Raw genomic sequence first — 261,045 nt, 5'->3', positions numbered from 1 at the left:
CTCTAGAAACTGCACGTTGTACTTATCGATTTTGCAAGTTTTCGTTTTGTCATCGACCATTAGTAAATTAAGCACGCCACTTAATCGGCATTAAAAGTTCTCAAAGTACTGGCTTCAAGTTTTAATTTCGTTTTTTAAATACCCCCGTATCATAAATATTTCCTGTTTTACAAGCGTTTGAAGTTTGGTAAATTTTTCCTAAATTTTTAGTGTACCGCTTTTTTTGCTGGGGAGTGTATTTATCGTTTATTGTTTATTCGTTCCTTGTTCATACTGTTTATATTGTTCACTTGTTCTTGATTATTGTTCATTTGTTCCTTCTTGATTTATATTGTTTATAAAATAAAGACGTTAACAGTTTCCCGCGAGTAAATTCCTCACCCTGTAACTCGACGCCTCTGGCACCCACCATCCCGCCTATGGGCTTCCCCACCTAGTCTCACTCCCTCCTCGATGCACGCGAGCGTGGGGGGCCCTCGAGCCGTATAAAAGCCGGCCCGCGCAACAGATCGACACCTATTCCTCCCCAGTTTCCGACCTGATCCGAACTTCTGGGAATAACCGAGGTGTCTCGAATCCTGACCGTTCTCGCCGACGGAGACGGGAGTGACCTCTCCGCCGCCTGGGTTTGCCCGGCATTCGGCTTCCTGACCGTTCCCGCCGACGGAGACGGGTGTGACCTCTCCGCCGCCTGGGTTTGCCCGGCATTCGGCTTCCTGACCGTTCCCGCCGACGGAGACGGGTGTGACCTCTCCGCTGCCTGGGTTTGCCCGGCATTCGGCTTCCTGACCGTGCACGCCGACGGAGACGGGTGTGACCTCAACGCCGCCTGGGTTTGCCCGGCATTCGGCTTCCTGACCGTGCACGCCGACGGAGACGGGTGTGACCTCAACGCCGCCTGGATTTGCCCGGCATTCGGCTTCCTGACCGTGCACGCCGACGGAGACAGGTTTGACCTCTCCGCCACCTGGGTTTGCCCGGCACTCGGCTTCCTGACCGTGCACGTCGACGGAGACGGGTTTGACCTCTCCACCGCCTGGGTTTGCCCGGCACTCGGCCTCCGCGCACCGCCGTACGGTGAACTCCGCAATCGCGACGCGCTCGCCGATCGAACCGCGACCGACCGCCTAGATTAAGCGTACCGTAATCCTCCGTAGGCTAAGTTAGAAAAATAAGTACTTGCGCACTGTTATAGGCTAAGCTCGCGTAAAATAAGTTAGTTGTACTCTCTCGTAGGATAAGCTGTTTATAATCTTTCGTAGGCTAAGTTTGTTGCGCTCTCACATAGGATAAGATAAAACGATTTACAAATAAAAGCTTGTTTATACTAAAAGAGGACTCGTAAGCTTGACTCTCCTACCTACTCCCGAATCTTGGAACCGGCGAGCCAGTCCGTGGCGATCGGGATAGGCCGTACCGTTACAAAATATAAACAGTAGCTTTATACGTTACCGCTTTGTCATCATTCGCACGGTGACTCTCAAGTAATGAAATAGTGATAAGAAACGCTTCGTATACTGTATTTTTTTTACTAAACACGATTACGATTAGTATTGAAACATAATTTGCTGTAAATATTAACAAAAATTAATTAATTAAAGATTAATTAACGACATGAAATTGTATCGCAACGGTACTGGGAATAAAAATTGAAACACGGGATACGTAAAAAAGGATTAAAAAATTAATTATGTTATGATATCGATCAATGATGCTTATTGTAACATTTCTTTAACAATATTAGAATTAACTATATTTCGATCAATGCGTTAAATTTTCTCAATCCTTATTAATAAAACAATATATAATTTAATTGAAAATTGATTAAATTATATATTGTTTTATTAATAAGGATTGAGAAAATAGAGATCCAAAATATTAAATAATCACTTTGATGATTGCGATCTTCACGGACAATAATTATTATTTTAATACTTAGAGTCACAAATATATTTCATCCGTGTCACTTTATCTTGACAATCTAAATATAATTTGGATTGTGAGAGAAGTAAAACAATCGAATTATAGATGCAAATAATTAACATAACGAAAAGATTCGTGATAAATTGTTTAATAAATAATAAATGTTAATTAATAAATTAAATACTTCCATAATTTAATATTCCGCGTTAATGTATATTTTATAATATATAAAATATAAAAATATTTCAGCAACAAATTATCGATAACAGGGCGTTCGACTTTGGCAATATAAAATACTGGGTGTTTCAGACCACCCGTACACCCCATTTTAAAGCAAAGGAAGTGGTTATTTTGAAAAATGTTTCAGACAAAAGTTGTTGAAGATAAAGTAATGCATTACATGGGTAAATTTGATTGACCTTGGGTGGCGTCGTGAAGGTCATGTCAAGGTCGACTTGAATTTTTTAAATGGGAACCCCTATTTTTCATTGCATATTCTTGTAGCTTATCTCGAGAGCTTTCCAAAACACTATAATTAAGTACCTTTTTATTAAGTACTTTTTGAGTTATAAGGCTTGAAATAATTTCTTAATTTTACATAAACCATAAAATATCTAGTAAACCATTCATTTTTCGATTATCTTACCTTCATACTTTTATGTACAAAATAATGAGAGGAATCAATTGGTGTAAAGAAAACATACAGTTGTTTTTAAGAAAAAATATGGAATTGTTAATTGCAAATTACATATTTTTCCTTAGAAACAACTATGTGTTTTCTTTACACCAATTGATTCCTCTCATTATTTTGTACATAAAAGTATGAAGGTAAGATAATCGAAAAATGAATGGTTTACTAGATATTTTATGGTTTATGTAAAATTAAGAAATTATTTCAAGCCTTATAACTCAAAAAGTACTTAATAAAAAGGTACTTAATTATAGTGTTTTGGAAAGCTCTCGAGATAAGCTACAAGAATATGCAATGAAAAATAGGGGTTCCCATTTAAAAAATTCAAGTCGACCTTGACATGACCTTCACGACGCCACCCAAGGTCAATCAAATTTACCCATGTAATGCATTACTTTATCTTCAACAACTTTTGTCTGAAACATTTTTCAAAATAACCACTTCCTTTGCTTTAAAATGGGGTGTACGGGTGGTCTGAAACACCCGGTATAAACAGTAGCGCGCTATACGTTACCGCTTTGTCATCATTCGCACGGTGGCTCTTGAGTAATAAAGTAGTAGTAAGAAACGCTTCGTATACTATAATTTTTTTACTAAACACGATTACGATTAATATTAAAACATAATTGCTATAAATTTTAACAAAAATTAATTATTTAAAAATTAATTAACGACATGAAACTGTATCACAACGATAAATCTTTATCGAATCGCATCATTTATTACTGCAAATAAAAATTGAAACACGGGGTATGTAAAATAAGATAAAAGAATTAATTATGTTATGATATCCATCATTGATTCTTATAAAATTTCTTTAACAATACTAGAATTGACTATATTTCGACCAATGCTTTAAATTTTCTTAATCCTTATTATTATAATTAAACAACATACAATTTAATCGAGAATCGAATGAATAATGATGCAAAATATTAAATCATCACTTAGATTGTTGCGATCTTTCCGGACAATAATTATTATTTTAATACTTAGAATCACAGATATATTTTATCTGTGTTATTTTATCGTTTTACTTAACAATCTAAATATAATTTGGGGGGACTGTGAGAGAACACAAAGTAAAACAATTGAATTATAGATGCAAATAATTAACATAACAAAAGCTTTGTGAATTGTTTGATAAATAATCAATTTTAATCAATAAATAAAAATACTTTCCTAATTTAATATTCCACGCTAATGTATATTTTATAATATAAAAATATTTCGGCAATGAATTATCGATAACACGGCGTTCGACTTTGGCAATATAAAAAATAAACAGTAACGCTTTATACGTTACCGCTTTGTTATCATTTGCACGGTGACTCTAGAGTAATAAAGTAGTGGAGATAAACGCTTTGTATATTGTAATTTTTTTTTATTTAACACAATTATGATTAGTATCGAAACATAATTTACAAATATAAATAAAAACTAATTGATTAAAAATTAATTAATGATATGAAAATGATATATTGCAACCATAAATTTTTATCGAATCGCAATCATTCATTATTGCGAATAAAAATTAAAACAGGGCATACGTAGAAGGGTATAGATTTAATTATGTTATGATCTTTCGATTATTGATGTTTATAATATTTCTTTAACATATTAGAATTAAATATATTTCTACTAATGCTTAAATATTCTCCTTGTTAATTAAATCTTTATTAATTAAACAATAGCCATGTATCACGACGTGTAATTATTTTTATCTTTTAATTATAATTAATCAGTTCACTATAAAAGATAAAATAAAATTCCAGTAAAGGCATTGAGAGTTTAGTTAGAAAATTAAGCCATAAAAGCAAATTATATATTAATCATCGATAATTACATCAAATAATATAGAAATTAATAAAACCATAACGGTAAATACACGACAAGAATATATAAGAAATATAATAATATAAAAATATAAATATATATAACCAAGTGCGGACGTTTCGACTTGTTTTCAAGCCATCTTTAATCTTTTAATCTTACGATACGTTAGATATATGAGATACATTAAAATGTTAAAAATTTCAACAATGAATTAACGACAACATAATATCCGACATAAACAATACCGCGCTAATGATTTTGTTTTACGGTCTTGTTATGTAAATTTAAATTTATATATTATGTTGCAAAATAAATGCTGCAATATATTGTATATATTATATTATATACAGGATGACCCATTTTAACTTAGGCAGCCAAATAACTCGAAAAATAAGCACACTACGAAAAAATGGTTACAATCAAAATTTTGTCATTTCGAGGGGGACGTACAATGACGTTAAAATCAGCCCCCCCACCCCTCCCCCTGGGCGGTGAGGGGGAGCAAGTTTGAAATCTTAAATGGGAACCCCTATTTTTCATTGCATATTCTTGTAGCTTATCTCGAGAGCTTTCCAAAACACTATAATTAAGTACCTTTTTATTAAGTACTTTTTGAGTTATAAGGCTTGAAATAATTTCTTAATTTTACATAAACCATAAAATATCTAGTAAACCATTCATTTTTCGATTATCTTACCTTCATACTTTTATGTACAAAATAATGAGAGGAATCAATTGGTGTAAAGAAAACATACAGTTGTTTTTAAGAAAAAATATGGAATTGTTAATTGCAAATTACATATTTTTTCTTAGAAACAACTATGTGTTTTCTTTACACCAATTGATTCCTCTCATTATTTTGTACATAAAAGTATGAAGGTAAGATAATAGAAAAATGAATGGTTTACTAGATATTTTATGGTTTATGTAAAATTAAGAAATTATTTCAAGCCTTATAACTCAAAAAGTACTTAATAAAAAGGTACTTAATTATAGTGTTTTGGAAAGCTCTCGAGATAAGCTACAAGAATATGCAATGAAAAATAGGGGTTCCCATTTAAGATTTCAAACTTGCTCCCCCTCACCGCCCAGGGGGAGGGGTGGGGGGGCTGATTTTAACGTTATTGTACGTCCCCCTCGAAATGACAAAATTTTGATTCTAACCATTTTTTCGTAGTGTGCTTATTTTTCGAGTTATTTGGCTGCCTAAGTTAAAATGGGTCACCCTGTATAAAATTAATATAACCCTCCCATGGGATACACCTTGTCGTGGTGGGAGGGATTAGTACTTGGATGGTGTCTTGAGATTTATCTTAAATTTTTCTATTTATGATAAATCTTAAGGTGCCTGAAAGAGAAGCTAAGTACCCTTTCGCGTCGTCGGTGCCGTCAACGTGCCGCGGACGGCAAGCGTTTCGTTACCGCGTTTTCGCGTTGTAGAATTCTCGCGTTGTCGCGTTTTCGTGGAAATTTTGGACTTTTTCATATAAAATCCCAATTTCATTTATTGTCACGAGTCTCTACTTCCGATGCCAACTAACTGGGATATTTCGAGTTTGCACACGTTGTTATGCAACGTACACTCGCGCTTCGTGCTTCGTGCTTCGTCAAATGATTCGGCCCGAATTAGTTAGAACTCGATCGATTGCTCGGAATGGTCGTCAATGGGTCCCTTCTCTTTGCTCGTCTACTCTACAGCCACACGCACTGCGTGTGTTAACCCTGTCGAGTAGTCGAGTGGATTCCCCTAAGCATGATTTTCGCTCGATAAAAGGGGTTGCCTCCCCATTTTTTAAATTGCTGAATGTTAGCATTTAAAAAATGTGGGTATCCTCTTCTTTTGCCGTCTACCAGCCTGGTGTAGCCATATCCTGCATTGCGGGAAACTTCGTGTTCCGGGCGAAGCACTTGAAATCGTGCTTACCGGGTCCAGGTTCGATACGAGATAGGATAATTATGTGCGAAAAAGAGCTGGTGAACTTTATTTTCCTCTATTCCGTCAATCGTTTCGTCTTCTTTCCGGTTCGGGCCTAATCTTTGCTCGTTGTATCGTTGCATTCCCGACCTGTTGGCTCAAAGTTAAGTCTCGTAAATGAAATGAGATTTTCGCTCGTATCGAAACCGGGAGTGTCGTTGCAAGTATATATATATATATATATATATATATATATATATAGTATATATATATATATATATATATATATATATATTAAATATATACATCGCGCGATTAAATTTTTAATCGTACCGAAGTAGTGTCGTTTAGTTATTATCGCGCGTAAAATAACGAAAATAGCGATATAAAAATATCGCTTGTGAGCGGGAGTGCCGTTGAAAGTATCGCGCGTTAAACATGAGAAGAGGAGGAAGCCTGGGAGAGGCATCTTGCATCGGCGGAGCAATCTGATGGTGAATATTTATTATTTGTATATCAATTGTTATAAATCATACACATAATAATTCGATCTTATTATTTAAATGAATTAAAGAGAAAATTAGAGAGAAAGATTTTTATAAAAGTTATATAAAACTTTTTAAAAAACTTTCTTAAAAAACAATTTTAAAATTTTATAAAATTTTTCCACACGTGTTTATCTCTGCTTATTATTTTACACATCGGATATAAAATTCCACGCGATAAAAATTTTTTGAAATATTGATTGCATTTTGTGAGCATTAATAAATGAATTTTATATTTGTATGTTACAGACAACGTAGCTTCGATAATTATAACTCCGCTGTTGCGCATCAGTGCCGGTGAGTGAGAAAAACTTTTATTTAATTTTAAGATAACGGATTCGTAGAGATTGTAGATGTAGATTGTAGATTGTAGATTGTAGATTGTAAATTGTAGATTGTAGATTGTGGATTGTAGTAAGTCCGTTGCCTTAAAATGGATGAGCTAGGATAGATTAAATTAAATAAGTTTTAATAAATTCTTTCGAAATGCTTTGCATCTATTGCGAAAATATATTGAAGTTTTAATTTAAAAAAGAGAATCAAGAAAAGAAAATTTTTTTGTAACGACTTTGTCTAGTTTATTAAATCAAGAGCACGCATTAATAATTTTAACAATTTTATCAATTTTTGATACTACTTTATTCTTATAAAGCGCACTTATTTTATTCTAATTTCTTATAGCTCATCCATTGTAGAATTTGTTTGTAGATATTGTTTTTAAATTTTACTTTAACTTAAAATAAAGCCAAACGATTAATTAATTAAATAATTTGTAATATCATAAAAGTTATACACACACATGAATTTTATATTTTATTAGAAAATATAGTATATAGAAATTTGTAGTAATTTGGCTTTATTTGAGTTAAAATAAAGTTATATTCAAATATTTAACAAACGATCGTAAAATCGAGCGATCGTTACGATGAGCGTGAAATATTTACGTTCATTTGCCGGTAATTAATTGGCAAAAGAAGGAGTGTTTATTTCCTTTTTCGATCTCTGATTAGAGATCGAGCGAGAAAGTGGCCAGGATCAACGAAAAGTAAGTTCAACTGGCCTGAAGAAAAGCTTTACGTACAATAGTACGTAATGTCGGACATTTATTCACGCAGTTAGGGCATGCGGTTAGAGAATGTAATTAGGGCACGTAATTAAAATATACGTGATTAGAGAGAGGCTTTCCTCGAATAATTTCACTTAATCGAGAAATAAGATTGTTAGGGCTATTAGGTGATCATTAAGATTTTTTACTATTCCTTTCAAAAAGTAGAGGATTGTTAGGGCTATTATGTGATTAATTTAGCTGATTATATATTATGTATCTTTTAAAGAATCAGGAAATGTTGGTTTAAATAATATTAGAGAAAACAGATTAATAAATATTTCAATAATTATATTATTAATATTAAGAATTTTTAAGAGGTCAATATATTTTGAGTGTTTTTTTATAGGTATTTTATTTATATAAGGATGAAAATTAAATTGTTAACACTCAATAATATTTATAGTAATACGAATTTTTTTGCGAAATTTTATGTACTTATGTAATACGAAATTTATGTACTTTTATGTAATACGAAATTTTATGTATATAAAAAATTTAAAATACAAATTTATATATTAAGCTATTTTTTTAGTAATATGGATAATAAATTTAATATATTTATGAATTTATAAGTCATTTTTAAATAAAGGAATTGAAAGATTTAAAATAAATAAAGAATGAGTAGAATTTATAGAAAAAAATTTATTATTAAAATTTAAAAAAAATTTTAATTTAAATAATATTTTTAAATAATAACTTTTTAGAAAATTTATATATTCATTTATTTATGTATTTATGGTTTTAATTTAAATAATAATTTTTATAAAATTTATATATTTACATACTTATATATATATTGAAGGTTTTAGTTTAAATAATAATTTTTATATAAAATTTATATGTTTATTTACTTATACATATATGTTTGTGTATTTATGTATTTAAAGTTTTAATTTAATAATAATTTTTATAAAATTTATATATTTATATATATATTTTAAAAGTAATTTTATTAATTATATTTCATTAATTTTATTTATATAAATTTATCTAAACAGCTTATATTATTAAAGTTTAATATCGAAGATATTAAGAAAATTATTTTTTTTAGATATTTGTGAATATATATTGAATGTATATAATATTGAATATAGTGAATATTATGAATATATATTGTATATATATGAATAGAAATTTAATTATATGTATTATATATTATTTTCATAATAAAAATATAATGTTTTATTATTAAACTGTATAAATTAAAGAAGTAAAATGAAATAAATCATTAAAATTTTTTAAATATTCCTTTTAAGAAATAGGATAGGATAGTTTGTTAGGGCTATTCCATATAATGCTCCTTTTGCACATGGTTCCGGGAACTCGAGCGTTGGAAGACTAAGGAAAGGCGCGTGGGGTTTTTAGTTAATAGGCCCCGCCGTTAGAATGGCGGTGGGGAGAGCTCAACACTACCCCGACGGGACCGCTAAATAGATCCCGCCGGGGTGTGCATAAGGAGCATTTTCCCCACGTAAAAAAGAAAAGAAAAAGGATTGTTAAATTAGTTTGTATTACATTTCAAATTATATAATATTATATTTTACATTAACTTTTTGTATTAAATTCTGTATTGAAAGAAAATAAAAAATTTTGCCTTCTCGATGATATCTCCATCAACGAAGGCATTTGCCGGCTGAGGAGGTTTGAATGTTTAATGAGCCTGAGAGCTATGCCGGCGATAACATACACCGATATTCGTATAGACTTTTCTTATATTTAAGATAATTTTAAGTATGATCTTAAATATAAAAGTAAGTTATGAATACCGACCGTAGTTATTGATAGAGTCATCTATGCCGGACAAGTCGAAAGGGAAGTGTCAGACTAAGAGAAATACCAAAATTATATAAATATTTGTTATATTAATTATATTAATATTTTTAAATAAAATGAAAGAAAAAGGGACAATAATCGAGAAAAAAGGCAACTACAGTGATTTGAATATCTATACCTGAGAACAAATGTTCATAGAAAGTATTTCGATGGACTCCACAGGAAGGAATAAACATGACAAATGATGATAATTCTTATAATTTTAACACAAAGGAATACAATAAACCATAATAATCCAAGAACTCGAAGAAGAGAATACATATATTGGATAGAAATGCATAATGATTGGAAATAATTAGAAATTAAAAGACAGTGAGCAATCTATTTATTAATAATAATACTATTTTGTGTGTGTAATTATATTAAATTTTATAATTTAGTACATTATATTATATAAAACATTATATTATATAAAATATTAAGCATAAAAATATTATGCTGGTAAGAAAATTATAATAAAAGTATATAAATAATGTTGACTATATTAGAATAGAACATATGAATTCTTTATATTTTATATAAAGGAAGAGATATTTAAAATATTTTGCAACATCTATATTTTTCGAATCTTAATTATAAAAGCTTCAGAAGAATCAGTGATTACTTTAACAAATTCTATACATGTATTAATAATTAAATTTTTAAATAATTAAAAAAAAATGATTGATAAATATCGAAGATCATTTTACTGCTAATTAAAAAGATTTATAGAAATACCGTTAAAAAGGTTTTTATTCCACAGCAGACATTTTGTTTTTTTGTTAATAAAAATATATAAATATGACATTGAATGTATAGAAAAATATTTATTTTATCTTTGAACATTACATTGGAAGATCACAGTATTTTTCGGGATTGAAGTCAAATTTTAACTTCGTACTTTGTGACATAAATAGATATGAAATCGACATAAATAGATATGAATCAATTAATTAAATATATATTATATTTAAATTTTTCAATGTTAACATATTTCAATGTTAACATATCTTTCGAAAAGAGATAATATATCTGTATTTATGTACACATAGAATATATATATGTAATTCCAGCGCGTGTATTTCATGTAATGTTTTAAATTGAATATACAGGGTGTCAATTTTCGACCTTAATGAAATAAAGAAGTAGATTGGCTCGAATTAAGAAGGAATGACCTGTATTGTTTTGGGATTGTCGCAATAATTAACGAAATATTAAATAAAAAAGATCGGCCAATCTGCGTGAGTAAAAGCGCGCGGCGACGAGACGTCCCACCGTAATCCGATACTACGAGCGCGGCGAAGCGGTGGGCGAGTCGCTCTCCGAGACATGATGGTGGTTTGTGATATATCGCAATACCGCGCCGAAAAATGACCCGTCCCCCCTTTTCGTGGCGAGAAAATGATGCGCTATCATTTCCACACCACCTTGCGGTAGATAGCATGGTGCGCTTTTTTTATAGTGGTTTCCCCCATAGGCCTATTCCACTCTCAATTTAAAAATTATTCAAAATGCCATTTACTATACGCTGAATATATCGTAAATGTAAAAAATTAATGGACAGTACCTTTACAAAAATTGATTCGTGGTTGAAAATCCCTCGATAAAATGTATTGCACATGTTGATAATGTGATACGATGATAAAATTCTTCAAGAATCCTTTCTTCATCTCGTACACGAAGACGCACTGTTGGACCAGTTATCCCGATATTATGCACGACACTCAGTTTCACATAATTATTGCACAACACGTAAAATTGTACGGCCACTTGGTTTTCGTGCACGCCCGAGAAATGATTCCATGTAAATTGCCGCAGCACGCAACTACAGCTGACAGCTGAGCGGACATGTGAGTGTAAGCGTACGTGTGAATTCGACGCCTGCGCACTATGATTACACTCACATGTCCGCCCAGCTGTAGTTGCGTGCTGCTGCCGTACGCAGTCTGGCAACAACGTGCGAGAGCTAAGACGCTTAGTAAAAATCTTATGTTCGCACAGTTAATTTCCAGTGAAAATGAAGTATACTCCGCAGGAATATACGGACATGATTGTGGCATACGGGCTAGCGGGAGAAAATACTGATCGCGCGGTCGCAATTTACGAGGAACGATTTCCCGGGCGTGCACAAAAACCAAGTTGACGTACAATTTTACATGTTGTGCAGCAATTACGTGAAACTGGGTGTCTTGTGCATAATATCGGGATAACCGGTTCAGGAATGCGTCTTCATGTACGAGAAAGGATTCTCGACGCATTTTACGAAAATCCTGAAACTAGCGTGCGTCGTGTAACACATGAATTTGATTTTTCGCGATACGTGGTACATCAAGTTTTACGTGTGAACGAATTACACCCGTATTATTATCAACGTGTGCAACACATTTTACCGAGGGATTTTCAACCACAGATCAATTTTTGTGAAGGTACTGTCATCATAAATTTTTTACATTTTATGTAATTTTTTACATTACATTCAGTAAAACACTCTCGATAAATCATACACAGAATTTCTCGCGCAATGTCGACGGAATTTATTTTTCCCGGACATTATTCTATGGACCGATGAATCTACTTTCACTCCGAACGGTGTATTTAATTCACGTAATTATTTACATTGGGAAGAAGAAAATCCTCATCTCGTTCGTCAAGGCGCGTTCCAATTTCGCTGGTCCATAAATGTATGGGCTGGAATAATCGGGAACCAAATAGTAAGCGTAAACTATAAAATTAAAGCAATATTTTTCTTTTATTGCGGCTTCAATGCGGCTAAAAATTTTCGTTTAAAATTTTCAGATTGGTCCCTATTTTCTTCTGCCGCGTTTAAATGGCGAAATTTATGCGGATTTTTTGCAAAATGTATTAATAGAGCTTCTCGAAAATGTACCACTCTACGTACGAACGCGGATAATTTATCAGCACGATGGAGCTCCTGCGCATTTTAGTTGAGAAGTTCGCGAGATATTAAACGCGCGTTTTCCAGACAGATGGATGGGTCGTAATGGTCCAATCATCTGGCCAGCACGGTCGCCAGATCTCAATGTCTTAGACTATTTTGTATGGGGCCATATAAAAAGACTAGTCGAAGATCGGCGTCAAGCTACAGAAGACGAAGTACGCGAAGCCATTGTTGCGGCCTTCGGTCTCATTACGCCAGATATGGCGCACCGTGCAACTCGCGATATTGTTTGAAGGGCCGAACTTTGCATACGAGAAGGAGGGCGGCATTTTGAACAATTTTTGCATTAAATTGAGAGTGGAATAGGCCTATGGGGGAAACCACTATAAAAAAAGCGCACCATGCTATCTACCGCAAGGTGGTGTGGAAATGATAGCGCATCATTTTCTCGCCACAAAAAGGGGGGACGGGTCATTTTTCGGCGCGGTATTGCGATATATCGCAAACCACCATCATGTCTCGGAGAGCGACCCGCCCACCGCTTCGCCGAGCTCGTAGTATCGGATTACGGTGGGACGACTTTCGTCGCCGCGCGCTTTTACTCACGCAGATTGGCCGATCTTTTTTATTTAATATTTCGTTAATTATTGCGACAATCCCAAAATAATACAGGTCATTCCTCCTTAATTCGAGCCAATCTACTTCTTTATTTCATTAAGGTCGAAAATTGACGGACACCTTGTATATATATATATATATATATATATATATATATATTTCTAAACATAACGCAGATATTTCAGAATAAAATTGTAGCGTCATACTATATATATATATATATATATATATATATATATATATATATATATATATACATATATATATATATTATATGTGTGTGTGTTTATTTGTGTATGTGTAGAAAGAGAGAGAGAGAGAGAGAGAGGAAGAGAGAGAGGACCACAAAATTTATTTAAAAAATTAAAATTAAAAATTTATTTATATTTATACACATATGCGTTTTGCTATACAGCACTGATGGCATTTCGTGTACATAGGCATTTCGTATACTACAGGCATTTTTTACATAGCACGGAACAGAATCAGAAATTGTGCACACATTTGTTACCCTCTGAGAACTTTCGTGGACTTTGGCTTTGTAATTCATGTCCACGTTTTTTAGATTAACAGAGGGCATATCGCTTTCAGGGATCACCTAAAAGCGGGCCATGACACCTCTCAGTCTTCCCCGCCTTTCCCCTCCCACCCACAAGCCCCCTTGTCCCAACGTATCATTTCCTGCATTCCCCTCTACTTCCTCAGCTGTCCCTGTAAACCACTCTGATAATCCTCCTTTATCTAACTCTTCCCCTTTAAATCTCTCAATTACTCCTCAGAATGCTCTTAAACACATTGTATGGTTCATTATCGAATTGCTGCCTCTACTTACTTCCTCCAATTTTCCCGAATTCGTCCCCATTGTTCATTTTATTCGCAATCTTCCCGTTAACTCGGACAACTCCTCCCTCCCACCATCTATTTAGTATGGCCAACAAGACAACTTATAATAACCTTACGCTATTCCAATGGAATTGTCACGGCATATCCAACAAAAGGGATTCCCTCGTTCAAATCAGCGATCAATTTGACTTTCTCGCGTTATCTGAAACATGGCTCTCCCCAGATAAAGAATTCTTTCTAAATAATTTTCATATACTACGGAAGGATGGTCCTTCTAACAAATCTGGCGGTGTCCTGCTGGCAATCAATAAATCTATTCCTTTCACAAAACTCGATTCCATATTTTCCCCAGACGGGATCCTCGAGGCGGTCGCAGTTAAAATCTCTTCTCTTCATACTGACATCTTTATTATCTCCATTTATAGACATCCATCCAGTTCTCCTGCCTTTGCCTGGGAAGACCTTTTCAACTCAATTCCAACCTCTGGACAGATTATCATTACAGGAGACTTTAATGTACATCACACCTCTTGGGGCTGTCTAATCGCTCTGATTCCATAGGTGTTTCCTTATTTGACACTTCCTATGACTTTTTCCTTTCTTCTATCAATGATGGAACTCCTACATATATCTCTTATTCCACCCATTCATCTTCAGTTATTGATCTTACTTTCGTCTCTTCTGGCTTGACTCCCTATTGTACCTGGAGCTCCTTTGACGACTCACTAGGCAGCGATCACATCCCATCTCTAATTACTGTTAATCAACCTGTGCAATCTCGATCCTTCTTTTCTCACAAACTTCAAACCTCCAAGATCAATCGGAAACTCCTCTTCACTATTTTCTCGCTCACTTTCTCCTCTCTCTCCAACCGCGTTGACTCAGCTTCCTCCCCAACAGAAAAATGCGACATCTTCTGTAACTTTTTCAGAGACACAATTATCTCCTTACTCTCTGCACACAAACCTCCTACTAACGACTCTCCCTCTCAAAGCCATGGAAAAGCCAAATCAAACAACAGAGCTAAATCTTCTCTACTCACTCGCCCTCCTGCTCCCTGGTGGAACGAGCAATGCTCTGAAGCCGTCGAGCTTAGGAAACAAGCACTCACTGCGTTCCGTAGATATCCTTCCAGCCTCAATTACCTCAATCTGAAGAAGCAGGAAGCACTTACCAAAAACATCCTTCGGCACGCTAAACGCACGAGCTGGAAATCTTTTTGTGAGTCTATCACTTCCTGCACCAGTATCTCCGCCTTATGGCGTATTGTAAAAAGATTTAAAAATAGATTTCTCATTACAACTTTCTCTCTTCCTCTTCCTAACAGCGACATGCCGTCCGCAATTCTAGATTTAATCAATTCTATTTCCCCTCCCTCATGTCTTCACAAACTCCCCCCGACCTGTTTTCTTCTGACCCATCCCCACTCTTGCCACATTTTCGACAATCCCTTTCAACCTGAAGAGCTTCATCATGTAATTTTCTCTCTTAAGAACAAGAAGTCCTCTCCTGGCTTTGATCAAATAGACTATTTCACTCTCTTCAATCTTCCCACTGAATATTTATTCCCTCTTGCTCTCAATTCTCAATGACCTTTTCTTCTCCGGAGAGTTCCCTGAGTCGTGGAGTCACTCGCTGGTCTACCTCATTCCCAAAACAACCCCAGGTAAATACCGCCCCATTTCACTCACCTCTTGCTGCCTCAAAATCCTTGAAAAGCTCATTCTCCTTGGAATAGATTGGTGGATGGAAAGATACGAAAAACTCCCCTCCACACAATTTGGCTTTTGTAAGTTTCGTTCATGCCAAGATAATCTGTCTATCCTCACCACGGAAATTCACACTAGCTTCACTCGAGGTACCTCCACTGCATGCCTGTTTCTAGACCTTTCTAATGCGTTTGACGACGTCATTCCCTCCATCCTTATCTCAGACCTCGTCGATCTAGGCTTGCCCCCATTCTATGCCAATTCATCTACTCACTCTGTATGAATAACTGTAATAAAAGAGACGTGAGTTGAAGAAAAGAAAAAATCTTGATAAATAACTCAATAATAAAATCTTTGTTTACTAAATTAACAATAAAATTTAACAGAACATAAATCAAATCTTAATTTACTAAAGATAATTCATCTAATGACTAAGTTTTCAACGTATAATAGATTAAAAATAGAATATTAATGATAATAAATCAATAACTTAACGTTTATATATATTAAACTAATGAAATAAATCTGTTATTACAAAGGTTGAATGAAATAATGTGCTGGAATTATTTCCTGCAAAGTAACTCAAATTAAATATATGTAAGAATAGAATTATCACAGCAATGATTTTGTACTATCATAAGCAGAAATCACTCAAATCCAATAATAGGTGAGCCTTACAGTATTTCAAAGATTCGTACCGTCGGCTCGAGCACACAAAGAACATTGAGCGTAACTCAGATGTAGAGTGAGATAGAGAAACAATAAGAGTCAATCTTGCAATGAGATAGAGAGAGAAACAAAGAGAGAATCACGAGATATGCACTTTAAGATATCTCGATCGTTCACTTATCTGTAGTGTGAAATCCAAAGATTGTCCGTAGGGTCTGCCTAGATGCCGAAAGCTTTCTAGGAGAGAGAGAGAGAACAGACAATGACCCTCGGACGAACACGGCTTCGTAAAAGCCTCTCTTGCTTGAATCTTGGTTTCACGAACGACACAATTGAGAGTTAACATCCAGTATGGATGTCCTTGAGAGTTAACATCCAGTATGGATGTCCTTCGAATCTTCAGTAGATTCCTTCACTTTGAGCTAGCGAAAATATTCTCGTTTGCGCGATATTCTTTTCAAAGCACTGCTGCGTATAAAGAATGACTTGACTACACGAGAGAAAGACTCTTTGTGATTTTCCAGAGAAGAGAACAAAGAAGAAGGTGATAAGCGCCCTCTTCCGAGAAAAACCAAGATGGAGGCAGGGTGCGCGCGTGGCGGTGCAAGATACTACCGATTTTGAAACCGCGGAGGCGCGGAATTTCAATATTTTTCAAACATTTCCGCCCGCCTTCGTTAATACAAGTTAACGAATCAATGATCGTTAATGAGGGTTAGGAAGAGGGCAGAGCTTCACAATGGGTCGTTTGAAAGTAGACGTTTGTGTTCGAACAGTGACAACACGTACTTGTCCATCCTTCCCTGGATGGAGTTGGATAATACGACCGAGCGGCCATTTTGATGGCGGATATCTTTCGTCAACCACCAAACCAACCTGGTGCCTTTCTTTAGAGGAGGAGATGTACTTCTTCTTTGGATTTAAATGGCCACCTCCGATCTAGCAGTGATCAGCGTATTCGGGCCAACAACGGATTTGAAAGAGTGGGTAATTTAGTGGATTGCAAGATGATGTATTAAGAAATTGTTACGTTCAGAGTTGAAGATTGCATGATTTTAAGAAGGAGAGTAATACATGGATAACCCCGGAGAAGGGCTTAGCTAGAATTTCTTGAATCCAATAAGGTCGTGTTATCTCCTTGAATCTTGATAGGTGTTTTAAAAGCGTTGACCTCTGTGCGTCGAATAAGGAACAATTCCAGAAAATATGGTCTGCATCTTGAGTGTGGAAACCGCATTGGCAGGAGGAATCTGCAACCAGATTACAGCGTTTGAAACTGTAATTGAGGGCGTAGTGGCCACTTCTGATTCTGCAACAAGTAACAATGCTTTCTCTGCTTGACTTAAATTTGTGAAACCATGGTTTTGGTGTGATCTCGTTGAAAGAGGTAAAGTACCTTATCCCTTTGTGTCTACCTTGTGTTTTAAGCAGTCGAGAGGAACTTTCTATATATTTTCTGCGAGGAATCGAGAAGAAATCAGAGTGAGGGAGTTGTTTCTCAGTTAGTTTTCCTGCCGAGATGGCTGTTTTTGCTAAGTGATCTGCGGTTTCATTACCCAGAATGCCCGTGTGTGCCGGAATCCAGATGATGGTGTTTTCGAGGCCAGCCTGCTTGATGTCGTAGAGCTTTTGTTTGATGGCGAAGATGATGTAGTTGTACGGGCCAAGTTGACCGAGAGAAGTGCTTCAATGACGCTTTTAGAATCAGTAAAGATAACAGATTTGTTGACTGGTTTGGAGAGAATATAATCGAGGGTGTAAAGTATGGCAAGGGCTTCTGCGGAGAAGATGGATGAATAAGGCTGAGTTCTAAATAACAGCTGTAAGTGTGGGGAGGGGGAGTATATGGCAAATCCAACATAATCATCGGAACTATTTTTGGAAGCGTCTGTAGAAACATGTGCAGGAAGCAATCAGAGACTCATAAATTTCCATGAAAATGATTTGAGGAATAGGAGCGTTCTTAACTCTCTCTGCTTCGATTGAAGGCGTAATAACAATTCAAGGGATGAAGATGAGAGCTTTGTAATCTATGGAGTAAACAGCCGTGTAGTTGAATTTCGTGATGTAGTATTTTAGACGAAGGAGAGAGCTGAAGGTTTTGAACAGAAGAAATTTTTCGGAAGGATTAGTCTTTCGAGATCTGCGTGAATACTAGAGAAGTGCGAAAAGTTTGTCTATAAGTGGATGGGAGTCCAAAGCAAAAATTTTTAGAATATATTTAGAGGTAAGAAGTTCAAATCTAAATCTCAGGGCCCCTCCCCCGCTTTCGCGAGAACAACATTCGTAGGAGTAGTTTTGCGTAGACCTAAGCAGGTGCGGAGAGCTCGTAGTTGGATATTCTCAAGGTGGCACATGGAAGAGTGGTTATTAAAAGGAAAGGTGAGACAGCCATACTCCATAGAGCCTCTTATTAAGGCTCTGTAGATATTCAAGAGAGAAGAGGGCGCTCCTCCCCACCAAGTGCCCCTCAACATATTGAGAATGTTAAGAAGCTTTGAGCAGCGGGTGGACAGAGTGCGAATGTAGCTGTTACCAGCAAGACGATAATCAAGAGAGATTCCGAGGAATTTACAAGAGTCGGTTGAATGGACAGTGGAGTTTGCGAGGTTAATAGAAAAAGCAAAAGGGTTTATATGCTTTTTGGTGAAGATCATTAAAGAGGTTTTCGAAGGAGAAACAGGCAGGCCTTTGGATGCAAGATTTGGCGGCTTTGTTTGCCGAAAGTTCTAACTCCGCGAGCACTTTATCGATGTGACGAGAGCTGACAAAAATGGTGATGTCGTCCGCGAACTGGATTATTTCACAGTCCTTCCCTATGAATTTATTTAATTTCGATACGTATATTTGAAAAGGAGGGGGGTATGGAGTCTTGAGGGACTCCTTTGTAAGTATAACGACGTATCAGAGATGTCTCCGTTAATTACGAATTGAAGCTTACGTGCATGGGTGAGTAGATGAACTGACACAGGATGGGAGGCAAGCCTAAATCGACGAAGTCTGAGATAAGGATGGAGGGAATGACGTCGTCAAAAGCGTTAGAAAGATCTAGAAAAAGGCAAGCAGTGGAGGTACCTCGAGTGAAGCTTGTGTGAATTTCCGTGGTGAGGATAGACAGGTTGTCCTGGCATGACCGAAACTTGCGGAAGCCAAATTGTGTGGAGGGGAGTTTTTCGTATCTTTCCATCCACCAGTCTATTCTAAGGAGAATGAGCTTTTCGAGAATTTTGAGGCAGTAAGAGGTGAGTGAAATAGGACGGTATTTGCCTGGAGTTGTTTTGGAAATGAGGTAGACCAGCGAGTGGCTCCACGACTCAGGAAACTCTCTGGAAAAGAAAAGGTCATTAAGAATTGACAGCAAGAGAGAAAAATATACGGTGGGAAGGTTAGAGAGAGTGAAATAGTTTATTTGATCAAATCCAGGAGAGGACTTCTTGTTCTTAAGGGAGAAAATGTGTGTTGAAGCTCTTCAGGTTGAAAGGGATTGTCGAAAATGTGGCAAGAGTGGGGACGAGACAGTAGAAAGCAGGTCGAGGGGAGTTTGTGAAGACATGAGGGGGGGAAATAGAATTGATTAAGTCTAGAATCGCGGGCGGCATGTCGCTGCTGAGAGGAGGAAGAGATGAAGTTAAGCTGAGAAATCTATTTTTGAATCTTTTTACAATACGCCACAAGGCGGAAATACTGGTGGAGGAAGTGATAGACTCACAAAATGATTTCCAGCCCGTGCGTTTAGCGTGCCGAAGGATTTTTTTGGTAAGTGCTTCTTGCTTCTTCAGATTGAGGTAGTTGAGGCTGGAAGGATATCTGCGGAACGCCTTGAGTGCTTGTTTCCTAAGCCCGACGGCTTCAGAGCATTGCTCGTTCTACCAGGGAGCAGGAGGGCGAGTGAGTTGAGAAGGTTTAGCTCTGTTGTTTGATTTAGCTTTTCCACGACTTGGAGAGGGAAAGTCGTTAGTAGGAGGTTTGTGTGCAAAGAGTAAGGTGATAATAGTGTCTCTGAGAAAGTTACAGAAGATATCGTATTTTTCTGTTGGGAAGGAAGCTGAGTCAACGCGGTTGGAAAGAGAGGAGAAAGTGAGCGAGAAAGTAGTGAAGAGGAGTTTCCTATTGATCTTGGAGGTCTGAAGTTTGTGAGAGAAGAAGGATCGAGATTGCACAGGTTGGTTAACAGTGATTAGAGATGGGATGTGATCGCTGCCTAGTGAGTCGTCAAAGGAGCTCCAAGTACAATAGGGAGTCAAGCCAGAAGAGACGTAAGATCAATAACTGAAAATGAGTGGGTGGAATAAGAGATGTATGTGGGGGTTCCGTCATTGATAGAAGAGAGGAAAAAGTCATGGGAAGTATCAAATAAGCAGACACCTATGGAATCAGAGCGATTGCAGCCCCAAGAGGTGTGATGTGCATTAAAGTCTCCTGTAATGATAATCTGTCCAGAGGTTGGAGTTGAGTTGAAGAGGTCTTCCCAGGCAAAAGCAGAAGAACTGGATGGATGTCTATAAATGGAGACAATAAAGATGTCGATGTGAAGAGAAGAGATTTTGACTGCGACAGCCTCGAGGATCCTGTCCGGGGAAAAAATAGAATCAAGTTTTGTGAAAGGAATAGATTTATTGATTGCCAGTAGGACACCACCAGATTTGTTGGAAGGACCATCCTTCCGTAGTATATGGAAATTATTTAGAAAGAATTCCTTATCTAGGGAGAGCCATGTTTCAGATAACGCGAAAATGTCAAATTGATCGCTGATTTGAACGAGGGAATCCCTTTTGTTGGATATGCCGTGACAATTCTATTGGAAAAGCGTAAAGTTATTGTAAGTTATCTTGTTGGCCATACTAGATATGTGGGGGGGGGGAGTTGTCCGAGTTAACGAGAAGATTGCGAATAAAATGGAGAATAGTGGGGACAAATTCGGGAATATCGGAAGAAGTAAGTAGAGGTAACAGTTCAATAATGAGCCGTACAATGTGATTAAGATCATTCTGAGGAGTAATTGGGGGATTTGAAGGGGAAGAGTTAGATAAAGTAGGAGGGTTATCAGAGTGGTTTACAGGAACAGTTGAGGAAGTAGAGGGGAATGCAGGAAATGATACGTTGGGGTAAGGAGGCTTATGGTTGGGGGTGGGGGAAGGCGGGGATTTTTATTGAGGCGTGTAAAGGCAGGGAGAGAGGCAGAAGATTTACAAGAAGCTCTGTCAGAGACAGAAATGCTAGGAGAGGAGGAGAGAGTCTTAGCGGCTTGAGCGAAAGAGAGGTGCGGTGATGTGTAGTCATCAAACGAGGGGGATGGAGCGTGTAGATTTGGGTCCGGGTGACGAGGTGTGAAACGGGAAGAATTTAGTTTTGGAAACTCTTCAGAGGATGAAGAGAAGGAGGGAAGGGTTCTGTTACCTTTAAAGATCTCTCTTGCATCCAGTAAGGAGATATTCCTGTAAGCTGCGTATTTTCTTATTTCCTTCTGAGTAAGAAATTCTGGGCAGGTGAGTGAGTCTGCTCGATGCTCGTCTTTGCAGTTTGCGCACGTGGGTGGTCGGTGACTCTGATGGCAATGTTCCTCTGAGAAGGAGTGACCTTTCTCTCCGCAATGTGAGCAGCGAGGCTGGCTTTTACAGTTGATCTTGATGTGTCCAAATCTATAACATTTATTGCACCTTGAGACTCTTGCGACATAAGGCGAAACAGGGTAGCTGACGTGAAATAAATATATGTGTTTAGGAATTTTCTGCCCCTCAAAGGTAATCGAAACTGAGAGAGACGGAGAGTAAGAGACCACTGATGGAGAATCAGACTGAGAATCCAAGTAAGGAGGTGTCGTGACTCTACGATTAAGTCTGCTTACTGCGATGATCTTAAAAGGACTGACGATGCTCTCTAAAATTTGCTGTTCTGTGAATTCAGGAGGGACGTCTCTGATTATTCCCTTCCTAGAGGTGCGAAAGGGAGGGATGAAGGCCTCTAAATCGTTCTCTTAGATAATTTCCTATCGCTGACTAAAGCATTTGCTGCTTCTTTGGATTTGAAATAAATAGATGCCTTGGAGAAACCTGCTTTTTTGATTTCTAGAATGTCGTTTATGCCAAGTTCGCACACGGCTCTTCCTACGAAAATGGGATGCAGCTGAGCTTTCGAGTTGGAAATGCGTTGCACGTGTACGTCGAACGGTCCAGCATTGTTATCAGAGTATCTATTATTTCGAATAGTGTCTCTGAGCGATATCACTGATCCAGAGTTCGGTTCTTGGTGTGATGTTAGACTACTATCTGTGCTAGAGCGTGAGATTTTAGAAGAGGCTGGTAGAAATTCTTTTTCTATAGGCCGCTTGCCTAAAATCTTTGTGCGAGTCACAGGCGAAGAGCTTGACTCAGTAATTAATGACTCGAGTGCGGCAGACATGTCGGGATCTTCCAAATCCATATTTAAGGATATTCTCGACTATTGAAATAAGTGAGATTGTACTTACAGATAGTAAGACGATGCAAAATCCTGCGCTGATATGTGAATCCGATAGATTCCTTTCTCCGGGGAGGAAGGGGAGGAGGAATAGGAATGCGAGGGACAATGCGTCGTAATGGCCGAAGCCGAGAACAAAGGCGCGAGAACGCCCGTTGTTGAATGCGCTCTATTTTTAGTCTTCCACTTGTAGAGCCGCCGAAAATTTATATGTCCAGAGAAGGCACACAATAAATGAATCAAATACAATTGGTATTTGACGCTCGAAGTAGCCCAGAAATGGGCTGATTTGTGAAATCTTGAGGAGGCACTCGAAGATACGTAACACTGCTAAAACACCAAGATGGCGGGTGGGGGAGATGTACGATTCCACTTATAAATTGAGAGATATCGTTGTAAGTACTCCTTAGTCCAGTGAGTCCAAAAGCTTTCAACTATTTGTCTTGTGAGTTGCCATCGAGAGAGGCGCGATATTTTTTCCGTTTCAAGAGATGGCTCTGCAATTGTTGACAATGAGCTTCCTATTAGAAAATGTGCTGGAGTGAGTACATTTAAATCATCAGGATCATCAGTGAGTGAGCATAGAGGTCAAGAGTTCAGAATGGCTTCAATTTGTGTTAGAAGAGTAATCATCTCTTCATATGTTAATAATTGATTTCCAACAACTCGTTTAAGATGATATTTCACAGACTTTACGCCAGCCTCCCATTTTCCTTCGAAATGAGGTGTTGCAAGAGGGATAAATTTCCATTGAGTTCCATCCTTTGCTAGGAGCGCTGATAAATTTCCAAGTTCTTTAGCAGATGAGAGAAATAATTTTTGAAGTTCGGAATCCGCTCCCTTAAGATTCGTCCCGCAATCACTGGTTAAGGTTGCACATATTCCTCTTCTGGCAACAAACCGCTTGTACGCAGCAATGAAAGCGTCAGCAGAATAATCTGTGACGTTCATCTGTGAAGTTCAATATGAATTGTGGATGTTGAAAGGCATATAAATAAGGCAATATATCCTTTGTACGTTCTGGAGTTTCTCTCCTTCCAGTTTTTTAAAATAAAAGGTCCAGCATAGTCAACGCCGGAATGTAAAAAGGGGCGTGAAGGTGTCACTCGCTCGGGAGGCAATTGTCCCATTATCTGCTGAGCTCTTTTTTGCCTGTATCGAGCACATTTAACGCATTTCAGAATGAATGATCGCACTGGTGCTCGACCTCCAACAATCCAATAATCGTTTCGTATGAATGAGAGGGTGAGTTGTGTGCCTCCGTGGAAGGTTCGCGAATGAGTATCTGAAATAATAAGAGATGTTAGAGAAGAATTTCGGGGAATAATTAATGGATGTTTGACTGATGAGGATAACGGCGCCGCCTGAAGACGACCTCCGACTCTCAGTAGCCCTTGTGAATCTAAAAATGGTGTGAGGTGTAGAAGTGAGCTTGAGCGTGGGAGAGATTGATTATCGGAGAGAATTTTCAGTTCTTGACGGAAGGCCCAACGTTGAGTCATTCGAATCCAATAGAATTTAGCTGTTTCCAATTCTTGAGTAGAAATAGAATGAGTTAATGAAACTGTTGTAGATCCTTTAAAGCGAGCCGTAGCACGCATGCATAATACAGTTATACGTAATAATCGAGTGAGATTAGAGTATCGATTGATTAAATCCCAGAGATTGCTAGCTTCGTGGTTCGTGATGAGTATTTGAATTGGCCTTTCTTTCAGATTTTTTGAGTGTCACAGACACTGGATCCTTTGGCCATGTGGAAGAATCCTGTGAAAGTCAATGAGGTCCAGTCCACCAGGTGGTATGTTGAAGAAGTTGAGACGGTGTCATACCGCGAGTGCCATAATCCGCAGAGTTTTCTTTACCCGGGATAATTCTCCAGATTGCTTGAGGAAGACCTTCATGAATGTAGCAAACTCGATTGTGGACGAAATCTTTCCAACGAAAAGGGTGATTGTTGATCCACGTATGTACGATGGCGGAATCAGTCCACATAAACACAGGTACTTGATTTAATTCTAAAATTTGTAAAACACGAGAAACTAATTTAGTTAGTATAACCGCTCCAATTAATTCAAGGCGAGGAATGGTCATTTTCTTTAGAGGTGCGACCTTCGTCTTAGCACAAAGTAAGTGTGTTTTGAAATTTTCCTCTTGTGTTGATGTTCGAACGTAAATAGTAGCACAGATAGCGAGCTGTGAGGCATCACAAAATCTGTGAATTTCGATGTCTTGTCCAGATTTGAAATCGATCCATCGTGAAAAGGTTAACGTCGTTATATCCTTAAGATGTTCTGTGAAATAAGTCCATACTCTCGTTGATGATAATCGTAAAAGATCATCCCATCCAAGTTTTATAGACTAGAGCTGCTGAATGAATATTTTTGCTGTTATAATGACAGGAGCCAATAGGCCAAGCGGATCGAAGATTTTGGCTATGGTGGAAAGTATGCGGCGTTTCGTGATAATTGTTGGTGGAACGCATGTAGAAAGAAAATTGGAGAGAATCTGTGTGTGAGTTCCAGCAAAGTCCGAGTATATGAACTGTTACAGCTTCGTCGAAGTGAACTGGTGAGAGATTATTATGTCTTTCGAGAGAGATAAAGTCGAGCGTGTCTCGATGGTTGTTTGTCCATTTTTGAAGCGGGAAACCGCCCGCCTTGCACAAGGAAATTAGTTGAAGTATGATCTCTTGTGTTTCTGTGATAGAGTCCGCTCCTCCAAAAATGTCATCTACGTATTGCCCCTTGGTGAGCACAGGAATGGCTAAAGGGAATTTTGCGCCTTCGTCGTCGATTAGTTGTGCGAGTGTACGGAGTGCTAGAAAGGGAGCACAGGCTAGTCCATACGTGACGGTTGCGAGTTGATAGGTCGAAATTTCCTGATTTTGATCAATCCATAAAATGCGTTGGAAGTCCCGGTCTTCGAGATACACCTTGATCTGTCTATACATCTTTTTTGATGTCACAAGAAAAAACGTATCGGAATTGTCTGAACCAGACGAGTACGTCGAAGACATCAGTCTGCAATTTAGCGCCAGTGTGAAGAAGATCATTTAGAGAGGTTTCGGTAGTGGTTCGGCTTGATCCGTTAAAAACCACTCTGAGTTTCGTAATTGAGCTGTTCTCTCGAAATACTCCGTGATGAGGCAGGTAGTAAGCCTCTTCGGGCTCTGGTTGCGATTGTGGAACTCGTATCATATGACCGAGTCGTTCATACTCTCGTAAGAATTCGTGATAAGCTATCGAGTATTCTGGTTCATTCATGAGTTTCTTAGATAAACTGTTGATGATCCGCAGTGCTCTAGAGCGAGAGTCTCCTAGTTTTTTCCTTGATTGATTAAAAGGAAGTCGGACTATATATCTTCCTGATTGATCGCGTAAGTGAGATGTTTTAAAATGACGTTCACATTCTTGATCGTTGATGGATAAAGACAATGTTGAAGTTGAGATTTCTTCAAATTGCCAGAATCTCTGTAATAAATCATGAAGATCTCTATCAACGGCAATATGATATGCTTGCTTGGATGTAGAGGAAGACTGAATATCAACGGGTCCTGATATAATCCATCCAAATCTTGTGAGCTGCGCGATTGGTGATTTCGCATCTCCCTTTATTAATCCATCCTCGATTATCTGATTATAAACATCGGCGCCTAATATTATGTCAATCGGTCCCGGCATTTTATAATTGTTATCTGCCAGTTTAAGTCCGTCAAGATGCGGCCAGGAAGTCTGCTCGAAGTTTGTTGACGGAAGAGGTGCAGTAAGTTTTGGTAAAATATGAGCTGAAAGTGAGAGCTCAGACTGATCGTATTGACATCTCAAGGTGAGACGTATTGAGCCCTTAGTATTGTTATGCTGTTGGCAACCAACTCCGGATAAGCAGATGGAAGAATGAGTCCTTGGAATATGTAGCATCTGAGCTAGGCGTTCTGAAACGAGAGATATTTCAGAGCCTTGATCAATTAGAGCTCGGGCCTCTTTCTTTGAAAGTGTTTGGTGTTGACGATGTCCCAGATTTTCCAGTTCGTGATTTTTCAAAGGCTTGGAGAGATAGAAATCTGGTTATTAAGAAATCACTAAATTATTTCCATGTAGGGGGTTCTTTCGACGAGCCTAAATGATGTTCTCAGGCTTTGACAGATTCCGAATCCAGACGTTGCACTGTAATAAAAACAAAGAAATCATCCCAGTGGTGAATAGGTCGTTTCAATGTCTCCAGAGTACGATGAATCTGCATTATATTGGTATACAGCTGTTCCATCTCACTGGCGGATTCCTTCGTCATCCGCTTGAGAGTTAATAAAGAATGTAATGCAGAGTTAACGAGAAGTCGCTTATTCTCATAAAAAGAGATCAGAGCGTTCCACGCTTTTTGAAAGTTGTCCGCTGTGAGTTATGTTCTTCAGCAAATGTGAGGCAGATCCTACTAGACTCGTTTTCAAGTATTGAAGTTTTTCTACGGATGATAAGCTTGGATTGGCTAGAATCAGAGAACTGAATAAATCTTTGAAGGAAAGCCAGTCAGAAGGAGAACCGTTAAATTTCGGGATGTCAATGCGTGACAGCCGAGCATGATGAAAGAACACGGGTATATTTGAATTTTGAGATGAGGCAGAAGCCTCGGTTGTATATTCTGAGTCATAATCGAAAAATGAATTCATTTTTTCGACTGCCTCGAGATAGGATTCGTAAGTAGCTGAAAAGAGATTATCTGAGAAATAAGTATGAGATTGCATTTGCACTTTTTCATCGTTACTGAGCTGTGTCACTACCAAATTAATGGCATCATGAGTTAAAGAAAACTTCTCCCAGGTTTCCTTAAGAGCTGATACTCGAGCGTGTACTCGTTGAGGAGTTATGTTGGAGTATCCAACCTTAGTGAGATTATCAACTGAATTCAGAATGATAGTTCTGAGAGTGAGCTGGTGCTCTAACCGACTTTCAATGTGATTGACTCTCATTTCGAAAAATCGCTTGCTGTTATCTATATATCTCTATCTATATATATCTATCTATCTAGATCCGGCTCGAAGGACCCAGTTTTAATGTATGAATAACTGTAATAAAAGAGACGTGAGTTGAAGAAAAGAAAAAATCTTGATAAATAACTCAATAATAAAATCTTTGTTTACTAAATTAACAATAAAATCTAACAGAACATAAATCAAATCTTAATTTACTAAAGATAATTCATATAATGACTGAAGTTTTCAACGTATAATAGATTAAAAATAGAATATTAATGATAATAAATCAATAACGCTTGTATTAACTTAACGTTTATATATATATTAAACTAATGAAATAAATCTGTTATTACAAAGGTTGAATGAAATAATGTGCTGGAATTATTTTCTGCAAAGTAACTCAAATTAAATATATGTAAGAATAGAATTATCACAGCAATGATTTTGTACTATCATAAGCAGAAATCACTCAAATCCAATAATAGGTGAGCCTTACAGTATTTCAAAGATTCGTACCGTCGGCTCGAGCACACAAAGAACATTGAGCGTAACTCAGATGTAGAGTGAGATAGAGAAACAATGAGAGTCAATCTTGCAATGAGATAGAGAGAGAAACAAAGAGAGAATCACGAGATATGCACTTTAAGATATCTCGATCGTTCACTTATCTGTAGTGTGAAATCCAAAGATTGTCCGTAGGGTCTGCCTAGATGCCGAAAGCTTTCTAGGAGAGAGAGAGAGAACAGACAATGACCCTCGGACGAACACGGCTTCGTAAAAGCCTCTCTTGCTTGAATCTTGGTTTCACGAACCGCACAATTGAGAGTTAACATCCAGTATGGATGTCCTTGAGAGTTAACATCCAGTATGGATGTCCTTCGAATCTTCAGTAGATTCCTTCACTTTGAGCTAGCGAAAATATTCTCGTTTGCGCGATATTCTTTTCAAAGCACTGCTGCGTATAAAGAACGACTTGACTACACGAGAGAAAGACTCTTTGTGATTTTTCAGAGAAGAGAACAAAGAAGAAGGTGATAAGCGCCCTCTTCCGAGAAAAACCAAGATGGAGGCAGGGTGCGCGCGTGGCGGTGCAAGATACTACCGATTTTGAAACCGCGGAGGCGCGGAATTTCAATATTTTTCAAACACACTCATTCATGCTCGTAAGCTTCAGTTTGTAATTAACGGAGAAATCACTAACGTACGCTACTTACGAAGGAGTTCCTCAAGGCTCCATACTTAGTCCCCTCCTTTTCAACATATACGTATCGAAATTAAATAAATCCATAGGGGAAGACTATGAAATAATCCAGTTCGCGGACGACATTGCTATTTTTGTCAGCTCTCGTCACATTGATAAAGCGCTCGGGACTTCCGTCTAGACCACGAAGCGATACACACGTGTGAGAGGTGGTGCTCTGAGTTACTGGGAGCTAATAAAGGAAAAAATCGATTGGCGGGCAATTTTCTTGGCCGCGGCCTTCTCTGTGACGAGAGTCAGGTTCGCTTTTCTACCAACGCTGTTCCGTTTGGCACTTGAACCGCCTATATCGACAAATCTCAATAGCGCGAGGCACTGCGCCATGGCGCTCGGCCATTTTGGCCGTTTGGCCACGTGGTAGAAAATTCGCAGAGACACGGTCAGTACTCCTTAACCATGTCCATCCAAGATCCTACTAACAACCGTACTAATATAATTAATCGTTCTTTTAATGACGAAGACAATAATTTATTAATGTCGAATTCTAATGCTGTCGTTCTTTCAGACGAAGATAAACTCAATGCGATTGCTCTTTCTTTATCCCCCCTTTCCCCTCCCTCGGATCCCGTATCAAATCTTGCAAATAATCCTAATCCTAATTCTAATCCTAATTCTAATGTTAATCTAAGCTCTAATGCATTTGTAACTGCTTCGCAGCCACCTTCTGAAACCATGGACTGCTCTGTCTCGGTAGCTGAGCCCGCTGTATATATTGGAGACGGATTGCTCCCTAGTGCATTGGATAAGGAACCAATTGCGGTTAAATATAAAAATAAAAGGAAAAAGAACTGCAGCCTTGACTTATCCGTGAGTAAACGTCAAATATTGGGTGAGGGAGATAGTCGCTTGTGTCAGGGTAGGGCGGATTCTATCACCTCTTTTACCTCTGACAAAAACATAAACATAAATTTAGAGAATCTTCAGAATCCTTCCTATGCGAAAGCTAACCGCTACGATTCGAGATCTTTGGGCCCCTTTGACGTTATTATTCAGAAAAACGATTCTAATAGTTCAAACAGCGACAGTGGCAGTATTTCGAGGCCCTCTGCTATTGACCCTCTGGCGATCGGACGCCTCCTTTACTCCGACAATAAAAATGATATTATTGAATTAAAAAAGACTGGTTTTTCCAAAATTAATATCCGCTTTAAATCTCGCGAGGCGGCTAATGCTTTAATCTCAAACCGGATTTTGAAAGAAAAAGGATATTTAGTTTACATTCCAACATATCGAACTACTCGCAGGGGCATTATCCGAGGTATCTCATTGGACCTCTCTGAAAAAGAAATTTTGAATGGCCTCGAATCTGACATTGACGTTGTCTCTGTGCAAAGACTTAATAAACGAAAGGGAGCCGCCCTCTCTCGCTCCCCTTTGACTCAATCGCAGACAAGCAAAGAGAATAATAACTTGTTGACTCCTTCGCGCATTATCTTGATAAGGTCAAACCTATCTATCTTTCAAAGGTCAAACCTTGCCGAATCATGTTTGTTTGTATATGATCAGACATCTTGTCGCTCCTTTCATAGCGAAGACATCTTTATGTTTCAAGTGTTATCGTTTTGGGCATATAGGAGCTCAATGTAAGGGTCGAGCTAGGTGTATCGACTGCGGGGGGGGCGAGGCATAGAGGCGGGGAGACTTGTTCTAGGAGAGGGTACACCCCGATTTGTATTAACTGTGGGGGACCACACAGGACGACAGATTTTTCTTGCCCGGAGTATTCTTTGCAGAGAAGGATTAGGGAGCTTTCGGCGTACGAGAACATCCCCTTCGCGGAGGCGGCTTCCCGCGTCCGGGGTCGAGCGTCTTCTCTGGAGGGGGGTCGATTTCAACAGACTCGGAGGGGGGTTTCCTCAACTCCCGGGTTCTCTTCCCCGGGAGGGCTCGATTCCTTTGCCCCCTCGGCCTCCCCACTCGTATGCGGGAGTGTTGTCCTCCTCTTTATCGGTGAGATCGGGTGCCTCGTCGGGGGGTCTCACAGATCCTCCTTTGTCTTCCCCTTACCCCGTTCGCTCTGGGGGTATTCATGGTTCCTTCCCTGGACCCCCTGGATCCTTAGGATCCTTTGGGGGCCTCGGGGGGGGACCGGGGGCGCGGGGGTCGGGGCCCCCCGACGGGAATAATAATAATAACAATAACAATAATACTAACAGCAACAATAACAATCAGAATTCTATTTCTAACAATAAAGCATACAATTATTCGCCGTCACCTGCTCGCTCCCGTGCTGAGAGACTTCCTTTCTCGCAGACTGCTCCGACTTCTCGCCCCTCCCCTCCCACGTTCTTTCCCAACGGTAGGGTTCCCCCTGTCTCTGGGGACGGGGTGGCTCTGGGGGCGGCTTTCGATTTGTCGCCCTCTCTCCTGTTGCTAGGCAACTTTTTAGGATTAAACTCCGCCCAATTGGAGGTTATTGTACAGGTGATATATACGCTATTAGAAAGACTTGATCCAATTTTTAGGCTGTGTGGCGTTCAGTATGGTGAGCGATTTTGCTAGCAAATTTTTGCGTGTGCCGTTGGTGAGCTCGTCGGAGGGCGAACCTTTACGTAATGTCTAACCTGGCTCATTCTGATCGCTCGTCCTCGGAATCCCTTGCGGTTTTGCAGTGGAATTGTCGCTCCATTTCGAGTAAACTTGATGCCTCCTCATCGCTATTCAGGGAATACGATATTTTAGCACTCTCTGAGACTTGGCTGACTGTAGATTCAGATTTTAAATTATATTATTTTGACATCTTCCGTAAAGACTCGGATACTAGACAAGAGGGTGGGCTGGCTTTGGCGATTCGCTCCACTCTGTCTTATTCTTACAAAGATGACTCTATTATTTTTGAAGGCAGGCTCATATTTCAAACCATTTCTATACATTTCGCCAATTTTGACTTGACTATAATTTTAGTTTACAGATACCCTCTGGGCTCTCTTACGATGGAGGAATATGAGGCTTTCTTCTCTTATTGCCGATCCTTTTCGCACGTCATCCTGTTGGACGACTTCAACGCGCACCATAGCGAGTGGAATGCGGGACCCTCGGATGGTCAGGGCGAATTATTGTTCTCCTCGGCGGTGGAGGCTTCCTTCATCTGTCTGAATGATGGCTCGCCCACCTTTGTGACGCGACCGGGACAGAGGTCGTCGACTCTCGACTTAACTTTTATTTCATCCTCTATTATAGGTCTTTGCGAATGGGCTATCCTTGACGACACCCATCTTAGCGATCATTTCCCGACGTTCACTCTATTTAATCGCCCTCCGGTCAGGAGGCCTTTCTTTTCGCATAGAATTAGGCACTCTAAGCAGTTGAATGAGCGATTTGTCGAGGGTCTCTGTTCTTCTGTGGATGCGCTCGGTCGAGTTTTAGGCGATTCGTTCTTGGACCCGTCCCAAAGGTATACTATTTTTGTGGATCATCTTCTTTCCCAGTGGCCGTCCCCTCCTTTGGGATCGCGCTCGCCTGGGGGGCCTTCCGCTCGGAGGGGGGGAAAAAGACTGTCCCCCCCCGGCGCCCTGGTGGAACGAGACATGCCAGTCAGCCACTGACTCCAGACGTTGTCTTCTTTTGCTTTTTAAAAAACAGCCTTCATTTCAGAATTATCTCGCCTTTAAAAAACAGGAGGTCGCTACTAGGAGGGTGTTGAGGGCGGAGAAGAGGAAGGGCTTGAGGGAATTCTGTAGTAGGCTTAACCCCAGAACCCCTGTCTCTTATTTATGGAAATTTATTAAACGATTCAGATCTCGCCACATTGAATCCTGTACCTTGCCTTCCTCCAATTCTGCTCACTTGTCAGCTATCCAAAGCACTATAGACTCTCTCTGCCCTCCGTCCGTCCTTAACCGTGCCTATTCATCTCTCGATGACTTTTCGCTGAATTACTCTTGCAAAATGTTCGACAATCCCTTTACTATTCAAGAACTAACCTCATCCATACGTAATTTAAAAATCAACTCGTCACCTGGATACGACAAAATAGATAACAGAATGATCTCTCTCCTACCGATGGAATATCTCCAATATTTGCTTGACATCTTTAATTCGATATTCGAAACGGGCTCCTTTCCAGATGCCTGGCGACACTCACTTGTATTCTTAATACCTAAAGCATCGCCTGGTAAATTTCGACCTATTTCCTTGACCTCGTGTCTCCTCAAAGTATTTGAGAGGATTATCCTGTACAGGCTCGGTTGGTGGATAGAGTCGTCCTTTATTCTCCCTCCCTATCAATATGGATTTCGAAAAAGAGCCTCATGCTTCGATAACCTGGGTATACTATCCACGGAAATCCACCAGGGATTCATTCTGAAACAGGCGACGAGCGTATTGTTTCTTGATGTACAGGGCGCATTTGATAACGTTAATCCTTCCATCCTGGTTTCCCATCTTATTGACGTAGGCCTTCCGCCAATTTTGTTGGTTCATTTACCAATTGACTAGTCTCAGGGAGTTGCAATTCGTTGTTAACGGAAGTCTAATGGAGCGCCTTTTATCATGTAAAGGAGTTCCGCAGGGATCGATCTTGAGCCCAATTCTATTTAACCTCTATTTATCAAATTGTGGATCCGCTCTGACTCGGGGGTGCCAGATAGTTCAGTTTGCGGATGACATCGCTCTGTTCGTCCGCTCTGATGAGGTTGCGTCTTCCTTGTTAACTTTGGAGCGGTTGGCGACAATGCTATCGCTTTTTTTATTGGAGAGAGGCCTGGAGATTTCTCCCTCTAAGTCTTCCCTCGTGATCTTCACAAATAAGAGAAACATCCCGGCGAACAGTTCTGTCCGCCTGAGTGATGTCGATATCTACCCGGTACCGTCTGCCAGATTTTTGGGAGATCTCTTGGACGCGCGCCTCACTGGAGCCCTGAACGCCAAACAAGTTATTAATAAGTGTAATAAGCTCTCTAACATTATCAGATTCTTGAGGGGAGTTTGGTGGGGGTCTGATCCGAGGACTCTGTTGGGCATATACAAGGCCTTAATTAGAGGTTCTTCGGATTATGCATCCTTCCTCTTTCCATATCATAACAAGATCCTCGTAGAGGGCTTTGAAAGAGCGTCTCGCAAGGCCTTAAGACTTTGCATCGGCCTAAGAAACTCTACTCCTTGCAGCATAGTGTACGCCGAATCGGGGGTTGGACCAAGCCGATTTAGATCTGATTATTTGGCGCGGAAATTCTTGATCAAGTCCTTCGCCGTTAGGCCAAGTATTCTGGTCGATAAGCTTCAGGACCTGCATTTCCATCACTTTAGATCTGGCTTTCGTACCAATCTTCTCAAAAGATTCCCTCTGTACCGAGCTTTTCGGTCAGTGAAGGATCACAGATCTGGAATTGCGTCCTTTACAAGGATTCCGCTGTATCTGTTTTCCTATGATACTTCAACCTTTACCCCAGAAACTGACTATACTCCACCTTTTGTTGTGGAGAACATCGCTTCTGCTCCTATTCCTCAGCTTGTTTTTCAATCGCATTATTCGTGTATTATCGAGGACAGATGTACTTTTTTCACAGATGCATCCAAATCTAACGCGCTCCCGCACTTAGGCGCTGCTTTCTATTCTCCTGATATAAATATACAGCGAAAATATAAGCTGAATGGCTGCTTTTCAATTTTCTCAGCGGAATGTATAGCCATCATATATACATTGGATTGCATCTTGGAAAGAGGCATTAAAAGGTCTGTGATATTCACCGACGCCCGCAGTGTTGTGGAGACTCTGTCCAATAATTCGCTGGACAGAGATCTTTCATATCTTATACTCGCATTGAAAAACAAATTGAGATCGGCCTCCATACAGAACCTAAAAGTCATCATTATCTGGGTTCCATCTCATTCTGGTATCCTGGGAAACGAAACAGCGGACTTTCTGGCTGGCGAAGCCGCTCGAGAAGGTGAGGGAATAGACTATCTCCCTCCCCATACTGACTTTTACTCAATTTTTAAGGAAGAATGCTTTTCAGAAATCGAAAAGTATTTGCTTGCACAGTCAGAAAATAAAGGCACGCAGTATTTTACTATGTATCCAACGTTTTCGAGAAAACCCTGGTTTCAGAAGCTGGACCTTAGCAGAATGGAAATTACTACTATCACCAGAATTAGATCTAATCATTATAATTTAAATTACAGCCTTCATAGATGTGGCCTCTCCCAGCATCCTCAATGTTTATGTGGATCGTCTCGTCAAGATATTAACCACGTCTTATGGTTCTGTCCACTGTATGAGTGTCACCGTGTCCGTCTGCGACAGTCTCTTGGAAGGATCCTGGGTTCGCCTCCGCCTCTTGACGTGTTTACATTACTAAAGTATCCTACCCTGGAAATCATTAACCCTATCTTGTCCTTTATCCGCAAGACTGGCCTGTCTATATAGTGCCAATGATTAATTTCTGACCGACGGATTTCTGCATACTGCCAGTTCGAGTTTTGAAAACAACGCTGTCATCTGGCAGCATGGGCAAAGAGTAAAATGCCCAGTGCCACAAATTGAAGAAGAAGAAGATAAAGCGCTCGCGGAGTTGAAACTTTCGGCAAACAAAGCCGCCAAATATCTCGCTTCCAAAGGCCTTACTGTTTCTCCTTCGAAAACCTCTTTAATGATCTTCACCAAGAAACATATAAACCTTTTGCCTTTTCTATATCTCGCAAACTCCACTGTCCATTCAACCGACTTTTATAAATTCCTCGGAATCTCCCTTGATTACCGCCTTTCTGGCAATAACTACATCCGCACTCTGTCCACCCGCTGCTCAATGCTTCTTAATATTCTCAATATGTTGAGGGGCACCTGGTGGGGAGGAGCGCCTTCTTCTCTCCTGAATATCTATAGAGCTTTGATAAGATGGTTATTAAAAGGAAAAGTGAGACAACCATACTCTATGGAGTATGGCTGTCTCACTTTTCCTTTTAATAACCACTCTTCCATGTGGCACCTTGAAAACATCCAACTACGAGCTCTCCGCACCTGCTTAGGTCTACGCAAAACTACTCCTCCGAACGTCGTTCTCGCGGAAGCCGGGGAGGGCACCCTGAGATTTGAACTTCTCACCTCTAAATATATTCTAAAAATTTTTGCTTTGGACTCCCATTCGCTCATAGACAAACTTTTCTCACTTCTCTGGTATTCACGCAGATCTCGAAAGACTAACCCCTCCGAAAAATTCAAAGCTTTTAGCTCTCTCCTTCGCCTAAAATACTATATCTCGAAATTCGACTACCCGGCTGTTTACTTCATAGACTACAAAGCTCTTATTTTCCTCCCTTCAATTGTTATTACGCCTTCAATCGAAGCAGAAAGAATTAAGAACGCTCCTATTCCTCATATTACTTTCATGGAAATTTATGAGTCTCTGATTGCTTCCTGCACATGCTTCTACACCGACGCTTCCAAAAATAAATCCGATGATTATGTTGGATTTGCCATATACTCCCCCTCCCCTCACCTACAGTTATTATTTAAAACTCAGCCTTATTCATTTCTTTCGGTCAATCTGGCTCATTCGTACAACTACATCATCTTCGCCATCAAGCAAAAGCTCTACGACATCAAGCAGATTGGCCTCGAAAACATCATCGTTTGAATTCCGGCTTACACGGGCATTCTGGGGAATGAAACCGCTGATTATTTGGCAAAAACAGCCATCTCTGCAGGAAAACTAACCGAGAGACAACTCCCTCTGATTTCTTCTCGATTCCTCGAAGAAAATATATCGAAAGTTCCTCTCGACTATTTAAAATACAAGGTAGATACAAAGGGACAAGGTATTTTACCTCTTTCAACGAGATCATGCCAAAACCTTGGTTTCATAAGTTTAAGTCTAACAGAGAAAGCATTGTAACTTGTTGCAGAATCAGAAGTGGTCACTACGCCCTTAATTACAGTCTTAAACGCTGTAATTTGGTTGCAGATTCCTCTTGCCAATGCGGTTTCCTCACTCAAGATGCAGATCACATTTTCTGGAACTGCCCTTTATTGCACAGAGGACAACGCTCTTAAAACATCTATCAAGATTCAAGGAGATAACACGACCTTATCAGATTCAGGAAATTCTAGCTAAGCCCTTCTCCGGGGTTATCCACGTATTACTCTCCTTCTTAAAATCCTGCAACCTCCAACTCTGAACGTAACAATTTCTTAAAACATCACCTTTCAATCCACTAAATTATCCACTCGCTCAAACCCGTTGTTGGCCCGAATACACTGAGCACTTCTAGATCAGAGGTGGCCATTTAAATTCAAAGAAGAAGAAGACCTCTCAGTCTTCTCTCTGATATATTACTCTCTGAGAACATTTGTGGACATTGGCTTTGTAGTTCATATCCATGTTTCCAATGTCCATAGAGGAAGTATCGTTTTCAGGAATCACCTAAAAGCAGGCCATGACATCTCTCAGTCTTCTCTCTGTTACAGCTATACAAACGACATCTGCTATTTGCGATACGTAACTTAAAGGGAAAAAAAAGTTCCATTCAAGTTCTGTTATCACACGTCTACCAATTTTCATAGGTCTGTTTTTGTAAAAACGTAATTCTATAATCCATCGATCTTGTTATCATTTGAGGCTGAGATGGGCTGGAAAAATTTTAACGCGATTCATTATTATTTATTAGAACATAAACAAACGGGACACAACCGATTAAGCTCCATGATTCTTATGATCAGCTGATGCTTTCAGTTTTACGAGCGTCGCCAGCAGCTTGAATGTAAATTTCATACGTTTTATGTAATATGTTTATAAAAGAGATTTCGATGACTCATTTTAGTTTGCGAACGATCCCACAATTAAACAATCGTATTTTCGTCTACGCAAAGTATAGAGTGGAAGAGTCAACATTAGATGAACGGTATATTCGGCAATAATGTTGTTATGCGTTATACTATGAAGGCAACATTTGTTATTGCGACATTGGTACGAATACAAGGTTATAATTCTATTCTGTGCGGCTAAAGAGCCCAAGAAATCATTTCGAGAATAATAGTTTTGTCGAGTTTCGCGCACATACGTAGTGAGAATTCTGTTAAACTTTCAGATAACCTGCGTATTAGCATTAGAAGAGGAATTATTGCATTATGTTAGTGACGATGTACCTGGTGGCTCTTACAAATATTACAGCTTGACATACGACGGTTATATCAAAATACGATTAACATCGATGTATGTAAGAGCTTAATTATATCACAATTGTTGATGTTTTTTTGCATTCTTGTTCAACATTTTTAATCATTTTATATATTCATTAAATGGATATTTTTATCTCTCTTCCATTAACTTTGCATGTTTTATATATCGTGTGACTTTATACTCTTTAGAACAGGTGATGCAGATTTATATGCATCGCAAACTACAACTAAACCAACGTATGAACCGGATCATTATTGTTTGCAATCGACAACTTGTGGAGAAGATATTATTTTCATCCCTAAAAGGTATTATAATAATATTAGATACTATATACTTAGAAATTTGCTTAAATATTTCATAATATATTGCGTATCTTCAGTTTTAAACGACCTGTGAGTATCGGCGTTTATGGCCATCCGTCGCATGAAATTAGTAAATATACTCTATTGGTTTCTGAGTTACTGATTGAAGACGATAATATACTATACGATCAAACATCAAGAAATAATTATAAAGATCGAGATAATAAAGTAAACAACTGCATATTAATTATTACTTTTATTTTTTTATATCACATAGAATATGTATGTATTTTGGTTAGTTTATATAAATATCTTATTCTAGAGAGTCCACATCTCATTTTTTGCCAATCTGATATGGTATTTCATGGATTTCTTGTTTCAACTATTATTTTAAATATTAAAAAGATCAAGAAACTTACAAATTAAATTGAGAATATATCGATAAATATGTTGGAATATGAAAATCAAATCTTTCTTGAAATCATCCAAGAGGATGGATTAGTTATTACAGCTAAGTAAGTATCATCATTTTGCTTTTGCTGTCATATATCAAAGAACTTGTTTAATCATTTAATGGAAAATAAATATTTATAGGGGTCTTGGTATAGAAACTGTTTTTGTTAATGTAATAAAAGCTTATTTGGATCCAGGCAACTTAGTTATAATCTTAGGAACCACTGATCATGATGAGCATTACTTCATTGAATTGCTTAAAAGTTATGGAACTAACACATTGCCACGTGTTGTCAATGCTGAATGTCCTTCTAATGAAAGGTATATTAAGAAAATATTTTATTTTTCTTTTGCTTTATACATGCATTTAATAAAATTTATTATCAAACTTGATAGGGAAATAATGTATCTGGAAGGTGGAGTGTTGTTTATATCAGGCCGTATCTTGGTGGTAGATTTATTAAAGAACAGAGTTCCATTGCACTTAATCACTGGCATTCTTGTGTACAGAGCTCATAATATTCGGAATGCATATCAAGAAGCATTTGCATTACGTTTGTATAGGCAAAATAATAAGACTGGATTTATTAAGGCGTTTACAAATTCGGCACTGGCTTTCACAGTTGGATATTCACAAGTAGAGCGAGTTATGAAAACCCTATTTGTGAAAAATTTATATTTATGGCCACGCTTTCATACAGTTGTTAATAATTGTTTGTCTAAGCACGAGCCTGATGTTATAGAATTACATGTACAAATCACACCAAAGATGCAAAATATTCAAACAGCTTTGCTTGATGTTATGAATTATATTGTGAAAGAATTAAAAGCGCTCAATAAATATTTAGACTTAGAAGAATTAACTGTGGAAAATGCAATAGCAAAGAAGTTCCACAAGCAATTACATTTACAACTAGATCCTATCTGGCATCAACTTAGTACAACAACCAAACAATTGTTTTCTGATTTAAAAATATTGCGATCTCTTATTATATCTTTGACCTATGAAGATTCAGTTTCATTCTATGCTATGTTGAATCGTTTGCGGACTATGGAATATGCCGTGAAAGCCAGTGGCTGGATAATGTTGGATGAAGTTGACAATTTATTTAAATATGCTAGAAGTAGAGTTTATACAGATAAAAATGAACTAAAACCAGAACCAAATCCAAAATGGATAGCTTTGTCAGAAGTTTTATCCGAGATTCAAGAGCAGAAACATAAAAAGAAGGCCAATGAAAAGGTTGATAAAGTTCTTATCTTAGTACATGATAACAATATATGCAAACAGTTGAAGAATTATTTAACTATGGGTGCAAATAAGTACCTATTTTATGAAGCTCTAAAAAAATTGTCGCATAATAAAGAACAAAAGATAAGTGACAATAATGAAAAAAATATGGAAGAGGAACAATCTGAAAATAATACGGATGAAGATGTGCAAAATGATCCAGACACTTATGTACTTACTTTGACGCAAAAATGTGCAGAAGAAACTGAGCCAAGTACTTCTACAGAAGATATAAAGCATCAGACATTATTTGAAGAATGCTCGCAAGTAATTTAATTAAATGAAATATGTATAATTTAATAAAATAAAATACATATATTGTAATATATGTGTATATATACAGGTTGTCTGAAAAATCGCCCGCAGTACTTCAAGAAGTGATTCGGGATCCAAAAACAAGAAAAAAAGCTTATAAACATGGGGTTGGAAATAAATCGTTTCCAAGTTATAGCCACTTTTATGTTAAAAAATTGTAATTTATAATCCGTTTGGTATTCCTCTTTTAAATTTTTTTTTAATTAAAATTTTTTTTAAATTTAAAAATTTAAATTTTTAAGTTTAAAATTTAAAAATTTGAATTTAAATTTTAAATTTAAATTTTTAAATTCAAATTTTTAAATTTAAAATTAAAATTAAAATTTTTAAATTCAAATTTTTAAATTTAAAATTAAAATTTAAATATTTAAATTTAAAAATTTGAATTTAAAAATTTAAATTTAAATTTAAATTTTAAATTTAAAAACAATTTTAAAGAGGAATGCCAAACGGACTATAAATTACAATTTTTTAACATAAAAATGGTTATAACTCGGAAATGACTTATTTCCGGACCTATGTTTATAATTTTTTTTCCTTGTTTTTGGATCCTGAATCAAAGTACTTCGGGCAATTTTTCAAACACCCTGTATAAGCTTATATTTATAGAAAATGTTATTCTACATAAATTGTTCTATAATTTTAAAGCTGACAGATTTAAATGTAACCAATTGCGCGACATCTGCACCAATTGTTTTCATACAAGCTATAAAAAAGGGAGGAGATTCGATGACTTTACAACGAGCATTGGCTGAACATACGCCGAACAATATTATTTTATACGTAGCTGATATTGGTACTGTGAGACAATTAGAGGTGTATCAAAATAATAATCCATTATTAGATTTGAAAGTGTATTTTTTGATTTATGGCGGATCCGTCGAGGAACAAGAATATCTTACCTCCTTACGACGCGAAAAGGAAGCATTTCATTCTTTGATTAATACGAAAACTGTAAGTGTTAAATAGTTCAATAAATACAATATAATATTGAGCAATTACATTATAATTTTTATTTCTTTCATAGACCATGATTGTGCCAGAAGATCAAGATGGAAAATCAGAAGATTGTCTGACTTTTGCAGTTCAATCAGATAATCAAGAAAATACACGTAAAGGTGGAATGCAATCTGAAGCAAAAATAATTCAAAAAGTTATTGTTGATATGAGAGAATTTAGAAGTGAATTGCCTGCTATTTTGTATACACGCAGTATAAAAGTTGAACCAGTGACATTAGTGGTAAGTGAGATATAGTGAGAAGTTTATCAATACAAGTTGATTGTTATTTCTAATTATATGATTTATAATGTTACTATAGGTGGGTGACTATATTCTTACACCTGAAATTTGTGTTGAGAGGAAAAGCATATCTGATTTGATTGGTTCCTTGTTTTCCGGAAGATTGTACAATCAAGCAGTTGCTATGACAAGACATTATGCTAAACCTATGCTCCTCATAGAATTTGATCAAAATAAACCATTCTGTTTCCAAGTATATATAGGCAATTTTATAAAAATGATACAAAAGTACATTTTTTTTTTTTTTTAAACACAATAATTATAAATCTATTATTCCAGGGAAATTATTATGTTAGCAGAGATCTTAAAAATACTGAAATAACAGCAAAGCTGCAATTATTAACACTTCATTTTCCTAAATTAAAACTTATATGGTCTCCTAGTCCACATGCAACAGCACAATTATTTGAAGAATTAAAGGTAATGTGTAAATTTAAAATAAAATTACTAATTTTGATAATTAATGGTATTTAATTTGTATATATTGTAGCAAGGACGAGATCAACCTGATTCAAATGTAGCTGCTAAAATTGGAGCAGATGAAGATACAGAAAACAAACAACTAATGGTAGAAAGATATAATTCTAATATTCAAGATTTTATGGCTAAATTACCTGGTGTGCATTCGAAAAATTTACGTGTTCTATTAAATAAAGGACAATCATTAAGTCATCTCATCAAGTTCACACAAGTAAGTGAATAATAATTAGGGTTATCTTTTTTCAATTATTTTCTAGAATTTTTTTTTCTTTTTTTTTTAAATATGATTTTTATTATACTGTGGCAACTTGTGTGCAAATGTTTAAAAAATTATTATAAATTTTTTATGTATAATTAGGAAGAATTAAAAGAAATACTTGGGAATACAAATGATGCTGAATTGTTATATAAAGCTTTACATGAGAAATGTTTACCAACAGATGAAAAGTTATTGACTAGCAAAGGTACTTCTAAAGTACGTGGTAAAAAGCTTTTCTCCAAAATAAAAAAGTGATAATGAATAATGTGTAGCTATAAACATTTGTTAGAGAAAGATTTTCAAGTATTGAAAATGGATAAATATTACAGCATCAGTGACAACTGTGTATTTTGAATTCATAAATGTGTTTCTCATAAAATATAAAATATGCTAATATTGTGTTTTTAATATAATTAAAAAATAATACATTAAAAATGCAATATAAATAAATTTATTATATAATAACAGCAAGAGAGTATACAACAAAATTCTTTTAGTACATATATATAACATTTTTCACAAACTGATAGTGAACTGATTATTTATGAGTTAGTAGAACTTCAAATTATCTCAAGAGAGAAATTATTTTAAAAGAAAACATTATAAATTAGACCTGAAATTTTTTAAATATATATACTTTATTTGCCTAATTTCTTTTTAATATCAAGGATATTTTTTTAAATATTACTCACATTGCTTCAGTAAGACTCTCAGAATCATTTTCTTCATCGCTCTTACTAGTTGCATCGAGATTGTATAAAAATGAATCATTTTCTGACATAGGAAAATAATATCTGTGTAAAATAAAACATATTTAATATAATTTCTCTTTTCAATTTTATAGAGTAAACAAATTCTGTACGATCTTAATTATTCTTACTCTGGTTGATTCCAGACTTTCTCTGCAGGAATTTTACAATGTTGTTGAGTCTTCATGTGTTCTAAGACATTATCTGATTTTGCTTCACAGAAAATACATTGTTCTAATTGAATTTGTCTCTTTATATAATTAACTACTTTTACCTGTATAATAACAATTACGGATTAGAAGAACATATTGTTAAAAATATAAAATTAATTACACAGAATAGTAACCTTTTGATAAAAAGTCAAATCTTTGACTGTTTCTTCAAAATCGAAATTATGAACTTCTTTCATATGTCTTAAGGTATAGACAAATTCATTATTGCCATAATTACATAATAAACATATTATTTCAATAGATTCGCCACTCCAATCAGACCATGAAGTTTCCTCATCTTCATTTTCACTACTACTATCTCCTAGATCCAGATTCTTTCCTGAATTTGGCTATAAACATTAAAAAAATTATATTTTTAAAAACTTGGAACATTTTACTCTTTAAATTATAGACAATTTTCATTACCTGTCCTTGCTTCCAGATTATTCCTGACTCTAAATAATTGTTTATATAAAATTTATCATACATTTTATTATGAGGATTTATGCACTTGTGGAATTTTTTTCGCATATGCTCCTTTAATACCGTACGATCTTTAAATATTTTCTCACAATAAATACATATTAAACTAAAAAATAAATATAAATACTATAACATTGTATATTTTCATAAATACCATGTAAAAGTAAATCAAAATAGCATATAAATATCATTAAAATAATGCATAGATTGCAATTTTTGAATTGTATACTTTTCAATATTATTCTGAATTTTGTCCAAAAGCTCATCGACGAATACTAAATTTTCTGGTTTGCCAAGATAAAGATTGTGCTTTTGAAAAAGATGTTTTATATATGTAATACGTGATCCACAGAATTCTGTACGGCAAAACATGCAACCACGCTTAAAACTTTTATCCGCACGCTCATCTTCTTGTTGCGCTAATGCCAATTCCTTAAAATAACAATTATATATCGTCACTAAATTACATGTCAAATATACAACAAATATGTATATTATAATCTTTCTGATATGCATACTAATTTAGCCTGATGTATTTCATTTCTCAAAGTTTTGTCCTCTGACAAACAGTCAGAGAGCAAAAAATAATGTTCATTTTTACTTGGCTGACCATCTGGTGTACAATTCATTAACAATGTTGTACAATAAGCTGTCAATGGTGCCTCCTTAAACTTTACACTCCAGTAATGTATATAACTGAAATTTAATCAAAATTATATTTAACTGTTAAAATAATATAGACATAAGTAACACGATAAATAAAAATCATCATCGTACCTTTTCAAACTAGCTATTTTCGTAACATCCGCTATAACGAGACGATGCGACTTGAATAAATGTGTGAGAAAGTCAGTTTCATTTGTCGGAAGGACAAATATGCAATCGCATAACAGGCATTTTGTATCGCACGGTTTATCATCCAGACCAACAAATTGAGATTTATACATTGTGTATAAAGTATAATATATTAATATCAAAATTTAATAGAAGTTTCTGTATTACGATTTATATTCTGTCAAAATTTGCAAACACTATTTTGCCGCAAAAAATCTTGCTGACAATAAATTATTCTCAAATTATACTTTAACAATAAATTTCACTTTCTAATATCGAGAAATATATGCATTTTGCAGATTTGAGGTTGGACACGAAATCTTATTAAATTTATATATTCTGTGTCATTAATAGATCTCGTAAACATAATCAAACATTACATAGGCCGGTATTCATAGTCCGATCTTATATTTGAGATCGTCTTAAGTTCGAGCTTGAAATGCTACGCAGCTATTTGATTGGTTGAAGGAAGTCTTAAGTCAACCTCGGACCAGACTTAAGACGATCTTAAATATAAGATCGGACTATGAATACCGGCCATACAATCGCGATATACACAATAAAATACACCAATTTTTATACGTTTATTTTGCGAAGCAAAGTTATCTATGACCGTTCACAATTAGCTGTTCACGATGATGCGCGAACATTGGCGCACAAAATTTTTCTTACTTTATGTCCGTTTGATCGAAACGAAAAAATCGCATTTATAGCTTTTTCTTCATCTTGTATATTTTTTCATTTCAAACGCTATTAATATCTGTAATTTTTGAAATTTACCAAATATGACATTGTCATATGATAATGTAAATTACAAACTGTCTGCCGTCAAGGACAAGTGGAACAATCCTGCACTGTTCGTACAGTCCTGTAGTCGCAATTGTCGCAAGTGACGTGTAATCGTATCGTATCGTTACGTTCGTGTATCTTGTCCTTTCTTTTGTTCGCGTATAGAATGAATATCCTTTGCGTTATATGTCACGATGTTTTACTGCCATCCGAAGATATCGTTTTCTCTCGTTGCGGACATGTATTTCATTTTAGCTGTTTGTCACGATGGCTTGAAAGGTAAACATATTTGATGGTTATGTTTTCAGGCGAGATAAATTAGCTCTCAATTTTAATTGCACCTCCTACACTTTGTATCTTTTCTTTCCATCTCTTTCCGAAGCCTAAATATATTTTTTATCTCATTTTAAACGCAAAAAAATATATAAGTAAAATAAAGGCTTGTTAGTTTATGAGATTTTAATTTCTTTAGTTTCTTGTTTTTTTTTGGATTCCGTTTTTAAAAAGAGGTAGAAAACCAGTAGTTTAAAATATAAACTAATATTAACTAATTTTCTTTTTCATGCTCCAGATCCAAGACTTGTCCGCAATGTCGTGAGAAAGTGACGGAAAATAAAATCTATAGAGTTTATTTTACATTTCCGAATAGCGAAACCGCCTCGGATAATGCAGACAATTCGTTGTTACAAGGAAGGATTGACAGTTTGCAATTTCAAATTTTAGTGAAGGATAAGAATATCAAATATCATCTCTCAAAGATTGCCACTCTGGAAAAACAAAATGCTGGCCTTAGGCAGGAAGTACGCAAAGTAGAAAGTGAAATCAATCAGAAAAAATCTACTATTCATGCCTTAAATGAGCAAATAATATATTTTAAGGAAAAGTATGAGAAATATAAAGTTCTAGCACAGGAACTGTCTCAAAAAGAAAAAGAATTGGAACAAATCCATTAGTATGTCTGTTTATGTTAATTGTTTACACAATAGTTTTAACATGATGAAATATTTATAATTTACTGCTCAAACTAATTTTTATCATGCCTTTTTTCAGTATGCAAAATACATTTTCAAAGGGTTCGTTGGAAGATATTAGAAGAGTGATTGAGAAAACAAAAGATGCACATCAAGATGCTTTAGTTACTTGCATTTCTGCTATGAGAAAGTATGTCTTATGTTCATATTCTTGATTTTAATATCATAGTATTTATTTGTTTTTTATCTTAAATTATTGCCAAAGTCAGGTCAAACCAAAACTCTCCAAGATCAAGTTACAATGCAATGTAAGTTTTCTGTTGAACAATTATCTAAGAGAATATATGTATTTTTAATTATGACCTAAATTTTCATTCAACAAAAGAATTATGCTGCATTGTAAGCATTGCCTTTAGAAATTTATAATTTTATCTTATATATAATAATTATATAAACATCTATAACATAAGAATTTATAATGTTTATATCATATTATATTGTATATGTTCATATTTTTTATTTAGGGAGTTTGAAGAACGTTTAGAGCTTTGCAAAAGTGAAAATTTATCCTTACAACATCGAGTTAATAAACTAGAAACCATCCTTTCAAGACAAAACTACATTAAATCTGGCAATCAAAGAAACTTGGATAAAAATTCTCCCAATATTATACAAAAAGAAGACGTTTATAGCAAGGTAATTAGTTTAATTATAGAATCTATTACAATAGACATTAGTTCTATTTATGTTAATAAAATGTGTTAATTTACAAAATATTTTAGAAATAAGATACTCCTAAATAAGAAGAGAGAGAGAGAGAGAGAGAGAGAGAGAAAGTATTATAATTTTGACATAATAATAGATGTAATATAGTTTATAATTTAATTTTTATTTTATTAAAAGGTTATGAATATCTTGATGTCGCTAGTCAAATAAAGGGATCAAAGAAATATAATCGACCAAACTAGCCAGAAATTGATTTATTAGTACGACGTTTCGACCATATGGTTGTGGTCCTTATCAAGTATACACGATGTAATAAAAATCAGGAGACCGGCATGGATGATAATCTTGTAAATTGCACAAGTCACATTAAACAAAAACGTTATTTTAACTAAATTTGAATGCGAGAGAAATTAATGCGTCTGTGAGAGACTTCGTCAAGAGACTGTCTCTTGACAAAGTCTCTCACAGACGCATTAATTTCTCTCGCATTCAAATTTAGTTAAAATAACGTTTTTGTTTAATGTGACTTGTGCAATTTACAAGATTATCATCCATGCCGGTCTCCTGATTTTTATTACATCGTGTATACTTGATAAGGACCACAACCATATGGTCGAAACGTCGTACTAATAAATCAATTTCTGGCTAGTTTGGTCGATTATATTTCTTTGATCCTTTTATTTTATTAATTTTATAATTTTTTATTTATTATTAGACAAACACAAAACGGAAAACAGAAAATCAAAATATTTCATCATCTCCAACGATAAAAACTGATGCTAAGATGAACCAGGAAGGCTTAAGCACTACATCTAAATATTCAACTATTAAAAAACGAGCGAAACTACGTTCGCGACCAGCACAACTACTTTTGCAACCAGGTAACAATAACAATAAAACAAATTGTGCGATTATCGATACAATTAAGAAAAATATTAAAAATGTTACAGAAATAAGTATACCATCAAATGAAAAAAAATTGCCAAAACTGGAGAATCTTTAGTAATATTATTAAACTTAAACTTTTTTTTTAGCATTTTTTTTTGTAAAAATCAATTCATTGAAATTTATTTATAGTGTTCATTTACATAATATCTGTTACATTTGTACAAAATGATATAATTCTGCTTCCATATTGATTTTTATATTTTGTTGAAATCTATATATATATATAAATTTATGAGATAGACATTGTGGAGTTTGAATAAATAACTTTAAAATCTTGTATCTTTGATAAAATAATAAAGACATATAATCATGCAAGTGCTACTTTTTCAAAAATATGTAATATATTAAAATTTGTGTTAAAAAAAATAATATACAAAATACTTTTTGTTTCTATATCATTAGCTTTATATTGTAATATGCTGTATTAGGAGTAGGTTAAGTAATATATAACAAAGTATATATGATGTATGCAAGTTAATTGAAAAGCTATTTTTTTAATAGAGGATATATTTTACATTTGCACCTATAGATATCTACCTCAAGAAAAAGTAAGAGCTACACGCGGTTTCTTAACATAGCGTATAATTTAAAATCACTTGCAATTCTATCATCAGATTTCAATGTATCCATCTTTTCATTAATCTATTTAACTTACTGTGTGCCAAATATAGATATAATAATACGGTAAAAAAATAAATAATAAAAAACAATATAAAATAGAACAGAAACTTATTAAATTAACAGAGTAGCTTATTAATTAATTTTCCTATTGAGGAACTAAGCAACAATCATTTTATTGTGTATTTGTATAAATTTTATTCAGTAATCGTATCATGTAGGCGCTACATCGTTTTCGTATGAAGAGATAGACAAAGGAAGAATTCTGAAATTCATATATGTATATATACACAGGATATTTCACGGACATGTATGTGTGACTTGCTTATTTCAATGTTACAAAACGCATTGGTTCTTATTAAAAGCAGTCATCAGTTTTAACGATTGGATTGTTAATTGGAATACTCTTTTATTCCAGAAACTGAAAAATAAGTACTTTGTATATAAGACTAGTTTTGTAGACTTCGTTTCTCTACTCTTTCGTATTCTGCAAATGCGGTCAATTCGTCAAAATCGTTATTTAAAGCGTCATCTAATGCGTCGATACTTTTATACTCGTTTACATATATATTATTAGTTTTTTGTTTAGTAGCATATTGTATCTTAAGCGTTAATACGAATGTACAAAAACACACTTTGGCTCTTCAACTAAGCTAAACTTGTAATATATTAAAAAATTGATTTAATTGCAATCATCTTATACTATTACAATTAACTAGTTCAGGCTTGGTCAATGGTACGGTAACCTGCATTTTTTGCGTACGATCTATGATATAAACATCTGAGTGAATAATATTGTGAGATGATAAAATTGATTTTCGATATAATTACCAGATATAATTGTTTTAAATATGTACAGACGAGTATATGCTCTCTTAAAATTAAATTAAATTAAATTTTAAGCGTTAAAATTACAAGATAGAGATAAACTATTGCATATTTCATTTAATTCTCGTAATGATAATTATACAAATATAACGATAACAATAAATAAAAAGATGTAATAAAAAACGGGGATACTTATTTCTGAATAGTTATTTATATGGATGTATATTTAACAAATTATAAAAATCTGATTACACATTGCAAATTGCAGATTAATAAAATAACAAAATCATTGCATGTTTTCGCGATTACAAATATTATTCTAAGAATAATTATAAAACTTATATCGTGTGAGAAAATCTCTATGAGATTTATGTAATGATTCGTCGACTTCATCATGTTATTTTTTATGATTGCAAGTACATACCGTCTTATAAATGCATAGATTTTTGAAATCGCACGACATCCAATTCTTTATTAAGGATTACATTGTATACCAATATCAAAGTATACATCCATATCGCGCGCATATGTGATTGATTCAATCATTTTCGCGGTTTCCTCGTCAAGTTTTTCAAACTGCATCTTCAAACATCTAATGCCTAATATATTTCGTTCTAGATTAGTTTATCGATTGACCCATCTCTTCACCGCTTCCGCCCAATTGGACTCATTCTCATCTTCCTTCTCTCCGTCTGCCTCCTCTCGTTCACCTCTCTCCTGTTCCTGTTCGCTGGACAATGTGGCCGATGGTGTTTGCGGTATGTTTGCGTTGCGAGTTCGTAATTCCGTCAGAAAATCGTTTTCCTGTTGATAGCGCCGTTGCAATTCCTCGCGCCAAGAATTTCCACCGCCGCTACTATCGTCCCCGTCTTCGCCGGCTTCAAAGTCTATAAGTAGACAAGGATTATTTACAAATTTATTATTATACACAAACGCGCGAATCTTTTATTACAGTTGTGTCTCTCTTTCTTTCCGTATGTTTCAAATACTGCTTTATACGATACAGATAAAATAGCATATATATATATGTATATATATATATATATATATATATATATATGTGTGTGTGTGTGTGTGTGTGTGTGTGTGTGTGTGTGTGTGTGTGTGTGTGTGTGTGTGTGTGTGTGTACACATATATTTGCTGAATTTAATTTAATTTCCAACGAAAATAAGATTTGAATAAGGTTTAGTTATATGTAAAAAAAATCTGATATTTATGTACATTTAAACTTACAACTATAAATGAACAAGAGAGTAATCATTTATTAAAGTACATGTTTATATGGGAGGGATCTATATATTGTATAAGATGACTTATTTTAATTATTATCGTCAGAAATATACATCGCGCAAAGTGCCTGATGCTTATGACGATGAAAGAAATGTAAGATATGAATATGAATATATGTATAGTTTGATTTGCTAAATTAATAAGATAAAAGTATCAAGAAAAATTAAATAATATCAACGCATGAAAATCGTAGATAATCGACGCTTGAAGAGTTTCGGAATTATGTATTTCGATTAAAAAAGAGCGACATTGCTGAATATCTAAAATGCAAACAAAAAATTAAAATAATGAAAGAATCCAAGTCATGTAGAGATACTTACCTAATGGTTTTCTGATGTTCATTAGCCCGGAGTTGTGAGAAAGGTCCTCCTGATCTGAGTCTGCAAGGCACCAGGACACATTCACAGGGGGTGCATCACACACATTCCACAACACGTCTAAAGTGTCATTTGTCAATTGTCGCTATATTGTATAGTATAGGAATATCTATTTATGGATTCATTAACCAATTATAAAAAAAATATTATAATTATCATAAGAGTTCGTATATTTACTTTTAGTTTTTTATCTTCCTATTCGTTGTATACTCCGCTTTTTCACAAACTTCTGATAAATAGCAATTCTGATTTCCAAACTTTTTCTTTTAAAGACTTTGTCCCTTTGTAAAGATTATCAAGAATTTATTCGTCCAAAAACTGATAATTCTATCGAAATACCGTTGAAAAAGTAATAATTTCGGAATTGCAAATCAGATTATTATTTTACTTTGCTATTTGTAATCTGGCGTGTAGTGTAGTCCGTGTGCTATTCACTAGGCTAATATTGACTAACTCTATTCTAGAAAGAAAATAAATGAATACGAATAGAAATGGCAAACAGGCAAATATACAGACTATTTTTCAACTATTCGATCTAACTTTAGCACTTGACCTCATTGACAAAAATAATGAGAAAGGCTCGGATATATGATTTGCATCTAAAAAAAAACCACATTTATGGCATTTATTCATATAAATCTTTCTCATTATTTCCATTAGCAGAATCCAGCCAAGTTATATCGAATATTGTAGAAACAAGCTGTATAGAAGAGATGTACCCCAAAACTATCGTATTTTCTCTCTCTTTTTAAATTATTAAATATTAAATTTTGAATTAAGAAAAATTAAAAAAAGAAGCGTTAATTCTTGAAGACTGAGTCAACAATTTTAAGAAATATGTATGAATGAATTATATGTATAATTGATATATATAAATTTTAATGTAAATAGATAGTAAAATTTTGTAATGATTTTCACTCTTGCCAAAATAAAAAAAGAAGATAAAAATAGAAGAAAATATTTTATTAAAGATTTAGATACATTTTGTCAAATAACATTTATTTAAGTGAGAGAAAATTAAATAGTCTTGGGACTAGTAGATAATTTTTATATTTACATATTGAGAAATATAAAAAAAGAGATCTATGTTTATTATATATGTAATTTTTGTATATTTGATTTATATAATATATATAATATAACACATACAAAGTGTCTGAAAAATCGTCCGCAGTACTTTGGGAAGTGATTCGGAACCAAATTTTAAAATTTAAAAACTTAAATTTAAATTTTTAAATTTAAATTTTAAAAAAATTTAAAAAGGGATGCCAGTGGACTATAAATTACGATTTTTTTAATATAAAAATGGCTATAACTCGGAAATGACTTGTAATGTTTGTATAGTTTTGTTTTCTTTTTTTTGAGTCTCGAATTATTTGAGTTCCGTAAGTTGTGAGCGATTTTCCCCGGATACCCTATATATGTATGTATGATTTTATATATTTGAATTATTTTACGATTGAATAAAAGATGTATAAAAAAATCATTTTTTGTAATGCAAGAGGCACTGCGAAACTGAATTTAAAAGTCACTTATCTCGCCAAAAGTTTTATAATAAATAGAGCAATAGAGAGTAAATTCGCGTGTCGATCGCTGTTCATCTCTCTGTGACGATTGATTGTTATACTTACGCGACAATCTCCTCGAATACGAACATATGTATATACATAAATAAACAGGTGCATTCAAGTTTTCTTTAATTCAAAAAAATCTAACGAAATATCTTACGTGTAGATAGCATCTGTGCGGATGATTCAAAGATCATTTATGAATATCGAGACTAGAAATAGAGTAGCATTTTTCATGCTATATGATATGATTCCGAAATGAGAGAATATAAATGACATGGCATGCCTGTTTACATTTCAGCTCTGTGATGGTCAAAAATATTTTAACGATAGATATTAAGATGGAGAGAATAAATTCTGCATCGTATCATTTTTTGTAGTTTTAAATCGAGTCAAAGATATGTATAGTAAAAAATATATGTATTATACATACTGTGCAAGACGTTCCGATTTAAAAATTATACTTGCTTTTGGGCACGTTTATATTAATGACTATATAGAAAAAATTTCTTTTCAAACGATGTGTAAAATATGCAATAATTGATATGTACATTTATAATGTAGCAATAGTGAGAGTAATAAAAGAGTAGCAGGAATAAAAAATAGTAATAATAATAATAGATATATGGTTTTGTTATAAAATGCTACGCACGATAATACGGTGACTGCAAATCAGTTTATCTATTGCTCACCTCGCTTCCAATCGAACTATCGAAATCGATATAATTACGGCTCCGTTGACAAAATCACTCATTATCCGTATTACTAACATGCTATCAGCTAAACACGGCGATAGATGCTAACAGATACGTTGTAGCTAAGCTTGCAGTATCAAACTGATCTGTTTAATTCACGAGGCATCAACTATTATCTCTTAAATTACCTTCTGTCTGAGATAACGTAATACCTATATTTCTGCGATATTAATATGTCAACTAAGGATTTATTACACTGTGACGAAACAATAGATTCAGTAGTATTGTATATAATTATTTAAACTATAAGTACAATTGGACGTAGTTTTATCAATTAGACGGAATTCTTATCAGTGATACAAAATTAAATATATTTTTAGGTATTATTTAGATTATTACTATTTAGATACTATTTAAATTTGATAAAATTTTAGAAATAATTAAAAAAATTTCAATATACATTTTGTTTATTATTTAATTGTAATATATATTCTTTCTTATTATTTTCCTAATATAGCTAGATCGAGAAATATTTTTAAACCGAGTCTGCTTATCTACGTCCAATTCATTAATAGTTTCTGATACTAATTGATTTTATAGCGCATTATTATTTGACATACCTGAATTTAATTCCCTCACAAGCGTCGACATGGCATTAGTAACGCTGTCGGCAGCTACCAGTAAGTCATTTCTTAAGGATCGGCCCAAGCTATTATTGGCACTGCTGGAACCGCTTCCTGGTAAGCTGTTTGTCCTGAACGCAGACCTGACATCGAAAATCTCTATTTTCTTGGCGCGAAGCAATTTCCAAATGATAATTATTTTTTAAACAAATTGCAGCATGCAACTTTTATTGCGCAAGCGTTATCATTCCGTTTAATCATAATTCTTACACATTCAATTCACTACTCGCAATATCAAGACATACAAGCGGCATCTACAAAGTTTTAAATTAAAATTAGCAAATTATCGAGATTAATATATGATAATAATATATGATAATAATATACATGCACGATATCTCTCGGGAAGCTATATTTATTAGATTTTCTAATGTAACGAGATGCTAATAAAATATATCAATATGGCGAAATTGTACAGATATCGCAAATATGCTTTGTCTTTAAGTATTTGCCGCGCGTTTGATTGTTATACATTACTTGCAGGACAGTATATTTACATATCGCAACGCATGAGAAATACAAAATAACAATGTTTAAAGGGTGGATGATGTTTTACACAAGCTTAGCAGAAAAGAAGGATTGGATAGATAATTCATACGCGTCAAACTTATATCCAACGCATCAATAATTGTTCTTACAGGATAGCTGCTTTTGTACTGTACATAAATGATACATTTAAGATGACTAACAATGACAGCAGAAGAACTAAAAGATATATCTAGATATATAATAACAAACTTACATCAAACTTAATATATAACTTAAAAAAAAAATATTAAAACAGGATATTAAAAGCAATATGATATGATGTACAAATATCTCTACTATATATACTTAGGTCGATATATATATATATATATATATATATATATATATATATATATATAGATCTGACGATTTAAGTAACGTTTCACGAGATACTCATTTCCTCATACTTATTTCGCGCTAGTACCATATTGTTCTTAATACTAGCTTAATCAGAGAAATATCTCATCGCTTATAATTGCATGCAGGAGAGAATTTAGGACTTTTTTAACTAATTGTGAAAAAATTAGTATATAGTGTGCAATAATGTCTCTATATCGGTCGCTACAATAATATTGAGGAGAAATTAATCTTTTAAACATAATCGGAAAGGGAGGGAGGGGTAGATATATATTTCACATACAAGTGATGAATCTGATTTTCGAGCGTTTGACATTGGTAAATTGACTTTATCTTATAGTACGTACAATTACTCGTTTAGTTAGTCGATATAATAATTTAAAGAGATTAAATTCAACGAGACGCGTATAACGTACTATTTTCAATATGTGTGGAAGTGATATTTTATATTATATATTATTGGTGAATATCAATAATTAATATTGATTTAGTTCTATTATTTAATTATATGCTCGTATAATTAGAATATATTCTTAACGCACGTGGAATGTATAGATTTCTAAAGTCCGTTTAGAAATCTATTTAAATGGATTTTGACAAATTTTGACTATGTATAGTATAATCGTTCAATGTATGGATCGCGTGTATAATTATGTATCACGCGTAAATTGCAATATTTTCTATTTAATATGTTCTTTGCTGCTTTTGCATTAGAAGATTCCCTTTTTATAATGTATTCTCTCTTTGTACATGCTTGCCTACCTTACATCGCCGCCAACGCACGACAGACTATCTGGAATAGGATTCTGTATCGTGCCAAGGATAGCATTGCCTTGTACATTAGCCACAGTCGTTGTCGGAACGGGACTTTGATAGCTCTGGGACATTTGTTGCGACGCTTGCTGCTGTTGTTGCTGCTGCTGCTGCTGTTGCTGTTGTTGTTGAGGCGTTGTAGACAACGGGCCACCAGGAGTCGGTGGTGCCGATCTGCTGCTCGGAATAACACCAGGTGGCAAAGGCGGCGACTTCGTACTTCGTGGTGAACTGTTTGGCGTTGATCGTGGAGATGCTTGGTGATTCTGTTGAGATTGTGTTACATTATTGATCGAGTTCCACATTATCATGAAAATGATGTAAAAATAATGGCTTTGTCTTTTTATAAATCTTATAATTCTTATAAATCTCTTAAATTTTTATAATATACATTTAATTGATTTTTTTTTCAATTTCTTTAGAGATGATGAAGCGAATTGAATTAGAGGAGAGTTAATTTTTTAATTGGCATTTAAAGAAACTGTGCAAGAGAATAATTGTATTCATAAAGATACCTTCAACATTTTCATTAATCCCTCCAGCTGTACCATCAATTGTCTTCTGGAATCTTGCAATGTTGCTAGATGCGTCTCCAATTCGTCCTTCCTCTGTCTCAAAGCTCGCAATTCAGACATTAACGCCGGATTTTCTAGACCCGCGGCTTCTATTTCTTGTTGCCTTCTATAGCGAAAATAGAGTTTTTTGAGAAATTTTACGATACGATATAACATCAAGAAGTGAAATATATCATGATCTCATATTAGCACATAATAATATTTCACTCCACTTCCACTCCACTTGTCTTATTATTAGCGATGTAATGTGTGATTTATGTAGTATGTTAGTATATGAATCTAATGAATATATTAATCCGCGCGAGAAAAATGAATTATAAGTATATAATCGATATTAATGAATTTGTTTTTTTTGTTTTATGAATAATTTTTTTATCGATGTCAATCAGTAATATGTGTTGTTTCTCTTTGTTTTAGCACAAGCTATTGCAACCAAAGTGACACAAAGCGAAACAGAACGTTCTGAACATGCGTGATCCTAGGATGGGTCAACAGGATGAAATCGAGGTTTAGGCTTGATATAAAGGAATATAAACGACACAGGTATACCTTAACCTTGCTATCTCGCGCATTATCTCCTTGTTCTTCGCCTCTAATTGCGATATAAGTTCACGTTGCGCTCGTGACGCATCTAACGACGCCAGATTCGCATCTGACGGTGCTCTCCCCTGTAATCAGAAATTATCACACGTGAAACGATTTGCAGCGCGACATTGTCAGTGATATTTTGAATAACATCATACTTACTGCTTGATCTGCCTGGGACATTCTGGACGTAGTACGAGGCTGTTAACGAGGCAGTTATGATAAAATTAATTAGAGCTGGCCATGAGTCGCGAAATGGCATAACGCACACTTTAATTGGCTTTCGCAAATTTAACGGATTAAAATAGTAATAGCAATTTACTCGCATTTTAACGTTTAAATAAAATTACACCGCGTTGCTGTGTAAGACAGTAAGCACAAAATGAATATAAAATGTATATAAATGTTAAAAAGTTAAAGGACTTACCATAGTCCTAGCTTCTTGTGCCAACCTTTGTGCATATCGTGCTATTAATTTATGTTCATCGTCCAGTCTTGAACTGTCCATACTGGACGATACACAAAAGAATAAGTAAAGCATGGCGTCTGGCACGCAAATGGCAAAGGCAAATAAATTGTGCATAAATAAAAATCTCGGTCAAGCTTACCTCCTCAAGGTCGAACGACTGTCCACTGAGCCTGAATCAAACGGAGCCATAAATCCTGGATCTGGAAAACCGTTGTGAGATGGTAAAGGTGATGGTGGACTGAAATGTAATGAAATATAGTTTATTTAAATTGTAAAATCACACTGAGAGACAATGATTAAAAAATTATAAATAGAATGATAAAAATGCTAACACTATATGCGATAAATCCAATGTCTTCTCGGGCTGTTCTGGGAACCGCGGTAAACTGTTCTTCCCCTTTTCGGGAACGCATCTGAAGCTCTTTCGCAAAGAATGGCCAATCTGTTTGCTCGGTGATTTCTATGAATGAGAATTAAAAATCGTCAAAGATTAAAAATAATGCAAAATTAAAAAATTTAAAAAAAAAAATTGAAATAGTAAATAATACATACAAAGCTACTATATTCTCTCGTTTCGTGATCATTGTTATGTGTTCCCGAAACTTTACCACGCCAGAAACAATCTTGACATAGCTGATATGAATGGCACTTTTGACATCTATACCGGAACCCGGTGAAATTCTCTTTGTGACACGCGTCGCACATGATAGGATGGGCCACTAAAAATACGGAGAATTAAAATCTGTTTTATTTTATTTAACTTTAACCAGCTTATTATGATCTCGAGCAGTTACCTGTTTCCACGGCTGCCATTCTGTGATACAACGGTAACCAAATTAAGCAATGCGGTCCAGGATCCGACATGAGCGTATCCAGAAAGTCGTTTACAGTAACTTTAGAATTCTGCCACATACAACACATTATCCATTTCATTACTTTATCGATATATTAAAGTGATTTGCATACAATATTGCGTACATACCGCAGGAAAAATAGAGTTAGCGAGACCATCCGAATATCCGAACGAAGGAGACTCATAGACCGCTGCGGTTAAAGCTAAAACTTCTTTCAGATAATCGGCGAACCTCCAGTGTATCATGTGTCCATTACTGTCAGATATTTGCGAATATATATCTAAAAAAAAAATTCGTTAATAAATTTGTTCAGTGATCGATTAAGAAATTAAAGAAATTATTTGCGACTTACATCGAAATTTATCCATGAGTTTTCCCGCGCATAATGTGGCGAGGGCTACTTTCACGGAGAATACAGATATTTTATTATTTTCTCTGAAAAAAAAAATAAAATAAATATGATTTAATCAGATATCAAACAATAACGCCAGAAGCGAGAAAATAATGTATTTTTTTTAAATATAATGAAATATATTGATTTATCTAACATATGCCATTTTACATAAAAAATTCACATAATTTTTCATTTTATTCAATATGACTGCAAAAGACCAAGAACCTTCATAAAAATTAATAAGAAAATCATTAAGTATCATTAAGTATCATTAAGTATTTTCATAAGTATACCCGCTAGTATAAGCAGCCAATAGCCAGTTCATTAGCAACGCTGTAGTTGCGTCGACTTTGGATTGTTGTGACACCGGGACCCTCTTGTTCAACGCATGAAACAAGGAAGACAGTAGTGTTTCGAGTCTGGATACTCCTAGTGTGCTCGACGGCTCTAACGTATTCAGACCATTCTCTCGAAATGCTTCAATCACGTTCCATATGTCGACGTTGTGCACTGTATACAATTATGCATCGATCATTACAAAGGTATTTAACATTTATTAGGTATTTAACATTTTATCTTTTAATATTTTTGATAAGATTAATTAATATGAGTATGAATATTTCATTTTTTTAAATTCTGATGACGTTAAAAGACTTCTAATTAGATGTATTAGTATAGTTGGACATTAGTATAGAGAAGCTATGAGAAAATTAACATTTCATAGTTAATAATTCTAAAGTGTACGCGCGCGCGCGCGCGCGTGTGTGTGAGACTGATAAACAGACTAATTCTCACTACTTACGTCTATTGTGTATACTTACGATGCACTTTTTTCTGTATAAATCTTAGCTTGCAGGCAGTACGATATGATGCAAATCGAATGGTATCAAAGTTTTGTTGTCGCATCTCCTGTAGAAGCTGCAAACGACTCGTCTCGCCACTACTCCCATTTCCTGATCCACCCGCGCCTTCTTCTGCCATTTTCACTGCGAAAAATGAACGAATGATGTATTTATATTTTAATTAATTATTATATTGTAATTATATTTTAATTAATGTATTTCTATGTTAAATCTTTTTTTCTTTCATTCATACCGAATATTGTTTCATAACGAACAATATAATCTTATACTTGAGATTGATTTGAGATCATTTCTTTTTAAAGAAGTGGTAAATTTACGCATTGTATAAAGATAAGCGAAAATCGAATAATAAATAGTAGATGACAGCCAATTATATCATGCATTTTTCAACAAATGTTCTGTGAAACGAACAATTTTGCGCCAACATTTTAAGGGAGATAAACAAAACGAGATGTTATTATGTGCCTCCTGCTAGAATAATAATAGCTTTTACTTGTTGAAATTAATCGCATTTTTTAGCAGCATCATGCAGATATAAACACAACACAGCCCTAATATCACTTAAATTTTCTTCTTTTAATTTCAATCATTTCAAACGACAATTTTATCTTAATTGGAGTACTCCATATAATATGTATAGCAACTAACGAAGCTGCGTTCTTAATTCATCTGGTAAAGAACGTCATGCATCATGGTGAACACGAGAATGAAACTCTTGTCATCAGTTGAAGGATGGAGAGAAAACTAATTAGTAATGATTAGAGTATATATGCAATGTATTCATCTTATGAAAACAACCACGATTTGGTGTGATATATTAACGAATGGAAATTTTCCGGACTTTGTTCGGAGGTGTATATGTGCAGAATTGAAAACTAAAATATTTTTCATAAAAATATTTTTAAAATACAAAAGATATATGTACATACAGAGTGCTTTTTATATCTCTCAAATATTTATATTAACTGTTTATATGTACTCGCTAATTATGACTATCTTTATCTATGATCCAATTAAATTGATAATAAGCAATTTTAATTCTTCAATAATAAAATGATCCAACATATTAATAAAGTGGTGAAATTTTTTATACATCATTTTCATTAGAATGTTTAAAAAGTAGGCAATTGATATTTTTTCTTTTTAAAATATTTGAAAATTATATTGTAATATTAAAAACAAAATTAGAGATCATTAGATATGTCATTATTTATTTTGCTTGTGATTTTGATGTTTACAGTATTTTTTGGCACGTGAGTTCTTTAATATATTCTCTTCTATTGCAATTTTTTTATAGAATTGGATTTTTGTGAAAATTATACTTTCGGAAAAAGGTTAATTCAAGATCGTTCAACTGTGACAGCGTAATCCGCTTTATACGATTGACCTAGTTAGTAAACGTCGATATCCGAAGATGTAATTGATTTAAACCCGACTGTTCATCACTCAAGGGGGTTTATTTTTTTTCGGTCACTAATTTCTTACTCTTTCTTATATCGCTTGCAATTGACACTTTAAATTAACCAATATACGAATCTCAAAAACTTATTCAAGATAGTTCAATCTTTACAATATTATTAATTGAAATTAATTTTCAGGCAAAATAATAACTTCTTACTCATGAAATAATTTTAATAATAAAAAAAATAATTTTTTTTTCAATTTTCAATAACCAAAATATCTAAACGTTTGAAATCCTTTTTTAGAGAAATAATTGTTTATTTAATTAAAATTGTTTATTATATTAATGTAATATATCATTGTTTACATTTAACATTTTCATGTATACTCTTTAACAGATTACAGGAAAATAAACTGGAGTACTAATAATACACTCCATTTTCTCGAAATATAACATCGAGTGTCGTATTGTTTAATCGTTCTTAATAATTGATCGAGATTGCAACGGAATAGACTGATCAGGAAGCAATGAGGTAATATCGGCTGATAGGTTCAACGGAATGAGGGGACTAAACGCGGATGCCTAAGTTTGAATCAATACGATAAGTGAGCCAGGTGGGGGAACGTAAGATCGGTCAAAGAAACAGTAGGAACGGTCGGGAAAGGAACGCCAGGTGTATTTGAAGGAACGCAGGAAATGGGGCGACTAAAAGGCGCGGCCAATTTCATTTCTCGTTAGAAGAAATTTTGATCGTGGCTGATTTGGAATAAATCGAAACGCTCTCGACAACGCTCGTGGCAAACGAAACCAATGCAATTTCATTCGACATCGATATATGTAATGTATATTGAAGTACTTTTATGTAAACTTTGTTTATATATATATCCGTTAACCATATGTTTAATTGGTGACATAAAACTTTTAACGAGCTTTGGAATTGTATCACAGCATTCTCTCGTCTGTTCTTTCATTATCTTTTTGTACTTTGTTCTTACTCTTCAAATCTCTATCGAATATGTATTTATTTTATTTTCAGACAGAAAGTACGTATAACATGTGATGCAACTCAAAAAGAATAGACCAGAAATTTCCATATGCGATTTACGCGGGATAATTTTATAAGTACGCGCATGCGCAGTTTAAAAAAGTATTTGAAGATTTCTTCTAGCATAGCATCTTCTCGACAATTAATTTTGTCATCTAATTACGGTATATATAATCAGCTTATAAAGATGCACAGTTTGCATATCGAGATTTAGTATCAAATAGATATCAATCAACGTCAATAAATATCAATATTTTCGTTTCTTATATCAGTGCAGCATTTGGTATAAAGAATCTATCTTTTGATTTAATTCGTTTAATTTGACTTTCTTTTCGTATTAGTCACAAATGCGCTTAATTTTTCCAATCGATTTTAAAATTAAATAGCATCGATAAACAATTTTTTTGCCATTTGGTTAATCATTAATAATTCAATATTTATGAAATCGTCAATTAACATAATTTCTAAATCTGGCGTAAATTAAAGCGTATGCATCTACATGAATTTGGAATAGGTAGAAACGAAAATATTTTACTCAAATTATAATTATTAAAATTATATTTATTCAAATTATAATTATACATTATTTTATAAAATATTTTATTCAAATTTTCAGAATCAATTCATTTTCAATATTTTCTTAATATTTTGGATCGATATTGCAGGACAAATATTTGAAATGCAGTTTTAAGTAGCTCAAAATAGTGAACAAAAAAATCCTGCCAAATTTTAATTAATTTTATTATCGCACTTTTTTTTTCACTTATCATAAACCCATTACATCGATGATATTTGTTACAATCAGATTCGCTTAAAATTCTCTTTAGTCGCATTAATTTTCTTTATACAAAGAAAAAATTTTGACGAATATACACTCCAATGCTTAGGAAAAAAAATGGCAAATATCTACGGGAAAAAACTAAAGGCAAAAATGCAGACTTGCAATCATACAGAATAGCTTTATGAAAGTATACAGGCACCTAACCTGTTCTACCAGTCGACTCTCACTCGTCCGTCTACCTCCACCTACCTGAGGCGCTCGCTGCGCGCGTGTCTCGAGCGAGAAAAAAAGGGTACGGACGGGGGCGTGGAGTCGTCGTTCCGTCTTCGTCGAAGGTCTCCCTCGTACCCTCTTATCGCTCCCACCTCGCCATTGAATCGCCAGACGAAACGAGTCGGGATAGTAATCGTTCGAGCGATTAATCTCGCGGCACGCGATTAGCCCGGACGGGGACTCGCGCGAGAGAACTGTTGTCGGTCACGGGAACAGTTTTCGTCGTGCGTGACACGTACGTCTCGCTTCCCGGGCAGGTCGATGTACGCTCGGGACACGCGCGCGAACGGGGTCTTGTACGAGCAACGCTCGTCGAGTTCTCGGAACGTACGTGGCCGAGATGACGTTCGCCGAGACAACGTCGCGATAAACAAGCCCGTCCGTTCACGTCCGTCGATCCCCGAGCTGACACACGTCGCGAATTCCGCGGCCATCACTGGCCACCGCCACCGCTGATTCTCGGCGACCCGTTGGGGGCGCCGACGACGCCGCCGCCACCGTGAATGCGAGAACGGTGAATCGGACCGCAGCGATGCGCGGGACAACTTCGAAATTTCCCTCGGGAATTCGCAATCGAGGTAAATCGTGCGTATCAAAAATAAGTTTTTTATTAAATGGTACATACGTATATATACATACATCGTAGTCGATGTTGCGATCATCACTTAATCGTAATTAAAAGAAAAATGATCGTTATATCGTGGCAGTGATTTATAAAGGGATCTATGCGCAGATTGGACAACAATTTAGGTTAACTATAATTTAAATACTTGTATTAAAAATATCGAATTATCTTACTTATATTACTTTTTTCCGCTTTCTGCGTTAAAATTTTCTTTCCTCACGATATTCGTTATTGATCAAGGACCTTTCTCGTTGCCGCGAGTGTAGTGTAGATAATTGCTGCTAGGATAATTACAGAATTCGCAAAATCCGGGTGGTCCTTGTGCTCCTGGCGCTCCTCCGACACCGGGAATACCTGTAAATCGCATAGAATATATTATACGTAAAGTGATTACATACATTATTATGAAAATATCATTAATAAGAGTTTTAAAATATATTATTTAAAATATATTATAAAATATATATTATAATTATTTAAAATATAATTATTATAATTATTTAAAATATATTATAAAATATATATTATAGAATATATATTATAGAATATATATTATAGAATCTATTATATGTAAAGTGATTACATACATTATTATGAAAATATCATTAATGAAAGTTTTAATTATTTTGTAAACTAATTAAAAAAATTTTATTTTAAGCTTATTAAATTCTTCTACCTGGTCTGCCTCGCTCGCCTTTGTCACCTTGTCTTCCAGGTAAACCAATGCCGTCGATACCAGGTGGCCCTGTTATAAAAAAAATGTTATAACAGTAAGAAGAAAGCAATAGAAATATTATTTTGCAGCCATTAAACAAAAAAGTTGTAATCTTTTATTGCTAATGATAATGCTGTTTTACCAGGAGGACCTATCGGACCAGGTGGACCTTCTGAACCGACTCCCTCGAGACCTTTATCCCCTTTTTCTCCACGTTCTCCAGATGGCCCCTGTGGTCCAATGGGACCCTGTGGACCCGGTAAACCGACGAATCCACGTTCTCCCGGCAAACCAGGTGAGCCCGGATCACCTAAATACGATTGAAAATGGAATTAATTAAAATCAAGAAATTTTGGGAAGTGATAAACATATACACTTGAAAAAAATGTGTCGTGCATTAATTTTTACTTGTAGGATATATCCACATCTTTCTATCTTTTTTTATAAGACGGTTTAATATAATTGTGTATTATGATAAAAAAACCGAAAATAAAAATCAAAGATGAAAGAACAATAAAATGTAAAATAAAAAAAAAGAATTTATATATAAATATATATATATAAATGATGCATAAAGTATACATTGCTTTAAAAATGCATAAAGTATACATTGCATAAAGTATACATTGCTTTAAAAAATAAACTTGTTTTAAAATACGTTAAAGCATTATAACTGTTATGAAATTATTAGTTAAATTACTCAAATTTTTCGCATGCGTACAGTGAAAGTTTTTTCAAATGGACTACTTTCCAGACATTCCAGGATGCGTTATTTCGAGCGGTAGATACCTGGAATGCCATGTTTTCCGACTCGACCGGGACGGCCGTGTCGAGCCGGCCCCGGCAGCCCGGGTAGTCCTCGTAGACCTTCTGTTAATTCTTTGAGCCTCTCTATGACACATGCCAGGATATAATTATTTTTATAGGTGTAAGGACGACATTAATCCGTCGATATCGAATCATCGATATTGTTAAGTGCATCGTATAATGAATCACATCATTCACATGTGCTATAGTTCTATATGAAGACAATAATGCGACAATTATGATATACTTCAAGCTTTTAAATGAATGTTACAGCTATGACAGCGATATTCGTTGTTGCTTGCCAAATGTTCCTTCTCGAGTTAGGATCCTAGCGTTCCACTTATTATGTCCAAGTTTTATCTATAAACTAACAAGAAAATCTACGTAGCTGATTTTTAATGCGATTAATATTGTGTCATAGGTAAGTGATAAGCGTAAAGGATTGGTAACCCTGACTGGATCATATACCTGGACGACCTTGAGGACCAGGTAATCCAGGACGGCCCGGACGATTTCGACCGGGCGGACCAGGTGGGCCCTGCATGAGTGCTGCTATTTCGGTCATCTGTTCTGTATGTACGTAGGTAATAATAAGAAAAACTATTACAACATAATTCGTGGAGTACATATTACTGAGTATGTGATGTCATCGCAAATTTTTGACTTACGCGTGAAGGATATAGATACCTGAGATAGTTGAGATAAAATTATTTCAATTAAAGTTAACCAAAGTTTAAATGATTCTACTTTTAAAACAAGAACGAAAGGAATTGATAATCGAAGGATCATTTAAACTTCAGTAAATTTTAATTAATATTTACAACAACTGCAATAAACAATAATTTTTAACGACAAATAAAAATCACCTCTTAGTACGCTGGCGCAAATATCACGAATTTCCGCTTCGCTAATACTGTGGCCCGGCAGACCTTGAAGTCCTGGTGATCCCATTTGACCTCTATTTCCAGGTAATCCTTGCAATCCAGGTGCTCCGTCTTTGCCGGGTATTCCAGGCGGACCTACTTGACCCTCTGGTCCTCGTTCCCCAGGGGCTCCCCTTTCACCTGGCTAATTTATTCTGATTTAAGTTCTTTTATCTTTAATTAATCGAATCTGGGAGGTTAGGCTTGATTCTAGACAAAATACTTACTACTCCTGGAGAGCCCGATGGACCTCTAGGTCCCTGGACACCGGGATTACCAATGCTATCAAAGTTATTGTTTGGAATTGAAGGACCAGGAGATCCTGGAGGTCCTGGCGGACCTGGTGGCCCGGATAAACCAGGTTTTCCTTCCAATCCTGGTATGCCTGGTATACCCGGCGGGCCCATTAAACCCTAAAAATATATAAATTAATTTTTATGTTTCGCAAAATTCCGCAATTACCTAAGCCACTACTCAATAAGTACAGCAAAAATTAGTGAAAAGCTAATATTATTAATCTCCACTATTGTGTTATTGTGTTTATTGTTATGTTATATCGACGATCTAAAATACTATGCATAATGACATGATAATGACGAAAAATCATACTTTTTAAATAATCAGATAAAGAAGATTGCAATAAAATTTTACGAAAAGCTAAAGAAAATAGCAAATATTTCTTTTAATTTTATGAACAGAAGATTGAATAGCTGTTATAAATGTTAGAAGTAAAGGTGGAAATATCTCAATAAATGATTGAGAAATGAATTGTATTTTTGATTACTGTTGTACAAGATTCGTTTTGATCATTTTTACCAAACTTCCTGGTAGGCCACGAGATCCGATAGGACCTTGTTCACCTTGTTGTCCCTTGCTGCCTTTTGGACCTGATTTTCCATCGAATCCTGGCGGTCCCGGTTTTCCTGCGACTCCTTCTAAACCTCGCAATCCTGGGGAACCTGGTTCTCCACGTGAGCCTGGAGATCCCTTATCGCAGTGATGTTCATGAGAGTGAATATTCATGAAAGACTGCATTATTTTACGTAACAAAAAATTAATAATATATATAAACAAAATAATAAAATACCTGCAGTCCTGGTAATCCTGGAAGTCCATCTTTTCCTATTTCTCCGGGTGGTCCTGGAAAACCTATTGATCCGACTTCTCCTTTCTCACCGGGAAGACCATCTTCGCCAGGAGGACCAACAGGTCCTTCAGGACCAGGTGGTCCCGGTATTATATTATTATCCGTCAATCCGAGTATGCCTTGAAAAATAAAAATAAATATTTTAAATTATTATAATATTTATAAATGAAATATAAAATGAAAGAAAGAATTTTATTATTCGTGTACAATTCTTTTATTCAATCTCCGATAAATTAATTGCAAACCATCTCGTCCACGTTCTCCGATATCACCCTTCGGACCTCTTTGGCCTGGTGAACCAGGAGGCCCTGATAATCCTGGTAATCCTGGAGGACCTGATGGTCCCGGCGGTCCTGTTGGACCAGGAGGGCCTGGTGGTCCTGGAATACTAGGAACATCTGTAAATACAACGTTTCCTGCGGGTCCAGGGAAACCAGGAATTCCCGGAGGGCCGGGAGGACCTGGTGCGCCGTCATGACCGCGAATTCCGTCTAATCCCTTGTCTCCAAGTTCACCTAAAATATTGTTCAATTTTTTACGTGACAATTAACGTCAAAAATATTTTTGTTAATATTTTCACACGAGTCAAGCATATATTTAGTACTAAATATATATTTCGCGTACTGTATAAATAAATATATCTTAAAAACTATTTTAGTAATAAAACTTTTTTTCTTATTGTGCTCAATTAATTTTGATTCTTGAGTTACGTATAATCGAATGTAATCACAATTTATACGAACATTGCTACGAATTGCGATAAATTGATTTACAATGATTGCGAATGAACGTATCTGGGTCAACGTCGATACATGGAATATGTCGCCTCATGTATCGTCTGAATCGTTTAATAGTCGCTATTAGAATCATGACATTTTACAATTTGCGCAATACAATCCACTCTTAAAAATATTAATGAAAAAATCATAAACATGAAACATAGACAATTCGAATTAATATCAACAAGAAAAGTTGCCATCTTATCATTTATTAATTTATCAGCTTTGAACAATTGATTGAATATATGTGCACTCCTTAAAAATAAATTAATATCATGAATAAATACATATACATGGAGCGTTACATTGTAAAGTTGTTACATTCATTTTGGTATTCAGATTAGATAACTAATTGATTTAGGTATTGTAATATAATGGTGATCACATATTTTAATCAAGCATTTGTTTTGTAATATTTTTATATTTCATCATTTTTTTCACAAAATTATATGATTAAATAAATCTTACTGTGATTTCTAAGATCGGATTATATCGTTCAATGTTGTACGAGTGCATTTAATCTATTTCAATTGAATGCTTAATATGATGTTCTCTTTTCAGTTTCTCTTACAATAACATGTCGTACCTTTCTCACCCGGTTGTCCTTGAGCACCGTCATTTCCTCGTTCACCTTTAACTCCTTTTTCTCCCGGAGGACCTATCAAGCGTGATAAATTGGTATTTCCTGGTGAACCCGGAAATCCTCGAGGACCTTGATCTCCTTTCAAACCCGGAAACCCCATATCACCCTATCAAAAATTTCACTTTCTTGTCGCTCTATTCTTATTATAAAAAATTTTTTCTAAGTCAGATCCTCCTTTTCTTTCCCTTTTTTTTCTCATTATAAAATTAAAAGTAAAAATACATACCCTTTCTCCACGATCACCTTTTCGTCCTGGTAATCCTGGTAAACCCGGTGGCCCCATAGATCCGATCGATCCTTTGGGGCCTTGCAATCCTGGAAAACCTCTGGCACCAGTATTACCAGGGGCTCCCTGACGACGTATATCTCTTATAAGCCTCATACATACATATGCTTGACTATATTTATGATAGAATATAGTCAAGCATATGTATGTAAATAATAATAATATACCGTTTTTCCTTGTTCTCCTGGCGGTCCAGGTAAGCCTGATACACCAATTCCTGGTACTCCGGGAAAGTTGTGTTGATGGCGGGATCCCTGAGAGATATAAAATTTCTTTTTCAACGATTTTAAACATGATTAGATAATCGCGAAAGTGAGATTTTAACTAATGTGATATTTAATTGAAAAAGTTATATTGTATATTAAACTCATATGAGTTTATTAATGATCTCATATAAATATTCTAATTTATATTTTATTTTCGATACTAAAAACAAACTTCTTTTCGTGGTTTGATAAATATTTAATAGATATAAATTTGGAGGAAACTTACATTTGTATTTGTATTATTGAATCCTTGTAGGCAGACTCTTTCGCAAGGAGGTTTCATTTGAAGTGAAGCGGCTAAGTTTTTCTACAAACAAGTTAATATTATATAATCAAATTTTGCGAAATTGTAAAATCTTGTTAAAATATATCTACCGGTAATTCCTCGCATGTTTCTCTCTCTAGTCTCGCAGGATCGCAGTTTAGGATCATCCATTGCATGTCGATCTAACGGTAGTGCGGATAGATATTCAATCTTGGAATGTTATATCTAATGTTTTATTAATTTTTTGATTATAACTTTAAATATATTGTATTAGTAAAGGAAATTATTATTTCATATATATATATTTCTTTTTTTCTTTTCGTTACGTACTTTTTATATATGATGATATCTTTATTTGTTAAGATGCTGACATTATTATATGTGCATCATTCTAAATGTGGGCCAGAGAGTCTAATATTAAATTCAGTTCTTGTCCTACTGACAATTTTAGCCTCGTTCTGCGTAAGCTGTTATTAATTAAGTAACAGGCTACTTAATTGTGACGTTAGCTCTGAAAGATGGGCATTCCTCGCAATGACATAATAGCGATGTAATTTGTAGATGTTAGATATGTATACATGCAAGCTCATCTTTAAATTATAGTTGTATCGAAATTTATTAAAATATCTTTATGGCAATAGAATCAAATTGCTATATTAAATAGTGCATCAAATTACTATATTAATCAAGCTTCACAAATGCATCTAGAGATGTTAACAAAACTTACCGGTACAGTGACTTTACTGTTATTCATTTTGGCTATCGATATGTCTCCATCCACATTAATTGATCTGCGTGGTTTTAGTTCTTCCGTACCAATGTATTCGCAATCAACTTTAAGTACTAATTTATCCTTGAATACTCCGAAATTTATTTTGTGCCAACTCTTGTCGAATATCTATTAAAAAAAAGTATATATATATATATATATATCTTTTTAACGTTACTATCAAATGACGCAAGTTGTAATTATGTTTCCACTTAAACTTATTTAATAAAAAATAATTATGATCTAGGAAGGAGCGGAATAAATAAGTTTTAATCTATTAAAAAAAAGTATATATATATCTTTTTAATGTTACTATCAAATGACGCAAGTTGTAATTATGTTTTCACTTAAACTTATTTAATAAAAAACAATTATGATCTAGGAAGGAGCGGAATAAATAAGTTTTAATTCTAAATCAGACCTCGAAATTTCATCGCATGAATGCACGCTATTCAACACATATTAAGTGCCTACAATAGCGATATTTTTATCGATCAAAGGACTCGGAGCGCATCGAGTTTTATTGATTCATCAATTGTATAACGCAATCTTTTTCTGCCATTTGCGTGATTTTTAACGATGAGAATTTCTCAAGTGATATTTTGCGCAAGATACGGCTCATCGCGAATTGTACATCTGCAGCATATAAGCACGACAATATAATTAACGCGTTCATTTTTATAAAGTTCGTCACGTATCTCATGCGCTAGCTTGATGACGTGATGATTCTGTGTTCACAACACGATAAAACTTGATTGATTAAATTGTTTTAGATTTCTATCCCCCTCTTCTCCCTCTCTTTCTTTCTCTCTGAACGATACTTTTAAGAGCGAGTCACTCAATGGGATTCGTGATGGTGTATATTTTCCAAATGCAATTACTTTCGGAAAAGTTTAATTTTAAAATCCTTGATTCAGGAATATAATTTTTAATTTAATACTTTACCAACACATTTTGTTTTCGTTGAAGAAAACATAATTTTAATAATTGTTATGTGTGTTTTGCATGTAACTAGAGTTATCGAAAATTTATAACTCAAACAATTCTCTATGATTTTTTTTTATTGCTCTATTTCTTTAGCAATATCAAGTGTTTCTTTAATTTTAAGAATATGGAATCGTTACATATACAACAATGCGTGATATGAATTATTTTAGAACAATGATAAACCTAACTCCCCAATACACTCACGCGATCATTCACGAAAGAGACTGTTTGTAATTTTCCTTCGTCATTAATCAGTGAAAAATCCAACGTCTGTTTCTTAGGATTCATTGTGATGAGAAATTGAGCTTCACCTCTTGCGTCTACGATCTTAATGATATGCCAAGCATATTTTGGTGATTTTCTAGCTCTCAATGTATATACCAAAGAAAATTCCTCTGGAAGTCCAGTAGGTGTAATATTCCTGAAAAAAAACTCAAATATAAAAAATATATATATTGCTTGGTATTTTGCTAATCAATATTTTGAAATAGTGTAGAAGATGATAATAGATCAAATAATCAATTGTCAATTGTGAGAGAGAGATTGACGGAAATTGCAGAAATGATACTTTACACAAACATACACACCCATACATATATAATACATACATAGTTGTATATAATTATACACACATATACATATATAATTCGTTAAGTTAGGATAGTTAGGATAAACGATTTATTTTGATTTAGTTCAAATACTCGAATCATCAGCCTTTAAAGATGCTGATTATGCTGCTATTTCTACGTGAGTTAATTTGAATACTTCGTCGGAAGGGTGACATCAGTATCTTTCTCCAACCGATATGCCGTTTGCATACGACTGCTGCCTCGGACTTTCGTCATGCCGCTATAACGAGCATTCAGCAGATCCAATTGCAACTTGCTGATGAAGTCAAAGGTTTGTAGATCGTCCTCGCCAGGCTTATAACCGTTGCATAATCCGTGTTTGATAGCACTTTCTCTCACAACGTGCTCTATCAGAAAAATTTGAGACTCATACAAACAATCCATATCGATTTAATTCTATATCGATCCAATGGAACTTACGAGCATAAGTTATATGTACTATCATAAACATCCATGTTTGCAAATTCATTTGTCGGAATTGAATAAATCTGAAACGTTAAAAATAATAATTGACAGGCTGAATAATTAAACAAAAGTATAGAAAATAATTATATTTATATTAATAAATATATATATATATATATATATAATATATATATATATATATATATATATATATATACATACATACATATACAATTTAAATATATTTTTACATATATAATTTAATATATTTTTACATATATATTTAAATATAATTTGATACTAAATGTTTATTATAAACGTTTATGATTTAATAAAATTACATTAAAATAGATACTCAAATATAATTCTACAATAGCTAATGTCTGATTATATATTTGGAAAATTTCAAGAATTTCTGAATTAAATTAATAATTTTAATTAAAAATTTAAATTTTTAAAAACAGAACAATATTAATAGGAATAGAGAAAGTTAGAAGTAGCTTTGACATTAAAAATTGTTAGGACAGTTGCATAACATATTTTAAAGATATTTTGATAAATGGCTTTTTCTTGTTACGGATTTTTTATCTATTTTTATTCAATGATAATAATTATTATATTTAAAAAAATTATGATTAGTTTAATCTCAAATTTATGTATTTCAGAAAAAATATATATAAGTAGTTATATGAATAATTATATAATTATATAATAAATATGTAAGGTAATATGTATATACATATATTTACAAATATAATGTATATACATATATTTTTCTCATTGATAAAATAAATTTATATAATTACTCATATTGTTATAATTTTATTGCATATTGCTGCTAAGTCTTTAAAATTTTATAGCAAAATAAAATCGATTGACATTATTGCTAGAGTAATAAATAAAATGAATATATATTTTCCCGTAATTTTCTGAAATTTAATTAATGTATATAAATAGAATTACAACTGATTGTTTTTAAAAATTTTAATTTTTTTATGATTTTCCAATCAAAGGTTATGTGAAGTTCGTAATGTTTATTCTAGAGCGATATTTTTAGCGGATGTGACGAAGCGATAACATGCGCGATAACGTGCGATAATGTGCGAATATGATGCCTGAGAGCAGCAAAACGAATAGTACGATGAGCATTTTGCGTATGTTTTTGCGATATTTATTTATAATTTGACAATTTAATGAAGATTATGACTTAAAATCATGTTTTTTTTTAACAATTTATAATAGATAATTAATTTCGTTTGAAATAATATAATATTTAGTTGTGTTTTAGTTAAGAATATGGTTTTAGGATGTAGTCAATCAATTTTTGTAAAGTCGGAAGCCGACAAAGGAAATGAGCTAACTTTAAGCAAGCGATATTGCCAGGATAAATTTCTATTCGCCGGCAGGGAAGGATTTACACAGAGCATATTTTATATATTTAATCGTTATATAAATCGAATATGATGTAAAGTAATAGATAATAAGAATATAAAGAAGATAACTGAAACAAATAATACGTAAAAAGTTCCTTCGAATATTGAAGCTTCGTTTGAAGATTTTCGCGTAATAAGTTTGAATATTTTATCGAATATTATTTCATATGTATCACATTGATATGCATCGGTATAAGTTTGAATATTTTATCAAATATTATTTCATATGTATCACATTGATATGCATCGGAAATTTTATAATTAATAATTATTTTATTATAATTATAAATAATATATTATTATTAACTATTAATTATAAATTATTAATATTAATATTAATTTTTTTTATTTATTATTAATTATAATTCTTTAATTAAGTAACTAAAATTACATTCTATTCTATACTTATATATGTTTATAATTAAGTTTGTAAACGTAAGTAACATATAACTTGTATCAACGTTACATGCTTTGAATTATCGAATTTTGCTTCATATCGAAGAAACTGTTTTCAAGTCCTGTATGTTTACACAGTTTTTATTACGTTTGATATAATTCTGTGAAATTATGTAAAAAAAAATTGTATTTCTTATTTTTTCTCTTTCAATGTATAAAATATGAAAAGAATGTTATTAAATATTGTTAGAAATATATTAAATAGAGATAAAGAGAGAGAAAAGAGGAAAAGATAAATAAAGAGTTAGTAATATAATCAGAGTTCTGATTTAATATGATTTCCCAATTATGAGTCTTATATGAGTTTGAAATATATTAAAATAATATTATTTTATCTCAAAGAAACATTTATAATATTATAATTGTTGTTGTTGTATAGAGGAATGATTGTCTAACAACATATACTATTTTAAAAAATATATTTAATATCATGTTTGTTTAATATTAACCTACTCGGGCACATATTCGACACACACACACAATTTTATTATTTTAATCTTACTACGTTGTGTGTGTATATATGTGCAATCTGTTTTGTTTAATGTCGTAATCACACATTCGCTGATACATTATTAATATATAATATCCATTTTATTTCTCATGTTATTGACTTAAACTCTCCTCCAATTAAGTAATTCAAATTCGTATGAATATTGTACCTTATGCATGAATCTTTAACATTATCCACGTACGCATTATTATAATTCAGAAACGAGTGTAAACTCTATAATTTAAATTAAATTAATTATAATTTCGGACGATCGGTTATATTAAAACATAAAGCAACTTCGTCGATTTACTCTTATACAAGAAAAGATTGAACGATTCATCGAACGTTGTGGATAAAACAAACAATTTAACGTTCGACGAATCACTCTCAATCTCTCAATATTATTCGTTATTTCCGAAATATATACCTACAACATGTTATGAAATACCTTTCAGGCAAAAAACAAATTCGACCGTTCGGAATAACATAGACAAAACACTATCAACATGACAATTGTCTTTTGTCGTCTCAGGTCGCGTTACAGTGACCATCCGCACACGAGGTGGCGCCACATCGGAGTCAACGCGAGACCCAATGAAGTCTTATCGCTGGCAGAAGTTTATCGGTGACGAGTTTGCACGATAGTGACTGCGCTGTGCGATCGCAACTTTTCAAGAGGACGTCGACGCACGACGAAGACTGGTGGAAGAACTGCCGAAGAATAAAGATCGTCTTAAGATTCGTCAAACTTGGATGAAATGCGAGTATTCAACGACATTCAGTTGAATAAAAAAAGCTTCAGTGTTCCTCCTGGTGTGACCCTACGAGAATGCAGTGTCGTCATTATCGGAAGTACGTGCAAAATATGCGGTAGAGACTTTAAGTGTGAGAGCGACGTTTCTGTACATTCACAATGGCGACACAACGGAACTATAGGATCGTTAATTGACGATCTACACCACGATATTTATCTCGAAAACATTGGTCAGAAATGCGATATATGCGACGTGCAATTTCAAACTATCCCGGACTTAAAGAGTCACAAGCGATTGATACATAAGCATGGTACAAGATCCAAATTCAAAAAGAAGGGACGAAGAAAAGAGACAGTACGCGTGAAATTCAAACTAAACGGAATGACGACAATGGATGTGAATCTGCATCGAAAGTATTTAAAAATAGAAAATAATCTCAAATACTTCGTCGATACTGGTACGCAAACTTTGGACTCGCTCGAAATTCAGAAACATCAAGATAACTGCGCAGCGCATATCGATTTGTTTCTCTCGGACCATGTTGTGGATAACAATCATGTACAACATATACCTCATAAAGCTGCAAATCGATATATTGTAGGTAAATTCACGTCTACTAAAGGCGATGCGATAGCACGTTCTACCACTGTAGTGGGGAGAAGTCTTTCAGAGATCTCAAATACATCGTATAGGGACGTAATTCCTGATAGCAACGGTTCGTGCGAAGAATATAAAAATCATAGCGATTTTATCTCTCAAGAAAATACAGCGGACACATGGAGAAGTTTTCTTAATAATTTAGACACTTATAATAAGGAAAACTCACAAAGAAACCTAAACGAATCAAAAAGAAAAAATGTATATTGCCAAGCCGAATTTTTATCGAATGATAACAATCCTCTTACCTATCAGCGAGAGAAGTTCGACAAAACATCACTAACATCTAAACAACTCTCGGCCAACGAGATTCGTTACAATCCTACAATCAAACAATCTAATATGGCTGCAAAGGATAAAAGAAGTGCTGAATTAACAAACTCTTTAGCAAATTCTGAGGAAATAGCTATCGAGAATGAAAAAAATAAAATCTATGAAACTGCGACGAAACATTCGCTTGCTTCCTTAACTCGAAGTTTCTTTAACAAAAAAAATGAATCAATAAAAGGTAATTCGAACGTTGATGATGACATACAAGAAGTGCTACGAATAACTAGAAGAAATGTACAAAGCGATATTAATCACGAATCGCCTAATCGTACTGAAAGAGAAATATTGGTACAAAATACTGGTAATAAACCGCTTATGTACAGCGTTCCCATACAGCGGGAATCGGCTATTTGCCCAGAAAAATGCAATGCTGGATTTACAACAAATTTTGAACCATCTGATTATCCAGCATTTACGACCGTAACCGAAAGTAGTTATCAGTTTTTGGTAAATGCGTTCAATAAAAAACTAGGTATTTATCTGGAAGATATGCATCATTTCGGAATTAGCTATTACGATGAACTAGCGGAAATTAATAACAACAACTTAGAAGATTACGCGATATATGCTCATCAAGGATTTTTCAAATCACGGATGCAAGCAGAAGAGCCGTAATACACCAATGGATTAAAAGCGAATGGCAATGAAGTAGCTGTGTTAAATTGAGAGTATGTGGCAAAAACTTATTGTTGTATGTTAAATGTGACACGATTATAAATCATAATCTTCTCAAGGCCAAAACAGCGAGTGGGCCAACATATTATTTTTTTCTTTATTGCTCCTTTTTCTAAATTAAAAAAAGCATTAGTTAAAATAATATTATATATTTTATATATACGTATATATAATTATTAATTTGTGCAATTAACAAAAGAAAGCAAACTTTTCGCTATCGTTTTTCTGTTACCATTGTCTTTCCTTATCTTATAAGTTACAAAATGATACTGTGTAAGGATATACATATAAATATAATGATATAGTAATTTTTTGAGTATAAATTTTAATCCAAATGTAATTATATACTAATTTTAATTCTGATAAAAAAACTCCTTCTCTCTTTCTCGGCCTCTTTCTTTCTCGTTAGAGAGAAAGAATCTACAATCTGAGATATATAAAAATATTTCACAATATTTTTGTTGATTGTAAAGATCTGTCAATTTAAGTAATTCACAAATATTAATTTCGATTACTTCTTAAAATTGCAAAAATTAGTAAAACTTAAAAAAATTTTACCAATTTTTCTAAATATTATTAATTAAAAACATTTAAAGATAAGGGAGAATAAAGGTAAAAATTACACTTTTACTAAAATAGAAAGTGTTCTACATATTACATGTATAATACTTGCATTTTGTTTTAACTTTTGAGTGTATTGTCAATTATTATTATCGTTATACATGTCGTTAAAACAAGCTGTTTTATAAATAATGCGTATAAATATTAATCGGTTAATTTGTTTGCGTTAGAAATTGACGATTATAGTCGTCTAATACCATCCCGTACATTGATACTCTTATTATATATATATATATATATGTACTATTAAATATATTTTTTTTATTTATTATATAAAATTTTGTATGTTACAAAATTTAAAAAAATGGATATATTAGAAAACGCTTCCGAAAATTAATCGTTTTCAGAACACTTCTCTTTTGTTTTAGTCTATCTTTATCATAATATTTCATGTAACACTATTTGTATTTGTATAGTTATACACTATTTGTATAGTTTTTTCTTTTTCCAAGGATAATGATTCTCTGCCAAAATGTCGTTTTCCTTAGTACTAAGGTATATTAATCGATACCTTTATTTTTTTTAAAGGAAGATATAAAAACATATAATGTTTAACAATTTTTTAAATATATCTTTTCTACATGTTTGTAATAAATATTTGTTGAAAATATCAAACTCTATGCTTTTTTCTCATTAGAAAGCTATTATAAACATGTTTGAGTTAATAATAAGCTATATGGCAAATTTTACAAATAAGAATTTAATTAAGATTAAATTTGCATTAAAAATTATGTATTATATAGCAATTTCGCATGTGAAAAACGTCTATTTATTATCGTGTTACCGCGTGATCTTGTTCCTCTCGTTATGGATATCACGTGTGCGAGTTCGACACACGAGTCACGATAAACGTGATGAGAAGGATGCTATTTGCTGCTATTTTAAGTATGCAACATACAGCACGTATGCAAGTTTTTGCTTTCTTTCGAAACCTGACACGCGTTACTTTTCGTCGTTCCGCCACGTGGTCTCGCAAAGCTGAATCGTACTCGCGGGACACAGAATACAACGCGATGCATGCAACAGTCGTATGCTAACTGATAAGCTCGCCGGATTGGACCCCTCCACCACGTTGAAAGACCCTCTCAAGTAGGAGACCGAGTCCTATGAGTTGCAAAAGGAGAGAAGAGACAGTCGCTGCAACCATTGAGACGCATAAAACATATGATGCGAGTCAGGAAACATTTATCAAACATAAAATATATTTTATTAAAAGGAAAAGGAGGAAAAATACCAATAATTTTTGGCGTTGTAATACGAAAACGATTTTCGAAGAAAATTTTGACATTAAAAACATTGAAAGAAAATCACTGCTATAAATTATTTGGAAATTGCTTTGAAAAATCAAATGAGATTACAAATAATATTTTAATTTTTGAATAAAGCCAATTTCAAATCATTTCTAAACTAAATAATCCTGCTCTTAATTTAATGCTCATAATTTAAATTTTAAAAATGGATATTTATTATTATGTATTTTATAATTATGTACTTAATATTTAGTTATAGATTTAGTCATAGATATTAGAGATGTTGGAATATTAAATATTAGAATATTTAGTTATAGATTTTTAGATTTTAAGAAATTAAATTATGATGCGCCAAAAATTATTCAAATCTTGATCAAAGATATACAATTCATGATAGCAAAAAAAAAGGAATATCTTGTAAAGTAAAAAATTCAGAATATTGTTTATTACACTGTAATATTATAATACATTCACAAATTTATTGCCGGCTATCGCGATGCATTTCGCATCATATTTAGACATCACAGCGACAATTGACAAGCGAAGAGACGTTTTTTTTACGAAATTAATTAAATTAATCTTCCTCCTGTTTCGCACGCATTTTAGCTCGTTTGAGTTCCTCGTAACGTACAACGTATTCGTTCACTATCGTACGCAAATCTCCATTATTCTCTATTGTGAGTTCAAGGGAAGAGAACAGACTCTCCAATAGATGACTCGGCCATTCGTCGGTTGATCGAACGATTGTTTCAATCAAGTCATCTATTTGCGAGTTGAAAAACTTTTCAGCGCTGGATCGAGACGAAGATGTACCGGATGTTAATTTCTGTCGTTTTGATGGCGGACCTTCACCTGATGCGTTGCATTCTCTCTTGATATTTGTCCCTAGCAAGCAAATTTGTAAAATTATAAATCGCGATTAAAATTTATAATTAATATATTCGCATTAATAAATTTCAAGAAATTGTGTATTGTAAATATAAATTAAATTTATAAAATTATCACTCGGTAATTACTCGATTTGGAAAACGTCGAATGTAAGGATCGTATAGTTCCGAGCTTATTTCGCGCTTTCGATTCCGTTTTAACCTTTCTGGTCGTGCGTGCCGCGCTTATTTCTTGAAATCATTGCATATGTATACATTTATTAACGATCTTGTGTGCAAAATTTGTACTTTTAAATACGTACCTAAAAATCCGTTTGAATCGCTAGAACATACGAAGCTTCGCAGCTTTCTGTTATTTTCACCCTTGAATTTCTTCGGGCTCAGGATTTGTACCAGATCCGCTACGTTTGTCAGAAACCGATTTATCGTTAATGTAATAATAATAATAAACCGTGTGATTATTTTAGATGGATAATCACCTTGCGAGGAGCAATTGGAAGGACTGTCGGATCCATGAAGAAATAATTGTTTGAAGAAGGAGCGTCGCTTTTGCGGTGAAGGCGATCTCACTTCGTACACCTCTCCGCGATTATCATCATACAATTCTGCAATCTATGATAAGATACCGATGATTATGCGTTTTACTCTGTACGAATAAAAATAATATTACGAATATATATTAATATGTTCGAGAAATTTCAATAATGATGTTTCTAAAAATTTCACAATTTTGCCAATCTTTCATTTTAATAGATTTTTTCAATGTAATATATTTGATTTAAAAAATATAAATACAGTTATTCGAACGTGAATGTATTTTAAAATACGAATAGAATAGCGAAATTATATATATACAGGGTGGGCCATTTTAAGTGATCCACTCAAATATTTCGGAAAATAATGAAAAATCAAAAAAATGTTTCAGATAAAAGTTGTATGGCTTGAAGGGGGCCATCAGATAGTGGCAATGATTTGACCTTGGAGAGTCATTTGAAGATGACGTAAATGAGGTAACCTTCAATTTCTTAAATGGAATTTCCTATTTTTTATTACATATTCGTGTAGCTTATCTCGAGAGCTTTCCAAAACACTATAATAAAGTATTTCTTCATTGAGTACTTTTCGAGTTATGAGGCTTGAAATCATTTCTTAATTTTGTATAAACCGTAAAATATCTAGTAAAATATTCATTTTTCGATTATCTTGCTTTAATACTTTTATGTACAAAATAATGAGAGGAATCAATTGGTGTAAAGAAAACACATAGTTATTTTTAAGAAAAAATATGTAATTTGCAATTAACAATTACATATTTTTTCTTTGAAACAACTATATGTTTTTTTTACACCAATTGATTTCTCTCATTATTTTGTACATAAAAGTATTAAAGCAAGATAATCGAAAAATGAATATTTTACTAGATATTTTACGGTTTATACAAAATTAAGAAATGATTTCAAGCCTCATAACTCGAAAAGTACTCAATGAAGAAATACTTTATTATAGTGTTTTGGAAAGCTCTCGAGATAAGCTACACGAATATGTAATAAAAAATAGGAAATTCCATTTAAGAAATTGAAGGTTACCTCATTTACGTCATCTTCAAATGACTCTCCAAGGTCAAATCATTGCCACTATCTGATGGCCCCCTTCAAGCCATACAACTTTTATCTGAAACATTTTTTTGATTTTTCATTATTTTCCGAAATATTTGAGTGGATCACTTAAAATGGCCCACCCTGTATATAATAAAACACATTGAGAAAAGAAAGTCAACCTCCGATGGCAGATCGACTCGTCGACAATGGACGGTCGTTAACACAAGCATGTGCACCGATCGGTCGAGACCGCGCATTAACGAAGTAAAAATCACCCTCGCTGTCTCATTCACCAAGTCCCACCAAGACAGAACACCAGGAATGTACAGCAGCGCTGGTAAAGTGCGACGTGTGGCTTTGATCTTCTGTTATCACGACAAAATGATTATTGTTTGACACTTATCTAGGAACGGGAAAGAGAAAAGAATAATCCTTTTCTACTTGTATTATAGCTTCTTCAACCGCTTTGCCTGTTTCCTCGAACAGTGTCGTGACATCCAGAATATGACAAGGTAAATGTTCCAGGGTATGCAGCAATGCCGGTCCCAGGTGTCGAGTGTGGGAATCATCGCCGCATAGCAAGATTCGCGGACAGCCATTCGATTTGGACATGGCTTTGCCTGTTCTATTTGGATTAATTTTGGTAGATTTAATTTTGATTCCGTTCCTAGATATTTATCTTGCGGTACTTACATGTTATCGGAAGTTAGCATGCCGGTTGGACAAAGTGTTTGTAATCGCGACAGGATTTCCGCTAGATCTTCCTGCAACAACGGTTGGATCTTGGAGGGTAAACTCTTGATGGGCGCAACGATAACGCGATGGGACGCAGCAACGATATTTTGACGCGCCTTCAGAAAATCTTCCTTTTCCACCTTGAGAAATTGAATTTAATTTGTTTAATTTCTCGCAAAAGTTTTTATAACATTTATTATAAAAGGATCATTGGAAATAATGTAATCGACCAAACCTAGCCAGAATTTTTGTTTATTAATTACGACGTTTCGACCATATGATTGTGATCCTTTTCAAGTATATACTGCAAAATGAAATTAACAATTAGATTTTTCAACGGTTTGAATAAACAGTACGCACACGAATTAAATGTGAACAATTTTCTCTCGATTTTAAATTTAGTAAGATGTAATGATCTTGCAAACGTGACTTGTGCAATTTACAATACTATGATTTATATCTATCTTTTGATCTGTATGTACAAATTGTTCACATTTAATTCGTGTGTGTACTGTTTATTCAAACCGTTGAAAAATCTAATTGTTAATTTCATTTTCCAGTATATACTTGAAAAGGACCATAACCATATGGTCGAAACATCGTAATTAATAAACAAAAATTCTGACTAGGTTTGGTCGATTATTTCCAATGATTCTTTAATTAATTGACTAGCGATATTAAGATAATTTATTAATTTGTTATAAAGTTTATAAAGTTTCTATGTATTTATATTTTTTATTTATTTATACATAACATCTTTATGTAATTATGTTATGTATTTTTCTTATAAAGTAACTTCTGCGTTATTTATTTAATTCGTTCAACAGATTCGATTGATATTTGTGTTACAAATGACAGATGTCTTACTTTGAGATGGCGTTCGTTGATGTGATACTTGGATTTCGAATTATAGATTTGCGGATAGTTTCTGCGAACCGAGCACATAACTGCTTCGGCACAAAGTGCCTGTAGATCACTGCCGCAGAATCCCAATGTATTCGACGCCAGATACGCTAAAAATTTCTGCGCCGGTTTCTGTTTCCAACTTTTAATGTGTACCTATCACCACGTTACAAATCATTAATATATTTTTCCATCAATTTTTTTTATATTTTATTTTGTCAAATTTTATCAGTTCCTTTTCCTTTATTATTCTTATATTTTTATTATGAAAATAATACCGAAAGTATCTCTTTTCGGGCGCTGTAACAAGGTAAAGGGAAATATAATTCTTTGTCGAATCTACCAGGTCTCCTCAGAGCGGGATCGATCGCGTCGATCCTGTTAGTCGCGCCTATCACTATGATCTCGGAATTATTGTCCAAACCATCCATCAAAGCCAAGAGAGTAGAGACTACGCTAGCATGAACGAAATCTTGCCGACTTGATCTTACAGGAGCGAGACCATCCACTTCGTCGAAAAAAATTATACACGGTTTCGTCTGTTGTGCCTGAAGAAAAAGAAACACATATTCTTTGACTCGAAGATGTTCTCTCGAATTTACATGCATAAAATCTCTTTTTGAAGATATCTTTTGCTTTGTAACACAATTTGCATAAAGCATTCGAGTTTGAAGAGAGGAAAAAAATTTATAGATTCAATCTTATATCTGAAACGCGTGTCGCATAAATCGGGTAATAATAAATATATAAAAAAGAAAAAATATAAGAATTATATAAAGATTGAATTTCATTGACCAACGAGAAAATCTTCTCAAGCTTCTTTTCGCTTTCTCCGACCCATTTGCTGAGACAATCGGAACCCTTGCGCGAAATGAAGGAAACCTTGCGTTCGGAATTGCTGCACTCGGTCGCTAGAGCGCTGGCTACGAGGGTTTTTCCCGTTCCTGACGAAGAATAAATATAAGAGGAGATTCAATAACGTTCATTTTATATACAAATATTACCTGGAGGGCCATAGAACAGTAAGCCACGAGGCGGTCTGAGATTAAACTTGGCATACACGTCTCCGTACATCAGCGGGAACAGAACCATCTCTTTTACGATTCTAATGTGCTTCTCCAATCCTCCGATGCACGAGAAATCTTTTGCGATGGACATTTTCTTCTCTTCTTCAAAAACTCTAAAAACGAACCGCCGATCTATTTTCACTTCCGTTTGCTTCTCTATTATGCATAGTCAATACGAGAATGACATTTTTACTATTGTCGACATCTCGATACAAATTTCTCGATTTATTCGCGCATTCTGGATGATCTTACGATCGAATTATCGTTACTAGAATTTTTATACAGATTTTATTTAAAAAGTTACGAGAGGTTACTGCTTAATTTCATTATTTTTGACGTATCGCCGGTTAACAAACGGAAGGTCATACAAATCGACTACCGCATTGATACAATAGCGTTCGTATGTTTTTGCAGAAATAAATATGCAAAATGATAATTTCACAATGAAACAAACAGAGAAATATTTTGGAAGGAACAAGAATAACCGCAAATAAATTAATTGCATTACGAAATTTTATTTCACTATATGTATGACTATAAAATGTGTTACTTATATATATATATGTATAATATATATATTTATGGTAAAATAAATAAGGCAGTGGATGCATCGTCGCTTTTCGTCCGTATCTTTTTCAACTTGTTGTGTATATGTATGTGTGGATTTTCTTAAGATTACTATCTACTATGTCAATAGAAACAAATTGCCAGATTTGATATGCTACAGCTCAAACGCGTTGACAAAGTGTCAACTTTATTCGTCGTAAAAAGTAGTCTTAAGAGATATTGAGAAACAAAAAAGAAAGATAAATATGATAACGCTCGTTCATAATCGGCAGTGTTACTAATAACGAGATAACTTCTTAATCTGATAGCGCATATTTATATATACATATTTATATATATGTATGTACATATATATATATATATACGGATTCACAATTCACGCGAGTGATAGTGAAATGACAGTGTGTCTGAAAATAGCACCAAGAATATAATCGCGAAAAGTTTTTTTGGATCGTTATTTCGAAGCGGAATGTAAATCGTAATCGCTAAAAGAAAAATCACACATCCGCTCGGCAGTTTTTCCTTGCAATTTATGCTTAATGCCTTACAATGATTATAATTATATGTGAGAAGAGAGTTTTGCTAGAGCATTATCTGTCGTTACTTCTTTGGCAAATACTTATACAATTCCCACTGATGGGAATCCATCATCGCGCGTCTCAGAGAATCGATGATAACATCGTATGACAACATTACAGTGATCTTTCTTTTCTCCTATTCTTCCTTTTCTAATTTCTTTTCGAATTTTTAAGATGCGTATTTCGTACAAACTTCGTAACGAACGTTAAAAAACATTTTTTTTTCTTCTAAATCTCAGTCTTTTCGACTCTCTAGCCACTAGAAAATTTCGCAAATAATACAATCGAATTTCGACGAATTATCCAATCGCCGAATAGAACGAATTTTTATGCTAACTACAAAATTTCATTGCTATGAAAAAAATTGCATCACTATCACCTAACGCGCAAAACGAATATCCTACTAACAAAGTTTAGATTACCTTTCAATCACGCGATTGCAAATTAAAAATTCGTCACATCTGGACAATAATGACGCATATCCCTAAGAAAGATATTACTTGTGGATCACATAACTTTTATTGATAAAGTTTATTCCTTATAGCTCTCTCCTATATTCGATTGTATGGTTTAAACGGTAGAAGATGGATAGCGCCCTGTATGTGTATACACGTACAATTCAACAAACGTACGTATTGTTTAAACGGTTATATTGAAGAAAATCGGCTTTTTAGACTGTTCGAAACAGCCAAGGTGAAAACGAGTTTTCGTCTCATCGCATACAATTTCACCTGATCTATCTGGTAACTAATCTTTCACAATTATAGCAAATCACAACCAATACACGAATCTGGAAGGCATTATATACTCTCTACAAATGTTTATTAATATATTCATATATATATATATATATATATATATATATATATATATATATAAAACAAAGTCTTTCAGAATCGTCACACAGTTTCTTCCTCTCAAGCGCGGGTATTCTCTGATTCATAAGAATGGCAGGTGTTTCAAATCGAGAAATGTTTCTCAATATAGCTCTGGAGTTATAAACAAAATCGAGATAATCTATTTACAGTCGGTTTTGATAAAATGTAACAAATAAGAGAATCAGAAAATAAAAAAAAGAATAAGAAAAAATAAAATCGAAGAAAGTGCGAGAGTCCCGAAATACTTTGTAAAACGACCGCCAAATACACAAAAGTACTTATTAGACCTAAAATAAATTTTTGTTATCGCTTCAAATGTTGATTCAGATTTTAACAATTAATTATTTATGTTTTTGTAATAATTCAGTACAGTTAAGTCATTCTTTTCTCGAACCGATTTAATTCTAATTCATATCAATATTTAATAATAATTACTATAGCCCATTCTTTGAGATCTCTCTAAACATGTATAAATTTCGCAATTTTAAAGTCATTCACTTTTTTGCGAAGCCTCAAAATTAATTTAAATGTGACTAACTAGCCACCATTGCATAATGTTTCTTTTTTATCGAGGTATTTCATATATTTAGATATTTCTCATAATTGTGTGTGTACGCTCATGCGTGCATGTGTGTTAAGTTTAATCAATCTTATACCTTTTTTTACAACTTTGGTCTATTTAAATTGCAGATTATTAATCCCATTTCGAACATGTCTTAAGTTATTTTGTATAAAGTGAACTGCACTAATGCAAGATGGATGGATCAAAAGCTGTTATCGCGACAAAAAAAATCACATTTAACCAGACAATATCGGTTGTTCTCGATTGCTTGCTTAAAAATCTTAACAGGATTCTGATAAAACAGTACTGTTACAATATTTACGTAAAGTACTTTACATAAAGATACATGCTCATATAACATTTTTGAATATGTTGATTTGATACTTTCTGTGATTCTTTTGTTAAGCTAGATCCAAATTTTTTCACATCGATTTTTCTCGTGATAATAATCTTTGACCTATCTTATTCTACACATATCAAGTAATATTATCTTATATTTTAATAATAATTTAAATTGATACATTTTGTTTCGCGAGGTATATTGATATACAAGGAAAACCACAATTTTAACAGATATAAAGAAATACGCTTCATACTTTAGCTCTCCTTACTTGTAAATTTTTATTTGGATCCAAGACAAATATTTGGAATAATCTCTGGTCAGTAATATAATAAAATGCCGAATTCTTGTGTCTCGTAAATATTTAAAATGATGTTCTAGAATTAGGGATGCATTGTACCATGTTAATGTGTTCATTTAATTATTCAAAGACTATTTGAATGGAAACAATTAAGTACGTAATGTACTAATTCCTGTGCTTTCGTTATTTCTCATTAATATGTACTTCCAAATTTCTCAATGTAAAAAAAAAATCATCATCGAACAGAAATCTATAATTATTCTTAAAAAATATTATAAAAGAAAATATTTAATAATTTATTACTTTTTTCTTCTGGTTTACTACAATGATGAGAATAATATAATCTCAATCATATTGAATAAAAGAAATAATAAAAAAAATAGTTATAAACGCGGTAAAGATAAAAATAATACTAATAATAATAATTATTTTTTTATACTGATGACAATATATGAAAAATTTATAAAACTTTTTTTCTGAGAAATATGAATCAAATTTATTTTCTAAAAAGTATATAAACGACTGCGAGTAATAAGATGGCGGCGTAATTCATTCTTATTACTTCAGTCATTAAGTATGATTAAGATGATCACGACGGGCCCTTATTATGTCAAATAATCGCTTGTTTGAACATTTACAGGACTTTTACAATATGTACAAAATTTAATAGGATTATGTGTATATACCTGGAATTTAATACTTAATTAAAACTAATTTCTTGCTTCTTGCTCTGCATCTTAAACAACAAATGCGATTGCTTTGCAGATGTGTGCTATTATTTATCTAAAAACTGGCAGTATAATAACTAAAAAATATATCATTCCCAAAGTTTTTTTTGATACAACAATAATATTCGGCTTTGTAATTTGTGTATAAATATATAAAAGAAACCATCTGATATTTTTTTAAAGATTAGTGTTGCTAAAAATATTATTATGATGTAACGTATGATACGCTTGTCTCGTTAGCAACATGCTGCATTTTCGTTCATACAATGCCATACCTACTTGTATTGTGTATATTCTAATGACACTGTCGCTTGTACTCCGTAAACTTTTCCACTTCCTTGAGCAAGTCCTACACAATGCAAGTGTAATAACATATATATTTATGATGTATATAAATTAAATAAATCGATATTGACGCTATATGCACATGTTCTATCTTTTACAGATTATATATACATATATTTACCTTTGGCAGTGATTTTCTTTCATATTTATGAGCATATTTCCCAACGCATCTGCTTAGTTGCACATAAATATCGCACAATACTTCAACAGGAAAGTCCTTCGTTATTTCGACAGTAAAATGCCACGCATTTTCGAGTTCGTTTCTATCAACTACAACTTTCTCACTTTCCTCAATTTTATCTCGACTAGAATCGCTTTCGATAGAAAACGCGAACGACATTTCATCCGTGCTTTCGCGTCGAGACGACGAACTCGAATCACCATTCCCAGTAGGTTTATCTTCTACCGAACATATCTCCATTTGGTCGAGATTATCGATTCGTTGATCTGCAACAGTACCGTTTTGGCTTTCCTTTGAATTTTCATTCTGCGAATCGTTCTCCGAATCAGTATTATCGAATAATCCCACATGGCCGTTTAAAACGTTATTCGCCTCGGTTTCGAATTCTTGGAATTTTTCTAGATCAATACTAGTAGTAGTTTCATTGTTTAGCGATTTACTTGCGATTACTTCAGTAACACTTTCGTCAAAAGCGATCTTTTTCTTTTTATGAACTTTCTTCACATAGCCTCTCGCCCATGCAGGTATTTTACGTTTTCTCGAACTACCGAATTTCTTTCCGTTCACGATAAGGGAATGACTAGAATTTACAGACTCCTTCTTTTCTATTCGTTCATTCATCGAGATGGATTCTGATTTTGTATTTTTGCTTTCCTCCTCATTATTACAATTGCTTTCCAAAATTCGACGATTCTTAGAAATTTCGCGACACTTATCCTCAAAATCGGAGTCCAGTTCGGCTTTTATTAAAGCGTAAGCATTATCCCTTAAAGAACACGCCCGATGTCTTATCAATTTATCAGCAGGATCCCTATTAAAAGAGTAGAAAACATATATTAGTCATATATATATATATATACATATATATATATATATATATACCAAATTTTAGCACAATCTTTCAGCATTCCATTAACAGAAAGCGTGATGTCTAATGGGAGTGGCCTTCAATAATGCATAGTGAATTAGTTATTATAACAGTGTATCTAAGTAAAACGAACAACAACTGATTATGGTGCGCTTTAAATTGAAAACCACTATTATCTATGGAGCGATAACAGCATTACGGATAAACAGCAAAAAGCTCAACTACCTCTTCAATATTCCGAGGGAAGGCCTATCACGTAAGCTGACATGAAAACACACAATATGAATGTCAGTATAGAAAAAGAGTATAGTATTGCTAAAGAATAACCTTAAGTTATAGTACAATATCAATAGTATAAGCGCTTCTGTAACGGAGATACTTTCGCACAACGCTCATATGATTGTTCTTTTCATGATTCAAACAATGAGGTTCAAAAAAATTGTCCCTCTCGAATTACTGACCTGTCTGGATTGTACTCTAGAGCATTTCTACATATGAGATCAATATCATCGAGGAATTCGCGGGCACATAGATAACAATTCATATCGATTTTAGTCATCATCGTTTCCAGATCCATAGGTTGTTTTATTATCAAATTATAATCTGGTACTTCCTCTGTGTCCACTGGTTTTGTAAACATAAAAAATCTGAAACATCATATCATTTATAAATATCTCTGTAAAAAAAAGAAAGAGAAAGAAAAACGCAAGAAAATAATTTATAAGATGTACTTACTGTCGATTTCTTGCTAATTTAGCACAGATTTCTCTCAGGAAAATCCGTAATTCTCTCAAAGATACTTCATCTTTTTCATAAATGATTCGTTTCTCCGCTTCAGTTAATTTCTTTGGTAACGGATCTGGCGCTAATGGCAGTGTCTCTAAAACTTCTACTTTGTTGCTTTTGATCTGTGGCGGTCTCAGACTTTGAACTATAAAAATGTGTCGGAAAAATTTCATTCTTTGCTCGGTGGTAGGGGTTTTCATGGAATACACTTCTCCACGTAATTCGCTAAACAAGTTTTTCAACTGATTAGGGAGATCTTGATATGTCGTATCGCTTGTCGCGAGAATTAAAATTGGCAATGAAGGATCCAATGCTGTGATACGACAAAGGAAAACTGCTTTTACTGTCTCTGGTACAAGAGGCCACCATTTGTCAATTGATCGAATGTAAATTATGGACGGTACATTCCTAGCAGCTTCGTTAATTACCTGTATTAAATAGACACGATTAAAATAAAACTTTTTTTTTACATGATATAAAATAAGAATAAAAGTATATTTATACTTTTTGTGTATATTATTGTTAATTATTATAAAACTAAAGAAGGTTTAGATAGAGGTTTCAGATAAATGTATGAGTTTTAATAATTATTGATATATGTAATGTTATATCACCTGCACACAAGTTTCTTCCGGAGATCGAGCGCTTTCTGCAAATAATGTGCTAACATCCAAAATTTGAACTGGTAAATGTTCCATACAATATAATAATGCTTGAGCTAGATGAGGTCCCTGACCTTCGGACAGACTGCCACCCGAGATTAATAATCTTGGGCGATAGACACCCTTGGCATTCTTTACTCTATAAAAATATATATAACTTGAAAGAATACAATCAATTTTATTGTTGCTGTAATATCATGCATATTAAGGATAATTACTTTGCCATGGCAGGATTTACACCATGAGGAAATATTCCTTTCACTAAATTAATTAATTCTTCTAATGGAGGACCTAACAATGGTACCATAAAAAGTTGTAATTTTCTTCCTGCACATGGAGCTACTCTATGCGACGATGGAACGAGCATAGAGCTTGCTTGCATGAAATCCCGTTTTTTTACCTATTATATAATTAATATGATTAATATATCTTATTAATAATTTTTAAAATAAAACTTGTTATATATGATTGATTGCATAATTTTTCTTATTATTATAAAACGTACTTCGACTCTTTCTGGATCTAGCAATAATCTGTCATTTGTCATATAAATTTGTGGATAAGTTCTCCTTAATCCTTGTAGCACTGCTTCAGTACACAGGGCTCTCAAATCTGAACCGCAATATCCAGTTGCTTTCTCCGCCAGTATTTCTAACAATTGTTCAGATGGTGCATTTTTCCATTTGCTGACATGAATCTTTAAAATTTCTAATCTCTCTTTCATAGCAGGTAGTGGAAAGAAAAGTTCGCGATCAAAACGACCGGGTCTTCGTAAAGCCGGATCGATCGCATCGATTCTATTTGTTGCACCAATGACTATAACCTTTAACAAGTAAAAAAGGAAAAAGTGTAAAGAAACAAATAACTAAAGATATTTTTTCTCTCTTTTTCTGCTTCACTTTTATTACCTCTCCCCTATCACTAAGACCATCCATGAGTGCTAAGAGAGTGGATACAATACTAGCATGAATCTGATCTTGCTTAGTACTTCTGACAGGTGCCAGACCATCTATCTCATCGAAAAATATTATGGACGGTTTCATTTGTTGAGCCTGTTCAAACAACAATCTCAACTGTCGTTCCGATTCCCCAACCCATTTCGACAAACAATCCGCTCCCTTTCTCATGAAGAATGCCATTTTCTTATTACCTTGACTACATTCATTGGCTAATGCTCTGGCTATCAATGTCTTACCAGTTCCTAGATAGATTTTTAATTTGTATAAGATTTCAAAATAAATTTTAATTTTATTATTCTTTTGTAAAACAACAGATTTAATACCTGGTGGACCATGAAATAGGACACCCTTTGGTGCAGTAGTGTTATATCTCTCAAAAACATCTGGATACAACATAGGAAATACGACCATTTCTTTAAGGCAGTGAATGTGAGATTCCAAACCACCGACGTCGCTAAATCTAATATTAGTGTCTAGAGTAATAGGATTTATGTCAGCTTTTCGATCTGGTGGACCGCCTTGTGGTATCGCCGATTGTCTGTGAAAGTATTATTCAATACTTGTAATATTTATTGACGAAACCATTACTCAATGAAAACTTTATCGTGACATGTATAAATACCTCGCTTTTTTGCCTTTCTTTTTGTCGTAACGTTGAGGTTCAGAATCACTGGTATCGCTTGAACTCGTGCTTTTACTTCTATGTTTTCTTCTTCTCATTGAATTGCTGAGAACACTTCTTAGAGCTCTAATAGATCGTCTAACTGGCTCTACATTAGCTTGAAACCTATCTACAGTAGGCTTTTTTTGACGTAAACTATACTTCCTAGGCCCAGGAGAATCCGAGGACTCGGACAGATCACTGTCTACCACTATATGTATAAACAAATAGACACATTGTTTTATTTTTAGAAGAGAAAATATGCTCTATAGCGCTCGTAAATATGAACTTTCTCGTTACCTCTTGGCAGCTGCCGTTGAGCTGTGCGTCTTGTTCTCTTAATTCGGGTATACATATCCTCATATCCCTAAAACATATATGAGAAAAAAAAACCAAATTTATAAATTGCTACTATATTTGATGTAATAAAAAAATTGTATGGTATAACAATTTGCTTACATCTTCATTTTCAGAATTATCATTATTATCCGGCTTTTCACTTTCTCGCAAACTATCATCATCTGCCTCATCTTGCTCTGTTTTAGACTTTTCATTTTTCTCAATTACACTTCCACATAATCTGGTTACAGGACCTTCTCTAAATCTGCTTGGACTATCAGACTTTCTCCTAAAGAACATTTTAATTTCAATTATATTAAATTCAATTAACCACAACATAAATGTCACAACAATAAATTTCATCAAACTACATGCCTAGTATCTTTTTCCTCATTTGCGGGTCTGGTTTGTTGGTCATTAATATCTTTTTCCGCGTCCGGCCTTTCTTTAAGATCACGATCAGGTCTACCTCTAAGTTCCCTATTATTTTGTCGATCATGTTCTGTTCTGTCTCTAAGATGTCTTGTTGGATTTTTATTAGGTGGATGATTCTCACGAGATCTCAAGGGCATACGATCTCGAAGATCACGCTTTCTACCAGGTACATCATCTACCATCTCTTTTTCCGAGGAAGAAGCATGTTGTTGAAACATGGGATACCCTTTTAAAGTTTGTGTTCCTGTTAATTTTTATGAATATTTAGAAACAATTGCAATTGACAATGAATAAATCAAAATAAATAATTACAGTTATGATATTTTGGACATTATTATTTCTGAAAAATTTCAATTTAATTATTTATTGTTAAATAAATAAATTAAATAAATTATTATTTAATAAATTATTTCTCAATCAATAATAACTAATATATTTTATTTTAAAAAAGTTAAAATAATAAATAATAATTTCAAGTAAAACAAAATAAAGTAGTAAAGTGTAGAGGACAAATAAAAAATCTTAAAAATATTAACAAGATATACAAAAAAATAGTTATAATATAATAATTTTTTAAAAAAACTTTCAAAATTTAAATCAAATAGACAAAAAAAATCTATTGAAATGAGAAAAAGTAATAAGTTTAAAAAAATAAGTTTAAAAAAATTTATATATCACTGCCAAGTAAAACATATGTGTATATATATATATGTATATGTATATATATGTATATATATGTATATATACATATTTTTTTTAAGTATTAAATTTTATTTAAAAAAAATGAAAGATTTTTTTTTATGACATTTACAAATAGAAGATTAGAAGTATTTTGTTGTTTCAAGTAGCAAGTAGTTCTTTAAATTTGTATATAAAAAAAATATATATATATAATTGATACCTAAAATCCAGCTAGTATTAAGATTATCATAAGTCTGCATTCTATTACGTGTACTACGTCGTACACTCAAATTATTATTAATTATATGTGAATTAGAGCCAGAATGCGACCTCAGCTTGCGCAGGCTCTTAGGTCGTCTAACGCTTGACTCCAAGCTACGGTTGCGAGGAGCAAATATCTCTTCCTCAGTATCCATTGAATCCAATGCAGCATCATCATCTGACATTATCTATAAAATATTAACTATAACTATATTAAATATAATAAATATTAATCATTTTATTATATCAATGCAGTAAAAAAAAAAAAAAAAAAAAATATATATATATATATATATATATACAGGGTGATTTATTTTAATCGCCCCAGGCGGATATTTCAAATGCTGTTGAGTTTAGAGAAAAATGTTTCAGACAAAAGTTGTATGGTTTCAAGGGGGACATAAGATGGTACCATTGGTTTGACCTTGAAGAGTTATTTGAAGGTCACATGAAGGTCACCTTTAATTTCTTAAATGGAACCTACATTTTCTCTTTACATATTCTTGTAGCTTATCTCGAGAGCTTTCCAAAACACTATAATTAAGTATAATTAAGTATAATTAAGTATAATTAAGTACCTTTTCGTTAAGTACTTTTTGAGTTATAAGGCTTGAAATCATTTCTTAATTTTACATAAATCATAAAATATCTAGTAAAATATTCATTTTTCGATTATCTTATATTACTACTTTTATGTACAAAATAATGAGAGGAATCAATTGGTGTAAAGAAAACACATAGTTGTTTCTAAGAAAAAATATGTAATTTGCAATTAACAATTACATATTTTTTCTTAAAAACAACTGTATGTTTTCTTTACACCAATTGATTCCTCTCATTATTTTGTACATAAAAGTATTAAGATAAGATAATCGAAAAATGAATATTTTACTAGATATTTTACTAGATTTATGTAAAATTAAGAAATGATTTCAAGCCTTATAACTCAAAAAGTACTTAACGAAAAGGTACTTAATTATAGTGTTTTGGAAAGCTCTCGAGATAAGCTACAAGAATATGTAAAGAGAAAATGTAGGTTCCATTTAAGAAATTAAAGGTGACCTTCATGTGACCTTCAAATAACTCTTCAAGGTCAAACCAATGGTACCATCTTATGTCCCCCTTGAAACCATACAACTTTTGTCTGAAACATTTTTCTCTAAACTCAACAGCATTTGAAATATCCGCCTGGGGCGATTAAAATAAATCACCCTGTATATATATATATATATATATATATATATATATATATATACATATTTTTAACAAATACATATTATAGGAAATATTTGTCAAGTAATAAACACATGACATAAAATTTGAAACAGCAAAAGATATAATTCTTTTCTTAATTATTTTGTAAATAAAAATAATTAAAAGAATGATTGTAAGATATTAAATCAAAAGTAAATTAAATAAGAAGGCTAATAATCATTGATGCAAGAATAATTTTTTCCAAAAATATAATTACAAATTTAAGAAAAGCATATTTAAAGAAATTGCATGTACCAATATAAAGAGGAATGACAAACGTTTCGATCCTATCTGGATCTTTATCAATGTCAATAATAATAATACAATTCAAAGATGATGGGAAACAAGAACAAATGATATAGAAGCAAAGTCATATAAAGAAAAAAAATGTAAATTTGAATATAACAGATACAATACATAAACGCCAAACATTATTGAAATAAATAGGTCCATAGAATCTTATGTCCATAGAAAAAAAATATAAATTTGAATATTACAGATGCAGTGCATAAACATAAATGCCAAACATTATTGAAATAGATCCATAGAATCTTATGAAACTTTTCAGAACAGCCTTGTGTAGTAAAATTGCAAATGCTCATAGATTCTTGCACCATTTGCGTTATAATAAAAAATTGAAAATATCACAATTTATAATGTAAAATATAATTTTTTCAATTATATTTTTGCAAAAAATATTCTTGCATCAGTGAATATAGCCTTTTTATTTAATTTACTTTTGAATTATTTCATGTTCAATTTTTGTTTTCATAAATGTATAATTATAAAATATAATATATATACAATTATAATCATCATGTTCTTAATACATTAAAATATTTTATAAGCATCTTCATACACGCTATATACCCAAAAATAAACATGATCGAAAAATTATACACGTACACTTGTGCACTTAAAATGTTGTAAAATTTTTCAGAAAAGCCTCGATATCGCGATAAAGATTTAAGTAATTAAAATTGCCCAAGAAAAAAAATAAGCTACAAATATCCCAAACAAATGGAGAACGACATGCACGTAATCTGAGTTTTTTCGAACTTTACATCTTTAACCTTTGCGTGAATTTCTTTGCCCGAATAGTATCGCTTTATGTTTAATCAGTCATTACCTTCATCTGGCCAGTTCTCGTTGCCGATGTACGATTAAAATGTTAAATCTGTTAACGTCCGTCATATGAGTGGGATATGCCAGAACTGCATTCACGATCGCCAAGAACCGTCCTTCCTTGCAACAGCGCGAGTGAATCCCTGAGCGAACCACTAGCAATCGAGGATCGTTCAATCGAATTTCCTTCCTGTTAGCATCAAACAAAGCCACATAATCGAAAGTTATCGCGCACCAAATGGCATTAAAAAACGAGACGATACGCTTCGGATTCACCGTGCAATTGCAAAATCCGTCCCGTCTGTATATTACACACGCACACAAACCATACACACAACATACCACTTCCTCTTGTGCGCGTAACTGATTTGTATATTATGCATTATGCCCATTACTCTCTAAAGTTGGTCACGTATTCAGCAGACTCAACCAATGAGAATTGGGGAATGCACTCTTCTCTGACATCATTCGTAGATTTGTTCATTTTTAATGCGTTCATAAACGCTCGCGAACGTCATCTGTTTTGATTAAAATTTCAATGAATAAGGACGACCTAAATATAATACGACCTTACGAGCGTCGCGAATAAATAGAACGTATGTTTTTATCCTTAAAAATATTTATACGTTGAAACGAGAAGAAAATATATTCATGCGTTGAAAAGATAAATAAACAGATGAGTCTAGTGACATTTTCGAACGGTCGAGTTCGATCGCTCCGGATAGTTACTAGACGCCATTGGCCAATCACAGCCATTCTTCTGAAGAATGTAACTATATGTTCTGCGAAATAATGGTGATTGGTCAGTAACGTCTAGTAAATTATCCTGAAGCGATATCAAACCCGACCATTTAAAAATGGGCTTCGGAAATTTACCTCCATTTTGACTTTTCGAATTCTTTTCTTTTTCAATCGTTTGTGATTCGTTTGTAAGGATTAATTAAAACGTTTGTAAGATCGTCGTTTCTTAAATCAAAGCTAAAAACCATTTTAGTAATTTATATCTCTACATGCTTATATAAAATATTAAATATATATAAAATCAAACACAAATAACGGATTAGTAGATGTATAGTATTAAATAATCGATGAAAAAAATATATAATTTATATATAGCTTTGGATTTTTTTTGACCAACATTTATGATGCGCGTGAATAGTAGAAAATTGTATTTTTTATTCTATAGACACGCTTTTATTTGTTAACGATTTTCCTTGCCGCATAATAAAAATACATCTAAAATAAAAAATATAAAAAGAACTTGAGAATTGACATTGCTAACTTCAGACCATTGCTTTTTTCAGATTGGAGACATCAGCAGATTACTCCTTTTTCTAATATATCATCTCGAATTAATCTGATATCGAATTAGTAATCATTGCATGTTATTAAATGTGAGAGAAATGATTTCTTTTTTTAGATTCTAGGAATGTTCGGAACATTTTAAACGTTTTCTTGATTCAGACAGTATCGCTATCACTACTGCTGGTATATTGTGACCGCATATTTCTATAGTCAAAGATACTCTATAGTTAAAGTAGTATATGCTTTAATTGTACTATTGTGCTATTTGATAATATTATATGTTGACAGACTACATATTATGGCAATGCAACCGACAGCTGTTATAGCGTTGTTCCGGTTTGTGAATTTCGCAATTGATTCGTCGATGTACCCGTAAAAAAATAATAAATAAAAAATAAATAATAATTTGAAACAATGACGCGACGTAAACACACGTATTATGAGAAAATTGATCACACACACACACACACACACTACTTTATTGAATGACTCGATAGAATATTAATTGATGATATTAATGCCGATGCAAATATACGATACAGAATGTACTTTAATCCGACCATAACGGGGCATTATAATTAATTTCGCAGAGAATGTTAATGATTTTAGAATATAAATGAATGTTAAATATGCTGAATGTATATAAACAAGGCTATAAAATCGTCAGTCTGTTAACGACAGTGATTATATGGATATTTCCTATAGAAATATTAGACTTTCGGTCGTTTTATTAGCTACATAATTATCTTTGTCTTATAATACATTTCTTCTTTTAAATGTAAATCCAAACATGTTTTCCATAGTATACAATGTGTGGCCAATAATAAAAGAGACTATAGGTAAAAACATGGTATTTATACAAGTATCTTTTTCGCTATTAAATGCAATGTCATTCTAATATTTTTGTTTTATACCTTATAACAATGTATTTGTTTGCAAGATTCGTTTCACGCTTATTTACATACAGTGTGATGTATTTGTAATTTTTATATTGAAAAAATATATATTGCTTAATAATCTTTCTTGTTTAAAGATATTTAATGCACATTTATAATCTCTCTCCAAGGTCTTTTAAGGAATTTATTTTTGGTATTATTTTTTCAGTTGAATATATCGATGTGGATTTTACTTTGTGGCTGACATGGCTCTTAATGCCACTTCTCATAACATTTTTGCTCCCGCTTGTGATTGCGCTGTTGTTGTATTCAACTTCCATAATATTATATATCTACAAATTACACAGGTTTAAAAATAAAATAACTTATTAATATGTATACACGTTACTTATATAATATAATTAGCATTCAGTATACAAATATATTAAATTTATCAGTCTATCAATTACATTAATATTAATATTGCGATTAGTATTTTTAAAAGCAAGAAAAAAAACAGTTTTGTACGTATATCAATTTGCAAAATGTTCCATATCTTTTAATAAATTCTTTGTGTTCGAAACATTTTCTTAATTTACATAGTACAAAATATTTCTTTCAGAGTAAGACTAAGAAATGCTTATGGCACTGCGTGGCAAAATGCAGCACGTTATATGGTCGCAGCTCTCTGGGACGCACATGGTTGGATTTGGCATGGTATATGTTTTGGTTTGACGAAGTATTTTATATAAGATTTTATACACACACACACACACACACTATAGTTTTATACATTTTGTAATAAATCAATTTATACAATTTCTTAGTTACAAAATTTGTTTATTAAAAAAATGTAATCTTTTAACAGGATATGAAATTGTGGGTTTAGAGAATATTCCACAGGATGAACCAGTATTGTTTATATATTACCATGGAGCTATTCCAATTGATTTGTATTATTTCACATCCAAAGTATTTTTATTTAATTCAAAACTAGTCCATACCGTAGCAGATCGATTTCTCTTTAAATTTCCTGGATGGTCCATCATTTCTGATGTTCTGAAAGTGATACCTGGCACAGTTCAAACATGTTCTGCTATTTTAAAGGAGGGCAATATGCTCTCTATCTCTCCAGGTGGAGTATATGAAGCTCAATTTGGAGATTCTTATTACGAACTTATGTGGAAAAAAAGAATGGGTTTTGCAAAAGTTGCATTAGATGCAAAAGTGGTATGTTTCTATAAGAATTTGTATTATTTTATACAGATTCTATTTCATAATACTTATTTTTTATTAGAGTATAGTTCCTTTCTTTACAAGAAATATCAGAGAAGCATTTAGAACAATAAGTTGGGGAAGAAGAATGTGGCTGAGGATATATACTTGGACAAAATTTCCTTTTGTACCAATTTATGGTGGCTTTCCAGTAAAATTGGTAACATATGTGGGTAAACCTATTCCATATGATGGAAATCTTACACCTGAAGAGTTGCAGCTAAAGGTAAATAATTATAAAATTGATGACATATATTATATATTTTCCTAATAATATTAAATATTTGAAAATATTTGAACACTTTCAGGTTGCTAATGCTCTTAGGAATTTAATAAAAGAACAACAATTAATACCTGGTAACATAACACGGGCTTTGATGGAAAGAATACGTACAATACATACTGTAGAAAGATAAGGTTAACAAGTCTTCTTTCATGTACTTAACAGTTAATAAGGTGCAAAATTTTCAGTATATCTTAGAAATTATTTTAATTTAATTGATTATAGATGTTGATATTAAACGTTAGATGTAGTAAACTTAAAATGATAAAAACAAGCTTTTTCTACATTTATATTTGGTTTATATTTGTACTTAAATACATAATTGGTTGTAAGTAATTTATAATATATTTATAATATTTTTATATATGTATGTGTGAACGCAGGAAAAATAGGAATACCTTACATACAAATTTATAGACATATTGGTACATTTCATGATATATACATCTATATGACATCTATATGACATATGACCAAATTTGTGTATGAAGATACTTTTGTTTCTATATAATTTCATATACAAATAGCACTTAATGTAAAATAATTTCCTGTACATTGTTTTAAGTATAAAAGCAAATGTGATTATTTAACATTTATGCACATAATATTATTCTTCTTTTATTACCTTTTACATACTAGATTGTATTATATTAAAGTGATTATTATTTTAATAATAGTTTCTATATCCCCGTAAGCAAAATATTAACAGTATGTTGACAGATGGACAGCAGATACTACGATCAAAAAATATTAGCCGACTGATATAAACAATAATATCAACTGCATCTGATTTCAGCTTATGTTCTGCCAAAATTCTGTTAATATAATTAGACAGCAAATTGACGGTAAAAATCGAGCAAAATCTGTCGACATAATCTACCGATAGATTGACAGTAGGAATTGAACAGGATCTGCAGCTGTTTATTGTTTAAATAGAATAGTAACGTCTAATAAATATATAATTAATGTATAATAAATAATTATCTATGAAAATTCTTAATAATTGATTCGATCCTTAAACGCACATATATTTATATACATACAAATGCAATAAAATTGAATATTGCAGCTATATAAATATTATCGGTTAATTTTCTTCAAATAAATATGACGTGTAATGTGTGTGTAACATGTTATATCGTAATTATATTTCATGTAACAAATATATAATTAAATTAATATTAAATTAAATGATGAAGGTAATTAAATTTAATTTATAAAATGAGATATGTAATTAATTTGAGAATTAAAATTTTATTTTTTATACTACTTTTTTATTACTTTTTAAACTGCCGAGTACTCCTGCTAGTGTACACCGGTGACACCACGATTGACCACGTCGCCAATTGGCCAATTCAAAATAGTACTCTCTGATTGGTCAATCGTTGCTGACTACCCTAGGCACAGTTCGATATAATTGGCTGTGCTCAAGAGGGACACTCCCAGAATACGCTAGCGCAGAAAGTTCAGCAATAAGGAACAAATCAAGAACTACGTTCTGACAACGGACGAAATCCGAAACTGACATCTTTGTTCCAGATTTTAGATCGTTTATTCGATTCGAGATTTATTTTAAACGATGTCAACAAATATTACTGAAACTACTATAGAAACGAAAAAAGACGCGGAGGGCAAGAATAAAACCAAAATCTACTGCACATTTTGCCCTTCAAAAATGCTTAATGCCGGGACCGCTAGTCTAATAAATATGGAGGTTAGTATTGTGTGTATGCAATGAGTATTGCAACACTTCAATTGCAAAACGTTGCAAAAATCACACACTGACTCTACTGGTCGGTTTTTCTTTATATAACATTAGTTTAATCATCGATGTATGTTTTGTTTCAATATTGTTAATTAAAAATCACTTGTATATTTTATATTTTGCAGATCATTTGTACCTAATAATTGCATTTTGATTATTGTACATGATACCATGTACAATTTTTTACCTTTACAAAACATTTATTTGTAAAAATTTACCATAAATAGATAAATATGTAATTAGATGAATAAATAATAATGTACAAATCTTTTGCAGTTTGCATTACCTTATATTCATAGCAAAGGAGAGGGTAAAGGAAATCAGTCGGAAGCTATTTTGAATTATTGGTTAGTAGAAGATATGTATACTTTTGAAAATATTGGTGTGTCACACACAGTAGGTAATATCAAGTACCTAGCTTGTGCTGATTGTGAGAGAGGTCCAGTAGGATGGCATGATTTGTCCAGCAAAAAATCATATATTGCATTGTGTAGAGTCAAACATGAATGAATAGGGATATGTATGTTTATTAATAAAATAATTTCATAATTTTATATATACAATATGTATAATTTTTTATATAAGTGTACAGAAATATTGTGTGAATATAAAAGAATACTTGTGTAATTATAAGTTTTTTATACAAAAGCTATTTTGGGCTTTTATATGGAAATGAATTAGCATGCATATTTTTTTAAATTAGTCAAGTACTATTAAAGTTACTTTAAAGGCAAAAAATTTCCTTCTTAATATAAAGATATAATAAGTGATATTAATTTACATTAAGGTTAAAATTATTTTTATTACATATGTAGTCTGAGGAACTATATCAATGCTAATATAAAAGTAATAATCTAATTGAGAATCTAACAGCTACAGATATATATATATATATATTTTTTAATTCAATTAAAATAATATACTGTTATTTTTATTCTTAACTAGATTATTACTTTTTTATTATCATACACACACACATTAATATATGTACGTATGTGTTGCGCGCGCGCGTGTGTATTACAATAAATAACTCAAGTAATATATAAATTATTGATATATTTTAACAATCAATACATTTGTTTTATATAATCAAAAGCCATCTGTATTTAATGTATGTATATAACATATGCATTGTGTGAATCAAGTATGTTATTATATATTGTGTGTTTCATATTTGTTTCAAGTATTATATATAAATTTATAGATATAGTCATATATTAATATAATTAATTGTAAATTGATGTTATATATTGATATTCATTTATGCAGACACCCATTTTTGTGTAATTTATCACACACATACACACACACACACACACGCGCGCGCGCGCGCGCGCGCGCGCGCGCACACACACACACACACACACACACACACATATATATATATATATATATGGATATGGATATGTATAATATACAGAGTTTCATAAATGGTGGGCAAAACTTGAAAATGGATTCCTAATGCTTAGAGAAGAAAAAAAAGTTATATCAACATGGCTTGGAAATAATATAATTTCTGAGTTATTAAGGCTTTTGTAACACAATTTTTGTTACATCATCTTAGAGACTTGTTTCCTGGATAGATGGTGAATAAATGGAAGTAGACCAATTGCTTGGCCTGTACACTCATCAGATTTAAACGTTGGACTTCTTCCTATAGAGTTATGCAAAGTCCTTAGTGTATTTGTTGCAGTGGATGATGTAGAAACTCTCCATGAGCAAATTGTGACAGCTTGTTAGACGATATGCACCACACCAGGAATTTTTTGGAAGCGTGTTCGGAACTCAACGAGACGAGAGATGAGGTTTGTATTGAAACAGGAGGTGGACATATTAAACATTTCCTCTAAGACGATGATTGTGTTACAAAAACTTTAATAACTCAGAAACTAATTATTCCCGTACTCGGATATATTGATATAATTTTTTTTTCTTCTTTAAACAAAAAGAATCCATTCCTGAAATTTTATTTACGAAACCCTATATATTATTCAATATATTGTTTATTATATATATTATTGTACAAAATTATTTTTATGATTTGAAGGAGTTAGTTAACTATTATTTGTTTACGTATGTCTGTTTCTTGTTTATTTTTTTTAAATCTTAAATATCGCAAAAATATTCATATATTTGTATAAATTATATCCTGTAGACATCTAATAACATCACAACTTTAGCATGTTTTATTCTAAAAGATGCATCAATGAAAAAAAATGTATTACTCTTATTTATCGATATCATTATAAATATATAATGTAGTACAAATCGCTAATTAATGATCGAATAATTTTAGTTATAATAGTCTCTGGTTTTATAAATCATCATGTTGCAATTATACTTATCTTTGTAAGATTAAACAAAATAAAATAGTTATCGTGAAAATTGTAATTTTAAATATGTCAAATGTTTAAAAAAATAGAAATAAAGAAATAAGTAAAGCCATCTTCAAACATTCTTATAAATAAATAAGTAAATTATATATTTATGTAATACACAATGATGATAACAGTTGTATGCTATGCAATTATACTAATTTTATACTGTAATTTTAAACAATTAAATTTTTTTACTTATATAAGATTCAAATCTTGAATGCAAGATGTAAGGACGTATTACAATGTCTAACTATAGTTTCCATGTTTCTATAGTTTCCTACGTTATTAAATTATCTCTTTATGTCATCATCATCGTTGTATATATTATTTTGCATTTAATATTAGTATCTTTATCTATATTCTTTTAAGTATATGTATATGCAGAATACTCTAAAAGTATATATTGAGATTGTAAAATTCTATTCTTGTGTAAAACTAATTAAAAAGTTATTGAAAAGATATGAAAAAAATTATTTTTTATACAGTAATGCAAAAAGATTCTAAAAATTAATAAATTTGAGATATTTAAATATATAAAATAATTATTTATCAATTTACAGCTATTCTCCATATTAAGATATACATATTGGAGCAAAAAAAAAAAAAATATATACAGTGACCGGCAAAAATAAAAAGCCACCTTAACTATAAAACTGATTTGATGCTAAAAGGTAAAAAAAATTCATTATAAAGTTTTTTATAACTAAAACTGAAAATTTATTAAGTAATTTAATGTTTTTAATTAAAAAGAAATCATTTTTTATTTAATACTGTATTTATTTCTATATAATCATTTATTTAAGAGTGACAAAATAAAAAAGCCAGTTAAGGTAACATAGTATTACGATTTAAAAAAACAACAATATTATTTTAATTAATAATTAATATGATTTCCTTTAGCCTCAATTACTTTTTGCAGTCTTTTTGGTATACTTTCAATTAAATTTTTTAAATGTTGTGGATCCAAATTCTCCCAGGCTAGTTGTAATGCTTCAAAATAAGAATTCTTGTTAGTTACTCCGCTTTTATTAATCCTATTATCCAAAATTGCCCAGAAATTTTCGATAGGGTTTAAATCTGGAGATTGCGGAGGCCATTCAAGTTGTTTAATTCGGCAGGAACGAAAAAAAGCTTGACTTTTCTTTGCTGTGTGTTTCGAGTCATTATCTTGTTGGAAAATGAAATTATCTTCTAGTCCGAGTTTCAACAAACACTCCTCCAAATTTTCATTTATTATATCAATGTAGACATCTGCTGTCATAATTCCGTTAATTTTGACAAGATTTCCCACTCCTGCCCATGAGAAACATCCCCAGACTAAAATATTTCCTCCGCCATACTTTACAGTTTTCTGAATATGACGATCTTGAAGCTCTTCGCCGTGTTTTCTCCAGACTCTAATCCGCTTCTTTTGTCCAAATAACTCGAATTTGCTTTCATCTGTCCATAAAATATTTTTCCAGAAGTCCAATGACATATTTGCATACTTCCGAGCAAATTGCAAACGTTTTTTCTTATTGGTGACGCTAAAGAAAGGTCGTTTACGTGCAAACCGGCTGTGTAAATTTGCTTCATTGAGTCTTCGACGTACAGTGCGGTCAGAAACAGTAAGATAAATGTTTTCCTGAATTTCTCTAACAGTAATCTTTGGATTTTTCTTAACTTCACGGATTATTTTCATATCCTCCCGCTTGGATGTTGCTCGTTTTCGACCTCTTCCGATTCTATCTGCCACCGATCCAGTTGATTGAAATTTTCTTCTGATCTGTTCTACTGCTCCTCTACTTACTTCATAATTTTTGGCTATATTCCGTTGGGAAAGACCTTTTTGAATATCTCGCACAATTAAGTTTCGAACTTGTGTGGAAATTGATCTTCCTCCCATTTTTGACCGCGAATTTTTTGTAATAATCGAGATAAGCCAATGTTGCAAAAATGATTAACAACAACGAGAAGTGAGCGCAATAACACGAACATGTTGACATGACAACCAAACAAAATATTGTATATATTAAATCGAACAAATCTGAATGGCTTTTTTATTTTGTCAATATAATAAACAGCAATATTTAAGAAATATAAATAAAACTGAAAAGTAAAAAATAATTTATGTGATTGTAACATAAAATTTTAAAATAAATAATAAATGCTTCTTCTTTCATCAATGAAAATCTCATTGTTTTAATATTTTTACTCTTTCATTAAGCAAAACAGTATAACTAGGAAAATGGCTTTTTATTTTTGCCGGTCACTGTATATATATACAGGGTCTACCAAAAGTGTGGAAACCCCTAAATATCTCGGAAAATATACGTTTTACAGAAAAGTGTTTTCAACAAAAGTTGTAAGGTTTAAGAAGATCTATATACTGATTCTATCAGTTTGACCTTGGATGGCGTCGTCAAGGTCAGGTCAAGGTCACATTGACTTTTTTAAATGACACCCCCTACATTTGATTGCATATTCTTATAGCTTAATTCAAGAGCTTTCCAAAACACTATAATAATGTTCATTTTTATTAAGTACTTTGCGAGTTATGAGGGTTGAAATAATTTCTTAATTTTACATAAACCATAAAATATCTAGTAAACCATTCATTTTTCGATTATCTTACCTTCATACTTTTATGTACAAAATAATGAAAGGAATCAATTGGTGTAAAGAAAACATACAGTTGTTTTTAAGAAAAAATATGGAATTGTTAATTGCAAATTACATATTTTTTCTTAGAAACAACTATGTGTTTTCTTTACACCAATTGATTCCTCTCATTAATTTGTACATAAAAGTATGAAGGTAAGATAATCGAAAAATGAATGGTTTACTAGATATTTTATGGTTTATGTAAAATTAAGAAATTATTTCAACCCTCATAACTCGCAAAGTACTTAATAAAAATGAACATTATTATAGTGTTTTGGAAAGCTCTTGAATTAAGCTATAAGAATATGCAATCAAATGTAGGGGGTGTCATTTAAAAAAGTCAATGTGACCTTGACCTGACCTTGACGACGCAGTCCAAGGTCAAACTGATAGAATCAGTATATAGATCTTCTTAAACCCTACAACTTTTGTTGGAAACACTTTTCTGTAAAACGTATATTTTCCGAGATATTTAGGGGTTTCCACACTTTTGGTAGACCCTGTATATATATATATATATATATATATATATATATATATATATAATGAATATCATTATTTCAAAAGATCAAAAATGATAGAGACAGGTTTAAATTTTATGATTCTAATAAATTTTTATAAATTATAATCATTTCAGATCCAGTTTTCAGATTCTTTATTGACATAGAAACATCATTCGTTTTTTAGATTTTACGTAGAGAGTCGTATCTTAAAACAAATATTTATCGAAATGTATTGCTTTTTTATATGATTTATCAGTTTATCTAATTCAATCAGAAAATTACAATTTGATATCCATTATGTATTTGAATTTAATATTATATTTTTGAATAATACAATATAATTTTTTTCTATAATTTATATAAATGTACGTGTAAGAATATTTTTGCATAGAACTGATAAGAAGAAGGAGGAAAAAGTGTTCATTTCTAATTTGAATGAATTTTGTACATCTGTTTAGTGTACGTCAAAATAAAAAATATATGTTTCTTTATTTATCTAAATGGTCGTTAAGAAGAAAAAAGAGATGATATTAAATTTATACATCCTGTTATAAAATGTACATTAATTTAAAAAACTATTACAAAATAGTGTTATTTTAATCTGTATAAAACAGTGTCATTTTAGTTTAAAACAAATTATATTAAAAATACTTATTATAATAATAGTTTTAATTTTCCATAAATGTAATGAGAGTAAAAAAATGTGTCAAATAAAAATTCATGCTAATGTATTTTTTTTAAGTAAAAACAGGAATACACTATCTATATACTATCTTTTAAAACTACTTTTATCTAGTCATTAAATTTTCTAATTCTACGCTTTTTAATAGCTCTTTTGCAGATTCCATTCTTTTTGAATTTTAATTAATAGTATATAATAATTAATATTATATATATATATATATATATATATATATATATACATATATATTAATAATATATATTTTTTAACTTATCGAAAATTCTCCTAATTTGATCGTTAGATCACTCGTCAAATTCTTCTTTATTTTTCAATAAGAAATAAATAAGTACTCACTTTTATCCACTATTTATTAAGCTTCATTGAACTTTTCACTTAACTTTCAATAAACTGTTCATTTTAGAAAACATCAAATCCAGTAATTTTGCTCGAATCTTGAATCTAATAAATTTTGAACCCGTCTGCCAACACTGTTATGAGGTTCTGATTTTACATACTCACATTTTTTATAATGTACATCTTATTTTCTATAAATTGCCTTGCTTTTTTACAATATGCAAACTTTGTATTCGCTTTATATCATAAGTAGTAAATTTTTTTCTTTATACTTTAAGTACAGTGTTTTGAATTATAAGATTTCAATGAGCGCAAACAAAATCAGCGTACATCTTCGTAATAGTGTATAATTTATAGCAAAGATATTCGAGAATAATACTTGATATTTTTCATAGATAAAAAATATTTTGAAATATTCTAACAAATGTGTAAATTTGTTAATTGTGGTTTTAAAAAAATAAGGTTTCTTTTTTAAATAGATCCAATAAATTTAAATAAAAAATGATACATTATCTATGTATACTCTATTTTTATTTTACATAAAATATAGACATTCTTTCTTTTATTTAAAGACATTCTTTCTTTTAATCACAGTCTTATCAAACTCTTCAAAAGTATAGCCAGAGCTATTTACACATTTGCAAGCGATTTTGCATTATTATATATACACAGGGTGTTAGGGCAATCTCTTCCCCAAAAAAGCTTTTTTAGTTTACTTGGAAAGCTTTTCAAAATACTATAATAAAGTATTTTTTCATCGACTACTTTTCGAATTATAAGGCTTGAAATAATTTTTTCATTTTTATATAAACCATAAAATATATATATCTAGTAAAATATTTATTTTCCGATTATTTTATTTTAATACTTTTATGTATAAATTAATGAAAGGATTCAATTGGTGTAAAGAAAACACATAATTGTTTCGAAAAAAATATGTAATTGTTAATTGGAAATTACATATTTTTTCTTTAGTTTATATACACATTTATATACATTTCATAATTAAATAATCTTATAAAAAATAAGTATCATTATCCGACAACTCAAAGATTAAACTTTAACTAATTTTTAAGGAGAATAGAAACACTGCAATATAGACTAATACAAAATTATAGTGACAATCAGAAAAACTATATTACTTCATTTTTTTATGTAATCAATTATTTGTAATCAATTATTTGTAATTTTCACTATCATGCAAAATTGAACAATTATTATAATTATTGACAACTAATTAGAATTTACAACTTAGAATATTCTATATAGAAATTTTCTTCTTTGCGATGTTTTTTGAAATTTTGTATTATTTATGTTTATTAGTAAATCCACAACTTATTATATATTTTAAAATTGAGATTCAACTGATTTAATGATTATTTATTAAATAAAATTGTTTATCATTTTCTTTATTTTTTTGCCTTTTGCAATCTCGCAACACTGGATTTTTTTCATATATTTCGGAAATTTCATATTGAAAATATTTATTTATCGTTTGCTTTTTTAGTGTTATGTGTAATTGAAGAATTTTATATATTGTGCGCACACACGCGCGATATACATTTTATTACATGTATTGCAGATACTTCATGAAAGAAGATGTGATATTTCATTGAAAGAAGATGTGATATTTGTATACAAATATTTTTATTTTTTGAGTACAAATATTTTTTAAATTATTTTATATTCCTCTTTCTCTTTCTTTCTCTCTTTCATAATTTTTTTTAATACTCTTGTATCATCATCTTCTTATTTTAAATGTATTTTACTCGTAATTGATAATACGATTTATCTAGGAAATCATTTTGTAAAATATTGTCAAATAATTTTTATTATCCTCAAAAAATTACATAGCAAAAATTTTCAAATTTTTATGTAAATTAATGAAGGTTTTATATGTAAATTAATCAAGAAGTGTTTTCTTTAATCATAAAATGCATCTTCTTTTTTATTTGTTATTGCATTTCTATTCTTCTAAATATTGATGCTAACATTAATATGATAATAGGAAAATACAGTAGAGTCTCGTTTATAGCCTTAGGTTCTTCCTTATATATTTTTCTTATATATTTCCTCATATATTTTCAAAAACATTAATAATGCGTTTCTACTATGTCATAATAGACACTAAGTCACACCAAGACATCACATGATGGCATGTGTAAACTTCAGTTAAGACTTCATATGCATAACTGTGACGACAGCTTACATTATTGCTTGGGAATCCATTAATTTTGAGTTTTCGCAAAAATTTTATGTTTCTAGAAATTAAAGTCAAAATTAACGAGATTCTATTGTATGAGGTTTAATTTAAGGTCGCCCAATAAAATTGCAAATAATTTCGGAAATACATAATAATTTTAATTATTCATTATAGAATTGCAACAATTAACTTCAATTCAATTTCTTTAATTTTGTAATAAATTATTGATAACGATGCGCATCAAAAAGAGTTATTCAAATTATATATTATAAAATTAAAATATACTGCGCATATGATATTATATGTTTATTACTTTATTTTTTACTTTTTTCTCATAAAAATCAATAAAGTAGTAAACATTATTAAATGGCAAGCGAAATGCTTTAGGTTTATAGGTTAAGCGACATTTTAAACTAAATTTCTAATTGGGCGTTTTACTGAAAATGACATTGATAGTCGATTAATTCAATCTTTTAGAAGACAATTCTATTTTGCTGTTTTACAATGTGCGGAAAAAGATTTCGAAGTTAGAGAAAAATACATACACTTATACGTCAGTGAGAATGAAAGTCCTTTGGCAGTTAGACAAGATCTATATTATTTATTGTTCAGGCTTGATTCCTTGGACGTCAGTTAGCAATATATATTGGATATTTAACATTTTTTCCTAATATTAAATAACAGTTACAACATAAATATAATATTAAAAAAGATTTAAAATAAAATTTCTTTTATTGTGTAAAACATATAAAATAAATAAGAGGAAAACAATTCGAGTTGTATAAACTTTATATAAATTAAATAATATATATTTTTTCACATTTTTTAAAATTATATTATATAACTATAAGATCAGTGCTAACCGCCATCAGAGATATCGATCCTTAAGTCCCTATTAGAGTATGCATTGAAAATTAAGATTAAATTAAGATTTAAAAATTAAATTAAAATTCTATCAAACAAAAAAATATTTTAATTCCTTTTATTTTGATTCATCAAATTCCAATCTTTGACCTTTAATCTTCAATGCATAGTTTGATATGGGCTTTATGCATGTCTTTTGAATTTAAATGCGCATTCGTTCGTATGTATGCGAGTGTGCGTGAGTGCGTGCGCTTGTATTATATTATATATGTCCATATGTCCCACTATGTTGAGAAATATTTTTACACGTATTCAATAGCAAATAGCGCAATAATAACAGCAAAACGATCGTACCTTCTTATAAGTATAAGTAATATCTATATATAACATATCTCAAGTAATCATATGGATTACTGAAACATATTCCCGGTATATACATTCGGTTCGCATTATCTTGGTCTGTTGATTTTTTATATTGCTGGGCACGCGATAAGTAAATAATTCAATCAGTACAAATGGAGGATGCGCACCTAAAAGCTCCTCCGATATTATGTCTCTTCTAAGAATATTACAACAATGATCTAGTAATAGTAGTAGCGATAATAGAGTAGCAATCGTAATAGTATAATAATATGTATATTACGATAATAAAAATAGTAATAGTAATAATAACAATGCAGGATAGTAATGTTGTACTTAAAATAGAATTCAAGCTACAAATAGAAATTTCGAATTAGAGCCGATAGCGTTCGTGTTGTAGAAATAGTTATTAATGTATTCCGAGAAGAAAACATGTGAGTATTGTGTGTTACTACTTTCAGTAATATCAAGATGGTAGCTCTTTTGCAGCGTACATAATACATAAATTGATCATGAATCTTTTTTTTTGTCCAGCGTTCACTATATTTTTCTTATAAAGTGAACAAGAGTTTACACTTTATACATATTCCATTTATACGTATATCATTTTTATCAAATTGAATGGCGATAATTTTCTTAGACTTTAACTGTAGACATGGTATATCTAAATCGAGTGTTTGTCTTTATTTAAGAAGTAGGGATAGAAGTGCACATAGAAGAGAACTCATTTTGTTTCTTGCGTTCTTTTTCGCTCGCGCAAAATAGAACGAGAGAGAACCTATACTACGCACAAGCGAAAGAGAACGTAGGGAACACAAAATAGAGTGTGTCCATTTCTATGTGTACCTTGATTTTTTCAACTTTCCATTTAGATATATTATGACTATGACTTTAACACACACAATGTCGTATAAATCATATATATATATATTTTCACAAAAGAAAATTTCGCTTCAAATATGACGTTTTGTTGTTTAGCATTTAATCGATTTGATAGAATATTTGATACGTAAAATGAGCCATTCACTTATCTGTAAAAATATAGATATTACAGTGAAAAACTGTATCTATAAATATCTACTTAAATAATTTTAAAATGCTTATTTATTTTATTAATATTGGTATTTGTTAAGAACATGAATGGGTCACGTTACGTGAAATACTCTCTCTCTCTCTCTCTCTCTCTCTCTCTCTCTCTCTCTCTCGTCGCTTTTTTCTATTTTTCTCTATCTTTCTACATTATATATAATGTTCAGTGCGGATATTTCGCTATCATATGCCTGATAGGATTAGGCGCAATGACAATATTTTATATATTAATATGTGTAATCACACATAATCGACTAAGCTAAGCGTCATTTTTTCTGTTTGAAGCATTCACCGGCATCTTACTTATTTCTTAAAGATTCTATAAGATAGGAAAAGAAACGGAGATAAATGTACATGATTGCTGTTTATAATTGTGGAGCGGACGTGGATCTACTTTCTTCATAAAGAAGTGCTTCCAAAATTTATCACACGTGAGAAAAATGACGAATAATTAAAGATGAATTTATAGTGGATACTCTTTTCTCTCTTACGTTATATTTTCGATTATTCCATCGGTTATCTTTCCTCTTCATTCGTCCGACATTGTTCATTAGAGTTAATCCGTTTGATTTTTTATTTTAAATTTAATTTTAAGTTTGTTTATTACAGGCGAATAATTTCATAATTTAATAATATCATGAATAAATTAATAACTTTTCATTAAAAATCCCGGTTTTGTGTGTTAAGTTGTGGTAAGTTACGCTATAGTTATTTGTGTGTTTGTAGTAAAGATCCGATTATTACAAATTGATACGGTTATGATATTTTTATTTACACATTTAGAGGTATTTTTGTTCTTGAGAGAAAACTTGAATTCACTGTAGATTCAATCCTCATGTCCTGAGCATTGTTGTTGCCTATTACGAGGCTTCGTTGTCGCTCATACCAACGATAAGAGATATTTCGAGGATCGTTGTGCGTCGCTTTACGCTCTACGAGGTGCCTTTATAGTGAATAAAGAAGAAAGTGAGGAACATGAAATAGGCGATTGGAAAAGTGATCCTGGCTATCACATCAATTGTTTTCGCCACCCTAATCGGATGCGGCGGATCTTTTTTCCTTAGCTGTAAGAAAAAAGTTTACGTTATCATAATTATGTTATCAGACTTGAGAATTTTTAAAATAATTTTAAATTAATTGTATCGATCACTTGATACTATAAATTTTAATAATAAAAAACATTGTAATAAATGGGAAAAAGATTTACGGAAATCAATGTGTAAATCGATTTTATGTATTTGATTTGTTATTGTAAGTGTAAAAAATTATTCTTTACTTTTATATATATATATATATATATATATATATATATATATATATATGCTACATTTGAAATACATATACATACATGCATTCCATTTTTTTAAAAATATCGTTTTGAGAATATATACATAATTTATTATGTCTACACTGAGAAAAATAATCGGTGAAAAGGTAACGAACGGATATTATCCGATTATTAACCGATCACTTTAATCGAAAAAAAAAGAAATCGATCAGATATCCAATCAGAAAATATCAATCGATCGGATATCTGATCAGAAAGTTCAAAATTCAGAACTTTCCGATCAGATATCCGATTAAATCCGGTGTATAGTTCAATATTTATACATATTCAATAAGCAAACTTTGCGCAATAGCTAGCAGATTGACAACAAATTTACTAGAAGTTGTTAACAAATTTACTAGAAGTTGTTAGCAAGTTGACATTCGTTCTGTTCGCATTAGACTTATGATCTACTGGTAGAACTTGCTCATAGAATCTGAGTTTGCTGGCAGAAACCGAGCAAAATCTACAGCTTTTAGCCATTTATATAAAATGATGCATTTAAATGAAGAGAGAGCATTGAATTAAAGAGTATCGATATTATTTTTATACTTTATAAGTTAAAGAAAAATGAAAAATTAAATGCAATATTTTTATCAATAATTTTTTACATATTATTGTGCGCTTTTAACTCAGAGAGAAATCATCATTTGAAAAGACATCGAATTGCTATATTTTCGAGCGTTGATCTAATGTATATCATTATGTTTATACAGGGTGGGCCATTTTAAGTGATCCACTCCAATAACTTTTTTATATTTGAATGTACAACAAAATGTTTCAAATAAAAGTTGTTTGACTTCGAGGGGGACAGAAGATGGGTGGCAAAAATTTGACCTTGGATAATCATTTGAGGGTCACATAAAGATTACTTTCAATTTCTTAAATAGAACCCCCTATTTTTCATTGCATATTATTGTAGCTTATCTCGAGAGCTTTCCAAAACACTATAATTAAGTACCTTTTCATTAAGTACTTTTTGAGTTATAAGGCTTGAAATAATTTCTTAATTTTACATAAACCATAAAATATCTAGTAAACCATTCATTTTTCGATTATCTTACCTTGATACTTTTATGTACAAAATAATGAGAGGAATCAATCGGTGTAAAGAAAACACATAGTTGTTTCTAAGAAAAAATATGTAATTGTTAATTGCAAATTACATATTTTTTCTTAGAAACAACTATGTGTTTTCTTTACACCAATTGATTCCTCTCATTATTTTGTACATAAAAGTATCAAGGTAAGATAATCGAAAAATGAATGGTTTACTAGATATTTTATGGTTTATGTAAAATTAAGAAATTATTTCAAGCCTTATAACTCAAAAAGTACTTAATGAAAAGATACTTAATTATACTTAATTATACTTAATTATACTTAATTATAGTGTTTTGGAAAGCTCTCGAGATAAGCTACAAGAATATGCAATGAAAAATGGGGGGTTCCATTTAAGAAATTGAAGATAACCTTTATGTGACCTTCAAATGACTATCCAAGGTCAAATTTTTGCCACCCATCTTCTGTCCCCCTTGAAGTCAAGCAACTTTTATTTGAAACATTTTGTTGTACATTCAAATATAAAAAAGTTATTGGAGTGGATCATTTAAAATGGCCCACCCTGTATACTGATTCAATTTTCTCTGTTTTCCGTTACAGTTATGTAGAAAGAAGTATCATTAGCTCTTGAAAGTTTATCACGGCTAGAAGAATGAATAATCTTCTTTTTTCATTTCCTCCATTTTAGTTTTTGCAAATAAATTATATTTATTTGATATTTCTTTCGCTAATTTAATATTTGAATTATTTTTTCTGGCTGTATTATTGTCGAGACATTTCAATAATTAGTTGCTAAATTATAATCTTAATTTTCTATAATAGTAAAGATTGATCCAATTTTTTAGGTAAAATTTATGATTTTATAACAATAGATTTATAGACACAAGTTTAAGTCAGATCTAAGTCTCAGTATTCTTACATAGGCTGTTTTTTTTAGAGTTGTTATTCAGACTCTGGTAGAGATTAATAGTATTGCTATAATATTAGAAGGCAGATGGGAAATTGAGAGAGAGAGACGTGAGAAGTTTTATTTTTGTAGGATCTATTATCACGTTGCACGATTATCATTCTTCTTTATGGCTGTGCTAATAATAAGTAAATTTTACAATCATTACATATCTATTAAATAGCTATTAAAATGTCTATTAAATAGCTACTAAAATTACCAATTATAACAAAATAATATATATTATTAATCATTTTCACAAAATATAATTAATATAAAAAAACATATAGAATATTCATTTGGAAAGAAAATTGTTTTATAACTAATTTTTACAAAAGATGTCAAAAGAGATTAATTTTATTTTCAAAAGGAACGAGTTATGAATAAGATAAATTCAACTGTACTGCTTTATTCACTTCTTCAAGATAGCTATCTCTTCAAATATTTTAAATAGCAATAGGAATCAAGTGGTCACATTAGTTTAAAAATTTTTTGATTTTTTTTACTTTAATTTGTTTAATTTGAGTAATATTTTATAAGTAGTGTAATTGTACTTAGAAGTTTTAGATACAAAGAAATTTGAAATATACAAAGACATTTTTAGAGTATAATTTATTTACTTTAAAGTTTCTTTTATTGTAGCAAATAAAGTCTAAAGTATTCTTCGTTATTTGTTAAATATTAATAAAGATTCTAAATTAATGATTCTCAAATGAACATTATGAAAGACCTCTCTATAACTTTACATCCCTTTACAATACTTTAACGTAAATTGTTCGTATTTTCCAGTAGAGCTTTAAATATTGTATTTTAAATATCTATATGTGGCAAATTTTTAAATAATTTCCATCTTTAACTATATAATATTTCTAGTTATTGAGATATTACTTCATTTTTGGTATATTGCTTTTATTTATATTATTCTATTTCCATCATTGTGTTAAATTAAGTTTTTTATATAATATATTAAGTGCCAGATAAATTTTAATTTTATTTAAATTAGATATTTGTATGTGTGTGTATTTATATGTGTAATAATTTGGATATTTAAATGTTAGACTGTGTATAAATTTCTATTTTTGGAAAATTCGCAGAAAATTATATTTTTGAAAATATTTAAATATTGCGTTTTTAAATATAAAATGAAATTTCATAGTTGCATTAATAAATTTAAGAAGTATAAGCATTGTTTATTTATAATGTCATTAATTAGCATATTTATAAAATCACTTGAAACCAGAGTGGATTTCACTACATACCTCTCATAAAAAGACCTAAAATTTCAGTCAATTGAATGATTAAAAATCATTAATTAAAAAAAACCTGATTAAAACTTGAAATTAGTACCTATTAGTACCTATTGCAAAATAAATGTTCTATAAAGTGTAACAAATACTACAATAAGCCTATTGTAAATGTTTTTTTATAGCGTTTGATGTTTTTTTATAGCGTTTGATTATAGCGATGATCAATGTTTGATGATTCATATTTGCTTTGTCATCATCATTTGAATTTATTCTGGGAAAAAAGCCAAAAATTATATATATCGTACAGTGGAATCCTATTATAGCCGACCCCGAAATAACGAAAATATCTCTTGCTAGGCCATTCCTGAATAGTATGAATGGAGATAACGATCTAAGTGCGGTAGATCTGTGGATTTAATGTTCTTAATTCTCTCTTTCCGTGTACTTGGAAAGTACATGGTTGTGCAAGTCTCGAGCACTCCTGAAGCTTGGAAGTCGGGAAATCCACTATAACTTTGTTAAATGAATCAAAACTCAGTACATTATTACAGGATTCCACCGTATTTTTTTAAATTCCGGTTTTATATATATTTTCCATATAGCATATTTTCCAAGAAAAAAAGAAAATATAATATTTGTATTTATGATATGTGTAATATGATAGTAGATTATTACTATATAAATTATTAATAGATTATTATGCGCGCGCGCGTAATAAGTTTACTTACTTCGGCAGTACAACCATTCGTTGCCGTATGCGTGCAAGGATTAGGTCCACAATTGGTGCAAGTGACAATCTCGTTCACTCCAGTAGTACCACCAGTAGTAGCTCCGCCCTCTCGCTTCTTTTTACCCTGCGACAGGGTCTTCGTAGAAGAAACTTATAATTTCAATGACAATATGTTTTAAACAACGATTCATCCTTTAGACTTTTCCCATTCTTTCTTCGTTAGAGTTTTCCTCAAAATATTCCATAGGTACATTACAGATGTACAGATGTTCATAATTTGTCATGTTCCTATCAAATATCTCTATTGATTTTTCGATTATTTTTGTTAAGTATTTTTGTACAAGTAGATATAGTTCAAGTAATTGATAAACATGGAAAAAAGGAAACATCTTCTATATCTCTTCCTTTTAATATGTTATTACAATAAAATAATTTATTTTTATTTTTCGGAGAGAGACATACATATAATAATATAAAAAAATAATCGGTAGTATAATATTTTTTATATAAATGTACTAAATAATAATATAAGCATATAATAAAGAAAGTCTTTGACAAGAATACAATTAAACTTGTACATTTACATAAATATGTGATTCTTTTAAAAATTATGTAAGACGGATATCACTTTCGTATTATAAATAAATGCAAAATATTTATTACTTTTTCATTGGTTTGGCAAAAGTTTTATTAAGAATTGTTATTTTAAAATAGCATCGAATATTCCCGCTCATTGAGAAAAGATGATAGAGAAATAGCGAATTGCCCTTTCTTATATAATACAAAAAGATACAAAATAAAAAAAACAAAGAAGTTTTTCCATTTAATACACCTGATCTGAATCCTTGATAAATTAGTAATTACTTATAATAAATTTTGACAAGATCACGAAGAGAAAACTATAAATTAAATTATCGATAATCGCGAAAATTCTTTGTCCATTGTGAAAGTCATCAAAAAAGAAGATGAATCGTTATTTTTTAATAATTTAATATTATTTATTAGTATATATGAATATTAATCAACACTTTTTTTCGTGCCTCTGTGTTATAACTTATAAATTACATGCCATGTAAATGACTTATGATATTTCACATCGGACCTAAATCAATTTCTTATTATAAAAAATAATTTAAACATATCCCCGTGAGTTTTTCATACGAAAATTATCGGTTTTATCATTAGGAATTTAATAAATTTGCGAAGCAATTCAAATTTGATACAATTCTTACTAAACATTACATTACTTAAAAGATTATAAAATTGGTTAGTTATAAAAGATCCGATGTGAACATTATTCTCGTAGAAACATTTGTATACGTCTCTAAACTATTCAATAAAATATTTTCTTAGACACAAAATAAATTTTCTTTACAAAATAAACCGCTGATATTATTGCTTAAGTAATTGCTCTGTAATTTTTTCAAAATTTTATAAGAAAGACGATAAGAGAAGAATAAAATATATTTTTTTATTATTTAATTATAATGTATGTGTATTGTATTATTTATATTATATTAAATTGTTTATTTAAATTTATATTATATTTTTATTATTATATTTTTAATAAATATATAATATAAATATTTTTAATAATATATAATATTATTATATTTTTTTATAGAATTAATTAAATTTAAAAATATTCCCGAATATTTTTAAATATGGTAATACAATTTTTTGGAAATAATATGATATATATGGTATATAATAAATAATATAATATGGTATATAATAAATAATATTATTTTAAAATATAATTTATAGTAAAAATATTTTATACTACACGTACACAAAATAGCTTACTTCTCAGCACGTTTTTCGGTATGATTTTATTTGAAAATATTTGTGATAAAACTGTACTGAATTTTTGAACGGATTTCCGCACCGCCTTATTGCATCTTCAGAGATATTTCGTCTCAAGCTTATGCTATGTGTTAAGCTTAAATAAGAATTAGTTCAATGGCAGAAGCAATTGATTGATCACAATTAAGGCATGATGTATATAATGAGATAATAACTTATAACTAATGATATTACTTTTTTATTACTTTTTGTGTATAATCGTCATTTTAATTTTTGACTCGAAATGATTTACTTATTATTAAATATTTATTATGATTTTTGTATTAATGAAAGGATCTGTTGTATAATTTGATGAGTTATGATATTATGAAAATCGCTTTTTTACTTTGTTTGTCTTAATTGGATTAATTAATAATCATTGATCATAAAATCCATGCTTAAAAAGTTTTAAATACTAAAAGCATTTAGAATAAAGATAATTTTCAGAAGATTATTTCTGTTTTCTTCCGATTGCATGCTCATCTTTCAAAGCTTTTCTGTCTTAAGAATGCTGTCTGCAAGTGATGATCTTTAATACGCCAGCTGCCATGATGTTTCTATTTAGAATATTTTTTCTTTTTTAAAGTTTTTTGGTTATTTATATTTTTATATTTGATATATTTTATAACAAAAAACTAACAAAAGAAACTTTTCCAAAAGTTTAAGTTTATAACATTAATTAGGAAAAAAAAAAAAAAAAATATATATATATATATATATATATATATATATAAAGAAATACCATCAAAAAATATTTAACAACCTTTTACTAAAAAGAGATCTATAATATCCAATAAAAATTTCTTGCGCGAAAAATCCTGGCCGCTGGTGATATAGCTGAAGTAATTAAAACAATCGTGAAAGGATACATCGATATTTTTTAGCGAACGTTTTCACGATAGAAGTAAACAAAAAAGTATCAGTTATTTAATTTAATCTTCTTTACTTGGTATTTAATTTAAGATTTTTTACAAATAAGGAAGGGCCAATTATTAAAACAATGTCAAATAGTTAAAAAAATTAGTGTTTGATAATCAAATGACAAACAACAAAATTAAAATTCTGAATTCATCAAAATACAAAATTTTAATATACACCTCTATGTAAATATATACTTTTTAAATTATATAAAAAGTGATTGGATTATGCAAAACGATTAAATAAACACATTTTTTTCTCTTCAATTATTGTGTAAATATTTTATATATAAGGCATTTTATTCCTTATTAAAGCATTGAAAATATCGAAATATCATATAAAGCAATGAATAAAATTATAGTATGCACTTATGCATGTGCACGCTCTTATATATTTCATGTGTAATATGTACATTTTAGTAATTTTTTATCATTAATATATGTAGTAAAATACAGGTCAAGCGGAAAAAAGAAATCTCTTCCTTTTTATATAATCACATTACCTATTTTATATAAATACAATGATTCGCTAAAATAATACAATTATGAAGTTATATCTTTAAAATTGATAAGATTGTGATATATTTTGCTTTTATTCAGTTTTAATAAATAAAATTTAGAAGATTAATAATAATAAAATTTAAAATACTTACTTTATAAAATTTAAGAGATTAATCAAATTATGCAACGTAAATTATTTGTCATTCTTTTACTAATAAATATAGATTTTCTAAAAAAAGATTTCTTTTCTTCTATATATTTATTTTCTTCTATGTATTTATTTTCTTCTATGTATATATATGTGTTTGCATCTAACTTACTAACATACTTGTTATGTATAAACAGAGATGTGTAATAAAAAAGCATGAAGAGCATAAAGAATGTTACTCAAGTATTATAAAAGAGTAAAAAAAAATTACATTGAAATATTGTATTTTTAATAACAATATACTGAGAAAAGATGTAAATTTTCAGATAAATTTTTATCATAAGATTTATTCTCATAAAATTATTTCTTGCTGTTATGTGTGCGATTGATAATATAAATATATAATATAAATATAAACATATACGTTTACGCATACGCTTACGTATGTGCTCATGCTTACTATACAAGCTCAAGCATACATTCATATCACGCTCATGCACTCACATATTTAATATATATATATATATATATATATATATATATATATATAATGTGTGTATATGTATGTATGCTCAGTTTCATGTATGTATACACAATTCGCGCACATATACATAAACTTGCGTCGTACACAAACGCACATATCTGTATCAACATACATATACACTCATACCCATTTACGAGATAGATTTAAAAGTTCTTGAAATTTAACACACTCTTTAAAAACAAAAAAACGATACGCGAAATAATTAAGTTCGAAGTATTGATAGTAGTCGCGTTATTTTTCTTCAAAGTGCGTTTTGTTGTATATTCCATTATTTTGGTTGAACATAAAAAGAATATGTAATAAAAAATAGAGTTCTATTAAAAAAAAAAAAAACAAAGTTGGCCTCCATATGATTTTGGCACGTTCAAACCAATGATATCTTATGTCCCCCTGGAAATAATAAAATTTTTGTAGGAAATACTTTCCGAGCTTTACATTTATAAGTCTTGGTTTTCGAGAAAAATCAGTGTGTCACTTAGAATAGAGCATCCTGTATATATCTTGAGTTACGATACAGAAATAATAATCTGTAATTAACACTCCGATTTGTATGTAATGAGAAATATACATATATTAAAATTTATTTGTTGGAGTAAAAAGTAGCATTTTTGAATAACTAATTAAGATAAAAGATTTATGACATGTTAATAGATAAATCTACTAAAGAATATATTATATTAAATGCATATGAAAATTATGAGAAATGTATGAAATATTTCGTTTATAACTTTTTATGAAACAAGGAGCAATGGCTAAAATTTTTCGAAGGTTATTAGAGTAGTGACAACATACATAAATAAAGATCAAGACGATTCGATCTGGTTGTCCTGTTCTAAATTTACCAGAAATTGTATGTTTATATGTTAAAATATAAAAATTTACCAGAAATTGTATGTTCAAATGTTAAAATATGCTCTCCATTTCATATAATTACTATAATGAGAAATATTCGAATTATGAAAATATCAGAAAAATTTTTCCATACATATAAAAAATAATAAAATGCCTAATTTTTTAAAATATAAATATCAAAATAAATATTTTTCATTTCCAAATATTAAAATAAATATTTCTAATTTCGTAAATTTATCCTTGTTGCGCGAAATTTTTGCTATCTTCCATTTCTATACTCATCAAAATAAAAGTAAAATATGGAAATACAATAGAATATATAGGATATATATTCAACATACAAACACACATATACACACAAACACACACACACACACATGCGCGCGTACGTGCGCGCGACAGATTTTAGATGATACTAGAACAAGCATTTGTATGTATTTGTACGACGTGTGTATACGTATATGTTTTTAGGACGCAGTCAAGATTTTGCACATGCATATATACATTGTGTTCTCTTTTTCTTTTTTAATTTTAATCTTCTTTTTGATTATTACTTACATACACTTATACTATACGAAGTTACATGCATCATAATACGTTTCTCTCTTTTTACTAGATTACAATATTATGTTTTTTTGTAAAATTTCAATAAATTATAGAATTATAAATATTTTGCAATCCCTATTTCGGAATGCAAACTAAAGATGCGAACTCATGACTGCGTCCTAATGCAATAGGAAATCTTACCAAAGGGCTGGCCAATATAATTCCTATCCTGCTCAGTACTGCTGGGAGCCGCTGCAACATCACAGACACCAAACAAAGAGACTTACCAACATTTCCACCAACCAAATTCTTACTAATCGTGTTTATAACAGAAACAGACAAACAGGAAGAGAAAGAGAGTGTGAGAAAGAGAAAAAAAACAGAGAAAAAAGAAAAAAAGAAAATAAAGAATATCCAATTTTTTTATATTTTTCATCATTATTTTTGAAAATGTCTTTGTTTTTATTAATTTTTTTAAACATTTTTTTAACAACAATGAAATGTTTCCTAATGTGATATTCAAGTTATTAATTAATAAATTAACTGAATGATGGAATTTTTTATTTCTTTTTTATTTGAAATTTTTATGATATCTCGGCTGTTATTTCGAAAAATATCATGTTCCAGTTTGGATTAAACTTTGTAAATAAGTTCCTTTTACATAAAAAAGAAGTATACGAAAAGGATTTTTGACAACTCAAAAATTAAGACATTTTTTAAATACTTTTAAGTTTATTTGAAATGCCTTTCAATTGATCTTGATGTTAAATTTAACTTCTAAGTAGATCGAGGTCATTGATTTTTTCCGTCGCTTGTCGTTTGTTAAAAAATTGTTAACGAAAAGAATTATTTTAAATAATTAAATAATTCTTAAATAAAAAAGAAAGAAATTATTTAAAAATTATTAATTTATTATTGTCTTTGCCTTTCAATTTATTAGAAAAATTTATTTTATTATAAAAAGTGCGCATAATTTAATTATGAGATAAAAACATTTTTAAAATATATAAAAAATAAAAATATATTATAAAAATATATTTTATTAAAATATATATAAATATAAAAATATATTTTATTAAAATATATATGAATATAAAAAATCTTAAAAACAAGGAAGAAAAGGGATAATGAAGAGAAGAAAAATTGAGAAAAAAAATATATCATAATAAAAAAATTGAAAGTAAAAATAAAAATAAGTGAAAATGAAAAATAAGAGAAGTCTGAAAAATTGTTAAAAGTAAAAGAGTGAGAATGCACTGTAGAGATGTACATATTGTATCTGTTTCAAAAATAATGAACGTTTTCTAAGAAATACTGTCATTTATGCTAATGATGCTCAAATTTACTGTATACTGAATTATGTCTCTTATACGGATGTCTTCATGTGCTGATTTTAAAATTTTGATATTTACACAATGAATGTTAAATATATATTGTCGTACATCAATCTTCGAATAGTCTTAAAATTGATCGATTATTGTCAATAAAAATGTGGCACAATCTGTGTGCAATTTTAATCCAAAAAAATTTACGAATAATTGGATGAAATTTGACAGAAAATAACACTCACACTCTCTAAAAAAAATTGAATTGAAAGATATAGAAAATCTCGAGAGATGCAGATAATAGAAAAGATCATACTGTGTTTGTGCAAAGTCACACCAACAAGTTCATATGTGCAGAATGTAAACGCGATAAAAAAATGGGATATGTTAACAAGTATCAAACATCTTATACAGAAAATTCATTCCTAAAAAAATTTGACAGCACTCAAAACACATTATAGCTTAAATAATTATTTTTATTTATGATTACCTTTTGCAAATTCTTACTGCGCTACTATAATGGCTTTCCTTTAAATGATTTTATGGAAAATACTATACTATAATAACTCTTTTTTATTTGATATTTGAGCCACTGGACTTCTTTGTGCAAGACAATAATATTATCATATGTTTTTATATATCTGCACACATTTTATAAAAAAAATTCTTTAAAAAAAAATACTTTATAAAAAATACTTTATAAAAAAAATACTTTGTACTACCAAAAATCTAATGAATTATGTAGTATGAAGCAATAAAATAACAATTATGCTAATAAAATGTGTTTCGTGGTAGAACTACAACGTGGTGTGCATACAACTCTGCAAAGTTTGGTCATAGCAAAAGGCACATTACATATATCATGATATATAGATTTTAGAAACAATATTTGGAAATCCACAGCTTTTCATCGCGTCCACATTACCAGAATTTTTGATCGCAAGTCAATATGAGACCAGTCATGATTTAAAATGAGATTTCCAATTTTTGATATATATGTATGTTTACCTGACGTTATGTCTGTTCCGTTTGACATATAAAACTTGTTTTCTTGTCACAATCTTCTTATGAAATGTTCTTATTCGATGAAATCAGAAAGATGATCGCGAAGCTGTTTTATAATTAAGTTAAATTCGATGTAAAACTTCACAGAATATAGGATGTTTCAATTTGTTTCTGTTAAAAAAAATTTATCATACAGATCCTGACAAATTTATATTATCAATATCGATAATCTTTATTTAATATCGATGTCAGCATTATATTATCGCAAAATCGTAACTCGGAGAGATATCACTTAGAATGTAGATATCGTTTTAAATTTACTCATTTGTGCACAAATACGGGAAATCTGTTTGTTTGTGGTCTCAACAATGACAATTGTTAATCTTACTGTCCATATATATATATATATATATATATACTAGCAGGATTATTAATAATTTCTCTGCAAAATTTTTCCGTATTACCTAATTACTTATCGTATATGAGGTTATCATTAGAACTGATTTAAAACATTTTGATACATTTTATGTTTTGTATTATAGTTATAAAATATATCCGCATTTACATACTAAAGAGTCGTATTTATATATTAAATAATTAATGGTGATTATGTGAAATTAAAAATATGAAAATTTTAATATAAATTACTTGATTTTATCGATGGTAACTGGTTTCTTTAAACCAACTCTGCAAATATTAAATTAACTGTTAAGAAATGATTTATATCATTGTACGTGTGTGTGTATAGGATGTGACAATATAAATTATTATTATAAGAATTTAGAATAATATTATTACTTATAGAGAAAAAAATGAGTAAACTAATGTTGCATGGTTTTAAAGAGTTTTAACATAAGATGAATCCAACGAAAGCTTATCTTGAAGAGATATTTCGATTTTTTTAAAAATGAGCTTTGATTTTTTTAAATAAAAATACTTATTTCTTTTTGTAACAGGATTGCAGTATATATATTTTTGAAATTTTTTATTATAGAGAGTTATGGCCAAATTCAAACGATTACAGAAAAAATGAGAAGAAAGAGAAATTTTTATCCTATTTTCTAAATCATTGGCTAGGCCGAAATGATTCTTTTACTTTCTCAATGATCACTTGATGCTTCTTGATTTTTTTACCATTTGAAGAATAAAAAGTACATAGAAACTCCGCCTTACAATAATTGATATGCAGAAACGTATTATCAAATGTGATGCAAAATAACACTAAACATATTATATATTATATGTAAGACAATCATTAATGCATTATAAACATATCGTAATTATAAACATATCGTATATTGCAAACAGTTGTCCTATTAAACGTTAAATAAAGTTATCTGTAAATAAAATTAAATAAATCTGTAAATAAAGTTAATACTAAACAATAATAATAATTAAATAATTTAAAATCGGTTATCAAAAAATTCATAAATCAAATTGCCGTTTAGAGTCATCATCTGTTTAATTAACACTCTACTTTCCCCCTTTGGCTGCATTTATACATAACATCATTTATGACGCTATCCCCAAGGCACATAGTTATATTATTATTAGCTTTGAATTAGTCAAAAACTGTCAGGTATAGTGTAGGATAGATGATCATTTTAAATTACTATCGTTGGATGTTGTTTCTCTCTTTACCAACATCCCATTAAATCTAGCGTTGGATAGCGTCTGAGAAAAATAATGTTTCGTAAAAGAAAAATGCAGCATTCCTCGCTACGAGTTCCAATTCGATTTATACTCAATTCCATTTTTGATAGAAAAATTTATCAACAAATATTCGGAGCTCCAATAGGCTCTCCTCTATCCTTCATCATTCTGCCGATATCATTCTGCAAGATTTAGAAAATAAAGCAATTAGACATCCCCTTCAATTTATCATTTTATTATAGATATATGTATGATATATATGTATAAAGCTTTGGCAGTTCTCTCTCTCTCTCTCTCTCTCTCTCTCTCTCTCTCTCTCTCTTTCTCTTTCATGTTCAATAAGGTCTTCAATTCTTTTCATCTGAGGTTTTAGTTCACAGTAGAGGAAGGAGTTAGTAATTTCCTTGATGTTACGATAATCGTAAACAATAATTTACTCGAATTCGATTGGTATCATAAATCTACTTTTTCCGGGAGATATTTAAATTATAAGTCGAATCATCATAACAGGAACAATCATAGGATCGGTGGATCGTGCTTTTTTATTGTCGCATCCGAGATTCCACTAAAAAAACTTTGAGCTGATAATCATTGTCCTCTTAAACAATAGCTACTTTTTATCTTGCATTTTCAATGTAATGCGAGAACGTCTGAGATTGCTGTTAGTCAAGAATCAAACAAATTTAGAACTTAGATGACTATTCCCTAAAAAACCCTCTTCAGATTTTACAATACCATACATTCCAACATACCTTTTCGAAATAATTTAAGCGAATTTTTCGTGATCATGGCACGGGACTATTTTATTTCGGCCTAAATAAACTTCGTAGTTTTATCAAAGTCCATTAAGTCCATAATGCCAAAAGATTCGTGGAACAATGTGGTATACATATAAAGTCTCGTGCAATGATTGCGATGCGTCATATGTCGATCAGATTAAAGACAATTAAAAAAACGAATTTCGGAACACCGAAACCACATCCGAAAAAATACGTCACAACTTTCGATCATAACCAATCATAAAGTTGAATATGGTCACGATTTTAATTGGGAAGAATCTGAGACTTTGGAGTCCTTATTGTGAGCAAAAGACTCGTCTTCAAGATGCTGTTTATCAAGCGACAACAAAATAGTTTATAGAGTGATATGGAGGGCTTGCATCATGCATTCACGATGATAATCTATAATTTATCGAGGATATGAAGCGTTTGTTCATATATTTATATATGTTCGTTATCATTGAGTCAACCGAGTTTATCCTTGGTTGAATCTATGTTTATGTCCTAACAATCGAGGACATATTTATATATTTCATCATTGACTCTCAAACCAACATGAGAGACACACAACAACATACATGCGTTATTAATTATAAAAAGCGCGGAATCTGATGAGTCATGTTTCCGACTATTAATTAAAACATGAAAAGCTAATTCACGTGTAATATCTTTTTGTATTCACATTTTTATTCGTTTTGTTAAATTTGTTATGATTGACATATTACACTGTACCATTACAAAAATTTGATGAATTACCGAAAACAATGTGCTTGTTGAATCCCCGCGACGTCATCTGCGCGCCAATAATAAATATTTTTGCGTAATTTAATACGTCGCATTTAACACTGTGTAATATATTTTGTTAACATTACACTAAAAAGGGATCAAATATGATTCTTCATTTTTTATTAATGTAACTTTTTATTTTTATTCTGAAATAAACGAGTAATCAGAAAGAAGGAAATGTTATCACAGCAAATAAGAGTCTACCACGCTGTGACTCTTATTTGCCAATTTCGATTTAATTTTTAATTTACAATGATAATAGTTAATTCTTATCATAATGTTCCTCTGTAAATAATCATTAGAAATTGATCATAATAATCCATGATAATTGCATTCAGAAAGATGTACTACAATCCTGTTATAAAAATCATATTTTAATTGGAAAAAAGAAAAAGTTTTTTGTTTTTAAATTTCCAAATACCTGTACCTAACAAGATTTCTTTTGATTTAGTATTAAGCCTTAAAACCATGCAACTTTATACGCACAACATACATACGCATAACATACACACGCACATGCATACACGAGCGCACGCATACACGAGCGCACGCATATACAGAATGGACGAAAAGTTTATATATATATATATATATATATATATATATATATAAACTTTTCGTCCATTCTGTATATATATATATTTTTTTTCCTTTTTTTAAAATATATATTGATATAAATCTTGTTTTCTATATTTATATGTCGATATAGCAAAATAAATTATTTTTTCGAAAGTAAATATAATATTTGGAATTAATTTAAAAAAGCGCGCGCAGTCACCATTGATTAAAATAAAATAATTTATATCACAATATTTTTATGCTTTTAGTTTAATTTATATAAATACGAATTTTTGTATGTAAGTATGTAAGTATGTACATTTATATATATATATATATATATATATATATATGTGTGTGTGTGTGTGTGTGTGTAGAATGTAAGTAAATTATAATATGTAAATAGTATATGTGTGTGTGTATGTGTATAGAGTATCTCTTGAAATTCGCGAATCAAAATATTACAATAGTAAAATTTTGAAAAATTAGTATCTTTTGTTCCAAGCAATAGTTTTTGACATATAAGAGCTTAAAACTCTGGCCAATCACACAGGTTATGTTTAAACAGTTGCTTGTTCGGCTATGAATTACATGCGCATTAATAGTAGTAATAATATATGTACGTTTAAAACAAGCGACTGTCGTACTTACCACTAGGTGAACTGTGTGATGTGATGACTTAACGTATCCTGTGATTAACTAGAACTATAAATTCTTATAGCTTAAAAATTACTGTTTGAAATAAAAAAATCGTAAATTTACTTTGACTATTTAATTTTTCGAAAAACTTTCTTCGCTATATTATTTTGTTTCTCGAACTTTAAGGCATTTGGTGTGTATGTATATATACATATATATGTATATACATAGACACACCACGCGCGCGCGTGCGTGCGTGCGTGTGTGTGTGTGTGTGTGTGTGTGTGTGTGTGTGTGTGTGTGTGTGTGTGTGTGTGCGTGTGTATTAATTAATATTAATAATATGGAAAAGGCAGTACGGCTCCATTCATACACTTTAATTGTTAACTATCCGAGAGTGTGATTTATGTATCACATCGGACAAAATATTAATTAGCAAAATACCTGGGTGACGGGGTTTTCGCCTGGACGATAGACAACGTTGTGCATCGGTCGCTTGCGACCGACATAGTTCACGCAAACAAATTCGAGAAGACTCGCGTAGATGAAGCACATGCACACGCCGTCCCATACATTCATGGCAGTCAGGTTTGAAACGACGGGCAACGTTCCCCGGAAGCCATTCGACGTAGTGAAAAAGTTGAGCATTGTTGTTACACCTAAAACATGATGGAGTTTTGTTTTCCAAGGTATTCGTATTAAAAGCTAAGTACTATTTAAAGCATTAAAAGCTAAGTATTATTTCTTAATTCCTCCCGCAAGGCAAGAGGAACGTAAAAATATAGCCGTAGCGTCATCAAAACCGGTAACCGGTTGATTTATCGACCTAATTATTGATTGCCGCAGAAAAGTATGCTGAGTTGATAATTATATTATTGCCTAATGCTCTTTAACGCACAATATTAATATTACGCTGAAGATGAATAAAAAAATGATTCGAAAAGTTGGTATTTAATAAATGTATTGTGACAAATATTTTAAAATATATTAATAATTAAAAGAAACAAAAAGGTGTTTCTTTTCGTTCTTCCTTATGTCCCAATTATCACATCTTGGCTCTTACAATTTTTCATTAATTTTACATATCTAAAACTCATTAAAATCGGAGGGGGACGCTTCCAACTCTTTTCTTGTAGCTTATCGTTCCTCTATATATGTATTACTACACTACTGTATTACTACTACATTACACTTTTTTTGCAAGCCGCGCATCTGCCGCGATACTCTTCCGGATGAGCATCGCATGCGTCGTCTTACTTCGCGCACACTTTGATTACACATATAAACTATTATAATATTTATCATTATAAAGTTGTAATTACATTTAAATAAAACTTTAAGTTTATAATTAACGCATCAATTCTATAATTTTTCCACATAATATACGGTTCTTCATTATCTAAAAGTTTGATTTTTTGCAAAATGTACATAACTATATTTTATTGCAAATATTACATTTTAAAGTGCGCGATTTTTTTTACTTGCTAGAACTAGAACTTTCTTTTTTAAAACAAAGATAAGATTATTTATTTAAAAGTTATTTTTTTCGTAGGTAGGACATTGTACAGGGTGCTTCCGCAACATACAGATCCGTAAGTCGGGTTGCCTATCTGACGATCGATCTTCTTTTATCGACCTCGCATAATTGAAAAATAATAAAATCAGAGGATCAATGTAATTTTTTTTGGAAATCACTTCTCCGATGATTCGGAGAGTAAGGAAAAATTTTATGCGGAGGATTGCTTTATGTTTAGAAGAGAATGGTGGTTATATTGAGCATATATTGTAACTATTAGAAAATAGTTTTTTGTTTAAATTTATTATATTTTATCTATGTTATTATATTTCAATTGTGTCATTTGTCATGTTATTAATGTTATTTAAGTTATTTATGTTATTAAATATAATGTTATTTATGTTATTAAATATTACAATTACACTATATCAATGTTAAAAGCTGATTTTACTTTCCTCATTCCCTACGAATTTGCATTCAAGGTATCAAGGAATTTTTTCACTTTTCACGAAAAAAAATTATATCGATTCTCTGATTTTATTATTTTTCAATTATGCGAGGTCGGTAAAAGAAGATCAATTGTCAGATAGGCAACCCGACTTACGGATCTGTATGTTGCGCCCTGTATATCCCGGAGGTACGAAAGAGTTAGATTCGGAACCCTCTGTATATATAAATAGTAAAATTTTAATTATGAAATTAAATTATGCAAAATGTACAAAATCTTTCATTTTTTGACATAAAATAATATTATTCATAAATTATCTTAATATCGCTAGTCAATTAATCAAAGGTGATTCTTTTCTTATGTACTTGAAAGAGACCACATCCATATGGTCGAAACGTCGTAATAAATAAACAAAATTTTGGCTAGTTTTGATCGATTATATTATTTCCAATGATCCTTTAAATAATATTATGCTATATAAACTTACCAATCATCACTCGCGCCGGCACGGCATTCCATTCAAGCCAGAATGTGATGAAAGAACTGGTTACCAAAATAATGCCCGGGATAAAAACCGTCGTGAAGTAGAAAGAACGGTCCCGCGTAAAAATCAGATCCACTTTTAAACAGCTGTAATTACCTAAATCACGTACACAGAATTTTATTTTTGTTGATGTAATAACAAAAATTGATGTAAGTTCATACTTTTGAAAAGTAGAAAGAAGATAATAATATAATATTGATATAAGTAGAAGCGCGAATCATTAACGGATAGTTACTCAAATAGATATTTAAATATTATTTTTTATTTGTTCATAATAACGAATTTATTCAAAATTAATATGTTTAATCTTAGAAAGTTGAAAATTCTCTTTTAAAATCATAAAGCTCCAAAAACAATAATGGAATGTTTAATATCTAAGGCAAAATATATGATGAATAATAGAAATGTTTTAACTTTTGTTAAATAATGCATAAGTAAATATATACAAATTTTTGGAACTACAAGTTTTACGATTATAGTGATTACAAATCTGAGATCAAAATTACAGATTTCAAAACTATAGATTTAACATGGCAAAAAGGAAATCTTTTGAAAAAGTTACATCTCATTGATTATTTTGACTTTTACATAGTGAATAAAATGAATTATAGATCTTTTAAATCACGTTGTAAACTGTTCTAATTTCTTTAATGTAATACTTTAAAATATTGCATTGTTACTTTTGATTACACAGGCCTGCGAAATATTAGGTTTGGTTAGTTGCAAAAAGCAGAGTAGGTAAATATGATAGATTTTTTAACGCTGAAAACGAATCTGGTCGCAGAATTTCTCCAACATGTTAGGTTTTTGAGTAATTTGTGGTTAAATAGCCCAAAATGGCTATTTCGGCAAATTTCATGAATTTATCGTGCAGCTGCAATCGAAAATGGATTTGAAAATGGATTTGAAAGGTGAAGACTAGTACTATACGATTTTGTCATTGATAAAAATATTTCAAAAAATTAGGTTCTTTCATAAATTCATGAAATTTGCCGAAATTGACATTTTGAACTATTTAACTATAAATTACTCGAAAATTCTGCGGCCAGATTCGTTATTAGCATAAAAAAATCTATCAAATTCACCAACTCTGCTTTTTATACTGACCCTCCCAGGCCTGTGTTATGTTTAATTTTCCATATTGTCTTATTCATATCTTTTTGCTAATATTTTTTGTTTATATATCATCTCTCTTGTCTTTGACTTACACTATTGTTAACAGATTTTATCTATTTTTGACAGTTTTTACAAATAGCTTTCAACATGTGACTACAAAAGTTTTTGAGCCCAAAGTATAACTTGTATTTTTGCTCTGCTTTATTGCGAATATGTACTGCAATTCCATCATAAAATAATTCTAAATTAACTTAACCTAATTTCTGCTTTTTAAATAAAAATTAGGTTTAGATTAAATTAAATTAAATTTTTTTTTGGGATACAAAGGAAAAGATAAAATTTTTTCATGCGCGTACTTTACAGTAAAGTAAAACAATAAAGTATATCGTTTTCAACGTAAGTAGAAGTTTACTTTCCTTTACCTATAATTCTCGTTTTGAATGAATTGTTGCAAATTCATGTAAAAAATTATATAATTATAACATCGAAAGTACTAACATTTTTTAACATGATATATCAAAATCAAAGTTATTAAAGCTGATAACTAAATATACTTAAGATACGACTTTTTCCTAAGTTTATGTAGAAAATTTTGAAATAATATATTTCTGAAATTAGAAGAGAACACAACGTGATTTAAATTGCAGATAATTCTGCAGTGGATTTTATTCAATATGTATTTTATTCAATATGTATAAAATTTAAAGTAATCAGTGAAATGTAACTATTAGACATCTATATAATATTAAATTGTTAACTTCTCAAATTTCGCTTATAAAATTACGAAAAGCATATAAAGTATCTTTCGTTGCACATGCGCAGAAGCCAATATAATAGATATAATGTAGTTTGCAGTTATTCTAATTTATGATATTAGTCCTATTTCTTAATTAACACGTGTCATCGTGAGAAGTTAAATAAAAAAAAAGAATTAGATTATTCCTTAGGATTATAGATTAGGGTATTCCTTCTACCGCTGGCAGGAGTTATACCCTCACCACTTTGTACTTTTTGATGAGAGAATAGTACCATTTCCATTTCTTAACATTGATCCTAACAGGCGTAAGAGGTAAAAAACTAAAAATCTCTAATAACTGTATTTTTAGATCGATCACAACGAATAGATTTTTTTCTCCACGCGAAACAAGGATTATTTCGTACTGCTTGATATCAGTATTATTAAATGAGAATTATTATCATACAATTATACATAGATTTCCCACACGAAGCGAAATCTCTGTCCTGTGTTAATAGTGAAAAACAAGGTTTATTATTGTGCAGTTTCATATAAATTTTTAACTAAAATTAAAATTGTCAGGAAAGGTCCCATAATCGAACCTAATTGAAAGTGAACTCTTAAAATAATCTATTCATAAAGATTTGTCCAAATATTCATTATTTGATTGTTTTTAGTATATGATCTTTTTAGAAAAGAGGAAAGGAGAGTGGAAAAAACATAATAAAATAAATAAATCATTTACTTGTCGAGGTTAATCAAACAACACTTTTTAGGGATTTTTAGTTTTCGACCCTCTGGAAGGGTAGAGGGATCATAAAATAAAAAAATTAATAAAATGACCTATCTGTCAGTTCAAAAATATACTTTTTAGAGATCTTTAGTTTTCAATTAACTAGGATTAAGAAGTAGAAATGGTATCATTGATTCTCTCATCAAGAGCTATTTTTGATATAAATATAAAAACATCGGTTGCAGGGAGAGCACCTTATCTCAACCCCGGATATTTCGATTATATCACTAGAGAGATAATATTTATAAACATTAAATAAGTATTTCGCGAGAATATTAACAATAAATAATCAAAATATACATACAAAGAATTAAAATATCTAAAAAGAAATATATTTGTTTTTCTTTAGAATAAAATATATTAGAATAAATAAAAATGTAAAGAAATGAGTTGTATTTTTGTCTCTTTATAAACTACAAATTTGTTAAAAAAGAAATATCATTTTACGTATAAAAAGAAAAAAAAAGATCAAAAACACACACACACACATATATATATATATATATATATATATATATATATATATATATATATATATATACATCTTATCAATTTGTGGTTTACAAACATCATATTCACAAAAGCATTTTAAGCGCTTGCGCAAAATTTTAACATATTAGCATAAAAAAATCTATTAAAAGATTGACAAGCATGAAAGAATATATGTATCATTAGGGAACATCAAACTATGATAAATCTATTTCTTCTACGAATAACGTCAATACAACTTTTTGCTTATTTTTCATATTTTTTGAATATCGAAAAAATATAGATATAAAGATTCAATAATGATGATGTGCAAACAATTCATACAAATGGTATTTAAAAACGATATTTAATCAATATTGTTAAATAATGTAAAGTTTAATCAATTTTATTAAATAATGTAAAGCTCCTATTTTATTTGAATTTTTCTTATGAATTAATTTCAAGCGTAATCATTATGTTATAGCATGATAATAGCATCTAATAGCAAAAATAAAAAATTAAATGCAAAAATATTGTGCACAAATAAAAATATAAACATAAAAAAAGCGAAGCTTAATTGAAAAATGTAAAATTTATTTATAAGACTATTTTCTAATTTTATTTTATATGTTTAGTTATTCAAAATTTTATCTTTCAATTAAAATTTATATATATCTATTATACGAATTTATATATATCTATTATACGAGTTGTGTATGTGTGACAAAAAGTTCGTAGAAAATATTCGTAAAAATTATTTATTTTAATTTTCGTTTTATCAATGTTATCATCCTTGAAATAGTCATCCATCGTATCAACACACTTACTCCAGCGTTTCCATTGAGTGAAGTAGTGATGCAGCTCTTCCTTTGAGAGGATTTTTAAAATCCTTATCATTTCCCGTCTTTATGTTTCTTAACTGTTCCCCCCGTATGATATTTTTCACTTTTAGAAATAGAAAAAAGTTACATAGAGCGAAATCAGAGAAATAGGCTACGAAGATAGCCGATAACAGTATCATTGAACCGTGCAAGAAACTCGCGAACAAGAATCGATGAATATGTCGGCATGTTATAGTAGAGAATTCATCAATTTTCTTTCCATAATTCTGACCTCGACATACACATACAATTACATAAACAATCAAGAACACCAATATAGAATGCACACTTTTAGTGTACAATGTGGAGAGTCGACTCTCTCGAACATCGTCTTCCAGGTCTATTTGTTTTTGGAATCTTTTTATATTTGTAAACAGTAATTTCCTTCATGATTCTTTCTTCATTTTTAACATATCATTATTTCTGACTCATTTTTCTTGAATTTTATGAGAAATTTCATGTTAATATGTTATTCTTTTAAAAGATTGCGAGACATTTTTTCAAACTTTCGACGACAGATAGTAACACGTGTTTACTAAAAACGTCATTACATACACTGAACTATATATAAACTGAAATGTGTAGCGCCATGTTACATAAGAATAACGAGCTTGAGATAAGTAGATTTTCAGGGCTCGCTGTCTCACACGCATCTGCGCATGCACATTACTGAAAATTTTGAACAGTACAAGCAGGTCTAAAAGTGAAGTAATTCTTTCTCTAATACTTGTATTTATTACTTTGCCAAACAACAGTAAGAAGTTTTGAATTTGACTATACGAAATAAGACAGCTAGTCCTGAGCAGTTATTCTCGATCGGCTTGCAACAGGCTAATCAATGCACATTTCAGTTTATATATAGTTCAGTGATTACATACGAATTCATGATAAGACCGTAAAACTTAAACGGAACATAGGTTAGATTATTAGCTGTAAAGCTCTCTCGTAGAAATGACCAAAGTGTTGTCAATATGGAAGAAAAAATAATTTATGAACTTTTTGTCCACATCTTATACATAAATATTTTCTCATCCTATAATCCATCATAGAATTTATATAATTTTGTACAATTTAAATAATTTTTTATATAGAAATGTACTCACTTTTTGACATTTATTTTAAAATAAAAAAATTTATTTTTAATATTAAAAATTTATTTTTATCCCATATTATGTCTTTAAAAAATATGAAATACTATGATAAAGTGCTGAATAGAGGACCCTGATTTTGACCGTATACATATGTTGTTAAAGTCATGACTTTGAGTGACCAGATCAAAAGATTTTAGCTGTCGCTTGTTGTTTATTAAAAAGTTATAAAAAGGTTTATTAAAACACACGCTCTAAAAAGTTAACAAAAAAGTTTCACGAATTATGCAATTTTTAGATACCATGTATGTTTTATAAATCTCTACCAAATTTATTCATTTATGTATATAAGTGAAATAATGCGTGAGGGATGGGGGAGAGACCCTTTTTGCTTGCATCTCTAAAAAAAGTTTCCGTGTACAATACGAAAACACGATGCAATTTGGGTTATATAACGTAATCCAAATCAAGTTTTAATTATAAATTAGAAATAATAGGTTTGAATTCCCATACAGCTCACAAACTTGCAGTAATATTGCTACAATGTTGCATCATTGTCCATTGCAGTGTAATGCAGCAAAGATATTACAAAGATATTATTTTATAATATTACTTTAAGCAATGTTGTAGCAACATTTTAAATAAGTAAAAATATATAATACCCATACAGCACCGAAAGATTACATAAATGTTGAATAGACCTAGCATTAAAACATTATAATATTGCATAGAAGTTGCGAAGTATTTTTGTCATTACTGCAAGCTTGTAACGTTGAAATGTCCGCCCTTAAAAATATTACAATGTAAGATTACAGTAATGTTACGGTGCAATGTACATATTAGTAATATTAAAATGCGTTCTACTACATGTAGAACGCTTTAAATTTAATAAGTAAATCTTAAGACTATAAAAAGATATTTAAGAAAGATAGAAAAATGCCCTTAAAAAAACGTCTATTAGTGTTTTTTATTAAATGTTTTTTATTAAATATTTATCGAGATAACTAGACGTATTTTTCGAGATAAAAAAAAAAAAAAAAAATTAGACGTTTATTTAAGAATCTTCTAATTTTTTTAACAAAGAGGTCGGTTGCTACATAACGTTTGATATAATGATTGACATAACATTTTACAAATGCTAGAAAGATTCTTAAATAAACATCCAATTTAAAGGATATAAAAACATCTAATCAATTACATGTTATATATCAACCGACCTCTTTGATTAAAAAGTGATTCGTCTTTTCAACTAATGATTTCTTCCTGGATTGCATTTTGTAATTTCGTTATTATTATAATACAGAAAATCTACATATTAAATCCTATCTTTGGTTTTTATAGATTTATTTTTCTATTATTTTTTTATATAAGTTAAGGATAAGTTAAGGATATTATGCTAATATAAATATACGCAAAGTATTGTTGCATATATTATATTGTTGCAATATAGTTGTTACATTGTAATATTTCTGCAGGCGGACATTTTATTGTTGCTGCAATATCACAATAATGTAGTAGCAACATTTCGTAATGTTTCTGTAATGTTACAATCTTGCGAGAAAGAGAAAAATATTGCTGCAATCTTACTGTGCTGTCCCATGTAGCACAGAATATTACAGCAATATTGCTGCTTGTTCTGTACTGTACGGAGTTATTCAATCATTTCAATTTATTTTGAAGCGTAGAATTCTTTCTTGATTGTACCACAAATTTTGACTCATCTTATAAACATACATACATGCGCGTGCACATATATAGTATATACATATATGATATATACTATATATATGCATATGTAGCATGTATGTATATATGTTGTATCTATCTATGCATGTATGTATGTATGGACGTATATATACATGCATGCATGTATATATGTATGTGTGTATATATATATGGAAAACACAAAAATCAAAGTAATCTCAATTGACATCATATTCGCCAAAATTTATACCATTTGGTTAAATTGATGTCCATATGACGTCAAATGACATTACTTTGACTGTTCTGCTTGGATATATACATACATACATACATATATACACACATACATACATACATCTATACATACATCTATATATGCATGCATGCATACATACATACATATACATATATATTAGTCTTTCTTTTATAACAGAAAAATATATCCTTGCAGGATTCTTTTTCAAAGATTTGTAATGCAATATGATAAATGATTAATTTAGTATTTGCAACAATTTAATTGTAAATTTGACAACGTTTGTACGATCTCCAATATCTAAGTTTTCCAACTAAATTATGTAGCATTAGCGCAAATCGATATACTATGTAGAAAGCAACATCAAATATCTACTTGGGATGTCTTAGCATCACGAATTTTGGAAAGCTTGGTCCTGTCTCTCGCTCTCTCTTTCTCTCTCTCTTTCTCTCTCTCTCTCTCTCTCTCTCTCTTTCTCTCTCTCTCTCTCTCTCTCTCTCTCTCTCACTATACTTCTTCGATTTGTTTTACAGATACGCATTACACTCGTGTCAAAGAGATAGATGTGATTTTTACCTTGCTCTTCAAATCTGCGCTGACATAGTGAGCACTTAAAGTTTCCAAAATCATCCAACTCGTCCTCATCGACCATAATTTGTCCGTCAGCTGCAACAAAATACCCCACGATCTTTCTTTCCTATCTTTTTTATTTTTTCTTCCGCATTTTTCTACGGATTTCTCTCAAAGAGAGACAAATTTTCGCAGAGCTAAGAGATAATATTTTATCCATTATATATAATATCTTTTATATTCGATTTAGTCAAGAGTCAAGAGTTTATGTTTTTCCCTCAAAGTATATTTTGCATATTTAAAAGCTAATTGTTTTATTTTAAATTATCATTTTGTACTTTAACAAATTCAATAATTTTTAACCATAACGAACAATAATGTATATATAAAAATAAATAATTGTAAAGTGAATTATGTTAGTTTGGAAGAAATGTGTGTGTATTTGAGCGTGTGTGTGTGTGTGTATTATTTTTTATGATATATTCATGTAGCTTACCTGAAGAGCTTTCTAAAATACTATAAGCATTAAGCATTTTTTTTATTATGTAACTTTCGAATGTTATAAGGCTTGAAAGTTACAGTACCATCGGCAATAGCATTGGCTGCATTCAGCAGAAAAAGCTGTTTTGTAACTGTTGTAAAATTCGTAAGCCTGATTGGTGTATGATCTTAATTTTGAGTTACTGAATTTAAGAGCAGACACCAATTAAATTCACGAATTTTACAACAGTTGCAAAGCAGCTTTTCCTGCTGAACGCAGCCATTATCTGCGTGAAGGCAAGATCCTGCTGGATCAATATGATTTTGCAACATGGACTGATCCAGTCAACTAAGGCAAGATCGGGCATAGTTCAGCCAACTAAGGCAAGACCAGACATGGTCCAGCTATCTAAGACGAGATTAGAAGTGATCCAGCTAACTGAGGCAAGACTTAAATTCCTATTGCTCGAAATAGGAAAAAGATTGTATCGTTGAAATTGTGATTAATCAGATTCGAGAATATATCTTTGAAAAGTAAAAGGGAGCAAAGTAAAAAACACTGTAGATTTGGAAGTTTGTATAAAAAATTTAATACGTAAAATATTCTCATTCTCTTATCTCTGTTGAAACACACATACACACACACGCGCGCGCGCACGCGCACACACAAATGCATGCACGCATGCACGCACGCATGTACTCACGTACATAACATAGGTACATACGTACACACATACAATAAAGATGTAAATCCAACCGGCGAACTTCACGTGGTACACCTTAGGCAATTCTAGCGCCAACAGTACTGTAATTTTTTTTATAACTTTAAAATTATGTAACAAAAAAATAATTATAAATACGTAATTGTTTTAAAAAACTAGTAAATAAAAAAAATATATGGTAATTATTTACATTAACGGTCACTGATGACCTTGACCTTTATGTTATAGAGATAAAGTTGTTAATTAATTTTTCTCTGTGTTTTATTTGGCGATCTCTTATAGTTTTTGAGATATTTAATGGAAAAGGTTTAGTATGTGTGTGTGTATGTGTGTGTGATTAAAATGTAAGTTTCACGATATACATTTATTACACAAACTACATATATCAGATATTTGTTTACAATATATTTCAAATGTTTCCCGCTACGGGAGGACTCCACTTCCAGAAGATATAACCTAACTCAAACCTATTTTTGATTTACAATTAAAATTTGGTTCGGATTATATTATATATCTCAAATTGTATTGTGATTTTATACAAAATGAAAATCTTTTTTGGGATAGGATGCAAGGGAAGGGATACTGATGACGCCTCTTTTAATATACAAACAGCTCATACAGTTTGTGTATCAAATGTATATAGTGTCAAAAAATTACGTTTTACACATTAAACTTTTTTTGTTAAATATCTCAAAAAGAGACTGCCAAATAAAACACAGAAGAAAATTAATTAGTAACCTCACCCCTACACATGTAAAGGTCAATGTCATCGGCGAGGTATCTGTTAATGTAATTATCGAATATATAATCTGTAATTAACATTTACATATTTTTTCTTGACAACTATGTTCTTTTTACACCAATTGAATCCTTTCATTATTTTATTTTATTTTTATAGAAGTAGAGATGTAAGATCATCAAAAAATTAATATTTTACGAGATATTTTATAATTCAATGTAAAATTAAGAAATTATTTCAAATCTTATAACTCGAAAAGTATTTAATAAAAAAATATCTTACAGTGTTTTAGAAAGCTCTCGAGGTAAGCTACAAGAGTATGTAATGGAAAAATAGGAGATTCTATTTAAACAAAATTAACCTTCATATAATTTTGATATATTCACTCAAAATTAAACCAATGGTAGCAAATTATGTCTCCCTCAAAATAATAAAATTTTTGTCTGAAATGTTTTTGCTTTAAAAGCTATGAGATATTCTAATGTATTACTTATAATGGCCCACCCTATATATATATATATATATACACCGTGGTCCATTTTAATCGACGCACCTGAATATCTCCGTTGGTAAGCCGAATACAAAAAAATTGTTCAGACAAAAGTTGTATGGTTTTAAGGGGGACATAAGATGGTGTCATTAGTTTGATCTTGAAGAGCCACCTGAAGATTACGTGAAGGTCAGCTCCAACTTTTTAAATGGGACATCCTATATGCTTTCGCATATTCTTGTAGCTCATCTGAAGAGCTTTTCAAAACACTATAATTAAGTTAGTTTTCATTAAATACTTTCCAAGTTATGAGGCTTGAAATCATTTTTTAATTTTACATAAACCGTAAAATATCTTGTAAAATATTCATTTTTCGATTATTTTACCTTAATACTTTTATGTACAAAATAATGAGAAGAATCAATTGGTGTAAAGAAAACACATAATTGTTTCAAACAAAAAAATGTAATTTGCAATTAACAATTACATTTTTTTGTTCGAAACAATTATGTGTTTTCTTTACATCAATTGATTCTTCTCATTATTTTGTACATAAAAGTATTAAGGTAAAATAATCGAAAAATGAATATTTTACAAGATATTTTACGGTTTATGTAAAATTAAAAAATGATTTCAAGCCTCATAACTTGGAAAGTATTTAATGAAAACTAACTTAATTATAGTGTTTTGAAAAGCTCTTCAGATGAGCTACAAGAATATGCGAAAGCATATAGGATGTCCCATTTAAAAAGTTGGAGCTGACCTTCACGTGACCTTCAGGTGGCTCTTCAAGATCAAACTAATGACACCATCTTATGTCCCCCTTGAAACCATACAACTTTTGTCTGAACAATTTTTTTGTATTCGACTTACCAACGGAGATATTCAGGTGCGTCGATTAAAATGGGCCACGGTGTATACATATATATACAGGCTGTCCCGAATTTAAATGTCATAACTTCGGGAGCGTGTAGGGGATCGATAAACTAAAAGAAAAAGTGGTATAGAGATATGCTCGTTTTGGAGAAAATCGCAAAAAACATAAAACGTAGTTTTTATTTCTGTACTTATTTATTACTTTTTAATTCATATTTATTTGTTCGCGTTGTCACTTGCCTAATGTAAATATTGTTCAAAATGTTGCCCTCCTGCAGCAATGCAAGCATTGCATCAGGATTAGATCGCATCTAGTACGGACAGCTCGTGTTGCAGCCAAACACTGATCTGGTATGTGGTGTACTGCAGCCACGATTCGGTCTTGTAATTGCCCTCTTGAGTTGATTGACAACGAATAAACTTCCTGCTTCAGGAGACCCCATGCAAAAAAGTCCAGTGGTATCAGATCAGGCGATCGGGGTGGCCAAGATACTACTCCTCTACGTCCAATCCATCTTCGTGGATAATGGTTGTCTAACCAAGCTCGAGTAGCTCTGCCATAATGAGCTGGACACCCATCGAGCTGGAACCACATTTCGATCCGTTGCTGCAGGTTGATATCTTCTAAATAATTAAGCAACTCGTTCTCCAAAAAGTCTGTATATCTGGCTGCATTTAATCTGTCGGGTAAAAAAAATGGTCCCACTACAGACTCGTTCAAAATTCCGAGCCAAACGTTAACAGCAAATTCATGCTGGAACCTATTCCCTAACAGCCCGTGGATTTTCATCAGCCCATATATGACAATTTCTTTGATTCATAATTCTTTTTAAAAAAAAGCTTTTACCAAAAAATGGAATATTATTGTTTCCGTGTACGATTTCAATGAATGCCAGAACGATGAGTCATTGCTGCAAGAGGGTAACATTTTGAACATATTTACATTAGGCAAGTGACAACGCGAACAAATAAATATGAATTAAAAAGTAATAAATAAGTACAGAAATAAAAACTACGTTTTATGTTTTTTGCGATTTTCTCCAAAACGAAGCAAAAACGAGCATATCTCTATACCACTTTTTCTTTTAGTTTATCGATCCCCTACACGCTCCCGAAGTTATGACATTTAAATTCGGGACACCCTGTATATATATATATATATATATATATATATATATATATATATATAGCTGTACAACATATCTTGTGTGTGTGTGTGTATGTATAAACAAGATATGTTTTACAACTCAAATTTGAAAGCTTTTCGCCGTATTAAAAAGACAACCAAGATCTAAAGTTATTAGCTTGTCAATAAATTTAATATACACATATAAGTCCTAATTGTCCTAATATACACATATAATTCCTATGTTAGCAAAAGCTATCGATAATAAGTAAAACTTTTTCATATTACAACTAAACGCAATTCTATTTTTATCGCACGGTAGCAAAATGACGTGCAATGAGCTTGGCATATTTTTCGAATTTTTTCGTACGCACGCGATATCATAATGATAAACAGATCGATTAGTGCGAAAGACAAAAAGAAAACATCCTTCAAGAATGCTTCGATAAATGATCATTATAAGAAGAAAAACCTCACCCTAAAAACAAATCATAGCGGGCTCAATTGAAAAGCGAGACAGGATCCAAGATTGCCAATATGCATTTCTAGGATAATCTAGGAAATCTATTTATATATATATACATATATATATATATATATACACTCGCCGAAATACAAATACTACGATATTAACTAACAAACGGGAAAAGAAACACAATATAGATTTGATCATTGCTATGTCACATGCACAAGTGATTTTCTTGAGCGCCTATATAGATACTATGTATGTATATGCAAATATATTATTTCATGCATAATGCATTTCCATATATACTTCTCATACAGCACAGAAGCTTGCAACAACATTGATGCAATGTTACAAAATTACTCATTGCATTATAAAGTTGCAGAAATATTGCAAAGACATTATTTTACAATATTATTTTACAATATTATTTTAGCAATGTGTAGAAACATTTTAAAATAGCGTATAATAGTGACAAATGTATAATATGACATGTGTTTCTTCTCTTGTCGCTACGCGGCGACACCAAACTTATTCGTATTTCAATTTTTATCATAAAATCTATAAAGTCAGCAAAAGAATGGTATTAACGTAAGATCTAAGATATATTTGGCGAAAGTTCTGAAAACGATCATGCTCCGATTTAAATCAAATTGTACAAATAGGTTCCTTTTAGGTAAAAAAGAAATATGCGAGGAGGATTTTGGACGACTCAAAAATTAAAGCACGTTTTAAAAAATTTTATGTTGAAGTGAATATATTAAGAACAACTACCACCAAATTATTTAAAACAAGTTTTCAAAACGTAATATATATATATATATATATATATATATATATATATACACACACACACATATATTACCTTTAGAAAACTTGTTTTAAATAATTTGATGACAGTTGATCTTAATGTTGACTTAACTTCTAAGAAAGTCAAAATTATTGTTTTTTTTACATTTTTTTACATTATTTGCAAGTTATGGATCATAATATTCTAAATTAGTTGGCTCTACCACTCCTACGGGCGGCTCCTTACTTTGTACACATTTTGATTATACATATAAACTATTATAATATTTATCATAATAAAGTTGTAATCACATTTAAATAAAATTGTAAATTTACTTAATACATCAATTCTATGATTTTTCGATATAATATACACTTATTCTTCATTAATTAAAAGATTAATTTTTTCAATGTTTATATAACTATATTTTATTGCGAATATTACATTTGTAAAGGGTGCGATATTTTATATATAGTTTGAACTTTTTTCTTTAAAACAAACCAAGGTAAAAGGCGATAGGATTATTTGTTTAAAAGTTATGAATTTTTTCGTAGATGGAACATTTATGTCCCCGGAAGTACGAAAGAGTTAATTTCTGGTGAACTGATTTAAAATAATTTGTTTAATAATTTGGATCCCTTATTGGAATTCAGAATATTAAATAGATTATTTGAAATTAGATGAATAAACGGCTAATAGTCCATTTATTGTATTAAAGTATTTCTATTGCCGAGTGCATATAAGATAGTCGTATATAGATTATCGAGATAAGCATTTAATAAAAAACAAATGTTTTTTAAATGTTTTATAAACGTTTTATAAACGGTTATAATAGATTTTAAAATAAATCTTTATCTCACTTAAAGGATATAAAAACCTCTAATCAAAATTTTGTGTTTATATTAACCGATCTTTCTGATTAAAAAGTCATTGATTCGTCTTTTCAACTGATGATTTTTTATTGGATTGCATTTTGCAATTTCGTTATTATTATAATAATACAGAAAATCTATATATTAAATCCTATCTTTGGCTTTTATAGACTTAATTTCTTATTATTTTTTCATATATTGAGGATATTATACTAATATATATAAATACAAAGTATTATTGCATACATATTATATCGCTGTAATGTTACATTGTAATATCTCCGTAAGCGGACTTTTTTCTGTTGCTGCAATATTACAGCAATTTTATAACAACATTTTGCAACGTTTCTGCAATGATGCAATCTTACAGAAAAATGTTGTTGCAATTTTATTGTGCTCTGTGTATAGGGTTTTAAAAAGAGAAACATTTTATCTTATAAAAAATATATACAGAAAGATATTTTTCCAAGAAAAGTTTTAAATGAGTATTTAAGAATTAATTTAGAACAAATATTTAAAAAAAGAATAGAATTATATTGTGACTCATTTTTTCATCACACATTTTATATACATATAGAAATTCTCTGTAGATATATACAACAGTTAATATATGTATATATCTGTTAATTTAATTTAAAAAATGTATGATTATTTATTAAAAATTAAGAAAGCAGATTTTGTGCAAAGAAATTGGATCTTCAAAAATGCCTTTTTATATAACAAAAAGACAAAAAAATATTGAAAACGCTATATTAAAAACCATCAATTGCGCATTTAAAACATTAATTAATTAAGCTTTTTAAAACAAGACAAAAAAGCAACATAGATTATGTTGCCAAATGTTAGCCATGCATGCACTTTTTATATTTCATTATCAAATGCTCTATAAACATCGTCAAAAACATTAATTATTTCTCGAAAGAACGCGGTTAAGTTAAATAAAAAAAACACAATAATGAAAAAAAAATTAAATTTTTCAGAATTCAGTTTGCTTTTAAAAGATTAAGATTATTGTATTTAAGTAATTAATAATTAAGAATTTAAAAGATTAAATTTTTTATATCACACTCAATGGTGGTCTTTATAAAATCTATATCTTGTAGTTTATAATATATATAAATTTAAAAATAAGATAAATAAATTTTTAAAGGTAATTATTTACATGATAATTGAATAATTGAATAATTGAATATTAACGGACTTCGCCGATGACGTTGACCTTTACATATGTTATAGAAGTGAGGATGCTGATTAATTTTTCTCTTTGTTCTATTTAACGGTCTCTTTTTGAGATATTTAACAAAAAAGGTTTAGTATGATCAAAACGTAATTTTTTAACACCATATACATTTGATACACAAACTACATGAGCTGTTAGTGTATTAAAAGAGGCCTTTCCCCTACATCCCCACTCCGAAAAAAAGTTTCCATTTTGTGTAATACAAAAAGACAATGCAATTTGGATTATAACTCAAATTTTAGTTGTAAATCAGAAATACTTCATATACTTTATACTTCATATATTTATTATACTTCATATATTTATTATACTTATTTGCAAGACAAAGCGAAGTTTTTTCTATACTTAACAGTGGCTTTCGCTTCATCTTGTAAAGTACACGCATTGACACTATGAGTCCCGCCCTCCCCTTCCTACGGAGGGGCTCCACTTCCGAAAATATAATCTATAACTCAAACCTATTTCTGATTTACAACTAAAATTTGATTTGAGTTACATTATATAATTCAAATTGTGCATTGTGCTTTTGTATTATATAAAATGGAAATTTCTTTTTGGGGTGGGATTGCAGGAAAAAAGGCGAACCTTCTTTTAATACACTAACAGCTCATGAAGTGGGTGTATATGGTGTCAAAAAATTACGTTTTAATCACTAAATCTTTTTTTTGTTAAATATCTCAAAAACTGTAAGAGACTACTAAATAAAACAAAGAGAAAAATTAATCAACAACTCGTACAACATATGTAAAGATCAAGGTCATCGATGAAGTGTCTGTTAATGTAAATAATTATCTTTTTAAGAATATTTTTCATGATAATTCTGGTCGGATTTATTGATCCAATGATAAAACATCGCCTATAAAAATGATAGGTATTCTTGGCTATACTTCCGTATATTACTCTGCTTTGATTTTAATAAAATTTGACACGTAGTACTCACTAAATGTAGTCAAATAAGTATGAATGTAACGTCTAGTTTTCGAGTTATTCATAATTTAGTTTATAGCTAAATAAGTAATTTTTCAGATTTCCATTTAAAAAACAAGATTAAAATTCAATAACATTTTGTTGAAATGTTTCATTTCATTAATATGTTACATAAGAATGTAAACATCAACATTATTATCAAAATGAAAAAATACAAATTTAAGATTATTTTCATTCAAAAATTTATCTATTTACATGCAGTAAATCAAGGCATAGAGGACAGACTCTGCCTCTCCTCTTGCATTTCGAGAAAAATTTTTGTTTTGTACAATACGAAAGTACGATGCAATTTAGGTTATATAATGTAATCTAAATCAAATTTTAATTGAAAATCAGGTTTAATTGTAAATTAGTTTGATTATATCTTACGGAAGTGAAGCTTCGCCGTAGGGAAAATAAAACCCACTATGTTTACGCATGTACTTTAAAAGATACAATAACAAGCAAATAGAAACATAAATGTTATTGAATTTTAATCTTTTTTCGAGTGGAAATTTTAAATATTGTTTATTTAGCTATTTAATTAAAAGAACTGTCTCGAATTGAGCCATGTAGTGATCACTGATGATTTATGTATCAGTGTTTAGGGCGAAAATATTAATCAGATTCAATCAAGGTGTTCGGCCTATTGAAGGTGTTAAACATAATAAATATATGTTTATTCGGATGGTTTCGTGCCTTATCGGCTCGTTTAGATGCCGAGCGTATCTCAAATACCATATTATCGTTACAACATTCTACGCCATTTTTTGCAGTAATGAGTTTGAATTGAATCCTTTGCTTCGCTATTTTTCTCTGCTACTATATAGACATAATACATTGCTCTATTAGTATGTCTAGATTGTATTCTATCTTTTTCTAGAGTGTATTTTATCTTTTCTTCATGTTTTGCAAAATAGAGCTTAGATTAGTATGTATATTTTGATCCCTCTTATAATCCCGCACATACAATGTAGGTACTCAGAACCTCAATGTTATTATTGTTCAGACTATTTTTACACCTATATTCATAGGTATATAAGTCATATCTGTATTCGCTCATGGCAAGATTCCACAAACATTAGGACACGGTCCTTTGTATATCTCGGAAACTAGACATTTTCGTATATTTACTTGTAGCGTTCGATTATATTTAGTGAGTATTATATACATACTTGTAAAATTTTATCAAAATCGGAGCAGAGTAGTATATGAAAATTTTACCTTCTTTTCTCATAAATGTCGAGTAAAAAAAATTAAAAAAAAAAAACCACAATAATTCAGATCAGCTAATCATGATCTGACCATTAAATGCAATACTGTATTTATTATATGCAATATATAAGATTTTATTTTTAAAATAAAATTGTCGAAAGAGCAAAATTTATAAAAATGCGATTATTTATATTTTTTTTGATTGTTTCAATAAAATTATAATATTTTTATATAAGAATTTCTATATTAACATTATAGGAAGATGAAAGAATAGCATACAAAGAAATGAAATTTTAATAATCTATAATAAATATATAAAAATAAAAAAAATACATTAGATTAATTTCGAAAAGTAAATTTTAGAACCATTCTTAAAAAATATACGCGCATTATTTTAAATTATATTTTTTTTCTAAATGAATTTTTAAAATAAGCAATTGATTTTTTTACTCACCTCTCCAGCTCACTTTGATCGGACATGTGATTGTCTGATTCTTAATGAGATATGCGTTCAGTGACGTTAGACTTGGACTTTTTCGTAATGTACCCTCGTCATTTTTCCATACGTACGTAATCGCTGTCTGTTCGTAAGATACTAGAGAAAATGAAAATAAAAATTTTATTAATTTTCTCACACTTCAAAGATATTTTAATTGTTTTCTTTGTCTTTCTTGGTACTACTAGTATCCAAAAGTTCTATTCTAAATGTGATACTTACTGCTCTCAATCGCGAATGAACACAATGGGTCATCAAAGGGGAAGATATTAAGGCTACCTTGGCAGGATATAATAAGATGACGCCTGTGAAACGATATAATAATTTATTTACGATAATAACCTATATACATGAGTACAAAAGAAGTAAAAAATGTCGAATGTGCTATATTGATTCCAAGTTATTCATAAAATTCTGTAAAAGATTTTTTTAAATATTTGCAATAATGCTAAATATCTATAAAAAAGATAATACATTAGAGCATTTTCATTTTGAGATATATTTTTTGTAAATCAACGTTTTGAATGATTTACTTTTAAATTTGAATTTATACTTTAAATTGAATGGATTCAAGTTTTTAATTATTGTAAGATGTTTTTAGTTTTTTCTTGTTGATATATTTTTTAATAAACTCAACACCAATGATTTTTATGATATTTATATTTATTGTCAATGCATAACTTTTAATTTTTTATAGAATTTTTAATTATCATTGACTTTTTATTCCAAAGTTAAGTAAAATCTGAAAAAAGTATATATATATATATATATATATATATATATATACTTTTTTTTCAGATATATACATATATATAATATCGAAAATATTAATATATCATTAAATATAAAATACGTCTATACATATATATTTTCTCTTTCTTATATAATCTCTGCTCCTATGTATAGGAATGTGCGTAAAAAAATAAAAAGAACAATTAAAAAATTAAAATATAAAATAATTTTTGCGTTATATTTCAAGAAAAGAATAAAATTTAAAGAAATGATAAAAAAATTGCTAATATATAATTAGATACTAAGAAGAGAGTAAAATCCTTAATTAGATATTAAGGACGAGAATAAAATAACCTAATTTTGGCCATAATAATGGAACTTTTTTTATGTATGTTTTCTTATATTTTTTGATGTACTGCATCATTATCAAATATTAATTTCAAATTGATCTGATAGGAAAATAGCATTTAAAGTAGCACATATTTGTGGAAATTTGAACAAAAACTCAAGAATATATAACATATTCTTATTCTTTCCTTCTTTTCTTACTACTTTCCATCTCATTCCTTCTACTTTTACTTAATTTAATATCACTCATTCTAACAAAAAATCATCCTAGCTTAATCCAATTTTTATCAGAACAATGCTCTTGGCAACGCTCGTGAAGTGATAAAACGAATTTCAGAGAAACAAAAAAGTCTTTAACTGCTTGCAAAATTTGTAACAATAATCGAGATATTTAATATTAAAATCAGGCTTACAAATAAGAGCGCGCCAAAAGACTGAGAGGAGCGTTCTGGTCTTCGAGCCATAGCATGACTCCATCAAGATATTAAAATAGAGATATTAAAATAGATGATAGATATCTTAAAGAAGAAGATAGATATCTTAAAGTAGAGGAAATGGAAATAGTAAAAAGAGAAAAAAAATATTGTATATTTTTAAGTTTTTGTTAAAATTTCTATAAATCTGTTAATTTGAATGCGATTTTCGCTATTTTTCCATCAGATCAGCTTGAAATTAACGTTTGATAATGATTCAGCAAAAAATATAAGAAAACATACAAAAAAAAGTTCCATTGTCACGGTTAAAATCAGGTTATTTCATCCATCATTCTTTATATGATTATATATGAATTTTTTTCTCAATTTCAAGCGCGCGTGTGTTTGTGCATGCGTGCGTGCGTGTGTGTGTGTAATTATATATAGATTCTTTTCTCGGGAATAAATAAACAATATATTTTCTGTATAAAATGGAAACTTTAACAATTAATTATTTATTAAAAAGTCATTAAAAAATCATACTTATTAAGAATAAGAAGTAAATGCGTAAGCAAGGAAGAAGTTCCGTCTAATATAGTGGTTATTAATCATTTCTCAATTTTTATCACTTTTCTATTTTTTATACTTAAAAATATTTAAAAAAAACAATAATAAAATCGTACATTTTATTTTTTTATTAAAGTGAAGGCAGATAATGTTTTGCTATAATATGAAAAAAATGCTGCTTAGCATTTGACAGAAATATAGCAAAAAAAAAATTGCCGCCGGAAATATAAAAACTATTTTCTAAAAAATATTATTAAAAATCCTTTTTGTTCAAAAGAAAATAAATCACATGTACATTAAATTTTAATTTCAATAAAATTTAATAATTAATATTGAATCACTAATATTTGTTTATTATTTTGTAGAAATATATTATTAGTATATGTATATCTGGAATAAAATTTATACTTTTAGAAAATTTAATTTTTATATAAAATATATGGAGTTATATTATATATAAATACCGCATAAGGTAGTTGACAGTGCCATTGCGATATATCCGCAGGGCAAAGTGAACGGGAATAATGGGATCCTTGAAATCTCCATGCATTATGAAATATGTATCCGGTAACCAAATATCTTCGTAATGATGAATCGCATTCAAAAATTCGTATTTGGATCTGTTGCTATAACGTAATCGTGGATCGTACCATTGTTGCTGCAGTAAAAATTCCACTTCATATTTCTGTAAAAACAGATTGGCAATATCATAAATAATTCGAATTAATTTATGATTATACATGAGGACTATAAATGAATTATCTCATATTAGTCGTTTTCTAATTTTTTACACACACACACACACACACACACACACACACACATACGCACGCATATATATATATATATATATAGTGTGAGTGTCTCATGAAGATTGTACCCACATTTGTCAGTAGGTAGAATGCAGTAAACTGAACAGAAAAATCCATTAGGTGTGCCAACGACGAATATTATACAACAACGAAAAACGGTCAGGAAATGCACGACCGAACTTTTCATTATTATATAACACTCGACGCTGGCATGCAGATGTACGCTGATCTAGAGCGTACATCTCATAGTCTAGCTGTGTGAAACACGCGTTTATTCACAATCCTTTATAATTAATATTTCAATCATTATTGCAGAAATTGCAAAATGGTAAAGAATTTTTCTGCTCAGTTTACTGCGCTTTATACGCTCATCAACGTTGACAGAATCTTTATAAGACAACCTATCTCTCTCTCTCTGTGTGTGTGTGTGTGTGTGCACATACATACAAACTCAGCACTTAAAATACGCTGAATAATTCTTTTATTCTTAATGATAAAAAAAATATTTAAACGAAACTTTGGCTTTAAGAGATACATTCAAAGATGAGACAATTTCTATTGAAAGTTGGAGAGATAGGGCATTTTAAAGTCATCAACATTTTTGTCAAATGGAATGATATATTTTTTTATTTACTTTCATTTTATTTTTTAATAGAACATTTTAAAACGTGTATGTGATATAAAGTCAATTAAATTCAGTTACGAAAAAAAATAATTTATTTTAAGAAGGATATCAAACACTTCCTGAATTTATTGTTTAAGACACATAGCGCTTTTGTAAATTTTAAATTAATGATTTTAAGAATTGATATATGCTCTAAAGTGATTAGTTACGAAAAATATTCCGTTTCGAATATTTCATTTGTATTTTGTATTTATTATAGAATATGCTCTTCTTATACACTCTTTTGTATTTTTTTTGGTTTTTTTCCTTAGATGTTAGTATTTTGCTGTATATTTGCTTTAATTTGACTTACAAATAAAAGTCCAAGGATATTAAGTCCGATGGTCGCCATTTATGTATATAATATATACAGAGTAGACCATTTTAATCAATAAACGCGAATATCTCAGAAACACTACATTAAATTGAAAAATATTTCAGATATAAGTTGGCTTGAAGGGGGACATAAGATGGTACCATTGGTTTGACCTTGAGTGGCGTTGTCAAGATCAGGGAAAGGTCACTTTGGATTTTTTAAATGGAACTTCCTACTTTTTATTACATATTTTTGTAGCTTATCTCGAGGGCTTTCCAAAACACTATAACAAAATATTTTTCCCTCAAGTACTTTTTGAGTTATAAAGCTTGAAATCATTTCATCTAAAGCAATAAGTTAAGGAAGTGTTTGATCTCTTTGTTAACATAAATTATTTTTCTTCGTAACTAACTTTAATTGAATTTGTATCATTACATCATACACATGTCTTAAAATATTCTATTAAGAAGTAAATGAAAAAATATATCATTCCATTTGAAAACAATATTGATGATCTTAAAATGTTTTCCTAATCTTCAATCAAAATCATCTTATTTTCAAATGTATCTTTTAAAGACAAACAAGTTTCGTTTAAAACTTTTTTATTATTATTAAGAATAGAAAAGTTATTCACATGATCTATTTTAAGTGTCCCACCATGTATATATATTATATTTAATAAATGAATCACTTTTTTTATACAAAAAATTTTGAAGTATTATCATTTGTAGCTATTCTTAATACTTAGAATATGTCACATTTATTATTTTTTTTATTAAACTAGAACACAGTAAAACGTAATTATATTACCAGACTGGATTCGTCTGGAGAAGCTAAGCTTAACAACAATACGCTCACGTTCACAGTCAATGTTCCTGAAACAGTAAACAAATACGATTTTAATTGTCACATTTCATATCATCCAATCAATAATGTAAATTATTAATATATATTTCTTTAAAATAATATGTATTTTTTATATTTGAACGTTATATTTTATATATAATGAAAATATATACATAAAATATGAAGATCTTCAATATAAAAGATATAATAGTAAAAGGAAAAGATATATTAGGATAGCAAAAATACTTTTTAACAAATTGCTCTATCAGATATAAATACTGTTATATATATTTAGAAAAATTCTCTTTTCTTTATCTTACAGAAAAAAAATAATGTAAAATAATTCATATTTCATAATTTGTATCAAACAATTAATATTATATATATATATAGATCGATTGGCGTACAATTTTTTCATTGCATGGAAATTGCTCGAAGAAATTTTTATACAATTCTGAATATGTGAAATATAACGAAAATATTATATTAGTTTTTAAGTTACATTAGATTTTAAATTTGTTATTATATACATATATACAGGGTGTATTGGGAGTAGAAGCGAGTAGGAGATGATTTTATATGAAAAAATAAGTATAAATGTAGAATAGCATTTTTTCATATTCGTTTTTTGAGAAAATCGACTTTAAATATTTGTCAGATATATGGATGAAATACACACACACACACACACACACACACACACACACACACACACACACACACACACACACACACACACACACACACACACACACACACACACACGCACGCACGCACGCACGCACGCACGCACGCACGCACACACACACACACACACACACACACACACACACACACACACACACACACACACACACACACACACAGTCTGGCTATAAAGTTTTAGGATTAATTTATTTTATAATTATAAAACGTGCCTAAACAGCGTTATCTTTCACCACCTGAAATCTCTTGCATTAATCTTTAATTACACCTCCATTAAGTTTTATTCATATTGGTTCAGTGCAGTTTATATTCCTGTTTTGTGTGACATGTTTATTTTATCTTGTTATGAAAGTGTTTATCGAGCAACGTATGCAACCAAATTTTGTGTAAAATTGGATAAAATTATGCAAAATATTGATTAAAATACAATAAAAACAAATGAAATGATAAAAAAATGTAAAATGGATTGAAAAAAAATCGCTAAGAGCGGAGATATTCTGATTCTGAAAGTCAAGAATGGAAACAATATTCATTATTTTCTTTGATGTGGAAGGCATGATTAGCAAAGAATTTGTCCTACGAGGGACAACAATTAATTGAATTTTACAAAACGTCATTGAAAAGTTGCTGCAAGAATCAGCCGCGTATGACTTGAAATGAAAAGAAATGATGATTGGTTTCTGCTCCATTACAGCGCTCCAGTATATAACGCTACAATCACTTTTTAGCATTTAAAAACGTGACTGTATTTTATCATCTCCCCCCTATTCTCCCAATTTGACTATTTTCTTTCTCTCAAACTTAAATTAAAGTAAAAAAAGAAGCCGATTTGAAGCAGACTCAAAACAACGTTACAAGACAATTAAACAGTGTTCCATTTCGGATTTTCAGAACACTTTATACAAGTTGAAGAAGCGCATCAAGCTCTGTGTGGAATTAGAAGAAATATATATTGAAAAATAAAAATGATAATATTTAAGATATAATGACTACATTTTTTTGTAGAGATAATTCTAAAACTTTATAGCCAGACCGTATATACAATATTCTACCTATTCAGGTTGTCGTCGATTAGAATATTAGATTCAATAGTAATTAGCTGCGGTCAAAAGCATTATTATTACAAGTACTAAGTGCAAGAATCCATATCCGTATTGTGATATATATCCATATAAAAAAAATGACAAAAACTGAGACTTATCATGGAGTTATTATTAGCATAGATAAACTATATTAAGCCGATACAAAAAATTTTGCTGTCGACAATGTTTGTGAAGACAAAGGTGTGAGAGCAAAGACATACGAGTATAGTAAGCTTGAGACTAGACATAGCATGTATATCTGATAAATATTTAAAGTCGTTTTTTTTTTAAACAAAACCGTATATGACTTTATTTACATTTTGGACTTGTTTTTTTTTATATAAAATCACTTCCTTTTCTCGCTTATACCATCAATTTCGAAACACCTTCCATATACATACATATACAGAGTGGATAAAATAAAACGTTACAAGCTGTTATCTCTAAAAGTATGCATTAGTAAAAAAATGTTTTAAATAAAAACGTTTGGTTCTGAGTAGGGGAAAATATTAATTAGACCTTGAGTTGGTAGTTATCAAGATCATATGAAGGTCAACCTAGTTTTTTTTAAGCGGTACCATCTTAATTTGTCTATATGAATCGATTTCTCACAATATTTCACGTAAAAAATTATAAAGATAAGATGGTCAAAAACTGAATAGTTTACGAGATATTTTATACTTTAATACCCGATTTCAACGCGGTTGTTGAAATCGGGCATAAGTTAACAAAATTTAACATAATTAACCATAAAAGATGTCGTAAAATATGTCAAAATATTTATTTTTCGATTACTTTATTTATTTATTTACTTTATTTATTGCAATACTTTTATGCACAGAATAATGAGAAGAATCAATTCATGTAAAAAATACACGTAATTGTTTTTAAAAATATGTAGCTTAAAATATGTGTAGAAAAAAGATGTAGCTGCTCATTTTTAAATTCATATCTTTTGACTAAGGTCCAACTAATATATTCCCATCTTTTTCTCCTTTTAATATATATATATATATATATATATATATATATATATATCGATATAAACTGATGCTATTTAGGAATATGCTGAAAGCTTTTTTCGAGCCATGCTGTGCACATGCTGCTATTTACTGGGGAAAAAGCTTGAAATTGAAAAGTGGTTAGGACTCGGATTGGTTTTATTCCAAAATGATTATTATTAATTACATATCTATTCCATTAGGATATATGAAGATTTTTTTTATTTAAAGCGCATTTGATTAAGAAGATATTGCAACGAGTACTTCAGTTTGCACAGTATTCCAGATAACCAAACGTGATTAATCATATTGAGCAAACTGATGCACTGCATGTGTTGTTATGTTTTTTATATATTTGCTAACATCAAAAGATAATGCTACAAGAACATGAATGCTTATACAAGCAATCGATTAACGATATTTCAAGAGCAAACGATCAGCGATACGGCATGTTATGTCAGCAACATGATAATTGATAGTTTGTTGTTTTGTCTAGAGTAACATGAAAATAACGTGGCGGCAATAACATAAATATAATGGTTCTCATTCGTTATTGCGTATATTTCCTCAAACAAGTTTTTATTATCATAGTTTATTGTCAACAAATTATAAAAAATATGAAATTCTTATGTTTACGATAAGGAGACAGCACATATAATTCTTCAGATTTAATTTATATGTTCATTCGCTTACCGTTATGCGACGCATTATGCGCTATTCCGTATTTAAGTTTTTTTAAAATGAAAATATAGAAAGCCTGTAAAACACATTTAGTAACATTAAGAATGTAATATATTTTTTTATCATTTCAATTTTTGGTACAATTTCAACACAAGGAATTCTAGATCTTGAACTAATTGTTCGCAAATGAACAGAAATAAAATTTATAAATAAAATCATGAATTTTATAAATTGAGTTGTTTTAATTTCATTAATCAGTTATTATTTGTTTAATAATCCAACTAAAAATAAATTTATCAAAAAATATCATGGAATAACATTAAAATATATTAGTATTTTTCGTAATATATAAAAATTATTAATGTGCTGTTAATCAATGAATGATAAATCAATGAATGACAACGTCGCCACAAGTTGTTGCTGAATTACTGTTGTAAATATCTACATGCGGGTAACAAAGTTTTTAATATGTTGTCATCAATTTTGCTGTTCTTAAAATTAAAGTTCATGTGAGTTCAATTCAACAAATACAATGCTGTCTCACTTTGTGCCAAGTTTTTCAATATTAGCTGCTGTAATAATTGTTGGCAATATAACAGCGATTTCACAAATAATTGGCTATCTGGGACGTATTGCAAAGAAATGTTCAACAATACCTGATGATTAATTATTGTGCTATCATCTATAGAATACTTACGTCATATTAAAACCAAATGTAAATAAGCTTAATTAAACGATTGTCGTCTACAATAATTAATCTTAAACTTTTCCTTGTGTAAGTAATACAGCTAACAGTATTTTCAACATAACTCCTGAAATAAACATTTCCGCACTTATGTCCATGTAACATTTTTTCATCCTTCAGGTGTGAGGAATATCTCTTTAAATATTATAATTTGATATACCTTTTTAGAACACCCTGTATATATATATATATATATATATATATATATATATATAAAGGATATTATTAATTGTTTTACAGATTTAGGTCTCTACGTCGCATCAAGATTGTAGAAGTTTCATTATTTTTTAAAATTTTGTTTTTTATTAGATTTTTTATTTTTAAGTTTTTCATATATATATATTAAACACTATTGTATCGTAACTTTTAAATATAATAAACTTTTAAGTATAATAAACTTATAAGCATTCTAATAATAATTGCTTAGAATTCGACAGTTCTTCTTCCTCATCGTCATCTGTCTAATAGGACAAATCATGAGTAACATTGTCTACTATTTCTAAAATCTCGTAAGTTTGATGTGAATATTATAATTGTATTTGGAATAAAGTCCAGATACCACAGAGATAACACTTAGTATATGCATTTAAAAATAAAAAATCTGAAAAAAATAAAAAAAATAAAACTTCTACAATTTTCTACAATTTTGATCACAACTTTGATACGGTGTAAAAGCTTAAGTCTGTAGGTACAATTAATATATATATATATATATATATATATATATATATATGTATATACATACTCGTATGTCAAAAATAATAAAAAATTAATTTTTTCATTATAAATTGTATTTATCTTTACTTTGAAGATGATACATGCTATAATTTGAAATGATGTTAATATCATGCCAGAGCAGTATAATGAATGAAAATATTTTATTAATCATGAAAAAAGCTCAGGTATTATAGTATACCTAGATTAATCATTAATTTTGGCCTTATAGACGAATCTTTTTCTTATCATCTTTTTTTCTCATGATTATTTTTAACATTCTTAATGATCATACAATACAAAAAAAACTTTTTTTGTATTGTATGATCATTAAGAAATTTGTTTTTTTAAAATCTTGAGGGGACCAAAAAATATATTAAGTGACTTTCCTCTTTGTTTACTGTGAGAAAAAAAACAATGGAATTGAATTAGAAAGATATGAAATATATAAACTTGCTAAAATTTGTATGGATATAGAGATATTTTAACATTCAAGTACTAATTTTTGTAAAAAAAAAAGTAAAGCAATCATAATGTTTTCATTAATCTATATAATTTTATTAATATAAAATTACTATACCACAGAAATATTTTTTTGAAAGACTGTGTACATAATTTTTTATCATATTATAATTTCAATTCTGATATTTATATTAGACATGGGGCGGCAACATGTTAGTCATTAATCATATAATATACATACATATATATATATATATATATATATATATATATAATTTAAAGAAAAACCGATGTATGTTGCTAATATCTGAAAAAATACATTCTTTATAAAAACATATTGTACAAAAAATGAAACGAGCATTAATAAGTCGATGTGTTGAGCAAGAAAGTCAAGCTGGCTTGATTAAAATGTAAATTCTACAATTGGTGAGCGACTCTCAAGCCGTACCGTAATACGATCGATTCTAATTCATTACGTTTATGATTGATGGAAATGGTATCACAATTGTGTCACAAGAGATATTACTTTGGATACAACGAATCCCGTTTTTTGATATCAAGTCTTTTTACAAAAATATTAATTTTCATGAAGAATTAAAGTCATTTGAAATGCAATGACTAAATATTTGAGAAACTTGTCAATCGGATATTATTGGAATAACTTACTATCGTTTTATACATTAGAGATAATTATTCAAATTATTTAATTTATATTGTAAGTGAAATAATTCTAGAACTTCTGTATATGTATATAATCACAATATTAAATATTTTATGTATTAAATTTTAATAATTATTATATACTTTAATAGTTAGTTTGCAAATAAAACAGAGAGTTATCATTACTTTTTCGAATCTAAATAGTATGATTTCCACGCAAACAGATACAATTAAATTCTTTCAATAATTTACATTGACAATTATAAAATTTAATGACTTTTATTTTAAATCAGATATAATTTATATAAATTTTTATATATTAAAAGTAAATTTAAACGTAAATTATTGTATCACCAGAATGTATGAAGAATAAATTGTATGAAGTTAAAAATGCAAGATGCAGATTGATTATATTGAAAAATTTAAACGATGAAATTTAGAAAATATTCTTTTTTTTATTTATATTTACAGAAAAAACTTAAACAAAAAAGGTTTTATAATGCCATTAAGATAAATTTTTTCTGATAAAATATTAATATTGAAATTTATTATTAAAATTATTATACATTTCATATCTCTGAGCATAATCAATATTTCATAGCAATATCTATATCAAAATAATTAGTTTATTGTTGTATGTTAATGTAAAGAAAATATTTAACGAAATAGTTTCATATGTATGTATTTTAACTTGTCTTTTTGCATAACATTATAAATAATAGAAATTACGTTTGTTACTTTTTGAGCAATGATAACAAATTGCTTTTATGAAGTATTTTTCTCAATCTTAATTATAATATACATGTAGTTACATAAATTTCTATGTTTTATTAAGGATAAGAATAAACTAATGGACTTTCTCATTAATCGAAAAGTCTAGGAAAATATTAAATGTCCACGACATTAAATAATAAATACATTCATAATTACATCATCATTTGCTCGTCATTTTTTGACTAAATATATGTACAAAGTTATTTTAAGGAGATAAATTAAAAATATTAACAAATCCAAAAAATCTATTACAATGTGTTCCATAAATAGATTTGCAAAACATCTTACATCACGTTTTCAATGCAAAACGAGATCTGTAATTATACATATAATTCAACATATTTCTAATTTTTTACACGAGATCCATTCTCTTTTGTATTTTTTTATATAGGAACAAAGAAAATATTTCATTCGAATATATTTTTCATGTAAGAAAAGTTATGCGAGTAAAGTGTGTCAACAATATTGAAGCATGAAATCAGGAGGCATATAATGAATGAAGAACGATTTATGATATTTATAGGTGAAGGAGAAGGTCCGCTGCCACAACTAAACATACACATCACAAGTCACAGTCCCACAGACACGAGCTCATAGTATCATGTACATATATCTCTTCTTTTAAAAACCAAATATTTTATAATTAAACATCGAATTACACTATTATTCTTTGATCGTTTAATGATTGTATTACTGTTAATGTTTTATATATTTATCTCTTTGTGTGCATGTATATGAGTGTACAAATACAAAATTGCTAATGTACTAAAAGTATGTGGTTAAAATTTAAACCAATAATATATTTATTAGTATGATTGATGCATTAAAACATAGTTAAACATTGATATGTGGATGACATTTTTATGTGATTTTTCTCTATTTGACTTAATAACGACTATTACTACAAAAATTTGATGACATCTTTAAATTGAGTAAGTTTTTTTTTATTAATAACTTTTTAAATTATTTATTTAGAATTTTTAAATATACAGTATATCCAAGAGCATCCTTGATAACGCTCGTGAGAAGATAGTAGTAAACTGAAGAGAAAAGTCCTGTATCACTTTGCAATTTTCGCAATTATTGAAATTGAAATATTTATTGAATTGAAATATTTGAATAGTTTGGCTGTGCATATTCCAATTCTTATCTTTTCGATGCTGCACTTGCCACTGGCATGTCTACAGTGTACACCGGTTTACCCGCACGAAACTATGCTCTCTTCGCCAATCCTTTTTAATTAATATTTCGATAATTATTGTGAAAATTAGAAAATGGTGAAAGATTTTTCTATTTAGTTTATTGCGCTCTATTTCTTGAGCGTTGGTAAGGATGCTTCATATGTCAAAATAATATTCTAGAAAAAATAGTAAGATAAATCGCAAAAAATTAGCTTTCCAATTTTAAAAAAATTAATAAATTTTGAACGTAATATATTAGACAAATGTATAAAAATTTATGAAAGACCTATAATTGAATTAAACTTAACATCAAAATTTAGCAAAAAAACTGTAAGAATATATTTATATAACATCTCCCAATCTCTAAAAAAATAAATCACAATGTATAATTTATTAAGACAATTAAATAAATTTTGATGTTATACATGGTGTTAAAGATTGGAGCTAACAATCGTAAAGGCATAGAGCACAGTAAACTAAATAGAAAAGCCTTTATCATTTTGCAATTTTTACAATAATTATTGACATATTCATTAAAAGGATTGGCAAATAAACACGCATTTTGTGTACCTAGATTGTAGGATGTATGCTCTAGATATGTTAGCGGTGAGAGATAGTATCACATAGAAATGAAAAGTGGCCGTGCGTTCTTCGAGTCTTGTTTTTTCGTTTTTTTTATATATATATTATCTGACTTATGAATTCTTGAGCGAAAGATCAATATAGATACACATGCGCTCATTCAGTACTCAACCAATTGTATATTGGTTGTTATCTCGACCAACTGTTATATATATATATATATATATATATATATATATATATAATATAATATTATGTAGTATATCAACTATTTATCAATAATTAAGTCTACAATTACTTATACATCTCTTTCACAATAATCTCTTCTTAATTAACAGCGATTATTGCCTAATTATTTTATTTCTTGTTAATAAACGTCTTTCACGTATAGAATTTAATTATTATATTATATTAAAATGTATTATAGAGAGTTTTCATTCAATACTAAATTTATATACATATAGATATAGTAGTTATACAGAAATTTGTACTAAAGTATAAAATATAATTGTTTTCTCCTTTAAATTTTAGGTCTTAAAAGTTTAGTCTCTAAAAGACTCTGTACAAACTTTATGAAAAATGGATCTCTGTCGAATCGGTTGAAAATATAATATAATGTAGTTTGTGACATTCTGATGAAAAACGTGTGCATGTACAAAATCCAAAAATAGATAGTTTTCAAGTTATAAAATGTCAAACATCGAAAAAATGCTCATCAACTCATGATAGCTTAATATTATGATAATGTGTGCCTGTATGTGTGTGTGTGTGTGTGTGTGTGTGTGTGTATGTATATGTGTGTGTATAGAGATATATAAAGTTCCGTTTTAATTTCGTTTCGATTGAATTCTAAGGATGTTTAAACCCTTTAGAAACGTGAAATAGCTTACGTATGTAAGCTATTAATTAACATTAATCAAGCAATTATCATCGGAATCAGCGTTACTCGATAAATACTACAAGAAAGTTACGCAGTCTGATTTTACATATTATTAGGTCCTAAAAAGAATCGATTGATTTGCATTTTCGAATATATTTGATATGTTTATGTTTTTTTTATAGTGTCTGCATATACATATACGAATGTGTCTATTCATAGTATTTTGATGCAAGTTGTCCAGTTTTGAAAATTTTCAGATGTAGTCACACATACACACACACACACACACACACACACACACACACACGCAGAAAGACACACTACCACGACTATCATGACCATACACATTAAAACTACTATGAGTCAAGGAGGCTATTTTTTCGATGTTTGATGCTCTATGCCACATAGCATCTATATTCAAAACATTCAGACATTTAGACATTCAGAGAACATCCTGAAGATGTCCAATCGTTCAAAGATGTCTTTGGGATGCTGTCTGGATGTCTTTTGGATATGCATGCTATGTGGGATAACTCGGAAATTATTTATTTTTGAACTTCGTGCTCATGAATACTTTTCATCAGGATATCATAAACTACGTTATATTACGTTATATTACATTTTACGAAACTTTAATTATGTACTATTATATGCATAATTACATATTGTTATATGCATAAAGCAATTATTATTATTTATTATATTCGTAGATAGAAAAGTATACATTAATGCATTAAAATTTTTTTCTTAAAAAATGATTTCTTTCTTATGAATTTTCTCCGAACCTAACTATATATAAATTTTTATTTAAAGATTTAATAATATATGTCATAATATTATGCCGAATTGAGTTAGTACTGAATAAGCTGCGTAGATTAATTTAAGTTGATCGAAAGATCAAATGATAAGGGTGAATTATCTTCAATGTAAATGACATTAGGTAGTAACAAGAAATAAAATTTAAAGGACGGACCGCGAAGGTGAGTGCGAAGGTATTGGTGCGACGAATAGTGGTTATTGTTCTGGTTCTTGTTCTGGTTCTCGAGGTTGTTAGAGAAGATCGACGACTGGTTTGTCAAGCCGGTAGTGTCACCAGGCCATCTCATTCCGCAGCAGAAATCAGCATCTGTAACACCCAATAGCTCTGCGCACGTCTTATTCTCATTTTGTGCATTCTTCGTCTATTCCATTTAAAATTAGATTCTTCAGCTATTCCATTTAAATTGGTTTCAAGAAAGTTCCTTAGGATAATCAAGATTTGTCTTCTCTATTTTCACTTACGGCTGAATATTGATCTATACAGCTTATATTTTTGATAAGTAGAGTTCAGTGTAGAAGAGAATTACAGCTTATTTCAAGTTAGATATATTGTTCTAGTCCATTTCTTCCATCATGTACTCTTAATTAATACGTTATTGTGATACGTTTGATAGGTACTAGGTATGATCATGCGATACCGTTTATGGAGAAGTGTTCCTAAAAGAGTAATGAGAATTGTGTAAGTTTTTAAGTGTATGTTTCTATGACACCAAACAACCCTTGCCCACGTCCCATCCTTTTTCCAAGTCTAACTTTTTATGAATTTTTTAGAAAATTATTGGTGTTTTATTATTCTTCTTAAATCATTATCCATGTATTCATTATATGAAATTTTTAATATTTATAAATTATATACAGATACGTGTCAATAGAACTTTGCAAATCGAGGACGTTCCACACAAGAATCAATAATCTGTGTCATCATGCGATGTATATGTATGTCGTTCCACTGATGAAATCTAAATAATATAATCTTCGTAGTTGAAGTGCATTTCCTTTCTTGGATATATCCTCAAGCGACTATTCGGTTCATTTGTAACTCGACGTTTCTTTCATCGCACACATTAAATCTTGATTTAATATATTCATTTGATTTGTCTCTTTCATCGTAAATTAATATTTAATCTATTTATATGATGCACAGCTAATAAAAACTAGAGAGTTCTTCATATTGTTGCAGTAATTGTAAATCCGTAATGTTTTTATAATTTTAGTTTACTGTATATGTGTAATGTTTGTAAAATTATAGTTTATTTTTCACAAGAATAAAAGTAGAGCAAGATAACTTAAGCAAAATTATTGAAACAATTTTTTATATACATCAATGCATTTGAACAAAAAAAATTATATGTATGTTGTTCTGTATGTGAGTATTTAAAATTACTTTTCCGTTAACTTGTTTAAGTGTCGAAATTACAAGTTTAATAATAGATATATTACTGAAATCTTTCTTCATGTATTGCAACGTATAATAGCACTGGATATACGTGCTTTAACAGATGTTCTTTAACAGATGTTAATAATTAGTTGCTGGTAATTGTTACCGCATAATTATTATTGTTAGTCATATCTACGATAAATAAGTCATAAAACCATTAATAATTTGGATTTTCTAATTCTATGGAGCTATATTCTCGTTTATGGCACTTCTGAATCAAACCGTGAAGCTATTCACTTATATAAGCCACTTATATAGGCCACACATATCAAAGGATGTCATTATTTTTCTGGATTAGTCAAATTGATACACTGTGCAACAATCAAATTTATATTAGGTGACAGATGAAAAGCGGAAAAGTCTAAAAAAAAAATTTGTTTGATATAATTCCTATAATATATCGGAAATTAAAAAATTCTAATCTCATACTTTTTTTTTACTTTTTTAGAGTCTATAAAAAAAACTACAAAATAAAAAATATCGAATAAAATATATTATAAACAATTAATACTTTTATCTTTTAAAAAAATCAATAAACAAAACTGGCATTGAATTAAATTTTCTGTAAAAGTGAATAAAATTTTTAAAAATGACGAAAAAAGCATTCGATATCTGAAAATTACATATATAAATACACTTTTATTGCATCCAGGTTCTAATGTAATTGAATTGATTCTCTTTTTCTTATGTTTTAAAATACACTTTTTCTGAATATAAAATGAGAAAATGAGAAAAAAGCCATTGATTTGCCCGCTTGAATACATTTCTCGTTTAAATCGCGTCTTGCTTTCTCGATCACATATGTCTTATTTTCTCTGTTCTATATATTTGTATATATTTTTGTGTTATATTATGTTTTTATATTTTCAAGAACAAATTGTGATTTACAGAGAGTACCCTTACGATGAAGGGTGAGCAGTGAGCTGTGGTTGTGTGGTGCTGTGTGGTGGTAGCGGTGCCGATGATGTTGAGGTGCTCTGGATAGTCGAGGGTCTTTGGATACGGGATAGGTTGTAGTCGCCTTGATGGGCAGTGGGATGAGGGCCTCAGTGTACCTTGGACCGGAGGCAGAAGCCGCTTGTCATAACGCGTCGACAGCAACAAGTTGTCCAGAATTTCCTTGTCCGATTTGCCCTCTTCGAAACTGTAACACAACGCACTATAGATGCATCCAAAAGAAACATGGCGATCTCATGGTGCGTAATTTTCCCGCGAACTTCCATCGAAGGTAGCCTTCCCTATCTCAATATCTCGAAGATTGTTTTGTTTAATCATGATGAGTAACAAAAAATATTGCAGTATATAATAATTTCATAAAAATAATAAAGTTCGAATTTTCTAATAAAAATTCTTCGAATTTTTTAATAAAGAAGGAGCGGCATAAAATTAAAAGCTTCTTATTCAATCTTCAAAATGAGGTTGATTCATTAAAATATCATTTAAATAAAAACATATTACATTCGTTTAAGTTGTATATGTATAATGTACATAATATAAAAATCTCTACCGATTTACTAGAAACAGACGCAGCTGTCTAAAGCACTAAACTGCACCTAATTTTACTGTGATACATTGTAAGATACTACCAGAAAACTTGTGAACTCACCACTGGTCTACTATGCTAATACATTCGATGCAATAATACGATCGAAACATTCGTAATACTGATACTCAATTTCTTTCATCACCAATTATTGATCGCGTAATGATATAAAAGACGGATCATTCTATATTTCCATAAAATCCTAGATTCTACATGCAGAAAAATCGTCGTAATTCTCATCTCGCTCTCTTCGATTAAGATTCCGACGAATAACAGAACGAATTTGTCAAGTAGTCACAGACATTTATGTATAAGAGCGCTTTAAAGTAGAAAGAAAGAAGTATGTTTGTCAATTGTACATATATTGTGCCAATACAGTAGTTGTATATATTGCGCACTGATTGCGATATCATAATTGTAAATCACAATTCAAGAAAATAAGTAAATATTACAGTAAATTAAGTAAAACAATTTTGTCGACATAAGAATTGTAAATAATACTCAATTATTCTCTTTTTAAGTTTGTTATGTATGTAAAAATAAGATTTTTATGAAATTCTATTTGTATTAATTTTGTAAAGTTTTATTTATTATTCATAGTTTATCGCTGTAATAACTTAAATCATTGACAAAACAGAAAATTTATAAAACAAAATTTATTTAAATGTACGTCACTTATTGCCAATAATACAATCTTCCTTCCTCTTTAAAGAATTGAATATTCTATAACAATACAATCTCAGCTTCTCATTATTTTCACCGCTCTTCTAAAATTATCATTATTTTTCTTTATTTTTAGATTGTAAAAGTAAATTGCCAAGTAAAATGATTGAGAAGCTAAGAAATGACATATAGAAATTTTATATTTTATAAATATAAAATTTCTATCATTTTAAAAATCATTTATAAATATTTTATAATATTTTATAAATATATTTTAATGCAATACGTACATGTCTTCAGCATGCGCAAGAGTGACGAGAGTAAAAGCAAGCGTGAGGATACAGAGGAAAGTGAAGATGAGGGAGCTCGCGAGGGAAGTAAGAGACAGCGAAAGGATGGACGAGAGGCGGCTGCCACCCGCACACCGCCCTAGCGCCACCCAACCCATTCTATGTCATCTGAAATAAAGAAAATAGTATTTTTTATCAATGTTAAAAAATGTCTTAATTCTTAATGTAAGTTAAAATTAAGTTAAAATTATGGTTTCTCTTATTTTGCAAGAATAAAGTTTTTCAAAAGACTTATTGATAAAAAATAAATTGATCGTAATTTGTTGTGATCTTACACTACTCACTTAAAAAATATCGTTCAAAATATAGAAATAGATCGTAATGATTAAGATTACGATTATTTACTTAATACTTATACAATAAATATGTACGATAATTTAATAATTTTATTATATATATATATATATATATATATATATATATATAATAGTATACAAATTATTAAGTATGCATTGATTGATAAAATTTAATTTTCAGTTTTTAATAATATAATGGACGTTTTAATATTAAGTTTTTATTTTCAAAGAATTGTAATAAAATAAGAATATTCGTTTTTTAGCTATATATTTATGTGAAGAATAAAGAATAAGAATGACAAATGATTCATTTTGTAACGAATTTTAAGAATAAAGAATTAAATATTTTCTTATGGTTTCATAATTGTAAAAGATATTTCTGTAAGTATAATTTTGTCTAATTAAAGATTCATTTAACTAACAATAGAAACGATAGAAAACAAATGTTTAAATATACTTCTTTATGTGCATGATAATATTTTACACATAATATCAAGTTTCGCTCCATACATTTAAAAATCTTACACTGTTTCTCAAACTGAGAGGAAGGGCGAAATAAAAGTAATTAAATGTGTACAAAGGAATAAAACATATTTTTTGACAATTAAATATATATTTATTAAACATATTTATAAGAATATATTTATTAAAGATTGAAATATTATTAGGAATTCATTTTTACGCCCACTGCGCTATTGTTGCTGTAGCTACGATTGTTTCTTTTTTTATTCAGTTTTTTTTCTTTATTCTTTATGTATAATTACATCACACAGGAATAATTCACCTTTATATTATTCTTAAGTAGATACTATTGTTTTTTCTGTTGTTAAATATTAGTTGACGCTCATTTCAATACTGTATTCTGTATTATCTTTTTCGATGTCAAGTTTAATAAATTTATATCTACCAGCACATCGTGTCATATATTCTGCTCAATAAATACATTTATAGAAAATCATTTATTAAAAAAATTATCAAAGTCAAATTTTTTAAATGAATAGTTTGAACTAATCATTCATATGTAAGTTTTTATTATTATTGATATTAAGTTATTTTCCGGAAGAAATTGTCGTGAAGTATTAATTTTATTACTTTTTTGTTTTGGATGATTAAAATATATTATATTACAAATATATTATAACAAGAAATTATATTTTAAATGATTCTGGAGCAACGTGTTTAAGCCTAAGACATTATTCGGCCAAAACTTCCGAAAAAAGAATCAATTGTTTTTTTTTTTACATCAATTGATTCCTCCCATTATTTTGAGCATAAAACTATTGAGATAATATCATCAAAAGCGGAATATTTTACGAGATATTTTATAATTTACAAAATTAAGAAATTATTTTAAGTTCATAACTTGGAAAAGTACTTAATAAAAAATACTTTATTATAATATTTTAAAAAGTTCTCGTGGAAAGCTATAAAAATATATAATAAAAATGGGGTGTCTATTTAAAAATTTCAAGGTATGACTTTGATAACGTTATTCAATATCATATTAATATTATTATGTAATGCACTACTTGAAATTCTATAACTTTTGTATAAGGATATTTTTCGCAAACTTCTTAATATTTTTGGAAATATTAAGAAGTACTGATTTTTTTGAAAACTCTGTATATATATATATATATATATATATATATATATATAGCTTATGATTATATTTAATTTAATAGCTTGAAAAACGACGCTGATTAAATAATTCTTATTTAATAATTTCTTTTTTGTTAAGCATTGTAGAGAAAAATGATTGAGCATTTTTTTGACTTATTTCTCATTTTAAAATAGCGCTAATTTTGTGGATGCAAATTATAATCTATTACAAATTACATTCTATATGTATAGGATGTACTTTTAATTGCCTATTCCGAATATCTCAATGACATATTTTCCTTGAAAATAATTCAGACAAAAGTTATACGATTTGGAAAGAAAAAAAAGATAGAAATATTAGTTTAACTTCGGATGTTGATGCTAAGGCTATGTGCAGGTCGGCTTCAATTTTCGAATTATTTGGCTGAGACATTTAAAATAGAACAGCCTGTATATACACATATATTCTCAGTGTCCTTGTTGTTTGAATTTTAGATTTATTATTTTGATTAAACAATTTTAAAATGAAAAAATGTTTACATGAGATAGATGTTTACATAAGGTAAATAAAACATCTTTGTTTTTCTATATATTTAACAAATTTCTATCACTATGCCACACCAATCGAAAGTGTTATAGTGACACATTAACGTCATTGTGTAATAGAAACGAAAAGAGAACATCGCGAACAGTGATAGTGAGCAACGGCAGTCAAACCGATAAAAGCTAGTATAAACGCTACCAACAGCATATAGCTGATGTCGTCCGATCAATACGGAACATTGCGGTACCAGACGCTATAGATATGTCACGTGGCTCAACCCGTTTCATTCTAAGAGTGCGCGCGCGATTTTCATGCACGCTCTCCTCGCGCTTTGTGACCTCACAAATTTCAGCCCACTCCCACAATTCTATCTTCATCTATATTATGTGCATAACTGGCACCTTGTTGGAACTCTCTAATAAATCTTTTACATAATGCTACTTTACATGTCAAAGTATTATAGTATACTTAATTCTCCCTCCCCCCCCCCCCCGTGCAATATTAATTTTTTCAATGGAAAGTATTTTGACTAACATAAAACTCTGAAATGTTTACAATGTTTATAAAATATTTGAAGATTGTTAACGCCGAAATATTTATATTTTAAATATTATAGTTATACGTAATGATAATTTGATAATTATACGTTTCTTTAATATTATTTTGTAATGTACAATTAATTAATGCAAAAATAATTAATTGTATTGATAATGGAAAAAAAATTTCGTGAGACAGTTTAATTGATTTTACAAGTAGTTTTATTATTTTAGTTCATCATTTGTGGCAGTAAAGAAATTTGATTGTATAACAAACATTTGTCAAATCAATGGGTTTATTAACAATAAAGTAAAGGACGAACTTAATTCATCCACATTGAATCTAAAACAATGGTCGTGAGAGGATCTGTGGAAATGAAAGAAAGACTGTCTATATTTACTTAAATCCTGACACATGAATTATCGGTAAAATGATAAAGGGCGATTACGCGAAGAATGATTACGTAAAACAGAAAAATAAAAGATGAGAAATAGATGAAAAACAAGATTGCGCACGGATATTGCGATATAATTTTATGAAGAAACAAAAAATTGTCGAACTATGAATTGAATAAATGAGGAAATTACTAATTGTAAAAATATAAAAAGAAATATTCGTAAAAGTACATTAATTATTTAAACTACAAGTTTTACAATTAGTTATTTGCTCTCATTTGTTTCAGTAACATTGTTTGACAATTATATATTGAATAAAAACTTAAAATTTTTTAAATAGAAGAATAAAAGGCAATAAATAGCAATAAATAGCAATAAGAGCAATAAATAAAATGTAATAAATAAAGGGTTAATAAATTTATTAAAAGCAACATTAATCAAAGTACAAATGCAAATGTTTCGATCCAGTATAAGACTTGTTAACTGTATTTGTTAAGGTCTTTGCACATAACAAATTTTTATTAATCGTTTGTAATCGTAAATTCGTAAGAAAATTGATAAATTATAGTCGATTATTCTTTCTACAGTAGAAGAATATTCAACTAATCAATGTTCTTATAGACTTACGATTACAATTAGAAATTTGTTACGTGCAAAAGTTTTTAATTTTCACATATTTTAACTTATATTTCCGATAATTTGTTATGTAATTTTTATTTAATTTATTTTTATTTTTTAGCTGCTATATACTATTATATCGAGTAAATTTTCCGCTATGGGATCTGCTTCTCTTTTTATTTAACTTGCGCGCGATTGGCAAACTAAGGAACATGAACAATTGCACATCGAATTATATCCATTAACATTTGATTATATAATTATTCCTCTGTGGTCAACCAAGCTTAGGAGTGAGATTTGATGAGTAATAGGCAATGATATAAACAGTGTGATTTCGGTTTTTATATGCATTTTCGTTTTGATTCATAATGATAGATTTATTAGGATTTTATATTTTAATTGCGATTCGTTATATGCGTTCTTGTTTTTGACTTAAATACCTTAAATAGGATTATATATTTAATGTTATTAATGTGCTGAAAGAAGGCTCAAAGAATTAAAATATTTGTATTAATAAATACAAATATTTTAATTCTTTGAGCCTTAATACGTTGCTCTTAATAAATTGATATGCAGTTTACATATAGATTCTCTTATTGTCTTTTAGTCTTATATTCTAATTATCAGAATTTGTTTGTATTTTTAATATTCTAATTATCAGAATTTTTTTGTATTTTTAATATTCTAATTATCGGAATTTTTTTGTAATCTTAATATTTCTGTTATCAAAAAAAAGAAAATTTTAATCTGTTTTAAGGAAATTCTTATTAAATCATTTTTAAACGATTTTTCTTAATTTTCTCTTTTTTGAGAAAACAAGCAAAATAAGAAAATCATTATAAATTGCTAATAACAAACTTATAATATTATAGTTAAAAATGATTATTCCGCATGCCAAAAAGTCTCTGTCAAGTGTTAATACTTTTAGAAATGATATTTTATATAAATAATTTATAGAAAAATAAAAACGTTCTATCACGCCTTATTATTTATTAGAATCCAAAAGTGTAAGATAACTTTACATAACAAAATATTGCTGCAACTTATAACTTTATTTATAGTCTGATATTAAATTATTATCTCATATACATATAGGTATGTTAAAAAAGAAACTTCTGTAAATGTTTAGATTTATCTGTAATTCCTAGTAATAAATTTTATTAAAATATTTCTCTTATCTTCTTTTTCAATATTTTCTCACTGTTTTTAATATTCTTTCACTCTTTTTAACACAGTCATCATTGTTGGAAACAATTTTGATAGGCTTTTCAAGTTCGTAGGTTTGTCTGCGAATTTTCATTGATACTTTGAACTGAAATCGTCGTCTTTTCAAAGTGACTTTTAGTTTAGAAAAAAGAAAAAAATATGGTGTTATCTAGAAATGTTAAAATATCTAAAAAAAGTCTTAAAAAATATCTGTATTATGGAAGAATAACTGCTAGTTTCTTCATCATGCATCGTCTTATCCATTACTATTTTTTACCCATAAATTTTTAACTAAAATGAAGACTGCTTGCTCCATCATTCTGCTCACCTGATTCTGATAGATTTTTTTCTTTTTACTTGAAAGCCATTTTGAATGGAAATCAATTTCAGATGATTCAAAACATTTGTAAGCGGGCTTATGTACAATCCCAAGAAAAGTTTACCAAAACTGTTTTCAGCTCAAGAAGCGTTTTGAATCTCACATTATACTCACGTACCTTAATATGAGGTATGTGACTGGTCGCAATGGAGGCAGGCTGTTGTTATTCGTTGTGTAGGTTTTCCCCTTCAACTTTCACAAGTACTCATTCCTGTATTCGATCTTCTTAATTCACTTTTGTGAATGTAGAAAGTTTTTCAGTATTTAATTATCACTTCAATATGAACGAGCCGCCGTCATTATCTAAAACAATAAAATAATTTTATCAATTATGATACAGTGTTCTTACGATAATGATCATGGAGAAACATTTTTGTGACTAAAAAATATTATTGTGTGTCTCGAATTTTTTATTTAGCAACACAAGCGTAAACATGGATATCGATATTTTATCAAAATATTATGTATTTAATAAAACACATATACATATATATATATATATATATATATATATATATATTGGGTTGGGGAAAAAGTTTCTTCGTATTTTCCGGCAGATGGAATTAGAATCGCATAACCTTGATAATATTAATCGGATCTGTCAATACTTTGTGTGCGTTTGAAAGGTGACATATCATAAAGAAAAAGTAGCAAAAAAGTAGTGATATTTATCTATTCAGTTAAAAGTTATTGCATCTTGAAAATGAGTGAAGAGAAAGAAGAAATTTGATACATTTTAAAATTTTATTTTAAAAAAGGGAAGAATGCAACTCAGGCAGCTAAAAAAATTTGTGATGTTTATGGACATGATGCTGTATCAATACGTGTTGCACAAAGCTGGTTCAAGCGTTTTCAATCTGGAAATTTTAACGTCAAAGATGCACCTCGCTCTGGTCGACCGATCACTGAAAAAGTCGATGAAATTATGGAAATAATTGAACAAGACCGGCATATTAGCAGTCACGAAATCGGTAAGCAACTGAACATCGACCACAAAACAGTTTTAAACCATTTGCAGAAAGCTGGATACAAAAAAAAGCTCGATGTTTGGGTGCCACATGATTTAACAGTCAAAAATTTAATGGATCGATTTTCTATCTGCGAATCATTGTTAAAACGAAACGACATCGAATCATTTTTGAAACGGCTCATAACAGGCAATGAAAAATGGATCACGTATGACAATAATATACGAAAAAGATCGTGGACAAAGCGAAATGAAGTTCCGCAAACTGTGGCAAAGCCAAAATTGACGCCAAGAAAAGTGATGCTGAGTGTGTGGTGGGATTACAAAGGAATCGTTCACTACGAGCTGCTGCCGTCCGGTCAAACAATTGATTCTAACCTTTACTGTCAACAACTGGAAAGATTACGCCAGGCAATTGAGAAAACGCGACCAGAATTGATCAATAGGAAAGGCGTCGTCTTTCATCACGACAACGCGAGACCTCATGTATCTATAGCGACTCGTCAAAAATTAAGAGAACTTGGCTGGGAAGTTTTGATGCACCCACCTTATAGTCCTGACCTTGCACCATCAGACTACCATTTATTTCGATCTCTACAGAACTCTCTTAATGGTACGAAGTTGGCTTCAAGAGAGGCCTGTGAAAATCACTTGTCACAGTTTTTCGCCCAGAAATCACACAAGTTCTACAGTGACGGGATTATGGTTTTACCTCAAAGATGGCAAAAGGTGGTCGAACAAAACGGCACATATTTAATTTCATAAGCTTCATTTCAAATATGAATAAAATTTGTTTCATTTTTGCAATAAAATACGAAGAAACTTTTTCCCCAACCCAATATATATATATATATTACATGAATACAAAAATATACAATATAAAATGGACATTCCATTTTAAAAATTCAAGGTGATATATATATATATATATATATATATATATATATATACATATTAAATATCAAAATTAAAAAGCAAATATAGTTCAATTTAACTATTTTGGCTATGATATATATTAATTTTAAAATTAATTAAAAAATCAAAAATAATGCAAACATTTTATGATATACTAATGATATATATTAACGTAGCTAGAGTAGCTTGAAAATAAAATTTTTGTAGAATCATGTTTGTGATCAGTTAACTTATAAATTGCAACATGTGCGCGCGCAATCTAGATTCTATGCATGCAACATTCGCATTGCGACGTTGACGGTGAAATGTGAGAAACATTAGCATTGGATAACAGAGAATGCTCAAGGATACAATGCTAAACCTTGGCCTCGTGTTCCCGTTCAAGTATATTGTGATCCTTAATTCATTCTTATGTCTTTATAATCGAACAATATAAAAGAATTGTGAAAATTGTGACTGCTTAACAAAGTTATTACTTTTAATTATTTTCATTGCATCATGTTTATTGATTCATATTTTTTCAAAAATTTTCCATTAAAGAATATCTCTTGTAGATTCTTTTATTATTTGGATCTATATGTTGAAATACATATATAAAGTACAATTATATATATTGAATTTTATTTGATAAATAATTTTATTATTGAAACAAATGTATACACACCTAAAAATATTAAATATCAATAATTTTGATGATGATAATAATAATAATTTATATAATATGTATTTCATAATATATTTTTAAAATGTATATTGTGAAATCATAATATATTTTTGCATAAATGCGCACTGTAAGAACAGAAACTTTTTTTCAGAAAAGAAGTATTATTCCAATATATATTTTATTGTTTAAATTTGCTTTTTTTATAAAAAATGATGATATAAAGATGCATTAATTGACAATAACGTATAAGATGTAGAAACTAAACATTTATATAGAAATTATAATTTCGGGTGGGAGTTTTCCACCCGAAATTATAAATTAACAGAGAAAATATTTGATAAAAAATTTTGATTCTCGTTTGAATCAATAATACTAATTATTTTTAGATGGTCGTTGTATTAGAGAAAAAAAAGAAAATATTCATAGATGATTTTAATAATTTTTATGTCAACTAATTAGCTTTATTTTAAAAATCGAATGCTTAGGGCTGCTTCAAACTCCGGTTAATTTATCTGAGTTAATCGTTGATTAACTCAGCCATCAGAATTAAATAGAGTGAGAAAAAGGGACTCTCTCTCTCTCTCTCTCTCTCTCTCTCTATATATATATATATATATATATATATATATATATATTCAATATATATATACAGGGTGGGCCATTTTAAGTGATCCACTCCAATAACTTTTTTATATTTGAATGTACAACAAAATGTTTCAAATAAAAATTGCTTGACTTCGAGGGGGACAGAAGATGGGTGGCAAAAATTTGACCTTGGATAGTCATTTGAAGGTCACATAAAGGTTACCTTTAATTTCTTAAATGGAATCCCCTATTTTTCATTGCATATTCTTGTAGCTTATCTCGAGAGCTTTCCAAAACACTATAATTAAGTACCTTTTCATTAAGTACTTTTTGAGTTATAAGGCTTGAAATAATTTCTTAATTTTACATAAACCATAAAATATCTAGTAAACCATTCATTTTTCGATTATCTTACATACGATTATCTTCATACTTTTATGTACAAAATAATGAGAGGAATCAATTGGTGTAAAGAAAACACATAGTTGTTTCTAAGAAAAAATATGTAATTTGCAATTAACAATTCCATATTTTTTCTTAAAAACAACTGTATGTTTTCTTTACACCAATTGATTCCTTTCATTATTTTGTATATAAAAGTATGAAGGTAAGACAATCGAAAAATGAATGGTTTACTAGATATTTTATGGTTTATGTAAAATTAAGAAATTATTTCAAGTCTTATAACTCAAAAAGTACTTAATGAAAAGGTACTTAATTATAGTGTTTTAGAAAGCTCTCGAGATAAGCTATAAGAATATGCAATGAAAAATAGGGGGTTCCATTTAAGAAATTGAAAGTAACCTTTATGTGACCCTCAAATGACTATCCAAGGTCAAATTTTTGCCACCCATCTTCTGTCCTCCTCGAAGTCAAGCAACTTTTATTTGAAACATTTTGTTGTACATTCAAATATAAAAAAATTATTGGAGTGGATCACTTAAAATGGCCCACCCTGTATATATATATATATATATATATATATATATATATATATATATATATATAATATGTCCATCTTCTGTCACAATACAAGTCTCAGTTCGTCTCATTGAGTCTCAGAGTACAGTGTTCGTGTATACATGAAAAAAGTATGCAATTGTAAACAAGAATAAAAATAATACACTGCGCTAACGTAAACATAGACCGCCGAACTTGAAAAACATTGTTGATGCCTGTAAAAGGACTTCTAAGACGAGAAATGAGACAAAATGTTGTATTACAAAAATCTTAATAACTCAAAAACTAATTATTTCCGGACTTATGTTGAGTAACTTTTTTTTCTTTTCTAAGCATGCAGAATCCATTCCTGAAATTTTGTCCACCACTTATGAAACACCCTGTATCTCTCTCTCTCTCTCTTTCTGCGAGCGAGAGAGATAATAGATATTATACATAAATTCTAATAATAGATGTATTCTAATAATAGATATATAAATTATATATAAATTCTACATAAATAAATAGATATATATATATATATATATATATATATATATATATATATATATATATATAGTCTTTAACATATTGATTATCTAGCACTGATTTCTGTATGTATTTATTTTATGTATATGAGAAAAGTCTATTAACTTCCTAACAAACATATGGAGTGAAAATTGAAATTTAATCCTCAAATTTGTCAATTATGCTTCATATGAAATCATATCATTATTCTTGATATTTATTACATTCAAATTTGTCTTCCATCTGTATTATATTAAAATTGTATCTTGAATCTGTATTTCTCGTATATCTGGATATATAATATGGTTAAATATTTTAAAGCACATTCACACACATTTATATATGTTTTATTTATACGTATACATATATATATATATATATTTTTTAATATATATATATATATATATATATATATATATATATATATAGAGTGTCAGGGCTATCTGTTGCCAAAAAAAGCTTTTGTAACTTACCTCTTTTTAAAACACTATAATAAAATATTTTTTTATCGAGTACTTTTCGAATTTTGAGGCTTGAAATAATTTCTTAATTTTTACATAAATCATAAAATATCTAATAAAATATTCATTTTTCGATTATCTTACCTTAATACTTTTATGTACAAAATAATGAAAGGAATCCATTGGTGTAAAGAAAACACATAATTGTTTTGAAAAAAATATGTAATTGCTCTAGGCTTAAAACTTTGGAATTTTTATGTTTGGAATCGTTGGAAAATAATTGCTTATTTATTCATTATTTATCCATTATTAGATTTATCCATTATGTTGAAATACTTTATTACTTTAATACTTTATTAACATATACAATACTATCAACGAATCTGAAGTATATTATTTAATAATACCTTTTTAAAAGATTGAAGAATTTTATAAAACATAATTGCATGCCTGCCATCTATTTCGGGAAAGTGTCTATTTCGAGCACTTCCTATACAGATAAAAAGAGCTTCATATGGAATATCGGTTTGACTTAAAAATAAATATAAATAGAATATATATTTATGTAAACTTTTTTTATCATTATTTAATATAAGTATTTATTTATGTACTTGATATAATATAATTAACTCAAGGAAAATTTTAAAAATGTAATATTTGTAATGAATCATACTATATATATATATATATATATATATATATATATATATATATATATATAGTATATTTATATATATGTATATATATATATGTATATATATATATATATATATATATATATATATATATACTATGGCGATGGCTATCGAGATATTGCAACAAATATTATTTGTCGCACAATCGGACTGCATAATTAAATAACAAAATTCATAAAGTGCAGCGGAATTTTTTTAAAGACAAGATAATTTTATTAAAGACAAAAAGAAACAAATGTTTATATATCTTATAAAATTTTATTTATTATTTTGTGCTATGTATATGAAATTAAAATTAAAAAATGCTTGCTAATTAATATATATTCTAAAAAATTTTAATATTTTACTAAAATTGTTTATAATTATTTTTGTAATAATATCAATAAAAAAGTTTTAATTTCAATTTAATCTTTAAATTAATCAAGCTGAATCTGAGATATTCCATATTATAAATGATATAAATATTATGCGAGAATTTTCTCTTATGAAATAACTAATTATTTCGAAAGAATTAATTCGAAAGAGTTAAATTACATTGGAATTAGCATGATAATCTCGTGGTTCTCGAAACACGCAGCTCCGTTAACACACGACCCTGGCCACTCTGGCTACTCTATTTCGTAATATCATCAATAACGTATGCGTGTTCTTATCGATCTTTATATTTTCCACCGCATGCCCACTTTACATTTTCTTGGAGAAATAATGAATATACACTCGTGCGCGATTATTTATATCGATAAGATAAGAGAAGGAAGCGATACTTATATCAACCTTGACATATTAAATGATGGCAGTAATTCATGATGATAAAAAGTGAGAGAACTTCAGAAAAAAATTTTAACAATTATGAAAAGCTATATATATATAGTATTTTTTAAAAACCTAATAAAAAATATATCTACTAAGATATGAAAAGAATGTGAAATGTTAAAAAAATTTATGAAATAGTTAGAAATTATATAATTTTTCTATCATAGAGATAGGAAGTACATCATTTCTCAAAAATATAATATGCGTTAGATATATACAACTTTTCAATTGTGTTATCATAATTTTTATAAATCACTTATTAATCGATTTGATCCCTGACCGAGATCGACTTCATACCGAGGATGAGAAAAAAATTATGTGAGAACAGATGCACATGGGTTACTTTAGTGACATAGAATGGACGAGTTTGCCGCTTCTCGTGTGTTTTCCTCGGCATTTTTTTCTTTGAAATTCACGCAAATAACTCTTTATTAATAATCACTTGCAATTTATGCATTATATTGTTAAAACGATCATCTGTAATTTATATATGCATATTAAAATCGCAATCTTTTATTTAATGATTAATTATATAAGGGCATAATAAAATAAAACGTTTATATATATATATATATATATATATATATATATATATATAACTAGTTAGCTCATACAGCATGTATTTGATTTCTTATAGAATAATAATTGTTTAATGAACATAATAGCTTTGATTTTTACAATAATGTCTAAATACATAAATATTATAAATAAATAAATTATATATATATATGTATTTATTTATTTATAATATTTATGTATTTAAACATTATTTGTAAAAATCAAAGCTATTATGTTTATTAAACAATTATTATTTTATAAGAAATCAAATGCATGTTGTGTGAGCTATCACTTATACATTTTTAATAGAGAAATCATTTATCGATATGAAGAATAAAAAGACAGAAAAAGAATTTCATTTATTTTTTACATTGACAAGTAAAATCGATTGCTAAACCGCCTACTCGTACTTCTTTTCCGTAATCATGACCTTTACTGCAACTTTTACTGATCTATCATCTTTAATATATATATAAGGTAATATATAGGTAATATATTAATAAAAAATATATATCTAGATAATAAAAGAATCTAGAAATAAAATCGAGATAATAAAAAATATATATCTCACATTACCTCAGATTATATATATAGTTTATTATATACATATATATATATATATATATATATATATATATATATATAGCTTAATTCGTCAGAGTAATTCAGAGTAATTAAATATAAATACAATACTTTAAATATCTTATATATTCATATATATATATATGTATATATATATATGTTTAATATATGTAGAAAAAAAGAGAGAGAATTTTTCACAAAATATATGTTTGATTCTTTCGATAATTTTAAGTAGCAAATACATATGAATACTTATGAATATTTTACTTTACTAATAGACATGCATAATAGTAATGTAAAAAATACTCTCATAAAAATTTTTTAAATGTACAAAGCGGATATATACTCGATATACGATATTGATGTCTCCACGTTCCATAGTGACGTAAGTTTCTTATCATCTAGGGTGAAGGCTGTGGAAAGAGCAAAGTTACGGTTGCATAATAAGTTTCAATAGTACTGATTGCTACTTTCTATCATTTTTACATTGTACTTTTATATATAAGTTTTTGATCAAAGTATTATACATTTCAAACGCACGAGATTCTGTTATATTTTCAAGACTATTCATAGATGGAGAATAAATTATCGTCATTATCATTTATAAAAATCGATTTCAGTTAATTTTGTTTCAGTTTTATATTTACCGTATAATTTTAATTTAATTTTAATAAATACTAATATAATTAGAATAAAAAGAATTTGATGAAAATAGTAATATTTCTCATTATATTTAGTAAAAATAAAAGAGCATTCTTTATAAATATATGATCATTTATTGTAACAATATATGTATGGGATATTGATTTTTACAATAATTGCTGAGCTAATGTAACAGGAAATTTATAATGACCTGTGATATATTGAATTATTGCTTATCTCATATAATATAAAATTAAATTTAACGCATCATCAATATGTATGTGTGTGTTTTTTCTTCAAATCAATCAAATTGTTATACCAAAATAATTCTTAATATGTCAATATTTTTTGAGTTATTCATAGAATCAAAATACAAAATTTGCTTAATATAATATTTAATTTCTTTTTCTATTTTTCGTAATAGTCTATAATTTAGTTTCAATTTAACAGAAGATTATTTTTTCGATAATATCATGTCGAACACATACGTTGTTTTAAGAAATATTACTTTTGATAAAGACAGTGATATACAAAAGTTTAAGAAGTAATTTTTCCTTATATTCGCATGTCAGTGCTTTCCCATTTATATCATCTGCCTAAAAAAATGCACATGCGTGTCCAACAAAAACTTGGTTCAAAAGAAACCACATCATGACCATGACATAGAAGTGTCTTTCTGTGCCAGCCAGACGCGACACACGCAGCCAACACGAGAGTAACCTTTTATATTTCATCGAAAATAATCATCTTATACACAATGTTATATTTTTTCATCTGTACTATAATTTAATATAAAAATAAGTAAAAAGAGTTTCATGTTTCTATAAATAACAAAATAGAAAATAAATATAAATAACAAAATCGATACAACAAAAAAATAATAAAAATATAAAAAAAAATTAAATTACATATAAAATAAAAAATGATGAAATAAAAATTATCGTGCTAAATATTTCTTCGATGTGAAACAGATTGGAAAATAAATTGTGCCTGCTAAATAAAATTATTCATAATCATAAAACAACGTTTTAATATAAAAATGCTGTATGTTGTGTGTATGTATGTACATATTTCGTTTTATTAAATATTATATTATCATATAAAAATGATATATTTTACTATGACAAATTTTTAGAAATCTTTTATAAATTTCTATATGCATATACAATAAGCATTAATTTATATATTTATTATAAAATATATAAATATTTATCTCTCTCTGCTTAGTTCCTTTTTTTATAACATTTGTATTAAATTATAAAACTAGATTCTATTTTTATTTAACATTAGATATAATAATGTAATAATGCATATAATAAATTATAAATCGCATGCACTTAATTAGCGCAAGATATATACAATGTGACATAGACTTCATCATTGTAAAATCGTGATTGTAAAAATGATAAATGTGGTATTATAAGCCAGCAATGAATGATATCGAGCCATCACAAGTAGAGCCACATATGTTGGAAGTTTTATTTGACTCAGTCATTGCTTTCACTCGGATAAGCGAGTTTATGTCTCATAACATCTCACAAACACGAAGAAAGAATATATTATTTTTTTTTCTTCGATTGATTATACGGAAATTATTAATAAGGATTTAATTATAATAAGTTATTAACGTTTCTATTTTTGTTATTAACTATTCTATTTTATTAGATTTGTCTTAATGATTTTATACATTACGCCATATCAAAAACATGCACTTCAAATTTTTTATTCTCGATGATTTCGCACAAAACATTTAGATTTTTAATCATATGTTCTATGGCCAGTTCTGCTATTGCGTTGCAGTAGGCATGTGCCAAGAAACATTATTTGCAATTGGACTAGTTAGAGAAAATTAGTCACATCGTATTTTGAGTTGCATCAAGTCACTATTGATCACTCTTTTATATTTTATTATTAACTTTCAATTATTATTCATATTTCTTTTAAAATCTATTTAAAAAGTACTCTAAAACAAACAATAGATATAGCTATTAAAATCCTAGATTGCATATAACTTTGTTTATTAATACAAATTATAGGGCCAATAATACGAGCTAATTACTAAGATCTAAATAAAATAAAAACAAATAGTTATAAGTTTGTTTAATTAAATAATCACAAAAACGTTTCGACTTTACTTAGTCTTCCTCAGTATGATATATAACAAAATCAACATAGTGAAATGATCCGTATTCATTTGCCAATATTATTCTTATGTTGCAGAAAATATAAATATAAATTTAATCAAAATGTGAAATAAGAAAAATCAATCGTTATAAATAAAATCAAAGCGCTATAAATAAACAATAAGAAGCCAATAAACACTCATACAGAATAATACGTTTCGACAGCCAAAAAAGGAGTAATCCGGAGTGACATTTAATGTCCTATTCAAATTAACTTCTTCGTGGGAAGCAAGAAGCTCCTGATTTGAAACCGGCTATGACAAGTTGTGTCCGAGTCTATCACTTTCATGCTGTAATTGTATTATTATTTGTATTATTAAAATTCAAAGGGAGTTAAAAATTGATTTCAAAGGGAGTTGAAAATTCATTGAGATTGAAGAAGAAAATGAGTTAAATTAATAAATATTAATAAATTAATAAGCACTAAAATAATAACTATTGATAATAATGAATAAGTAACTAAAATAAAAGGTCAATAATAATTAAAAATTTGTTTATTAATTTCTCAAATTATTCCATCTGTAAGAAAGTATAATGTCAATTTTGCCTTCTCAGATGATAATATATAATATATGATATATAAAGCAAACATATAATTTTTTTTTAAGAAAAAAATATATAACTTGCATAATTGACAGTTACATATATTTTCTTAAAAATAACTGGGTTTATTTTTACATCAATTAATTCCTCTTATTTTGCGTGAAAGTATTAAGATAATATTATCGAAAAGTGGATATTTTACAAAATATATTTTATATTTTATGTAAAATCAAGAAATTATTTCAAGCCTCATAACTCTACTTAATAACGAAAACTACTTAATAAAAAAATAATTTTTATAGTGTTTTGGAAAGCTTTTAAAATAAGCTACAAGAATATATAATAAAAAATACGGGGGTCTTTTTAAGAAAAATTTAAGATAATCTTGTTTTGACTTTGGCGACGCCATCCGAGATCAAACTGATAAGAATAAATAGATATTTTAAGAATAGATATTTTAGAACCCTACAATTTATCAATCCAAAACATGTTTTTCTAAAATGCATAGTTTATGAAATATTCGATCATATCCAGACTTTTGATTACACTTTGTGTAATCTTAAGATATATACATATATACATATATATATATATATATATATATATATACATATGTATATATGTAAGTTTATAAAATATAATGAAATATCTAGAGTTTGATGAGAAATACATTTTGTATATGAAATATTAATTGTATTTTTTAAAAAAAACTTCTCAGTTTAAATATTCTTTCGAAACAAGTTTTTTTTTACTGGGATTAATATTTATGTATAAGATGTTTTCCGATAAATAATTATTTATTTACCCTCGTTTCGACATATATTGTCAAGGTCATATTCCCGATATTAACATTCAAAAAGTTTTAGCAATCATTTTTTGTTTATTAAAAAGTATCATATATACAATAAAGGACGGCTGAAATTTTTTGGATTATTCAGAAACATGACTTTGACAAGTATGTCAGGTTAAAGTCATTGGTGGCAGATAAGTAAAATAAAATGAATATTATTTATCTATTTTTCTTGTTAAAATCTAGATATTTTGCCCTATTTTATTCCTTTATGCTTTATTTTATAAATTCCTAGTTTTCTAAATATTAAAAAAAACTTAATATCAATAAAAATACATATTTTTATTCAGGAATGCATATTTTTAGTCTTGCAGAAATTATACATTTTATTTATATTAATATTGAATACAAAAGCAGCAAATAAGTAAAAGTATCGTTGTGCATTTATTTAATGACGTATAGAGACAGTACATATCATTGTTGTATCGTACATATTACAAAATGAAGAATCAACTGGTTGGGTTAAAATCGTTTTTGTCTCGCTTTTATGTACATCCATCAATAAAGATTACTTCTATTCTTGAAGAAAAGTATAAAGAAATTTACTAGTTTGTTAATAAAAATCTATTTTATTTTCGCTTCTGCGAGTGCTGATTTTAACTTAATATGTTCGATACATGTGTAAAATGCAACACTGTCTTTAATAGACCGGAAACTGTGTCCGTGTAGAAACTCGTTTCTGACAGTTTGACAGATACTGATAAAAGTTTTTATATTAACTGTGAATAAAGTATGCATACGTATACATGTATCAGAAGCAAAAACTTTAAATGTTAGTCAGGAAAACAATAAAATACAATTCGCAGATAATGCAAAACGCATAGCAAAATTACATACTTAATTGACATATTAAAGATTTTCTCTTATTCTTTTATTTAACAATTTTATTTAAGAAACAATTTACATAAAAAAAATATTTAACGAAAATTTATCGAAGAATATTTCCAACAAAAATTTGATTTTCGTAGAGTTAAGAAAATTCAACATAGAAAAAACTATGTAAAAAAAACTATGTAAATGTTGACGTGATGCTTAAATACATTCTCTTGTAACTATTAATTGAATATTCGATGGAAGAAAAAATGCTGTCAAAAAGAGAAGTTATATTTTTTTTCGCAGGAAATAATTAAACGTGCCTTTTTAAAATTATAATGAAAATAAATTTGAAGACTCTAATATTGAATATCCACAAATAAAAATATTATATTTAGAACCAAGCATGATAATTAAAGCGCCAAACTTGTCACGGCCTTATCAGGGTCTATCCGCCAGTTTTCCATCGACACAGTGGGATATTGTTATTATACTAAAGAGATCTCTTGAAGGATGTGATCATTCTATGGCGTTGTGCTCGTCGATGCCGTTTCTTACGGAAGGCCAGCCGGAAGTGTACGTGAATACTTCCACTGGCACTTATTTGATCAGCGAGCGATCTTTCAAGGATCCTCCGTAGCAATCGGCATTGCATGCATCGAACAAGATGCCAACATTGCTCTGGAGTCGCATATCACTGTATTAAAAAGCAGCATTAGATGTGAGGTGGATAGCTCAGTAGTTTAGAGCAGTTCGGAAAAGCGAAAGACTCGGGTGCAATTCCCGATCCAGTCACTTGCATCTCACATATTTTTCTAGTCCACGAATATTGTTTTCTATTATTTGTTGTGCTGAAAAATGTGTGCTGAATGCTCTCTTCACAGGTAATGCATCAATGTCTTTGCCACGAATAATTTCTGTCACTCGTTGACCAAGCGTATACAGGGTGTATCAAAACTCATAATCAATCTTTCAAAGACAGATTCCTGGGATCATTTGGAGACGATCTTTCAAAGATTCATTCTGAGTTTTGAGACACCCTGTAGACACGCCTGACCTCCTCCCATATAATCCCAATCTTTATTGATTAATTTTTTATCTTCTACAATATAATTTATTAATTATTTAAAATTTTGATTTCTTATTTTATCAATTATTAAAAGTTTTGGTCTCTTAAGTTAGTGTGTATAACTTTTTTTCTTTATTTAAAAAGGAAAATATGTGAAATAATACAAACTATTTATCTACATATATAAAAATCATATAATAGGTAAATAAAATATTGTATGAATGAATGAATTAATGATATTTCTATCTAATGATAACTAATGATATAATTAAATAAATAATTATAGTACATTGTATTATAGTAAATAAAATGCAAAAAAATTGTCATGACATATAAATATTTTCGTGAATTCATAAAGTTTGTAGAAAGATTGGCATACAAAACTATAACATACAAAGTTTTTAAAAAAATCTTGCCGAAATAAAATCTTCCGATTCATTTTCATTGCTAAAATTCCATCGTTGGCATCATTTTGTAGTGAAAATATCCATGAACAAGAAATATTAACATACATATGATAGCGCATGTCTAATGTCGGTCATTTAAAGCCAAATATTTAAAATTGCATTTACAATAATGAACAGGAAACAATGAACATATGTAATGAATACATATAAATATAAGTATATTATAACATTTTTTATTATATATCGTTGATAATTTGCATGATTATTCATAATTATTGCTAATTACATGTTTAAAAAACACCTTAAGATCTTATTTTCTTAAAATTTTCAGTTTTGACAAAATTTTGATATAATTTCTATCAAAAAATATTATTTTTTTATTTTCATTGTCAACTAATTACAATCTATATTATATGACATATCATTTCTTGATGCATAAATAAATACATACCAAATATTTCGATGATCAGTCAAAGTTCGACGAACGGAGCAAATAATATCAGTATAAAAAAGGCAAGCGATACACACTCAGAACATGTTCTAATGAAACGAAATCAATAAATTATTTTTAGAGTAGTTTGTTGGAGTGAAATTAACGATCGATTCTAGCAAGGCCGATCGATCCGATCGAAGCATAAAAACATAAAAACATTGCTTCTTATTCGAGGTGATGATGGCGATTTTTTCCGTATCTAATTTCTGGATAGAATTCATACTAGATATTTAATGATAAATAATAATTTTTTATCTTATAATACATTGACCATTTTTATAAATTAGACAAGTAACAAACTTATGTTAAAAAAAATTTAGAAAAAAGAAATATTTATAAATACAAATTTTTTCTAATTCTTGCATTAATATTGATGACAAGTAAGTAATAAATTAAGGAATAAATTTCTTTCTTAGCTACAATTCGCAGAGTTTGAATACCTTTTTATCATAAAAATATATATTTTTTTTAATTTCTAATTTTGTAAAAAACAAAGTTCTGTAAAATCTTCTAAATTTTTTAGAAAATGTCAAAATATTGCGATTTTGAATATCATGAGAACTAGAAAACAAATGGAAATAATTGTGAAAATCATATGACTTAATGACGTAAAACGAAAGATGAGATCAAAAGTTCATTGCAAACGAATAGATTGATAATGTCAAAGCAAAACGAATGTTTCGTTTTGCTTTGACATTATCAATCTAATTTTAATTCTTCAGAATATATAATCTAAGTATCTAATTCTCTCAGAATATGTAATTCTCTCAGAGAGAGTAATATAAACTTCTATTTAAAAAATAACAAAAAATATGAACAATTTTTTGAAAGCTATTATAAATAAAACTATGTACAAATTTATAATAGCAAAACGCATAGACATGTAAAAATAAAATTATTTTCAAAAAATATTACACTCAATAAATACATATAGAAATTGAGAGATTTATATAAAAAAATCGCGCTGTGCATTTTTTATAAATAATTTATTTTATTAGTATTTAATTTAGCAACAAAACTTCATTAACTGATTAAATTTCTTATATCAACATAGAAATTTCATTAAATTAAATATTTAATACATTGAACATTAAGTTTTCTATGCGATATGGATTATTAATAATAATAATATCGAAAATTGAAAGAACGTAGTTATCATGAGCAAAAACAATAGGATAAATCAATTAAAATTAATTAATCGACTTTTTGCAATCCGATGTAAATACTATGTATGAGCATGATATCTAGTCACATATTTGCGTCCATTATTAATTCGAATATCGCATAATTGTTCTCAAGGGAAAATATATTATACATTTGTTTTTTGCGGAAAACAATATTATATATATATATTATATATATATATATATATATATATATATATATATATATATACAGCGTGTGTCAAAAGCTCCGGGACGGCTGGATAATTTGAAAAATACGCATTACAGAGGAAAATGACCTAGACAAAAGTTGTAGGATTTTTCCCGGGCAATCCGACGGTGACCTTAGATTTGACCTTGGATAGTCATTTGAAGGTCACATAAAGATTACCTTCAATTTCTTAAATGGAACCCCCTATTTTTCATTGCATATTCTTGTAGCTTATCTCGAGAGCTTTCCAAAACACTATAATTAAGTACCTTTTTATTAAGTACTTTTTGAGTTATAAGGCTTGAAATAATTTCTTAATTTTACATAAACCATAAAATATCTAGTAAACCATTCATTTTTCGATTATCTTACCTTCATACTTTTATGTACAAAATAATGAGAGGAATCAATTGGTGTAAAGAAAACATACAGTTGTTTTTAAGAAAAAATATGGAATTGTTAATTGCAAATTACATATTTTTTCTTAGAAACAACTATGTGTTTTCAGTGATTCATCATTTCTTTAGAATTGTTTATTTTTTCAATTACTATTCAACTACTATTTTACACGTATTAAATGAATTATGTTTTTAGAATATCAATAAGTGTAAAAAAATATGAAGTCATTAATTGTTAATTGCAAAAATAAGAACTATATGTTTATAAAAACATATAATCCAAATTAGTACTTTTTTACGGAGAGATATATTTTCTATTAATCTTAAGAAATTCAAAAGGGCAATTTTTTTATGAACTTAGTATACATTCTAAAGTACTTTTCAGGATTTTCCGCCATGTTGTTTTCGTTATTAATACTATATAAAAAATACACTATTTTCTCTACTAAATCCAAAATAACAATTATATTTTATTAAAACTTTCTTTTTGAAAGTTTTTGAATTACAGAATCCAAATTTAAAGAAAAAAATAAAAATTTTTTAAATTTATATTTTTTCATCATATTGGATCCACTTGAATTTTTTGACATCAGATTTGGATTTAGGGATAAAAAAACCCAGAAAACATTTGCTAAAATTTTAATGTAAGGATAAATATATGGATGAAAGGAATTAAAAAGAATTTACAAAAAAACTTACAGATTTTTACAAAATATATTTGAATAAATCGATGAATACGATGTTCATTAACAACGAGAAACATAACTAAATAAATTAAATAAATGGAAATTGCTTGATGAATTAACATTCATTATAAAAACAAGATGAAAACTAGTTAATAACTAGTTAATAATAGAAAGTAGGATGCAAATTATTTTCGAAAAATTTCTAATTATGTAAATAAAATCGTTGAGAAAGACTGCTTAGAGATCAAAGTACATACTTTTAAATATGTTACTTACAATGGTTCAAAAAAAGATTGAAACATTTATGTAAATAATTAAAAAAATTTTTCGAAGATAATTTCGCGTTCTATTTTTTTGCACTTAATTCTTATTAGCTCGTTTTTTTTGTTTTTTTTTGTTTTTTTTTTGTATCATTTATTGAAACCTTACACTTTATTTAATACTTATTATTGCTCGGAGTAAAATATATAGGCAAGTAATAATTATAAGTTTTATAAAAATAAATCACAGTATAGTTTACTGATTAACAATGCTGCTAGTCTTTAAAATCGTTCTGAAAGTAGACGTAAAATATCAAAGTTACAGTTATTTTTACGCGCAGATATACATATAAAATACGAATTGTACAATGAGAAATCGATATTCACTCATAATTTAGGTGGTGTGCGTACATTTCCCTTCTTCTCTTCGGCATTGATTTGTTACGAGCATGAACTTTATTTTTTCTGCTTTCAAGTATTATTTTACCACTAACCCACATCTCATATTTCCCGTGATTACATAGCAATTGTTCAATTGAGAATTCTAGAAGTAAGCAATATACATTTACATTTTACTTCTATATTAAATTTAAAATCATTCTATCAACGCATTTTTAAAATTTTGTGCAGAACTTTTTCGAATAGATATTTCAATAAGAAATTAACAAATTAATGTCATTAATTGATATCCCAAGAAAAGTTTTTAATTTTCAAACTCAAATGTGTTTAGTAAGTTATAAGTTTAAAATTATTCAATTATCTAGAAGCAATATTATTTACTTTGCAATAAGATAAGTGAGTTCTGTATGGCCTTATTTTCTATGTGGCCCATATTTCTATATTTCTATATTTCTATATTTCGCTGTATAATAATTTGCTACGTGCAATTGAATTATTAATTAAAATTTACTTATCCGCTTGTCAACTTTATCTGCTTAATTGTAAAAAAATATAAAAAATATTGGTAAAATATATGTAAAATATAAAAATATAATGTAAAATAATGTAAAATATAAAAAATATTTCATTATTATTTAGTAGTGTATTTCTAAAGTTGAAAAATTTACATAGTCTCATAATTTATAAATTATAATACAAACCAATAGTAAAAAGTATATCTTAAAATTAAAATAAATAGAATTTTATATAATCTATCTAATTCGTATAATTAATGGAATGAAAGTATATCATAATTGAGACATCTTTTCTGCACTATTTTAAATATTGCAAATGTCTTCCGCAAAATAATTATTTACTCCTTCAAATAGAAATGAAATAATTAATACCTCTGATGCGAGTAGTTGGAAGATATCTTTAAATCTTGAATAAAAAATGTTACTCCATCAAATTACCTCTCCATATTTCGTGCTCCTCATTTTCGTATGATTGTCAATCTATTAACGGAATATTATAGGTTGAAATGTCAATGGAATAATCCCTCATTGAGGAGTTATTTATGTCTCAATGATACAACATAGATACAAGAACAAGCACAATCGCGGAAAAGATGAAACAAATGCTAACCCATGCATAGCAAAGACTACAGTTGTAATGGTTGACGTGAGCTTAAAAAATTCATTTTAATAAATTTATATTGAATATAACAAATTTTTAGTGAAAATAGTGGTTACATTTTATATTGTATCTTGTAACCTACGCAAAGCAAGAAATAAAAGTAATGTAAAAGATAATAAAAAATAAAAAATAATTAAATATCAATTTCAAAGGTAATTTATATATACACAATTATTTTCTTTTAATATAAATATTTTGTAAGATATCTTAATCATAGCCTTGGTAATTAGTAATTAAAAACGACATTTTCTTAGCAAAATATATATCAAGTTATTCAAGTATAGTACACAAACATTTTATTATACATTTATGTATATATTTCTTCTTATATATTATTTATTCTAATGTTTCTGGTTTAGATTTAAGATTTAATTTTTTAAAAAATATTATTAATTTATATATATATATATATATATATATATTAATAATTAAAAGTCTAGGTATTTCGTTTTAGTGGCTACTTTTATTTTATCACATGAAAATGCATATATTTATCTCTTAACGTTCTTAAATTTTATAATTGAATCAGGATTTGTCATTCGTTAGAAATTTATGCAAATGAATTTTTCCCCAGATATTTTCCTTATTCACTATAACCATAACTTGGAGCAATCCTTTAGACGGTCAATATTTTCGTAAATGCTAATTATAATTATCAGTGATTAATGTCATAAGTGATTAATATCATCTATATATTTCCGCGAATATTAATTGGAAATATTGTGTTATATACTGACGATAAAGTTATTGTGCCATTTTGCTCTGATTTGAAGCAATAGTGATAGCAGCAATGAAGGGAAAGCCGAGGCAGTAACGAAGGTGTTTCGTTCTAGACGCACTAATGCGAAGTAGATCGAATCTGCAGATTTTCATCTCTTAGCTTTTTTCTTTCCTTTTTCATATCTTTCTCTCTTTTCTTTATTTTTCTCTCTCTTCTATTTCTTTCTCTTTTTCTCTCGCGAGAGCTCATAATAATTCTCATGCTGCTTATATCATTTATGAATTTCTGGCATACATTCAAAGAACTCACCAAGAGTAGGCAAATGTAAGTCAGCTTTGTCGCTCGTAACTAAATCCTTTCGTATAAAAACAGATGCAACTCGCGCAATTCACACCGCCCGAATATATGATCACGCGTATTTGTATTCATGTATTGCGTAATCACGTATACGTATATGTATATGTGGAGGTGATTACGACAGCGACGGCAATGACAGCACACTAAACCTAACACATATGTCACATTCCACCAACGAGCTTACGCGGCGGCTTTCAGACTGATAGGAGGGTAGTTTCGTCGTCGCGACGCGGTGCTACATCGCTGCCACCCCTCGAGCGTAGGTATTACTAGTCGTTGCTGAAACTTTTGCAAACCACTAGCCACACATTCTCATTGGCACACAGCATCTATTGTTTTGCAAAGTGATTGGCACGCTCAGTGCGTTTTAAAGTTCGCCTGGCATGCTAATATGAGCAACTATATGAAAAAATTTTGCTTCAGTTTTAGACTATTTAAAAAATTATAAAATAAACATTGGATTTAGATTTTAAAATTGTTTTTTATATAAGAAATATATATATATTTACGACGAGCATACCAGGGTTATAAATACAGATTTTAAAGCAACCCCTTTACAGGGTAAATTTTAAAAAAATTTTTGAAAAATTGGAAACCCATATATTCTACTCCTATTGGTCAAGTCGGGTCGAAAAGATCCTATGCACTGCTACCCTATCTCCAACTCTTATGGTAGTATTCTTGGAAGGGGGTGGAAACAAATCGCCGCTTCTAATCGCCGTCTATGAGGTCCTATACCCTATCCCTCTAGCACCCACTGTTTCCCCGAAAAACGAAGATGACATGTCACGCCAAGACGCTATTTCCGAAACGAAGAGATTTATGGTCTCGGGTCATAGGACCTATTTTGTAGAGCTCCTAGAGTACTATAAACCCTCTTCGGAACCCGAAGTCGTATCTCTAACCGTTCGAAAGATAATCGAAAATTTCAATTTTCTTGGGAATCGAGTCCCACTTCGACTTCGGACCTTCATTAAAATCCGACTCGCGACTCTTTCCACAAGATATTCGGATTCCAAAGCCGTAAGTCTCTTTGTTTCGGAGATAACGTCTTGGCGTGACGCGTCATCTTCGTTTTTCGGGGAAACGGGGGTGCTAGAGTGAAAGGGTGTAGGACCTCGTAGACGGCGTTTAGAAGTGGCAACAAGAAAGGTTCTACATTTCGTTGCGGTAGAACTTGTAGTTTCGGAGATACGACGATTCGAATGTTTAAATTTCGTTTTCTGGGCGAATGGTGGGTGCTAGAAAGAAAGGGTATACCATCTTTTTTATCACGTCCATAGGCATTTATTAATGAAAAATATTTAAAAAAACAAAGTCTATATGTTTTATCACGTCCACAGGCCTTTATTAAAGAAAAGTGGAAAGTAAAACAAAACCTACATGTTTATCATGTCCACAGTCATTTATTAATGAGAAATTACAAATCATAATATTAATGACTACGTTTACACGACATGATTTACGCCGAAGTTCTAACATTGATGTTATAACTACTGACATTAGACGCTATGTAAACGCTCTTTTACGATAAAATTATTACATCGATGTAATAATTCAAAGTCGTTTAGCGAAAAGGCTTAGCGTTACTACATCGACGTAAAAAGGACGTGTAAACGGCCGCAGTGTAACGATGGCAATAATGCTAATCGTTAAAATTAAACATCTTAACTCTCCCTTGTTTGCAAATTTAATATCATTTCATTGGTATCATTTCTTGAACTCACTTCACTCGAAAGTTATTAAGTTATTTTAGCTTAGTGGAGATAGAATAAGCTTGAACGTAGAAACACAACTCACTTTAAATAGGAGTTATAACATCAACGTTATTAAATCAAAGTTAGAAGCCATGTAAACGTAGTCAATAATAAAAAAATTTCATGATTACATCGTACTTCTCCAACCTAATCTAATCGAACATAATATTTCATAAAATTGCATAAATTAAATGACAAAATACTATAACTGAACATAATATTGCATAAAAATGCATAAAATGATATAATATGACAATAGCATAACCGAACATAATTTTTTAATTTAAATATTGAGCAATTCAACAAATTCGAATTGTTCACATTATAACAAATATATTTTCGAGAAGAAAAACATTTTAGGACCAAAATAGTAGCAGCGACTAATCGCGTTAATGTACTTTACTCTTGCTGAGAAATTAGCATCGCCACTTAAAATGATAAAAATCATTAAATCTATTATTCTTTGTAAACTATAACGAATATTATTCTCTATAAAGTGATTTTTTATAATTATATTATAAGATTTAAGCAAAAATCCATATACATGTATCTTATTCTCGGTCGCATTCGTGCTAAATCGCGTATTGGAAAATTAATCGAGTAGTGGATTTTATATTCGCAAACATTTTATATTACAAATTCTTTGCATAAAATAATAATAGTAATTATTATATCGCGAGCGCATGAATGTGTTGTTTTGATTAATTATTATAATTTACGCGCATCGCAATCGAATATTCTGAATATGCGAATTTTAAATCGCGTTTTATTTGTGACTTAATCATTGATTTACAATCTAATCCTGATTTATCTTTTCGCATCTTGAATATTTTCTTTAATAGTTTGCGCAAAATGCGCTAACTATTATATTAGAAGCACTTTTTTCTATAATTAACAGACAATCGCTAATTTTATTAATTACTTTTTTAGCAAGTGTTTACGTTACATGAAACTTATTCTTAAGTTCTATTATTGCATAACAATTATTAATGGTAAATATCGTGTACTTAATTATGTACTAATCAATCTTGTCCAAAAATTTTTAGTAAATTTTATAATATATATGAATATTTTTGTATAATTCCATATAATAAATTATTTTGTATTATATTTTAAATATAAGGATTATATTCAATTTTGTAATTACATTTTGTAATAGGTTTTGTGTAATTTAGTTTCTACTCAGCAAAAACACAAAATAACAATTATAAACTTACTAACAATTATAAACTTACGTTAGTATAATTTCCCACTCATATAATATGTTATTTGGAACAGTTATAATGTTGAATGAGAAATTATAACTAACAATTAATAACTGTTAAATAAAAATACAAAATAATGAGAGGAATCAATTGGTGTAAAGAAAAGACATAGTTATTTTTAAGAAAAAATATGTAATTGTTAATTGCAAATTACATATTTTTTTTCGAAATAACTATGAGTTTTCTTTACACCAATTGATTCCTCTCATTATTTTGTACATAAAAGTATTAAGGTAAAATAATCGAAAAATGAATATTTTACAAGATATTTTACGGTTTATGTAAAATTAAAAAATGATTTCAAGCCTCATAACTTGGAAAGTACTTAATGAAAACTAACTTAATTATAGTGTTTTGGAAAGCTCTTGAGATGAGCTACAAGAATATGCAAAAGCATATAGGGTGTCCCATTTAAAAAGTTGGAGCTGACCTTCGCGTGTCCTTCAGGTGGCTCTTCAAGATCAAACTAATGACATCATCTTATGTCCCCCTTGAAACCATACAACTTTTGTCTAAAACATTTTTCTCTATCTTGCTTAGGTTCCGAGAAATTTAGGTGGTCGGATTAAAATGAAACACCCTGTATATGGTATGTATCAAATGATCTTCATGTAGCGTCTCGTGGTCTAAACATGGTCAATATAATTAATAATTAAATGATGTGTATATTGTATAATTTACTATATATGAGGAATATGTTTTACAAAAATATAAAATTTACTATGCATCAGATATATATATATATATATATATATATATATATATATATATATAGAGAGAGAGAGAGAGAGAGAGAGAGAGAGAGGACTACACAAAATTCATTTATATTAATGTACATTTAATATAAAGTTTATAAAATTTATATTTAATATACATAAGCATCTTGCGTTAGTCCCGATCTATAATAGATAATTTAAGCTCTAAGCTTTAAGAAATTGACCAATCACAGGCGAGTATTCTCTTCATACTTGACTGTGAAGGCCGCAGCACACACTTTTGCATAAGTGCATAACCATAAGCATAAGGAAATTGATTGGTCCCCAAGTATATAAGCATAAGAAAATGAACCAATCAATTTTCTTATGCTTGTGATTATGCGCTTATGCAAAAGTGTGTGCTGCGGCCTTGATTGGTCAATCTCTTAAGACTTAAGGCTTAAGAGATTAATCAATTACAGTCAAGTATGAAGAGAATATTCGACTGTGATTGGTCAATTTCTTAAGACTTAGGGCTTAAAATGGGTCTGTTCGTTTTAGCTGCACTGCTGCACTAGTGCAATTAGTTAGAGTGAAAGAAAGTATGTTTGTCTCTTTTTAACTTATTGCACTAATGCAGCAGTGCAGTTAAAACGGACAGACCCATTATCTATTGTAGATTGGGACTAACAATAGTCGTGTAATGCTTGGTCCACAACCTTGCTTTATGTGACGGAGTCGTAAGAAATTAACCAACCACAGTTGAATGTGAGAAGAATAATTGAATACGATTGGTTAGTTTCTTACGACTCCGTCAGTTAAAACAAGGTTGTGGACCAAACATTATCGGCATTTCGTGCACATAGCGTGGAACAGAACCAAAAATTGTGCACATTATATGCATCGACATATAGGTCCATATTCTGAATCCTCTTTTATCGATAAAAGTGCTTTTAAAAGGTTGTAGCCAATCAGAAAACTTATAAGCCTCTTTTAGAGGCACTTTTATCGATAAAAGAAGATTCAGAATATGGGCCATAGAATGGATTTCTGATGGAAGGAGAAGCATGAGTAGAGTGAGAGCAAATGATATGAGGTCACGTTCCGTCTCTTTCTATAAAGCCTGATTGGTTGGTTCTATGGCCGGTATTCATAGTCCGATCTTATATTTAAGATCTTAATTTAAGGTCTTAAGTCTGGTCCGAGGTTGATTTAAGACCTTATTCAACCAATCAAATAGCTGCGTAGCATTTCAAGCTCGAACTTAAGACGATCTCAAATATAAGATCGGACTATGAATACCGGCCTTATATGTCGATGTTTTTTACCAACCAATCAGGCTTTATAGAAAGAGACGGAACGTGACCTCATATTATCTGCCTCTCAGTTTAGCCTCTCGTGCGGTTCCCCTTCCCCTTCCATCAGCAGTCCATTCTATATGTCAATGATTACATGTTACTCTTTAAAAACATTCGTGGCCGGTATTCATAGTCCGATCTTATATTTGAGATCGTCATAAGTTCGAGCTTGAAATGCTACGCAGCTATTTGATTGGTTGAATGAGGTATTAAGTCAACCTCCAAGCAGACTTAAGATGATCTTAAATATAAGATCGGACTATGAATACCGGCCGTGGACTTTGATTTTATACTTCATGCTCGTTTTTAATGTTCATAGAGGGCGTATCGCTTTCAGGAATCATCTAAAAGGGCCATCTAAACGTGATATCTCTCAGTCTTCTTCTGCATACAAAGGCTTTAACGATTGGTAGTATCAGAGAGAAGACTGAGAGGGGTCACGCTGCCCTTTTTCAGGGAATGCTTTTTCCCTGCCATAAAGTGGCGCTAACTGGATCCATTTTACGGCCGGTGGTACTACGTGGCTGGATCCACTTTTCGCTGCCACGGTAAAACGACCGATTGGTTCATGTCCGTGTTAGATCAATAATTGTGGAAAACTTCTCAAAAGTACGAAACATATCATACATTTATTAATTTTTATTACATATTATTAACAGCGCGTGATCTTTTTAGCATAACTTTAGCATATATTATAAAGTAATATATATGTATATGCGTGTATAATATATATAAAATTAAAATGCTTATTTTATTTCACATAAAATTTAATTTTTTAATAATTTCAATAAAAGTATTTTAAAATATATATGTGTATGTTACTCCAATAATAAATATTACCAAAATGAAAAAAGATCATACGCAATAATGTTTCGTACTTTATTTTGAGATTTACAATAATTAATGAATCTAGCACGAACATACGGTCGTTTTATACACTTATATATATGTATATGTATATGTATATGTATATATATATATATATATATATATATATATATATACACTTATAGTGTACGCGGGAGTATGTGAACAAGCGAGAAGGTAATAAGAGGGAGCGAAATGGCAGTAAGAGTGAGCGAGATAGGAATAGAACAAGCAACGAAGACTCGAAAACCGAGTGTTTCTTGCAGTCTGGCATACTATTTCTCTCTCGCTCGGTTCTGTTATTGTTTCACTCGCTCTTACGTACTCATATACTGTCATATTCATCTCGTTATCAAGCCTGTCGCTGGCAAGCGACCGATGACAAATTGTGAGAAATAAATAAATTAATCATTTTAAGATATATTTATAAGGGTATGCGAGTAATTGTAATGGAACAATGAAAATTTTGCGACAATGACGACAAATTTTAAAACAACATCAAACGCGGTATCAATCGGATAAATGTAGTTAAATATATATAATCAAAATTTTTATTATCAGACCAATTAAAAATTATTCGATTTATGTCGTGTTTGATATCATTTTAATCGCAAGAATCTCAATAATTCATTAAAATTACTTTCATATCAATAAAATAAAAAAATAGGGGTTTCAGTTTTTATTTAATGAGATGTTTACATTCACGAAGAAGCCGAGTCCGCTTATCTTTACGACCTGTCAAGTGCGAGAGCGACAGCGAAACCGCGAGTCGAGAGCGAGCGAGATGACCTATCATCAAAGAATTCCGAAGTCTCTTACAATCGGCTTCTTCACTTTCTCTATCCATTTGCAATTTACGAGATTATAAACTAAAAACTGAAACTCCTATTTTTTATTTTATTTATATATATATATATATATATATATATACATATATATACACATATACATATACATATACATATATATAAGTGTATAAAACGACCGTATGTTCGTGCTAGATTCATTAATTATTGCCCAGCAAACATCACGTAACAGTTATATAACTGTTAGTTGTAATTTCCTACTCAACAATATAACTGTTATATAACATGTAAGTTATATAACAGTTATATTGTTGAGTGGGAAATTACAACTAACAGTTATATAACTGTTACGTGATGTTTGCTGGGCAATAATTAATGAATCTAGCACGAACATACGGTCGTTTTATACACTTATATATATGTATATGTATATGTATATGTGTATATATATGTATATATATATATATATATAAATAAAATAAAAAATAGGAGTTTCAGTTTTTAGTTTATAATCTCGTAAATTGCAAATGGATAGAGAAAGTGAAGAAGCCGATTGTAAGAGACTTCGGAATTCTTTGATGATAGGTTACCGTGGCAGCGAAAAGTGGATCCGGCCACGTAGTACCGCCGGCCATAAAATGGATCCAGTTAGCGCCATTTTATGGCGGGGAAAAAGCGTTCCCTGAAAAAGGGCAGCATGACCCCTCTCAGGCTTCTCTCTGGTACATCCATTTTATGGCGCCTGGGAACTACATGGCCACATCCACTTTTGGTGCCGATAAAACAATCGATTTTGGTTCATGTCCGTGCTACATCCACAATTTATAGACCATAAATACGTCTCGCATATAGACGTAATTAATAATATCAGAGAGAAGACTGAGAGGTGTCATGGCCCGCTTTTAGGTGATCCCTGAAAGCGATACGCCCTCTGTTAATCTAAAAAACGTGGACATAAACTAAAAAGCCAATGTCCACGAAAATTCTCAGGGGGTAACATATAATGTGCACAATTTCTGGTTCTGTTCCGTGCTATGTGCACAAAATGACGGTAGCATCAGTGCTGTATAGCAAGGTGCTTACGTATATCAAATAAATTTTAATATAAATGAGAAATGATGAATTAGAATGTATATATATATATATATATATATATATATATATAGAGAGAGAGAGAGAGAGAGAGAGAAATAATAAAATTTATTTATCATAGAAATATATTTAATATACATAAACACCTTACAGAATTCGTGTTACGGATATTTCGTGCACATAGCACGGAATATATATATATACAGGGTGATTCAAAATAACCCCTGTGTCCGTGAAATGACACATTGTTGAGTCAATTCTAAGACGATTTTTCATTTTGCAAAATTTCGTCCGAAGCTTAGTTTTCGAATTATTAAAGAAAGAAGTTAACGCATGACAGGTCGGATACAAGAGATAGGCAAGGGTGACGCGAGACCCGTCAGACGCGGGCGCTTACGCGGGGCGCCTGCTGCGATCAGCTGGTATACACACAACACACATGCGACACATACATTCTCTCTCTGTCTGCTGTCTGTCTGTCTGTCTCTCTCTCTCTCTCTCTCTCTCTCTCTCTCTCTCTCTCTTTCATTCGCTCACTCTCTCTCACTTTTTTTTTTTTTTTTTTTTTTTTTTTTTTACGAGAGGCTAAAATGCATTTTATGCATACTCACCGGTCGATCCAGTGAGTTATGTGGGACTCGAGTACCAAGTCGAATTACCAACTCGGTACTCCCTATCCACTAAAAACCCCTCTCTTTTCGCGAATTTTCTTTGACACACTGTCCCTCTGTCCTTCCCGAAATCCGTTTTCACATAACGTTAAAAAATAGTTATTATTACCTTGTTCGATGACTTCTGATGTATTGCTGTAATTGCTTGAAGGAGAAATGAATTTTCCGATAGATCGTACGTTCTCAAATTTAACGTAGATATCACGTTGCACAAGACAGAAATCCACACTAAATTATTAACTGAAAGTTTTTCTTCTTTTATGAACTGCATTCTTTTATAAACTTTAACGTAATCACATTTATTTATTCACTCGATGAGACGAGAAATTTACTGATGACTCTATCACTAATCACTGTCGAATAATAACTGTTGGCGATTAAAAATCACTCGATGAAAGAAACACGCGCGGACACGTTACTACACGATGCGACAATGCGACGATAATTACTCGGTGAGTGCAAGTGCCGCTGCTTCCTTGTCATGGTAGGTTGCGGTAGGTTAAGGTACTACTGGCGCTATCGAACGCGATCATGTGTTCGATTGAAGAATGCGTGGTAGAAGTAAAGAATAAACATTTAACATATTAATATTATTATCATGAATATGTGTGATGTCCATACATCGTATGATATCTATTTAAAAATTAATTAGATTAAATAAGTGTTTTTAAAATATTTATTACTTTTATACACCCATATTAAATATTAATATTAAATATTTATTTAATTATTTTATCTATATTATTTACTATTTTATTTAACTATTTTATTTAACTATTTTATCTTTAAATATTCTATTTATTTATTTATCTATTTCATCTATTTATTTTTAACTATTTATTATCAATGATCGAAAATCGGTCATTGATAATAAATAGTTAAAAATAAATAGATGAAATAGATAAATAAATAAATAGAATATTTAAAGATAAAATAGTTAAATAAAATAGTTAAATAAAATAGTAAATAATATAGATAAAATAATTAAATAAATATTTAATATTAATATTTAATATGGGTGTATAAAAGTAATAAATATTTTAAAAACACTTATTTAATCTAATTAATTTTTAAATAGATATCATACGATGTATGGACATCACACATATTCATGATAATAATATTAATATGTTAAATGTTTATTCTTTACTTCTACCACGCATTCTTCAATCGAACACATGATCGCGTTCGATAGCGCCAGTAGTACCTTAACCTACCGCAACCTACCATGACAAGGAAGCAGCGGCACTTGCACTCGCCGAGTAATTATCGTCGCATTGTCGCATCGTGTAGTAACGTGTCCGCGCGTGTTTCTTTCATCGAGTGATTTTTAATCGCCAACAGTTATTATTCGACAGTGATTAGTGATAGAGTCATCAGTAAATTTCTCGTCTCATCGAGTGAATAAATAAATGTGATTACGTTAAAGTTTATAAAAGAATGCAGTTCATAAAAGAAGAAAAACTTTCAGTTAATAATTTAGTGTGGATTTCTGTCTTGTGCAACGTGATATCTACGTTAAATTTGAGAACGTACGATCTATCGGAAAATTCATTTCTCCTTCAAGCAATTACAGCAATACATCAGAAGTCATCGAACAAGGTAATAATAACTATTTTTTAACGTTATGTGAAAACGGATCTCGGGAAGGACAGAGGGACAGTGTGTCAAAGAAAATTCGCGAAAAGAGAAGGGTTTTTAGTGGATAGGGAGTACCGAGTTGGTAATTCGACTTGGTACTCGAGTCCCACATAACTCACTGGATCGACCGGTGAGTATGCATAAAATGCATTTTCCCCTCTCGTAAAAAAAAAAAAAAAAAAAAAAAAAATGTGAGAGAGAGTGAGCGAATGAAAGAGAGAGAGAGAGAGAGAGACAGACAGACAGACAGACAGACAGCAGACAGAGAGAGAATGTATGTGTCGCATGTGTGTTGTGTGTATACCAGCTGATCGCAGCAGGCGCCCCGCGTAAGCGCCCGCGTCTGACGGGTCTCGCGTCACCCTTGCCTATCTCTTGTATCCGACCCGTCATGCGTTAACTTCTTTCTTTAATAATTCGAAAACTAAGCTTCGGACGAAATTTTGCAAAATGAAAAATCGTCTTAGAATTGACTCAACAATGTGTCATTTCACGGACACAGGGGTTATTTTGAATCACCCTGTATATATATATATATATATATATATATATATATATATATATATATAGTGTACGCGGGAGTTATGTGAGCAAACGAGAAGATAATAAGAGGGAGCGAAATGGCAGTAAGAGCGAGCGAGATAGGAATAGAACGAGCAATGAAGACTCGAAAATCGAGTCTTTCTTGTAGCCTGGCGTACTATTTCTCTCTCGCTCGCTCCTATTACTATCTCGCTTGCTCCTATTACTATCTCGCTCGCTTCTGTTATTATTTCATCTGTTATTATTTCTTACGTACTCATATACTGTCATGTTCATCTCGTTATCAAGTCTGCCGCTGGCAAGCGGCCGATGACAAACTAATGAAAATTTTGCGATTAAAATAACATCAATCGGACAAATGTAATTAAATATATATAATCAAACTTTTTATTATCAGACTAATTAAAACTTATCCGATTTACGTCGTGTTTGATATCATTTTAATCACAAAAATCTTAATAATTCATTAAAATTACTTTCATATCGATAAAATAAAAAATAAAAGTTTCAGTTTTTATTTTATATCTCGTAAATTGCGAATGGATAGAGAAAGTGAAGAAGCCGATTGTAAGAGACTTCGGAATTCTTTGATGATAGGTCATCTCGCTCGTTCTCGACTCACTGTCGCTCTCGCACTTGATAGGTCGTAAAGATAAGCGGACTCGGCTTCCTCGCAAATATAAACATCTTATAAAATAAAAACTGAAACTCTTATTTTGTATTTTATCCATTTGAAAGTAATTTTAATGAATTATTGAGATTCTTGCGATTAAAATGATATCAAACACGATGTAAATTGGATAATTTTTAATTGGTCTGATAATAAAAATTTTGATTATATATTTAACTACATTTATCCGATTGATATTGTGTTTGATGTTTTAATCGCAAAATTTTAATAAAAATTTTAATAAAAATTTTGCGATTAAAATAACATCAAACTGAAAATAAAATAAAAACTGAAACTTTTATTTTTTATTTGATCGATATGAAAGTAATTTTAATGAATTATTGAGATTTTTGTGATTAAAATGATATCAAACATGACGTAAATAGGATAATTTTTAATTAGTCTGATAATAAAAAGTTTGATTATATATATTTAACTACATTTGTCCGATTGATACCGTGTTTGATGTTATTTTAATCGCAAAATTTTCATTAGTTTGTCATCGGCCGCTTGCCAGCGGCAGACTTGATAACGAGATGAACATGACAGTGTATGAGTACGTAAGAAATAATAACAGATGAAATAATAACAGAAGCGAGCGAGATAGTAATAGGAGCGAGCGAGAGAGAAATAGTACGCCAGGCTGCAAGAAAGACTCGATTTTCGAGTCTTCATTGCTCGTTCTATTCCTATCTCGCTCGCTCTTACTGCCATTTCTCCCGCTCCCTCTTATTATCTTCTCGTTTGCTCACATAACTCCCGCGTAAACTATATATATATATATATATACAGGGTCTACCAAAAGTGTGGAAACCCCTAAATATCTCGGAAAATATACGTTTTACAGAAAAGTGTTTCCAACAAAAGTTGTAGGGTTTAAGAAGATCTATATACTGATTCTATCAGTTTGACCTTGGATGGCGTCGTCAAGGTCAGGTCAAGGTCACATTGACTTTTTTAAATGACACCCCCTACATTTGATTGCATATTCTTATAGCTTAATTCAAGAGCTTTCCAAAACACTATAATAATGTTCATTTTTATTAAGTACTTTGCGAGTTATGAGGGTTGAAATAATTTCTTAATTTTACATAAACCATAAAATATCTAGTAAACCATTCATTTTTCGATTATCTTACCTTCATACTTTTATGTACAAATTAATGAGAGGAATCAATTGGTGTAAAGAAAACACATAGTTGTTTCTAAGAAAAAATATGTAATTTGCAATTAACAATTCCATATTTTTTCTTAAAAACAACTGTATGTTTTCTTTACACCAATTGATTCCTTTCATTATTTTGTACATAAAAGTATGAAGGTAAGATAATCGAAAAATGAATGGTTTACTAGATATTTTATGGTTTATGTAAAATTAAGAAATTATTTCAACCCTCATAACTCGCAAAGTACTTAATAAAAATGAACATTATTATAGTGTTTTGGAAAGTTCTTGAATTAAGCTATAAGAATATGCAATCAAATGTAGGGGGTGTCATTTAAAAAAGTCAATGTGACCTTGACCTGACCTTGACGACGCCATCCAAGGTCAAACTGATAGAATCAGTATATAGATCTTCTTAAACCCTACAACTTTTGTTGGAAACACTTTTCTGTAAAACGTATATTTTCCGAGATATTTCCGAGATAGGGGTTTCCACACTTTTGGTAGACCCTGTATATATATATATATATATATATATATATATATATTAGGGTGGGTCAAAAAAATTGATTATTTTTTTTTTTACAAGTGGCACGGAAAAATGGGTTGTTAGACGCCTTAAAAAAATTCTCACCAAATATGAGCTCTTAATTTTAATAGGAAGGTCCTCCGCATCGCAGTTTTTTATTTTTTTCTCAGTCCAATAGAAAAAAATTCATACCTCATCATTAATTGATTGTACAGAAAAATGTTTTAAAAAAATTTTGTAGGAAATTTAATGTTCTACAAAAAAGGTATCTTATGTTTTTTCCGCAAACCTCACCATTCGAAAGATATTGAAGATTTAAGTTTGATTATTTTAAGACAAATTTCATTTTTGTTTATGAATTTTATAACTCGACAACAAATGACTATTGTAAAATGCGCAATACAAATTTTTGTAGGAAATTAACTACTCTACAAAAATGGTCTCATATGTTTTGGCGATTAAATTAAGCGTTCAAAAGATATTCATCATCAAACTTTCATGTGTACTGATCTTAGGAGTTTTTGATTAGATAGTCGAAAAATTTCAATTTAATTTATGAATTTCATATAAATTTCATTTTTTGTCATTAATATAAGTATTATTTGAGTTTTATTTTCAAAATTTTTGAAAATTTTTTATCAATAATTCTAAACATTTTATTTTAATCATTAGAAATCACGATCATGTTGTTTTTTTTCGATAACGTATTCAAAATGTCTTTAAAAATTTTTCCACTATAGCTAGATATTGTCCTAGGGAAATTTTCCTCTCTAGAGAATTTTTGTTTTGTATTGTATTTCTTCTTTTCCCTTGTGAACTAGCGCCACCTACATTTTTCTTTATCGTTATGTTGTCTTTTATTTGTATACATTTTCTACAGCATTTTTAGTGTTTCCACAACTTATGATCTCGTATATGTGATAAAACGGTTAATTATTTACAAATTTTGCGGTTACTACATGAATTTATATGATATTTATCGAAAATATGGATAAAGAAATTCATTTGATCGGAAAACCTTTGCAAAAAATTTCAGAACGCAAGTTGCCAACAGTCAAAGAGGTTATGAGTGTTTTTTTCTATCAGCTCAAAGTGTTAAAATGTTCCATCAAACAAAGTTCTAAAAATGCAGCCTGTCAAGTTATTGAACTATGGAAAAACAACCAGATTCCTACTAGTGAATCGACTAATGTCATAAAAAAAATTCTTCGCTATCATAATCGATGGATGAAATTGCAAAAATCTTTTGTGCGAAAAAAATCATCAGCACAAAACAAAAATGAAATGAGATTTCAGAATGAAATTAAAGCATTATTTAATATTGTAGATTATAAGTCATTAAAACTGCTCGATAATAATATTCAAGAGTTATATTCAAATCAAAAAAGTGATACCCGGAAAGAAATTCTTTCTAATAACCCAAATAAAACAAACAGAACTATGAATATGATGGAAGTAGACGAAAGTCGTAAGTATTTACAACATTTAACTATCATAAATTTTAGTAATAATTGGAAATAAATTCAATTTATTTTAAATTATAAATAATAAAGTATATTATTGTTTTTCTAATTAATTATATCATAAATGTCAATATGTTAATAGATGATAAATAAAAAACTCTTCATGTTCCTTACCTGATATCAAAATGAATGCATTTCAAATTTTTTCTTCCATTAATTTAATAATATCGCTCATTTTAGATTTGAATCAACCCTCAACTAGCCATGAGATTGTTCCAAGTGAAAAATCAGAGTCATCCTCAACGCTTACATTAAGTCAAGCTACAAATTTCGGTTCAGATTTAGAGTATGTGCCTCAAATACCGACAACGCGAGCAAAAATAAATATTTTAACTCCAGAGCTTATCTCGGCACTCGACAGAGCTAATGTCAGTAGTAGACATGCGATGTTTATTATTGCTCCAGTTCTATCAAGTGTTGGTGTTAATATAGAAGATACAACTCTTAGTTACAGAACAATTCAACGAACTCGCATGCTCTTACAAAAAGACATTGCTATAGGGCTAAAAGATAACTTCAAAGCTCATGATAAATACGTCGTGCATTGGGATGGCAAAATACTGAATGACATTGCTGAATCGAAATTTGTGGATCGGTTACCGATTCTTTTGACTGCTTTTGGTACTGAGCAGTTACTTGGAGTTCCAAAAATGAATAGTGGAACGGCAGAAAATCAAGCAGCAGCCATCTTATCGACGTTAAATCAATGGGGTATTATTCGTTACATTAAGGCGATGTGTTTTGACACGACTGCGGTTAATACGGGTAACTAATCTATGATGATGAAATATTTGAAATAAAATTTCATTTTGATCCTTCTGGTTGAATTGTTTTCACACACAAATTAAATTTTCAACACGTGCCTATTATTTATAATTCTTTATTTATTTAGATTTTAAATATGCGTTACAATTTTTCTTAAATACATAACTTAAAGTGTAATTATCTATTCTTACTATACAGGAATCCATCACGGTACATGTAAAGAAATTGAAAAGGCCTTAGGAAAAGAATTGATTTGGTTACCATGTCGCCATCATATTTATGAGATCATTTTAAGGAGTGCATTCGAAGTGTATTGGCCAGTATCATCCGGACCAAATATTCGAATATTTGAGAGATTCAAAAAATTTTGGGACACAGTAGATAGAACGAAGTATAAATCTGGTGTTGATGATACTATTGTTGCTAATATTGTTACGGATAAAAAAAATCATCTATCTACATTTATTACGCGATACTTACAGGTATAATTTGAATATAATTTTAAGTGTAAAGAAAAATTTTCGATTTTTTACAAATAATTGATTATTTTTGGTAGTTATCGCAACCCCGAGATGACTATAAAGAATTATTGGAATTGTCATTAATTTTTCTTGGAGAAATGCCTCAAGACCAAGTTTCCTTTAAACGTCCTGGTGCAATTCATCACGCAAGATGGATGGCAAAGGCAATTTATTGCCTAAAAATATTTATTTTTAGAGATGGATTTGTCCTTTCTAAGATAGAATTGAATGGTCTTCGACAACTTTGTATTTTTATAGTTATGGTGTATGTAAGAGCTTGGTTTTCATCAACTTCTGCGACTTCTGCTGCTAATCACGACTTAAAGTTCATGAAAAATTTAATTAAGTACAGGCAAATTAATCCTTTGATTTCTTCGGCTACATGTGAAAAAATGACTTTACATCTATGGTACTTAAGTGATGAACTTGCCATTTTATCACTATTTGATGATACCGTTCCATTAAACATAAAGAAAAATATTGTCGAAGCTGTTAAGACTCGCGAAGGTACAGATTCTAAAGCAAGAAGATTTATGATTGATAAAAAAAATTTGGATTCAATTCTGCAAAAAGACATAAGTGACTTTGTTTCTAAGAAGTCATTGAAACTTTTTGAGCTTTTTGATCTGCCGTATGATTTTCTTGACAAAAATATTGATTTATGGTCTACTGATGAGAGTTATAATGAAAATAAAGAATTTTTCGAACAATTAAAAGTTGTTAATGATGTGGCAGAGCGAGGTGTCGCATTAGTAAGTGAATATAACCAATGCTTAACAAAAAACGAAGAGCAATTTCAATTTTTATTGCAAGTTGTCAAAGAGCATCGAAAAAATTACCCTACTTGCAACAAAAAATTGTTCGAAAATTAATAACTCAGTTGAAAATTAAAATAAAAAACTTTTTTATAAATAATTGGATATATTTTTCTCTAATACTGAAACATATCATAATATATTTATAATGAAAACTTTGCTTTTTTTATTAATAAATAATTAACTAAGCGATAAATAATGTACAATTTATTTTTTTTAATGTAGACAAAGATACTTACACATAAAAAAAACTTGAAAAACATTTTGAAGTTTCTCAATTGATAAAAACTAAAATTCGTGTAAATTTTCTCAAAACTTATAAATTAAATTGAAATTTTTCGATTATCTAGTCAAAAACTCTTAAGATCAGTACACATGAAAGTTTGATGATGAATATCTTTTGAACGCTTGATTTAATCGCCAAAACATATGAGACCATTTTTGTAGAGCAGTTAATTTCCTACAAAAATTTGTATTGCGCATTTTACAATAGTCATTTGTTGTCGAGTTATAAAATTCATAAACAAAAATGAAATTTGTCTTAAAATAATCAAACTTAAATCTTCAATATCTTTCGAATGGTGAGGTTTGCGCAAAAAACATAAGATACCTTTTTTGTAGAACATTAAATTTCCTACAAAATTTTTCTAAAACATTTTTCTGTACAATCAATTAATGATGAGGTATGAATTTTTTTCTATTAGACTGAGAAAAAAATAAAAAACTGCGATGCGGAGGACCTTCCTATTAAAATTAAGAGCTCATATTTGGTGAGAATTTTTTTAAGGCGTCTAACAACCCATTTTTCCGTGCCACTTGTAAAAAAAAAAAATAATCAATTTTTTTGACCCACCCTAATATATATATATATATATATATATATATATATATATATATATATACAGAGTAGACCATTTTAATCAATACACGCGAATATCTCGAAAAGGAGAAGTTTAAAAAAAAAATATTTCAGATAAAAGTATTTGACTCGAAGGAGGACATAAAATAGTGGCAAATATTTGACCATGAATAATTGTTTGAAGGTCACATTATGGTCATCTTTAATTTTTTAAACGGAACCTACTATTTTTTATTACTTATTCTTATAGCTTATCTCGAGAACTTTTCAAAACACTATAATAAAGTATTTCTTCATTGAGTTCTTTTCGAGTTATGAGGCTTGAAATCATTTCTTAATTTTACATAAACCATAAAATATCTAATAAAATATTCATTTTTCGATTATCTAATCTTAATACTTTTATATACAAAATAATGAAAGGAATCAATTGGTGTAAAGAAAACACATAGTTGTTTCGAAGAAAAAATATGTAATTTGCAATTAACAGTAAATATTATATTTTTTCTTAAAAACAACTATATTTTTTCTGAACACTAATTGATTCTTATCATTGATGAAAATGGTCTACCCTATATATTTAAAATATTATTTGTACATTAAAGTTACACATGCACACAAAAATATATTTATTATATTTATTTTTTCAGCTTTTTTTCTGCTGATGATATGAATAATGATGATGAAAAACAGCAGAACAAAAAAGGAGAAAAACAGCACGAGGATGATGCAGGGGAACAGCAGCAGGATTCATCATCTCACATGCAGCGTCGGGCTGGTGTAAGGCGCGCCGAACGTGATGAAAAGTATAGTTATTAAATTTCGGATTTATATATGTATATATATCAATTTATGAGAATGTATTTGTTATTTTACGCGTGCGTGCGTGCATGTGCGCGCGCGCGCGCGCGTGTGATGTGTGAGAGAGAGCGCGCGCGCATGTGTGTGTGTGTTTAAATATATAAAATAATTATATCTCTCTATTTATCAAGCTATAATATATTTCTCTCTTATGTTTTATAGATATAAATGATCTGCTCGCAGAGAGAGAGGAAGAATGCAGAGCAGAGGAGGAAGAGGTTTCAGAAGAGGAAGCAGATTTCCTCCAGAAGAGGAGGAGGAGGAAGAGGAAGAGGAAGAGGCCGCGGAAATATAATTTTTAATTATAATTTTTAATTTTTTTAATAATAATATAATATTTATTTTTTTTTAATTCTTTTTTTAAATTTTCTATAAATTTTTTTATTTTTTTCTATTAAAGTAAAGATGTATAAAAATAGTATTATAATTTAATAAATTTATTAAAATTTAATAAAAGTCTAATTTTATTTTGTAGTCTAATTTGTAGTATAGTTAGAAAACACTGATTATTTTAGTTATTTTATTTCATTATTTTATTGCACTTTAAAATCTTCATACTATTATTTTATTTAAATATGTTTTATATATGAACATGTAAGACATATTGCTTACTTTCTAAAATCACATTTTCATATTTGTAAAAATAACATTGTACAATACATATTAAAATAAAATAATAATATAAAGTTATATAGAGTGATTCTGAACAAACGTTTATCTTTAAAATATTAAATTCTTGAATGAATTCTAAAATGATTTTTCCTCTTGAAAAATTTTGCCCACAGTTTAGTTTTTAAATGTTTTATGAAGAAAAATAGTTAACTAATTACGGAACGAGTACGAGAAGTAGGTAGGGACATCGCGATATAAACGATTTCGTGGGGCGCTCGCCGCGATCAGCTGATTGCTACACTCATGAATTGATGTAGATTCGACCAACATTTCTCATTGGGATGTAATCACTTATATCGCGCCGTCCCTGCCTACTTTTCGTACTCATTCCATTATTAATTCGAACTATTTTCCTTTATAGTTTAAAAATTAAGCTTCGGGCAAAATTTTGCAATAGGAAAAATCGTCTTAGAAATCATTCATGAATTTGATATTTTAAAGACAACAAACGTTTGTTTCGAATTACCCTGTATATATTTATATGTAATTTTATACACAATAATCTTGGTGTCAATTGTTAGCTACTCAGAGAGCATTTCCAGGAGACGCCACGTGGAGGTCAATTGACACATAACCCGAAATTCTTAAAAATATAAACATAATATTTGCTAATAAAAAATATAAAAATGTTAATATCTTGCATTTAAAATTAATATATAAAAAAAGTAAAAAATTATGTTTTAATTCTAAAAAATTCCGAGTTAACTGTCTCCCAATTTATTCGATCTGCCATAAGGCCACGAATTTTTACATATTTTATACTCGTTCCGCATAAAATGCCGCGAGTAAATGTAAAATAGTCAGATCGTACCGCTCGAAGAGCTGCGATCGTTTTACTCGTTCCGCATAAAATGCCGCGAGTAAATATAAAATAGTCAGATCGTACCGCTCGAAGAGCCGCGATCGTTTTACTCGTTCCGCATTAAATGCCGCGAGTAAATGTAAAATAGTCAGATCGTACCGCTCGAAGAGCCGCGATCGTTTTACTCGTTCCGCATTAAATGTCGCGAGTAAATGAAAAATAGTCAGATCGTACCGCTCGAAGAGCCGCGATCGTTTTATATACGTAGTAATGGTGATTTTTTTTTTACATATGTTTTATGTTCTTTAGTTTTTGACATTTTGTCTTTATTTCTTTTGATCTTCTAGATACTGTATTTATTCCTTCTCTTCCTCCATTGTTATTCTTTTTTGTAATTGCATATATCTTGACTCTTAATATAAAGTCTAACATTTGAATTCTATGTGAATAACACTCGTTGATCTGATTAAACCAATCTTCATCAGTATGCTGGACGTATTTAACACAAATTTCAAGAAGCTTTTTCTTCACATCTTTGAAATACCAATACTTCTTGTAACATGAATTTATTGCTTCAAGTTGTAGAGTAATAATATTCAAAAATGAATCCGTTGGTCTTGATAGCCACTCTATTTCAGGATCATCTTCGTCTTCATGTTCATATTTACGTAGCTGAATATAGATTTCATTGTCGTTTAATTCTTCGGTGTTTTCAAATTTTTTTCACGGCAGCTGTGGCACTTTGTATTCTTGTAACCGTAGCGAGCAATATAATGTTTCCTGCGAAATATGAAATTGCATTTCTTTCATATGCCTCTGAATGTAAGTTCTCCTTGTTGGTCTTTGTTATTTCATCTAGATAGTCGGAATTGTGTTCCGAATATTTTGTAATTTCTTCAAAGGCTGTCGCGATGAGATTATCACAGTCGTCATCCATTTCAGTTAAACAAGTTAATTCTTCTTGTAATGGAATATTGTTATTTTCCATTTCACGAACTACCGATGTATCATCCGTTAATGAAGACGTTTCTTGACAAGTTACATTTCCTCTGTCGCTTCCATAAATATATCCACTTGATAAAATATGCCGCAACGTTAACCGTACCATTCTAGCAGTTGGATTACGGTTAAATCCTCCGCGTCCTCTAATTTTTCCAAATGTATGTTCTACAGAATCTTGGTTGCATAGTGCAGTAGCAAGCCTGAAATCCGGATAATGTTGTTTAATGGAACGATACATTGATAAAATTGATTTCACGGTCGTAATCATTCCATCAAAGCAGGGAGGTCTCGAAATCTTGTTGGGAGAAGTACTCCACTTTGAACACCATTCAACAAAAGACGTTAATAATTCTTCAACCATTAAATTATCATCTGAAAATGGACCCTTTTCTCCTTTCCAATTATTTAAATGATAGACATTCATAGCATCTATTACTTTATTCATTTTGTAAACAAATTCTGCAGATGCTTTCCATGAAGAAATTTTTAATGTATTGCTTTGCCCTGCTGTTGCTATTGCTGCAGCAAATCTTGCACTTAACATTTGAAATGCTCTTTTCACATTCATAACTTCAAAATTGTTTGGATAAAAATGCGCGTAGGTAATGTGATTCAATAAATTTGAAGTATTTAATTGTCTGTCAATTTGCCATGTTGCAAATAAATCATGAAAAGACATAATAATTTCGCCATTCACATAAATGTACTTATGAGATCTCAACTGACTAATCAATCGCTTGATAAGATGAGGCCAATCAAAAGAAGCAAAATAAGTTTCATTGTTCAATTGAAAAGACGTGGAGAAATTTTCATGTGGAGAAATTTTCCAAATATTAAAAGCTTTTCTATTTGGTCCACCTTGGTCACATGTAATTATCTGCACATTTGCTCCTACATCTTTCAATTTTTGTAAACACATCTCCGTGAGTTCAATAATCTCCTTATGTGTTGTACTTTTTCCAGTCAAAAAGTATGCTACTATTTGCCGCCAAGGATTCTCCGCATTAATGCTATCAAGGCAAAATAGTAGAATATGTCCCGCTCGTTCATCGCGTCGTCCCAGGGGTCCGAGATCTACTAATCCTTCGATGATATCATATTTTCGACTGTACTCTTCAAATTTTTTAATTGACATCTCATCGAATTTTAAACAGCCAACTCTTTGAGAAGGTGGTAATTTAGACAAATTTTCTCGAATTTTATAAAATATTTCTTCGCAAAATCCTGGTCGAATTTCTGTTTCTGATATCCAATTCTTGACAGAAGATTCTGATGGGAGATTTAGTCCAGCCTTTCTCATCCGTGAATATCCACTTGCGGAATAATAAAACATTTGTTTTGCTAAATCTTTTTCTTCTTTTGTATATTTTTTTCGTCTCTTATGAAACTGAAGTTTTATCATAGTTCTCGCAAGTGGTTTTAAACATTTCTTTCCATTTAAAAATTCATTTAGACTGTGTTTGCAAACGTTCTTGTTTTTCTGAATTGCAATATTGCGCTGTTTCAACATATAAGTCATACTTTTTTGTTTTCTTTTCCTCTCCATAAGAAATTTTTTCAGTCTCAAATTTTCTTTTTTTAACTTTTCAATTTCGGAGAATTCATCTTTATTATACACTTTTTCAGAAGCAGACTTTTTTTGCGTTTTTACTCGCCTTTTTATCATGTTCGCTTTCACTTCTTTCTGCGAGTAATTATCCAAAAATAGTGGAAGTGGATTTTCATTATTAAACCACTCATCGTCTGCGAAGTCATTTCCGAAATTGTAGAAAAGTTCTTTTCCGGAAGGGTAACATCTCTTACGTGTCGTTATTTTTTTTTTAGCTACTTCTTCATTTGTATTGTTATTGTTTATTTCTTCAACGTTTACTTGAAAATCGCCATGCGTTTCGACTTCCATTGGAATGTAGTCTTGATTATCCGAATGGTTTACATTTTCTTGTATAATATTTTCATTAATTCTGCCTTCTTCTGTAATTTTTTCAGCATTATCTTTCACAAAATGTGTAATGTCAGTCTCCTTTGAGGTCCACGGTATGGGGTTCTTTCTAATATGTAATTTTGTATAGCTTATAAAATCTTCTTTATTAAAGTGGTCTGAACATAATCCTGCTTTTTGTATTGATGCTGGGGACCACTTAAGTAACTTTTCATTACCTGTTTAAATATAAATCTATAGTTAAATTTATACACTGAAAAAACATTTTAACCTTTAACCATTTAACATAAAATGAAATAGCAAACAAATTCATAAAAATGTTTTTAAAAAGTTTAGAAAGCATTTTTTAAAACATTAAAATAGTTATGTAACTTTTTATTTATTAAAAAAATTTTAATTTTAACATTGAAATAATGTTTTTTACATGTTTTAAGAAACATTACTTTTTAAAAATTACTTAAATTTATTTTACATTTGAAACTCCCACGATTTTTATTATTAAATAAAAAGACATATTTATACTTCAACAATATATTTTTAATATTTAATGATTTAATAGAGATACGAGATTTCAGCACATACGTAAGCACGTGTTTTAAGTTGATTCGTATGCGAACTTTTCGTTGAATATCTCTTGTAAATAATATTTTTTATATATTTTACACTTGAAATTTCGAAATCTTTTTTTGTTATAAGACCTAAAGAAAGATACATGTTCGATCAGTGTCAGTAAAAATAGTAATTTAGAGATCCTAGATTTCAAATTTGGGCTGTTAAGTTTTTCTTAGTTTTTTAATTAAAAAATTTTTTAAATTATTTTATACATGTAATATATGTATAATTTATTACATAAAAATAAATATATATTCGGCAAATATATATTGTTAAATACGCTTATATATTTCCTTATATATTTAAAATACATAAAATTAACGTAATATAAAAAAGTATTTTTATAGAGTAATATTTTTAATAATATTTTTACTTTTTAAAGATATAATAAATAATTTAAAAATAAAATAAATAAAGAAATAAGACAACGTTTTTTTTTATTTTTTACATTTTTCGCACCGGTTGATAGAAATAATAAAAACATGAAAAATATTCTTTTGTAAAAATATTTTCTTTATATTACGATTATTTTATGCATTTTATATTTTATATTATATATATTAGAAGATATATTCGTATCTAACAATAAATATATGCCGAATATTTATTTCTACATAATAAATATTACATATATGACATATAAAATATTAAAAAAATAAAAATAATTATGATAGCTCGAGTTTTAAATCTAGGATCCCTGGATTAAAAAAATATTACAAGGCGCATTGGACGAAAAGCTCGAATACAGATCAACTTAATTTTAATACAGATTCACCACAAGAAAGGAGATCAAAATTGATGAAAATCAACCGCAATCCTTGATAGTGCACTTTAAAAAATTTTAATTAAATTTCATTAAACAAAATTACTTGAAATTTTTAAGACAGTCGTTTCTTCATTTTTCACACAATTGAGCTTTTTTATAATCATCAATTATTTTTGGTGTTTTCAAGAATTTTGTTCACTGATCAATGGCCGGCAAGATAAGATCTTTAATTTGAGGTGAGCAAAAGCCAATAAACATAAAATAAGAAGAAGAAAAGAATTTTGTATTTTTACTTAGCACAATTTCTTATTCAAATGTCAAATCTTTCATCAGTCTTCTGTGGAAAACGAAACAATTTACAATTTTCTGATTTGATATTATTACAGTTTTTGTATGCACATCTGTCGAATATCGTGATTTTCTTCACATTATTTTTATCCATTTTGATCTACGAAAAGTACCTGAAACAATGGAAAACAAACCACAAACCGCAAACAAAAAAACGCCGAAAAAGCACGCAGTTTCCGCGAATCTTCGGTTTTATCGAAATTACAATTTCGTTAAAACTGTAGATTCGTAAAATCGGATCACTATACACACACACACACACACACACACACGTCACACTATACACAATAATTATTTCAATAACAACGATAAAAAATCGTAAGATATTGAAAATCGCAAACAAAAGCACAATGAGAATTCGTTTTATGAGACACAGTAGATGTGATCACTCAAGAACGCCAGAAGCTTGTGAGCTCGCCGCGATAAGACAAAACAATTGCGTGTCGATTTCATTGTTAAATCTGTTGAAACGCGGCGCTTTAATTCTTCCGACGTTTGCGACGTTTCTTTAAAGATTTTATTTTTTCCCGTTTTAAAGATCTTTTCCGCGAGCAAAGTTCGGAAATGGATAATTAAATTTTTATACTTTATAATTTGTAATCCTCGATAATTTCAATAATTTTCTGTTTAAAAGTTATTAATTTTCTATTGCCAATTTGTTTATTTTTTCGCTTATTTTCTCACACACTTTTTTCCATTGCACTTTTGCTTATAGTTTTCAGTAAACAATTTTTTTTCGTAGTTATTGAAAATTATTATTAGTAATTATATACTTATGCAGTGATCTGAATAATCTATAATTTAATCGAAATTGTAGAGATTTTTTTTAAATCACGAAATTCACGGAAATTGCGTGCTTTCTCGGTATTTACCGTTCGCGGTACGCAGTTTATTTTCGATTGTTGCAAGCGTTTTTTTTTGGATTAAAATAGATTACGATAATATGTGAAAAAAATCACAAAATATTCGACAGATGTGCACATAGAAATTGTAATAATGTCATATCATAAAATTGTAAATTGTTTCGTTTTCCACTGAAGATTAATAAAAGATTTAACATTTGTATAAGAAACTGCGGTAAATAAAAATATAAAATTTTTGAAAATATGTACCAAAAATATTTGATGATAATGAAAAAGGTAAACGTTGTGAAAAATAAAGAACTTAAAAATTGCGCTAAGAAATAAATGGGCTATGTAAGCTATACGGATATAAGGCGCGTTATATCAAACTTTAATTAAAGAATTGAAAATTAATTTCAACTTTAAAAGTCTTGGAAATGTTCAAACAAATTTTTTGTGCCTCATGCACATTTAAAAGTTATATCGAAAAATTAAATTTTTATATAACGTGCCTTACATCCGCGCACAGCTCACATAGTTCTTTTATTTCTTATAGTTTATTTTAATATAAGAAGCTTTTAAATTCTTTATGTTAAAAATGTCAAGTGATTTTCTTTAATAAAATGTAATTAAAAATTTTGGAACACCGTGTTGAATAATAAAATAACAAATGTATAATGTGCAAAATATTTAAAAAGATTTATTTCACATTTAAAATAATGATTTTTTTAAATAAAAAAGCATTTCATATACAGCGTGTGTCAAAAGTTCCGGGACGGCTGGATAATTTGAAAAATACGCATCACAAAGAAAAATGACCTAGACAAAAGTTGTAGGATTTTTCCCGGGCAATCCGACGGTGACCTCAGATTTGACCTTGGATAGTCATTTGAAGGTCACATAAAGATTACCTTCAATTTCTTAAATGGAACTCCCTATTTTTCATTGCATATTCTTGTAGCTTATCTCGAGAGCTTTCCAAAACACTATAATTAAGTACCTTTTTATTAAGTACTTTTTGAATTATAAGGCTTGAAATAATTTCTTAATTTTACATAAACCATAAAATATCTAGTAAACCATTCATTTTTCGATTATCTTACCTTCATACTTTTATGTACAAAATAATGAGAGGAATCAATTGGTGTAAAGAAAACACATAGTTGTTTCTAAGAAAAAATATGTAATTTGCAATTAACAATTCCATATTTTTTCTTAAAAACAACTGTATGTTTTCTTCACGCACGCACGCACGCACGCACGCACGCACGCACGCACGCATGCACGCACGCACGCACGCACGCACGCACGCACGCACGCATTATATATAGATACACACACTTGTACAATACATACAATAAACACATCATTTTAATACACGTGCATCTTATTTCCTATACCTGGAACCAACGGCTATCCTAATCAGAAATCCGCGGTACGAAAAATCGTACGTTACAAGTGTACAATGAGACATCATTTCCAAAAATGCATTGGTCCTAGAAATAAAGATACAAGAGCGGTATCTGTCTTAGGAAGGACGGTAATTGGTCCAATACATTTAGAAGCAAATAGTGCTTTAAAATTACGTTGTATGTTTTTCCCGTTTTAAAAAAAGACAATATAGTGCGACTCATACGTTACGACGAATTAATTATTGTATTTGGAAATCAACAATGTGAAAAATATAAAGTATCAGATCATAATGATGGAATGATAAGGCAAAAATGAGAAGAGTGGGCCGTTTATTACAAACATTAAAATATAAATATCCTGAAATTACAGAATTTGCTTCAATTTATTTCCCACGATATAGCAGTGCCTACATTGAAGCAATTAACACATTAGCAAGTTTATCTTTATGTGGAAAATTTTATAAAATTCCGTCATTAGCATCATCACTTGGAAGTTTAGTAAAAGAACTTGGAAAAATTTTGATTAACAGATTTATTAGAAAAGAAGAATATGATAAAAAATTTCTTGCTGAAGATTTTTTAAAAGTATTTTCCGAAGACTTTACAACACATATTACTAAAACAATATCCGAGACGATGAATCAAAATAAAAGACGTAAAAAAATTGTTTTGCCTTCAAAATCAAATATAATTAAACTTCATAACTTTTTACAAGAAAAACGTCGATCAGCTTACAATAATTTAAAAGAAGAATTTTCTTATGAGGCTTACACTTATGAAAGTAACACTGACATCAGTACATTGACATCAAGTGTTTAATCGTCGTAGAGCTGGAGAAATACAAAGAACACATATTGAAGATTACAAGGCTTATGAAGGAATTATCAAACTAATGAAGCGTATGAAGCACTTTCAACACATGCCAAAGAGATAGCGAAAAAATATGTTCGTTTTACTAAGAGGTTACACTAAGAGGTAAACTTGGACAAACGGTACCAGTTTTATTGACAGGAGAATTGAGAGATTGCATAGATATGATATTAAAGCATAGAAAAGCTGCTGAAGTTTCACGAAATATAATCCATATTTATTTGGTCTCCCTTCTCTTGTAAAGGATAAATACAGACATCTTTTGGCATGTGATTTGTTGCGACAATACGCAATCGAATGCGGTGCTGAAAATCCTGAAACTTTGCGAGCAACTGATTTACGAAAACATATAGCGACAATGTGTATTAATTACAATTTATCGGAAAACGAAATCTCATCACTTGCAAATTTTATAGGTCATGCTGATAAGATACATAAGGTTCATTATAGGCAACCTATTATACAGAAAGAAATTTTAGAAATCTCGCAGTATTTAGAAGCGGCACAAGGAATTGATCATGATGAAGATGATAATGATAATTCAGATTCTGAATCTTCAGAGCTTAATAGGGATAATTGTCATGTCAATAATGATGTCAATAACAATGATGAAGATGAATCATTTAAAGAAATACATAATAATAACAATGAACAAATTCAAAATTTACAAGAAAATACTTTGAAAGGTTTGTTTATTTCTATATTTATTATTATAATTATTTTTAACATTGATTTTATATTATAATTATTTTTAACATTGATTATTGTGTTTATCTTTTTTCTTGTCTTTTTAGTTCACTCTAATCATACACGATGGACTAAAGATGAAAAACGCGTGGTTCTTGATGCTTTTGGATGTTATCTTGAAAAAAATGAAGCAAAACTATCTACTTTTATTCAAATCGGAAATCTTATTAAAAAGCATCCTCATATATTAAAGGGACGAAATGTAGCTACTATTAAAACATGGTTACATAACCAAAAACGTAATAATTTAGCCAACATTATTAACAAAGTATAAATATGTTATAAGCACAGTACAAATATACGTACAAAAATCGTACCAAAAATTATATAATATATGTAATTGTTTGCGCTTAAGTTGTATTTTTTATTATAATATTACAATATATATATCGTACAACATGTTATAAACTCAAAGTATATTATATATATACTTATATATAGATACATAATATACTTTAAGTAATAACATGTTCTACGATATACATATAAGTTATAGAAGTGATGTAAGTTATACATGTTTTGTGATAATATGTTCTATGATATGTGATATAACTTATGATGTGTTATTATGTCAAATTATTTTAATTTTTTTCATTTTGCTTTAATATAGATAATTACAAAATATGTGCAATGCATAATGCAATTTTATATAAAATGGAAATCTTAGTAAAATATAAATAATAATTACTATAGTAATTTTTATAGCAATTGTTGTAATTACTACAGTAATTATTTTATATTATATAAAATAAGTAATTATTAGTCTTTTGTACACCTAACCTAACAAATAATTATTATGTAATAAATGCCTTATTGCAATAAATGTCTCATTTTATTCTGAAAACTTAACTTCCATTTATATATATTTATTTATATTGTTACGGCTCTGATGTCAGTGTTCATCGAGACGGCGCCGATTAACGAGAAGAAGCGCGTTGTCAAGAGGTTATTGACAGCAGCGTCTGTCATTTGAATTCGGTTCCAGCTGTCAAGCTGGATGTATTTGTATCGAGCCGATCCGTTTTGCTAATATTGTGTTTAAACGTTCTGTGGTTACGTTGTAGTGTTCTGTGTTGTGGTGTTGAGTATTAAAGCTCTTAGTTCCTTACAAAAGTGTTCATTCATTTCGCGCGTCTCGCGAGCGGCCGATCTCTTCGCGCGCGTCTTCGATATTAATCGAAGTCCTCGTCGCGGGCGTAACATTTTGGGGGCTTGTCCGGGATAGACTCCGTGGTAATTCCTTCCGAGCAACGTTTTTGTGCCAAAAAGACGGAGAGATGGCTACCAATTTCGAGCTGCAAGAACCAGCGACGGGCGTCTCCACGCGCAAGAGGATCCGGGCGGCGACCCCGCTTCCTTCTTCGGGACCGTCGTTGGAGGCAACCACGCTCCAGGCTGCGATGCGGGAGATTCGCGAGCTGCGAGAGGAGCGTCAACAGATGCGCGCTAAATTCGAGGCGCAGCTCCGAGAAAGGGTCGGCGAGCTCCGTCGTCTGGAGGAGAGCCTACAGCGAGAGCGACAACCACAGCTAAGTCCTCCCAATAATAGAGCGCGCGACGCGGACTTACATTCACCCGAACTCGGTTTTAAACTCAAACCCGATAATTACGACGGAAGTGCTCCCTTGCGCGAATTTCTTACTCAATTCGAGTTGATTGTGCGGGCCAACGGGTGGAATGATTCTCACAAGACTGTAGCTCTGGCAGCTTGTTTAAGGGATAAAGCGCGTTCGGTTTTAGATGGGATCTTCGAAATCGGGAATTTGGGATTCGAGGTTTTAAAATCAAAATTGGAATTACGTTTTGGGGAGGGGCATCTGGCTCAGTCTTTTTATTCTCAATTCACTAATAGAAAACAGAAAATTTCGGAGGATTTGGCCTCCTAGGGCGCGGATTTAGAAAGACTTTCTCGCTTACCCCGAATGTTCCCACGGGGTGAGAGATAAAATTGCATGCGCGCAATTCATAGCTGCGTTGACGGACAGCTTTCTTAAGAGAACTTTACAGTTAGAAAATATTTCATCCTTAAAAATCGCGGTGGAAAGGGCGATGACTGTGAAAGTCATCCAAGAAAATAGCTTTCCCAAGAACAAATTTAACCCAAATGGTCTCAGATTTAATAAATTTAATAACAGATTTAATAACAGATTCAGCGGACAAAAGATTGGGGAGGCAAAAACAAACGAAAACAGTAAAGGAAGTTTAGAGAATAAGAATAGTAAGGCCGATAAATTTCGGAAGAACAGCTTTGACTCTAAAAAGAAGTGTTGGCACTGCGGCGCTGAGGGGCACTTCCGATCGGAATGCCTGTCCTAAGGAAAACAAGAATTAGTCGAACTTTTCGGGGCGGGTTCGATTGGGGGAATGAATGTTCCAGATGAAAAATATTTTAATTTTAGGTAGGATTAAAGAAAATTCGTTTTTGTTTTGTTACAAAGGTTCGGTTGATCATAATAGTTGTAATTTTAAAATTGACACGGGCTCCGATATCTCAGTTTTGAATAAAAACCTGGTTAAAGTGCCAGGACGGCGGTACGAGGTTAGAGGAAGCTTTATTAGATACCCGACGGGAGAAGTTGTTCCGGTTCTTTTTAGAGTCATTGTTCAAGTTAAATTAGGGGAGTTTTCTTTAAACGTTCTGATGCTAGTTGCAGATATTTCTGATGATTGTATATTGGGAGCTGATTTCCTTCTAATGCTGAATTTGGAAAACATTTTCGATCCTTTTTTTGGTAATCCAGAAAAGGCCTTTGAGTTCCCCTGTAAACGAATAATTTCAGAAGTCCCGTGTTCTTTGAAAACTTTATTTGAAGAAAATTCTAAAGACCTAAATTTTTACCAAAAGGATCTTTTTGCTGAATTCCTGAGGGAATTCCAAGATATATTTTCGGAGGATTTAACTTCAGGAAATTGTGAAATTTTAGAACATGTTATTAAACTAAAAGATTCTAATCCCATCAAACAGGCTCCTCGCAGGATCCCTTTACATCTTAAAGAGGAAGTGAATCGAATAATTCGGGAAATGAAATCTCAGGATGTCATTGAGGAGTCGCAAAGCCCATGGACATCTCCTGTAGTCCTTGTAAAGAAAAAGGATGGATCATTGAGATTTTGTGTGGATTTTCGGAAGTTGAATGCTGTGACCATCAAAGATTCCTATCCCCTTCCATGTATTGAGGATATTTTGGATCAGTTGTCTGGAAATTCTTGGTTTTCGACTCTAGACCTGAAAAGTGGATATTGGCAGGTAAAAGTTCATCCATTGGATAGGGAAAAGATAGCGTTTTCTGTAGGAAATGGATTATGACAATTCAAGGTAATGCCTTTCGGTTTATGTAATGCTCCAGCAACCTTTGAGCGTTTAATGGAAAAAGTGTTGCAGAACATCCTGTTTAAAATTTGTTTAGTCTATCTGGACGATATTATTGTTTTCAGTAAAACTTTTGAAGAGATGCTGTAACGGTCGTATTTTCGGACGTTTTTCTTAGCGCGGATAGATCGCCGGTGCTGGGTGTCTTTAAATGAAATACGCGGTGTGTGTGGTATAATTGCGTTTATTGAGTTTGTATGAATGTGTGTACAGAGTTGGAGTGTGTAAATGTGTAGACGAGTGTGTGAGCGTGTGTGTGATTATAAAAGTTCGTGTATAAATCGCGTGGTTCGCGTAATTAAACCGAATATTAATGCTGATTAATTTCGGCCTCGTTTTCGCACGCCGGCGGGTGTTTACTATCGCGCGAGACGGCGCGCGTTTTTGCGGCGCTTTTTCTGCGGGGAATCTCGATATTCCGAGAATGCTTCGGTTCTCGGAATCGACGGTGATTTTCGCCGTATTATTTATTTCGCGATTTAAAGTCCGCGTATAAATCGCCTATGCGCTTTAACTCGGCGGCGTTTATGCGTCTATCTCTGGATGCACTCGCGTAATTGCATACAATGCGTGCGACGATGTTCGGCGCGTACAAGCCCGGTTTTTATTTCGCGAAGGATGGATTGCGCGATGCAGCTGGATCAAGAGCTCTCGATCCGGGGCGGCTCAGAGCTCCACCGGGGTGCATCGTTACAATGCTATCAAATCTAAGGGAGGTTTTTCTTCGCTTTCGTTCAGCGGGCTTGAGAATCAATCCTAAAAAGTGTTCCCTCTTTGGTAGAAAAGTGAAGTATTTGGGACATGTTGTTTCTGGACAAGGTGTTGCTACGGACCCCGAGAAAATTTCGGCGGTAGAAAATTGGCCTATTCCTCAGAATAAAAAGCAAGTTCGTAGTTTTCTGGGATTTTGTTCCTATTATAGGAAATTCGTAAAAGGTTTTTTTTTAATAGCAAAACCCCTGTTTTTGCTTACTAAAAATCAATATAAATTTGAATGAACTCAGGCGTGTCAGGAAGCATTCCAAGAGTTGAAGTGTAAGTTGATCTCTTCACCGATCCTTTCTTTTCCCACTCAGCTTGGAGAGTTCATTTTAGATACTGATACTTCGAATCAGTGAATCGGAGCAGTTTTATCTCACAAAGAGATGCCACGAAGTGCGAACTCTACTTTCGAATGAGCTATAGTGCATTCAAAAGGGGAGGTAAAATTATTAAATGTCAGAGGTTTTGGGTGTATGAGTCTTAGTTTCTAAGAAATATGTATCTAAATTTAAGCATTTTCTAACTGTAAGGGAAGTACGATAGATAATGAACATTTAGCATGAAGCGCGGTAGCCGTAGTGGTTAAACGTGCGTCTAATATTTTGTCACATGCCCAAGCTGGGTTCGAGACCGCCTGTGTGAATTTTTTTTTTTTCAAATGACTATTTAATTAAATTTTTTTAAATTCTTGTACATGATTTATTGTGCTGATTTTTTATGTTTTATTAAATATTTTACACTTATGTGTTATAAAAAAATGATAATAGCTTTTACATGTTTTTTATGTCTATTTATTTATTACAAAATTCTGACATCGCTGTACAATGTTGAGGATGAAAATCTATATAAAAGCATTGAAAACATAAATGATTCGCACACCATGAACATTTTATTTCTACAGTTTTAAAAGTTCATCAACTTCTGCTTTAACGGGCCGCAAATGTGTCTATCGGTTGATACTCTCTAGAATTCGTTTTCTCTAACGCATGCGTATAGCAATGACTGTTAGGGCGACGTTGGATCCTCTTTGTCATTCTCACGAGAGCCTGTTAGAAAGTACGTATCCGTTTATTCTCTGTGAAACATCGATTTTATATTGTACTGTAAAAAATGGAAATGGCAGGTGTAAATCCATTTGTAAAAGAGCATATCCAGTCTTTGGCAAAATGTGATATTTCGAAAGATTTAACTGACAGTATTGCGTATTTTAAAGGTAAATATTTTTTATACTTTTAAAACTTTTATAATACATTTTTGTATACATGTACAACAGAATACAGAAATACAGAAATATATAGATATATTTAATTATTTTTGTAGATGTACTGTTAAAATTTGATATAATTTATGCCGAACCACCCAACAAATTTACGCATTCTGCCAAAGAAGTTGCTGGAAAATTGTTTGAAAACTTTGTAACAATGTTGGGGAAGTGTGTGATAACAGAGGAAATTGAATATTTTTCACCAAATGAAGAGGAAGCGAAAGTCGAAGTACAGGCATCGCAAGAATCGACATCATCATCATTATCATCCGAAGAAGAATATGTACCACCTGAGAAAGTTTCTTATATAGATAGAGTGCCCCTCGATATAAAATTGAAAATTGTTATGACCGCGAATGAACATCCAACGTGGAGCTTTCAAGGTTTACAAAAGCGTTTTAAACAATACTTACGGAACAAAAGTGATATAGCACGTTTTAAAAAAGATATCATAAAAGATGGTACATATGTAGATAAATTGGACATTATAAAGAAAAATGTCTACGATCGACTTTCTGAAGCGCGTGAACAGAAACAATTGGTAACAAGGCGGCAAATACAGCAGTGAGCTATAGCTGCTGCAACACAATTTCGAGATGAAGACAATGAAGAGAAGAGCGTTTTTCAATTTACAGCATCGGCATCGTGGTTAACTAATTTTCTTACAAGTTATAGAATTTCTAATCGTCGCGTCGTACACTATATATCAAAAAAAGAAATTAAATCACCGGAAGAAATTTCGAAATCTGCGAAACAATTTCAAGATTTAATACAATCAATTTCTGGCGATTATGATCCCGATTATATTATTAATATGGATCAAACTGGTTGTGAATATCGAGTAAATGTTTCAAGAACAAACACGCATACGGGAGAAAAAGCAGTCGAACTTTCCATAGGTGATTTAAATAAGGTAACTCATTTATACACCGCTCAATATATTCTCACAAAATCTGGAAAATTAATAGATAAAGTATTTGTATGCCTACAAGAACCAGGAGATACATTTGGAGTCCGTGTAAAAGTAGAAGTTGACGAGCTTTTAAAACTGTGTAAAAATGTTGTTGTTGTTTGCTCAAAGTCGGGCAAACTGACCTCTTATTTATATGAAGAATATTTAAAAACAATCATAAAACCGTATGTTGAAAACAATTCCTTCTTGATGATTGTAGACTCGTGGGGAGGTCAAAAAAATATTCACATGTATAATGAAATTTTTGTAAATGACGATAACAAACCAACATGTAATTTACAAATAATTCCGCCGAAATGCACTCCGATCTGTCAACCTTGTGACGTCTATTTCTATAGACAAGTAAAAATTATTATAAAAAGAATTCAAAACTGTCCGGATATTATAGTTAGCGAAGAAAAAAAAGAAAAAAATTGAAGTCGCGATATGACGCGATACGAATACAATCATTAACCCATTATTTATTATCTGCTCCGAAGTTTAGAAAAATGATCGAATTTGCTTGGTACGCGTCGAAGTTAGCAAATGAACGCGATATATTTTATAACGTTAACCAGTTATGTTTTCCACCTAATGTACAGAACAATAAATGTATTTGTAAAACACGGCTTCCATTTATAAAATGTTCATGGTGTGCGAATCATTTATGTTTTCAATGCTTTTATATAGATTTTCATCCTCAACATTGTACAGCGATGTCAGAATTTTATAATAAATAAATAGACATAAAAAACTTGTAAAAGCTATTATCATTTTTTTACAACACATAAGTGCAAAATATTTAATAAAACATAAAAAATCAGCACAATAAATCAGGTACAAGAATTTAAAAAAATTTAATTAAATAGTCATTTGAAAAAAAAAAATTCACACAGGCGGTCTCGAACCCAGCTTGGGCATGTGACAAAATATTAGACGCACGCTTAACCACTACGGCTACCGCGCTTCATGCTAAATGTTCATTATCTATCGTACTTCCCTTACAGTTAGAAAATGCTTAAATTTAGATACATATTTCTTAGAAACTAAGGCCCATACACCCAAAACCTCTGACATGGTTTAATAATTTTACCTCCCCTTTCGAATGCACTATAGCTCATTCGAAAGTAGAGTTCGCACTTCGTGGCATCTCCTTGTCAGATTCAGAACGGCTCGGAGAGGGTGATTGCGTATTATAGCCGAGTCCTTAGTAAAGCTGAGAAGAATTACTGTGTGACCCGTCGAGAACTTTTGGCCATTGTGGAATCGCTCAAATCTTTTCATCATTATTTATATGGAAGGAAGTTCCTAATTCGTACAGATCATATTTCTCTTCGCTGGTTAATGTCTTTTAAAGATCTAGAGAGTCAGTTAACCCGGTGGCTTGAAGGATTACAACAATTTGAATTTGAGATAATCCATCGAAAGGGTCGGCTGCATCAAAATGCTGATGGTTTGTCGAGACGACCTTGTGCCGAAAAGAGCTGTGCTTATTGTGCTAAAGCTGAGTCTAAAGAAAATTCAGTGGCCCGTATTGGAGGAGAAAAACTTGGAGGATTGGCGCAGAAAACAATTAGAAGACCCTGTAATTTCATTATTTCTTCGAGCTAAGGAATTAGGAAGACGTCCGCTTCACGAGGAAGTTTCTTTGCAGGATGTTTCGGCAAAAATTTACTGGTCGTATTGGGATTCCTTAATTTTAGAAAATGGTGTTCTTTTCAAGAGATGGGAATCTCGGAATTTGAAATCTTTCGTTCTTCAGATTATTGTTCCCAGGAGTTCCATCAGTCGAATACTAGAACTTGCCCACGATTCTGTTACAGGCGGACATTTTGGAGTGAATAAAACATTAGATAAGATTCGGAAAGTTTCTATTGGGCTACGTACAAACATGATGTGGAGGACTGGTGCCGTTCTTGTGTAGCGAAAAAGGGTCCTTCGGAGAAGGGAAAATCTCCAATGCAAGTATATAATGTAGAGACTCCATTTGAAAGGGTCCAAATGGATATTCTCGGTCCTCTTCCTACTACTTCAAACGGAAATCGATACTTATTGGGTACGGTCGATTGTTTCACGAAATGGGTTGAGGCTCTTCCATTAAAGAATATTAAAGCTAATACGGTAGCGGAGGCTTTTGTGAGTCAGATAGTTTCCCGTCATGGAGTTCCTTCGGAGATACATACCGATCAAGATAAAAACTTTGAATCAAAGATTTTTCAAGAGGTGACACGCCAGTTAGGGATTAGGAAAACTAGGACTACTGCTTTACATCCACAGTCTAATGGACAAGTTGAACATCATCACCAGACGATTTTAAATTATTTAGCTAAATTTGTTGCAGAAAATCAAAAAGATTGGGATAGTTGGATTCCTATGTTTTTATTGGCTCCGTAATCGTCCGGTAATCTGCAGCAGCAGCTCAGAGTAGGACAAGAGGACACAACGGAGCTCAAAGGAAATGTGCCGTCCGGTAATCTGCAGCAGCAGCTCAGAGTAGGACAAGAGGACACAACGGAGCTCGACAATTCGTGAAAATTTTGGAAAGTCCTTCTGCCTTTAATTGTCGGGACGACAATTTAATAAGGAGGGGGCAAGTGTTACGGCCCTGATGTCCGTGTTCATCGGGACGGCGCCGATTAACGAGAAGAAGCACGTTGTCAAGAGGTTGTTGAGCAGCGTCTGTCATTTGAGTTCGGTTCCAGCTGTCAAGCTGCGCGGACGTGTATTTGTATCGAGCCGATCCGTTTTGCTAATATTGTGTTTAAACGTTCTGTGGTTACGTTGTAGTGTTCTGTATTGTGGTGTTGAGTATTAAAGCTCTTAGTTCCTTACAAAAGTGTTCATTCATTTCGCGCGTCTCGCGAGCGGCCGATCTCTTCGCGCGCTTCTTCGATATTAATCGAAGTCCTCGCCGCGGGCGTAACAATATACAGAATTATTTGAAAACATGTTACATTTTTTAAATATAATTAGTTGTCTATTGTCGACATTAAATATTTGATTATGAACTTAATGTTTCAATATTAAATAATTACATTTTAAATTATAATTACATTAAAAAGACATACAATATATATATATATATATATATATATATATATATATATACGAGTATATTAATATTACTAAAATATACTTTGATATTTTCTATACACTTTAAGTAACTACTAATAATGCATTTATCATTTTTGATCCATTTTCACAATTAATTAAAATTGATTACATTCTGAAAATCTAGAATTTAAATTATATATTGCGAATTATTAATTAATATCACTATCAATTTCTTGAGTTGCTTATAAATATATACTTTATGATATTGCTAAAATTTCTTTTTAAATAAGAACATATTAAGATAAATTTGCACAGATGCATAATGCATATACACAGAAAAATTAATCAATTATATATTTAATACAAAGAAAATAACAATGATATCTTATATATTCTACATGCGATTAGTTAATTTTTTTATGTATATACATTATACATCTATGCAAATATGCAATAAGCTTTGAGGGCATAACAAATTGTTCAATTACAATCAAACATTTTCACAATGTATAAGAATGTTATGATTATTTGACATGGGATTCTACGGTTATTAAAACTTTTTTAGGTGCAATGATAGAGCGAAAAGCAAAGAAAAAGAATACTCATTTTGAAGAGCATATTTTGCTTTGGTCACAGATTCAGTTTACATCGATCGTTTGATACTCTTATCGAGTAGTGTATTTGAGCTGAATAAAAAATAATTAAATTAATTTAATAATTCTACTTTACTATTTATTATTTTTTATTACGTTACTATTTAATACACATGTCAAACAATTAGGGTAAAGTAGATCATAATTTTCCCACATTATATAACTTATATATCTAAAGATACTTTTAGTATTTTTCCTCTGTTTACGATATTCATCAATTAGGGGGAAGGAAAGAGAGAGAGAGAGGAAGAGAGTGATTTATATTGGGACAGAAATATTTCCTCTCTCTTTTTCAATACGAGTCATATTATCTTTCTGTATATCTATGGTTGCAGTTAATGTAAATAGCTGATAATGCAATGCTCTTCAATTATTTTGAAATGTATTTTCTCTCCCTCTCTCCTTCTCCCTCTCTTCCTCTCTCTCTTCCCCTCTCTCTCTCCCCCCTCCCCCCTCTCTCTGCCTTTCTGAGAAGACGTGTGTCACATCGCTCCGTCGAAATACTAAGTTTTCACCGGTAAATAGTGAGAGAAGACGTAAAACAAGTTGTTTAAATTACGTAGCTATAGACCGGGGATAGCTTTGAAAGTTATCTAGCCGAGATATGGCGATATGTGAAGGTGAGCAGTAAATTTATTGTTCAGGACATCGAAGTCTCGAAAGACAGGGAGACATTATACGTGGACACAATAGTGCTGACGTGTGAAAGTGGATCACAGGTGACTGATCGCATTAGGCTGATATTAACGGATTCGGCCGGTAATTATCGGCATGGACGATGAATATGCAGAGTATCGATGCTCGGCGTGTAGGAAAGCAATAAAGAGCAAAGTAGTTAAATGTAAAACTTGCTCAAAGCATTTTTACCATCCGGGATGTGTTAGTAAGCATAAAATTCTCGACGGGAATCAAGAATACGTGCCGTGTAAAGGCCCATTCGAAGAGTTTCAGGTTGAGAGTGAGAAAGATACAAACATGAAGAAAACGCCGACAACGACAGGAAGAGATAGGACATCATCTACAGGATCTGTAGGCTCTACAGGTTCGTTCATAACACCGAGCAGTGGAAGTAAAGGATCAGCCATTGATGTAAAAGTAGACTGGATCATAAAGACTGTAAAAGAAATAAAAAATGTAACAACTTGTAAAAATGAAATTAAACTAATGATTCAAGAAGTAGTGCAAAAAGAATTAGGAAATGTTAAACAAGAACTGGAAAACCTGAGGAAGGTGATACAGGGAGTAGCATGTGGAGCAAAGGAAGGATCGCTAAGAAGCTATAGTGAAGCGGTTAAAGAGAAGAAAAAAGAAAATGTCATAATTGTTAAGCCGAAAATGCAACAAGAGAGTGAAACCACTAAAAAGTTAATAAAAGAGAAGGTGGTCATTAAGAATATGACTATGGGAATAATGAAACTAAGAAAAGGAAACAAGGGAACAGTGATTGTGGGTTGTGAAGCTGGAGAGGAGGTGAAAAAACTGAAAGAGACAGTCCAAGCTAAGCTGGGAGAAAATTACAAAGTGATGGAGTCGCCTCAATCGAAACCAAAGATAAAAATTATTAACATAGGTTTAGAAGAGATGAACTTAGATGATAGTGAACTTATAAGTACGATAAAGATACAGAATAAAATAGATACAGTAAATATGCGAATTGTGAAGAGAATAGTCAAAGAAAAGAGAAATAGCCAATCTGAAAGAAAAGGAAATGAAGAAGGATCAATAATAATGGAAGCAGATGAAGAGACGCACGAGCTGATATTGAAGAAAACAAAATTAAATGTAGGATGCAAGAAATGTCCTGTTTTTGATCACATCAACGTTAAAAGATGCTTTAAATGCTGGGGATATTATCATATCGCAAAAAACTGTACGCGAGAGGAAACATGCCATAAATGCGCAGGAAGTCATAACTCGCGTGATTGTACAGCGACAAAGAAGAAATGTGTGAATTGTGTGTTCAAAAATCGAACATACAATCTGAAGATAAATGACGACCATAACGCCCTTAGTCCGGAGTGTCCGACTTTTATGAGGGCGCTACAGGAGGAGAAGAGGAGAGCAGGCTGGGAGGACGCTAAATAGCAACCACAGGAAGAAGCGGAGCTAATACTATATACAAATGCGCAAAGCTTAATGGCACACAAAGATGAGATACAACATCAGATTATGAAGAAAATAAATCCTATGTTCTTGGCATTATCGGAAACTAGACTGATTGATGATATCGAAGACAGTGAAGTGAACGTCCCGGGTTATAGTATAGTTAGATGTAATGCTGAGAATAGAAATACGGGAGGAGTTGTTCTATATGTAAGGAGCGAAATTAAATACGAGATAGTATTAGTAAAAAAATTAGAATCGAATTGTTGGTGTGCTGCGATAGAAGTGAAAGATAAAGTATATAAAGGAGTGATAATGGTAATATATCACTCACCGAGTGCATCGCACGGGGATTTCATGAGATTCTATGAGGAAATAGTGGAGGAGTTGGTAGTAAAGGGAGAATGCATAGTTATAGGAGATTTTAATATAGATCTTAGGATGGATTCGTTTTATGCGAAGAAATTGCAAGCAACAATGTTAAGCTTGGGTATGAAACAGTATGTTAACGAACCGACGAGAATTACGAAAGACAGTCAGACAATTATAGATTTAATCTTCGCTAATAATGATAAAATAGTACAAGTAATTCATGAACCTAAAATAACGGATCACGCGTGGCTGAAAGTTGAGATGAATGTCAGCAAAATTGAAAGTAAATATAGAGAATTTATTGTTAGAAATTATAAAGAGTTTGATGTAAATGAATTTGCTATATTAGTGAAAAATAAACTACAGAAAAGTCAGGGATGTCAATGTGAACGTATGGATGTCAGTGAGAGAGCGAAACAACTTATCGATAGTATAGTGGATGCGTTAGATGTAATGGCACCGAAGAAAAAATATAGAATTCCGAAAGTATGGGAAGGGAAAAAGTGGTTTTCAGATGACATAAGAGAGGCTGCGGATAGAAGAGATAAGGCTTATAGAAGAGCATTGTATGATGATATTGAACAAAATTGGTTGCAGTATAAAATTGAAAGAAATAAAGTATTAAAATTAATCAGGGAGAAGAAGAAAGATTACTATGAAAATATGATAGATCTTAATAAAGAAAACCCTACATCTATGTGGAAAACATTGAAGGAAATAATTAGTGGTGAACCAGTAGGTATAAAAGAAGTAGGAAATATAGATTTTGAAATCTTAGGCGACACCGAAGAGTGCAATATAGCTGATAAATTTAATTTATATTATATACAAAGTATTAATAACATAGTAAACTCTATAAAGATCGATAAATCCGGTGGTGATATAATTGATCATTGGATGAATGTAAATAAGAAAACTATTTATATTATCAAAAACAAAAGAATTATGGAAAACTTTGAGACTGTTAAACTAGAACAGCTAGAAAAAGTTGTTATGGGATTGCCAAAAAAGAAAGGTACGGAAGAAGGGATAACCAGCGATATTGAAGACAGTTTTATCGGTAATAAAAGAGGAATTTGCGAATATAATAAATAATTCTTTAAGAGAAGGTTTGTGTCCGGAAGGATGGAAAACCTCGACGATAATACCAATCTCAAAGATAGATAAAGCGGAAAAAGCGAGTGATTATAGGCCTATTAATATGTTATCAATATTTGAGAAAGTGTTAGAATTAATAGTTAAAGAACAACTTGAAATGTACTTGGAAATTAACGATATTATAACAGAACATCAGTCGGGGTTTAGAAAATACTATTCGTGCGAAACAGCGATCCAAACTGTCATTGATGAATGGAAATTAATAGTAAGTGATAAAAAAATGGTAGGAGTAATTTTTGTGGACCTTAAGAGAGCGTTTGAAACAATAGATAGAGAAAGATTATTAGAAAAAATGTATTATTATGGAATTAGAGGAATGGCTTTGGAATGGTTCAAATCATATTTAAATAATAGGAAACAGCAAGTGCGAGTCAATCATGCGTGGTCTGAAATATTGACAACAGAGTACGGAGTGCCACAAGGTTCGGTACTAGGACCTTTACTATTTATAATATATATAAATGATATAATCGAAGTCTGTCCAGAAGGGTGTAATATTAAAATGTTTGCAGACGACACGCTTATATATGTAATTGGAGAGAGTAGCGCGGATATAGAGGTAAAATTGAATACGGTTTTTAATATAATTGAACGTTGGATGAATATAAATAAGTTAAAAATGAATGCTAGTAAAACGAAATATATGATAGTTAGAAGTACTCGAAAAGAATTGAAAAGTAATACGGTTTTGAAATGTCTGGATGGAATTGAAATAGAACGAGTGAAAAATATGAAATATCTAGGTATAATTATTGATGACAGACTTCGATTTCAAGATCACTGCGATTATATGATAAAGAAAATAGGTAAAAAAACAAGTTTCTTAAATAGAATAGGTAATGATATATCAGTCTATACTAGATGCATTATATATAAGACAATCATAGCTCCTCACTTTGAGTATTGCGCGATGCTATTAATAGGCATGGGGGAGACACAGATAACCCAATTGCAGAAGGTACAAAACAGAGCTATGAGAGTAATACTTCAATGTGATAGATACACCAAAGTGGATGACATGCTAGAAGCGTTGCAGTTTATGTCAGTAAGACAAAGATTGCAATATAATATATGTATATTTATTTTTAAGATATTAAATGGTTTGCTGCCAACTCAATTAAGGAATAGGTTGCAGATAGTAGGGAAGGAATGTGATAGGGAAACAAGACAAGCGGGTAGTATTGAACTGCAGTTTAGGAATACAATGTCAGCGCAAAAAAGTTTGTTTTATGAAGGCATAAAAATATATAACGTTCTGCCAGAGGAAGTTAAAAATTGCGATAGGCTAAAATTGTTCAAGAGTAGGCTTAAGGCGCATATTTTCGCAATGTAAAATATATAAGTTTAAATGTATATGAAAATAGTTGAGAAAGCTAATAAAAGCTCATCAATCTCTCTCTCTCTCTCTCTCTCTCTCTCTCCCCTCTCCCCCCTCTCTCTCACGCATATACTCCTCCATACACACATCGCGTGTAACAATCAGCTGATTACAGCGTTCGACGGGCGGTGATCCGGAATAACTTTTAATAATTAACGTTATTTTAAAGAACACGTATTTCCTAATTATAAGACATTTTTTCTTCTTTACTAAAATTTTATTTAAAGCATAATTTTATGTTATAAGATAAAATAGTTAGTGACTCATGCAGTGGTAATCACCCGTCGGGTGATCAGCTGCGCCCACGCTCGCGGCGCGCCAGGCCGCTCCTGTCTACCTTCTGTACCCGACGCGTGATTTACTAACTAATTTTGCTTATAACTCAAAAACTACGCTTCAAATCAAATTTTGGTACAGAAAAAATTGTCTTAGAATGGTGTCAGGAATACGTCATTTTATAGACGGAAGGTGTTTCGGAATCACCCTGTATATATATACAGGGTGTCCCATGTAACCTGACAAATCGAAATAACTCAAAAAATACGCATTTTACGACATAATATCCAAAATAAAAGTTGTTCCTGTCGAAGAGGGCCGTCGAATGATACCAAAATCGACCTCACCCCCGCTCCCCTGGAGGTGTGGTGGGGGGCAACTTTTAAATCTCAAACGGGAACAAAAGTTGTAGGACTTTAAGGGGCGCATTACATAGCATAGTTAGTGTAACCTTGGATAGTGTTGTTAAGGACACGGAAAAATCAATTAAAAGTTTTTAAATGGAAACCCCTATTTTTGATTGTATATTCTTATAGTTGACCTCGAGAGCTTTCCAAAACGCTATAATAAAGTTATTGTTCATGGAGTACTTTTCGAGTTATGAGGCTTGAAATAATTTCTTAATTTTACATAAACCATAAAATATCTAGTAAAATATTCATTTTTCAATTATCTTACCTTAATACTTTTATGTACGAAATAATGAGAGGAATCAACTGGTGTAAAGAAAACACAGTTATTTTTAAGAAAAAATATGAAATTTGCAATTAACAATTCCATATTTTTTCTTAAAAACAATTGTATGTTTTCTTTACACTAATTGATTCCTCTCATTATTTTGTACATAAAAGTATTAAGGTAAGATAATTGAAAAATGAATATTTTACTAGATATTTTATGGTTTATGTAAAATTAAGAAATTATTTCAAGCCTCATAACTCGAAAAGTACTCCATGAACAATAACTTTATTATAGTGTTTTGGAAAGCTCTCGAGGTCAGCTATAAGAATATATAATCAAAAATAGAGGTTTCCATTTAAAAACTTTTAATTGATTTTTCCGTGTCCTTAACAACACTATCCAAGGTCACACTAACCATGCTATGTAATGCGCCCCTTAAAGTCCTACAACTTCGGAACATTTTTCAAGTAAATGCGTATTTTTCGAAATACCAGCCTGATACGGTCGCTCTGATACACCCTGTATATATATATATATATATATATATATATATATATATATATACTTATACTACTACTAAATAAATAAATAAATATATATATATATATATATATATATATAATTAAATGTATATATATTATAATATAGATTATATTATTTTTATTTATACTTAAATTACATTAATAATTTTAAACTTTCTCTCCTTGCATTATTATACATATATATATTTCTTAACCAGTTAATGTGTATACAAGATAATACATCGTATAATACATTGATTTATTAAAAAATAACAAGACTTATACGTATCTTTATACAATTACATATATATAACTATGTTTATTAAATTTTTATTAACAGAATAAATAATATTAGGAGTACAAATAAGTCTCCGCCGTTTTTTATCAAAAATTGAGCATTTATTGTGAAAGAACGGTACCTTATGTTTTATTCAAAGTATTGTCCATCGCTAGCCACTACTTTTTCTCATCTTTCTGGTAGCATACGGATACCGCATCAGAAGAACTCTTCATCTTTTGAGGCTATCCACGAATCGACCCAATTTTTGGTATCTTCATTTGATGTGAAGTGCTGCTCAGGCAGGTCATGTGCCATCGATCGGAACAAGTGATAATCCGAAGGGGCAATGTCTGGTGAATACGGCGGGTGGAGTAGGACTTCCTAATTGAGTGTTTCCAAGTAGGTTTTGACCGGCGCCGCAACATGTGGACGAGCATTATCATGCAGGAGAATAATTTTGTCGTGTCTGGAGTAGTAGTGGGCGCGTTTTTCCTTGAGTGCTCGGCTCAATCTCATCAATTGTGTTCGGTGAGCCCCAGAGAGCCCCAGTAATGATTTCGTTCGGAGCAACTCATAATACACAACACCAAGTTGATCCCACCAAATACACAACATGAGTTTTTTTCATGAATATTCGGCTCTGTCGATGTTAAAGCATGGCCACATGGTCCCCATGATTTCCTCTTCTTTGGGTTATCGTAGTGGATCCATTTTTCATCACCAGTGACTATACGATGCTAAAAACCCTTTCGTTTATGCCTGGCAAGCAGCATTTCACATGTGCAAAATCGGCGTTCAACGTTTCTCGGCTTCAGTTCATATGGAACGCAATTTCCTTGCTTTTGAATCATTCCCAACGATTTTAAACGATGTGAAATTGCTTGTTGAGTCACTCCTAATGTAAGTGCAAGTTCTTCTTGCGTTTGGCACGAATCTTCCTCCAATAATGCTTCCAATTCTGCATTTTCATACACTTTCGGCCTTCCGCTACGTTCTTTGTCTTCGACGTCAAACTCACCGTTCTTAAACTTATGAAACCACTCACGACAACTTCTCTCACTTAAAGCAGCCTCACCATATGCTTCTACAAGCAATTGATGCGCCTCAGCTGCAGATTTCTTCAAATTAAAGAAGTAAATCAAAAGTTCCCGCAAATGACGCTTATTCGGCTCAAAACTCGACATTTTCGCACGAAAAAAATTATGTGATGCTAATACAAAATCGCTAATATTTCAAGGTTATGGTGTTGCTAGATGTCCAACCTTACGATATGACATTTTACATCTGACAATTTCAATCATAACTTACTGGTGAAGCCATCTTTTGTCAAACGGCGGAGACTTATTTGTACTCCTAATAAATACTTCATAAATATTTTCTACTATAATTCTTGCTATTTTTAGCTAAGTTATTTATAAATATATATGTATTATCTTTAATTATACTTTATCTTATATATATACAATAATAATTATTTAAGAACATATTTACTATAATGCAAATAGAGTTCAACATTCTTAATCTAATTTAAATATTGCAAGAAAAATTGCTAATAAAAAAAGTTTGTATAAAGAAGTGATTATACATTTTCTGGATTATTATTGTTTGTGCAAGATAATTATTATAATATGTAAAATTTTAAAAATAACTTGATCCTTTGAAAACTAAAGAATTATATATAGGAAATATTTATAAAACATACATTGTTTGTTTTATTGATAAAAATTTACTGAATATATTTAACATATTTTGAATATTTTTTTAAAAATATTTTTTGAATATAACCTATATACAATTCTTATTAGTTTTCTTATTAGTTTTTCAATAAACTAAACTATTTAAAAAAATATATGTATTACATGTATAGGCACTTCTTTATACAAGCTTCTTTATAAACAAACTCTTCTTATATTAATAAGATATATAATTATAGATAGATTATATAATTCTTCTAATATTTAAATTAAATTAATAAATTTAAATCTATCCACATTAGTATATTATTATGGTATATATAAGATAAAATTTAATACGTGCATTTTTATAAATAACATATTGTAATGATTTAAGAATATACATACTAACTTAAATAGAATTCAACATTACGTATTAAATCGTTACGTAATCAAATTTAAATATTACAGGAAGAGTTTACTTATATAAAAGCTTATATAAAGGAATAGCTATGTATTTCCTAGATAAGCTTATTGTACAAGCTTCTTTATAAGCAAACTCTTCCAGCAATATTGAAATTAGATTAGTAATAATGAATGCTATTCGCATTAGTACATATACTCTTAAATCATTACTACGCATAGTATATAAGATAACGTAGAACATATAATGCATATTTACAAATAACTTCCATATATTATCTTGCTATGTATTAATGTTTTATTAAGAGCACATACAATAATGCAGAGAAGATTTAAAATTATTAGTGTAATTTTACTATTATAATTATTATATTATTTTACATATTAACGTATATGTGTACATATGTATATGTAATGTATATATATATTATATATATGTATATACATGTACATACATATAATTACAATATAGTTTATATATTTTATACATATTGTAAATATAATTGTAAATATAAATATGTACAAGTAATATGATTTTTGCGATCAAAGTTTTTCATACTTTCTTTTAAAAAAGAGCATTATTTATACACATATTTACATATCTTCTTTATTCTTTAGACTTTTCCTTTTTCTCTCTTTCTCCTTCTTCTATCCTCTTCGAGATTCTTTTTACTTCTTTCTTAACGCACTACTATTATGTAATACGAAAGAGCAGAGTAACAAATAGGTTATGGATGACGAAGCGCTCGAGCGCTACGCTACTTCCCGCGAATATATCGGAACGCATCAGCATCCAATCAGCATCGCAGAAAAGGAGGCTTCAACGTTTCGATATATTCGAGTAATCGAGTTAACATACACTTTTTAAGGTAGGACGATTTATGATAGACTAATAAAGGTTGTCTAGTCTTTCTCTGTGTGTTGATGAAGAGGTTGACATGATAATCTTGACGAAGTGATTTCCTTATTTCTCACGATAGAATAGTTAACTAAATTACTGTATGTATATAGCTTGTTGCTCATTTTTTATTTCAAAATCAATGTAATTTATTTTTTGTTTGTAATACTGGAAATAATTTTTTGTAGTTCACTCGAAAAGGACAAAAGCCTATGGTCGAAACGTTGTGATTTTTTACCATCAATAAAATGCCAGTGTGGTAGATTTTAATTACGTCTTTTATTTTATCTACTGGCGACTTTCAAGAATTTAATGTTAAAAATGTAATTATTTATTACTTGGTAATTATTAGGCCGAGTCTACAATAAGTGTAGTAAGCTTTAAGCTTTGAGAAATTAACCAATTGAATTTAGTCATCATTACAAATGTGTAGCCGTTTCGAACGTGTAGCCATTCCGAACGTGTGGCCATTCCGAACGTGTGGCCATTCCGAACGTGGCCATTACGAACGGGTGGCCATTACGAACATGGCCGTTACGAACGTGGTCAAATCGAACTTTATTTAATATTTCCCGTGGCCATTCCGAACGTGGCCGTCTCGAACGTGGCCGTTTCAAACGTGGCCATTCCGAACGTGGCCATTTCGAACGTGGTCAAATTTATCCGTGGCCATTTCGGACGCTCCCGCATGATCGATCCAAATAACTGACATCTATGTACCGATCAATTTATTCCAATTACAGTCGGTAATTTCTCATATGATAAAAAAATTGATACATGAAATAAAACTCACTCTATATACGTGTCCTTTATCGCACTAATTTATCAATTGATTAATATGAGTAGATGTTATACACCGGTTCTAACTCAGGTCCTCCCACAGGACTTGGGTGAGAATCGGTGAAGCGCGAGGGGAACCGCGGTGCGGGGGAGAGTGACGCCACGCGCGGGGAAGGAGGAACCGCGGCGCGCAGCGGGTGATGTCACGCGCGGGGAAGGGGGATCAGCGACGCGACCGATGGACGAGGAGGTCCGCGCAGTGAAGGGGATCCGCGGAAAGAAGACGGTGTGAAAAGGACAGCGCTACGTGTGGGAAAAGGATAGTGCTACATGTGTGACAAGGATGGCGTTAACGTGGGACAAGGATGACGCATAGGTGAGAGAAGGACGACGCAAAGGTAAGTGAGCAATGAGTATATGAAAAGAGAGAGAGAACGATAATATTGTGAACAACGTGAGAGAACGATAATGCAAAACAACGTGCGAGAGAGAACGATACCGCGAGACTTACAATTAGCGCGCGTGAAAGAAAGCGCAATGACGATAGCGCGAAGACGACGCGTGCAAGAGAGAACGATACTTATAACTAGCGCGAAAGAGACGCAAGGGAGAGGCGTGTAAATAATCACATTTTTTTACAATTAAAATATAAATTTATTTAACTCTGTACATTTTTGTGTCAGCGTGAGAGATTACTTATTCTAAGCGCGAAAGACGAAGATAGACTTACAAGGAGTTTCCGTCGAGCCACGGACGATCCGGTCCAGAGTACGAGCGCTCCCGTACTCGGTCGGTTGCAACCGACGCCTGGAACTGTCCGGCTCTCAACCTTGCACTCCGAATAGCCGATCTCACAGCTCCTGGTCGGGCGCCGTTTTCACAGCTCCTGGCGACAGCCGTTCTCACGGCTCCTGGCGACAGCCGTTTTCACGGCTCCTGGCGATAGCCGTTTTTCACGTCTCTTGGATAAATAGCCGTTGTTACGGCTCCTGAACGAGCGCCGTATTCACAGCACTGGAGGATAGCCGCTTCCGCGGCGCCCGGGCGACAGCCGTACCCACGGCTCCTGGACGACCGCCGCATCCACGGCACTGGAGGACCACCGTTTCTCCGGTCTTTGGACGCTGACCACCCGCTCTTGGAATACTAGCCGTTTTCACGGTTCCTAGACTAATAACCTGTTGTAAATAAAGATTGGTCTCCACTATCCTAGATCCCTAGTCAACTCTCCTTCTCGTGGCCGTCAACGAACCGCTCGTTCACTGTCTTCGAATCGCGAGCCCGCGAACTCTACTTTGGAGGCCCTGATTAACTCCCCTGGTCTAGAGCCCGGTTGCTACCGGGCCCGGTCGGTTGCTACCGACATACAGTATCCCGGCGTACCACGGGGCATCCGTGTACGCCACCCTGAGAACGGGTGCTCCGTCCTCGGCCGACTTCGGTTGGCAGACCATGCTAGGTTCCGTGTTCGTGCCTTGTTGCGCGTAACCATCCGTTAGGGCTTTCGCGTCCGCGAGGAGATCTTACGTGCTACGCGGCGGGTAAGCACCCACCGCTTTGTAAATAATTCCGTTGCGCGACTAGGGCGCGATTCTTTATAAATAACTAGGATAAGGCGTGTTCATAATTCCGTTGCGCGGCTAAGGCGCGATTCCCTGTAAATAATTAGGGTAAGGCGTGTTCGTAATTCCGTGACGTAACTAAGGCGCGATTTGTTGTGAATAATTAGTAGGCTAAGGTGTGCGTTTATAATTTCCGCGCGGGCTTATTACCCAGAGCGTGCCTGTCTGTTTAATTGTAATTTAACCTGATTTTTGAATAAAACTGATATTAAAATGTACACGTGTGGTTTTGCGAGCCTGAGTCTCCCCTTCTCTCGAATCCTGACTCCGACGAGCCGATCCGCGGCGTCGGGAAAAGTGCTCCGTTACATGGCGCCCGAACAGGGACCCGTCCATTAGAGGCTCCGACTCGCAAGCTACGACCGATACGTCCATATTCTCGGGGATTTACCGACTCAATAAAATCGAAATTACCATCAGATTATCCGCGGCCGAACTAGATACTACCCGGAATTTCGAGACCGTACGCCAGTGACTTCGAGATCATATTATTGCGGAAAACGCCAAGATGGCAAAATCCGAAGGCGACCGATACCTGAGCGGTACCCAGTATCCCGGAACCCCAAATAGAAGACTCAGCATCAATTCTAAATCAAATCCGAAAATGGGGTTTGCACTTTGACGGGAAAGATCCCCTCTCATTTCTGGAACGGGTAGAAGAGCTCAGTACCGCATACGGGTATGATGGGTTACGCTTACTAACTGGCCTGCCTGAATTATTACGGGGCGATGCCTTATTATAATATAGGAATTGTCGGGCCTCCTCGAATACCTGGGAACAGTTCTGCGAAGATCTAAAAGACCAATATCTGCCCCGCGGGTACCAGTGCCAATTAAGGCGAGAAATCCAACGCCAGAAATAACAATCCCATGAGCGGTTCCGGAAATACGCCACCGTTATGACAATGATGCGTAGAGCAGGTGGCTATTCCACCCAAGAACAGATTGATCAGCTGTATGAAAATTCTGATCCGGATTTTCAACTCTACGCGCGAGTTGACGAAATAACTACTCTGTCCGAGCTGTTTCGTCGAGCCGCGGAATACGAGACCATTAACCAGCGCCGCAAGAATTGCACAAAGAAGACTAAGAAAACTTCTGAGGCCAACGTGGCCACCGTTCAATATGATCGTAGCACTTGCTGTTGGCGCTGTAAACAACGAGGACACACTCGCCTCGATTACAAACGCCCTCCTAAGAAATTTTGCTCACGTTGCGGAAAAGATGGTGTCCTGACTCGGGATTGTCATCCCCCGGCGGGAAACGACCCACGGGTTGGCGACAAGGCGGCTGAGCTCCGACCCGTTTCCGAATAAAGTACACGCCGCGACCGCATATCCAGCATATACATGCCCATGGTGTTACGATATGGGCACTAATTGACTTCGGGTCCGAGGTCTCGTTTATCAACGCCGAGACTGCCGAAAGGATGGAGGCAGCCGGACAACCAATACTAAACGTGGAGGAACCGATAATTTTAGCCGACGGAACTGAGGCCACGGTAAGAGCGGTCGCTGATCTTGCGATAAGGGTCGGAGGAATCAGGGTCGACCATCGATTCCGGGTCGTACCGACATCCCGAAGTACCATGCTCATCGGTACTGACTTATGGGCCAAATTGGGAATAACCATACCAGCCCCACCGCTTGACCAAGTTACGTCTGCGCCACAGGTAGCGGCTACCACTGGCGATATCTCGACGGGAATCACTCCCCGATCTCGGGTGGAGGACCAGCAATTCAGACAATTCCTAGAGGAGAAACTACGGAAATTCGAATCGGTCCAAGGTCACACTGACCGTATTACACACACTATCCGTTTAAAACCCGGTCCGCCGATTAAGTAAAGGTACCGCCCTAGAAACCCGGCAATGCAGGCCGTGATAAACGCCAAAGTAGATAAAATGCTGGAGACCGGAATTATAGAACCCTCCAACAGCACGTGGAGCTCTCCAGTGGTCTTGGTAAAAAAAAAGGACGGGGCTTTCCGTTTCTGTATCGATTTTCGGAAACTAAATCAGGCCTCAGAAAAGGACGCTTATCCTCTGCCACATATCGCGGCGACGCTGGATAAGCTAAGAGGGGCCAAATACCTCTCCACGCTCGATTTGAAGGATGGGTATTAGCAAGTGCCCCTCGAATCCGACAGCCGACCCGCTACCGCATTTACGATTCCGGGACAGAGCCTCTTACAGTTCCGCGTGATGCCATTCGGCCTTCATTTTGCGCCCGCCACCTTCCAGCGACTCTTAGACAACGTCATAGGCCCCGATCTAGACCCCCACGTACTAATATACCTGGACGACATGATCATCGTTGTCGTACTTTTGAGGAACACCTGGCGCATCTAGAGGAGGTCTTCCGTCGACTACGATAGGCTCGACTACAGCTAAATATCGATAAATGCCATTTCTGTAGAGACCGCTTGAAATACTTGGGCCATATCATAGACCGGGAGGGGATCCGAACCGACCCTGATAAAGTGAGCGCTATAAATAATTGGCACGCGCCGACCACCGTCCGCCAAGTCCGACAATTCCTGGGGATGGCCTCGTGGTATCGGAGATTCGTGCCGAACTTCTCTGTCCTCGCGGCGCCACTAACGCGACTCACTCGGAAAAGCACCCGATTTATCTGGCTAATGAAGAACAGAGCGCTTTCGAACGGATAAAAAAGGTGCTCACTACGGCCCCGGTCTTTGCCTGTCCCGATTTCGACCGGCCCTTTGTCTTACAAACCGATGCCAGCACCCATGGCCTGGATACCGTCCTCACCCAGAACCTAGAGCAAGGGGAGCGCGTAATCGCCTACGCGAGCAGAACGTTGAACCAAGCCGAGAAAAACATAGTGCTACCAAATTAGAGTGCCTAGCCGTAGTATGGGCAATCCGCCGCATGAGAAACTATCTCGAAGGGTATCGGTTTACAGTCACCGTAGTAGTCACCGACCACCAATCGCTAAAGTGGCTACAACGACTCGAATCTCCTACCGGTCGCTTTGGGAGATAGATGTTCGAATTACAACAATTCGACTTCGACATCCGATATCCAAAGGGGGCTCTAAATAAAGTAGCCGATGCTTTTTGTCTCGACAACCCGAAAGTAACGCTGTCCAGAAGGTCAAAGGGTGCCCTTGGTACCAGCAGATTTGTAAGGGCGTGCAGGAAAACCCGATGGATTACCCAGACTTCCGGCTGCAAGAGGGCAAGCTATACCATCACGTCCTATATAGCCTGAATTTCCAAGAAACTCCTGCTCACGAACAATGGAAACAGTGCATGGCTACTCCGGACCGACCAGAAATATTGCGCCGATTTCACGACGACCCGACCGCCGGCCATCTAGGAATTTTGAAAACCCTCGCACGGATAGCCCGCTTATATTATTGGTCCGGAATGTATCGAGACATAGCCCGTTACATACGAAATTGTTCGAATTGCGCTGCTCATAAGGCCTTACAACAACTACCCGCGGGACGATTACACGCTACTAATATCACCGCACCCTGGCAGCAAGTCTCTATAGACTTAATAGGCCCACTGCCACGCTCCTCCCGGGGACATACCTGGCTGCTCTCGGCACAAACCGCTTTTCAAAGTGGTTGGAGTTAGTCCCATTGCGCCAAGCCACCGCTGACAGCGTAGTAAAAGAAGTCGCGAATCGCGAATAATATACCGTCACGGATGCACGGACGTATTAGTATCCGATAATGGCACCCAGTTCAAGTCTCGGCCATTCAAAGAACTGCTCAAAGCATTCGGTATCACTCATTGTACCGCGCCGGCCTATACTCAGCAATGTAATCCGGTGAAAAGGGCAAATCGAACAGTTAAAACCATGATTGCACAATTTGTAGGAAAGAACCACCGACATTGGGATGGGAACATACCCCAGCTACAATTCGCTTTCAACACGGCCAAACAGGAGGTCACCGGATATACCTCTGCATTCTTGTTGCACGGGAGGAAACTTGCGCTTCCACACCCGGACGACCGGCGACCGCCCCAAATTCCCACCGCTCCAGAAACCGTCCGTCAAATTCTTGAAGACGCGTTCGAGGTCGTACGCATCAATCTTGCCCGCTCGTTCAATGACAACAGCGACATTACGATCTGCGCAGGCGCGACTGGCGACCGCGAATAGGGGACCGCGTATGGAAACGGGACCATCCATTATCCGACAAATCGGAGAGTTTTAACGCTAAACTAGCGCCGCGTTATCTAGGGCCAATGATCGTGCGCAAAATTATTTCCCCTGTTATGTAGGTGGCACCGTCGCATACATGTGCGCGATTTAAAGAACGCACCCCCGAGCATTAACCAATAGGGGATCCGCCCGGCTATTGCCCCCACCACTCGGGCCGGCCCAGCAGAGTATATAAGGCGAGCACATGCAACACCGATCAGTATTCGATCGTCATGTCCGAACGAAGAAAGTTATCTAGAGAGCTCTTTGGTTAGGTTAGCAACTCTGAGGAGTCTTTCGAGGAAGATAGATCGGTGAGGAAAAGAAGAGAGTGGAAGGAAGAAGAGCGCCGACTATCACCGAAACCAGGGACTCGGGTACAACGGTCGGACCGCGACCAGGCTCGGAAGGCGGCCATCGTTTTGGCCGAGCCACCGCCACCACCACCACGCGCACGAGGAGCCTCGGCCACCGCACCACCTCGTCAAGGGCCCGCCCGTCGATTTCCAACCTCGACGGCAACGAGTGCCGCGACCGCGTCGCCACCACCTCCGGCCATCCCGGTCTGCGCGGTTTCAACGCGGACGACCTCCGACCCGACCCTGCCTCCGCCGGTCCGGATCCACCTGTCGGACGGCGAGTCCGCAGAGGTCCCGCATTTTGCCGCTCATAAGACCCGAAAGTATCGGGTACGCACGACAACGGGGCGTTGGATGGTCCGGTTCGACCACCGAGGCCACCAACGCTCCGTTAAGCGGTTACCGCGATCTTTCCCCATAAAGCAGGGGAGTGGTGTGACGATCATATGATAATCATAGATCGTTATAATAACATTCATAGCATTAAAAATATTCATTATAAATATAATTTTCATTCAATTTTTAAATTTAATAATCTAATTTTATTAATGATCATATAATATTAAATATATAGATCATATATTTCGAGAATAATTTTAAAATGTATCGTTCTTGGTAATATCTCTTATGCCCGATTTCACCAACCGCGTTTAACTTTAATTTTAGTTTAACTCACTCGTTATCTTTTTCTAACTCTTTCTTTAGAAAGAGACAAAGAGTGAGTTGAACTAAGATTAAATGCGGTTGATGAAATCGGGTATTAAAGAGATACAATAATATACAAGTAAAATAATTGTTAATTTACAATATTATTGTTCAAGAATCATTATCTAATATAACACTGCTTGAAAATTGAGTAAAACCAATAGAACAAAAAATAACTAAATTAATAAATTCTAATTACAGAATTCAATATCGAAATATTTATCACAAAGTTATAATACGCATGAGTCTTACTAAAGCTTTAAAATGGAAGTAGGTTGAAGTTTTTAACGAGTGGATTTATATTGTTTGCACGACCAGAATCAGTTTAGATAATTGATTTTTAATGAAAATATTGTATAATGACACCTTTGAAACAACTTGATGAAAACATCTAGTATAATTCACAAAATCGAAAATTGCTATTATATATGTTGTCTATCAAGCATTATCTAATAACAAGTATTTTGCATAGCAAATCTGCAATCTTGTGTCTTTTTTTCATCTTTAATTTTATTCTTATAAATAAAAGAGATAGCATACAAAGATGTGAAAAAGAGATAGCATACAAGATGAAGAGAGAAAAAAAACTGCAAATTATAAAATGAAGAATAGTACCGAAAGCAAAACCCGTCAGACATCTAAAATTTACAATGACTATTATAGCATCACACATTCTGCTTTCAGAGATTTCTGGAGTTTTTCGGCTTTTAGAACAAAAAATAATCTGTCGAATAAATCTGATAATACAAGCCTTTATTCCGCATTCATATGTAGCCACGATTTCGCGAGAAGCGAAGTCTCAGCTTCCTAATGTCTATGCGACATTATTAAACAACATCCGCTTTTCCTAATTTCACCTCTCTCTTTCTTTTCCTGCAAGATACACCGGGTCCATCTCCGGTACGTACATGCTACCTGAAAGGAGGAAGGACTACTTTTTGCTATACTTTTAAAGCACAGTGCAATCAATGCGCTGGTTCCTTTTTGAGTACCCCAGGAGCAACGATTATGACATCGAGCATGTTTCCAAGGTCGAGCTGCTCTCTTGTTGCATCTAGATGTAAGATTAGATATTAGGATGGTACCCCGAGAATACGCGCGATATTCGTCTGCCGCAGAAGAGAAAAACGATTGATGGTGGATGGCCCTTTACTCGGGGGCCGTAAGCAAGTCCTAGGCCAATTGCCTTTTCGTCTTATTGTTAGCCTCACTATAAAATTCCGATGCCGCATTGGTACTACGTCGTTACCGTAACGGGTCGGAAATGTCGTGTCAACACATATACCACCGCTTCGTACGTTGCCATTATGATGGCAGTGTTTGGAATTTGCCGGATCAACTGGGTACCGAGGCCACGGTAGAGACTTTTTGTGCCCTCCTCTGCCCATACAGTGCTCAGAGTTTGCCAGAACGCGCGATATTTCGTACCTTCTTCTCATAATCGGGTTCTTGCTGCTACTTCTGAAAATGATAAGAAATTATACCAATATCTTTTTGATTGTACCTACATCTAATTCACATGCAAAAATGATTATCAAAAATTTAATTTGAGAAATTATCGATGAGAAGATTTATAATTTGTAAAAAATTAATTAAAATTATTATATATTAATTAATTGTATTATAATCATTTATTTAAATTAAAATCTTTTGATCAGAGTAATTTCTCTCTCGAATGTTTCTCTTAATTTTTCAGATTAGAATTTTAATAATTAGATATATATATATATATAGTTATATATATATATATATATATATATATATATAGTTTTATATATATATATATATATAGTTATATATATATATATATATATATATATATATATATATATATACACAGGGTGGGCCATTTTAAGTGATCCACTCAAATATTTCGGAAAATAATGAAAAATCAAAAAAATGTTTCAGATAAAAGTTGTATGGCTTGAAGGGGGCCATCAGATAGTGGCAATGATTTGACCTTGGAGAGTCATTTGAAGATGACGTAAAGGTAACCTTCAATTTCTTAAATGGAACTCCCTATTTTTTATTACATATTCGTGTAGCTTATCTCGAGAGCTTTCCAAAACACTATAATAAAGTATTTCTTCATTGAGTACTTTTTGAGTTATGAGGCTTGAAATCATTTCTTAATTTTGTATAAACCGTAAAATATCTAGTAAAATATTCATTTTTCGATTATCTTGCTTTAATATTTTTATGTACAAAATAATGAGAGGAATCAATTGGTGTAAAGAAAACACATAGTTATTTTTAAGAAAAAATATGTAATTTGCAATTAACAATTACATATTTTTTCTTTGAAACAATTATGTGTTTTTTTTACACCAATTGATTTCTCTCATTATTTTGTACATAAAAGTATTAAAGCAAAATAATCGAAAAATGAATATTTTACTAGATATTTTACGGTTTATACAAAATTAAGAAATGATTTCAAGCCTCATAACTCGAAAAGTACTCAATGAAGAAATACTTTATTATAGTGTTTTGGAAAGCTCTCGAGATAAGCTACACGAATATGTAATAAAAAATAGGGAGTTCCATTTAAGAAATTGAAGGTTACCTTTACGTCATCTTCAAATGACTCTCCAAGGTCAAATCATTGCCACTATCTGATGACCCCCTTCAAGCCATACAACTTTTATTTGAAACATTTTTTTGATTTTTCATTATTTTCCGAAATATTTGAGTGGATCACTTAAAATGGTCCACCTTATACATATAGGTATATATATATATATATATATATATATATATATATATATATATATATATAGTTGTATAACGGTGAAAGATTCTTATACAAGAGTTTTTATAATGACAGTGATATGGTTTTATTGCTATCTGAATAAGTACAAATAATACAATAAAAGTGCAATCAAAACATGATGAAATGATAAGATTGATTTCTTTTTGTAATCGTAACGATCATAATGATGAACAAATAATTCGTTAATATAATGGCACAATCATTTCTGAATAAAAGTGCTTCCTTTTTATTTAATGCACCAATGTTTTGCAGGAAACGTATGTAATCTGTGTATGATAATGCATGCTGATTTGCAAAATAAGTTTAACTCGAATGCAGCATGATAGATGAATATTATTTTTGCAAACAAAATACTGAAATGTCACAAACATTCGTAAATAATATTCAAAGCATAAATTGCATATTGAGTGCCTGGCATGAGTGCGAATAGCGAATAGTTCGTGTTATCTTTAGACCAACTCGGAGTAGCTTCTCTGCAAGGCAATGATACAAAAAGAAAAGTATGTACTATTTTTCAATAAAATTAAGATATTATGCAGTTATGTTTTATAATTTATCTACATTATTAAATACAGGAAAACTCAATGCAATGAAAATTAAAATATCATTTGTTATCAATTCTAAAATGTGATAATAGTCTAGATTCTAAATAAATGCACAAAGATCACTTCTTTCAATATTTATGCCATTTATAATTTCAAATAATCAATGGATATAACTCTTTTCATTTATACAAATTATAAAAAATTGTTAAATATTGTTAGAAATTAAATGAGTTATTTGAATAGTAATATCAACATATTAGATAAGCAAGTAACTAAGTAACTAGTAAATACACACGAAAAATTGAAAACAAATTTAATTAATGCGGATACATGTGGATTTATAGCGTAGTTACGAATTATTTTACCGTGAGGATAGGCAACTGTTGATGCTATCGTTTTCGAAAACGATCCAGACGCCATAAATTCAATGAAATTGCGGAACGTCTTCCTGTCATCTGCCTGGGAAGCTCGTGATCTGTGCGTGGCTAGCTATGCTTTCACTGCTTCGTATATCACAAAGTGTATCACAGTCTCACTTATGCCTATGTAGGATGCCACGATACCTTTATAGAATCCCAGAATACCCTAAGAAATATATACATATATATATATATATATATATATATATATATATAGTCGAAATATACATATATATATATATATATATATATATACACATTTCATATATATATAGCTTTTCGTAATATAAATCTAACTTACTTCGAAATTGCATTAGTATTATGCGACATTTGTTATGAATCAAATAAATATCGCCTAGATTTGCAAATTTGTACAATAATGGTAAATTAATAATTTTGTTATATGAATCAAATAAATATTTTCTGCATTTTCAAATTTGTGTAATAACAGTAATAAATTAATAATTTTAATTATTAATTCTGAAATCATCTGTTTGTTCTAATTTTATGATATTGAAACAAATAAAAAAGAAATTAGTCTGCTAATATATAATTAAATTATAAGAAATTTTGTTAAAAAGTTCAGATTTTTTAAAAATAATTTATATACATATATCATATAATTCAATTAATATATAATTAATTCATCATATCGTCGTATTAATAATTCACAAGTATATATTATGTAAATAAAACACTCACACAAAGATAACTACGCATTACGATGTAAGTGTGTTACCATGTTATTAAAGGAAAATTGATTAAATTAATTATCAAAAAATCATTATAAAAGGTTCACGATCTTACACGTATCTCTGAATAATAAAGTAATAGCAATACGATATATAATAAAAAAACGATATATATCTTATTAGCAATATATTTAAACTTGGACTTAATTTAGACTTAGATACTCTCTTAAAAAATAAGAATACGTGATATCTGCGTGCTCAATTAAGAATAGCATTAAATCGAGTGTTCATATCTGTGATAAGAAAACTAAAATTATTTAAGATACTACTCATATTTCGTTGACCAACGTTGATCGATGTCGATATTGAATGAGCAAATAAAATAATATTTTAGTGATGATATAGAAATTTATCGATAACCACACAATAAACTATAATAATATAAACAAAATAAATTAATTACGTCTTATCAATTCATAATTTAGAATAAAAAATTGTGAAAAGTGCAAATTATTTATTGTATGTATCATTATAATTTAAATTATATGGATATTTTCAAATGTTAATTTTTAATTTCTTATAATACATTATTTTGCACTTTTGCTTCAATTAGTACTTCCACATTAATTATACGTAAAGTCAGTACAAAGATAATATATGAAGACGATAAGAAAAATAGGGAAGGTAGAGATCTATTGACTGCACGAGTGTTACTTGACATATTTTTTAAGATATTTTTACACAGATGTACTATTCGTAGAGCAAGGCGTCAGTTTTAAAACTGGCTCAATTCCGAGATGCCGAATGCAATTTCAGTACGTGTATGTATATTGTGCAGTCCACTCTTTCCAAGTAAATAATCTCGATTTAACACACGTCCACAGAACGATACTTATGGCAAGCAAACAATTTGTTCAAACAATATATTGTTGCAAACAATATATTGAAATATTTCATATCGATATAAAATTTCTCATTATTTCATCTTTTTTTACGAGAAATAAAAATAATAATAAATATATTTAATTTATGTTAAAGAAATTATTTCCGTGTAACTTAATCTCGTTTCTTTAAGGATTAAATATAATAATTAGTGAAATATAATTTTATAATATAATAATCTTCTTATGTTGTAGAAAGTTATTTTCTGTTAAATATTTAATATTTTGCATATATATATATATATATATATATATATATATATATATATAGCGTGTCCCAAAAGTATGGACACACCTCATTTTCTTAGAAAATAAGCGTGCTAGAAAAAAACGTCAATAACAAAAGTTTCGGGAAATCAAACGGTGCATCTAAGAGTGACCTTGAGTTTGACCTTGAGCTTGACCTTCAAGGTTATTTGAAGGTCAAAGTGTTTTTTTTAAATGGGAATCCCTATTTTTGATTGTATATTCTTATAGCTGACCTCGAGAGCTTTCCAAAACATTATAATAAAATATTTTTCCCTCAAGCATTTATCGAGTTATGAGGCTTCAAATCATTTCTTAATTTTACATAAACCGTAAAATCTTGTAAAATATTCACTTTTCGATTATTTTACCTTAATACTTTTATGTACAAAATAATGAGAGGAATTAATTGGTGTAAAGAAAACATACAGTTGTTTTTAAGAAAAAATATGGAATTGTTAATTGCAAATTACATATTTTTTCTTAAAAACAACTATATGTTTTCTTTACGTCAATTGATTCCTCTCATTATTTTGTACATAAAAGTATTAAGGTAAAATAATCGAAAAGTGAATATTTTACAAGATATTTTACGATTTATGTAAAATTAAGAAATGATTTGAAGCCTTATAACTCGATAAATGCTTGAGGGAAAAATATTTTATTATAGTGTTTTGGAAAGCTCTCGTGGTCAGCTATAAGAATATACAATCAAAATATAGGGGTCCCCATTAAAAAAAACACTTTGACCTTCAAATAACCTTGAAGGTCAAGCTCAAGGTCAAACTCAAGGTCACTCTTAAATGCACCGTTTGATTTCTCGAAACTTTTGTTATTGACGTTTTGTTCTAGCACGCTTATTTTCCAAGAAAATCAGGTGTGTCCATACTTTTGGGACACACTGTATATATATATATATATATATATATATATATATATATCGCATTAAATATAAAATAAAAAAGTCATAATCTTACAAAAACAATCTAATAAAACGAATTAGATAATCTAGGAAATTTATAATTGTAAGAAGATTATAATATCATCGTTAAATAAACTAATGCGCTTATTCGTAAGTATCTCACAAATTTTGAATTGTCAAATTTCTTCCGATATTTTAGAATTTTCAACATCTAACATATTATATGAGGAATTACATCAATTCTATATCCGATAAATCTATTTCGCTCCAACAAACATCAATGTTGTATATATATATATATATATATATATATATATATATATATACATTTGTTAAATATCTATCTAATGACGCCCTTGCAACATCGTCGTTAATTTCGTGCACTCCTTTATATCGTTTTAAATTTGTTTTAATTTGTTACCGTGTACAATTATTTCATCAAGTGATCCGACAATGATCTCGCGAAACCGATCGATAGACGATGCTGAGAGTTGTGCCAATTTTCTTTATAAAAGAAAGAAAATTAGGGAAGGAAAGAGAGACAAAAAACCATCGGTTCTAGAAAAATTCAAGCGATATCTAAAAAGAAACTGTAAATAAAAAAACCAATAATAGTAGGTTTAATCTTCTTGTAAAAATGTTATTTATTAAAAAAATGATACACACACACACACAATATTTAACTTTAGTTATTAAATTTTAATTATTTTTAAATTATGTCACTTCATCTCTAAGTATCACTTCAATAACTGCATTCCATTCATTCTTTAAAGTGCACCCTTACCTTCTTTAGTTTTATTTAATTAGCTATTTTTACAATATGCAATTTATTTTATTATTTCTTAAGTATTACTATAAATCAGTTTAGAAAGAAAAGCGTATGACAATGTATATAAATTATATACAAATCTTTTTTATTACATAGTGTTATTGATATGTACAAAATTTAAGAAAAAAACTTCAGCCATGTAAATTTTTTTTTAAGCGTGCATTTAAGAATAGTTTATCATTTTTTTTCCAATTCAGATATTCGCAAAGAATTACTTTCTTACAAACACAATGCTATAGTCGATTTTTTTAATATACATGTAAGATACATCAGGAATGAATATTTTGCTTTTTATAGATATAAATTAATAAGATTTAGTTTTTTATGAAGTATCTATTGAGTAATAAATTATTGTTCTTAAATTGATGATTTGTTGAGAAAATAAATATATCGATTCGTTCATGATAGATACGCAGAGCATCATGTAGATTCAATAAACAGTCAACGTAGAAAATTTTATATATTATATATAATCCTATTTTCTGCTATGATATAAAATTACGCATCATGATGTAATCTTACTCAATTTTATCATATATATGTTTCAAGAAATTTCTTCCGATTATTCGAATTGTCTAATCGAAAATTTAGCTCGATAATTTTTTGGAACATTTTCCATGTAGTTATGAGAATTATCGTGCAAAAATGTGATGTGTCAATATATATGTGTATATGTATATATGTATACATGTGCGCGCATCCAGATAGCGAATGCAAATATATAGCGATTGACACACGTTTTACATAACTGCGTCATCGAATTCCCTTCTGAACGAGTTGGATGTGTGATTTTATAAATATGAATCTTATATTTCGGCATTGTTAAGGCCGGCTATTTAATATATTGCGCATACTATTTGCGAAATGTATTAATGTGAACACAAATATGTGCATTGTATATAATACAAACTATGTAATATAATATATTTAATATAAATGTGCAAATCAAAATTTACATCTGACATTAATCAATTAAAATAATACTAAAAAGAATTAATTTTTATATATATTTTATTTTACATATACTTATGTTTGTGTAAATTTCACTATTTATTATTCTTATGTATATAGGTATTTTTAATTTATTAATTGTTAATTATTATTATTCTTTATTTATTTTTCTGTTGTTCGCGAGTGAGCGCGGATTGCTGCGGCAGCGCGAGAATTTGGCGACGCGGCAGATGAATGACCGCGAACAGATAATTGAACATAAAAGCTTGCCACGACACGTAATTCTTTTTTTGGTTTTGCGTTTTATTTAATACACCACAATCAACAAAGTACAATAAACTGAACATAAAATTTCAGATCCAGAAAACGTACGGAGAAGTCCGAGAAACAAAGCGGTCGACGTATTTTGCGGTTAAACTGAGCGGTTATTCTAAGCGGTTTTTCAAAGCGTACTGCGAGCAGCGTTAAGTGCGAGACTTGAGTTGGTCCACGCGCGGCGCCCGTTATAAGGCGCTCGGAATTTTGGGCCCGCG

General features: G+C 31.1%; 15 protein-coding genes and 2 long non-coding RNA genes across 52 annotated transcripts; 9 read left to right on the top strand and 8 right to left on the bottom strand.

Moving 5' to 3' along the window:
• Positions 1–25,966: 25,966 nt before the first annotated feature.
• On the bottom strand, positions 25,967–27,311 carry LOC105247970. The gene is made up of 2 exons (XM_011252456.2): positions 27,165–27,311; positions 25,967–27,067 (listed from the first exon to the last, which is right to left on the bottom strand). Exons 1-2 carry the CDS (start codon positions 27,309–27,311, stop codon positions 25,967–25,969), a joined length of 1,248 nt encoding a protein of 415 aa, XP_011250758.2.
• Positions 27,312–37,711: 10,400 nt separating this feature from the next.
• LOC105247963 (DNA repair endonuclease XPF) lies at positions 37,712–43,043 on the top strand. Its single transcript, XM_020026449.2, has 13 exons — positions 37,712–38,157; positions 38,279–38,403; positions 38,559–38,675; positions 38,750–38,900; positions 39,105–39,187; positions 39,267–39,446; positions 39,522–40,683; positions 41,380–41,685; positions 41,759–41,971; positions 42,051–42,224; positions 42,311–42,451; positions 42,522–42,722; positions 42,870–43,043. The coding sequence occupies exons 1-13, from the start codon at positions 38,086–38,088 to the stop codon at positions 43,023–43,025; spliced, it is 3,081 nt and encodes a 1,026-aa protein (XP_019882008.2). The 5' UTR covers positions 37,712–38,085; the 3' UTR covers positions 43,026–43,043.
• LOC105247965 (zinc finger protein 277) lies at positions 41,770–45,455 on the bottom strand. Of its 2 annotated transcripts, none has more exons than XM_011252449.2 (8): positions 44,992–45,455; positions 44,733–44,910; positions 44,444–44,646; positions 44,158–44,320; positions 43,866–44,081; positions 43,651–43,793; positions 43,463–43,564; positions 41,770–41,861 (listed from the first exon to the last, which is right to left on the bottom strand). In XM_011252449.2, the coding sequence occupies exons 1-8, from the start codon at positions 45,159–45,161 to the stop codon at positions 41,822–41,824; spliced, it is 1,215 nt and encodes a 404-aa protein (XP_011250751.2). In that variant the 5' UTR covers positions 45,162–45,455; the 3' UTR covers positions 41,770–41,821. The 2 variants fall into 2 exon arrangements, with proteins under 2 accessions (XP_011250751.2, XP_011250752.2); XM_011252450.3 differs by lacking the exon at positions 41,770–41,861 and adding an exon at positions 43,221–43,383.
• A 112-nt stretch (positions 45,456–45,567) lies between these two features.
• LOC105247957 (E3 ubiquitin-protein ligase TRAIP) lies at positions 45,568–57,376 on the top strand. 4 transcript variants are annotated; one of them, XM_025413171.1, is made up of 6 exons: positions 45,568–46,116; positions 46,409–46,789; positions 46,888–46,998; positions 47,333–47,504; positions 48,250–48,415; positions 51,565–52,314. In XM_025413171.1, the coding sequence occupies exons 1-6, from the start codon at positions 46,004–46,006 to the stop codon at positions 51,732–51,734; spliced, it is 1,113 nt and encodes a 370-aa protein (XP_025268956.1). In that variant the 5' UTR covers positions 45,568–46,003; the 3' UTR covers positions 51,735–52,314. The 4 variants fall into 4 exon arrangements, with proteins under 4 accessions (XP_025268956.1, XP_011250734.1, XP_025268965.1 ...); XM_011252432.3 differs by lacking the exon at positions 51,565–52,314 and adding an exon at positions 57,233–57,376 and having other exon boundaries at positions 45,569–46,116; XM_025413180.1 differs by lacking the exon at positions 51,565–52,314 and adding an exon at positions 48,485–48,666 and having other exon boundaries at positions 45,569–46,116.
• Positions 50,232–63,924, bottom strand: LOC105247958 (dystrobrevin beta). Of its 5 annotated transcripts, none has more exons than XM_011252436.3 (17): positions 63,458–63,924; positions 59,939–60,103; positions 59,411–59,627; positions 59,076–59,158; positions 58,852–59,003; positions 58,664–58,772; positions 58,422–58,588; positions 58,202–58,329; positions 58,009–58,107; positions 57,828–57,909; positions 57,563–57,601; positions 57,371–57,483; positions 56,756–56,921; positions 56,190–56,506; positions 54,480–54,625; positions 51,540–51,599; positions 50,232–50,815 (listed from the first exon to the last, which is right to left on the bottom strand). In XM_011252436.3, the coding sequence occupies exons 2-17, from the start codon at positions 60,096–60,098 to the stop codon at positions 50,553–50,555; spliced, it is 2,301 nt and encodes a 766-aa protein (XP_011250738.1). In that variant the 5' UTR covers positions 60,099–60,103; positions 63,458–63,924; the 3' UTR covers positions 50,232–50,552. The 5 variants fall into 5 exon arrangements, 4 of the variants coding, with proteins under 4 accessions (XP_011250738.1, XP_011250736.1, XP_011250737.1 ...); XM_011252434.3 differs by having other exon boundaries at positions 57,365–57,483; positions 63,458–63,560; XM_011252435.3 differs by lacking the exon at positions 63,458–63,924 and adding an exon at positions 60,629–60,647 and having other exon boundaries at positions 57,365–57,483.
• Positions 63,917–66,170, top strand: LOC105247960. Its single transcript, XR_003123492.1, has 4 exons — positions 63,917–64,059; positions 64,765–64,876; positions 64,967–65,116; positions 66,050–66,170. It is a non-coding gene; the product is annotated as an uncharacterized LOC105247960 (long non-coding RNA).
• LOC105247961 (collagen alpha-5(IV) chain) lies at positions 64,104–79,297 on the bottom strand. 9 transcript variants are annotated; one of them, XM_011252441.3, is made up of 19 exons: positions 78,921–79,297; positions 72,743–72,810; positions 72,459–72,669; positions 71,898–72,114; positions 70,665–70,835; positions 70,048–70,119; positions 69,899–69,979; positions 69,574–69,660; positions 69,347–69,472; positions 69,064–69,226; positions 67,944–68,213; positions 67,639–67,817; positions 67,368–67,538; positions 66,779–66,964; positions 66,495–66,696; positions 66,097–66,198; positions 64,964–65,131; positions 64,783–64,851; positions 64,104–64,460 (listed from the first exon to the last, which is right to left on the bottom strand). In XM_011252441.3, the coding sequence occupies exons 2-19, from the start codon at positions 72,789–72,791 to the stop codon at positions 64,342–64,344; spliced, it is 2,643 nt and encodes an 880-aa protein (XP_011250743.1). In that variant the 5' UTR covers positions 72,792–72,810; positions 78,921–79,297; the 3' UTR covers positions 64,104–64,341. The 9 variants fall into 9 exon arrangements, with proteins under 9 accessions (XP_011250743.1, XP_011250744.1, XP_011250745.1 ...); XM_011252442.3 differs by having other exon boundaries at positions 78,929–79,297; XM_011252443.2 differs by lacking the exon at positions 78,921–79,297 and adding an exon at positions 75,555–75,625.
• LOC105247962 lies at positions 72,451–77,624 on the top strand. The gene is made up of 2 exons (XM_011252447.2): positions 72,451–72,593; positions 75,639–77,624. The coding sequence occupies exon 2, from the start codon at positions 75,865–75,867 to the stop codon at positions 77,461–77,463; it is 1,599 nt and encodes a 532-aa protein (XP_011250749.1). The 5' UTR covers positions 72,451–72,593; positions 75,639–75,864; the 3' UTR covers positions 77,464–77,624.
• Positions 79,298–79,859: 562 nt separating the features above from the next.
• On the bottom strand, positions 79,860–84,675 carry LOC105247956 (ATPase family AAA domain-containing protein 2-like). Its single transcript, XM_020026444.2, has 11 exons — positions 84,522–84,675; positions 84,313–84,461; positions 83,796–84,065; positions 83,482–83,673; positions 82,573–82,754; positions 82,321–82,504; positions 82,059–82,244; positions 80,761–80,893; positions 80,584–80,682; positions 80,411–80,512; positions 79,860–80,279 (listed from the first exon to the last, which is right to left on the bottom strand). The coding sequence occupies exons 1-11, from the start codon at positions 84,673–84,675 to the stop codon at positions 79,969–79,971; spliced, it is 1,962 nt and encodes a 653-aa protein (XP_019882003.2). The 3' UTR covers positions 79,860–79,968.
• Positions 84,676–88,309: 3,634 nt separating this feature from the next.
• On the bottom strand, positions 88,310–97,439 carry LOC105247969 (ATPase family AAA domain-containing protein 2-like). 3 transcript variants are annotated; one of them, XM_025413257.1, is made up of 16 exons: positions 97,100–97,439; positions 94,676–94,918; positions 93,715–94,018; positions 93,460–93,628; positions 93,301–93,367; positions 92,962–93,211; positions 92,663–92,877; positions 92,289–92,581; positions 91,886–92,203; positions 91,599–91,780; positions 91,333–91,519; positions 90,668–91,146; positions 90,394–90,579; positions 90,158–90,193; positions 89,005–89,875; positions 88,310–88,887 (listed from the first exon to the last, which is right to left on the bottom strand). In XM_025413257.1, exons 2-16 carry the CDS (start codon positions 94,899–94,901, stop codon positions 88,834–88,836), a joined length of 3,837 nt encoding a protein of 1,278 aa, XP_025269042.1. In that variant the 5' UTR covers positions 94,902–94,918; positions 97,100–97,439; the 3' UTR covers positions 88,310–88,833. The 3 variants fall into 3 exon arrangements, with proteins under 3 accessions (XP_025269042.1, XP_025269037.1, XP_025269045.1); XM_025413252.1 differs by having other exon boundaries at positions 94,676–94,904; XM_025413260.1 differs by lacking the exon at positions 90,158–90,193 and having other exon boundaries at positions 94,676–94,904.
• A 1,179-nt stretch (positions 97,440–98,618) lies between these two features.
• LOC105247955 (transmembrane protein 68) lies at positions 98,619–101,425 on the top strand. 2 transcript variants are annotated; one of them, XM_011252429.3, is made up of 6 exons: positions 98,619–99,239; positions 99,505–99,643; positions 99,898–99,992; positions 100,144–100,505; positions 100,573–100,776; positions 100,859–101,425. In XM_011252429.3, exons 1-6 carry the CDS (start codon positions 99,191–99,193, stop codon positions 100,964–100,966), a joined length of 957 nt encoding a protein of 318 aa, XP_011250731.1. In that variant the 5' UTR covers positions 98,619–99,190; the 3' UTR covers positions 100,967–101,425. The 2 variants fall into 2 exon arrangements, with proteins under 2 accessions (XP_011250731.1, XP_019882012.1); XM_020026453.2 differs by having other exon boundaries at positions 99,183–99,250.
• Positions 101,426–102,300: 875 nt separating this feature from the next.
• Positions 102,301–103,135, top strand: LOC105247954 (guanine nucleotide exchange factor MSS4). The gene is made up of 2 exons (XM_011252428.3): positions 102,301–102,547; positions 102,875–103,135. The coding sequence occupies exons 1-2, from the start codon at positions 102,413–102,415 to the stop codon at positions 103,106–103,108; spliced, it is 369 nt and encodes a 122-aa protein (XP_011250730.1). The 5' UTR covers positions 102,301–102,412; the 3' UTR covers positions 103,109–103,135.
• Positions 103,136–114,317: 11,182 nt separating this feature from the next.
• LOC105247967 (glutamate-gated chloride channel) lies at positions 114,318–196,552 on the bottom strand. 17 transcript variants are annotated; one of them, XM_025412889.1, is made up of 15 exons: positions 196,265–196,552; positions 176,353–176,537; positions 170,598–170,765; positions 169,157–169,245; positions 166,818–166,988; positions 156,342–156,406; positions 154,204–154,424; positions 151,902–151,984; positions 151,638–151,778; positions 141,208–141,297; positions 133,536–133,688; positions 131,529–131,743; positions 124,541–124,591; positions 118,985–119,101; positions 114,318–114,738 (listed from the first exon to the last, which is right to left on the bottom strand). In XM_025412889.1, exons 3-15 carry the CDS (start codon positions 170,753–170,755, stop codon positions 114,607–114,609), a joined length of 1,686 nt encoding a protein of 561 aa, XP_025268674.1. In that variant the 5' UTR covers positions 170,756–170,765; positions 176,353–176,537; positions 196,265–196,552; the 3' UTR covers positions 114,318–114,606. The 17 variants fall into 17 exon arrangements, with proteins under 17 accessions (XP_025268674.1, XP_011250755.2, XP_025268681.1 ...); XM_011252453.3 differs by having other exon boundaries at positions 166,818–166,970; XM_025412896.1 differs by lacking the exon at positions 124,541–124,591 and having other exon boundaries at positions 118,985–119,122.
• LOC112639566 (histone-lysine N-methyltransferase SETMAR-like) lies at positions 176,359–177,966 on the top strand. Its single transcript, XM_025413972.1, has 2 exons — positions 176,359–176,363; positions 177,072–177,966. Exons 1-2 carry the CDS (start codon positions 176,359–176,361, stop codon positions 177,964–177,966), a joined length of 900 nt encoding a protein of 299 aa, XP_025269757.1.
• Positions 196,553–211,280: 14,728 nt separating the features above from the next.
• Positions 211,281–214,673, top strand: LOC112639564. Its single transcript, XM_025413968.1, has 4 exons — positions 211,281–211,659; positions 211,858–212,141; positions 212,216–213,039; positions 214,505–214,673. Exons 1-4 carry the CDS (start codon positions 211,281–211,283, stop codon positions 214,671–214,673), a joined length of 1,656 nt encoding a protein of 551 aa, XP_025269753.1.
• Positions 214,674–236,918: 22,245 nt separating this feature from the next.
• On the top strand, positions 236,919–241,940 carry LOC112639559. Its single transcript, XM_025413961.1, has 6 exons — positions 236,919–237,847; positions 237,893–238,317; positions 238,367–238,842; positions 239,293–239,460; positions 239,506–239,621; positions 241,841–241,940. Exons 1-6 carry the CDS (start codon positions 236,919–236,921, stop codon positions 241,938–241,940), a joined length of 2,214 nt encoding a protein of 737 aa, XP_025269746.1.
• Positions 241,941–252,482: 10,542 nt separating this feature from the next.
• On the bottom strand, positions 252,483–260,970 carry LOC112639525. Its single transcript, XR_003123551.1, has 3 exons — positions 260,885–260,970; positions 255,878–256,097; positions 252,483–253,655 (listed from the first exon to the last, which is right to left on the bottom strand). It is a non-coding gene; the product is annotated as an uncharacterized LOC112639525 (long non-coding RNA).
• Positions 260,971–261,045: the final 75 nt, after the last annotated feature.

This window comes from Camponotus floridanus, unplaced genomic scaffold (assembly GCF_003227725.1).
Source record: "Camponotus floridanus strain SB8 unplaced genomic scaffold, Cflo_v7.5 scaffold11, whole genome shotgun sequence".
NCBI classification, from domain to species: domain Eukaryota; kingdom Metazoa; phylum Arthropoda; class Insecta; order Hymenoptera; family Formicidae; genus Camponotus; species Camponotus floridanus.
This window is presented reverse-complemented; position numbering and strand designations above follow the sequence as displayed.

What these genes read in the sequence shown, in the direction of transcription:
- LOC112639564 (XM_025413968.1), top strand. Translation starts at nt 211,281, where the DNA reads ATGTTTATTATTGCTCCAGTTCTATCAAGTGTTGGTGTTAATATAGAA. An exon ending in CACGACTGCGGTTAATACGG is followed by an intron (nt 211,660 to 211,857) that starts GTAACTAATCTA and finishes CTTACTATACAG; the next exon opens with GAATCCATCACGGTACATGT. An exon ending in CCTACTTGCAACAAAAAATT is followed by an intron (nt 213,040 to 214,504) that starts GTTCGAAAATTA and finishes TTATTTTTTCAG; the next exon opens with CTTTTTTTCTGCTGATGATA.
- LOC105247969 (XM_025413252.1), bottom strand. An exon ending in ATAATTCTGAAAATGAAGAT is followed by an intron (nt 93,368 to 93,459) that starts GTAAGCAAATTG and finishes TATATGTTTTAG; the next exon opens with GGATATGAGGATATGTATAC. An exon ending in GTAAATCCTGCCATGGCAAA is followed by an intron (nt 91,520 to 91,598) that starts GTAATTATCCTT and finishes ATATTTTTATAG; the next exon opens with AGTAAAGAATGCCAAGGGTG.
- LOC105247957 (XM_025413171.1), top strand. Translation starts at nt 46,004, where the DNA reads ATGAATATCCTTTGCGTTATATGTCACGATGTTTTACTGCCATCCGAA. An exon ending in TGCATTTCTGCTATGAGAAA is followed by an intron (nt 46,999 to 47,332) that starts GTATGTCTTATG and finishes TTTTTTATTTAG; the next exon opens with GGAGTTTGAAGAACGTTTAG. An exon ending in ACAACTACTTTTGCAACCAG is followed by an intron (nt 48,416 to 51,564) that starts GTAACAATAACA and finishes GATGTTCATTAG; the next exon opens with CCCGGAGTTGTGAGAAAGGT.
- LOC105247956 (XM_020026444.2), bottom strand. Translation starts at nt 84,675, where the DNA reads ATGTCCATCGCAAAAGATTTCTCGTGCATCGGAGGATTGGAGAAGCAC. An exon ending in TCAACGAACGCCATCTCAAA is followed by an intron (nt 82,755 to 83,481) that starts GTAAGACATCTG and finishes CAATTTCTCAAG; the next exon opens with GTGGAAAAGGAAGATTTTCT. An exon ending in TTGAAGAAGCTATAATACAA is followed by an intron (nt 82,245 to 82,320) that starts GTAGAAAAGGAT and finishes TCGTGATAACAG; the next exon opens with AAGATCAAAGCCACACGTCG.
- LOC105247965 (XM_011252449.2), bottom strand. Translation starts at nt 45,161, where the DNA reads ATGTATAAATCTCAATTTGTTGGTCTGGATGATAAACCGTGCGATACA. An exon ending in TAATCTGGAAGCAAGGACAG is followed by an intron (nt 44,082 to 44,157) that starts GTAATGAAAATT and finishes TAATGTTTATAG; the next exon opens with CCAAATTCAGGAAAGAATCT. An exon ending in ATTTGACTTTTTATCAAAAG is followed by an intron (nt 43,794 to 43,865) that starts GTTACTATTCTG and finishes GTTATTATACAG; the next exon opens with GTAAAAGTAGTTAATTATAT.
- LOC105247970 (XM_011252456.2), bottom strand. Translation starts at nt 27,311, where the DNA reads ATGACGAAGGAATCCGCCAGTGAGATGGAACAGCTGTATACCAATATA. An exon ending in AACGTCTGGATTCGGAATCT is followed by an intron (nt 27,068 to 27,164) that starts GTCAAAGCCTGA and finishes TATCTCTCCAAG; the next exon opens with CCTTTGAAAAATCACGAACT.
- LOC105247958 (XM_011252434.3), bottom strand. Translation starts at nt 60,098, where the DNA reads ATGGCAGAAGAAGGCGCGGGTGGATCAGGAAATGGGAGTAGTGGCGAG. An exon ending in ACTCATGGATAAATTTCGAT is followed by an intron (nt 59,004 to 59,075) that starts GTAAGTCGCAAA and finishes TTTTTTTTTTAG; the next exon opens with ATATATATTCGCAAATATCT. An exon ending in CGAGAGAATATAGTAGCTTT is followed by an intron (nt 58,330 to 58,421) that starts GTATGTATTATT and finishes TCTCATTCATAG; the next exon opens with AAATCACCGAGCAAACAGAT.
- LOC105247963 (XM_020026449.2), top strand. Translation starts at nt 38,086, where the DNA reads ATGAACGGTATATTCGGCAATAATGTTGTTATGCGTTATACTATGAAG. An exon ending in ATAAAGATCGAGATAATAAA is followed by an intron (nt 38,901 to 39,104) that starts GTAAACAACTGC and finishes AATTAAATTGAG; the next exon opens with AATATATCGATAAATATGTT. An exon ending in GAATGTCCTTCTAATGAAAG is followed by an intron (nt 39,447 to 39,521) that starts GTATATTAAGAA and finishes CAAACTTGATAG; the next exon opens with GGAAATAATGTATCTGGAAG.
- LOC105247955 (XM_011252429.3), top strand. Translation starts at nt 99,191, where the DNA reads ATGTTTTCCATAGTATACAATGTGTGGCCAATAATAAAAGAGACTATA. An exon ending in AATAATAAAAGAGACTATAG is followed by an intron (nt 99,240 to 99,504) that starts GTAAAAACATGG and finishes TTATTTTTTCAG; the next exon opens with TTGAATATATCGATGTGGAT. An exon ending in ACATGGTTGGATTTGGCATG is followed by an intron (nt 99,993 to 100,143) that starts GTATATGTTTTG and finishes ATCTTTTAACAG; the next exon opens with GATATGAAATTGTGGGTTTA.
- LOC105247967 (XM_025412889.1), bottom strand. Translation starts at nt 170,755, where the DNA reads ATGGGTTGGGTGGCGCTAGGGCGGTGTGCGGGTGGCAGCCGCCTCTCG. An exon ending in TTCATTCGCGATTGAGAGCA is followed by an intron (nt 151,779 to 151,901) that starts GTAAGTATCACA and finishes CATTTTCTCTAG; the next exon opens with TATCTTACGAACAGACAGCG. An exon ending in GCGCAGATTTGAAGAGCAAG is followed by an intron (nt 133,689 to 141,207) that starts GTAAAAATCACA and finishes TACGTGATTTAG; the next exon opens with GTAATTACAGCTGTTTAAAA.
- LOC112639559 (XM_025413961.1), top strand. Translation starts at nt 236,919, where the DNA reads ATGGCACACAAAGATGAGATACAACATCAGATTATGAAGAAAATAAAT. An exon ending in AAGCGTTGCAGTTTATGTCA is followed by an intron (nt 239,461 to 239,505) that starts GTAAGACAAAGA and finishes TTTATTTTTAAG; the next exon opens with ATATTAAATGGTTTGCTGCC. An exon ending in CTGCAGTTTAGGAATACAAT is followed by an intron (nt 239,622 to 241,840) that starts GTCAGCGCAAAA and finishes TTTGATGTGAAG; the next exon opens with TGCTGCTCAGGCAGGTCATG.
- LOC105247962 (XM_011252447.2), top strand. Translation starts at nt 75,865, where the DNA reads ATGCGAGTATTCAACGACATTCAGTTGAATAAAAAAAGCTTCAGTGTT.
- LOC105247961 (XM_011252440.3), bottom strand. An exon ending in ACAGTAAAGTCACTGTACCG is followed by an intron (nt 70,120 to 70,664) that starts GTAAGTTTTGTT and finishes CACTACCGTTAG; the next exon opens with ATCGACATGCAATGGATGAT. An exon ending in AGGACAACCGGGTGAGAAAG is followed by an intron (nt 68,214 to 69,063) that starts GTACGACATGTT and finishes ACAATATTTTAG; the next exon opens with GTGAACTTGGAGACAAGGGA.
- LOC105247954 (XM_011252428.3), top strand. Translation starts at nt 102,413, where the DNA reads ATGTCAACAAATATTACTGAAACTACTATAGAAACGAAAAAAGACGCG. An exon ending in CTAGTCTAATAAATATGGAG is followed by an intron (nt 102,548 to 102,874) that starts GTTAGTATTGTG and finishes AATCTTTTGCAG; the next exon opens with TTTGCATTACCTTATATTCA.